Raw genomic sequence first — 243793 nt, 5'->3', positions numbered from 1 at the left:
AATCACGAGTCCAATTAAAAACTTGAATTAAAAAGAAAATGTATTTCGCTTATACATCATATTTGAATGATCTGTTTTATATATTTGTGGAATGATCCCAGTAGAGCATCTTTTTTTTATTCCAACACATGTGATACCAAAAATATTAATGATAAAATCGGTAAAGTTTTAAATTTTAGTCAGACTAATTTGTTAAATTAAAAGTGTTCAAAATATTCTACATCCAATAATAAAATAAACATTTTTAATTTTAATAAAATATTTATTGCGAAATCTAAATTGTGTCTAATTACGATTAGGGTCGATAGTTTCTTCAAAAACATGTTAAAAAAAACAAACATGTTAAAAACAAGTTAAAATTTTAAATCTATGGAAATTTAAACAATACTAGAATTCCTGTTTCTGATAGGAATAACAGGTACAATATATCTGCTTATTATTTGGACTATTGAGTAGTAACACAAAATAAAATATTTAAAAACAATGTATACAACTAACATTTAATGTCAAGATACTTTATTTTGGATTTGAAAGGAAGACGAGGTAGCTGGATAAATTATACGAACCAAGTTCATATAATATATATTATGTATATACCAACATATAATGAGTTAGTACAAGTCTCAAGTATAGTTGGTACAAGTATAATAATATACATAAATTTGAGGAACGATAAATAAAAAATTCACAGACAATTAATTACAACCTTTATTGAATTACGAATAATTACAAAACAATCAAAATGGGTTAATAATATTCGCTAAGATAATATCATTTTATTATAACCAAGAGAGAAAGCAATATACCTATATTGCACTTACAACAGCTACTAAAATTAATATTTTCTCAATAGTATATTAAATACATAATATTTTTTAATCATTAAATATAATTCTTAAACATTATTAATAATTAAGTTGTAATATATATATATATATATATATAAATATATTTATATATTTATACGTAAATGTATGTTTCCATTCTAATTTTGGTCTTAGCTAATAGATAAAAACCATTACATAATAATTGCATAGGTAATTTTAAAACCACAAATAGAAAGGAAAACAATGTGTACGTCATTTTTATAGGGCTATATCGCGCCCATAAGATATTTAAGTGAAAATTCGATCAGAAATCTTTAACAGCCAGGTACAAAAATTATTAGTTGGTTAAAAAAATTGCAATTATTATCACTCAATTACATGGTAATACATTTAAAATTTATAATAATTAAATATATATATATATATTATTATGTATAATATATACGACTCATCTTAAATAAAACAAAAAATAAAAATAAAAATACCACTAAAAGGCCACTTAGTCACTTAAAAAACAAAAATTTTTTTTAAAAAATGGGTCAAATGCCATAAAATATGTATTTTCTTATAAAACATACGATATAAGGCAAATCCATTTGATAATGTTAGCAGTGAACATTGAGATTTCGTTAAATTTAAGTCTCCGATACTCGTTTTTTTTTAAAATTATTATGTATATATAATAATGATAATAATAAAAAAAGACGTCCAAGATTTCAGGCGGTATCTTAATTTATTTTTCAAAGCAGAAATATAAACTATTAAATAATAATATATAATGGTCAAAAGTTTCCATCACCGTCTAGGTATATATTTATAAATTAATACAATTTTAAAGTTAAAACATTTCCATTTCATTATTAATTTCTAAGTATGTTCTGTGACCAATTTAGATATATTATCTATACATAAATATATATGCATAATAATAATATATTCTTAACTAATTTTTATAATACATTATAATTTTTTTATGATTAAAAAATAAAATTAAATAAACAAACATAGTTCAACGATGTTTTTTCTCCCAAGTATAATAATATAATAATATAATATGATATATATTTACCACTAGGCATGACTAGAGTTATTAAAAGTATTGTGTAAAATAAAACTAGCGGCACACACGAAAATTTAAAATAAATCGACTAATTTTTTTTTTTTTTTTTCTTTAAATATTATTTTTTCTTATGAAAATCGGCGTTGGCAAAAACAATAAAACAAACAAAATACTTTTAAACACGTCGAAACCCAAAGATTTAAGTTTTTGGTCCTTTTCGTATATATACATAAACATACGCATAAAATACCATGTAAATAGTATATAAAAAGATGTTTCTCGCACAGGGAACTAGATACAATAACATTGCGTTATACGGGTATAATATTAATTATTATATTATATATTTATTATATTGAATTAAAATTCTATAAATGAAAACAAATTTTAGAGAGCAGGATAGGTAGGCATATAAAATATTTAATTAATAAACATTTGTGTTAAGGCACATAGTTTATTTGTATACGTCTGAGAGGTTCGAAACGCACATTTATATAATATGTATTTATAATATGTAGATACACGTTTTAAGGAAGACAGATTGGGTTGATGGCGGCTGGGGAGCGAATATAATGTCTATAAAGAACAATAATAGCGCTTAGATTTGATATAAATATAAATCATCAACGCTAGGTATCGGTTCTCAATATTAACATACATCTAAATATACGGTACGTAAGCATCGTTTGCACGCGAATTGATATCACAAAGAAATATCCACGAGATCCATTTTATGTACCACATAATATAATTACACACCATGAAAAACAAAAAATCGTGTTAAAAATGACCGGCAGGGAAAACGGAACATCGCCATATTACACGAAGATATATAATTCATATGAATATAATATGTAAATTACGATATTGATATCAATATCGATACAATGTTATAGTATATTGGATATCACAATGGTTGTTTTTTTATATTTATTGTTATTTAATTATTATTATTATTATTCACATTTGGTGTTGTACGAGAAATATATACCTTTGTGCGGATTGAGCTTCTATATATATATATATATTATAAATAGGTATATACACCTTTATTTTACATCAGTTTTATTTATTCGTTTTGCCAACATCAATACTCACGAAAAAAAAATATGAAACCTTTCTTTTTTATAATAATAATACGGCGAATAAAGCGAGAAGAAAATTTTAAAAATTGGTATAACATTAACCCTGTTTATCATTATTTATATTATTATTATTTATTTTTTGGTAAACCGTATCCGCAGCAAATTAATTGATTAATAACAGACTTGCAAAAATCACTAAAATGGAAATCATAGTGCGCAGAGACCTATTACTTTTGAGCAAAAATAAGACGAAAATTCAGTTCCCTTTGAATGTAAAAATGTGCAATTCATTATAACATATATATAATGGAAACATCTCGAAATAATTATTTTCAATATATTATTAAAAAAAAATAATGATTTATAAGATATGAGATTTAAATTGGAAAATATTATCTTTTTCTTTTCACAAATTGTAGAAATCACACACGCGCACACATACATAATATTATTGTTTCGTACAAAACCCAACGAGAAAATAAAATTTTTTTCAGTCTAACCGGCAAAATCACATTGAGAACAAATTATAGTTACTGACAAATAAAACACAAGGGAAGCGGATAACATATTTATCGGATTTATAATAATAATAATATAACAGATATGTTAAACCCCTATGCATTACGGTCAGTATAAAAGTTAGTAAACGAGTATTTTTTTTAAATAATTTATTAAAATGTTCTTATTATTGTCAAACTATCAACAAACACTATGATTGTCTGTTGGTTAAGTAAGGTTAAAGAGAACTGGACTAGTTTAGATATTTTATATATAAACAAATTTATTTTTTTAATAATATCTAAGAATATCTATTATATCAAATACTTAATATTGTTTAGTCTTTTCTTTGCTTGTAATGACTGCTGGTTCATGAGAACATATTATTACCGGGATCGTGGTATTGAAATTATCGTACCTTCGCAGACCCTCTATTATAATTTGAACGCTCGCTACAATTCTTACTACAAACGACGTGATTAAATAAAACAGTACTTTAATAGGAAATACAATTTGCGATATATTATTACATATGAAACATTTAACGAAAACATGAAAAATAATAGATATTGGTAAAGAAATCACTTGGTTAATTTGGTAACATATCTTATATATTTCAACAAAATATTTTAACATGAATAAGTACACACTATATAATATAGTGCTAGAATATAAGCAGAATATACCGGTAACCAGTGGTAGGGGGCAGTGGTTAATAGTGTTGTTCAAGGCGTACACAACATTATAACGTAAATATTTTAGTTGAACACATTAACACACCCGATCAACATAATTTACGTTGTGCATACAATACAATAAATTTAATTCACCAATTTCCCGAGAAAAAAAACCAATAATAATTATAATAATAATAATATTAATAATAATAAACAAAAATAAACAGTACACTACACTTAAAGTTTACAAGTTTTATTAATGATATCAATCACATGGTTACAAATACAACTATGAACTAGTATGAATTTATATATTTTGAGAATACTAATACCCCGCCCCCCGGTCATCTAAAATAAAGAGAAAAAATTGCAAGCTCAAAATTACGCAACAAAGTCTAATCCCTAATTTATAATTATTTTTATGTTTGGAAAAACACTCTCAACGATTTGGGGGCCAATAGCATACGCATAAACACATTGAATTATATACCTATACACAAAAACCCTTTAATCGTTTACATAATTATTTGTTTATAGATTAAAAAAAACCGCACTTTACTTCCTACGAGCCTAGAGACACACACATTTCTAGTCGCATGGGCACGAGAGACACTCTCAATATTCATTATCAGTCTCATAAAAACATCATTATCCATCAATAGGCTCTGCGATTTTAAGGATCACATTAAAAATAAAATAACGCTTTACTTAAAATTAACTTTTTCATAAATATTAATCGTTTTTTTTTTTTATTTTAACTTTATTATTAGTTTTATTCTTTAAATATTTAACTAATTGAACATCGTGGCACTTTTTAATCACAAATCTGTGTTTCGATATGAATTCGACATAACAAATAGGTAAAATGATGAATAAATATAGGTAATGAAAAGTTAACACAAAAGGATAAAACTTAAAATATGAAACACAATAAAACCCCCTTCTTATTTTTTTTTTAAAGAAAATTGTTAATTTTACATATTTAATTTAATTTATTATTATTATTATTATTTTTTTTTTTTTTGATTATGAAAAATGTAATAATTTTTAAATATGTATTCTTTTTATGTGTCGTTTTCAAAAATACAATAAAATGCACATGACACACACATGGTCAATTTGAATTGAATTAAAAAGTTTAAATGAGAATTTTTAAATTCTACTGAGGTAATCACCCATAAGGAACTTTGTAAATAAACTAAAGAATAATCAATAACATCAAATTATGTATCTATATAATACATATATATATATATATATACATATAAATATAATATATATATATTATATAAAAATAAAAACTAAAGAAAACAAATGGACAAAATGAGTATTGCTTAAAAAGGACTACAATGTTTAGGAATGCACTCAAAAATGGCTAAGAGTATGCGAATGATTACGGGTCAGACTAATTCAGTAGGAAATATAATACCCGAATATACAATCAAAATCAAAACGAATGTTTAAGTTAAAATCACATATGGGGCCGACATTTCAATATGTAAAGGTGTATAATGCATTCAATTCTGAGAAAAATAGTTTTTCTAACTCATATAAATGATTAGATGATTGGGATTAGGGACAAGTAGGGATTTAATAAGTTGTCGCAATTCATTTTAAGTTTATAGTATTTGTTACACATAGGCCATACACACATATCGCTTAATAAAAGTGATTATTGCTTAATAGTTTAGACAAACAAAAAAATGCCAGGAGTGTTAATTATTCTTAGATTATTTTTTTATGTGAATTGTTTTTTTTTTTTTTTTTTATTTTTTTTTATTAATATCACAAAATTAAGTGAGCAGTGAAATATTAATATACATATATTTATATGTATATACATACAATATATATATATTAGTATAATGCATTAATAATTATTTGACTATGACTTTTCATGGTAATACAAGATCACAATGCTCCCTGACAAAAGCACAAAATTATAATTATATCATTACTACATACCCCTGACACAACCCCGACTCTCATACAAACCCTTAACTTACATCTAATCTTAGAAAAAGATTCCATTATGTAAAATAACTTTTTTATAATAATTATCAATTATAAATAGTCTATAAAATAGAAGGACGATTTATATATAGTTAACACATGTGACAAATTATCTTAAAAATAATGTTATTTAGCTTAAAAAACTATTGACTAAAAATTAACCACACATTAATTTTTTTACATTTTTTTCTTTCAATTTTGGTTATTTAGTTTAAGTTTTAATTTTTAGCAAAAAAAAAATATATATATATATAATCATAATATAATAATAATAATAATAATAATAATAATAATAATGATAATAATAATAAAAATAATAATAATAACAAAATAAACATGGATAGTTAATATTACTTTTTGGTTTTACTTGGCAAAGACAATTTATCTACGGATGTTTTTCGTGTGTTTAAAAATTATCTAAAACTTAATTCTAGTGCAGAGTGCAGCACACCACCCTTCCCCCACAAAAAAAAAAAAACAATTAATGATTCTTATTTATTTAAATTAAATTTAAATTTATAACTATGGAAGACATATCTACTTGCCTTCTGAACACAATCAATCTTAAATTTAATAATAATTGGGAGAGTATCACTGTCCGTTTTCATGTATTATTTTTATTTTTTTTTTTAGTTTTTTAGTTTTTATTTTTTGGAACATTAATTTATAATAATTTATATGCATATATTATTGATGTGCCAAAAAAATAAGAATACAGAAAAGTGTAAGATAATAGAACACTAAAAAGGAGATCAAATAAATGGTGTAACAACTTTTAGAAATTTTTTTTAAAGACAAAAAAATTAAGTAAAAATAATTTATTTGTAGTTTAATGGCACGTTTGAAAAAATAATATATATATATGGAAGTACAGAACAAAAAATTTTTAACTGGTGATGAAATTTGTCAGTCGGAAAGAAAATTAATTTATATTGTATTTAAATAATAATAATAATAATAATAATAATAATAATAATAATAATAATAAAAATAATAATAAAAAAAATTTATATTCATAGATCACAGTATAAGGATAAGCATCTTTTAACAATTTTATTTATCACATGAAGCGTATTGGTTTTAGATCGTCTTAAAATTATCAACATACGTGTTTTAAAAATGGTACTTTTGGGAAGTCACTTCTCCAAAAAGACATTTACCCCACAATACTTTATAATACTTAAAAAAAAACTATTTAATAAAATAAACCAACAGATATTGAGATCTACGGCTAAACTAATTTTATTGGTGATTTTCCAAAGGGGATGGGGAGGGAAATTTTAAAGAACTAATTGACATTTTTTTTTTGTTCTGCAACATAAAATGTTTTAAATCAATTATTTTTAAAAAATATTGCTAAATGAACGTTTTAACAAATTTTATATTGTATTGCAACAAAATTGATTGTATTTAGAGATCATGTTATTGTGCATGAAAAAAACATTATTTATTGGAATATTGTATGTATAACATAAATATATATATTTTTTACAATTTTATTTTCCAATAAATTATATTTCAAGTCTTCATAATTTGAATTTAGAATAAACTGACTTAAACACATTGCTAAAACAAAATCAAAATTACAAATGATCACCGAAAATGTATCTCAACATTTAGTATGCGTATGTGTATGTGTATGTGTATGTGTGTATATGAATATTTTATTTAAAATAATCAGTCTTAATTTATATTTAAGCAGTCACAAAAAAAGAAAAAAAGAAAGCTATTTCCCCCAAATTTGATTTAGAATATTTAATTTATACTGAATATTGTGTCTATCAATTTTTTTATTTTTCATTTTTACTCATTCATTTACTCATTATTAATAAATTTGAAATAAAGATATGCCCAACAATTCATTAAATGCTAAAAAGGTAAAATTGTATAATTTTCTAACATTAAATAATCTAAGAAATTAAAATCTAAAAAAAAAAAAATATTAGGCAACAATTTTTTATGGTTGGTCATCGCTTAAGTCTTTAACACGAAATACTGTTTTTGTACTAGTAACAATCTATTCAAATACATGAAGGCCCATATACAAACACATGCGCATATACATTATTATCAATTTTTTTTTTTATATTTATAGGGAAGATATTTTTGTACTTAACCATCTAATTTAAAACACAACAATAATAACAACATGGACAATAATCTTTTTGCTTTTTTTTTCTTTTCATCTTTTACTTTAAATATATATATATATTTATATATATATAATATACATAATATTTTTAGACCTATAAGTTTAACACTATCCTAAAACAATTTATAATCATAAATTTTAATTCATTTTTTAATAATAAAAAAAAAAAACATAGGAAGAAATTTATATATAATATTGTAGCTGGTGAACATGATAAAATTAATCACTAAAAACCTCATTCATAAATTAAAAACACCCCGTAACCGTCTTAATGTCTAAAGTCACAAAACTACTAAAATATTAAAATTAATTTTTAATCCTTATTTACTTTGGTAGTATACAATTAAAAATAAAAAGAAGAACTCACATTATAAATTAATAAAATAAAAACATTCAAGTCTTAAAAAATTATAGGTGTGCTGCCAAAACGATTACCCAGAGTCGAATGGCAAGCAGAATAAAATTATATAATATTATCTAAAATATAAACTTGGCTCGATTTGTTTTAAGCTTAATAAATAAGTCGATTAAGTGTTCATGGTGTTCTAAGACCTTATTATAAAAATGACGTTATATTTGGACTTAGTTAAAAGTCAGGACTGTAAGTATAAATATATATATATGTGTGTCTATATATATATATATATACAAGAATTTATCTTTACATTGTTTCACTACCTAAAAGATCGCCAGGCATAAAAGAATTTAAAGATGATGGAGTGGTGCGGTGTGGATCAATTTGATCAGCTCCAGCCCCCCAAAGAGAGGAAGTATTACCAGGAGGTCCAGAGTTGTTGCCACCCCACAGTTGATTATTGGCCCAAGTATCTGAACCCTGTTGGCCCTGAGAGTTGCCGATATTTCCATTCCGGCCATTATTCCAGTTGGGTTGTTGTTGTTGCTGCTGCTGCTGTTGTTGTTGAGCAGAATTGTTGCCACTTGTATTGCCACCACCACCACTCAGATGTGTAAGTAGCATTTGTACTTCAGCATCTGTAGGTGATTCAGCAAATATTGTTGTATTGCCAAGTACACAATTGTTCAACGCTCCTTGAGCCTAATAAAAAAATCAGGCCCCCAAAAATGTTTGTATAGATATTTTGCTAGTAAAATTGAGATATCAATAATATATAAATTAAAGTTCTTTAATTTCTATTTACAATGAGTAGGTAATTACTAATTACTAATTTTATTTACACACTAAAAAAATTTTTTATCCAGAATATAATAACATAAAAATGTTAAAATATTTTTCACTTACTTAACTTATACTTATTAGTTTAAACCATGAAACAATTGTTGTACTTTATTAATAATATATATTATTCTATTTTATTTTATATAAAATTGTTTAAAACTAATTTTAATCATTCTCTGAGCACAATAAATGTACATATTTATAATAAATTTCAATTATTTAAAAATGTTAATCGAAAGAAAATCCAATCAACTTTAGGTCATACATCATAATACCATGAACAATTTATAGATAATTATCAATAATAATAAAAACAAATTACTTTCTTAGTCAAAAACTATTTTCTCTTACATAGTATTTGTTATGGAAGGAATTATTATTCTAAATTATTCTATTTTTATGACTCATTATATTATATTGTAGCTAAATCTTTATCTATTAATAATTAATACCATGGCACATTCTTTTTAAAAATCTTAAAATAAAATTATACTAGTACAATATAAGTAACTAGGACACATGCATATTAATAATTCTTTTAAAAAATGACTGTTAAGATACATTTTAGTTTCTGAGTAAAAATAAAATTTTTTTTAACTAAATGCTTTGCACAAATATTTTTAAAATAATTGGCAAATATTGTAGCATTGTTAATGTCGCAAGAAAATTAAAAACAATAAATTTGTTCAAGTATTCATTAAATATGAGTCATAAACAAAAAATTAATACATATAATAAGTATAAAAAGCGAATATTTTATTTGTTATATTATGTAATAATATATAGAATTAAAATTTCTACCCAGAGTCATCAATTAAGAGATGAATTTTATTTGCAAATTATTAATTATACCTAAATCTAAATTTTGGTGAACTAATTAACTTAAACATATATATTATATACTCATATTCATATAATCAATAATATAAAAAATCACTTACCTTGCTAGCCTCTTCTCTGGTTGAATATTTGGCCAATGCTATTCCATGATTTAGGTACATATGGAAATTCAATAATGGTCCATGTTGAATGCAAAGAGTTTTTAATGTTGATCCATCAATCTATTAAATAAATAAAAACATTAAAAATAATAATGGGAAATGTATTTATTCATCTACAACAGGGGTCAACATTTTAACAAGTACATTTTTCCTAAAAATTATGGGATAACAGCATTGAACTTCTAGGTAGTACTCTTAAATGCTTATTGACCAAGTTGCAAGATTTCATATTTCATAGTTACTAAATAGTACTACGCCGTTAAAAACAAAGAAAATAGCAAGCGATATTTAAAAATTATCGATATTTTTTAAAGACAACTTCTGTACAAAATAAATGATTTTAAAAATAAAATTTATTATCATACCCTTAAATTTTACATGAAACTTGTACTATAATAAGACTCTAACTTTAACTATTCTTATAAAACAAAGATTAATTATTAATTATTGTTTTATTGTAATTACTTGTTGTGTCAAGTTCCTTAGCAATAGCCATGTACTAGCTACATTATTAGATGATGATTGCCACGATGAAGTATTATTAGAAGGCCATCGAGGCCAACCATTATTAGGTGCATTCCCTGCTTTGGTAGAACCTCCAGTCAATCCAGGTGGTGGTCCACGAGACTTACCACTAGATCCTAAAACACCTCCCCATAGATCATTTCCAGGATTATTATCAGCCCAATTGTTTTTTGGTCCATTAACTTTTCCTAGAGGACTATAAAAAAAAAATTAGTTTTAATTCATTTAAGTATAAATATAAATGTTTGCTTACCTAGTAAATGATGATTGAGTAGATGAAGGAGGCGGATTAAAACTCCACGTTGAAGATGAAAGAGACAAAGGTGTTAATGGCATATCAACTGTTGATTGAGAATTAGTTGGTGAAGTCTTTCCACCACTGTTGAACAAGTCTGAATTGTTTGAGTCTTTGATTGTGGCTGCTAATGATAGTGGACTACGCACTACTGAGCCAGGTGTGATAGTAGGATCATCTTCAATATTTTTCATTTGATTACCCTAATCAAATAAAACATACGAGTTGCATTTAGTTAATAAAATTTAAAAAACTAACAAACAAACACTTGCAAATTAGACAATTTTTTTTACACACACAGAAGCTTCCCATTTTTTTTTTTTTTTTTTGTGATTTTAAATAGTGATTACTAATAAAAATAAAATTTAATTTAAAATTACATTACATATTTATGATGCTATGTAATATCAAAACTAGCAGGATTTAACATGTTAAGACAAAAAAAAAATTAATTTAGATTTTGTAATTATTTTTTTTTTGTTTACTTAAGTTTAAAAACTTATACAGAACCTTGAATTATAGGTATAAAACTAAAAAATTTATGAATTTTTAACTAAAAACTTATTTGCATATTCCCCAATTGTTATGAATTTTGTTAATATTCTAACTTTAATGGCTTATAAAAAAATGTTATGACTATTGATTTTTGATATTTTATGATTGAGAAGAGGACCCTTTATATTAAATTTTCAAGTATTTCAACCCATCAAATATTTTGTAATCTACATTTATAGAAAAAAAAAGAAAATAGCAGTTGAAATATTTTGAAAATTTGATCATTAATGTAAAATGTTAATTTGAACACATGGTGAACATAGTATCTTGAACAAGTCAATAAATGCCCTATGTTAATCACAGCTAAAATGGAGATACTAAATCCAGTTGTGGTGTCATTCATATAAATAAACCTAATAAATTCTACAAAAAGCAGTAACACTTTGACAGTAAATTCATTTCAATAAAAAATGTAAAATATAATAATAATCACCTTCCACGGTTTTCCTGGTTCAAATTCTGGTACAAGATCAGTAGCAAATGCAGATGAGGCAGAATTAGACTGAGAATTTGTTCCATTGTTTGGCCAAATATCTTTATTGTCTTCAGCATTGTCTGGCCATCCACTATCAGAACGAGCACCAACATTAGTCCAAGTACTAAAATTATTTGGTAAATGAAACAAAAAAGAATGACTAAATACTTATTTATTTTATTATTTAACATAAAGGTACAAATCTAAATTTATTATGAATGCATAGAATTCTTAACAGTTTTTATACAATAAAATTCAAAACAATACATACATTTAATATGTTTGAAGTACAAACTTTAAAGATAATACGATAAAATTTTTTAGTTAAAATTAATAATGTTTACTATCACTTTTCACTAATTAAGGTTTTTCTGAAATCTTAAAAATGTTACTTCTAAAACATTTTTTGGAATTTTCGAAATTCAGTTGATTTATTTAAGCACATTTAAAATAACTTATTATAAATTTATCAGATAGCATATTTATACAAAATGTATAACATCTAATTTACCCATCTCCTTGGCTGAGTAATGTATTGAATGAAGGAGAAGTATTTCCAGGAGTAGATTTAGAATTGGCTCCAGGTGCTCTGCTAAAATCATTTCCCATTCCTAAATCATCTTTATCTAAATTCGGCAACTTCCACTGGTTTAACCTTGATTGTTGACTTGTTTGGAATCCTTGTCCACTCTAAAAAGTAAAATTAAACGAGACCAGTTAATAAAGATAAAAAATATTGGAAAAATAATAAAAAGTATTCTTACTATTTGAGAATCTTTATTCATTGCTAAATCGGAAAAACCAGATTGCAAGAGTGTTAAAGGATCATTTTTAAAGAAATCACCAACCTGTCCACCCATTAAACCAGATAAACCAGAAAAGTTGGACTGATTTTGATGGGCTTGTGCTTTCATATGCATGGCTTGATTGTTAGCAATTTGATTCTATAATTACATGATTTTAATTAATATCAGTAATTCAATGAGATATTAATCAAACATTACTTGTAGTGATGCTATTTGTTGCCGCGCTTTATTGATGGCAATTGCAGCCGTCACCATGGCAGGGCCAGATTTGGGATTATTAGCAACGGCTGCTTGTATTTGAACATTTTGTTGCAAAATTTTGATCTGTTGCAGTAACTGATTAAGCATAATTAATGTCTGTGGTGCCAATGGCTGATTTAGTATTTGGTGATTTAAATATCCAGCTTGCACAGCCATTTGAATTTGTTGCACTAGCATTCGTAATTGCTGTGCAGTAGGTTGATTTTGCATTTGCCTTGAACCACCACCCTAAATGTAAAATAGTAAAAATTAATTTGAATTTAAATTGTCAATTATATGGGGTTACAACATAATAACTAAATAAAAAATTATCTGTACCTGGGAATATTGTTGTTGCATTGTATTTTGTTGTGCAGGTGGCTGCTGTTGGGCTAATATTTTCTGAAGCATGGCTTGTTGTTGGTTAGAATTATTTCCAATCTTTAATTAAAAATTAATCAAGTGATGAATTAACATTAAAATATTCAAATTCTAATTGAACTTACAGATGGCACAGCAAACGGTAGTTGTTGTGAGTTGAATCGTTGTTGATTAATATTAGATCGATCAAATGGATTTTGATCATCTGGGTGTTGGCCACGACCACTATGTGTATTCCATGAATCTAAACCTCCTCCACCCGGACCTCTAGTAGACATTAAAAACTCTAATGCTTCTTCCATACTAATATTATAAGAACGTGTAACTGCTTCAACATCTTCTTTCTGAAATTTATTTTTATTTGTTAAAAATATAATTAAAAACAGATATTAATAAACTTAGTAGAAACACTACTTAGTTAGAAATAAATACCTTGACTCCCATTTCAGCAAGAATTCTGTATGATTTGCTTTGCCATATATAATCTTTATTTTGATTCTTTTGTCCCTAAAAAATAAAAAATATTAAAATGTATTTATGAACTAAAACTTATGAGTAGCATTAAAGCACATACAATATTCTTCTGTCCCCAAGAACTTTGATCCATATCATTGTTACCACAATCACCCCATGAATTTTTAGATTTAGGACCAGGTCCCCATTCAGAATTGGGCCAAGGACCACCTGCATTTCCACTTAACCCCATTTTATCTTCACCCCAAGGACCAGCAACATTCAAATCATGTTGACTTCCGCCACCAACATCACCCCATGTACCATTTCTAAAAATAATTAAAATTATACAAGTTATACAAGTTTTCAAGTTATATTATTTAAAAAAATTATATTTTAAGTTACCTTGGATTTCCAGGCCACAATTGTTGTTGATCAACCATTTTACTAGGTGGCATACCTGCCCTATTTGGTGGAACACCTGGAGGGCATTGGTTACCCATATTACCAGAACCATTATTATTTCTACCAGCAGCAGCAGCCACTGCAGCAGCCATATCAGCTTTACCCCAATGTTTACTCATATTGTGTTGAGTGCTCAATAAACCACCTAAAAATAAATTATTGTTAATAAACTTGATCATTTTGAAATAAAACAAAATTATGTTTAATAAATTCAAGATTCAAATATATATATATATATGTATAAGAAATATTCAAATTTGTATATTCTCCACTCGGTGTGTTATTAGCCACAAATATTTCCTATTTAAAATAATTCTTAGTTAATACATTTATGTGATTTAAATTATAAAAAAAAAAACAAAAAATAGTTTTCATTAAACTTATACAATTTACTATTTGTATGAAAATATAAATATGAAATTACAAAGAAAGACAAGATAGAAAAGATAGGAATATTTCAATCAGAATAGTTAATAAATAATATGTGCTTTATAGTTTATACAAATAAATCTTCAAACCTTGTTTTTTTTTTGGCACATGTAAACATATAACTACGTAACTATTCTCAATACTACAAAATTAGGGGAACTAACCTTAAAATTAAAAACAAATAAAATAGACTATAATATATCAAACTAAACACTAATAGGTTTGGTTGTCTTACCGCCAGGCACATTGGGCCTAGTTTGAGTATTTCCCCATAAAGATGTGCCATCATCATAATTTAATAAATTGCGCCTGTGATCTGTGGGTGATGGTTCTTCCCATCCATTTCCTTTGTTGTTGTTATTCATAGGATTTAAATCTTTGGGTGGTGGTGGACCTGACCACTGATTAATTACTGAAAACAGCATAAAGAACTTTTTGCTTCAATTCATAAAGAATCTATTTACAACCATGAGTATGACAATTATTTAAATTAGTTATCCACCAGTGACAATAGTAAAGCATTAAATAAAAATTTAAGCTAATTAAGCTTTTAAAAAATAATTATTAACTAGTTAATAGGTTGTTTTGTTCTATTTTATACATAAAAAATAATTATAATTATTCATACAAATAATAAATTAATTAAATAGTAATAAATAATAATTGAGAAATTACAATCTCATTTTAGAATTAATACTATTATCATAAATAAAAATAAATAAATAGTATTATTAACACATGAATTGAAATAATTTTTAAAACAAAATATTTTATTTTATGAAATAATTTAAATATATGAAATGTAATTTTAATATTATATTATATTAAAAAAAATAAATCAAGAAAAATATACTTAGATCTTGCACTTGACCAAGTTAACATCTTACAACATGCTTTTTTTAATCACACAAAATTTATTAACAAATATATTCAATTTAATTACTTGTATAATAAAACAGTCATTATACAATACCTAAAATATTCTCATAATAAAATTATTTAACTTAACCACCACCTTCATTAATTTGATAGACAAATAATACAAATTAATTTCTTTAAATCGAGCTATAAATGTATTAGTTTATAACAGAACAAGTTTGCTAGATAATTATATATAGATCAAAATGTGAATTTTAATAATTTATATACAATCTAAAACCCTCTTAACTAAAATACATAGAAACCAGAATGTGTACCTAAGGTAAGGCTTGAAGATTTATAATTATTTTACAATCACTGTTGGTAAATCATGCATCAACATCAACAATATAATTAATAATAAATTATATACATATTTATAGATAAACATGTACAAAACTAATACATCTTAAGTTTACAACATATAGATTTAACTATAATTAATAGTTCATATGTATAATCTACTTTTATTTTATTATTTTTCTTTTTTAATATAAATTTTACTAGGAAGATGGAAGTTATTTTTAATACATTAAAATTTAAAACATTTTATATTTGATGATATTCAAGAAATAGTTATTACAAAATTTCTATAAAATAGATAGAATAATTGTTTTAATTAATGAATAGGATTATATTAATTTAATTTTAGCTGTAATTTGCATAATATGCTAATCTACCTTACTCAAATTATGATAAGATAATAAAATGATTTGGCTTTTATGTATGTATCAAAATCTAATGAAAAATTGTTAAAGTACTAGGCTAAGGCTCAAATATAGTTTTAAATCTAAATATCTTTAAAAAAATTATTCTTTAAATAAACAGATTGAGTTTAAAATATATTAAATATGTTTTTATTATTAACAAATTCATAATTAAAATTAAAAAACTAATAATTAAAAATGTAATGTTAATATTTTGATAGATAAAAAAAAGAAAGAGTAGAAGAAAAACATTAATAACTTAAGAAACTTATTTATTCTATTATTATTAAAATAGAAAAAATATAAGTGACACAAAGACCAAACTTTTTTATAAATTTGATTTTTGAAATAATTCAAATATATTTGGTAGTAATATATAAAAGTTATAACATAATACAAATTTAAAACTGAATTTTAAAATGAATTCCATACATGTTAACAGAACAACATAAAATTCAAATAATATTAATAATTAATATTTAATAATATTTGGGCATCAATTAATTCAAATTAGCAGCCTTTAGCATAATATAGATTAGTGGTATTTTTATTAAATTCATACAAACCCGTAATATAAGTCATAAATTGAAAATTTAAAGTAGTTGTGACCCGAAGAGATAAATTAGTTTTAATTACAAAGCATTAAAATTCAATCATTTTTTCTTTTTTAGATTTTTATTAATTAAAAATTTGAGTTACATGAAAAAGTAATACTTATTATTATACTTTTAAATTTAAACCCTTAGACTCCAGTTACTAATAAGTAATAGTTATTAAATAAAATATTTAAAACAATGATAAATTACCTGGCACAGGTCCTTGTCCAAGTTTTGCACCTGGTGTAGCTATAACTGAAGGTGGTGGTCCAACAGATGGAGGTTGAACATGATGTTGCATGTGATGTGGTGGAGGTCCACCCCACATAGGTTCCATACCAGCACCACCGCCAGACAAAGTACCATTTAAACGACCACTTATACCGCCACGAGCATCACTACCAATTCCTCTGCTGATAACAAATAAATAAAAATATATAATTAAATAGTATTTAAGTTTTAATTTTAAGTTATCTTAACTAAAATATTTGCAAACAAAATTACCTATGATCAACAATTCCATTCGGTAGAATATCTCGACGATGAGGACCCTGATCAATAGATCCTGGTGGCCGATTGAGATCATTCCATGCAGCATTGCCAGAATTCCAGGATTGACCTTCAGGTCCAATGTCTTTCTTAGGAGGCCCTCCCCACATTGGACCACCAGGTCCTTGTGGAGGAGGTTGTCCTTGACCCCACTGATTGTTCATAGTAGTAGTTGGATTTATGCCCCAGTTACCAGTATTGGCTTCTGCTCCACTTACACTACTTACATCATCATCTTCACCCCAAGTACCACCAATATTGGATGCTGGAGTATGTCCCCAAGGGGTTTTAGATGCATTTTGTACTGGAATCTATAAATAATAATAAAAATAATTAATAATTAATAGATTACTAATGTTAAGGTATTTGCTTTTAACTAAAATAACAATAAATTACTTGTATAGGAGGTTGTCCACCATTTCGTAAAGTTGCTTCCCACAAGTCTGTACCATTATTGACCTTGCTCCACCCAGGTCCACCAGTTAATCCTGTTAATGGTCCGTCTTTAGTATTAGGTTCTGGACTATGCGGAACATCCCACTGACTATCTTGATTAACATGTTGGCCACCCCATCCATCTTGAGCATATAAAGCTTCTCGCATTGTATTTATTTGTTCCAATTGTTGTTTAGTAGAAGAGTTAGTAGCTCCATTCCCACCATTTGTTGGAGGTGAGTTACTAGATTGAGGATTAGAAACTGCACCAGAAGTAGTGCTAGTTGTAGTAGTTGTTGTTGATGAATTACCAGTAACTTGAGGTACTGACGAGGCAGGTAGATTTTTTCCAGCTGCCTGAGCCCATGATGTAGTATTTTGTTGATTGGTAGCCTGTGATGTAGATATAGTACCATTGCCGCTGCTTGAAGATCCAGAGTTTGAACTTTGTCCTTTATTACCTATTAATTACATTATTAATATTACTTAAAATAATACTTAATAAAAATAATATCCCAAAATACCTATATTAGATGTTTGACTAGTATTATTTGAGCTGGTACTAGAGGACTGAGGGCTTTGTTGCCAAGGGCCATTAGAAACAGCATTTGGTGGAGATTGACCATCAACAAGTGGACTTGTATTCCAGTTTGAAGTACCAGTGACAGATGCGGGTACTGGTGTAGTGCCGGGATTTCCCCAACCAGCTGTAGCTGTACCGTTACCAGATGCCAGAGTTGTTTCACCACCTCCTAATAAACGACATACAGTGGAAATACCCCAATTTCGTTTGTACTGTGCGATCGGATCAACATAAAGTTTATTAAATGGAATGGTTTTGTACATTGCGCTTTGATCATCACTGTCATTATCACTTGTTGAACAATTAGACTTAACCCTAAAACTAATAGTAGTAGTAACATCTTTAATGTGAGCACCAGAGTAGCAAGCCAGCAAGGTTCGTTTTCCAGTTCCCCCCCTTGTAGAACTATCAACGTCACTGGCAGTTACCATCGTACCATACAAATCCTATAACAAGCAATAAAATATATCATCAATTTATTTTTAGAGGTTTTTTATATTTATTGGCTTTGATAACAATAATAATAATACAATAAGTAGTTACTTTAAATCCAAATTATTTAAAATCAGTAATAAATTCATAATTAAAATAATATTAGTATTTAACCGTAAACTCAATAATTTACCTGTGTTTGCTGATGGGACGGAGGATCTCTAGTAAATCTAAATGTTGAGCTGGATATCACAGACCAATTTAGGGGGATGGTGGGCAAATGCAATACAAACGATGGTGATGATTGTCGGGAATGGCAGAGGGAGCCAGCTCCTCCTCCAACTACCACCCCGGTAATCTTATTTCTTGCTATTTCAGCAAAGTGATCAGCCTTATCAATGACATTACACCATTCTAATAAATTTAAAAATAAATATAATTTATATTAACAATTTTTTTTTAAGAAATAATACTTAAAGTTGGGATTTGTTAAATTATTTTCTTTACCTGTACTTAAAGACAAGGCATTATCACAACTTAAGTTGGATGGTAAGGTAACTTTTGTGGCACACACAATATCATCCTAAAATAAAAGAAATTTCAATAAATCTACTAAATACATATAATATAAAAAAATAATGGTTATTCCAAAAGTTTAAAAATAATAAGTACAAAATATATATATAACTTAATGATCAGGAGTATCAAAATGAATTTTATATTAATTTACTAAAGAAAAATACTTCATATGAAAAATGTTATTTAAATATATAAATATAAAAGAAATCATAGAAGAACCAAACTATAATATAATAATATATTAAATAATAAATATAAATGATTATCCAAATAAGTAATATATAATATATTACATATAAATTAGCACATAGAATATCTGTATAAAAAAAAAAAAGAATAATAACATATACATATGTAAAAATCCACTTTTACCTAATATAAATAAAACGAACATTGATATAATTTATGAAAGTCAATTATCTTAATTTTATAGTACTACAAAAAATACTTGTTAAACAATTACCATCAAGCTCTTGTTTCCGTTTGTCTTTATTTCCTTCTGAAAAAAAAAAAATAATAATTTATTAGCTTGAAAATATTGTAACTAGTTAAAAACCACGGTTAATTGAAACTTTTTATTTATTTGATTAACAATGTTAAACATGTGTGTGTGTGTGTGTGTGTGTACATTGTCTTGTTATAGTTTATCAGGGCTTAAAATATGAAGTAATTATTATTTTTCTAACCCTATGTACAACACAGTCTACACATGGTTTAATTAATTATTATTTTTATTATTTTCAACCTAAGCATATAATATTATGTACTGATTACGAATCAAATTCTTTACTTTTGATGCATAATACAAATTTTTGGAAGAGATCGAGGTTCTATTGTACATACATTGATAAGGGCAAAATAGTAAAATATAAAATGATTTAAGTAAATTATCTAAAACATTTCCTCTACTATAAAAAATACATTTTATCTTTTTTTAGAAACTAATATTATTAAGGAAAATGTATAATTATTACCTTTTAAGCACTTTATATAATTTTATAAGTTACATTTATTATTAAGCAATATTTTTCTTTCAATATTCAAACAAATAAATTTAATGTTGTTTATTTTCGATTTTCGAAATTGATACTCGAAATAAAAGAGGTTCAAAGAGAAAAAATGTACAACTTCATGATTGTGTGGAGTATAAAATAATTATGGCATTGTTTATCACCATAGAAACGAATAAAATGAAGTTTAAAAGATCCCCTTGTCCGTTCAGAATCATTTTTTATCGAATGCAATAATATTGCATTCAAATACCTACAGAAAAATTACACTATCCTGTCCAAGCGAAGGGACAATGGACAAACATCTACCTACCACCAAAATGCGCTGACCTACTTTTTATTATTATTTCTTTTTTATTAAATTAACACATTTTTATGCGTGTAAAATATAATGTACTAATGTATGATATCCTATATTAATATAAATATAAAAAATAAATAAAAAACTATTTTGAGTGCATCTTATACTATAATTTTTAGGATTTTTTTTGTTATACAGTTATAAAATTAAATGTTAGTATATTTTTCGTTTGAACATATTTGCTTTAATAAGTCTGTCAATGACTTTAGGAACGAGTAAAATTCTTAACAAGACATTTTTAAGTTAACTTTTATTAACAACACATTGCTTTTAAAACTAACATTCGAAACCGTGTTTTTGGCCGTTCATAAATTGTTCATCGATGAAAAGGTTATAATATATTAAATTAATCTATGTTAATAAGTTGCGACAATAGTTATTTTTATATTTTACTATTGTCTTGTTTTCTATCCAGATGCTATTCACAGTCATTACCGTCATACAACCATACATACATGCAAACCTATGAAATAAGATCCAATAAAAACTATACTTTGTCAAAAAAATTGATTATCATTATTTTTTTTGTCAACCTTTTGAAAATGGGACATTTTAGTGTTCTGAAGATTCCCTAGGAGACAATGGGACAGAGATACGAAAAATGGGACGTATGGTCACCTTATTAATAATAGATAATACCTTAATTAATCTTTATAGATTTATAGAAGTACCTAGTACCTATTTAGTCAGAAAAATATTTATAAACTTCAAAACAAAATATAAATGAATAGTTTTCCAAGATACAATAGTTTATAATATTTAATACTACCGCTCAATGCCGCGACTACCGTGATTCTCAATTCTGTTATCTCGATTACCAAGCCGATGCCACAATTACCGTTACCGACAGTTGTATTATTTTAAAATAATCCGTTGTATTTTAAAATAATTATGAATTATTAACTTTAATAACCTAGAGTTAGGTGAAGAGTTGGGAGTAAGAAATACTTGTAAAATTGATAATTATTTAATTAGATACCTATTTTAATAAATACATCATTAAACATGGTAAATCAAAAATATGTTTTTTTAATAAACATTACAAAACAATTTAACTAACCTCTTTTTGTACAGCGCTTGAATCATTTATATCAGATACACATATTATAACCATTAGGCTTATAACCGTTTATTCTTTGGCAAATTGATGCATATACCAAGTCTGAAACATAAAAAAAAAATTAACAAATACGCTCTTGGTTAACCTAACCACAAGTGTTTACAGTATAATACTAAACAGATTGATTTAATAAATAATATGAAAATAGGCATCTGTTTAAACACAGTAGTTGACAACAGTAAACGATACTGGAAAGAGAAATTTGTTAATTTTATCAGTTATGTTCTATTAATCACATATTCTTATATTTTATTTAACATTAGAATTGTTCAATGATTTACCAATTTAAGAAACCAATCAAATTTAAGAATCTAACAAAATTTAGAAAATACCTTCTTATATAAATATTTGATTTTTTTATTCAATTTTGTATTGAAATTAACTATCAATAAATCATTTTTAACTACTGCACGCACAATTAAATAATGATGTTAATAACAATGTATACTATACATTAAATCTTATAAATATAATAAATGATAACAAGTAAATGTTTAAGGTATTATCTTTTTAACTCTTTATCTAAATAAAAACTTATTTTATTGATCGGTACAACTAAAATATAAATGTTTTGTAAATAAATACCACAAAAAGTACATTTAGTGTGAGTTAAAAATTATGTTCAGAATTTATCATTTTTAAACATTTCTCATAGTTAATAACCAACTATAAATGGACTCAATAATACATAATATACGATATACATAGTTAATAAATATAATTCATTATACATTTCAAAACTTAAAACTATTTATAATATAGGTAATATTAAGAGGATTTCAAACCTACATGGATTGTCTTCTAGTTTCTAACACATAACATACCAATATTCAGATTCATCAGCTCCAGTTTTATATTATTTAATTAAATATTGGTGTAAATCAGCGTTTCCCAAAGTGAGCAATATCACTATCCAGGAGGGCGATGAAAGTTACAAGCTTAATTAATTTGTTATTGCTTACTTATGTACTAATAAATTTTTTTTATGATAGGGGGGAGGCTGTCATTTTTTATTTTTACAAGTGGGCAGTTAAGATAAAAATTTTGGAAATCACTGGTGTAAATTGACCTATTATCAAACTTGACAATAAAAGAATTATATGAGTTCATTGGCTGGCTTAAAACAATATTTTAATTTTTAAGCAAGTTAATTAAATTATTAAATTTAAAATCATTTAAAATTACAAATATTTTAAAAAGGAATGAATAGTAATGATTATGTTCTAACATTTAAGTTTGATAAAAGGTCAATTTACTCTAATAATTAAGGTAATAATATAAAAAACTGTAACTGCAGAACCTCCGACAGAACCTAAATACATATTAGTATGTTTACATAAATAAAATGGAGACAATACATATGAGGGTGGTATGATGTTGTCTTAAGAGTTCAGTTAGGGAGTTAAAAATTATGTTCATAATTTATCATTAAATATTTTTCTCATACCATTTTAATATAAGAAACAATAAAACAAATGATGTACCTAATTAAGTTTACTTTATGTATTCAGTGAGAGAGTTCAAAAATATGATCACAAATAATCATTTTAATATATTTCTCATCATTAATTAATAATTATACATGAATTCAGACAAATATAAATGCTTGTATTTTTTTAACTAATTTACATAATATCTAAACTTACATTATTAGTAATTTTACTATTATATCTATCAATATATAGTCAATAAATATAATTAATTGTAAGCAATTCAAAATTGATTATTTAAAATAATATTAAGGGATCAGTGAGAGAGTTCAAAATTATGTTCATAATTTATCATTAAATATATTTCTCATCATACAATTTTAATATAAGAAACAATAAAACAAAAAAAGGATGATAGTAAGATTACTTTATGTATTCAGTGAGAGAGTTCAAAAATATGATCACAAATAATCATTTCAATATATTTCTCATCATAAATTAGCAATATACATGGATTCAGACAAAAATAAATGTTTGCATTTTTTTTAACTAACTTACATATCTAAACTTACATTATTAGTAATTTTACTATTATATCTATCAATATATAGGTAGTCAATAAATATAATTAAGTATAAACAATTCAAAATTAACTGTTTAAAATAATACAAAGGGATCAGTGAGAGAGTTCAAAATTATGTTCATAATTTATCATTAAATATATATTTCTCATCACACATTATTATATACACCACTTTTAATAATTATAAGACACAATAAAACAAAAAAAGGATGATATTAAGATTACTTTGTATATTCAGTGAGAGAGTTCAAAAATATGATCACAAATAATCATTTTAATTTATTTCTCATCATAAATTAGCAATTATACATGGATTCATACAAATACAAATACTTGTATTTTTTAACTGATTTACATATCTAAATAAAAAAATATTAGTAATTTTACTATTATATCTATCAATATAATAGTCAATATATATAATTAATTGTAAACGATTCAAAACTGATTGTTTAAAATAATATTAAGGCTCAGTGAGAGAGTTCAAAATTATGTTCATAATTTATCATTAAATATATTTCTCATCATACAATTTTAATATAAGAAACAATAAAACAAAAAAAGGATATTAAGATCACTTTGTGTATTCAGTGAGAGAGTTCAAAAATATGATCACAAATAATCATTTTAATTTATTTCTCATCATTAATTAGCAATCATATACATATTCAAACAAATACAAACACTTGTAATTTTTAACCGATTTACATATCTAAACAAAAAATTATTAGTAATTATACTATTATATCTATCAATGTAATAGTCAATATATATAATTAATTGTAAACAATTCAAAATTGATTTTTTTAAATAATATTCAAGTTCAGTGAGAGAGTTCAAAATTATGTTCATAATTAATCATTAAATATATTTCTCATCATACAATTTTATTAGTATACCATTTTAACATAAGAAATAATAAAACGAAAAAAAAAGATATTAAATTTACGTTGTGTATTTAGTGAAAAAGTTCAAAAATATGATCATAATCAATCATTAAGAGGATGTCATACAAATATATTATGTTATCTTTAATTCTTTATCTTATACACATATGACATTGCAAGTTTTCGTTTTTCAGTTTCCACAGAATGCTGTTAGTTTTAATATTAGAGTAAATTAACCTACTATAAAAATTAAAGATAAGATTATTATCTAAGACTCCAGGTAGCCTTTTATTGATACTATTACTTGTTAGTAAGTTATGATAATTTTAAAATGTAGTTTCAAAAAGGTCATAACTTACTTCACAATAATAATATTAATAAAAGGCTAGGTGCTCTAATTAATAATCTTACCTTTGTATTTTATAATAGGTCAATTTACTCCAATATTAAAACTAATAGCTAACTATTGAAACTAATGAATGATAATATGCTGCCATATGTGTGTAAGACAGAGACAACACATAACGGTTGTGGCCTCTTAAATATTGTTCACGTATTTACACTAAAAAATAGTTAAGTTATTGTTTTTGTTAATTAATTTTACATCTAACTTAAAAAAACCAAATTTAAAGTTTAGGTACTCCTTATTAATATTAACATGTTGACTGCCATATTATGACTACCAGCAGTCATCTGTAATTCTCAAAGTTTATACATTTGTGACAGCTGGCACCTATAGATTATCATTACTACACATAAATGAATTTTATTTTATACAATTAACTTTTCTACAAAGCTACAATAATGCACTAAAATAAAGGCCATGGAGTACATGTAAGTGTAGTTGTAATCATTACAATTTTTCTGATTAAAATAAATTTTTTTTCAAATATATAATTTGGAAGACATTGAAAAATATACTTGGTGTACAACAAATACCTATTGAATGACTGTTGACGGCCATATGAGAGTCAATATGTTAAAAGTTATTATGAGAATCATGCTCTTTAAAAAAAAAATTAAAGGACTTAGTAAAGTTATAATTTAATAAGAACTATTAATTGATATATTGATTTAATCTTACAACACAAATATCTATTACAACTATAATTTAAATAGAACTATAATTATAGGTTATATATAATAATAGAAAAGATATTATAAGTATAAAATATTAACATCTCAGTAAAAAAAAATCAACAGTTTTATGAAACCTTAATTTTATTGAAGTACAAAAAAATACAAAGCACAAAAATCTAAATTGAAAAGTTACCGCGCCGGTGAGAGAAAATTAAAAAACAATTTATGTTTAATATTTATAATGATTATCACAAGTCCCATATATTATACAATTTTAATAACCAGGCGATTGAGTACCTTAGAATTGGGATTTAAAGTACTTGTTGATTAAAAATGAGAAAATAAAAACAAGTAATAGTGTAATTAAATCTGAAATCTGAATGCCGTATTGGCGCTCAACATTATCAAAACTATCAAAACTAAGCGCAGTGGTACCAACACTATGACTCTTAACGGGAAATTCGCAATAGTACATGACATCACTGCAAAATGTCATTTGCTTGTAAAAAAATAAAAATCGATCCGTGGGGTCGATATTTTCACAATATTTTATAAAACGTTTTGGGATGAAAAACCTATACTTTCAATTGTTAATGCCTAATAGCTACATAATCTGCGAAGTGCGAGTTCTAATTATATTATGAATAAACGTAAGACGGTTTTTTTTTTTGAATCTCATAAGTAATCTTTTAAATCAAAATTTAGAAAGGAAAAATACAGTTGTCAACGAGTAACGTTTTTATTGTTACTTTTTTTACACCGTAATTTGAAATTGATATGCAACCTTCGTAGTATACTACTAAATTAAGCAAAATGAAAATAGTATGTAATAGACTACGTGACGATATGGTTGAAAAAAAAATTAAAATACTGTTGTTACCAAACAAGAGAGAAAAATAATAATAATTTACCTTCAGACTGGTATATCCAATATTCCACAGAGCTTAAGATATTTGTCAAACTTACACTAATAACACAGATGCGTTTGTATTAGAGATTTATTCACTTAACACTAACATATTTGTAACAACGAGTGTATTATCATCTAATAATTATCATTATTAGGTACTTAATAGTTAATATTTATATATTATTTAAAACGATTTATGCGCAATTCTTGTTGATTTTCGTTGAACAAAAACGATAACAATATTAAAATGACTTTATTATATATTCGTGGGGTGGAGAAGTGTTCGCGTTTTGGTGCGAGATGTACGTAAACACGACGGGCGAACGAAAACGCGAACGGCGCCGAAAACTACGAGAGCACGACCGTGCGGTGCGCGAGAGGGCATCGTTCTACTGTCGGCCAATCGCCGCCGATCCGGTTCACCTATTCCGTTCGGCCAATCTTCACTCCCTCGACCGCCACCGCGCCACCAAACCCCCCCACCAGCAACGCACCGCACAACCGACGTTACCACTACCACTATCCACCGCCGCAACCACCTCCTTTTTAGACACCGCCGTCACAACTACCGTCGCCCGTTCGCCGCCGCGCGCGACAATAAAAATTGATCTGGGACGCGTACTAAGCGCGCCGCGCGCGGTAAAACGCGCCACACTCGCTCTGTATAATTTACAATAATATTGTACGGCAGACGGCGGCGGTCGTGGCTCGATAACTAAGGGTGGTGAGTGGGTGGGTGGGTGTATGCGAGTGTACGAGTCTGGGTCTCGCTAAGTTTGTGTGAAACTTCAAACTTGTAACATATTATTATTATTATTATTTTACGACTGCCGTGTGCTCGTGAACAACACTACACAGTCGTTGAAACTCGAAATCAAAACGAACGAGTGTGCATTAAACATCCCGAAAGTACGAGATTAGTACGATATCATGTCTGTTTTTGTTGTCATTACAATATTGTTATTGTTATTGTTTTTGTTGTTGTTGTTATGAAACGGGGTCCGTTACTCGCAATCCCGTGTCGGTGCGCACAATTAGAAAGTACCTACACAGCACACTAAATACGCGCAGTTTTGTTTTATGTACGTTTATTAAATACGTACAACAATAATATATATTAGTGTATAATAAGAGTACGATGGCGGAATGTGAGACCTAGGCCGACGACATGGCGGTCACACTGTAGCCAACAGCCGACGAATACAATAATTATGGTGTGAATGCGTGGTGTTTCGATTCGTGTTTCTTTTCTAGTTCCCTTTCGCTACGCTTTACACGCGCAAACAACGGGACTTTCCCCTCCGACGAAGCCGCGGATGCCGCTGCGTCCGTTACAGTTAGATAGATTTATTATGCACAGATTTATGTTGTTTTTTTTTTATTTTGCTACCGAGACATCCGAAAAAGATAATAACCGATGGAAATCGCATCAGTCAATACGCTTCCCTTCCCACCAAAAAAAAAAAAAAAAAACCACGACCGTCACGTGCGTTAAGCAGACTATTAGTACTACCATTATTACTATAGTTTTGTTGTGCGAAAAGGCGGAAAACAACAATCCAAAGATGTGAAAAAAAAAATAGTAACGCAGAAAATCGTTCGCCAGCGACGACACGGCGGCGGGGTCGTTGACATTTGACCGCTGCGTTCAACGTGAAAGTCGTCGATGGAGCCGGTAAACGTAGAATAATATTATCGTTGCTTATTTTTTTGGGGCAAATCGGACAACCCTCCTCAACTCCCACCACTACAAGGTCAACCCCCTTTCATCCCCTCGACCCACTGATAAACTTTTTCAACACATTTTTAGTTTGTACGGATCTCAAATAAACAAACGTATTTTATACCTACGTACGTAATGTATTACAATGAAAATATCGTAGTGAGATTATTGATTTTATAAAAATCGGAACTGGTAAGTGGTAGTTGGTACCAACACCACGCGGACGGCGAGTACACACGATAATAATAATAATAATAATAATACAATAATATAAAAATAAACACGCGCAAAGACATGGTCGAGAGCCAGCAGCAGCTGCTGGGTAAGTCTACAGAAGGGGTCACGATGGGAGGGGAGCGGCGACCGATGTGTTTTCGTGTGCGGCCAATGGATCGTGAAAAAACGATGAAAAAATAAACTCCGCGCCGCCGCCGTTGCGTGGTATGTCGACGGCGGTTGGTCACACTGCGATACGACCGAACGTATCTCGTAAAACACGGTGCAGCGGCAGCAGCTTCCGACCGCGGCACTAGCGGCGCGGGACCGGGGACACGCTCAAAACGACAAAATACGCTTCGGGCACTACCAAGGTTGTTCCTAATTTCTATGCTTGTAACCGTCGTCGTTCTCAGGGTCTGATCTGGCCTGTATGGATAGTCGACGTTAACTGCGTAATTTTCGTCAATAGGATATTTTATTTTATTTTTTTTTTTAAATATTTTTTTCTTCTACTCCTTCCACACGGCCGCGGCTATTATGTCCTATTATAATAATTCCCTTCTCTCGCCGTGATAATAATATTATGGTCTCTGCGACTGTGTATACGTTTTGCAATATAATAATCATAATATCGTTATTGTTATAATTACACAATACCCTTCGTTGTCACCTGATACGCGATAAGTATGCATTACTGTGCGTACACCATACGATTGATGAACATCAACAGTGACCGGCAAAATGTAAACAACGGCGGCGGCGGCGGCGAATCGGACGATCCGCGATTTTGAAAGTACAGGCCACGACCGACATGCGCAGAAAAATCGACAACAAAATCAAAGCGCCTACGCGAGACGTACAACCTTGACTGAGAGAACTTTTTTTTTCTTTTTTTTCAAAAACAAGTTATTGCCAATTGAACACTTATAATGATCGTCGTATAACAGGAATTAAAAATCTAGCTTTATTCAAATATTATTAAATAAAATAAATAAATAATAATATATTATATTAATTATATTTATCAATAACGTAGTTGTCTGTCTGTTGGAAAAATATTTATATTTTTAGGGTTTGTGTTGCTCGTAGACTTTCGTAAAAATGTAATGATTACCATTACATTTGAATCATTTAAAATGATCAACTAAAAAATACATTTCTTATTGATTAAAATAATATATAGGTAATTTGATATTATAAAAGTTAAATTAAAGTAGTTAAATTCTGATATTTTAAAATAACACACAGCAGATAGAAACTTGACGAACGCAATTATTTACTTCTCTTTAAACTGTAACCATTTTCGTTACAAAAATCTATTTAACGGTTGATATAAAATAAATCCCACCAATAAAAATTATCATACAATATGTTAGATATGTATATTTCAACAACTATGTTTTTATCAACAGTATTACACAGAACAAATGAGAACATGTTGTGAAATAGTTAGCATGATGCTAATTATTGTTAAGCATAGTTTTATTGTTGTTTATTTGTAAATAAGAACAAACGCACATAGTTTTTTAAATACTTTGAAATTTTAAATATGTCTACTAAATGAATACAATGTTGTAATAATGTAATATACTATATGATTTCATCAAAAATTGCGTTTTCGTCTGAAAATACCTCGGAAAATACGTATAGAAATTTTTTCGGAGATATCGACATTTAATTCACAGATACTACAGCAAATCATTGATTATCATTGATTGATAACAAATTATAAATGTTTTTTCTAAAAATTACGAAAGAATGGATTTGAAGTGTACGACTACCAGCGTGGCAGCGTCTATACCAATATGTAATAATTTACATAAACACGCCAATAACGCGCAAATCACGATACTATTATTACTTAATATTTATCAACATTAGAAAGAAAATATGACGTATGATAAGGCACGTGAAGCAGCGCAAATCTATGATATACTCAATTTCGTATTTAGATTTTGAGAGTGCCACTAAACTACTAACTTCTACACGATTAATATCTTCATAAGCCGTAAAATACCACAAATAAATTACCTTTTTAAATCCATTATTAATACCAAAAATAAACAGTATAAAATATGGTAAATGTACTAAATAGTAAATACGCAATAAATTATATAAAAACAAACATTAATGGTTCATCAAAATGTATTGTTAGTAATAAGAATGTTTCATTATTATTCCATTTTACGATTTTTTTTCTACATATTTTTATTTAAATGTAAAAAAATAAGAAAGGAAGAAGTTAAGGTACAAATCAAAGTAGCAAAAACAGACATCAATAGGAAATGAATGTTTTGGTTGAGCGCGTATAATTATTTAGGAAGACCTAATAGTGATTTTCATTTACATGTTATCTATTATTTCTAAAATTGCTTTTCGAGGGCAAACTAGAATCGTTCAATTCGTAAAAGCTTTTTTATAATAATATATCTATAATTATTATGTGATTTAATGTTGATGTACTAAATAAATTAACACAATTTATTCCATCAAAAGATAATTTATTAAAATATTTTTAAATAAAACTATTTTGACACTAAACATTTAATCAGATTAAACATGTATTATATTACTTGTACAACGCAGTTTATAAAAATAAGTACTAAAATAATCAAAGTACAAACATTTTAAATTTACACCTAAATTATTTCTAAAAGACCAATTTTATTGATCTGAAATGAAATCCATTAAACAATAGTTTGTTATTATTGTTCCTATGTTTTATACATATTGCTAATATTATAAACATAAATATAATCAACGTGAAAAAAAAATCATAAAATAAAAGGGTAAATGTAAACTAATTCGATATAATATTCAAAATTGAAACTTTAATTGTTTTTATTTGATTTAAACAAGATTAATTTAAGTTGAATTAAATACAATAAATCATAGTCAACATGAAGCATCACTATGAATATAATTTTTATTAAATCAGTGGAACATTATTTGCCTTATCTTATAAAAACTATACCAACTAGATTTGAAAATTTGTATTTATTACATATGAATAAAACTTACATTTGTAGAACAAACAAGTGTTAACTATAAAATCTGCAGATCTTCATACATTACGAAACGAGTTACAAGATAATATATTCCACAAAAAACATAAATAGTATGAGTTAGAATGATTGCAGAATCTTTAAAATGAAAAACCAAAAAAATCTGATATTGTATAAACTATAAAGGAAAATATAGAGATAATTAAATTAATAATATTCAATATCAATAATATAGTTACTACTCTCACTATCACAGCAACTGAAAAAAATATAATTTTTTAATGACCTCAGAAATGACGGGACACGAAAAATCAGAGACAGTATAGCAACAATATTCATAGACTAATATCATCCATCTTGCATACATCTCGCTCCTAAGTCGGTATGACTCCGATAAAATAAACTATAAAGATAACGAACATTCGAAGGTTTAACTTCTGTTATCACTATCATAATTATGTTAAATGTTTAAAGAACTAATTATAATTATCAAGGTACATAATATTACAGCTACCTAAATAATATTAATAATAATATAACAAGTAATTTAAATACTTGATACGATAAACAACGCTACATATTATTATTTATTAATCGTGACTCGCAAGTGTGTCTACTATATACATATCGTATCGTTCGTTTTTTAATGTGAACAAATAAATCGATTTGTTTTTATCACGCAATACGAAGATTTTAGAAACCGAATAGTTCTATCTCTGTACCAATTATTATTATAATCCTAGAGGAGTATACGTTAAAAAACCCACAACAACGTTATTTAGATTATAGGTTAAACGAGATACGAACTCGTGTAACGAGCTCTATTTTCGAAGATATCAAAAACACAAAATCGAAAATTTAATATCTTAATTTTGTATAGTTAAAAATAATAATTAACGTTATTTGAAGATGATATTTTGGGCAACCTGGTTACTCGTTAAACGAACAACAATATGTGTGTGTGTGTGTGTATATATATATATATACTTAATGTATATGTATATTATATAATATAGTTCGCTTAAGTTGTAATCAGATTGCTCAAAACTGCATAGCCAAAACACGCTTAATAATAATAATAATGATAACGACTAAACGACGTAGTCTACGAGCCTACTATGGAAAATGTGCAGAGGGAAATATGTGTGAATAAACGCAAGACAATAGCAAGAACGCAATAAAACAATATTTTGACGCACGAAAATACAATTTTTATTCATGATTTTTCTCAGATATTATTATCGATGCTACCAAACAAGCAAAATGACATTATTAATTTATTGATCGGTTTTCGAAATCGAAACTAAAACAAAAATAATTTAGGTAATTATAATAATTATCATCATTACCGTGATTTATAGAACGATATATTTACGAAAAACCCGTTCGAGGTGGAAAACGATTTTTTTTCTACTCATGTGAAGGGTCAAAGGAAAATCGACATAATTTGACCTTTATATTATTATAGGTAGTGCGTATTTCTGATAACGATTGTCCCCACACAAACGCACACACGCACGAGCGCGCGACAATTTAATTCTAATTTCCAGCCGTAGATATATAGAGGGAAACGCAAACGCAAGCACGCACGCACACACCATATACGTAATTAACGGATGCGGCGATAATCTATAGGCGCAAATTAATTTATTGTCGGGGGGGTTCTAAACGGAAAAATATATCGTATTGTTATTTAAAACAATTACACTACGAAAATATTATTAATCGTTTTCGTTGTTGTCATTACCGTTCGGTTTCGGGGGGGAGACGTGGGCCGTGTACAACGAAATAGACGTAAACAATCTTTAATAACATAAAAAAAAAAGCGGAAAACGTAAAAAAACGTACCTTGTATGTGTGTGATGCAGACGACAAAATGTGTTATATGCAATCCGATTGTATGGTATCACAGGAATTGGTGTACACCGACGGCTACGAGTGCGGTCGTCGTTTCAATCGGCCGACACAATAATTCAACGCGAATACGTCAACACTCGCGAATCGCATCCGAACGAGACAGAGCAGACGCCATTTTTGTTTGTGATTATAGAAATGGGACAAGACAACGAAAGTATGCGGCGGTACCGCGCGCGCATCCGTCCGGTCGGTGCTGCTCCTGTTCGACGGCCGCTGCGAGTGCGCAGTATGATGCGCATGGAAAAAAAAATCAACGCCCGCGCTCTCGTCGTCGTTTCGTCCATGACGGCTCGAGCGCCACCGACGGAATTATAATAATATGTATTCATATTATACATAGGTCAATATAGATACCGTCGATACCGATATAACCGTCGTTATTCATTCCTCTACATGACAATATTACAATTTACTTTACGCCATATTTAAATAATATAACTGATATACTTATAAAATAATTATTATTATTAAACACGTTTTTTTTTTTTTTTTAATTAATAAAAATTTTATTGCGGTAATAACTAATAAATAATAATATTATACTTTCCACGGACTCAACTTCTGCAGACCTGCAGTCATGTATGTTTCTGGCTTTATTTTTTTATAATTTGTTAAGATTTTATAGTGTCCCGACTCCCGAGATGGTTTTACACCCTCACATTCTAAATGTGAATTTTATTTTAAATTATTAATAAAATTGTATACAAAAATATATTTTTAAACGTTAAACAATCATATATTTAAAAATACGTGCGTATTAGGTATAGCCGTGACGTATAGGTAAGTATTATTTAGTATTTACTACACGTCTTTACTATTTTGATTCCCAAGTTATGACTTATAAACATAGATTTTAAATTAGTGGTTTATATTTATTATAACAATAGGCACCTAGTCTATAATTGATAAAATAAAAGTATAGAATAAATGTAATAATACTAATATATTTTATTTTTATCTGTATGACTTGCACGAGACTTGCGAGCACAGACTAAACTTTATCTTATAGACTGTACTCACTATTATGTTATCTTTCTAGTAACGTTATTGAAAATAAAATAAAAATAGTAAAATAATAACAAATCTATATCCTAAAAAATAAAAAAATAATTTGTTAGGTTAAAAAATCACGATCATATACGTGCATATACCTCTATAACTCCAGTAGCCAGGGTCGGGCTGGCCCGGACCGCAGGACCGCAATCGCGGACTGGGCCCCTGGCTAGTTGGGCCCACAGACTTAATTTTCATATTTTAAAATTAAATATAATGCCTTTGTTTTAGTAACTGTATTCAAATATTTTTTAAGGTTTCTTATTGATTTTATATTCATAAAGTAAATTAATATTAGGTCTCGATAAGGTTAAGTAAGGTGTTTTTATTATGAATATATATATAATGATATTAAAAATAATATAATTTAATACATTGTTTACCAATTTGAGTCTAGGATTCGTTCGCAACAGATGATCGGCCAAATATTTCATTAACTGCAGATAGGTATAAAATTAAAACTTTTAATTATACACCTATCTACTTGATATTTGTGCAAATAGCTTAGATTAACGACTTATAAGTAATTCAAAATTACTTAGTGATTGCATTTGTTTTGTACCAAAAAAATGTAGTTCTTTATAAAAAGTGAAGTACCTGCAAACGCATTACGAGAATTTTCACTTCTAACAACTATTGATAGACTAGGTAGCATATGAAATACAACAATTCGCTTTACAGTTTAATTCTATTACTAAAACATGAAAATTACATAAGCTTTTATTGATATTAGATTTATTGAGCATTTGTCATTTTCTAGATAATATTCTTACCTTTAAATTTGATCATAGGTAAATTTACTCTAATATTAAAGCTAACGTTTTACAAATTATGTTTTGCTGAATGCAAATTTGTTATGATATAGGCATGTTAATAAGACAGAGACAACACATGTGGGTTTGGCGTCCTCTTATAAATACAAAAATTATTAAGTTAAAATCAGAGCTAACAATTTTTAGTATAATCTAAGGGCCCCTTAATCAGATTGCAGACTGGGCCTTTTGACGCCAGTCCGACTCTGCCAGTAGCTACTTTAAATTACTTAATTACTAACTTATCTATTACCTTAATCATTTTGTATGTAAACTAATTTAACTAATAAATAAAAATAAACAAACAAAAAGAAATATTATACCTACTTTTATTTTACACAAACTTGTACTTGCCTGTAAAACACTACAATATACCTACGCAGGTCGTGTGCAATTAAATAGGTATACAATATATAATAATTATATTACATCATATTAATACACTGGCATATTGCAGTAAACAGTAAAGGTACATATTACTGTATAATGGATTTTTGCAAAATATTTACATAGTTATTATTTAAAAAAAAAATGAAAGTTGCACAATCATTTTACGTGTGACTAAGTATTATTAAAAATTAAAATAATAAATGTATGATAACTTTTTTTTAACTATAACAACAAGTTAATATTTTTTTCTTCATATATTGTTTATTATAGTTTATAACTATTGACATACAAGTTATAACTTAACTTAGTCAACTGTTGTTTGTTTATAATCTTATATAAGAAATTTAAAGCGTGCATTGTGCGGTAGTAAATATCTACAACTAGGTAGGTAACTATTATAAGTAAAGTTAACGCGATGCGTCTAAGCTCAAAATATTCATCTCAGAGGATGAATAAGCTTTAAAGTTTAAACGATAATTGTTATACCTAAACATTGTAGTTTACCAGTGTGCACACACTAGTTTAAGTCGTACACTCGAATATGGATACTTAAACGATTAAGCAATGTGTCCATACATATTAAAATGTTCATTGGCATTGTTTATCATTACAGAAACGAGCAGAAACAATTAATAATAAAAATTATACGTGCGACGACACTTCTATAGATAATGTTAATTTGTTATTCGCGTTATGGTTTTATATTGTCGATTATTATTGGTATTTTATCTCATTTATATTATAAATTATAATATGCATAATATTTTACGTATACCTATACCATTGTTATCTCAGCCGTCAACTACGGTTTGCCGACTTGTTGCTCTGCACTTGTGCGTTGTTTAATTAGGCGTATACACCGATACTCAATAGCAAACCGTAAAGCTGTACAGGCGTACAGCTGTATAGATATTCGAACCTTGTGTTAAATATTTTACAGAATAAATGTAAGTAGTAAGTAAGCAGTTTTTTTTCTTTTATTAAAGCAAATTATGTATAGGCAGGTAATAAACAAAAACGGTACCTACCTGCAACCTATAATAAGTTATTATAGGATTTGATCAAAAATTTTTTTCCATTTTTCGAATTATATTAATGTCATATTATAACCCATATTGTTTTTGAAGTTATTGAAAATAACTAGGGAAAAATTACATTTAACACATCACAATTTAAAATTAGAGGAGTGGACAAGTGGTGAACGATCTTTTAAGTTTAATGCAATTCCTTGGCCTTAGAATTGTATCTTGAGCTTAAAAATTAAAATTTTTATGGATGAATGTATTAATTATCATATAATTTTTCATATTAAATTATTGATGCCTTAATTCCTATAGTTAAAATTCTAAATCAACATAGATACTGTTTTAAATTATAATATATTATCTATATATAAATAACCTATGTTATGGAGGACAGTGGGTTTCGGGGGGTCAAATACTTTGCTTAAGATTTGGCATATGCTTGCCACACCACAATTTACAATTGGTCAGCAATATAGATACGAGTTTTCAAAAACTTGATCACTTGGGCATTGATGTATAATGTTGTATATATAAAAGACGTCTAAACTCTCTATTGCCTAAAAAAAAGTTAATTTGTGTATCCTGAATTCGAATAAATTCTGAATAAATCGAAAATCATTCAAAAAGCGTAAAATAAAATATAATTGTTTCAGCATTATTAAATATTAGTTAATAAAATATATTTAATATATGGCTATATAGCTATATAAGTAACTATGCTGTTATAGTAAAAAAATATAACTTGGTCAATGGTCATATTATATTTCTAACATTACGTAGGACGTAGGTACATTTAATGTATATTGTAATATAGTTATTATAGACTATAGTTATTCTATTGTGCAAGTAGTGACAATAATTATAATTTATAATAATTAATCTGAAAAATAAAAATTATAAATATTATTATTCATACGAATTACGATCTCATACCATTAATATCTACAGTTTTATCACAATATTATGCGTATACCCTGATTTAATTTTTGTTATCGAATTCGTATAGGTACCTATAATAGAGGATTTAGTCGACGTTTATATAATATATTATTAATATCACAAACGACGGACAATCTATTGCACATAATGTGTAACTATTGTTTATTTGTCTACAGAATATACGAAACTATATATGCATATTGGCATATTGCAAAACAGTAGATACATTTATTATATACTTACCTAATTCAGTGATACCCAACTATTAGGATCATCAGCTAAAATATAATGTTATATAATAATAATAATTATGTGATGTATATATTTTTACATGGATGACAAAAGAGTATTATGAATAAAAGGCCATTAGGCAATAACGTATATAAATAACATGGGTAGTTATTTTGATAAGCTGAAACATTTATTCAAGTAAATACCACTAAATTTTACAAGAAATTATTCGTTTAAATTTATATGTGCGTATAACAGTTGTGTGTTATATAAAACATAGTAGATACAACTATCATAGTAGGCATATTATATAGTTAGCTGCTCAGCTACAGTATAGCCTATTTAGGGCATGGGTAAATACTATATATATAATACAGCGATGTATACGCTCTACAGACTACAATACGGTGTCCCACGAAGATTCACTAAATCAAAACAGTACTGTAAAATCGAATCTGCATTATCCCACCACTTTAAATTGATAAATCCTCACGGGGCAACCCTATAGCAATTAATTTAAACAAATGAATTAACATATTGACCTAGTTTTGAGTTAATAAGTGAATAATAATAATCAGTGAACTTTCATTTAGTGGATATCCATTTAAAAATATTTTCTAACAATAATCGTTGTTTACCTTCAAAAATATATATTAATAAAACATATTGTAGAACAATGATCGATAAAGTTAAATTATCATAGATTACTTCATGGGTTTATTTTATGCTTGGGTAAATTAACAATGAGTAAATAAAACTTATAATAAGTATTTTAAAATCTAAAAAATTGGTTATACATCGATTATATTGTATTGGTAATTATAATGTCATATTATATTTGTGAACATATTTTATGGTTGGAATAAATATTGTAAAGTTTGCTAACTTTACTTTGAATTAATTATTTAGAACTACCTATTATATATTGTTCTCTAAAAAAATGTTAAATACTTATTGAAAATCTACTTAAAAATTTAAAATACAGGCTTAAAAGATAAATTTGATACAAATATACTTAATACCTTTGTATATTGTATATAAATACAATTGTTATATATTTATAACTCAGAAAACAATATTCCTAGAAATTTAAATTTTTGAACTATGACTTCAAGTAAGTATAAGTGGGTTCTATACAATTATTATTAAATATAAATATATAGTGCTATTAATACAAGAATACGTTATATATAAATCATTATAGGTACATGTAGTGCCAGTAATATCTTTATTATATCTATTTAAATGCTTAAAAATTTAAATTATCAATAAAATACCTAAAAAAAAAGTTATATAATATGTACGTAGATACTAAGATATTAGATAGGTACACATTAAATAAATATAGGTACCAACAGTTCTGAAATTAAATAATATTTATTATTAATCTAGTTTCTAAAATACTGATGACAATTTGATAGCATAGGTATTTAATTTTAAAGTACATAAAACAACTATACTTTTCATACTGTAAAATATTAAGAAATAAAAAAACAAAGTTAAGTATAGTCCGAAAGTTTGTGTACATTATATGCATGTATATTAATAAATGGGTAACTTGCCAGATTCTTAAAATAAATAAAACAATATTGTTGAAACTTGAAACATAACATACTATACTATTTAGTATTTAGTTACAAATAAACAGTTAAAAAGTAGGGGGAATATGATTTTTATTATTTATCCTATTTTACTGCATTAAAGATAGAACGGTTATCTAATATTTACATATTATTATAAACATTAGATATAGGTTTAGATATTTATCATACATACGTATTTTATATAAAACGTGTACTAGAACCACGTATAGATAATTTATTATACGAGTGAATAGGTAATGTGTTTATAGTAAAATTAGTATAAGTATATACTTAACTATTATTTATTTATCCCAAAACCCCACTTTTTAGTATTGACAAAGAAAAAAATATAACTAATTATAAATGTATCTATATTATGTTTTAATTATGGTGCAGTGGAGGCTAAGGACTTGAGAGTTTAAGAATAAAGTACACATTAGGTATAATGTATATGTATTTAAAATATTGACAATTATTTACATCTCTCCATTTTATTAAAAAGGCTTGAAAAATAGTTTCGTTAAATCAAATTATCGACGATTACCTATATTATATTATCATTATTAAACGTATTCTTGTATTTACTTATATGTTAGTGAGTATTGACATATTATATTGTCATTCAATTAATAGGTATTAGATTTCTTTTGTAAATTCTATTTAATTTGTTTTATTGTTACCAAAAACATATAATTTATTTAAAAAATGTATACTTATTACTTATTAGTTATTATTTTTAAAAAATTGTGTATTATTCATAATTATTTAAAAAAATTGTATTATTGACAATATTCAATAATATGTATTATTAATATTTTTTTAAAAAAAAACTCGTTATATTGACTATTATATATTTTAACTTGAAATCTTCATAAAAAATAATTTACTTTTTATAGTTCTTTAGATTGTATAGTTTTAGTAGTCAGTATATGAACAACTCAAGAAGAATCTTGTGTTAAATTTTCAAAAGTTTATTATAAAAATTAAAGATTTTATACATTTTTTACTACCTACAAAATACTTCTAATTTGTATTTTTTGTAATTTTGACAAATTGTGTATACACTTTAAATTTAAATGCATATTATAAAAAAAAAATGTGTAATATCACTCACATTGCATATATTTTTACCGTATATTATCTGGATCTGGGTCATATAATGCAATATTAAATGTTTATACTTGGATATTGTGGTTAATTTTTTATGATATTAGTCATTATACTTATACAACACAGTATACTCTGTTAAATCTACAGATACATGAGGCACAGATCATGCTTTAAGTTACTAACTAAAATTAATACTATATAATTTTATATTTTTTATATTTTTCATTATGTTTCAGTAACTATAATAAAATTCGTTATATTATTAAATATTAAATTTCTTAAATAATCTTTTTAGGACCGTGACTCAAATTGTCTTCCAAAAATCTTTCGCAACCCTCTATACTTATATAATTCTATGATCTATAATCTATACAATTTAAAAAAAACATAAATTTCTTACAATCTGTATAATTAAAAAAACTTCTCGAGACCACCCAAAAATTGACTTGCGACTCACAGTTTGAGAAACGCTGGTCTAAATACTAGATAATAAGAAATTTATACCTACATACCTACCTGTATTTGAATATTATGTTATCATGATTCATGATTGACATGATTTAATATTTATATTCCTATCAACCGACCTTCTATAATATTGAATTCCTAAAAAATATGATAAATCTATTACCTAGGTATATTAATACGAATGGTGGCATGGCATAAGTAATACTGTATTTTTAATGTATAAAATTCATACTATAAATATGTATTATACATTTGTACCTGTAATATAACATTTTTAATATTATTTGTACGTATCGTGGGTCATAAACTCATAAATAATTAACATTTAACTGCATTATTAAAAAAGAAAAAATAGAATAGCTGAGCTTTATTGGTGAATCATCCTTAATATTACGCTTATATTGGTTGAATATCTATTAATATCAAAATATATAAGTATTATAAAGAAATATCTACGTTATAAATAAAATTAATGATTGTCCAGCTATTTTGATTTCATAAAGATACCTATAGTGTCGTTCAACCCAGAAATAGTACCCATCCAATATCCAATGTTAGACAATATACAATAGATATAATAAATTATGTCATATTAAAGATATTATATTTTATATTATGACAAATTATATTTACTGGATTTCCTATACTACTGTAATAATTTTTCTTGTGCTGCAGTTATCATAATTTATTTTATTTGCTTAATATTCAATTTTTTTCTTTGACACGGCACTCTATAATGTTAATATTATATTTTTTCACTTTTATCATAGTAATTAAGACAATAATGTAATATTACATTTTTATTATAATTAATTAATTTGTAAAATATAACTCAGTAACTCATATCATATTATATTTCTTAAAAAAAAAAAAAACATTTTAAACTGGTCAAATATTATTTATTTGAAAGCGCCACAAAAATGTACATTCCTAATTTTTGTCAGCTGAGTATTCGTATTGTTTTTTCGTGTCATAATAATTGGAGTTAAATGTTAATACTTAATATGGTTTCATTTCGTTAATCGTTACCGCAGATTAGTGGACAGTGGTTCTCGCCGTTGACTGTTTTAATAATAAAATAACTTTCCAGGTTTTCAGTTACAAACACGATTAAAGTAAAAATATATCTTTAATCGTGGTTACAACTTACAAACCTTTAGTTATCAGCTTATCACTTAGGTATCATTTATCCGGAATATGTCAAATATTTATACTCCATTTATATGTTTAGAAGGGATCTGGTCGGTGCAGAGTAGTTTTTTTCGTTGGCATTAAGATCATACATATAACTATTTCCCCTATTTAATGAACTACCAGTAATATAAATAAAGAACGATACTATGTACAATGTACATATTGTGCTGAAGTTGGCCAACCGGTTAACGTGTATGAAGTATAGGAATATTTAAATTTAAATTATAATTTTGTATTAATTAATTAATAACATTTATAACCTATGTAGCTTAAGAATAAATCCTAATAATGTACTACCATGTACAGTTGTGCGCCAAAATGTTTTTAAAAACACAAAGGCATTTTATAAGCGTTGAAAACAAAAAATTGAAAAAATTGGTTGAAATTGCATTGCAAACACGGATATTTAGATAATGAATAAAGATTTTAGTTTCCTATTTTGTTGTAATTCAAATTATTCAAGTGGACTTGGATTTTTTAGGTACATGAATAAATATTTTACATTTTGAAAAGCTATATTTTCAAAAACGAATGGCGTTCCGGGTATTTTTGAGGGTCATACTAGTTGCGTACTGATTTTTTTTTTGACCATATAAAAATGGCGTCTTGTATATTTTAAAAATTAAACAATATTTCCTTCCCATTTTAACACCGACTTAGAACTGTTTGTAATAAAAGTTACATAATAATTACTAATATCGGACACCGGTATGTTAAAAATATTGTTTTTTGCTTTTTTAATTATTATTGTATTATTGCATTTATAATAATTATTGTAACTGTATAAAAATATTATCGTTATTGCCTATTGGTAAAAATCTATTGTTTTTGTATGTATTTTGTAATATAAACAAGCTTTAACGTAGGTTATCATAAAAATTAAATACTAAAATAATTATTGATTATAATCAATTTCGCCTTTATACGTTTTTGATATCACATAATATGACGGGGACGCAATTAATTCAGCCGTGTTCAAGAAAAACTATAGTGACGCACATGGGACTTTTTTATACTAGACGCAATATTTAAGCTGCGTAGATTCATTTTAAGCTATAATTATTAATGAGGTATCTATTTAAATTGTATAGAGTCTATCACTTAATAGTAAAATTAATTATTATATGATAACAATATAAATAAATTATTACAACTTACAGTTTTATAATACTTTAGACTGACAAAAAGTTTCAGAGAAGCTTAGAATAGTTTTTCGTATGCAACGATTTATCATTGAATTCAAATTTAAAACATGCATTAGATTTATAACCTACCCAATGATGATAAGGTACAATGAATACCTACTTTACAACGTTACTTACTTCTTTTTTTATAAGAAATATACAAACTATGCCTAAGGACATAATAAGAACATGTATATGCACGAAAAGATTTCTTTCTGTCGTTACTATTGATTATTACTGTTAACCATTATTAAAAAGATTTCCGCACCAACTTCTTTTTAACGTCGGATCCCAAACGGCTCTCGTCAATTGTTTGCTTATTTCCAAACGGCTTCCGTCAAAAAAGGTCTAACAAACAGGTAAATACCTAAACGGCTCCTGAAGAAAAAAAATAAATTAAAGCTCAGTCATGTCAGTGCACCTAAATTTTTAAAAGAACTAGAGTTCATTAGAAGAAAAACTTTAATTTAGTGAAATAACACGTATGGATTATATAAAAATAAATGTGCCTAAAAAAATTGCCAAATGTGTGATTTTTTTTATATTTCTACTTATACATGCATTTTTTAAAAAAATTTAACACTAAAATTTAATATTACTTTAATATACAAATTCACAATACATGATTTTTTTGTATAAGTTTTATGATTTACATAATTTACTTAGTTAACACTAACAAAAGTTTAACCACACCTCTTTTGAGATAGTTTCAAGTCTGTATGAAATGAAAATGATCTTGTGTTGTAAAAAACCAGAGCCGTTTGGAAATTAATCTTTTTGTAAAACGGGAGCCGAATGGATTACGACCTTTTTTAAATGCCGTGGTGGGCTTCCAAGAATCGTATAAGTGGCTATAACGTTAGATCGAATATAAATGAGTTGGGATGAGAAGGAAATCTGTTGAAAAATCGTTCGTAATACGTTTTAGCTTCTTCATAAATAGTTTTAATTTTTAAGTGAGCGTGGAGAATATTTGAACGGTTTAAATTTTATTGAGATTGGATTTTTTTGTTTGCACTAGAGATAGAGGCCACGTATCTATATTGGATTAATTAATAATTAGGGATTTGTAAATGAGTAGTTTGATAATTAATTGTGTACCTATGTTTATTAGTTTGTTTTTATTAGCAACCTGCAGAGACGCGCATTTATTTAAGGCGTTTTTTCTCCTTGGTGTAGTGCCCAGGTCAGACGAGATGGTTAACCCTATGTACTTATTCGATTGGAAAAATAAATTTAAAAAACCCCATAGGAAGGAATTGACACCCAAACTCAATAAATTATATTGTTTATAAATACATACGATATGCCTTTGGATAAGAAATAAAGAACATTTAGAAATTGTTATGAACATTATATAATTTATAAGCAATTGAAATTAAATATTATTTAAAAACATAGAAGATTTAAATACAAAATACATAACAATAAAAATAAGAATAATGATTTAATATATTTACAGTCGTCAAACATTTTATACTACTCATAATTATTGTAAGCCTTTTTGTTTGTAGAATTATTGCAATTTGCAGATAGCAGTGTATAAAAATGTGTGTACTTACCACAGTTCTGAGAGTTAAAATATTGCACTCTTGTTCAAATGCGAAAATTTGTTATTAAAAAAAATGAACACTTACCTAAGGCTTTAGCATAATACAAATACCATTTGAATTGAATCTCAAACCATCCATTCGTGACTAATCACAATTATTGGAGACCGCCATAGATTCTTTTCCATGAGATGTTAAGATATACATAAATGGAAGAAATATTTTTCACAACAGCGCAACAAGTAATAAGGAGGGTATTTACGTTTAGTTTAAAAATAATAAAATAATATTAGATTAACATGAAATATAAATATATAATCTAGTAAATCTAAAAACTAAGAAAAAAATGTCAAATCAAAAAAAAAGACGAGGTGAAAAACGTCACGTGTGTTTACTTAAAAATCAAAATTTCATTATTAAGTCAATAATAAAATATATATTAATAAATAATAATAAAATACATTGCATAGAATAAGCTAGAGCTTCTAGATAAGCCATCAGTTAAAAAAATCATTAATTACAAAAATTGAGAGTTTGACCAATGATGATTATCATAATTAGGAAATTATCCTTACATAGTTTGCTATTATTGACAATAACATCTTAAAATAAAATGTTTACTAAATATTATAAAAAATTGATGAAATTAAAAAATTTTTTTTTTGAAATTCATGTTTCATAGCACTATTATTGAAAAAAGAATGAACATTAAACTGTTTAAAAAAAAAGTTTTATATTTGCATTGTACTGTTAAAAATTTATGATTTCTTTCATTTTTTTGCATTAGAACATTAGCATAATATACCTAATTGTCATTTCAATATAGTTAAACAAGTATTTGATTTTTATAAACAATTGTTAAAAAATAAATAATTTAATGTGCTTACCTAATTAGATTATGGTCATAATTATATATGTTTGTTATACATTACAGGGATAAATTAAAATATAATCAGATCTATATTGGGTGGCAGTTAAAATCGTGAATATAATATAAAAAAATTATTGTCAGTATTGTGAATATATAAAAAACTATAAAATAAAATAATAATATATAAAAACATTATTGTCACAATAATATAAAACAAAATAATAATATATAAAAAAACATTAACGTCATAATCTCAGAATACTATAAATTTAAAATCAAAATTGATATGATAAATTATAAGCAATACCTCTTAAGTATTCTAATTTGTCCCAATTTTTGTAGTCATCAACTAATTGTTTAGTTGTGTCCCTTTTGCATTTTCTGGAAGATTCGACTAAACCCGTTATATATTGATTTATTTTCGTTTCGTTTGAACTTTGTTCCTTTTGAATTGCTTCAATAAATTTCCATATTGTTGGATGACATGAACTCAATAAACTATTGAAGCCTCTATTTCACCCTTCAACATAATTATTTGTTCTTGGTAAACCAGATATAGTAGACGTATAACAGTTCCATAGTAAAATAGGAAATCTGGGGTTCCTCCTTTTACGTTTATTTGGACGACCGATCCATGTTTCCTCAAAATAGGAAATAAGTGGTTCTAAAACTTCTTCATTATCAGTGTAATACGTACTTTCACATAATGTCTCGAATACATCAATAACGTCATCATCTATATTATTAGTTAATACTATTATATTTTATGAATATTGAAAATCCCAAGAACACTAACCAGACATAATAGTACATCTTATTTATTTTTTCTTGTAATGCTTTACACGAGACCTTACAAAAACAAGTCTAACTGTATATATTAATTCTATAAATTAGAATATATTAATTATATTTCAATAAGGTAAATTATTTTATTAAAATTAATATGTATGATTAAAGATTTTAATTTTCTAATTATAAAATTATTGAACTATTCAATTTTTGAAAGTATTTGTATAGTTTCAATGTTTGATATTAATAAAACATAGGGATGTTTTACTTAATAATAATTTTGAGAATTCATTAATAAAAAGAATACAATAACCTGTTTTTTAACAAATAGTTTATTTTTGTTAATTCATAGTTTGCAGCTAGCTACTATAAATATATTATAATATATAGATTTGAATTATTAGGAAACTATAGGTTTATTAATCCAATGGCAATAAAACTACATTTAATTAATAAAATAATATTTTAAATGTTTATTGTTACTTAATCTTTACAATTAATAAATTGGTTTGAATGGTATATCTCTAAAATTATAATGTCATTAGAAGCTATATTATAAACATATAACTAACCTGTTTAAAGTAATAAAATTATTGTGAAAAATAATAATAATTTAAAGATTACTTAAGTGTATATTTATATATATATATATAATAGTGTATGATTTTAATACCAGGAAATAACATAAATATATTAAATCCTACATAATATAAATGCAATCTAAAACAGATTTTGAAAAAAAAATTTATCAATATAAGTACAGATAAATGTTTACAAAACAAAGAAATAAATATATTTAAAACATGATACCAATTGAAAAAATATTCTTTACACAACAACTAACATTAAGAAAATTATTGCTATAATTTATTAATCAAAGCGCACATAAAATTAAATTAACATTATATACTTTAACAAGTTTTTAAGAAACTGTTCTTTCTATTAATATAGTGCAGTATAAAAATGCAAATTTACTTTTGTGTATCAATAGATGCATTAATTTTTAAATTATGTATTTTATAAAATTTTGTATTTTTTTTTTAATATCATTAATGTGAGTACTAATTAAATACAGAAGTTATATTTCATAAATCACAAAGTTATATACATGTGTCTACCATACATAAACATATATAAAATATGTATTATTTAAATTCAGTCGCCATTATGTATTGAAAGAAAACAAATGTTTTCTGTTGGTTGTCTTATAAACTCCTATAATTAATTTTAATTTCGTAACTTATCCATTCATACTATACTATATTAGTTCTACAATTATATTGTAAAATAGTTTTCAAAACCATATAGTTAAGACAAATATTTTTAAGCATTTACAAATTTCAAGTGGACAACAATTGTGGCCACTGTAAATTAAAGTTATATATTCTCTATAATCAACATTATATCCTATAAATAGAAAAAGTATGTAATTTAAACGCTTAACAAATAACTCATTGATAGAAACTTAAGCTCAAAAATTTAAATACTTTTAATTAAATTTAAATCAGAAAATATCTAATAGCTATTACACGAGATTACCCTTTGTATGGAAATGGCCTAATTATTTTTATTTACAATGTTGATACCAGTTTTTACACGTTAAAAGTTAATACAAAAATCTGTAAAAATATTAATATATAATATATGATATATAAAATATAAAATATATAATATATAATATAAATATATATTTTGTAAGATTAACTTTCAATTTGTATACATTAATATTTAAGTATATACAATTCAAGTTCGATTTACGTTCAAAAAATAAGTAGGGTTAGGTGCATCACAATAGAGGTAGACATTTTATGTAGGCTTAATAAAGAAACCACAAATATGAGAATTTATGATTAGAGAGCTCCTACTATAATTTTGTTGGTGTGACAGAGATACATACTTTAATACACAAAAATATATTTATAAGGGCACATTTTCTTAAAAGGAAATATTAATATTATAAACAAATAAAAATAGTCAACTGAACAGATCATAAGAACAGTTGATCACATATTATATTATGTGAATGTTTGTTGATTTGTTGCTCCATGAATAAAATGGAATGGGATAGAAATGAACACTAACTAATTTAATAGAAATTGTGAATTATGGTTTGGTTTGGGTTGAAAAATAAAAGTAGATCAAAATTCAATTTGATTTAGCACAATATTAAAATCTATTGATATAATGTGTGCAGAACAAGAATACAGATTCGATACTTAATTCAAATTTTTTCTTAAGCTATAATATCTCATATACACAGAAGGACAAAAAAAAAAAAAAATTAAAATTGAGGAATATGACGAACCTTGCGTATTACGCATGCTCGTTATTTGTTGACAAGATTTAGAGGTGTTTCATCTGGAACAGGTTCTTCAATTATAGTTTGTACAGCTGCTGAATTGGGCGATGGCGGTTGATCTACTTCATAGCTTTCTTCTAATTTAGCGTCTTCTGTTTTTTTAATTTTGATTTTTTTCTTATTCATGGTTATGTCCATACCTACACAAGAATAAACTGTTAAGTATTTTTAACCGTTCTGATTCATAATCGGACGACTCCACAGTGAGCTGAAAGTGGGCATGTGAAATTCACAAACAATATCTTCTGCTTATATTATTAAATAATTATTATAATAATAATCAATTCTTTATATAGAGCAATATACAGTAAACAATCTTGAACCCATTTCCATTAAGCATTATAAATAAAATAAAACAGAATTTAAGATACTACATTCTAACAGGTTCATTTATTTATATTACTTAGTTAAGCACATAATAATAACCACCACCCACTAGCTAATATTAGAAAGTAAAAAAGCAAATATTTTTAACTAATCACCATGAAAATGCTAAGTTGGAATGAAATTTGAATTATCACAAAACAAAAATTAAAAAATATCAATATGGCCCAATTCAATATAATCATGAAAAACAGGATTTTTTTTTTAAACATACATTTAATATTCTTATCACATATATAATCAAGTTTTAATTTTTACTAGTTACAAAAAAAAAAAAAAAAATGTAGAATAAGTTTTAATTTTTATAAAGAAAAATATCATTATAAACCTGTATTACTTAGTTAAATATTTAAATGATTATTATGTACTATAAATAATGAATAAACAATAAATCAGATATAAGCATATAGAACATTGAATTTTTTAAACTATTTTTCTAAAAGATGAATAAGTTTTTTTTTTTTAATCAACTAAATCTCACTTTTAATAAATCCCCAATATTTCTAATTGTCAACAACTAATTATTTAAAAATACTTAATATTATAAAAATTATAAATACTTAATATTTTTTAACACATTTAATTTTTACACAATTTAATTATAACATGTTATTATTAATTACAAAAGTATTATGTTCATGCTAACAAAAATAATGCGTTTATTATGAAACTTTTTGTGATAAGTTAGTAATTATGGTGAGTTTTTAAATATAAACAATAAACTAATTTGAAAAAAAATATAATAAAACTAAGCATATTACAAGCTGTTTTAAATATAATAAAATAATAATAATAAATAAGAAATTTGACTTATTATCATCAACTTTTACCGCATTGGCATTCTTACCTGAAGCAAGCGTAAAATCTTGTATAATTGTCCTGACCACCGCTTAATTTTAGTTTTTAATGTGCTGCGGTTGCATAAATATATTAGTGTACCAAAAAAAAAAAAAAAAAAAAAATACAATTATTTGGCACTTAGCTATAGTATTGCTACACAACGTGAATAATAAAAGTAACTAGAAGGGTGTTAGTTTAAGACAGAAAGGAGACGTCCGAAATTTTTTTAAAAACAGAAATATATTAGGTTTTTAAATAAAGAAGGAAATATAATTGATTTTTTTCTATAATAATAATATAGGCGAGAATGCTAACCGTTGTCTGATCGTTTTCTACGTTGTCTTGTATGAATGGTATCACGTCTCATGGTGGGTGGTCTTATTTTTCCATGTAGTTTGTAGTATAATCCACAGGCATTACATACTGGGTCTTCATTTAATCGTCGCCATATTGTTGAACACGTAGTGCCACAATTGCTACACATTCTCTGAACTGACGATTCCCTTGCCTGAATAAAAACATTATTTACAATAAGTAAATAATGAAATATATAGATTGCTCAGTATAATACTTACAGTACGTTTCCTGGGCATGTTTGGTGAAGCATTTATGTCCTTAACTTGCTGTTGTACTTGATGACCATCTGAATATCGCCTAATTGTAGCTTGTGTCTGATATATCTTGCGCTTTGGGTCTGTAGATACTAATTTACGTACTACAGTAGCGCCCTTGGGTGTGCTAGGAGACTGACCATCATCACTCTCAGTGGATAGTTCTTGAATATGAGTAGCAGCAAATAACAGCATACCCATGCGATCTGAAGGATCTGTAGGTGCATTTGATTGACCTTGATTATTGGTCCATTCACCAACTTGCATCACTTGTGGGCGTAATTCAGATGTTGTACCATCAGGGTTCTATTAAAATAAAATATATTTTACGATATTACTAAGACAACTATTATAATTTTGAGTACTAACTTTTGTTTGAAATATTAAAGTTTGACCACTGCCTTGTAAATTAGGCCATGCATAGGCGGGCTTTACTATGACAGCAGGGGAATTGGAACGGATTTTTTTAGTTGTCCAATTCGTAACATTTCCTTCATCTGACGAATTAGTATCATCACCAGCAACTTGTGTACGAAAACCACTTAATTCCAAGGCTCTAGTAGGACAACTTTGTTTACGACGATCTTTGCTCGAACTAGAAGCCTAATAATAATAAATAAAAATAAAATACAGTCAAAATAATACAAATGTTTAATTGTAATAAAATTCAAAGAAATTTACCCATGTTGGAATGCAATTAACTAATGAAAATTGCTTTTGGCCAATTTTATGAGTACCATTCATAATTGCACCATTTACCATTGGGAATTGAACACTAGCAATAACTTTTGGTCCTTCTTGTTGCTCATAATTTTCACTTCCATCATCATTCTTAGTGCTATACAAACCATTGAAACTATTAATATAATATTAAATTAGTTCGGTTGTGAATAAAACAAATAATTATAAATTTTTATTAAAATTATATAAAATTGTACTTACTATTCCTCATCATAATCGTCGTCAGGTTCAGTTTTAACTACAATAATATTTTCATCGTCATTATATGTTCCATACTCAGCATTATTGTCAGTACAAATAGTATCGTCTCCAGAAACAGTTTCTTCCGAATCGTGAGCTATTGTCACCTCCGCAGCCATTTCATCACACCCTTGAATAACTTCAACTATATATGAATAAATGTGATATAAACTTACATACCTAAGTATATTTAAATATACACTATATTTCAAGTGTATATTTTAATACTTACCATGAGAAGCTAGAGATGCATTTGTTTCATAAGGTGGAGAAGTAGAACTATTATTCATGTTATTAGCTGTACTATTGGTCTTAATATAACGAGGATCAGATGATACACCCGATGATGATGAGTGATTTGAATCCGCAGGACTGTAGACATATTCAGAATTTGGTGAATTCTTTACTTCCTCCTATTTTTTTAGAAGAATATAATGATTATTCCTTTATTTTTTTTAACATTTTAATATGTAAAATATTCTTACGATTGTTGGCTTTTTAATCATGTCATACAAAACACGTTCTTGTCGTTTATATGTTTCTCTATGGCTGTAACACTGTTCAGTATTTTGCACACATTTTGAGCAAAGTTTATTTGGCAAATCTTTAGCATCAGTAATTTGTACCTAAAACACATAAATATAATTTATATTATAAAGTTTTAACTTTATACTACTATCTACGATAATATTCTATGAAAATATATCCTACAGTTCCTAAAAGCACTAATTTCAGATTTATAAATAGCTATTCATAAATATTAATTTATAGGCTATTTTTTTTTTTAACATAAAACAGATTTGTATATTATAAGACAGGAGTAATGAATAATAATTAGTTAATTATAATATATATTTTTGAGTTAAATGTTAAGTTCGATTATTATAAAAATAGATAAGCAATAGATAACAGATAAATAAACATTCTAATAATAATCAGAATATTATGTAACTATAAAACTAAAATCATTTAACTTTGAAAAGTAAAAATAACATTTAATTAACTATCTCGTTTATATCATTATAATAGTATTTTATAATAAATTAATAACTATTAATTACAGTAAGAAATCAAAATAAAAATGAATAAAAATTTTCTAATATACCTAACGTACGGTAATACATTATGACAGTTTGTAAATTGACTGATGGTGATAATGAGTTATTATTTACTCAGTAGTTTATCGTTATTGTCAATATACTGTACGCAGTGTTTACATCACAGACAACTACTGTTCGAAATTTCTTATTCTGTATCTTATTTGAAAAATATAGAGGAATATCGTTTGCCTACTGATTAATATAGTATAATATGATAGGCAAAAAAAAAACGGCTGCCGATTACCGCGCGCTTTTGCCAGATGTGCGACGTATTTACGTTTTGAAACCGCGGCGGTGGCAGTGGTGACGACGTATGGCACGAATAAAGATCTAAATTCTACTAAGACGTATAGGTACTAACTACTAAGTATATTATCTCAGTTAGAGACGTGCCGGGAGTGGGCATAGGTATTATCCCATAGTGGCATTATTCTCGAGTGAAATTTACATTTTTTGAAAATCGAACCCGGGATTTCGGGTGCAGTGAGAACGGTGAACAATAAATTCGAGAAAAAAGGCGCAAGACTGTATAAGAATCAAAAAAAAAACAAAAAAAAAAACCCGACCGGAATGAAGATAATGAAACGCGGGCGGAGTGATGATAAAAAAAAACCTAGGGCACAGCCGCCGCGGAGCACGGGAGATACCGGGGCGGCTATAAATAAAACCTGTTTGTGCCGAGCGTTTAGGGGAGGGGGAAGTAATGTACGCGGGACACGCGACGACGAGGGAAGGACGAAAATAAAAATATGTTATATCAAATAAAAATAACTCGCACGCACGCGCGTACGTAGCACAAAAACATGTGTGTGCCAATGATAAAAACGACGCGGAGAGCCAAAATGTCAATATACACATTATATTACAATATCGTTAAAGTTGTAGTACGACACACAACTCTGCGGTATTAAAAGCGATTTGAATTGTTCGATCACAGAGTAGTCGTGTGTGTGTGTGTATTTAATAGTAATAATACTACGTTAAGGACGAACGTCAACCGTATCATTAATATTAATGTTCTCGGGTTTCCGGTGAAAATCGTTTTTATCATTGTGGTGTTATTGCACACATACACACACGATTGTTGATATTATATATTATTATATACATAATAACGTATATAATACGTTTGAATTATTTTGTTATATACCTAAAAACAGAAAACACACGACCATGATAATTATCGAGTGCGTTCGTGTGCGTGTGTGGTGACAACGCAATCACACGCGTACGCGAGCACGCACGCGCGGGCGCGGGGAGCGTGATTACGCGCTGCCAAACAATGGCCTATCATAAAGCGGTCGCCATTATCAATAACGTTGGCGGGCCGCGGCGGAGGCGATCGGAGCGCGCGCGCACGCCCGTTACGAAACGAGCGGCCGACGGGTTTGGCGCGGTGGCCGATTATTATCGTCCGGTCGGACGCGAGCCGCGTCCCGCGGACGGCCGCCGTGAGCGCGATACGCGCGACGTCGACGGCGACGGACACGCCGCGCCGAGTACGCACCGTCGACGACGGACCACGGACGGGACGGGACGGATAGATAAATAAATATTGTGAATAGATAAAGAGACGGAGTGTGGAGCGGCTTGATAAAGGGGAGAGAAATCATAATAACAATAAGTAGCGGCGGCGGCGGCGATGATAAAACCGCGCAACGCCATTATCGGCAGCCGCCGAACGCATTATCACGTTTTCATGTTTTCCCGTATTATCTCGGCCTGTTAACAATATTTTCCGTCCTGTTAACAAGCCGACCGCCCGCCATAAACAAATAATATTGAAAACGACTATTGCGATTTACGCGCGGCACTGTCCGCTTACCCCGAATACACGGTAGATTTTCTCCGGCAGCGAGGGCACCTGATTGTTAAACACGGATTCGCCTTCGTCCGCCTTCAGCGTGTTCAGACACAGACGACACATCTGATAGAGGTCCGTAGGGCTCGTCGTGGTCATCGTCGTCGTGATCGTGGTCGTTTGGCTATTGATGGACATCGTCGTCGTTGTCGTCGTCGTCGTCAGCGTCACCGATGGTGGCGGCGGCGGCGGCGGAGGTGGAGACGAAGACGGCGGCTCTTTCGTCTCGCCGTTGGTGCTGCTGTCCATTGCGAGTCTATATTATCGTCGTGTGGCGTGCGGATGGATAACGTACTGATTAGATCGTCCTCAGCCCAAAAACGGGCGACTTCTTCTTTGTCGTCGGTTCAAACTGTGCTGGCTGCTCGCACGCGTATTTGGCCCGGCCGATCGCGTTACTACATAATAAAAACTCGTTCTGCCGGACAGAGTAAAATTTTTTTTCGAAAAAAAATTCCTTCGAAAACGATTCGGAACGCTGAGAGTCGATCGTTGGCGGGTGGCCGACGGACAATACGTACGATAAACCGTGTACACACGAAATGACGCTATCACACACGGACGATTATTAATCTCGGTAAACGCAAATGGCGGTCCTGCACTGACTGCGGTGGCGGCGGGGCTGGGGGGCTTGGCTATCATCGTCGGTCGGGCCCGACCGTCGTAGTCCCATCACCCCCGCCCCATTGGATGGCCAGACACCGCGACCCCCGACACCGCGGCGTCGACGCGCGAACCGTTTCACGTTGGTAGCACTGCGGACCGCGTTATCCCGAAACGACGTCGACGACGACCCCCCTTCGCCCCTCACCCACTGGCAGAGCGCGAACGCCACCGCTGACAACAAAGAACCGCGCGCGCGACTGATGCAAGGACGGTGTAATCGGCGTAAACGTATTATCGCCGCCAAGGAGGTTACGACTTCGGAGAGCTACTGCCTCGGCTCTAAACAACCACGATAATATATTACACTGTTACAGTATCTTTTGTTATTATTATAATATTTTTGTATTATTATTATTTATTTTGATATTGTTTTTGCCCAGCGTAATAACAGTATCATTATTAATTTTGAATTTTTATCGTTATCGTCTCTCCGTTGTTCTAATTGATAGCCGCCGCAAAATACTAAAAGAGCGTCCTACGATACCTGCTAAAAACGCGTCTTTATTACAACAGGACACTATGACAATATGTTTTCATCAGATACGATACGTACTAATGAAAGTACTACAGAGTACAGTCTATACTGCTGCAGAAGTATGACAGTGTGACACTACTAAGTACTATAGTATAGTTGTACTGTAGTTGTAGTAGTGTCTACTGATACCACGTTTATGATAGTATGATCATTACGGCCTAGCTGCAGCAAACTTATTATTGTTGTATAATTATTAATTAATAATTAATATACTTATTCTTATTCGTGATAAACCACTTATAATATGGGCAACAAAAAAAAAAATAATACGTTTATTGTACCTATATTTTAAACTATGTAATTAAGCATTAATCAATTTCAAATCTTAGATGATACTATTTAAGTTGAAAAAAATTGACCATATTAGAAACGATAATGAATCATTATTTTTTTTCAGTAACAAATTGCCAGTAGATAGGTATTTAAGTATACAGTGCCACAGTGGTTACTGGTCAGTAAAACTTCCATATTATAAAACCAATGCCGTAGCCAAGGAGGGTTTAGACCCCCCGCCCGGAATTTGTTGAATAATTGCTTTGTTGCATTAAAAATTCGTGCATTTTTATAATTTCGTATTTAATTACATAATAATATATTATAACATATTTATACTCTAACACCCCCCCCCCCCCCCAAACAAAATATTTTGCTGTCCAAGGCTTTGCATAAAACGAAATCTTTTTGAGAACCTAATTCTTTTATATGTCCTTAACTAATTTGGAATTTCTTTGTGATATTAATTTTTTAGTCATCCATAAGACTTCGTAATAATATGAAACTTTCGCTGTATAATTTATACACGTAATACTTAAAAAATAATATAACGCAGTGAATAAAAATAAAATATGGTCAATATTGAATATATTATACATCAGATCTATTTGAATTACAACAAAAACTACTAAAATAGTTATTTCCGATATCTAATTTTATCGAAATTTGAACTCGAAATGACCATACATTTTATTTTTATTTTTAATTGAACAAAAAAAAAACATCTACAATAAAGGTTATTAATTCTGATTTAGAAATATACAATACATATTTCTTACAATAACATTAATTAAATTATATTATATAAGTCGGTCAGTTTTTCTTAGGAAAGTTAATAAATTTGAAATATTTTAAATGATAGGTTCTAATACTTCGTTGATGTTGAGTGGATTATTGTGCTTATGTATTTTTGAGAATTTTAGCATAGGTATGGAATGTATAAAAAAGTATGAAAAACCATATATTAAATTTTCAAATTGTTGAACTTTAAATTGGACATTTTATAATTAATACATCTACCAAATAATTTGTATGTATTCGTTTTTTTTTTTGAAAAAATGTAAAACTTTGAATTTCTTTAAAAGTTTATCATCAAAAATTCCATCTACGAATTTTCGGTATTTTTTAAAATATCATGAATATTACTTAAAAATAAGGCTTGCATTTTGTAACAAATACTACTTTTTTTAGGGATAGGATAGAAAGATAATAAATACTTATACATAAAAATACATTAAATTCCTTTTGAATCGTTCTGATTTCAATGAAATAAACTTTATTTTGATTTTTTCGTATTTTTCTTATTTTTTAAACAGTTTTTATGAAAATTTAATATATTTTTATGTATTTAATATGTTGACTAGGTATATATTATTATAAAACCAGTGAAAAAAAACAGTTATAATGGAACATTTATATAAAATAACTAGGTATCATTATTGTGCTGAAATCTAAATGACCGTAATTAGGTATAGTTTTATTTACAACTTAAGGAAAAGGAGAATTATTTGTATATCAGTATATTCTTATAGCACTTTCTAATACTTTAGTTAATTGGTAAATGTCAATCAGTTTAGTAGGTACAGTGTTCTATACAATTTAACAGTATGATTTAGTTTATATTAAATATGCATTATATGCACCAATTACTTCATTTAATCTTGAAAGATTATTTTTATGTACAAAAATATATTAGAACCTAATAGGATGAGTTCTGGAAAAAATAGCTTGACTATATAATATGGTCGTAAATTTGTTTTCTTTTTAGAACTAAATTTAATAAATGCAGTTTTTGATTTTTTTCGTCTACTTAAAATGATTTTTTAAGTATTTATTTTGCTATAAAATGTAAGCTCTTTTATGAGTTTGATTTATATGAAACAGCTTGTACGAAGTACTTGGCATCGATCACTTCAGTGGATGGAGAGCTCGTTTTCGATGTATATAAAAACATTTTGTCTGATAATAGAGTCAGTTTCACAACTGAAAATTTATTTTAACACAGTCGTTAAATCTTTTTTAAATTTTAAAATAACATTTACAAAAGAAAAAAATGTATTTAATATCAAATGCTGTGAATTAAAATAAGTAAATATTTTGAAAATTTCAATGTGTGAAAGCTAAAATTATTATTTTTACTTTTTATAATGATATTATTGTGAAATGTTTATTTTTTTTTTATAATAACAAATAATGTTTAATATCATTTGAAAATTATGTATTATAATTATAATACATTTGAATTTCCTATCGCAAAAAAACTTGAACTTAAAAGCTCCCATAAAATTTAAATAAAATAATTTGTCCACATTTATGATATTTAGCTATATCTACTATATCTTATAGCTATCAACAATATTCTACGTAAATATAATATTTTATGATTTTAAAAACATTGAAAGTGACTTACAGAATTTTAGATGCAAATTGTTATTTATTTCAACTATGTTTATCGAAAGAATTTCCGTCTATACAATCGTTATTTTAATGAACACACTATAAGCATCAACGTACAACAATAGAAAACAGTAATTATTTGAACACCTAATAAATTAAAATATAAATTAAATTGATTAAGTAATAAACTAACTGTGATTGTGATACAATAAACAATTCAATGTTGTTATACGATAAAATAAGTAATGTATACTGACACAGGTAGTAGGTACTATCTATTTTATTTTTATTTATGGAAAATACGAACCTAAACAATTTCTCATAAGTAAACCTAATTTTTACCCTAGTATATTAAGATAATTGATAGACTTTTAGTATTGAACCTCTTCTCGATTACATTTTAATCACTGAATGTATAGTATTTTATACTACTTATTAGTACTTAATAATAAGAAGATCCGAAAATGTACAAATATATTAACTACTATGGTGCATCTAGTACTAAATTCCCCCTCCCCGAAATTTGGTCATAGTTCAAATCCACCACCATCAAACTATCATAGGAAACCAAAGTTATGAAAAAAATAATCACGAAATTTGAAATTTGTATACTGACAAACGGATGAAAGGAAATTATAAGTGTCGAAAAATGTTTACATTTTTAAATGTCAATATTCATAGTACAACGATAATAATATTATAAATATTATTGCGGTGGTAAAAATATGTATCCGGATACAAATTTACCTCTATCACAGCGGCACCTACAAGACAATAGAATTTTTACCACCACGATTACACCGTTTTCATTACCTATTTTATTATCTATAGACTATAATGTATACAACTATCATGTTGGTAGATATTAACTGTGGCAACCATGCATAAAGCATAATATTATGATATTATGATAAACTGAAACCCATAGAAGTATAGACTGGCCCTGCCTATTTTTTTTTAATAATACGTGTCGTGAATCAAGATTGAGGACGCTAATAGTAATAAGAGTGATCGAGTAGATATTTGAATTTTGAGAGATCGATTAATGTATATGCACGTAATTATTATAAGAATGTGATTTTTGAAAATATACTATAATATTATTATAATTAATATATTATTTAGTCATAGTTAAATTGCCACCAGCCTATATAATAATGTTTATCATTGTTGTTGTGAAGCATTTACAATATTAATACATTTAAAATTATGTAAAAACCTAAAATTTCTTCAAAAAAAAACTAATGGTTGTAATTATGATAAATATATATATATATTTTTTTTTTTTGAATTTGTGATCACCTAAAAATAGAAATTTTTACATGATTATGTAATCCTACAGACTCCGCGAACATCTCGTTAATTGTATATCCGTATATCAGTGTTCAACACTCGAATATTCGATGTTCCCATATAGGTATATTATCATAGAACAAATTGTATTTAAAATGCAATTTTTTTTAAGTATCTGTACAATAAATTATGAAAGTTATTTGTTTATAAACGGAATACATTAATTACAGTGGCTTTAAAAAATATAACGACTTGTAAGCCCTATATTTTAAGTTATATTATAATTTATAACTATTAAGTAGTAAGTACACTTTTAGTTGATCAGCTGTATATTATAATTGTATTACATAATTCATAGGGTTTAATTGAATATTAAAGGTATTAATATTAATAAAACTTTGATAGTTTGAGAGTCTCTCATATTTTAATTATTTGATAACATTAAAATAATAATAATATAGGTAATGTATCTATAATAGTATATACTATATACTTAATAACGATATAACATAATATATTATATAAGCAATTAATATTTAATACCCGATACTTAACAAAAGAAGATTTAAATCTTAAAAACATTAAAACGTCAAATAAACTTACATAATGTTCAATTATCCAATAACCTAGGTGGTAAATACCTAATAATACAATGTAAATATTGAAAAAATAATTTCCTAATTGTTCGAATGAAAACTAAAGATAAATAATCTGCTCTGTGAATATTGGTCAACATCGAGTACCTACACTTTAAAGTAAATAATATTACTTAGTAGTTAGTATTTACTTTATCGTGGTCGCGTTATGAGATCGTTAAAAACAAGGAGGCATTTAAAACATATTTTAGTACCACACAACTAGATAATATCTAGTTAAGGATATTATTCCAAAGACACAATAAATTTCCATAATATGATATTTCTTTTTCTTTTTCAATTTTTGTGATTTTGAACAAGTATTATTTTCTATGTGCCAACGTAAAAGTATAACGCATAGATAATTAAAAAAAAAATAATATAGGTACCTACAATTAATTTATTATCTATTATTATTATATTATAGAACAAAAATTTTATACTAGAACATATTATTATATAAAACAAATATATTAATTCATCTGATATTTCAATAACTAGGTAATGAATAAACAGCACATCGAATTTTCATTATAAACATTAAAAATAATATAATATTGTAATATCACATAAAAAATAATATATTACAAAATAATAGTTACATAATATATTATTATCTAGTCAACAGTCAACTAAAAATTAAAGACAGTTAAGTTATTATGACGACAACTGACGTCTGATTGGTAAGTAGTAACTTATATAGAAACTAATATAGTAACTAATAAGAGATTCCCAACCGGGGTGCCGCTGCACCCTAGGGTGCCTCGAACTTTATTTAGGGTTCCGCGAAATTATTTGAAATATATTTTTTATTATGTTATTTATGCAATAATAATTAAAAATAAAAATATATAAAAAGTTAATTTTCAATGTAAAAATGTGTTTTATAAAATACAATATGTGTACATATTATATACCTACATCTTACTATTTTTTGATATACATATGCACTGCTAAATAAAACCGAAGTAACCAAACCAAACCATACCAAACCGAATAGGATGCCTCTGGATTTTTAGAAAATGACTAAGGGTGCCGTGAAAAAGGTTGGGAACCTCTGGATTAGTTATTCTTTTCTATGCGTCTGATTGCAAGACTACGTATCATTATTCTTATATAATATCGAATTATAGGTAAAGTAATAGATAATATGGGAGTATGATACAAGACGTAGGTAATCTGTAACTAAATTTTATAATTTTATAGTTTTATACTACACATCAGAGGCGGACTGGCCCACTGGCCTACAAGTTTTCAGCCATGATTTCTGAATTTGATAATAGAGTACGTAGTGTAGCGTTAGTGACAGTAATGCATTATTATTTATTATGATATTAATAAATCTTTCGTGTTCTTAAAATTTCCATTCTACGGCAGTACGATACATATTACGCATTTATATTTATACACAGAGCTTATATGAGTACTCGTGTCTCATTCATTATAATATTATGTTTATCTGTAACTCGGGTCAATTGTAAACGCGCGTTCGGTAAACCAAAAATACGTTAACTCTGTACCATAATTGATCTTTTATTAGGGTACTAGGCCACTAGGGGCTATTGAAACTCGACTAAGGGTGTTTGGATCGATTTTACGACCACGGACAGATTAACGATAAATCGTTATATCGGATACCTACTAGGTAGGTACCTATAGTGATTACCGCCTATATGTTACAATGTTACGAAGTGATATCTCTAAAATCTATTTTTAATCATAGTGAAAATTCTATTTATTCATTGAAGAATAATGATGTAGGTACAGAGGACCCAATTATCTTAAGCATTAGGCCGAGTTTAAAAAAAATGTTGGGTTTCGTGGGGGGGGGGGGGAGGCAATACTACCCTATTTGTCTCCCATGGCACATTTAACTTTTTTTGATTAGTTAGAAAAATTTGTTATAATGATAATTTGTGCCCGTTACAAATATGCATGTCGAATAGTCGAATCAAGTATAGTGTTGTTTCATCGTTAGCTCCACAGGCCACAGCTCGTAGATGTATGCTATAACAGGTCATCAGTAAAATAAAATAAATAATAATTTTTAAATATTATTTTAATATCCATAAAATAAGTATATACCTGGTTAATAGGTATAACTATCAAAATCGTTTTGTATTTCCTTGTTTAGTTAATATCTGTCACTGATGACTGATACATAGTTTTATAGTTACCAATAATATCAATTGTGTTGGACTGGGACTATATACCTAAACCGGTTTCAGGAAATTTACTCAATTAATAATTGACCAAATTATCTAGCTATTATTAGATATCACACAAAATATAGGTCCCAAATTACATCGTACCAGCTTTTTATATTTAGTGGCTAGTTTGTCCATGCAATATTATATTTTACTTACTTGTACCTAAATCTACCTAAATTGCATCTAAAAATACATAAAATAAAACTTACTGTCTTTTTGATTCATCATAGCCTAGCTGGATCCGCTAAAGCTATATGAGTATGAAATTTAGTTATTAGTTTCGTTTTATGATGTAGAGACCCACTAAGAAAGGATTTTCCAAAATTAATTTCCTGAGAGGGTTAAAAGGAATAAAAACAGAAAACGTTATTTCTTGATTGAATTTTTTTTAAGCCTCATCTAAATGTTAATGGATAACTAACACCTAAATAGAAATAGCCAACATTTTTTATAAAATATAAATAGGTAATGAATTGGAAATTCATATTGTTTTGCAAACGAAAAATTGACAACTATTTAATTAAACAAAAATGAAAAAATAAAGTTAATGAAATATTAATCATGCTCATTATGGTTCAAAACGCAATCAATATCTATGATGTAATATTCTTTGGTGAGATTGTTATTAGTTAAAATATATTTTAAATTACCTACTGTAAACTCATATCGTCCAATTGGTATAGATACGTATATTATAATTTATAGTATATTAGTATGCATTGAAAAATGATTTTATGAATGTGAACTTATTGGAATTTATACATTTTAAACTATAGATATAATCCTTATCATCAAATTTTCTGCTAAACATGGCCGACAACTGAATACTGTCAAGTCAGTATAAAATTCATTATAGTCACAAACACTGTTGAAATAGTGGTCAAAAAATAAAAATTACTTTGTTGTGTCCATCGTTTATGCATAAAATAAAATACAAATTGAGAAAAAAAATGTCCGATTTACCGTCCGGGCGGATATTATAATATTTTTTGTTTTTACGTTTTTTAAAAAACATTTGTGTTGATGCTATTGAGGATCCATATTTAGAGTGGTTTTCAGTCATAAAATCAATGACCTTCTGAAATTCTTCTTCTTTATTGAATTCAGAAGTATCATTTCTACGTAGATGTGTAGATACTACATTATCATAATATTCGTAATTATTTGTTTCAGAGTTTACTTCATGTTTTTTACACTTCATTTTATTCTTATTGTATTTTTTTAATGTAAATTGTCCTGCAAAAATAAAAATTATTGTGAAGAAAATTACTGTTGACACCATTAAGAAGGATAAATTTATTAAAGTAAGATTATTTTAATTTTTTTTTTTTTTGTAACCTGTAGACAATTGATGTTGCAGAATTTGCCCAATTTTTATAAATCTTTTTTTTTAACTTACATTCAATAAATGATATAATGCATATTTTATTCTTTTCATTATAATTATTTATTATCATTGAAATAGTTAACAAATTGATTATAAAAATAAATATTGTTTACAAAAGAGTAATAACCTCATGAAATTATAATTAAGTGGTATTAAATATTTCATCTGATCGCTTGATCTCATGAATATAATTTTCTGCTAGTTTTAAATCATCAAGAGATTCTTTAAATTGTCTTCGTTGATACAAAATTGAAGATCTCTTGATTAACGAATTTATCACCAACTATTAGAAAACAACATAAAATTATTATATCTAAACAATTTATAATTATAAAAATATAGGTCAGTTTTGTTACATTATTATATAGTAATAAATATTTTATGTTATATATACCTCGTATAATTAAACTTTCTGGTTTTATAAGTAAAACTGAAATTTTTAAAAACTGAAATAATTTAAATTATAAAAATATATATTTAGCCCTATGACCAGTGATCTAATTAGAGATTTTTTATAAAATATTTAAAATATTTAGAAATTATGAATTTGTTGTAGGAAGTAATAACATAATAAAACCATACATTTTTAAGTGTGTATACACACATCACTAAATATAGTTTAATTTTATACCTTTTTAGGAGCACTTGGTGTTTCTACAACAGTAGTGAGATGTTCGATTGCAGTCACATAATCTCCCCGTAGTAATGCAAAAGTACCAAGAAGATTTAATGCCAATGTTCTTCGAATTTTTCTCATCAACCTTTTCTTCTTATTTTTATTTTTTTTCTTCGCCAATTCTTCTTTACATGCCTCCTCAACGAGTTCATATTTTTTTTGCCGGAGGCATGTAAAGGATTTGGCGAGACCAGTTCTTAATAAGTTCGACGAAAAACAAACATTAAAAATTATGTTGTAAGTTATAACACATTTTATTATAAATGTAGTACTGCAATGTGTATAATATATAAATATATTATAATTATAATTCAAAGATAATTATGCTGTATATTAATACAACTTTTTTTTCAAAAATAAAAAGGCTGGCTGAATCGAGTAAGAATCATTTAAAATAAACTCACTGAATTTCCGTTTCCATTAATGCGCGTGAATATGTATCGTCATATGGATCTTCACTAAAAGAATTCAAATAATTTTCAATGATGATTTCATCAGGCAAATCGAAGTCATCATTGTTCTTTTTTCCTACATGAACATTAAAATATTGTAATAAACACAGTAAAATATAATAAGATAAAAAAAAAATACAATTTCTAATTATATGAAATAAAGGTTTTCATGAATGAGAAAAAATAAGTCTAGTTGAGTAATTATTAAGTTCTAGATAAGAAACTAAATAAATATACCACATAAAAATATTGGACCTATGGTCGAATTATTGTCAACCATTCCTAAGTCTTTTAGCTTTTTTTTGTATATTGGTATGATTTCATGTTTAACTTGACGATTCTCATTATTGTACTAAAAATAATTTAAGAAATTATATGAAATAAATGTTAAATAATTAATAAGTTTATATTCAGTACCAGTTTATTGTAAGCAGCAGCCAAGCCCGCAATGCCCACCGCAATACCGCTAATGGCAATACTCATTTTCCAATTATTGGATATCATGCTATTGAACCACATACTTGTTATCGATTCAAAATCAAACTACGACAGAAAACGAATTGTTAATAAAGTGAACGAATTAAAAAACACAGTGAAATAAATAACATGCATTTTGTTGATATTCCTAGAACGTAGTCCAGGACGACGAAATAAAATATAATCAAACTATAAACATAGATGAAAAAATAAATATTATAGTAAGTATCTATTATATTATTATTAAAAATAATAAAATAAAATAAATAAGTAGTTTAATTTATTTATAAGTTATATTTATCCATAAAATTAATCTTCTCCTTTATCCTTATATAATACAATGTGAAGGAGTTCGCGAAATTGGCGACGCAGCAAATAAGGAACGCCAATTCAAAAATTAGATTTTTTTCCGATCGCTGTTTTCTGTAGCTCCGTGGCCGCGTCGTTATCAAAACGAATAGTTCTCCTACCGTCGATAATGCGATTATCAAAACAAACGGTTCTCCTCTGGTTAATAACACGAGTTTTTGAAAACGATTTTTACAATTTTCGCCGGATTTTTCAATTTTTCCGAAAGTTTTTCACTTCGTTGTTTGCGTAGCTCGCGTCTCTTGAAGGCCGTGCGTATACGTGTTTTTCGTCGTTTGTGTTTGTAGCTGTCACGATCGCGGTACGAATTTATGACAACTTTAAATTACACTGTCGTTTATCGATTTATATCTTTACATGACTGATATCTAGATATTCAACTAGGTATAATTTTCTGTAAATATTTATTTTTAAACGTACAAAAAAGCACCAGAGAAGCTACGAAACAAACATTTAAATACAAATTCTTGTTTTGAAATAGCTCGCTTATTATACTTTATTATACACTATATTATATTAATATATATACTTGCTTAAACTACTTCACTGTATTCTTCATATATATAATTCACATGTTTTATTTCAACAGATTGTCTGTATATGAAATATATACTATTTGAAGCTTGAGTTTACACAACATTTTGATTACACTTGCTACTCTCATATTGTCCTCGATGTGATGCAGTCGGCTTGCTTATATGGTGGGTTTAATTGCGTTTAATTCGATTTTTCCCAATGATAACAGACAAATTAAATTGAATGTTCACGTGTCATTCGATTTTAACTTGTCTTATTCTATAATACAACATTACACTTTCGACGTCATCGTCAAGAGGCACGACAATCCACCGTAGGTGGATTGCACTGTCCGATTTCGATTTACATCATGACGTGTTGACTGGTAGCTAGACACTCAACTAACATTTTTTTTTGTTTACAATAAGCACCGGGAAAAGCGACGGGATAACTATTTACACCAGACGATAACTGCTAGACATTTAGACATGGCAATCGACTTATTCATATTTTTTACAAGCTCAAACCTCACTGATCCGGTGAAACGATTTTCACTCTCGACCAACTTGAAGGCACCCGAGGAAATTTCCAAATTCCAGCAATTGAGTTTCCGCCAGCCACTAGTTGTGATAATAAATTACGAAATGACAAGAATATTAATAATAATGATTGCAAGACAGTGGTGTACCTGAATTGCCTACCCAAAACGCCGCTGAACATAATATCAGTAATGAAAATATGTGTACGCCATATTGCCATTTTACATAATAATATATATATATATAAAAACAAATAGAAAAATATTTCTAAAAAACATTAGAAATATCGACTATTATTAAATATAAATATTTTTTTTGAAATAAATTTAAATGGCTGTTGCTCATATCCAGGTTTAGGTACACGATAAAGGAATTCTTAACGATAAATTATACGTAGGTACCTATGTACGTTATTTTATGATTCTGTTTTTAAAAATTGAGTAAAACAGTTTGCATAGAATATACTAGAGAAAACGTCGTTAACTTAATATATTTATAATATTGGAGCGCATTGTATTTATAATATTATATTACTACAGCAATGTTTATATAATATATAAAGAGATATGTGTGCTTATTTATAGTTTTGTTTATGTGAATAAATGTTTTAATAACCGATTGTGTTTCGCTAAATTGTAAAATAACACGGAAATTTCTTCTAGGTTTTCGCGTGTATACTTTTGCGTACCATTACATGTATTATAGCTTGTAGAGTTATAATATTTATTAGTCAACCACTACCACGCGTCGGGATCATATTGGCAGCGCTATCTACCGCTAAGTGCTTGAACTTTTCATCGTGTGGGTGAATAATGATCGTCTGATGTGTTTTGCACCTAAGCGGCGCAGTCGTATATGTTTTTTGTAATTATGTTTTCCATTCCGATCGTACTCAACCTTAGATTATCTATTTTCTTTACAAAATATTGCGATAATTTCACATTATATTACAGTTGTTCGAGTTTTTTTTCCACAAGACAGATTAGCAGTTTATTTAGTTACGTGATCTACATAATATTGTCATCTTGATATCGATAAATACATACACAATAGGTACAATAAGTGTATATTATGTACATTTTATATGATCCAATTAATACAATACGACAAATTCAATTAGTTATATAAGATAACCGGGTATATAATAATGTAGATTTAATGGGACAAAAAGAGCCCCGTTTGAAGTTTGTTGGGACAAGATGATGTTTAAAAACGGGACGTACGGTGGCCTTAGGAAAATCGAACACTCAGCGGATAGGTATCTTGTGGCCGTGTTTTGACGTATTTCTGGTTGTTTTTTTTTGTGTTTTTTTACTTAAACCTTTGGTGTAATTGTACAAAGGCTAATACAAGGTGAAATTGGCAAAAAAATGTGTTTTTAAAAAAATATAGAACACCATGATATTGTATGCATTTAATAATTTTACTATTCGTTTTTTTTCGTTATAGATTATACACTTCGAAATTTGTCAAAATATCGTTTAATCGTTCTTGAAGAAAATTAGAATATGAATATTCCATTCTTGGTGATATATCTCGGGGCGATCTTTCAGCAAAACCTGATGTTCTTATGTTTCATCTTATAAAGAACAAGTCTGTTTTAAAGCTTAAAAATATCGGTTTTTTACTTAGAAATATAAAAGAATTCAAGGATGAGATCTGTTTCAAAACATCACGTCTCTCACTTGTCAGGTCAATACTTGAATATTATTCAGTATTATGGAATTCGTAGCAAAAGGTCTAAACAAATCACTTGAGCGTGTTCAAAGAAGATTTTTACGATGTATTGGCTACAAACAACAGCTTATTACTGGTGACCTTCCTTTTTTGTCTATACTCTACACCATTGAGAATATTTCAAGAGAGTCTACATTTAGAATGTTTGGATATTAAACGCCAAAGTAACGGCATTTACTTATGTTCAAATTTTTTAACGAAACTGCCGACATCACGCCCTGAGCTTCTGGAAGACTGGAACTAGAACAATTCCATGTCCCTTAATATATGTCTCGTTACTGTTCTACCTTCTTTACAAAAAAAATCACCGATCATCATATGGATATAATAATCTAATTGCGTACCGTATTGCGAGTGAATGCATATAATTTAATAAATATCGACACATTCAACACAAAAAATCTGGCATAGTGGCATCCCTTAGTAATCATATTATGATTCTCAAATACTTATCTATCTATATTTGTACATTATTCTGTATTTATAATTTTTTTTATTACAAATGTTAAGTATATATAATTAAGTCGATTAATGTAGTATAAAGTTCTTTTTATTTTTACTACACATACCGTATTATTTTTGTTATATATCTTGTGTAGTGTTTGAGCCTATACAGGCTATAAATAAATAAATAGTGTACACTGTAACTGTATCTGTAACTGCCACTACTTTTCCCCCATTCATGATATCTATATTCACCCTTGCTTTAGTGTAAATCGGTAATGGTCGGGCAATACACCTGTGGCGTAACGGTTACGGTTTAAGTGTATTTAGGTTAAATTGTATTGGATTTTAAGTGTGCTCAGGTTAAATCCTATTTCGGTTTGAGTGCAATAAGATTTTAGTGTAATTCGTTCGTGGGAAAATCGGACTTGGCTGGATACGTCACTTCTGCTGTACACGTCTGGTGTTTTTTTACGTGTCAATTAAGAGAATAAAGAACAACTGTATATGAGAGCTTTTCATCACTGGAATTCATTCAAGAAAGTTTTTTTTGTACATAAATATTTTTATATTGTAACACAATTTATTAAGCTTCTTATAACAAGGTTTCAACATGACATTTCCCTCTTTCCGGTCCGACGTTGATAATTTTGAACAAAAGTAGGGTATATTTTTCTATAGTATCTCGTAGGGATGATTTTTATGTCTAGTATGTGCAACGTACATAGTACATTGTGCATAATATTTTCAATAGGTAATAATAAACTACCACCACACGACGTTTTAGGTATGCAGTTTTAGCTACATTATATATTAATATTGTCATGTGTTTAAACCCTTAAAGCATTCATTCCCTATGAGGTTTATGATTGTTGCCGTTCCATAAGTTGTAGGTTATAAAAACGATGAAACTTCACTTATATTATGTATAGTAGATGTATTACTGATTAAACTGTTTATGGGTGCGCTCATTAAAAATAAAAATAAACCAAAAACAACGAATGATAAATTAGAAGACAATTTAATTAATGCATCAACGCTATTTGAATAACAGCTGTATATAATCAAGGCGAATAATTGGTTTGTAATATTATAATAATATTTATTGAAAATATTAAACATAAAATAATCGGAATAGGACTTTAATTGGTAAATTATATAAATATTCAAATTACACACACATTATATTATATCCTTAATTTCAGTAAGAATAAGGTATCTATTACATTTTTTTTTCTGAAACACTATATATGATATCTTAATGTAGATATGTATCATAAAATTGATGTATACAAATCTAAGTATACAGATAACTACAGATATGAGGTACTTAAATTATAATTTAGTATAATATAATAATAATAATTTCTAATTATTTAACACAATTTTAAAAGGGTAAGTATACAAATGTATGTTTAACAAAAAAGTTATAGATTTATTTTAAAAAATCCAAATCAGATAGTAAAAAAAAATTATTTTAGCAAGAGAGAAGTTATGTATTTAATTGTAAAGGTTTTTTTACTATAGTATATTTTGCTTAAGATTTTTTCATCGTAGTAAATTTTTTATTTTTAAGAATACATTTTTAATCACTAATAAGGATGACTACATTACATAAGTTATAAGTTATAAAAAATTAAATTGTTATACTACTTATATAATTATTATTAGTAATAAAAATTTAAATTGTTATACTACTTATATAGTTATTATAAGTAATGAAAATTTAAATTGTTATACTACTTACATAGTTATATACCTATATAATATTATAATAATGGTATACACTGTGCACAATTAAAAAAAAAAACAAAACAAAAATCATTAGTTTATTTATAAAATAAAAAATAATAGTTATATTGTGAAACACATAGATAATAATTACTAATAAACGATATAAAATATATTTATTAGTTTAAATTTTAAAATATTTAAATAATTCATAATGAATACTCGTTGTAATAGTCAATTACTATCTTTTGTATGAAAATTTACATATGTAAAAATAAAAATATATGTACATACATTTGGGTCATAAAATACAGCTAGTAGCACTATAGCTACTATAGGCATTTATGTTATTACAATTTTTTTTTTTATCATAATGATGTGGTCTGTTGACGTGGTCAATATAAATTATTGCATTGTAGTGGGGCAGAAAGGCCAAGTCGCTCAAGATAAAATATAAAATATGATAATATTATATTTATATGTATAATGACACTTATAATATAACTATTGAATATTTGAATGAAGGCTATACAATCCTGGAAAAGCTTGAAGCCAAATATCACATGCATGATGTAAAGTTAAATGTAAAAACAATAATTTAACGGAATAATCATTACGATAATTTTTTAAAACTAAGAATAATAAAACGAAAAATCTTCCACGAAATAGAATAATAAAAAATTGTCAATATTAATTATTCCGAAAAAAGACTACTCTAAAGAACAGATCTTCACTTGTCACACGTTAAGAGCATCCAAAATAATTTCTTCAACCGCGCCGCTGGTGGACGGAAGTTTGGAAAACGAATCAAAAGCCGACCAAAGGATGCAAAATCGGTCGCCGCCAGGTCATGTTCTTAACGTGAGTCGAGTACATATGATTTATGTTCCTCCCTATATTACACCAGCAAACATAATATACTTTCTTTCAGTTAAAATATAATATGGACAACGAAATGAAATTAGAATTACGTTTTATATACAGATCTTAAATTATTATTATCACATAATGTCTACGACATAATATTATGTCTGAACCGTATTATTACCATGACATCCTAAGCAAATTGGTCTTTCTATCATACATCGTTTATTGAAAATTTAAATTATGGTATATTTTTATTGACTTAAAATTTCCATTATTATTTTTATGGATGTAAAAAAAAAAAACCGTAAACAATATAATACCTTTAACTACATCATTTTTATAAAATTGCAAATTCTGCAAGATAAAGGGTACAAAGCAGGAGATCATTATTTTCGATATTCAGTTTGAAATACAGTTGTTACGCTAATACCACACCTACTATGATAGGGAATAATAGTGAGTATATGGTATTATATCTTTAATACACACTATTATTGTAGGTATATTTTTTTTGAACAAAAAGTAGCAAGACGTCGACGAGCATTCAACAGTCAGGATTTTCAAATAAAAATGGAAAAATTACAGTAATATATTCTTTTGGTATTATAAATGGCAAAACATGAATTTCGAAGGTAGATATAGAACCCAGATGAGGGTAAACTCAAACGGTCACAGCTCAGTTTCTTATTTTTATTTAATGAGGATTTATTACTTATTAATTTGTAATTAAAAATAACAAAAAATAATTATTCAAATAAAACAAATTAAATACCAATAAAAAGAAAACCGTGTAAACGTATGTATAAACTCAAATCAAAAATTATAAAACCAAAAAACATAACTATTTAAATAATAGTAGGGGCATATAATAATTATTATTACTATAGACATTTTTGGGAGGCATTACAATTATTATGGTAGTAATATTATTATAGCTGTTTTTGTAAAACAAATCGCATATTAATCGTAAAAGACGCATCATTTAATGTACATAAAATTTCCTCTCTCTAGCTCTCTCGTTCATTTCCATCAAACGACGTTGACGGCAAACATGTCCATATTGAAATTGCCGTTGTTCTGTTCGCTATTACTGTTGCCGTAGAATTCCGGTTCGGAGGTGTCCTCATCGCTCAACGAATTCAACGTAATACAGTCCTTTGGGCTGCACGCGATCTGCGAATTTTGGCCACACTGACATTCCAGACAGGATCCCGTGTCCCTTGGCAAAACGCTGCCAGGCTTATATCTAACTCCTGCGTTTGAAACAAACTTGATATTAATAACAACGATTAATAAATTGTTATTTGATCAGGATATAGATGGACACAATTTCACGATAAATTTCTGCGGTATACATTACCCATAACGAGGCAAAACGGCTCGGCGTCTTCGTTGGGTGTCACAGTGGTTGTCTGCAAAACGTCCGAGGGACTCGAGTGCGGTACAAAGTTTGTTGATTTCGAACTCGCATCGGTTTCAAAGGTAGTTGAAATTACTAAAACATAGTAAATTTCCCAACGCGGACGTAAAAACATTGTTCGGCTTAAAGCTAGACGTACACAAAGTTATAATAGACATTTCTCGCGATAGTATATAGTGTCAAACGTAAACCGTTTCTGGTAATCTTTGCATTATCTATACATTGTTTCTAATAGAGTTAGGTGAGATAGAGAGTGGTAATATTATGTAAGACGTAATGCGTATATTATTCTGTTTTAATGATTAATGACTTTTAAATAGTTGGATATTGTGGTAACTAGACATGGATAATGTCGAATAAACTGTAAGTAGCAATAACCTACCCGATGCTTTATTCGTATACATAATATATTGTATAAAAGATTAGTAACTTCAATACTAACTTAACTATTGAATAGAGTGAATGGATCGAAGTGTGTATTTGATCAAATTCGCAAAGAGGTGCAGGGATGAGTGTTTTTTTATTTTGCTAACCAAGGTGTCGTAGATTTTAGTTCTATTGTTAACCCTTATAAAATCAACTTTTGAATTATAAATAATGTGCACTTTATAAATGCATGATGTTAATTACAAAAAAAAAAAAAATCTTTATAACGTAATTGTTAAAGCACTCCAAGAATGGTAATATTACAATGAAAATTGTTGGTAATATTCATAATATATGTCTTTTTAAATCGAGGATACTAAACTATAAAGTATTATAATAGAATGGACATGAAATGAGAAAGGAAAAATAATTATTTTTTTAGATAACATTTTTCATTAATATAAATATTATAACTTTAACTGCATTTTTTATCCGCACAGTTCAGTCATTGGTATGATCACTTCAATAACGTACAATACTAAATTTGGGTATAGATAGTCAGTGACGCCGAATTTAGACCTTTTTTGTGAAGCAAAATCTAAAATGTTTGTTCCACCACCTAACCAAACTTTTCAGCCATCTAATATGATATAAGAATACGTACAATTGTTTTGTTTCACGCTATCAGGCATCAATTATAATATAAATAATACCGTTAATACCTTATTTAACTTTTTTAACCCATTAAGCCCATATAGACTCGTTCACCTATAATACTCATCCATCCATTTAAGGACTAAGAAGTAAAGCGATCGCTTCACATGCCATATGAGTTCGGTACCATTGTAGATATTATATATATTTATATGTAATACGTTAAACTACAGTTATTTACCGCTACGGATTTCGGTTTGGTCGTTTGTTCGTGCACTATATATCTACTAAAAAACGATAGAGAACTGCTATACAAAAGATTTAAATCCCTTTAATACACGCACACAGTTATCACTATCATCGCTACATTATTTACATGTTTAATAATGACGGGTTTTTTTAAAATGTTTTTTTTCCTACACCGGGCTTTTGTTTTGTTTGATTATTTATTGTCTTTAGGTTAGTGTTATACTGTGCACACTGCACATATACACATATATATACTCCTATAGGTGTATAGAATTGTTTTAACTCGTAAATATTGCAAATGTCAAGCTGTTGTATTTATATACCTTAACTGTACACACAAAAGCTTTGGTAAAAACATAAAAAAAAGGACGGACAGGACACGGATGTGGAGACCGCTTTGCTCGCCACCATGTACCTAATCCGTGCACATATGCTGTAGTGTTGTATAATACTTATATTTTATATCAATTTGAAAGCAATAATAAATCACTGCGAATTACGAAAAAGATTCCGCGTTGAGCTCGATTTACCACGTATAGTTGGTATATAGTGTTAAAAGTGCTCGTAAAAAGAATTAAGTTACTTGTAAAGATTTTCAAAGTTTATTAAATTTATAGTTATACCTAATAAGTAATAAGTAATGTTTGAAAGTTATAGGAAAACAGACAAAATATGAACAAAAAGAGTGTAAAGTATGCGGAAAAATAATATAATTGGCGAAGAAAAAAATGCTTACAGTAAAGAAAATAACAAATTTCAAATTGTGGCCTTAGAATATCTTAAGAAAACTGTAGTGCAATATAAACTGATATAATGGTTGTTGGTTAAGCATGTGTTTTATAATGCGAATGTTAAAAAATGAAGAACAAACAAAAACTACAGTTATTTTTTTCAGCTCTATTGAATTGTAGAATTTGTATCTTTAAAGGTAAACGATAAATAGGTATATAAGTATAAAGATATGTGTGTCATAAATTATAGTGTCGAATAGTCATCCAATAATAGTTTTGTAAATAGTTTTTTTTTTTTTTTTAAATCGAAAACAGACATGAACCCTACATATTTTATATAGCCGTTTTACGTGTAGGTATGAATGAATACTGTGTATATATATATATTCATTTAGACCACCCACGCATTGAAATGTCTTTCTATTGTTATATATTACTGTTTATCGTGGACGTCGATTGCGGTTCGTCGTCGATCTCTTCGACCATTGTGTCTGCAGGAACTGTGTCGTCGCATTGCCAATAACAAAATATTTGACCATCGATGCAAATGCACGCTTTACAGTGGTCGGTAAACAGTATCTGTTAAACGTAAATACAATCATTGTTAAATTATATGTATATTATACTTGTAAATTCATTGAACATACAGTTTTTTTTTATTGAATACGTATTGTAAAAAAATTAAATGAATAAACCTGGTTTTTCAAGATGATCTATTGCGATTAAAATCTATTGTGTATAATACGAGTGTTACCTACTCGTATACATTTTACCTGGAAAATTTAAACAGGAACCTATACATTTTTACAATTACCAACGTGAATAATTTTTATTGAAGTAGTTCGATATCTAAAAACCGGAATTTGGACGAGTTGTAAATGAGTTTTGAATTTAGAGTTATATGTATTTAAAGTTTAGATAAGCGGAGTGGAGTTGTGCAGGCATATCCCGCTTAAATGGATATTGAAATAAAATGATGAGCATTTTTCAATAAAAAGAATCATTCTGTTTACTGAATTCTGAATTCGTGATCGCGTTTGAGCGTAATATTACATTCATATTTACGTTCGTATATAATATGCAATTTAATTATTTAATATTAATGTAATATTGCGTAGGTACTGTATGTAAATATTATGGTTTAATCTCTGCAGCAGTCCAAGCCCTTTGATTACTTGATCAATTTTTGGCTGGTTAGGGGGAGTGACGGCAAACAATTTACCACGCATATAATAATATAATAACTTTATAGACGATCGATAAATAGTAAAGCCAAAGATGATGGGTGTCTGCATCGCTATAGCCAGCAGTCATCATTGTAATTTTGTAATAGTCCGACACTCTAGTTTTGTATGTATAATTAGTGGAATAAATTTAGATGAGGTATGATGTCCGGGAATCATGAGGAGAAAATTTGAAATTGATTAGATGAAGAATATAATACACGGGTCGTGGGAAATCGAATTTATCGAATACCGCGGTGTGTAGGTAATCAATTTAGAAATTGTGAATTTACAGAATGCCTGCGGTCGTTCAAGGGTACAGCCTCGATCTGGTTGGCAACGGTCAACGGTATTATAACATAGTTTAGTGCCGGGCGTATCTATATATACCAAACACGATAAGAGCCTTAGAGCCGTTAGAGGGTTGGGAGACTTTAGCCGCCTCAAAACAATATCTATATATATATATACTTAAAGTTCACCCGAAATGATTAGAAAACTAGAGCTATATGCGTCCGTTTTGGTAATATTAAATCGAACGAAAAACATCGAAAAACCATCATAATATATATACTCTATACTTATAGTATTTATTTTTTCGTAAAACATTATCTGTATACCATTTCAACATTGATGTATGATATTATGGGTATAGGTTTTATACAGTATCTTTACGTACCGCTGTATAATATATTATAATATTATATACCTTACGTGTAAGCCATAACAACACACGATGTTTTATGTATAAAACCCATCTATATATATATATATATATATACATAAAGGTGTGCAAAAAGCGGCTGTATCATTAATTGCGCTAAGGTATACACCGTGGCAGGTGTGTATAAAACGAATAGTATAAAGTACAATAATATATTATATAGTTCAGTTTAAACTATTAAGTTCGTACGCACATCGAATCAAAAATAATATAGTACATTCTACGTACGGTTTCCGGCGAACGGCTGTGCGGCATCGCGCAGTTATACTTACTTATAATTAATTTACGGCCATAATAAAATGTTAAAATCGCATACTGTACCTTTTGACTGTGATTATAAAGCACTCCTGAAACTGTACACTGTTTTGTCCCTAGCGGATTGGAGAACACGGCGTCGTTTAAGTTCCGTATGTTGAAAGGGGCTGAAAAACAGATAATATTAAATTAATTATAAACAATAGTAGGTTTATACAACAACAATAAATTAAGTAACAATAATTCTACGACAAATAATTAAAATATTTTATCCGTAATGCACCGAGCACACTACTATTATATAAGTACTAGATTAATGACAAAAATAATTTGGAGGGACAAAGGTTGACTGTTATATACCGCCAAACCCCATACGACGACGGTCATTATATTATTTTGGTGTCGCTGTCTATTATTACGCGTACACAGCGTAAACAAAACCACTGTCGATGTATTTTGTGTTTCACAATTCTGCATATTATAATTTAAACTAAACACGTATGATCATAACTTATTTTTGTCTTGTGTATTACGTACGATTATTTTAAGTGAAATTTCCACATAATATAGGCATAAAAATGTTTTAAAATACATGACGATTGAAAAGTTACACTCGTAAGATAAAAATAATAATACTTGTAGCCTGCAGTGTATAGGTACTCGGAAAAAATATTTTTCAAAACAAAATTATACTCAAATTATGTGCTTATATAATATCTTTTCGATATTTTTTATAATGAGTAAAATAGTATTAATAAATTCTTATACTTATGGTTTCAATTTTTTCAAATCATCACCATTAAAACAATTTAATTATTTAATAAAGTAGGTATATCATGTTAATATGGTTGGCGTGGAAAACAATTTCGCATGAAATTTATTTGGTTTGTCAAAGTTTAAAGTCGAGAGATGGCGGTTTCCATACTTTCCAAGAGGTCGGTAATGGTTAGTGAACTTTTGTAAGTATTTGTAATTTGAATTTTGAACATTGCAAAGTTAAACACTTGTGTGATGTATGCATATTGTATAGTAATTATACAACATCATAGGAAAAATACAAATGTCAATTGCTTTTCTTTTCTTGGTGTCAGATATTGCAGCGGTGTTATGATGTTATTATGTGCCATATATTATTATTACAAATTTAAAAGCTAGAATATTATAATAATATATATATTATATACATAAAAAAACTGACTTCTTACGAGTCTTAAGAATATTGTTTTGATACCATTTTCTAACTAAAATGTGCTATAGGTATAGAGCTGTTACAAGATCCTTTTTAGTCCTCAATAAGTGTTAATAGAAAAAATATCATTATTTTAATAATTATATTTGTAAGGAATTTCAAAAACTATGAATGTGCCTTTTGATATTTGACTTATTTCCTTTGGAAAGTATTTTTTTTAAAAAATATTTTAGCAGAATGATTAATATAAAGTTTTAAATTTTTAAAAAAGTAGTATGTTTTTATTTTGTAAACTCTGTTAAATTAAAATATTCATATTTAAATTAAATAAACTTAAAAAGAAAATTTATTTATGAAACAACACAGGGATTTAAAACAAAAATGTATTAAAGACGTTGAGTGATTGAATGAATATATTTCTTAACTTGAAAGCTTTTGTGATAAATTATCGTATTATTATTTTTAGTAGAGCTCAGCTTAACTTAAAATGGTCAAGATTTAAAAAAAAAGTGTACATAAAAGAATTTTAAGTCCAAAGATAATTAGGATGAACGAATAATACAATTTTTTGACACGTGTACACATTTATAATATAAGTTACATTGTTGTTTTGTTGTAAATTAATCTGAATTGTTAATACATTTTCGAGGAAGTTATAAAATGTGTATAAGTGAAATTTCATAAAAAGTTTTAAAAAAACTAACAAGATTAAAAACAAATCAAGAATATCATAATTAAATTCAATCATACATTTTTGTTTCATATAATTGTATTATTTGTGTCTATGGTTTATTGGATATTGTCAATCAAAAATGTACTTGAAAAAAATTGAAAATTTTCACAGAAAATATAAACCAAATACATAACTTTTAATTCAAACATATGATTTTATTTTGTCTGTATATTTTACTATCAATAAGTTATATACTATATTATATATTTTGATATATATCACTTCTCAGCAGATTGTTAAATCATCATGGTGTTCAATATTTCTAGATCCAGAAAAGAAATAGTGAATTTCATTGGTTGTACAATTATATATATTTTTATTATTATATTTATTATTGTGTTTGTTATAATGTTTTGGAAAGGAAAATATGTTTTGATATTATTTTTGAGAATTGCTTTTGAAAGAGACTTGATGCAGTTAGTACTTTCAGCTAGTCGAAAACCAATAAAATTTCTGCAGTTTTCTTAATAAATGAGAAAAATTAACAGAAAACAATAATAGGTTAATGGGAATATTTAATATTTACCCAACAACTGTTTTGGACAAAACATCAATTTTATTATTTTGTTGCAATTCAGAAAGGAATAACAAACCATTAGGTATTAGAGTACTACTTCATTTAGATCCACTATTGATCGACTTCATTTGCAATTGTTTAAATATTATTCTACTGAGTTCTCATCATTTGAGTAGTAAGTGGCATTTATAGTATCTACTATCTACATTCTACGTTAGGTGCACCAATTTTTTTAAAAAAACTTTTTTATACATATAACTTCAATTTTTCAATTTTTTCGATTGTATCATGATGATTATTAATTATTTTATGTATCCTTAGTTTTATTTTTTGTCATGTTAATTTATTAATTGAAACAAAAGTCAATAAAATATTACAAATATTGCAGAAAGTAACAGTTGTGAATTTATGCAAATTACCATGATTTACAAACGTGATTACAAAAAAAAAAAAATTATAACCATATCCATTATTGTATTTCTATGGTATATAAATAGGTTTATTTAATATTTTAATGAAATGATTGGTAAAAAATAACTGCAATTTTGAAGGTAATTTATAAAGAACAATATACTATAGTGTCAGAAATATCAGATTATCGATTGGTCCGTCGTGGGAGAGTGAAAAACGGTTGATCTGATTTCTCCGAGTTAATTTCAAGTTGAGCGCAATTCATTTTGCGTAGGTATATACGTCTACCGGTCTGACCTATTCTATTTGAAGTCAACGCATTCGCATTTGTCCAGATGACCGTAAGGGTGTCTGATTAAATGATTTGTATTATACAAATTATACAAAGGGGTAATTATTTTTACAATCCACACTCATTGTTTCGGTCAATTTCTACGTTTTAATAATTAATAATTAAAATATAAGTGATAGGTAATTATTATATTGTACCTATCTATAAACAACGAAAGCATGAATGTGATCACACTATATTTTCCTAAGGTGTTCCATTTTAAAAATCTTTCCCTTATTTAGCGTGTTTATAAAACACAAAATTATATTTTAAAATATTGATATTTAAATTTTCATAAATTATACAGCTAATAATAAATTCAAAATGTAAATAAAAATAAATAAATAAATAATATATTCATAAAAATATTTTGCTTCATAATAATATAAGATTTAGGTTGAAGATGATCGTTAAAAAATAACATTTAAAATAATAAATCTAATATTCAATACAAATACAAATTAGATTTTTTTGCAGTATTGTAGTGAACAATGTGAGTAATGAGTAAATCTACTTTAAGTCTTGTAACTATACATGTAAAACATTTTTTTTTTCAAAAAATAATTGAATGCAACTGATATTAATCATGGACCGGTCAAGGGCTTAAACGTTTCATGACATATACTATTAGACAGTAGCATGTTTAGCTGCTATGTAATTTATATAGGTACTTATAATATTAATACCTATACCGTTTCTCCTTATTTTCCGTCTATTAGTTGATGAATATATTGTCGAAATATTTTATGTTATTTGGAACAACTGAAGTAACTAAATATATAAAGAAGTAATTTTATTCATTAAACCTACTAATTTATACTAATATATTATTTTCATTTTACCGGGCTTTGTCGAAAATGTGAATCAATGAGATCTCGGCGATATAAAGGTGAAATTTGGTGGTGATTTTAATTAACTTTATTTTTCTCCAAGACGAAAACTGTCTGAAAGGAAATCGACTTCTAGAAAAAAAGAATACTCGTACGCCGTACAAAGGGGTGAATAATAAAATCTAATATACTGTGTAGGTTTTCACTCAGTTCTGTTTGGTTAAGGATACATATAGGCGATAAACACGAAACCTTTTACTTACTCCGTAGTTTAAACCTATGATAATATTTATGCACCTCAGCGCGCAGTTTGCCGGCGGTAATAGATTTTTGTCCGTTCCTTGTTTCAATGTTTCTATAACGACATATTATTTTAAACGTTGTCGGAGGGCGAAGAAAGCCAACGTTAATATTGTAATAATAATATGTACAAGTGATGACAAGCAAAAGACAAACAGAAGTTGCGTATCTTGTTCATTAATAAACAAGAGATTAAAATGTTATACATATAAATTATTAATTGCTTTTAGTATACTGTCGGATATAATCATTCATTCGTTAAAAAAAAAAAAATTAATTATGTACGTCAGCCTAAAAAACTTATTGCCAACTATATATATATAATATTAAAAGTGATATATACAAGACACAATGTTGCAACGCGTTATGTCATTAAACTTTCAAGAAGCCGTTCAAATAGTACCTACTTCGAATACAATTTTTTTTTTTATTACGTCCGGTCAAAATATTATAGATTACACAACAGTTTAATGTTATCTATTGTATAATTCATAGATAATGCTTACATTGCTTTAATAAAAGCCTTAAATGTTAGGACGCGCTCGCCAGTATTTGCGTCAAAATTGATTAATAAATCTTCAGCTGGCGTTTTCTTTTACTCCAAGAGATTATAGCGGGTTTATAATACCTTACACTAGAGTAAGAGATATAAAATATATATCAGTACTTTTTTTTTTTGACGTAGATCGATTACTATAAAAATAATATTATATTATTTCTAGTTAAAGCGGATTAGACATCGGACGAGTATAATGGACGTTTCGTTTTGATACTTTATTTTTCCCCTTATAACAAAATTTGAAATTATGGTATAAATATTGTATTAAAATACTCTTCAATTTCGATATATAATCACAAATAATAAATCATTCGTAATGTATTATGTATACTATTGAATTGTTATAATTAAGAGTTTATCCAGAATATATTAGATTATTATCAAATATAGATACATATTACCTATATCAGAAGATACCGCGATCGCAATATTCACATATTATTTTATTATTATAAGTTATTGATGATTCGGTTGAGGTTTTGTCGATCAATTGTTTTAATGACGAAAATTGGTAAATTACTACTCAACAGTAATATTACTAATTGTATTGCGGCGATCAGGTAGGATAGGCTGCTCGCCGGCGGCGTATACCTCGTAATATAATATACACATTCATCAAATATTATTCAAACCGTCTATACCATATTCTGGTTTCATAAACGTTAATTACTACCTTTGTATATATTATGTATATATGTGATAGCAATCAATAAGAAGGACTTTTACGATTCCCTACGTTAGATAATAATTAACAATTAAATTCGAGTAACTTAATATGTCAGACCCATAAAACCTACGTAGGTTTAATAATACACGATACGGAGGAATTCATTAATGTGTATTAATTGTGCAGTATCAATATTCAATGCGTACGTATTACAGATGGTCCTATATACAGATGTTAATATTTTTATACTCGATAAAGTTACACGTCGAGATGGGAAGATACTTTAAGACTGATATTCGATATCGGTAGTATCGGTTTTATCGGTTCAGTTAGGTTTTTTTGTAACCGATATTTTATCAAGTAGGTACCTATCGTAAAAAAACAAATTTACCACTGTACAATAATATCACAAAATAACCACGAATAAATATATAATACAGTCATTTATATCGTATCATTTCATGGATATCGGTTTGTGGGATCAGTTTTATTGTAATATCGGCCCACGGTGTTGGCTAAAAATTGAAAAATATTATTGTCAAGCATAATATCCGTAAAAAGTGGTATTGGTCCATCCCTGCAGGTTACGCGTATACCTACAACATTTATGCGGGCGCAACTCGACGATGAAAAACTTTATAATGCGTAACTATAATTATTTATTATATTATAGTCACTAGACGTGTAGACTGTAAGTACACTAATAAAACCCATGACGCCTGATTAATTAAATGCATTTACGATTTCTATGATCGTGGACGGTGGAAAATTTTTTATCGGAATTTCGTGTAGGTACTCAACGGTCGCAAATAAACCGCGTTTTATGTTATTATGACTTACTTCGAATGAACGAACCAATAGATATTTTTGTATTTAGTAATAGTGCTGTAGCGCTTGTAGTGTTAAATATTATATAATGGTTACCGTTGCCCGCCGAGAGATTTTTGTTTTAGGAGTTACGGCTCATCCCCCGGTGAGCAGTATATTATTATAAATTTCAAGCGTGTATTAAAAAAAAAAAAAGGTTCCGGTTAATATTTTTAAAAGAAAAGTGAGTGATAAACCTATTTTTGTGGATCAGGTTAAGCCAAAAGCCTGGGAATTATGTGCTAATGTTAACCCTTTATTTTTCGTTGAATTCAATTATATTTTACTGATATAAATATACTGAATGGACATTGGGCCACTATGCGTATACTGTATATTAAATTTATATTATATTAAAAGTAATAATAATGTATAACCAGAATAATATTCACCAAGCTTACCCTTTTTTCTCCAATAATTGGTGAGTTATTTAAAATCTAATTTCTAATATACTTAAACGCCCCATTTTCAAATTCACGATACTTTTTGTGCTACTATTAAGACATATAATGTGAAAATACGAAATTTTTATTTTTTAAATAAATAACCACTTTTTAATTGTGAATTATTTAGCGGACAATTTTTCTCAAACTATTGACATACTAAAATTCAAATTCAAATTCAAATAAGTAGTTTTGAGTAATTAACTTGCGTATTAAAGACAATAGGTATTTTCTTTTTATTTAGGCTATTTATTTGGATTTGGGTGATATGGGTAGTATGATAATTTAAAATGTCTAGTAATTTATATTAATTTAATGATATTTCTAATTAATGAAAATTTTTGAATTAAGTAGATCAAAATTATTAAAAAAATGATTTACTAAATGATATACAGTATAAAAGAGGTGTTCATTAACAAAATAAGTTCGTATCACCGCGAAACACTTGTTTTAGTAGTACAAAAAAAAAAAAAACAAAGACGAACAAAATTTCGAAAATATGGTTTTTAAATATATTCAAATATTTTAAAAATTAAAATTTGAATAAATTCATTTATTAAATAAAACATTTTGGGTGAGCATGTTTGCCGAACCATTCTGGATAGTGTATGATATTATAAAAAATAATAATATAATATGTAGGTACACACTACACAATAATAAATGGTTGTCTGTCTTAGTCGAAAAAATTTATATTGATTTATTTTCTACCTATTGTCTATTTGTTTCTACTATACATTATAAATCTATATAAAAGTTAAATTGACCCTATATATTATACTCTCGTACTTTATTATTGATGGTAAAAACATAATAATAAGAAAAGTGGTTATTTTGCTAAAAACATATCTAGTGTTTGAGGTCTAAAATATTTCACTATAATGTTAAATATTTCACCAAACATTGAATTATTTTGTTACCGAAATATCTATGATATTAATGATACATTTATTGCCGTTGTTGACATATTTCTATATTAAAGAACTATTAGGCCGGAGCCACACATAGGCACATAGCGGTTCAACCGCTGTGGCTTAACCGCTATGTGTGGCCCCGGCCTTATTTTTAAGTATAAAGGTATATAAATATATATTGCTATTAAAATAATGTAATTCTGTATTTCTGTATGCTACTGTATCATTAAACACTTTTGTATGTTTTTTGGTAATATAGAAAATTGTAAATACTTTTATGATATTAAAGAAAACAACTATACTAGAGACAAAAATGTGTAAAAATTAAACTAATTAAAAAAAATAATAATAAAAACCAAATTTTAGTAGAATATTTCACAAAAAAATACTTATATATTTCATGAAAATTTTAAACACTAACCATATCATTTAAATTTTCTTAAAAATTGTTAAAATATCAATTTTTATTTGTTTTTTTAAGATAATATTTCCTTTGATGAAAAACCAATCTTTCGTTGCTAATAATAATGGTAGCGAAGTTATGAAAAAAAAAATCGCTGTCTTGGCTTAAGTGGTTCTCGGTGAATTTTTATTTACCACCCCATAAACTCATATAGTGATTGATTGAAAACAGAAAATAAAAAGTTTCGTAATTTATATAAATGAAAAACAAAACTTTTCGTTTTGATTTGGAATTATACGATCTATATCAACTTTTATAATATAAGATGGGGGCCATTAACATTTTTCAATAACGTACAGACAAACAAAAAATACGGTGGCTCATCCTGTACACATGACATATGATGAAAGTTTATAATCATAAACAAAATATGTTACAATTTATTCGTATAACTGTGCACAAATATTTACAAAAATATTTCGTAACTGAAATGATAATACTGATAATCAGTTATACATTATGCAATAACCGAAATAAAACCCGTATACCTTCAGTATTTTTGATCATCTATCATAAATAAAATTCAACCATATATTTTTAATAAACAGCGGTATTATGGTTTCTTATTATTTGGTTTTATGTAGAAGACAGAACAATTATTGCGTTTGTACAATTTACTTATTTCTTGTGCAATAATAATCATAGAGTAATAAAAGAGTTATGCGACGAAATTATATGAACGAAATCTGAATTATTATTACTCCACTAAATATAAAACAAGAACAATGCTTGAGGTTTCCATAAATTTAAACAACAAAAAAGGGCGGTGAGTAGTTTTTGGTTCGGTTTTTATTGTGAAATAAATGATGGTAGCATGATTATGATAATTTTTTCTCTTTCAGTGTGAATATAAGAGTAGGTTAATACTTACTTGTTTTAAATAAATTGAGAATATTACAACAGCGATGAATTGAAAAAGAAAAAGAAATATCAATATTACGCAGAGAAAAATATGTAGAGGTAACTGTTTCAACTCAAAACATTTTTTTTTGATTTAGATGGAGGCATATAAAAATGTATACCTATGTGTGTATTGTTATTTGTAACATTTATTATAATTAGTGTTTATTTATATTGTGGGGTGTATTTTATCACTTTTCAAATAATGGGTATTTAATATGACGATTACATGATATTAATATATTGTTATTACCAATATTATATCAATATCGATAATATTACGAGTATATCGATGGTAACCAAAAAAATTTCATTAGGTAGGTAAACATATTATAGCTGAAAATGTATAGAATAAGTTTAGGGATTAAAAATATTACTACATATTTACTCTCAAACGAATTAAAGCAATTGGAAATAGTTTTATAAATATTTAAAACGCTATACATATTATATGAACCACTCATTATTGTCTTATTTTTTTTTTCTATTCTACTATAGATAAACTGAAATAATGTAGTTTAAAGAAATAACTTAATAAAAACTTTGGTTTTGTTTTTCATTATTATTTATTACGATTCATTTACTTTTACATTAATTTCTCGAGAATGTTAAATAAATGAAAATATTTTTGTTTCAATTTGAATAATAAAAACAAAAACTTGATTTAAAATCGCATTGTATACTATTTATTATTTATGTTTTAGTAGTTCAAACGAAATTTGTATACTTTTCAAGTATTATAAACTACTGTTGTAGTATTATAGTAAAACATGCTTTTTGTACCGTTAAATGTTATGTGATGCTGAACGAGTATTTTTATTTGCAATACTTGTTTTATACAAAACTTACTTATATTTTTTTATTTTTTAGTATGTTTCAGTTTATTGAATTATTCTTTTTTTAAAGAAAAAATATAATTTTAAAAACAATTATTTGTAAACCAAAATCTTCTCAATATTTATTTTATGATGTTTTATAAAAGGTAATTAAAAATACTTTACAACTTTCAGAAAATATGTATTTACCTTTATTAACTTTAAACTTATTATATTAAAATAACTTTTGTTACCTCGTATGTATTTTTTTTTGTAAATAAAATACTATACTTAAAATAACGATTACTTAAATATTTAGTTTAGGCTCTGTTTCTAATAACTTTAAAAATACATTTTTAATTTCACTGATCCAGAAATATTCAACTTTTCATAAATATGACGAATCGTACCAATAAAGTACTGTAACACTGAATAGTCTCTTCAGCAAGTTAAAAGTGTAACATTTGTATAGATACTTTCATGTATTACACTTATATGTATATAGTTAAGATGAGTGTATATTATATCGTACGCCGTTTGAGAATTCAGCCTAATTAGCTAGTAGCGTATTTGATATTTTTTAAAGAGCTGGCTGAGTTAGGCTTATTACAAATGGTATCAAAGGTAGTTATGTTTTTTTTTAACATTTTAATATTATAAAAAGTATTTCAATAATTAAAATATTAAAATCATTAAATATATTATATATTATTAAATAATGTTCTGATCTATACATAATATTATATTATTATTATAATAATTCTCTATAATATGTACTTTTTGTAGCAACATTATTATAACATTTTGTAAGCTAGAATTTTGATAACATTTTTCATTTATAGTTTTTTTATTTTGGTTTTATAAAAAAAAAAATTGTAGAATTTTTTATCAACATTTTTATGTTAAATAAAAATAATTTTCAAAATATTTTGACTTTTTTGAATTATTTATAGATACTTTAAATTTATTTTTTTTAGATTTATTTAATAGCAATATATTAATATAATATATATAAATTATGAAATACACTTAGTGATGTAGATTAGTTTGTCGGACCTATTCTCCGTTTACAATCGTTTTTTTTATACAATGATACATCATTGAATTCAAATTTAACACTTCCGTTAAAGTAACCCATTCGACACCCACAGCAGAGTGGTATTGTACATTTGGTTTATTTTATTTTATTAATATAAAAAAATGTACCATCCTAGCAGTAATAATTACAAACTATAAAAACATTAAAAAAATTACAGTCTATTATCAATAATTAGTAAGATTTTGCCTGAATAGTGTCAGTATTCAATACAAATGTATAATTAAAAAATAACGGTGGTCAACTAATTGGATTTTGAATGATTTTATTGTCTATGTCAGTGCTAGTGATTCTCAACCGACGATCTTATAGGATTTAGTATGATGATTTCGTGAATTAAATGGAAATATCAAAGAATATACTTGTATGGCTTAAAATTATTTAAGTATTTTTCTGTACTAAAATAAAATGCCTAAATGTTCCTCTTTTTCTTAAATACACTATACACATTTATACACATCTATTATTGTGTATGTGTGTTGAAATGTTTATAGTTTATCATTGTTTATTATATAAAATAAATTATACGGATTAAGGATTCATGTATTAAAAAATAAAATGTACAATTTTCACAAAAAAAAACCCACTATCATTGAACCAATAAAATTAACTACTTTTTTTAAGACTGACAGTAGTTAATACTAAATGTAAAAATTAATTAAAGTAATTTTTTTATTAGTTTGGGTTATCTATTATACTTAGCTAGTTAACAATTACATATACTTATACGTTTATTATAACGAGAGTATCTGAGCAAATACATTTTTCGAAAAATGTTAATCATTGTTAGTATAATATAATCATGATACCCATTTACCCATAATAAATAATGTTGAATATTATACTTAGCTGTATAAATAATATTTCGAAAAAATTTGTTTCTTAATAATAAATATTTAAACATTTGGGACTGTCAAGAAAAATGTTTATTACTTTTTCTCGTTTGTGATTACTTTGGGTACCTAGTAAAAGGTCGCGGAAATACGATTTATTTGTACAAGGTTCTTTTGTGTTAAAAGTACTTGACTCTGGTACACTGGAAAGGTCTAGAAACAAAAAAAAATCGTCAAAATGAATAAGACGCATTTTCCAGTACTGTGCACATTGATAAGGTTATACTACATGTTTTCGGACCCATGATCATCCGTCACATTTGACTCGTTCAACCGTAATATATTTGATAGTGTTAACGCCAACAGTTCTAGCCAAGTCAGTTGGAAAATGCAATTTGCCAAAAACAGAGTCCTCCAGGCTATCCAATCTTCTATAAATTCTTTTCCATCTAGTCAATCATTGATGTCATTTTCAGTTGATTTGTGTGCGTGTGCAAATCAAAATTTTCTACATATGAAATACTTGAATACATATATGCATATCTTATGCACTATGCATAACGAAAAATCAATAACGAACAATAGTATATTGATTGTGGATAAAACATATAAAATTAAATTGTAAGTAAATCAAAAAAAAATATATATATATATTGTGTATTACTCATTTCTTACTATCAATCGATCGTATACATGTTTAATATACGTATATCTAAGTATATAATATGATCATAATATATTAGAAATTTATAGATTGGCAGTGATTTATTTAAATGGCCCAAACGATAAAAAAAAGTTTAAAAACTTGTTTAATACAATCTTGGATCACAAAATTATAATTCTTCCTAATACACGTTATACTGCACTATAAAACATTTACACTTACACTTTTATAATTATCAAAATACATTCATCTCAAATCTTTTTCTAAATCTTTTTTTTAATTACTGTAGTCCAAAATTTAATTGGTTACGCGATCTTTTTAATAATTACTTTAAGACATAAGAATGTCTAAAAGTAACGTCGCTACTCACAAATTATTGCTCGGTAAATAAGACATTTAATCATATAACTAATATTACCTACGTCATTATTAAAATAATAATTAATAATACACTTTATTTATTTCGATTTTCAAGAATATACATTTGTTATTTTAGTTAAATGTATAATGAAGGTGCGGAAACGAAGTAAACATATTCCTGTTTGTGTTTTTTTTTTTTATGTAGCGACAGTATAGTTTTATTTCCTCGTCAATTTCATCTTATCTGTGATTTCTATTGTTAGAATAATACACGCTGTCTTCCTGATTTTTTTACATACTTAGGAATTCAAAGTATAGATCTTCTTTTACACATCAGCTTTAGAATATATTATACAATTTCTCCATGCATTAAACATGACTTTCTCCTCTAAATGTTTACATTGGCCGTGCTTTAGTCAGCACCGGTAACACACCGCCGTGCATGAAAAAAATGAGTAAAGGCATCTGCCTTTGTTTATAAAGATCTAACGCTACACAAATTGGCTCGTTTAATCAATATATTGTAGTAAATATTGGATATACTCGTAAATGATTTTTTTTCATTAATTACGATTGTTAAAAAACAACGATTTTTGGTAGAATAGAGTCTTGTAGTATTTTATTTCTTTGTATTATTCTTTATAATTATATATTAATGTATTTAACAACAAAATCTTACAAAGTCATATATACTAAAAAGAAAAAAATCAAAGATGTTGCTCATTTTTTTTTATGGTGGATTATAAGATCAGCTTATGAAGGATCTTCCAATATATTTTCAAGTTAACGATAAAAATTGAAAATTAGATGATTTTTTAACTCAGACAATTTTAAAATTTTAGTGATTTTATCGGAAACTGAACTTTAACCACTTACAAAAGCGTTCTGACTATGTATTTTCAGTATTTTTAATTGTTAAAACTACATATTTTTATCAAGAATCTTGTAATACATTTTATTTTTTATTATTTTCAATTTTTTAATTATTTTTTTTTCGCTCAAAAAAAGATAAAAAAAGATGGTGTAAAACAGTAAAACTATCGATTCGCTTTGAAATCTACAAAAGTGGAATACTTAATTGATAATTCAGTTATTTCATCAAAAAGAAGGTAAAATTAAATATAATATAAACGGAAATACAGTCTAATTATAATAATATTGAGTAAATGTAAAAAGTATATTAAAAATTACAATATTAATTTTTTTTTCTTAAATTTGAATTATAATATTAATTATGGTTTAATAATTAGATTCCAAGACAATTTTTTAGACATTTAGTAAAGTAGGTAGTAGTTACATATTTATGCAGTTATTAAAATTTTAATTTAATGATACTACAAAAGGGTGTATAATGTACATTTTTTTATAAATGTTTAAATAACATTTTTGAATGGTTTTTTTCGGAAACTAATTTACCGAATCATACAAATTTTAACATTTTTGATGCTATTTTAACAACGATATAATTAATCTGCACATTAGATTCGAATATGAATATTAATTATTAACTATTAAGTTTAGTTATATTGTACCTTTGTCAATGTCAAAGAAGTTATCAGTTAAAACATTGTTACTTTTTTTAATTACCACCAATTAATAAGTATCAGCTATAATCTTTAGGTACGTATGTGTAAAATGTATTTTTATTTTTTGATTTAAGATGATTCTAATATTATTGTCTTGTTTGTATAATTTATTAATTTTTATGCTTAAATTGTTCATGTTTGTATAAATAGGGAATTTTAGACATGTTAATAAATTATTTTGTAATTAATATTTCTATAATATAAAATAGGAAAATAATCACATGCTATTATTCATTAATATATATTAGAGAGTTAAAACATAGATTTTTGGTTTGTAAAAATTCAAAACAAAATAAATAAAAATATTTGAGTTTCTTAAAAAATGATGATACTCAATTTAAGTAAATGGATAACTAAATTATCAAATTATTAAATTTCATAAAATATTAGAATACTAATGTATAAGTTTTAAAATTTGAAGTTTAAGTAGAATATGTGGTATAGATGAATGTGAAATAATTGATTTTTTTATTACAATTATTCAAAAATATAACTTGCTCTAACTTGGTCAATTTTCATTCATTTTTAATATTTTTTTTTTTTTGAACTGTTTTAAAAAATATGTTCAACAAAATGGCTATCTTAAAAATTGAAAATTCTTAAATGCATAAACAATTTTTTTTTGAATTTTTGAATTTTTTTTTAAAAAAAATTGAATTTTATGCCATTCAATCAAAATTTTCATACTTAGTATTGTAAAAAAACCATGTTTAAATATATTGATTTTCCATGGAGATATTAAGGGTGGTACGGGACTTATGGGTCATACTGTATAATATAGGTATCTATAACATTTCAGTCGGGCGAATCCTAACGAGGTCACAAAATATATATTTCACCCTGTGTATAATAATAATAACACATATTTTTTTTTTTAAAGCATATCTAATTTTTTTTCACATTGACCACACGTATTATAGTACCCAGTCTTAAAAATTGTATTTTTCTTACTACATATAAATTAGTAAATTAGTAATATTTAACTATCATAATATCTCTTGAATACGAAACAATATAATACAAATTCAATTAGCACTAACTTAAAATAAATCATTCATACAGGCTATAACATACAATATATAGAACGCGAAACATTCATTTATAGTTTTAAATTTTAATCGAATCGTATTTATTATCCTTAACTGATGCATATTTAATTTATTATTTATAAATATATAACAATCTGGTTTTATTAAATTCAATATCATTAAATGTCTAAATCCCGTTCATTATATTTGCTTGTATAATTTTACGAGTACCTACTATAATATGATTTTATTTGTATTTGTATCCATGTAACATATATATAGGATAAACATTATGCACACATTAGAATACAATAACTGATTAAAAATAGTTAACTTCGATAAGTCATAAATGATATTATATTATTATAATATCATAATACTCTATAATATAAGAATAACTATTGATTTTGAATCGAATTAATGGAATGAGAATATATTATTAAAAGAATACTCATGAAAGTTATTTTTTCTGAAAATGTATTCTATTTAAAATATTCTCTAGTGCTGTAATAGAACAAATTACCATAAAAATAATATGTTGCCATAGAAATTTCTTTCACGATTGATTGTTAAGTAATATACATAATTACATAAAAAAATGTTATCATTACAGAATACTCATGATAAATGATGTTCCAACGTATTCGAGTATAAAAAAATGAACCATAGTTCCGTTTTATTGCTCTACATAAAAACTGAAATAAAACCTTACATCTTCGAATAAAACATAGTGGGATAATAGTATAATGTTTCAATATTTCAATATTTTGCATATGTCTCAAAACTTTAAACGCGTTTATGAATTTTAGAAAAATTGATAGGTGTGTGTGAGTGTTGGTCAATTCCATTTTTTTTTTAATTGTCTTATTGTTGATAAATTGTATTTTTTTATAATTTTCCAAGAATCATCTAACAATCAACATATTTTTTATAATCAGAATCTTATATGATCAAAAAAGCTGCCAGAATAATAAGAATTCTTAATGATATTAGTGGTTGTTGAGCTTTGGAGAATAAGTATAATGTAACGTGTCAACTTATAATATTAATAAATATAAACTTAATCTTTTCTTACAATATTGGAAATGAATATATTTTAAGTCAAATAAATATTATTTAATATTAATAATTATGATAAATACAATAATATTATTTTTGTGGTTTGTATTATATTAATTTGAAATATTGTAAGGAAAAGTTAAATTTTCAACAAGACCTTGATCATTTTTGGATTAATTTTGAGCACCACTCAGAATCGTTTTCAATTGTTATATAGGTCAGCCATCATATTTAATTTTATAGAACAATAATTGATAATAATTAGTAAAATATAACACGGTTATCTTCCATTGTTTGCAGAAGATTTTCCCTGTCCTATCCGACAACAGATTTTCGCTTTTATAGATTCTGAAGGGATTGATTAATGAATTAGTTTTACAATGTGATGTTGTAGGTGTGTATTTTTTTAAAAAAATTTCAAGATTATATTTTGACAAAATTAAATATAATTATTAAACAAAAAATAACGATTTTAGTTACTAAGTCATAATTCAAAAAGTTGTATTTGTATTTATACATTTATTCAATTTATACATATTTGTAGTTGTTATTTTTAGCAAGTTAAGTCTTTTCATAATTGAATTTATTATTATTTGTAATACACTACGAAATTAAAAAAAAATATTTAGATTAGTTTAAAGGTAATTATACCACGATTCTATTCACATCGTTGTACCAATGTACCATACGTTGAAATTTATATTTATAAGAGTTAATAAGTTCATAGTGCTAACAACAACTAGTTATATTCTATGAAATAATATAATGTATACGATTTATTTTAGAAAAATTAGTTTAATCTACAGTTTTAAGTGATTTAATTAATACAAATGATCAGGAGAAGGTGACCAGTGTGTGAAGGAACGTTTTCAACGATGACAAACTAAGATGGTGCATCAGGTATATTTGGGGTATAAAAACGACTTTTTGAAACTAGCTTTTCTAGTTGTTAAATGTGCCCTAAGAGAGAGATTGAGAATGAGAAAGAGAGCATATAAACAATAAAGAGTAAATGCTAACAGTTTTCTACCCATATCACTGATATTGTCTACGTAGTTCGATGTAGTTTGTGGTTGGTAAAATAGGTAGTATACGAATAGATACTTCGTCCACAGTGTTTGGTATATTAGACCTTAGGGATTCAAGATGATGGACAAATATAGCGTAGGTTGACAGTGTAAAAATGTATCTAGTATAGGGTTCTATATCAGTGACAACAAAAAATAAAACAAAAGAAGTCCGCTGTGTAATGCGTTACTCACGAAATTGATTTTCTCTTTTACACACACACACACACACACACAAATATATAAATAATATATTCATAAAATGAATCTTAAGCATAAATTGTATATATTATATGATATATATCATTGGCAACAAAAAGCTATACGATTTAGATGAATTTAATAAAATTGTAATTATTTGGTTGTTTTTTAATTCAGTATTTTCAAATAGTTAAGTTAATTATGTAGTATGTACGTACCTACAAAAAACTACTATTGATTTCAATGTTTTTTAATGAATGTATATCAATATCGATATATTATGTATAATTTTATAATATTTACCTTTCATTAATTGTATAACAATTTTTTTCTTCTCTAATTTGAGTTATTAGTCGATACTTATTACTAGGGGGTTAAACGAGTGATTATGTAGTTTATTTATTTATGAATATATTACTATATGTATAACGATGACCTTTGTTTCATAAGGAGATATGAGCAGATTAGAGTCCAGCGATTTTAAACCTGGGGATTGCCAATATTTAAAACAGTTGGTAAGTGTTTTGTGTAATTAGCATAAACAAAAGGGTTGTAAACAATCCTAGTGACATTAAAGTGGGTCATAGATTCAAAAAGGTTGAGGAATCGCCGAAATAGACTGTCATTAGTGTGGGTTCAAACTATTCGTTGGAAATCGGATAACCCATTTATGAACGTATGGAATGATGGCAGTGTGAAATTACTTTTGAATTGTGCCATATCGTGGTCATTTGTGTAACTATTGCTGCAATACTAACCACTGCAGTAACTTTTCCCTACTGAGACCCCAGTAAACTAAAAATTAATTGCGGTTTTTAATGTTTACATTTTTTATAGATATTAATTCTAAATATTAAACTGTATAGTGTTTACTTATATTTTTAGTTCACAAGTTATGTATAAATTAAAAACTACAAAATAAAATATTTTTAAGTTGAAGTGTAAATCGTTCGATAAAAATGAAGTGTTTATATCTATAGGCTATATTTCATGAAAAATTGATCAACATGCTATCTACAAAAAAATAATTAAGAAATAATCTCATTTAAATATTTAATATTGTAAAAATTCATCATAATAGCAATATAATATTTTGTTTACTATATACTTACCAAGAAAACTAATAATTATTTTAATTAATTTAGCCATATTATGGTACAAATTATACTATTGATTATTATAGTTTGTATACACTGAACAATGTACAGTATTAATAAGTATTTTGTTTATTTCATTGTTTAGATTGTATTTAAGAATAACAAACACCCAATAATAATATTATACACATAAAATCGACAAGAGTTACATTTTTTGTACCGGTTTGTATAAAAACTCAGTTTTCTTGTTAAATATCGAATGTCAGATTGTATTTAACGGAAAATATTAGTACTCTTTTACTTTGGTATTAAGGAATAAGGATAACAATAACCCATCAGTCTTGTATAACAACAACCAATGTTTTAATATCTATCATACGGTATTAGATAGACAAGGGACTTAAATGGATTTTGGATTTAATTGAAAAGAAAGTCCAAACGCCGGATGTTCTTATTTCAATGAAAAATTACTTTTCGCGTAATCCATTCCCATCAATTTATACTTAAGCACCTGGGACCTGGTAAAATAAACTAAATTGATTTTAATAATAATACACTTCGGTCATGTTAATTGCTTTGGAGTTAAAATAGTTAAATTACAACAACGTTTTATTATAATATATACTTTATATGACGATATGACGTACATACCGTAAATAAGTATTGAAACACAGATTGTTAAACTCGAATACTATTAAGTGGCAAGTCTTACGATTTTTATATACTTATTAATAGATATCCTAATATATATACATAATATATAATTATATTTTATAACTGAAAATACTTTGAAAATTCAAAAGAACCCATTAAAAAAACTTTCTTGAAAACTATATGACAATACTTATACTAGCTATCGACAAAAAGTTTTTAAGTTTGAAAATCAATATGTTCGCATTTTTCATTAAAGTTCATTTAATTTTTCAGATACCCAACAATGATAGGGTTTCAGAAAATAACAACGTCGAAGCCTAGAAAGTGATAAGTTATTAAGTGTATAATTTGAATAATCCACCCGAACAATAATATCATATTACATCTATCTTGATTTAATTAAAAAACAGTATATGTATTTATTATCTTATTATAATATATAGGTGTGCGAGCGCACTTCAGAAGACGAGCCGAATGATTCACGGAGAAGATAAGTCTCGCATCTCAACGTTTAAAACGATCATGTTTTTTTTAAAATGTGTAATCAAATTTCACTTAACTAATGGTAGAGAAAAAACGCTCAGTTAGTTTTTCATTTTTAAATCAGTTTAAACGTTTGTTTATTTTTTTTCTAACTTAAGTCATTGAGTTTCTTCAACGAGTGTTCAAAACGACGAATTCGATATTTGTATTGCTTTTATTTGTTTACAGATCAGTATAATACACTTTATAATTAAGAAAACTCGTAGTTAATTTTTTCGTATTTATATTATTTATATGTATTATGTATATGTTATGAATTATATTGGTCGAGCAGAATATATTACTAATTGATTTTAAATAATCGAAAGAATCTATAAGATTGTATTACTACACTTTTAAAAAAAAAAATCTAATTTTAAATAATAATTTTATATTGAAACTAAAAGTTTTAGTTGAAGTTTGGATGAGCAGATTTCTGTACAACAAATTGGAGATTGACCCTACCGGTCATCACTTTTCTTATATCGTCTAAATTCAAAATGTCAACACGACACAAAAAAAAAAAATAAAAAAAATAAGTCCCATATTGTAAAAAAAAATGTAAGAAAAATATTCTGTTCTATATATATATATATATATATATATATAATATACATCATGTGTCATGTACTCGAAATAATAATCGTCTGGCAGTATATATTTGTAATACGTGTTGATGTTTTCACGCTTGTCATCTAATCGCACATCGTGTCAATCTCTCACGTTTTCTATACTGAGTATATCGTACGAGTACTAGGATTTAACTTTAATAATTATTCGGTATGCGGACGGGATAGTCACATGATGTTCACAGGTAAGTATTAATATAATAATAACGACGTCTCGTAATACAAGCGTGCTGCCGGCTCAGTAATAATCATACATTATTTTAGTGGCAACCCACCTTGCGGGGGACCCTTTGTAACGCAGACCGTGTGTGATGATAATAATAATAATAATTACTGTTATCCGGCCAACTGCTATAATTTCTGTACATAATATGTTCGTCTCGACAAAACCTTCATAATATGTATATATACCATACAGGATGATTCACCGAGTATGCACATCTACATTTTTTAATTTAGTAATTAATTTATTCAAATTCTGATTTTTGAAAATTTTAAATATATTTCAAGACCAATAAGACCATATTTTTAAATTTTTAAGATTTTTTATACTACTTAAGGTATGTCTTGTGGTTATACACACAACACACCTCTACTTTTCAAAATATGAGAACCCTACTATTTAGTGGATAATTTTTGAAAAACAATATGATATACTTATTCAAAGTTCAAACGAAATGTTTCTCAGTAATTAAAATGTGTTTATATTACATAATATATTATGATAAAAGTTCTTAATTTATAAGTAATATCAGATTTAGTATTTATTATACAATAACCATTTTTAATAAATAATAAATAATGAAACATTATTATAAATTATAAATATTTTTAAATTACCAAACAAAGCTCTCATGTTTTCAAAACCCATTATCATAGACAAATAATTAGTACACAAAGTTGAATAACTTAAAATTATATTTTCCAATTTTGGTTTTTATAGGTCATCAATTAAAAAAAAATTTAAAAAGGAGGGGGTTATCATATGAAAAAACAGAAATTCGTGTCTCCACGGGACACTCGTTAAATAGTACAAAAATGTCAAGAATTTTAAAATATAGTCTAAAATATGTATAAAAGCTCAAAAAATCGGATTTTAAATAACTGTATTATTGAAGGGAAATGAGGATGAGCAAGCTAGAATCACTCTGTATAGTTGAGTGTAGATCCTCGTACCTCGGGGCTCAATCTTATGCCATTCATTCCAGTGACTGCGCCTACACCCTTCAACCACTCGCTATATTCATATAAATATGTTTATATACATATTATACACACCGTACAGACTATATAGTATATAGTATATGTACTTTATCTCACACACGTACATCGACGAGTAAGCAGTTTACGGTGGATTTAATTTCCGAATTATTAGCGCCGCAGTGAAATTTAAGATATTTCATAATACGTCTAAATATACGACATACGTATAATAATATTCAACCGCATTTATATAGTGTCACAGTAACGTTTTCTTTGCCCTAGGGGCGTGATTAAATTTAATAACAACTTTTTGGTGTGTAATTAAAAACATCATCATATTATACACAATTGTACACGCATTTAGATTGTTTTTGCTTTTTTACAATTTGCAATTTGCCACCGACTTTATCACTGTCCGCTGTGACGTTATAAATAAATTATTACGACGCAGTGAGCTATACAATAAAGAGTCTATATAAAGTCCGAGACATAATAATATAAACGCTAAAGCTGCGGGTGCATTGCGAACAATAGTAAACGACACACCGAGCATGAATGATAGGAAATAATTTCTATCTGATAGTATACATTTACACGTAATATACAAAGGGCGATGATTTACCCAGAAACAAGTCGTTAAAATTTCGATTTAGATACATCAACATTTATAAAAAAGAATCATCGAATTTTTAAACAATTTGCAGTAAAAAAGTTTAATAAATTCTCGTTTGGGAAAAGAACTTTGTTACACTACGGGTCACTCTTTAAATAGTATATAAATCAAATGCCTGATTGCACGACCATTCTCTAAAAATTAAATGAACCATTAATGTGCTCATTTGACCCTTTGCATGATTTATTGGCCCTAAATTAAATTTTAGTGAACCATTTAATTTGAAACATTTTTTTTTAACAATTTGACGTTAATATTTGAAAATCTCAAATCAGAATTTGAATAAAGGAAGTATGGTGGTATATTTAAAGGATCACGTTTTATAGTACTTATAACGCATATCATTACAATATTATAATATTGTATAGCTTATGTACATATTTACATTACTTATTTCGATATTAAATTAAGAGATATTTAATATTCTTAAGTAACGCAGTATAATTTATTATATTTTAACATTTAAGTTTTCTTTTTTTTTAATGGAAATTTTCTTTCTGAGTAACTCCAATCACGTGTTATCAGACACTGCTGTAAAATAATTATTGAAAAAAAAGGAATTTTCGTTTATAAAATATGACAGGTGATATTTTACGATTTTAAATGTATTAATAAAATATATAATGATGATATGGTGGAAAATGGCCAATGAAAGGGATACACGTACCTACCACAGTCTATCTTTAACGCTGAACTATACTATAATTTTACGATTGAAATGCATAAAACAAATTGAATTTCGTATCGCTTTGTAACATACGATGAATAATTTCAACAGTCGACACGATCGAATCGGGACACAGACTTAACTAGTCACGCACCGCACAAATGTATTTCAATATTTAACAGTTCATACACCAGCAATACAGAACATTTATTAATATTCAATATATAATACGTACCTATATGTGGCCAATGGCCAATTGATCGTCGAGCAGTGTCACGTATAAGATAAATCCAGAAAAATACTTATGAAGCCGATTAACTCTACATTTATTGCGGATTGGTATGTATCAAATTTTTATCCACTGAACATCGGATTATCGCATCTTATAACGTTACACCGTTAACAATCATGAATATTTCAGACTGCGATAATTTAAATAGAAAACACATCTCATTTGAAGAAAGTAAAATTGGAAATACCTATAACCGCTCCTTCCATGCGAATACTCGTTTCCATGATAGCAATATTATATCGTATTCGATTATAAAATATAATGCGCAAAAACGTTACAGAGTTACAAAGTTTATATACAACATAATTAAGTACAACGACTTACATTTAAAAATAATATATTTTATCATTAGTAATTTATTTTTAAACAATAAATCATCAATTTTCAAATTTTAAAATGACCGAATCGGTTATCATTTTAATCTGCGCTTAAGATTTCTGAATTTACGATTAAGTATAATATTTTCTTCGAGGTTATCAAAAACGAAACGATTAATTAGTGTGCTTTTATTATTATTATCTTATTAGTTATTAAAAACCAATACATAGTTGTTATTTTAATCGTTTTTAATTACAAAACAACGGTAATATTGTCATTATTTTTTTCTTTCTAAAACTAAATGTTAATTTAAAATGGTCAAGTTTTTCTTTTTGTTGTTATTTCTGGTTCGTTACAATCTTTTTGACATGGGTATAACGGCAAAAAGGTAAGTTCTTGTAATTAAATTAAAATAACTGAAATGTATATTGTGCAAAACGGGAAGTTGTATTAGATTATCCGGGTTGCATGACGTATCATATATAAAAAAATAAAATAAAAGGGATCACTCGGAATGAAGTAAGAACTCGTTATGATCAGATATAACACGCTGCGGAAAAAAACGTGGACAGTATCGAATCACCATAAATAATCATCCGAAGTCAAATTACTACTCATATATTTTATATTATTATTATTGAAAATGCGAGACGCGCAGTTTGCGGGATGAAGCGGAAAGCGAAACATAACTTTATAAACGTATATTATAGTATTATACTATGCACCTGCCACCAAATTTTTTTGTATACATTATAACTGTATATACATTTTAATTTTACACTTTACCGGTTTCTTATTTGGCGTTTCATACATATTACATAATGTACGGTAACAGTTAAGTCTTATATAAATTATACCCGTGGCGTCTGTTTTTCTTTTTTTTTTTACCCTTTCCACCAATTGTTTATAATGACAAAATTATACACAATGTCACATTTATAAAACGTGGACATTTTTCTTGTTATGCCGAGGCGATTTCACAGAATATATAAATGTACAATACTAACAGCTGTGCTGATATTATGCATAAATATAGGTAACAGAGATATTTTGATACGTACTTTAGTCGTCATATTGTTGTGTAAAATGTATAACGTTGATTTGTGACTCGTTTAAAAACAAATGATGAATGCGTATATTATTATGTGTCGGTTTCTATAGATCAAATTATCGAAAAGACTTTAGTTGTGTGCATTGATCGTATTGTGTCGCCTACCACTGCTACCAGCAATATATAGTTCTCATGTATTTGATTATTTTTATGGTTCAATAATATTTATTGTACTATATCACAAAACGTTTGTAGATAGGTTCTGTACGTACTAACTTATAGTTCCATAAAATAACCTAACCTGACTATACGTTAAAACACAATGGTTAAAAATATTGAAATAGTATATTAATTTTTATTTTTATGATTAGTGATTACATATTTTAGATTCTGAGCTGAGCATTGAATATATTGATTTTATCATGTGTTTTTTTTTTGGGGGGGATGAGTAAATGATAAGTTGACAATAAACTGTTTTGGCTTTAAAAAATGGGGATGGTTTTGATTATTAAATTTGATCTAATGGGTAGTAGTTATTTTTATAACTGCAAAAAAAAAAAAAATAATAATAAAATTAAGGAAAAATGGGAATTTTTAGACAAATCCAATTTTCGACAAAATCGATATTGTTTTTTGAAGTAACTCAAAAACAATAACTGTAGAGTGTAGATACATGAATTTTCCAGCAAATGTTTGGGTTATCAGTTTTTATTTATGATAGAATTATAAAAATAATTTGGCTATTTTTAAAACTATTAATATATATAAATGTAAAACATTGTTTTGTAAATGTCTCTTAAAAGTTATTTGCTGTACCAATAGAAATGCTTGTAAATTTAATAAAAGATCCTCAGAAGTTGAAAAATTTCTCAGTTATTATAATAATGAAAATACTGTATATTTATAAGCGTTTTTAATTAGAATGTTGATAAAATTCATAAAAATCGTGAAAATTAGTAAATTATTCTGTAATTAGAAAATTCATAATAATGTTTTTTTTTTATATCAAACAGATTTTGGTATTTTATTGTATTTCAAAGAAAAAAATAATAATAATACATATTTGACATTTTAAAAGTGTTAAAATTATTATTTTCATTTTTTTAAAAACTGAATTATTTACAGGCATTTATAGATACATTAAATTTTTTTTTTCTATAAATGTCGATTTAAAATTATTCACATGTGTTAAAATACTTGAAAATTGAATACAAGATCCCAAAAAAGGTTTTCGTATACTGCATAAAAAGTATGGGTATACGTAAAAATATATAGGTAATTTATATATATATATATACATTTAAGTTTGGATTTTGACGAATTTCGTCAAAATCACAAAATATTACAAACTATTAAAGTTAAAAATTCATAAAAACTTATATTTCAAAAGTTTTATACAAGATTCTTAAAAGAAGTTCATACTAAAACTATAAAATTTAAAAATGTTTAAAGACAACTATTTTTTATAGACATTTTAGGTTCCAATTTGGACGACATTACTTATTTATTTATTAATAATCATACGGACAATGTCCAATTTAAGTAATAACGATAACAATAATAATAGAATAATATTTGATAATTAACACATTTTAAATAATTCGATCTAAGTAATACAAATAATATAGGGAATAATTTAAACGATAAATAACGTTATGTTAATTATTTTTTTATAATCTAAAAACATTACTTGTGGGAACTTCAACTTTTATGTATTTTATATTATTATGATGAATTAACTACTATAGGCAAGAACATTTTTGATTTATTTTTAATAATTATTTATTTATTAATTATAAGTAATATAAATCTATTTTTACTATTTTACGGTATTAACAAAAATATGTTATTAAATGTTGTCTTATATAAGTTGATATAATATGGTATAAATATATATTATTAAAATAATTCAATTTTTTTAAATGTTCTTATTCAATGAATAATGATATATCATTGAGTTCAAATTTAATACACCTATAGTGACCCACTCGACACCTAATGTATGGCAGAGCGTATCCACTAATACCTACCTTTTTTCACCTAAAGTTATCTATTACAAATTAATCCCGTGGCGTGAACATAATAATACTTATATACCGATGGGAGAAAACAAATGAAAATTTATTTCAAAATATACGATGAACTTTTTGAGAACAATAATATTATCACTAAATACTCATTTATCGAAGTTATATTTTTCTTTCTATCAACAATTTGGAATAAAAAAATAAAATTATAATACTATGTAATTATTAGGGCGTGTATTATCATGGAATAAATGTAGTAAGAGCACCTATATAAATATAATACTAATTAGTAATTAATACATATTTTATATAGATGGCGAAAGTGTAATTACTGTAAATGATGTTTGTGTATAAATTACAAATTTATAAGATTGAGTACAATAATATTAATTATTTTTTTGATAATTTCTCTAAAAACGATGAAAAGCGAGTAGGATTAAAAAATACTTGTTTATCGATTTGAGATAGTAGTTAGATGTTTTCTCGTTGTTTATAATATAATTTGATGATAGTATAAATAATTCTATTTAATAAGAACGTGACAAAGTTTGATGGTATTAATTTTATCACAGTAAGTAACTAATATAGGTACCTATTTAAAACCTCTCTGACGAAAACTTTTGATTTCGATGATTTTCTTGATAAATTCCATGAAAGTTTAATTTTGTTTATAGTTGTAGTTGCTATTATGTCAACCTGTATTAATTTAACTTGTATTTTGATAACATTGATAACAATATAATATTATAGTGTAGTGTATACTAAATAGTAAATAATACCTCTATTAACTCGAATAATTTTAAGATAAACATAAGTCTGAGTTGACATTATTAAACAAACAGTATAACATATTTTGTATTACGGATATTTTTAAAAACCAAAAGACAATAATTTTGAACATTGTTTGAAGATTGTGTTATTATAAAACTAACTTTGAATTGAATGATTTTTTAATTTTCAATCAATTTTAAATTATTTATCGACTTGTGTACACAATCCTCAGTGATAATAATCCTCAATGTATTTTAGAAAAGTGTAGAATTTTCGTGTTTGCTCTGAAATAAAACAAAGAAAAAGGAAAATAATATTTAATCATACAATAATCTTGGAAATATTTTGATAAAGCGCTTTATGAACATTAAACGTTTTTATTTCTTCTAAAATTTCATTTATATTTACAGGAACATAACTGCAAGGTATTAAACGATTGTAGTTTTATACTGTGTGACAAGTGAAAACGAGGCCGATACGGTAGTGGTGCAATTTTAATGGCCGTTGCGATAAATTGGCAGAATGCCAAAGAAGAAAACAGTTAAACTATTCCTTTATGATGTTATATACAATATTACCTATAATACTAAAAGCTAATCGTTACCTAATCTTACGCCACAAATACAAGCAGTAGATATTCGAATACAATAAACTTTTTTAGTACTGTAAATAGATGGTTTGTATTTGTAGGTATTGTATTGGAAATTGATTCATATTTTATCGTTTTTATTATTTAGGAAAAAAATAATAAAAAATTCTAGTATACTTGTATTTTATTTTAATTAATTCGGTCATGTAGTATGAACCGACCACTGGTGATCAATGGTGATCTATGGCTTATAATTTTATAAAGAAATATTTATAATATGTTTTGTATTATTTGTGAAATTGTCCAATACACGAAATGGGCAAATTTTTACTCAGTTCATGAAATAGGGCATAGGCGGATGTATAGTCTAGCGGTCATCTCATGAACTGGTCAAATTTTTATTCTGTTTTGCACATTTCGTAAACTGGAAATGCATATGCATTTTAATTAAACAGTTCCAATCTCATAAGTTATATGTTTATAGGTACTCACCATTACTCTAATAATATTAGGGGCCCTACTACGATAAAGTTGAGGCACAAACACATTTACACTGAAATTGTTTAAAGTTTGTTATTTGTTCATGTAATCATTCATGCTGCTCGTTTCCCATTATTGTCCAATGTTATTTTTTCTAATTTGTACTGCTGAATGTTCGTTATATTGTTTTTCGATTTTTTTTTTTAACTTGTCTCATTACTGTTCTGTGTAAGATTTATACCACTTTTATTATTCTTATTATTATTGTCTAAATTACCATCAGTTAACATTATATATATCTATAAACTTGAAATATAGCTGGCATTAAACAATAAACGTTGTCAGGGTGTACGATTTAAATTAAAAATACATTAAACTGGATGACTTAGAGGCAACGTTTGCTTCTCTTAGGGCTGTTCGTATATGCAGTATGATCCCGGTCGTTATTTCTATGTATATAATGTTTGTAAAAGCTGAGATATGGAAATTTTCGCTGGTAAATTGTAATTGGAACAACGTAAGGCTGTATAGTATCTAAATATTTGTGTCGCTCACGTGTACTTGTATATAAACACAAGTCAAATATATATTTACTTTTGAAGACTAACGACGAACTAATTTTATCCATTATATATTTTTCTTTATAGCTGTATGTTAGACATTTATAATATCTCGTCTGCAGTGGTGTGTATTTATTCGTTTTGTTATTGTGCGGTACAATATGATAAATTACAATTATTGCAGTACGACAACTACGCCTTTACTAAGATATGCTATTTTACAGTATGCTATTATAAAATTTAATTTATACAAATACATATATGTAGTAAAGTGTCACACCGTAAATTGTCCGCTAACGAAACTCTGGACTTAATTAGCTACTTTATATACTTCCTATACTACGTAGTGATGTAAAGGTATATAAGAATGAGCTTGTGAAAATGAAAGCACGTGAGTGTCGAGTCAAATATATTTTGGTCGTTTTGATGTAGTGTATATATATATTTACATGCGAATTACGTGCTTTTGATTGCGAGATTCGTTTGCAGTGATTTATTTCCTGCAATTTACATACCAAAAATTCAGGTAAAACGCATTTTTTCAAGGCTACACTATGCAGAGTAAATCATGTTATAGCTGTATGTAATTATACCTATATATATATATTATAAGATAATGGGACAATGATGGTGTAATGTGCACAGTACATAGACAGCAGAAAAACAGAATCTTTGAGTGCCATTATATGTTAATACGAATCAACGACACCTTTCACCCCATATTTTTGAGTGCACTCTATATACCATAGATGTGAGTGCAGAACGCAATATGCATTACCTATGGAAGAATTTAAAATGAATGCGTATGTTAGAAATGTGTATGTGGTAATTTTTCGGGATATCAAAAAAATAATTTTTAATGCAGAATTTCTATTTTAACAAGATTATTTTAAATACAATTGTTTGTTAAATAGATATTTATAAAAATTTAAAACCTAATTTCCGATATCATTGTATTAATCAGTTTATTCATTAATTTACATATATAATTATATAATTATATTTTTGAATAAATACAAAATTAATTATAACTCTATAATTTGATCTTTTAATAAATTATACTCGCATACCTACATGGTTTTAAAGAAAGGTTAATAGTATTTTTCTTAAACTATTGTCATTTATTTTTACGTACATTTGGAATAAATTTGTTTCTGTAAGAAATAACAATAACATAAAAAATCAATAGTTTTATACTATTAGGTAAATAGTGTTCATTATTTTGTTGTTGATTTCCAAATTCCAATTTTAATAAAAAATATATAAGAACTGAATCTCAAATCTTACACAGTATTTCAGTTATGCTAGATAAGATATCTTTGGAGTCATATACCATAATAATTAATTATATTGTTTTGTATCTTAAGTATTTGTATTTTTAACTTGAAGATATAAAAAGATTTTTTTTAGTAATATTCGTGATATTACTTTTATAAATATTATAATTGTGTATGTTAAGATTTTATAATAGTTTTTATGGGTGTAAAAATATAGTAATTTTTCAGGTTAGTAGCCTGAAATCAATAGGTATACTATTGTTGCTTGAATTATAAAATCTATAAAATACAAAATGTATATTACATGCGTATGATAACAAATTAACTTGCCTTATACAAAATAATACATTTTTAATTATATTTGGAATTTAAAATATAAGTTTAATATTGTAAAATTTTCGAATTCTTAATCGTATATCATATTATTATTAGTATTATATCCTATGTATACATAGCTTCGTATTATTAATAACAAACTGAACAAACACCAGGAATTAGCATGATATCGTGATTATACAAACAGCTTATATGTACATATACATAATATTATTATAAATTGTGAAAAATAAGGCACATATTTTTAAATAATAATGAAATCTGTTTTCTTAACCATCATAGCTCATTTTAATACGATGTTAAAATATATATAAAGATAATAATGTTATGTTATTTCGAGCGCATAACAATAGAAATATAATTTAATATATACAAATAGATAAGGTATCTTGATAGATACATATCTGATAAGCATAAAATTATATATATTTTGTAATATACACATACTAAGTAAGCTTGTATTAGTTTTATTACACATGTATATATTGTTAATAACTGTTATTTTACTCAAGAATAAAATATTTTTCAAAATATGATACGTAGGTAGTCTAACATTATATATATGACATATGTATATAATATATATATATTTTTTTTGATATCGAAACTGATTTAAATTTATTTTATTGAATATAAATAATGTGTTTGAGTGTCTTTTTATTAGTTTATATTTTTGCAATTCAGGTTACTTTTATGAAAACTAAAATGCAGGAACACTAATAACAGCCATTTTATTATTATTATATTAATCAGCTAAATTTCCATTGAGAGCTTTAACAATTTATAAATTTATTATTATATCTTGTTACTATTTGATCAATATTTTATTTATATTTTCAAGTTGTATACAGTATACAAATTTATTACCCAAATAAGATAATTCTAAGTATATAGAAACGTGAATGAATTGTCGCTGTAAGGAACCTGTGAAAATAGGGGACTGATGTACATCCTATCTATCATAATTGTATAGAAACAAGTGTCATGGTTTGTCATCTGGTCGTATATGCAAGATAAAGGTTTATTACTATAATATAGTAATACTATAAATATTAAATTACATTTGATGGCGACTCGAAAATCATTGTTAATATAAGACTGTGGTGAAAAGACATACTCGGTAAAATAGGGACGACAAAGACCTTTGTCATAGGACTGATGATTAATAAAAAAAATCGTAATCATTAGTTCGTCACTAGTATATTATAATAATATACTTGACTGTCGCCTCGTTCAAGATTACTGTGAGAAAATTTAACAGTGGAAAACGTTGGCAATGTTTGATAAAAGGACAATTCTATTTATCTTTTTGGTAAACGGCCGATTAAACGTCAGTAAACATTGCAAACGCCAAGAAGGCCTCGAGTTTATAGAAGTTCTTTATGAAATTCGCAATCGATGTCATTTCAAAATTGGTACTTGAAGTCACCGGAAAAATCCTAAGAAGTTCTAAATCCACGCAATCCAACCGCCGAACCGTGGTAAGTATAGCGAAATCATAATGTTTACGGTATACTTGCTGCGAGTGGATAACCACGATATTTTCTGGTCAGTATTTTATTTATTTCATCATTTTCTCCACATATTTTTCCACCGTCTGATTCGCAATTACAATGTTATTATTGTTTTTTTTTTTACAAAATGTATAATATGATTTAAATCATACCTTACATTTTTTAGTCAATAATTTCCACTACATGCGTAACATTAATTTTTAAGAAATAATTTTTATATAGTCTAAGGCTGAAATATTGTTTATTTTTTAATTATCTATTTAGTTTTTAAAAATATTTGTATTCATAGATCTTGTATTTCTACAGTTAATAATATAAAATTATATAATATATATAAAATATCAACTCTTAATATTTTATAAAATCAATATTGATTATTTAATTATATCCTATTACCAATTTACTACCTGTTGAATTTAATTTGTTTATGGATACAAGTGGTATGTAAATGTTAAATAAAATTTCGAAAAAGTAGTTAAATAGTTTATACGTTTAGTTGTATAAGTATTAAATACTTAAAAAAGTTTCTAAAAAAACAATTTGGTAGTAATTTAAAAATATATTTTAAAAACGTCAATACTTTTTAAAATAATGAGTGTTTGCTGTTAAAAAAAATCACTGTGTTAGGTATTTTGTCACTACCATAATATAATACATTATTAAAATAAAATAAAAAAAATTTCCCCCTAAGATAAATTATTGTAGTTTTACTTATAAGTATTATTCGTATAAGTTGCTCAATATACTTCATTTATTAACTCAATGACTCTAATAAACTTCAATCATAATATATAATTTTATCATATTTTATTCTCAAAAAGGTTTATTTATTTACTATAATTTTGTAAACATACATAATTATGACCTTTTATCAGAGTAGAATCAAAAAATTTATTTATTTTTTTAAGTCAACTACTTGAGTTTATTTTTTCCCTTAGGTACAAATTTTTCAGTATCAATATAAAATATTAATAACAACAATTCTACAGTTTATTATTTTTATATAATGCATAATATGTTCCTACTCAGCCATTCAGGGGAATGAAACGATTTGTCAATTACGTGACTAAAATATATTTTTCCGATGTGATTGTAAATTTGTGCCATACGCCGCACCAAAAAATAGATTGTTACAATAACCAATAGATACACATAGACGTGCTATATTGAAAGTAAAATATATATTATATAAACTTAAACGAAAATAAAATAGTATATTATATTTTTTATTTATATAAAACGGATTATATTAACGATTAGTTATTACTTATTACAATTTAATGCAAGGAAAACACAAGATTCTAAAAACTATTTTTATAATTTGTACGTTAAGTTTTCTATAATTAAGTGTAGGTAAGTAAATGAATTAAATTTTAAATGAAAATATTTGAATTAAGTAAATGACTGTCTATTAATACAGTTCTATAGATCGATAATTAATATATCTAATGTATAAAAATCTCGTGTCACAATAACATTGAAAATGTTTGTTATCAAACTCCTTCGAAACGGCTTTACCGATTTTCATGAAATTAGGTAGGTAAATTAAGTAGGTCTCAGAAAGTAATGTAAACTATTTTTTATACCACTAGGTCCTATACTAGCAAGGGATGTGCTCAAACGGGGATTTTGAGATATAAGGCGGAAATTGTTATTTATTGTGCTATTGGTTTTTAGTAATAATATTAATATTAGTTGTAATAATAAAGTGGTGAGTGTGTCAACACATAAGTCATGTTGTTATACCAACTATATCAAAAACAACCAGATGGCACATTATTATATCTAATTCACTATATGTTGAATCAAGTAAAAAATACAATTAATAAAACCTTGAATTTTAAGGGTTAGTAATTATAAACTTAGGTACACATCTCGTGGGGTTTGCAATCCACCTGTGGTGGATTTCTTACCTGATAATATACTGCTCACTTCTACGGGCAACGCCAAGTAGAATAGTTATAATATAACCTTACTAACTCACAAACTGATAAATGTAGAGTCTGAATAACGATAGATTGCTGCTTGCAATTTATACGGTTAATTCGTACCACAGAGTTAATGAGTAATACCTAAGAAAGAATTTTACAGAATTCGTATTTTAAAGCGGTACTTGTACAAATGTTTTGAGATTCAAAATGGTCAATGAAAATGTTTAAGTTTTGAACACCATTAAACCAAATATTATAATATAACAAATTATACAAAGTATGAATCATATTATAGAATTGGCATTTTTTAACGTGCAACGAAGTACACGGGGTCAGCAGTATATATATATTATATATATATATTTCTATAAATAAAATACATTATTATTTTTATGAAAAATAATGTGTTTAAGATTATGATTTTAAAATTAATATCAGAAAAGAAAGAGAAAAACCCAAAAAAATTATAAAAATTTAATTTTTTTAATGAACACGAAAATCAACTGAGATCATGATCCCATATAAATTGGAACATTATATCTAGAACATAATAATCATTAATTATACACAGAAAAAAAATATCACTTAATAAAACTTTTAAATTTAAAAACAGTTGCTCAAGAATTAAAAATATAAATACAGTGGATTCCGCCTAATGTGGGCACTGATTAATATGGCATCCGCGTAAAATGGGCAAAATGGTCTGGTGCCAATACAAATGCATTTAACTTATGTTAAAAAAACCGCATAAAATGAGCACTCCACTCGGATTATGTGGGCAGTTTTTATTTTATCAAAACTTTAGAATGTACACATAATATGTATTTAAAAACGACTTATATAATTGGGTTTTTTGGATCTATGAGATAGTAATAAAAAGCATAAACATTTAAACCTTAATGTTTTTACGCCTTCCACAGTTCCACCTCAAAATAGCAATTTTATTTAGTATGTTATATTCAGTTTTATTTATGTAGTAATTTCATATTTTTTTCAATTGTATAGTTCAAATGTGAAAAATAATAACTCTTTTGATATTAGGTATACATTTTTGTGTTTTTGAACTAATTTCGATTTTATGGTTAACCGCTTAATATGGGCAAATAAGGCTGGTCTCAACTTGCCCAAATTAAGCAGAATCCAATGTGTTGATAAAACTTTTTAGAAAATATTATTATTCCTTAATATAATTTTAAAATAAAATATGTAAATTATTCTTTAATATCTTCCCTACGTCATGATATAAAATTTCTATACGTATCCTTTAAAGTAAAATTAATTGAGATTTCTGGTTATTGAAAACTTTCTGTATAATATGAGTACAACAAATTCATTATTTACAAAAATGTAATATTTATTTTTGTTTGTACATTTTCAATATTAAAATTCAAAAAGTTTTAAGTAGTTTAATTTAATCATAATTTCCCAATAGTAAATTATTAAAATAAATTTGTCATTATAATATATGTACTTATTACATTTAAAATAATAATAATAATTATTATTATTATTATTATACATACAACGCCTTTAATATGCGAATTTGTATGTTTTGATGTAACTACATTTCACGACACAAAAGTCTACGGTTTATTAACCATTTAAAGAATATGGTTTGTGTAAAAACAAAATTAATCTTCTACAAAAAAAAAAACTTTGTAATAGAAGCTTTAATAATACACATTTATATCCTTTTTGAATAATTTCTTCGTGAAATTTTAGAATTTGCATTTTAAATTTCTCTTCAGACAATATTATGCAAAATAAAACAACTATATACCAATCTAAAAGCTATTTCATATTATTTTTATTTTTATATTAAGGAATGTGTTAGTACTTACATCAAAGTGTTTTAAAATTTAAACATTTATTAAGATAGATACTTAAAATTTAAAACACAAACTTAAGAATCTATGTATAAATTAACTCTTTCATAATGTTAGTGTTCTAGTTACTATACCTAATAGTGATTTTTATTTATTATTACAACAATAGTTCAAATTGTTGGAAAATAAAAAGAACACTAAGTATTTTTAAACAATTGATAGTTATTTCTTTGCTAACTATTGATTTTTAAAGCATTATTGGTTACATTATTAGAAATTAAACTAATAGACGATTCCAAAACATTGTAGATAATATATTTTAGAATGAATCAAACTTCAATATTAAATTCATAAACCAACCGAAATTCAATAATAGCAATATTACACTAGGGAATAATATACAGTATATATTGTAAGAGTTTTTTAAACCTACCGATTTAGTGATATTTTTAACATTAAAACTGATATTAACAAGTCACTCGTGTTTTTTCATAGAAAAAATCAGATTGACCAATACAAAAAATAACCCGTATATAACTTAATATAAGTACCATATTTTTGAACGAGTTGGATGATAACTTTATATCTGACGACACACAGCTGGTTACACTACGACATAATATATAGAAACTGTATACACTATATATAGTATCCGTCGTTTTCGTCTTTGTGTGCTCGAAATTCATTTTCATGGTAACAGAGGTTAGATATAAATATATATGAAAAAAATATTGATAAATATTTTATGTTTTTACATCAATAAGGATTTGATAGTATATTTGTTAATTATTAAATAAAATTACTTAATATGCATGCATTTTAGATTTAGAAACAAACATTAAATTCATTAAGTTATGTACTTCTTTAAAATATATTTTCTTTCATAATGTATAACATATTACTTATACGAAACAAAAAAATTAAAACATAAAAAAAAATGGACAAAATATTTAACATAAAAATATACAATATTGTAAGGTACAACATGTATAAAAATAATTAAAAATAATTCTGTATTTATAATACTAGGTTTCATGATATTCTGATTAAGCTTTATAAAAATGTAGTATATTATTTATAATAGGTATGTTTCATTTTTTTTTTTAAATTTTGGCAACAAATATGAAACTAAATAATTTTAATAATTTTGTTTATAGGTATCGTAAATGTATTTTGTTATTTGTTTGAAAAACTTCTTTTAATAAATAAATATACCCAAACTTTTAAAATAGTAAATTAAACAAATGCAGACAATAGTTTATATGATTATAAAATTGACATTATGACACAGCTTTTTAAGTTTCAAATTTTAATTGATTTAATAAAAAAAAGCGAGTAAGTGGGTACTGCCCTGCTGTACATTAGGTACCAAGTAGATCACTATTATATATTATAGGAGTGTTAAATTTGAATCCAATGATAGGTATCATTGTATAAAAAAAACTATTCTGAACGAAGATGATTTGTTAGCATAGGATATAATTTCTAGTGGTTGGTAAAAAAGATGGTTTATGTTTTAATGGCTTGAATACACCAAAATTTAACTTCTTTTATAATTATTGTAACCTAAACTTATGGAAAATCTTGATTAAATTTTTTTTTAAATTTTGGTAAAACCATTTTTTATAAATACCATATAATAATAGAATGGCGTTTTGGAATGTATAAAATAAATCTAAATCCTAATCATGAAATAAAAAATAACTCTTTCATAAGCAGTCGTTAACATTACAGATTAAACTCAACGTACTAATACAGTATTCAACATAAAACTTTTTAATGTGAAATTAAAATTCAATGTACACAATTCTCAATATTATATAATAAAATATAACTTATATATTTAATAATGGGCAGTAAAATTTTATATACATTAAATATTGTTCAAAGTATATTCAAGTATTATTTATTCGGTCGCATTTAACGGGAATTTAGGTAAAATCAAAATTCATCAAGTTCATGTTTCATGCTTTCAGATTTCATTACATATACTTAGGATTTTGTGGACGTTAATGCTAACCATAATTATTCGTGTTTCTTAGAAATTTATGTTTTTTCCTACTCGTCTAGAAGAAAATATAAATTATATAAATAAAATGAAAAACACGCTTATAACAATTTGGATAATGATTAACTAGCTTTTCGTAAAATTATTGAAGTATCGATAAATCATTTCTTTTTCTCAATGTATATATTAATGTATTGTATTTAAAATTATTAAAATTATAACAATAAAAATTCGACAACAAATAAAACTGTATTTGGACCTAAAATTATGTGCTGATACGTTGTATCTCTTTCAAATATTTTACAAAGATTCTATTATAATGTGAAATATTTTTTAATATTATTAAATTATTTTAAATTTTGTCTAATTATTTTTATTTTAAAATACAAAAGTGTAAATGATTAATGTAGTTTAAAGACCCTGAAAATGTATAAAACCGCTTTAATGAAAATATATTTGATAAAGTTTTAGCAAATTTGTTGTTATCATTACTATCAATTATATATTATAATTTATAACTATAATAAACACTGAAATTTACTAACGAACCTGAGTTGAATTACTCAGGTTCGTTTCAAGTATACATAAAGTAATAAAACAATTTAGTATATTATTAACTAACATGTAATAACACATTCTTCATCCGAATACCTACCTAAGCAACATCCTTTATTCGTCTGGGACACACACCCAAAACAAAGGCCTGTCCAACTCGTAAATAGTGTCCGTCGACCGTCATTAGGTTATTTGAGCTTAAAATGGACAACTTATATTTTATCTTATAACTTACAAAATGTCAATAACGAGATAATATAAAGTAAACAATAACGACAATTAATAATTAACAATTGTCCAAAGTAGATTGTGAAATATTCGTAGCGTATAATGACAATTGAGCAATGGACAGTGTTTACAAAACAGTTGAATGATTTAATCTATAAAGCTACTGTTTAAGGGACAACGGTGCACAGTCCGTGTATTTTAATCACTCATACAACTTTAGTTGAAAAGATAAGCTTTAAAGGAATTATTCTTTCGAATTCTGTTAAACATGAACACAGAAAATAATTTCACACGTACATTACGCCATGTATAATTCTTTGAAAAAAAACTTATCCATCGATTATTTTGTCAACGTTTGTTTTATTAACATCTTTTACAAACATTTATTTTAAATTTCTTGTCTGTGAATTTATTATTCAACCAATTATTATCGATATCAAGGAATACAATAATAATTTAATGGCTTTGAAATTTTTAAATCAAATTTAAACGTTACTTCAATGACCACGTTATTTTATTTCTTTAAAAACTTGCAAATATATTCATTTTTTATTTTAGCTTTTTTAGCACAAACGACACAATATTTTAAACATTAACAAAAAAAAAAAAAATAACACATTTTTTGTTTTTATATTATAAAAAAATGTATAATTATTAAGTGAGTGAAATTTAGTAAGTTTAGATTATTTATTATCAAAGTAATAAATAAGTGATTTTTTTAATTTTATTCAATAATTATACTTAATTTATTATTGTTATATTCATCAAAATTATAAAACACACCATACCAAACATTTCAAAATAAATAAAAATATTTTTAAAAAGAACTAAATGACAAATTACTTTTAGGTATTCACCATACAGTTAAACTCTTGAGTTTTGACGTGGTTTTGTTGCAGATTTTATAAATCCGGGGTTTGAAGCATTAGACATATTTTTCAAACTTTAATAGTTTATACCTACGAGAATGACTGTTTATAAAAGTTCTAAGCACAGCGATCTTAGATTGGTTATGAGTTATGACACTTGCATGCATCTCTGGTTTTTTTTTTTCTGTTCGTGAAAAATTTAGGGTATGTTTTAAGACGAATATTAATCTTAAAAAAATGTTGCTAATATCAAGGTACTCGATGTCGATTTCGAGAAATAATTTGTATTCCGTAACGCGTACAATTTATTCTACGAAAAAATAATAGTACCTAATAGTGGATCACGTTTTATTATAGCAGAAAAGAAATAAGCAAATCGTGTTGAAAATAAAAATGTATAGTAACTATGGTAACAGATTTTCTAGTTTGCAACCATGCATGCTAGTTAAAAAACACGCATGGAAAAGTAAACAAAGTTTTTACATCCATTGTCATCCCAAACATCTAACTGATTGCAGATTTCCACTTGGCAAACAAATACTGATGCCAGTAGACATAGATATTTAGTAAGTTGTAGTAAGTACATATGCATTAAAAATTAAATAAAGTAAATTTCAAAAGAAAAAAAAAACATTTGGGGATATGAAATGCTTAGGGTTGTTCATTTTTATTTAAAAAAATGTATGTTTCTACAACTATACATTTTAATTTTAATAGTAACTTAAACTATCTCAATTACTTTAGTTAAAATATATTAAACATATATTATGCATGATATTAACTTTAAGATAGATACTAAAAAAGTGTATAAGTCATAACTATGTATATTACAGAGTAACAAATTAAATTGTAATTAACCAGTTATTAATAATATTATGTTTTATGTTTTCAATCATTTTAAACACGTCTAAGCTAATATTTCATACAGTTTAAAATATATTAAACTTTAATAAATTTTTATTTAATTTCAATACGTGTGTGTATAAAATCTAATGGCCAATACATTTTAAAATTAATTTAAATTTTATAGTTTTCACGAGGTACACTGATCGAATTTATTGAATTATTAAGAATTAATGTTGGGAAAAAATAACTATTATTTTAAAGTTTAAGATCATAATAATATTATATTCCCTTTATTAGTTTTTAAGATTTTGTGAATAGATGTTATATTCAATAATCATTATATATAACGTTTAGTATACAACTAGATGATATATTTATTAAAAACCAATAAAACCATTTGCTTGAATAAGTCCAAAAAGTATGGAAGTACGAGTAAAATACTGAAATAAGTAAAAGGAATCATACATATTATTAATTTTATTATGTTGAACAATGAATAATTATAGGATCGGTTTATATAACTTTATATACGTTCATAGTTTAGAGTGTTTTGAAGTTTAAACATACTTAAGCACAATTTAGATCATCTTCGAGAATCATCTATATTTTATCTAGTTAAAAATGAATATGCCTTGCAGTCTTTAGGAATAATGTTTTTTTTTTTTTTTTATTACCACCAAAATCTAATTATTATTTTTGATTTAATTATTTTTACCTATACATAATACACTCGATAATAACTATATACCTAATATGTGATATGCATTGGAAATAAAATAATGACATCTTCAAAGTTTGTCATCTAGATTAAATTCTATACATCTAAAAGTTTCGTAAAAAACTTTCTACACATCACACCTAAAAAAGTAGTAACTATACATACATAATAGAAATACATTTTTTTTTTTACTATACCACTGTAAGAACAATTTTCACTTTGCTAAAAACATACAACGAGAACGACAATAACGCTAACGTCTTTGGCATTATCAACGAACTTGCTGACAAAAGAAAAATAGAAATAATAAATATAAAAATCACATAAATGGATACACCAACGCGAACAACTGCAGCACGATGACAAAATTCACATTAATATATAGATGTATATTAGGTACACGGTATACTATGTTATCTTTACGGCTTATTCTTACCTATACCTAGTTGTTGTATTATAACGGTAATTGCGGCAATAAGTATACTTCCAGAAAATATTCTGTCAATGGCATGGCATCATATTGGTATACTTGATAAATCTCCTTATAAATTCACCAGAATTCTTGTGATAGATTATGCACGATAAACTTCTAGTAAAATCTCTTGCACAGTTGCAACTCCAGTGAAATCATCCCCACCTTTCATGACATCAAGTATTACAACAACGTCTTGGTTACTCAATATATTTTACCATGTCCAGCTCTTTACAGACTCTACTTCCACAATTCACCACTGCTATAAACCATCGCTTCTTCATTTCTATACGATTATTCTATTGCCATCATCTCGATGATGTCATTGACTGGATAAAAGCTTGAAAACCATACGGAAAATGTGGTCAAGAAATTTTTCCTAAAAGGCAAAGTAATAAAAAAGCTTATCTGTTTCATTTGAAAAAAAAATAGTGCTTTCACAAACAGCTGCATATTATATTATGCATTATAATATACATAATATATTATATTTTAAATACATTTCTTTTAGAAACTGTTTATGGATTAAAAACCACGATACTAGGTTTTCAAAAAGAAAAAATAAGTTTGAATCCAAACTCATTTATTTTCCTTGAAAATTGTTTATTACTTAGTAATATAATATGTGCAATGTACGAGTTTAGCGACTATATAGTTTTTAAAGTATACGTATATAACCAAGTCTGGAGCTTAACTTTCTGACATCCTGAACACGTGATCTATTCATATATATACTTTCGTAAGTAATTCATAGCTCGCAATAGAATATTCATTATGAAAAAACATATTATACTACAGTAGTTGTTGTAGTTGCCTAAGAAATTTAATAATTTAATTTATTAAATACGAGTATCAGAGTTTAAAATAATTGAAAATCCGCTTGTTTTTGTACACTGTTTAATGGAATCAAAATTAAGGATTCTCATTTTCATTAATAATATAATAATGTGTTTAATCAACTAATATACTAAGTGGTAAGAATAGTAGGTATACACGTTGCACAAGTAAGTACTAAGTAATGCAAATATTTTTGTCCAAATTAAACAGTAATTTGGTGTTTGATATTTGACTTATGTGGCTATGTATACAGTCTTATACTGATAAAATTATATTTCAGCTATATGTATAATGTACATACTAAATTTATACAAATAGAATCAATTAAGAAATCCCATTTAAAACAAATACATATATAATTTTGTCGATATTCATATTTCAATGGTACATAATATAAGAATATTATACTGCATTGACACAAAAAGTTAGTTACAAAAACAAGAACAAATATAAACATTACATATTTTTAATTATAGTGTCACATCTCGATTATTATCTCTCATTATACACCTTCAACTAATACTAAGAACTTTTTCTTGGAGTTTTTAACAACAGCATTACTCGTTTAGTCAAAATATTAGAGCGCATAAGTTCTAAAAATGAAAACTTTGATCACTTTTTCAACAATGTGCCCAGTAAACTTTATAATTATCACGCTGTATAGACAAAAACTATATATATATATATATATATTTATATGCAAGCAGATATTATTAATTTTTCCGAACCAACGACGACGAAGAGACGAAGAGTTAAACACAGCTCCGAACAGACCTATATAGTTACCTACTCACAGTAATACGTAATTAACATAGAGTTTGGCCGAAAAAGTCATTTCCCTGAACGTTGATAGCTCTAGTATGATCATGGGATAAATAAGAGTTGGTCGCATACATTCAGAAGCCATATTATGATATAATAATTAATAATAAATTATAATACACATTTTACGTACAACTGAGTCGATATCCAAAAACATACGCATGTACGTTAAACGCGAAGTATCAATTACGCTGTTATTACCTACATAAATATTATTGACCGCAATATGTATAAACACAAACCTATAATAATAATAATAACTATAATTGGCTTGTCAATAAATACAACTGGAGATATAAATTTTACATATATTTATATATACGAGTAATATCATATCCTATACAACATGCAATATATATAATATGTATATGTGTGACTGCGGACCGATGTTTTTTGACATGTGCAAGCTCCGTTTGATGGCAAACAAATAAGGATCAGCAACGTGTTGTTTTTTTACACTACAGCTTAGTCGTTTCTGCAGTAAACAATGTAAATATTGTACGCGTTCGAGGGATCACAGAATATAATATATTATAGAATGTCACTGAAGACATGTTAAATTTGTACCATAGGTAGTAAAAAATATTGTAAAAATTGTGAAATTTAATATAAATATTGTTTATACTATTTTCGTTGACTCGAAAAAACCGTTAGGTTTTTAAACTATACAATATACATATTTATAAATAGTACGTGATGTACAACTCTTAGAATAATATTAATCAATTTAAATGATTTGATCACATTTTCTAAAAATAAGTGTTATGTCAAAGGTTCAAATCATTGATACGAAAAAGTGTCCTATTTACAGTTTGTTAATATATAAACTAACTTATGTATTTTATGTACACGCATTGACTTGTCGATTTGCGTAAATTGAAAAAGTCTCGCTGAGAGATCTGATACGACAGATTTTTTTTTTAAACTTAGACCGATTTGATAAATCATATTATTGTTATAAATTACATTCTTTGTTATGTCACAGAGATCGATTTTTACATAGTAAAGAATAATGGTTACATATTATAATATGCAATTTTCCGAAATTTTCAAGAATTATTATTTATTTATTTCATAAATAGTATTAATAGTAGTATTCGTTTTATAATATAGGTATTTGAAAATAAGAAAATGTATATTCAAATAATTTATTATTGGTGTATGAATTGTTTGATTACATAAAAATACCGATGCGTGTCAATATAAGATTTTAAAAAAGCCAATGTAATATTATATTGATGGACTTATCTCAATTTAAACACATATGTATTATGTATAGAATATTCTATCTAAAAATCTAAAATCCTTAAGTTCTTAATGTAAGTCAATAAGTCATTATTTAATGTTCAATTATATATTTTTAAATGTATAAATTTCAAAAAAACGGTTTGAAAATTAAACAATTATGATATAGTTGAAACTTGAAGCACCTAATTAAAACAAATGTTTTATCTAAACTACCTACTGGATGTTTTTAATTTAATTTTAAGTCTTAATTATAACTTCAAAACCCAACACGGACATATTTTAACACAATTTATCACAAGTATAAATTTGAAGTTTGGCTTAAATAATTTGAATAAGTGGCTTATATCTAAACAAAGAAGTTGAAGAAAGGCTGAATAATCTATGAAATTAATATTTATAACATTTCCCCAAAAATATATAAATAGGCATTACAATAATATAAAATAATTTGTATTAAAATGTAATATATCTATATATAAAACAGCGCTATTTGTTGTATATTGGTTTCACAATGAAATGTATTCTGTTACTTATTAGTCATTACATTACCTCAATGATCATTAGAAAAATTTTCTAGTTGTTAATACGTTTTAATTTGTCATATTATATAATTCAAATAAATCTATTTATAAATATTTATCACAGGTTTCGGTCTTAAAAACTTTGATTTGTGATTTTTTTAAATAACTTAGCGATAAAAGATGAAGAAATGCTGTTCAATACTTTCTAATAAAATTATGGAAATGTTGTGCAATCTTGTTTAATATGCTTCTATATTTAAGTATATTATACAATTATATTCTGACATGAAATATTCAAAGGTTAAAAATTATTTTAAATATCTTAAACTTTGTTAAATGACTTATACATTAATATATTTATAAATAAAACCGAATTTTATGAATTAGATTTTCTGAAAAACTAAAAATATAAAAATACAATCAAATTATACAGTTATATGGATGTAGAAAAAAATCAAAGCTTATTGTAAATTGCGGTGTTAGACATTGAATAATAATAACGGCAGCTACCTAAAATTATTATGATTATGCATTTATGTGTAGATCAATCATTTTAACGAATAACTATAAATAATATGCTTATATGTGGTGTAATGAAAATATAAATAAAATATTGAAATAATAAATTATTTCATAAAGCTTTTCAAAAAAAAAAAAACGAATACCTATATAAAACATATTTTACTAACAAAGTTGTATTTTAAATATTTAATTTTACATACGATTATTTTAAACTACTACTATGAAAGACTTGAATGTAATAAATAAAATAAGACGTATGATTTAGCGTAATAAGTTTTGAATGTACCTTGTTAAGATAAAAATAATTGTCAGATATATTTTACTTCTCTGATGTTTAATGACTATAGAAATTAAAAAAAATTAAAATCGGGGTAATTTAAATAAATATTATAAATATTAAGGTCTTATATTATAATATAAAACGATTTTATTTCGAATAATTTCATTCCTTAAAAAATCAAACATAAGAATTAATTTAAAGGAGAATATTGTTTTTTTTTCTTAACATCGATCGTTTTAAGTTTACATTAACTGAGAAAAAAATTAACAAAATCGATAAATTAAGTTTATTCAATAATATTCACCAGTGGACGACCCAAATAAATTGGTTTCCTTTTTAAAAATTCTTATTAACGCTTAATACGTTGGGTAATTTTTGTTAACCGTAGTTTGGAGACCCTGAACTAATACATCAATGTAGATGAGAAAACTTACCATAATCAGAGTTAATATCATAATCTAAAATCGAATTTATAATCGTTAATTAAATTAAAGTTTATTGTTGTAAAGTGCAGTGTGTAAACTGTACTTGGTGACCTGTTCACAATGGTGTTTAATCCATTTTAGTCACGCGAAGAGTAAAAAATTAAGTTATAACAAGTATTTAACATAATCGATATACAAATCTATATCATATATTTATAAACCGAAATATAACTCCACAATATAATTATCATAATAAAAAAAAAACTTAATACCTACGGTCGCATTAGATCATAAGAAATTGATTTGTTTTGAAAATATCTAATAAGTATAAATTATATGATTTATTATTATAATATGATATTATATTCGTATTATTTAATGATTCATGTATTTTGGTTATTAAATAAGAATTTCTTACTATATCCATAAAGATCTTTACATAGATTCTACCTTGGATAGAATTGCGCCAATGCATATCATATGTGATTAAAAAAACGTCTATACTACAACAGCAATAAATAAGCCCAACAAAATAGCTTATATTCAACATATATTTTTATTTTATTATATCATGTTATTACTATGTATCACGCTTTCTGTTAGTTGGTATTCAGTTTAGTTATGTTCTTGTATATATATATATATATATAAAGAGACTTATAAAATGTGTCAATTTATAATGAAATAATTTTTTTTTTTTAATAAAATTTCTACGTCCTATTTTTCTATCGAGCGTATGCACAGCATACACCCTTCAAAGCGCAACAACTTAAGTTTTGTTTGTGCTTACAAAGAATTTTCCTCATTTAAATTTTAGTGACGGAAAAAAAGTCACGCACCTTGATTTTCCATTTATTTATTACTTACTTTGTTTTTTTCAGATTTTTATACGTCCGACGATTTTATTGATGTTTATAATATTAAATTATATAAATATTGTTACTAAGTATTAAAATAATATGGCCTATAAGTAACGTGTATACAATTTAACATCTTTAAAAGTACACGTGTCTTGTGCTTTACACAACCACGTTTATTATCTGTTGTCGGTATAACATTAATTTTTTATGTTACTTTATTTATGACCCTCGTAATAGTTTAATAATTTAACAATATATAATAACGACAACTCCTGCACATACATAAGATCTCACGTCCAGCGGAGTTTTATTTTAGACTTATCATTTTTATGAGTATAATTTGATGTGTACGCAGGACCATTCTTAGGACTTGCTGGAAATATGAAAAGTACAAATTTGTGTGATCTAAGATTGTAGATTAATTAAATTAAGGAAAAATAAAAAAATAATTAAATGCAGTGCTGACTAAACATTAAAATTTTGGTAATTATTTGTATAAGTTTAATTACCTAGTAAATATAATATAATTACTGAATTAAGGTTAACTTTTATAAGGTATTTATTGACATGCAAAACAATTAATTAACTTATATATCAAATAACATAATATTATAATGATATTGAATGTATTGTCAAATTTAAAAGAACAGATATTATCTAGGCCCTTCGAACCAGACCTTTTTATATATTAAGAAATAATTAAGAATATTTGAAACAAGTTATGAGCATTTTAAAATAATTGTACATTTTTTGTATATCTACTTTAAAATATTCAAAATTCACTTTAAAATTAAAATATAAAAAAATCTACGTAAACTTATAATTTATATCGCCATATAGAAGTATCCATATTGATAGTATTTACTATCGATATTAATATATTTATAAATTATTTTACCTTAAGGCTTGATAATAGGTAATTCACCCTTATATTGAAAAAAGTAAAATGGATTATTCTGAATTTAAAACTTACTATATTACGAGCATTAGCATAAGACGGATACGGTCAATACATATTATAATGAATAAGATGTCAGTATGTCACCCAATATCATCGAGATAATCAAAATGCAATTTGAACACCGAATAAAATAATGGTTGTAATTTTTCAAATATTGATGAACTTTAATCAGTTTAAAATATCGGTATCTAAATCTAAATAATCGTTTGAAAATTCACAACTGAAAATTATTAGTTTGTCTGTATACGTGTACCTACTACCTATATTATATTATGAAAAAATAAAATCCGGGTATCTGAGCGAAGGGCTCTTCGCCCTGGCACAGAAACGACTACCTATGTCAATACGATAAAACTGACTTACCCGCCATTGCAAGACTGCAGGATAATCCAAGTACAACGAAATTGATCAGAACGATTCTAATCATGGTGGTTCAAAATTTTTCGTAAAAAATTGAACGAAAATATTTCACCACGTCTGCAGTTTTTATTATCGAGCAGATACTGCGTCCGATGAGTTCTAAGCACTTATGACATTTAAAAATTAATTTTTTTTTAAAACAAAAAAAATTCCCGAATCACGTGTGCGTCTGATAGTCGCTTCGCGGGCTGCGCGTGTAAACACGATACGTTATGTTGCCCGACCGGTGGGAATGGCAATAGGTCGTCGCCGTCGCCGCCGTCACCGCCGCCGTCAACTAATCCGCACCGATCGTGCGCATTAGTACATTTACGGAGACGTGAGTGCGCGCGATCTGACATTTTGGCCGCCACCGGGGCCCGCGTATACACGTCGGTCTGAAACCTAAATGCCACGGTTCCCCGTCTCTTTTCTGTCCGGCAAAGGTGTACAATTATTGCTGAGGCAACCTTTTCAATATACTTACACTGATGCACGTAAATATTAGGGTACGCGTATTTAGTATTTGAACAAGCAAAAGCTCGGAAACTTAAGACCCTTTTCGTGTTGTTTATATATATTGTATTGTATATATATATATATTGTGTACGCGTTTTGGTAATATTTTCACTTTGTGTAGAATTTAAAAGTTTCAAAAGCCGAATATAAGAATAATGCTCAACCATACTTTTATACATTAGCATAGATAATATTTATATTTTATTTTACAATATTAAAATAGGTGTACCTATATATAAGTATTATTATGTTCAAGCTTATAAATCTAGAGATACTCTTAATTAATACAAATTATCATACATAAAACCTAGGAAACTTGACTTTGTCCATTAAATTTAACAAGCCACGCCAAAGTTAACAATTAGAAATTGTATAATTGCTTATAACTCATTGTTATTATTTTTAACGTTAAGAAAATATATAATTGCATCGCTTCAATCTCAATCTTCATAATATCATTTATTTTAATAAAATTACAAGGAATAACCCTATGACTTGGTTGATTTGTACAAAATATGAATGTATTATACGTAGAATTCTTATCATATAAATTATCGCTATGAAAAATTGTTGAAGTTAAATATTGTGATTAATGGTTTGCTGATTTAATAAGATGTCTTTAAATTTTAGCGATTCTATAATCGTTTAATTATAAACAAGTTTAGAAGTAGTGTCAAAAAGCACATCTTTCAATCAAGCTATTTTATCCGTTTATATTTTGTACTATGTATTAATAGCATATTATATATTTATTTTATTGTATTTACTATGAATAATTTGTAAATGTTCTCTTCCTTAGTTATAATAAAAAAGTAACTTTAAACAAAAATTATTTTTTACGGTTATCTATTATAAGATTCTTCATCATTTGAGCATATTTTATTTATTTTTTTTTCATCATCGCCACATTTTCCGACTAATTAATTTAAAAAATCTGACCATAGTCGAAAAAGGTACTATAACACTAATGGTTAAGCCGGATTTTCATAAGCTTAAAATGCAATATAATTTTTGTATCAATTTAATCTTAAAAAAATAATTAAGTACTTATGGAAATATTTTTTAAACGAAAGTCACGATTTTTTTGTTGAATTATTTAGGATATACCTAATATACACACACGACACACTTTGTTATATATTTATTCAAGTAGGTACACGGCAATATATTTATCTATATAAAATGTTTTATGATTTTATAGTACATATGAATATGGTACAGGTACCATAATGCTATTACCATTATTTATTTAGAGCTAAATAAAATTATACAATATTCGATTATAGGCGTATAACTTATGAAAATAAGTGAAATACTTTATTACAAAATGTTCATTTTTATGAAGAGGCACTAAACCCATTTTATTTCCTATGCGTAGGCTGCCTAGGTAAATAAATTTAAAAATCGATCAGAAACTGTATGTTTGCGTGATGTGTCAATAATGTAAAATAAATAATAATATTGTAAAGATCAATAAGATATAATAAATGCAGTCAACAAATTTATAAATTTTTTATTTATTTATTTATTAATAAAGAACGTACAATACAATAATATTCATTTAATTTAGAGTAAATGGAATAGAAATACTATTATTACCTACTATGAGAAAATTATTATGGACAACCTACTTGTAAGTATTCATATTTTGTATTATCTACAGAGTGTGTATTTCATATTATATAGATTGGAAATTGAACATTTTACTTTTTTTTTTTTTAATTATTATTGTATATTAAATGCATTTAAAATTATAAATTATAATAATACCTTAAATTTGAATGTACATATATTTAAGATTTGGCATTATAAAGTTAAAAACAAATTCAAGTTATCTTGGCAGTAGTTTTTTCTATTCTTATGAGGTATTCGCATAACATTGTGACAATAATATTTGTAAATTAATAATTTATTATAAACAAGAAAATTTAAGAAATACTTTGTACATTAAAAATATGATATTATTTAAGTGATGAGAGTTGTATTAAACCTTTTAAAGTAAAAACAAAAATTGTTATATATATATTTAAAAATGTATCAACTATTAAAACTCTTCAATAGTATTTATGATTTTTTATTGAACGTAAACTAACATAAACTTATATTAAATATGAACGTTATGTATATACTTTTATTTTATTTAAGTAAATAAACGTACAATTATGATCGGCGTGCGGTTTATTGAATTTGTCTCGCTTCGCTAACTTCAGTGTGACGCGTATTATTATTTACAAGTTTAACTTTGAACATTATAATAAACCTTCAAATTTAAAACAATTTCTTAGTATAGCTTAATTTACTATGATAATTATTTTATTTTTAATAAATAAAGATTTAAATGATTTTTAAAACATAAGTTTATGGACTCAAAATTTAAAGTTGCTAATTTAATCATTTTTAAATTCACTGTTTTAAATAATAAACATAGCTTTAATTTTATCTACTCTATAATTCGAACTTAGAAACGACAGAGTAGGTACATTATTTATAAAGTTATTAAGAACGAAAAGGTTCTAATAAATTAACACAATTTAGAAGTATATTATTTTACAGTAATCTAAATAAAACCATTCGGTGCTTCACTATCATGATAAAACTAAAAGGTTATATCTACAATCTACACTATAAAATAAATTAGTGATAACTGATACTAAAAAGTACGATATTATTTCCATTGGGTCAACTATATGAAATAAAATAGTGATACGATATTATTGATTATTGTACATTAATTAATAAAATGAATAACTCTGGACATAATAGTTACATCTTAATTTAAGTCTTATTCACATCATATCACGACTTCTTGAGTTTTAATAAATTGAAAATATTAATTTATAGAATATAGAAAAAAGGGTAAGTGGAAAGAATATGTTCACAGTCAATAAAATATGTTCTATTTGTATAACTTTTTGACCTTTAAATATCATTTTTAATATTTTTTGCATTGTATATTTTTTTTACGTTCAGTTTAATTAAGAGCATACCCAAATTACAAGACTAACGAAGAAACTTTGTTAATCTTCAGAGTTCATAATCATGAAAAATCATACGTTACGAAATAAGATTTAAGTAATAGTTTGAAGATTAAAATTTTCATCCTGAATAATTTGATATTTTAAGGAAGCGCCTTTTGGTTATATTCTGAGCCAACAGAAAGCCTACGAAGTAATTTAATGATCATTATATTAAATTGTCATGTAATTTTCAAAACAAATGTTTCTTCTTACTAATTGTGAGAATAAATTTGACGTTAAATTAATATTTGTGTAATGCAATGAACACAAAAGTTAGGTATTGCAGTGAGGTACTATAATTTGTATACTTCTGTGTGCAATTACTAATTAGTATTATCTTATATACAACCTTAATTCCATTTGTGTTTCAGTAGTTCAAGGATCAGTTTTTGATGAAAGTAGACCATACATACTTACGTAAATCTTTTATCGAGATGAACTTATATGAAACCTTATTTCCTTATAAGTTATTTGGATTATATAAATAAGTATTATAATCTTATTTTTTTTTTAATGTATATTTTTATTTATTTCCTGATCGTTGATAAAAAATTATGACTTAGTATAAGAAAATTTGATAAATTCTTCACAATTAATGGTAGTTGACTATTTTTTACACGTAAGTTATTATACTGCTGAAAATTGGTGAACACTGATAAGTTAAATAGATGCCAAGTAGACAACAATAAGTAATAACATAATTTAATCTGAGGACCTATCGTAATAACACGTGAAAATGACTTTATCTGTAATCCCAAAAATAATACTAATCAAAAATTATTTTCATAAAAACTACTTTAATGCCTTGATTACTTTTACGGGGTCCAATTAAATTGGCTGCTGATTCATTGAATAGCAAGCGGGTGTGCATTAGTTTTGTTTCACCGCTGCTTCGTTGGTAGAAACCTTTCAACTAAATGCAATGGAAAGCAATTTACTTTTACGGTCGTTTACGTTATTCGGTGCTATAGTACAAGAAAAACGTTGACATCTAATTTCACAGCCAACGCGTTTTCAAAAAGCTTATTTGAGTGGTATTTGCAAAAAAACCAATGAGCCCAAAACCCACACTATGTAAGGGACGCTAAAATAATGGAATTTTTTAACATTGGGGTGTGTATTATTTAGAAAAAAATACATTTGTTAACTTACATATTATAATCATTAATTTTAATGCATATATATTTTTTCTTCATTTTACCATACTTGTATTCAAAGTGTTCTTTCTAAAGATAGCTTATTATGATTTACATATTCTATGGTTATTTTAACAACTTGTATGATTCAAATGATACTACATTAGTGCTATCTCGTAAGTGACTGATATTTATACTTACGGTTTCATAAAAGTTGAAAATAATTCATTTTACCGTTTTATAAAAAAAATTTAAATTGTTTATAATCCATGGATTATATGCATTCATTGGATTCAAACAAAGTCTAAGTATAGTTTTTTAGTACTAACAATAACTAAAATATTATTTTTACATATTAAACATATTTTCTCCTTTTGACAAAATTAAATTTTGTAACTCTAAAATAGTTGTTTTTAAATTTGAAAATATTAATTGATAATATAAAAGGTAAATGTGTCAGTAGTGTTATGAAAAAAAAGAAGTACTATTAATATTATACAATTAATATAATTTAAAAATGAAACATCTTTAATTTATATATTTTAAAATAATTTCAACTCGTGTTAGTTAGGTTAGATTATTACTCAGAATAGGTACTCACTATATAATATTTATTGGTATTTTTTTTTTATAAATTTCATTATAATGTATGTAATAAATTATAATATTAATTTTCAGACCTTAGCCTTATGGTCTTAGTTTTGAGGTTACCAAACTTTTTTTTTACTATGTTATGCTGAAAAAATAATAATAACAAATCTCAGTATAGCGTCCTCTTAACCGATAAACGAAGCAGCTTGATATATATATTACATTGGAGTTGAAATTAGATTCGTTATACGCTTAGATAATGCTTTATATGGTTTTTAATAGTTTTTTTTATATTTATTTAATGGACTTACTTTCTATTGACGATTGATTATTACGACCCTTCCGAAACGTTAAAATATTACGTAGCTATTTATAAAATTAATTGACATGTGTAAATAATATTAATTGGCAAGTGCTTCAAAATAGTATTTTATACTGCACAAACCATTTTAAGTGTGTTCTGTAGCGATACAAACTTATTTTTATTAAATGAAACAAAACTATTTTTACTGTAAATTGTTAAAGATGATTTTTATTTTTAAAAATATTGATTTATACTCATCAAAGTGCAAATGAATAGTACTTGAGAAATGATACTTAATTTTGTGTACTAAAGATAGTAATACTCGTATGTATATAGATTATGTATGTGACAGGCAAATTTAACATTTAGATTATGTCAAATTTAACCGCGTAATGCAATATTAGTCAAATGTTATCATTATTAGCCTCCGTGTATATTATTAAATTATGATTATTGTTAACATTGGACGGATAAGATACTTGAGCTATAAATTTCAATTAAATGTATGAAAAAAAACTAACTATATTTAAACATTGTATATTGTACAGTATATGTATGTAAAATGATAATAAAACTTTCAACCAATTAAGATAAATACTGAACTCATATTTTCATTTTATCATTAAGATAAGATAAATTATTATACTATGACTGTCTAGTGCTATATTATTGTGATACTATAAAAAACAAAGTACTAATCAAAACTTATAAATCATTTGATTTAGGTATCACAAGACTACTGATAGGCTAATGTTAGATAGTGATGATATTTCATGTTTATAAATGAAAAAATATATACATTTGGAAAAATAAATATCTAATTTCGACATTATCAAAATTGAACGTTACCTGTATCATATGATATGATAAGAAATTAATATTAATCTATTAACATTTCATGATTCCTATAACATAATAAATACACAATATAGAATATAAAATATCACTTATATTTTATGTTTCATGTAAAAAAATTATTATTATAAGGACTACTCGTATAGGTAATAAATGTTATTTAATGACATAAGTGAGATGATCGTAAATACTAAATAGTATGTTATTCTCTCTCTCTATATATATATATATATTATTCATATTATTCTGAGAGATTATAAAACTTAATTTTTTAGTGATAGTTTAAAATCATTCTTATAACTCATGTGCGTTAAACGAATATTATTTGAATCTATTAGGAATAAGTTGTTTTAAAATATGTGTATTTAATTATCCTTTAAATAGCTTCACCGTTAAAATTTTACACCGATGATTACTTAAGCTTCATGTATACACTGTATAGATTAATTTTTGTGTAGCTTTTATTGGTACATATCCAAGATCAACAATATTGAATGGTATTGATATTGAAGGTATAATCAATTAGGACAGTTTTAATAAAATATTAAATTTAAAAGGCAGAGTTTATGATAAAATAAGTTACACGAGATAAATAGCGAGGCTAAGCGAGGTAGAGCGAAGGGTAGAGATATTGCCAAGAAAATATACATAGACGATAAAGAAGACAGAATGGTCATGATAGAGGTATAAGGACTGTCAAAAATATAATGGCTTGCATCACAATATATTACAGCTTTAACTTTATTGATATATGATACACAGAATTGGAAACGGAAACATTGAATATGGAGCGTATTGAGACAAAGATGGGATAGAGAAATATCGTCAAGTTTGGAAAGGTAGGTCGAGATCCCAGAACTAAGAAAAGTTTGAAATGGAAGGAAAAATAAGGCAGTAAGGGAGATAGAGGAATTCGTAGAAAGGATATCATCCTAGCCTTATAATAAGCTTAAAGAATAGAAAAACTAAAAAGCTTCATACATTACGCACATTTTTATCAACCGTTATAGTACTTCAAAGATATCGAATAACTCATCAACTATCCAAGTGAAAAAAAAAACAAAATATTGAATAAAAATTCTATATAAACTATTTATTAAATTTTCATATTACTATTGATATTATAATATGTTAGTATAACTTCAAATTAATCACTAAATCTAAAAATAAAAATATAATATACATTTTGTAAAAACTTTTTTTTTATAATATAAGAATACTTAATCACAAAGCTATAAATAAATGATTATGTAAAATTAGCGAAAAACTGTATATAACTACATATTGTATTATATACAATCCTGAAAACTCAACCTCTTATAAAAATTTAATTTTTAAATTACTTCCAATTGATGTAAAACTACAGAACCATATAAATATGTATAATATTATATAAATTCGAATGGATTTTGTGTAGTATTACTAAAAAAAAAATAAACTACAAATTGTGTTTAATTTAAATTTTTTGTATAATTCAGTTGAAGTAATGAAGGTAAAACTTTTGAAACTCATCTTAATGAAAGTACTCAAAAGACTAAAAGTTTAAGACAAGTATATTTTGATCATAGTTAGAAAACAATGCATACATAGTTATTAATTATTATATAATTGCTATAAATTTAGCAACATAATTCGTCTTTGTTTTATTTAAACTCGAAATTAACGTCTTATACGGTTTGATTACAATATAAATTATTAAACTTGTATTGAAGATAGAACATGCATTATACATTTATATTTTCGCTATCAAAACAGAATAACAGTTCTATTTATTTACATTTTTTTTATAGTCTTATTCAAGTATCTATTTTGTTTATACATTATATAAACATATATCAAATATTTAAACATAAAAAATAAAATATATAGAAAAAAAATATATATATCATTTAAATTTGACAAATGTAGTTGAGGTTGTTTATTAAAATTGTAGACATTTTCTGACATATAATATTCATAAATACATTTTTAATAAATAAGCTATGTAAATTAAAGAATTATACATTTATATATTTTTAAATATGTGATACATTGGTTCTATTAATGGACATATTTTCCATACAAAACTCATAAATTACTTATTCACCGCGCTTAAATGTAGTAGAATGCTTGTACATAATAAATTACCAGTTATGAAACATATTTTAATAAAAAATAATTTAAGATTACAGAATATATTGCACGCTGGTTAAAAATAATTATAAAATACCCAGTTAATATAAGGTTGAATAAATATATTTATTCATATCTTTTAATAGATTATTAAGTTAAAACAATAAAATATAAATTTACACTAAACTTTACAACTGTTATTAATTAATCAAGTTTTCTATTTCTTTACTATGGTTTTAGATTTAGGTATGTTTATAGTACAAAGAAACAAGCTACAAGATAAACAGTTCTTTGTAAATATTTACCGGCGTCTATCAGTTAAGTATCCAAATGGCCAAATATAGGAAGAAGGTATTAAAACTTTAGTTTATATATTAAATATATATATCCTATGAAATACAAAGATTTTCTATACGTGTAGTATTATTTTACTAATAAAACTATATATAGGTACAACATAGTGCTATCTATGAAAATATCGGTATGTTCAATAAAGAATAGAAGACTAAAAATGACTATTCTAAATAAAAACTAATTACAACTACCTACTAAACCAAATTATTTTATAATTTTTTTTTTTTTTTAATTTAACTATTTTGCAATTTTTAAAAATTTAAAAAAATATTAAATTAATCTTTTGTAATACAATTATACTTAGAAAGTTGTTGACAATGTACCAATACTGAAATATCATTCTAATATATTGAATTTTACTATTGCTTGCTATTTATAACAATTAATTTATCTCATAAACCACAAGCAAAAACTACAATTATTAGTTATATTTTTATAAGCAGATTGATACTTAATTCATCAATGATTAATATTGAATAGACTTTATAGTTGATTTCTCGTTTTCGTTTTGTTTTTGCATTAATTACATTATCGTATCGACTTTAAAAAAAAAATAATGTATTTCATATTTATTTAGTAATATTTTACTAAAACAATAAATCATTGACAAATATGAATATACTTGCGCATTATAGAATCCACAATTCTATTAATATTACAATTGTATAATTAAATAAGGATGACTACAATGTGACCATAATCTGTGACCAATAGTTGTGTTGTTCAGGGATGTACCTATTAATTACATTATATTCAGTTCTTAGTTTTTGATTTATAGCTAGATCCCTTATGTCATAATTCACACATAATTTAAAGGGTACTCTACTGACGCCTAAACCTTAGAGATTACTACGAAAACCTTATTTTTAGTACCTACCTAACCTTCCTATAAATATTAATAGGAGTTCTTACTTCGATGATACTATAGTATCTAGTTAATATAAAAAGAAATTAACGGTCATAAATCATTAATAGATAATACGTTATGTAGTTTATTGGTTATATGAAATCATAAATAGTCTATTATTTAACTAGCACAGTAGTATCATCATTATTTACTCTAGAAATAATGAAAGTTAAAAAATAAATAAATATTGTTCATGTTCTCTGTACAGGCAAAAATAGTAAATTAAATATTTGCTTTACTCGTTTAAAAAAATATATTATCTATTTGAATAGGACAATGATACAGATCGGTGAGTATCAGACAAGCTGTTTTATAAAATAGACTGAATCTGTACGTACTGAATTCACCTGCAATTGGCAGGATATTCATCAATTGTTACCGTACAATATACTTATGCACGATGTTTTATCTCAAGTACCTTTTTAGGTATCTAGTTGTAAAATATAATAAATTATATAATTCTTATTTTAATCCAATAAGACCCTACCGTAGAGTAGCTCGTGATTTAATTATTCAGATTTTTGATTTTCCAATAAGTTGCCTCCTCCACCAATACCAATAGATGTAGCGTACTCTAAACTCTTAACCATAACCTATTCTTGTAGTACTTCAATCGTTCAAGCAATAAATAGACCTTATTGTCTTATATAGTGGAGTAGTTATTGCTCGTTATTTAAGCGCCGAGGTAGGATTTTGTATTATTAGAGTTTATCTCTAAGAAATTTCGTTGGAAACTTTTACAGTGTTTAAAGTTAAAATGTAAAAATCAGAAAAAAAATCAAGGTTATCATTTTTTAATTAGTAGTCGATTTTTTAAATAAATTATCAAAGCAGCAATCATTAAACTGAAAACACAGATATAGCTGATGTGTTGATCGTATACACTCACGATACATTTTTTCCTTGCTTTAAAATAAAATACAGAAATAATATATATTTTAGTGATTATCATAAAAGTTATTGATTTTATCCCGGAATTCCAAGAAAATTTGAAACTCTTTGTGATTAATTATTCATAATATACAGTAAAAGAATAGTAAAAGAATCTAATCGTTATAAATTAATATTCATTCAATTTTTAAAGTTTCGAATGCTTTAATGTTTTATTGAACCCAATGTGTCTTTTTTATACTAATCATAAATAGTCATTTTTATTTTAACCTTGGAAGGTAGATCATTATTATATTTTTTTTAAGTGCTTGACGAAATTTGAATATGTTATCGAATCGGATATGTGTAATTACAGAAAACATCGTAATTTCAATTGGCTTGTGGGTATTGTTTTAGTCTGGAGATTAACTCAAGCTTATTGAGTATGTTATACAGTAATTGCTTAATAATATATGTATATTAATTTTGTACAACTACTATTTTGGTCGTATTTCAATAGGAACCCGATTACTCAGAAACCAGTGTATAGTTTAATCACAAATTTATAATCTGTTGAACGACGACCTATCGTTTAATCTCTTGCCAAGTAACCAACGACTACACTGTCGGATGCATTAATGCTTTCAAGAGTTGGCCGATCATTTTCGTCAATAGATTTTATACAGCATGACGGATGTATATTGTAAACTAAACTGGTATATTATGTAATCATATTGTAAAGCAACAATATGAGCCCATATTGTGTATTGGTTTTGTTCGCATGGTTTATAGTAAAATGTTATTGCTGTAATTCAAATATAAAAAACAAATAATACCATGAAATCGGGACATAAAAGTCATGATGATTTGTTCGATGAATCGATGAATAATCAATATTTTTTATGACAAAACCGTTTTTATGATATTCGATGAAGCGCCTAACAAACTTAAATGTTTATTGTAAAATTATGCTACGTATGTAATATAATTATTATACTAATAATTTCTTCCGTAAAAATTAAAAAATATATAATATATTTCTTATCTTATGATTTATGCAGATTGTATACATCATATATTATATTAATGAAAATAGTTTTAAATATGACATACTTATACGTATTATCTAAATAAAAGTTCACTTCGTAATTTGACCATTCTGATTTCGTTGTTAAAATTTAGGTATTATAATTTATACTCTAATAAAACAACTATAAAATATTTTATCATCTGTGTTTTTTTGAGAAAGTTTATATATACATATATATATGGTAAATATACATATTAAATGATTAAATAACTAAACAATTTAAAATATTAGTTACTAATAATACGTTCTTCGAAGTCATAATATTAATATAAGCTTCTAACAAAACACAAACAATATTGATCTTTACAGTTGTTATAATGGGTAGTTGATTTAATAATTTAATCAGAATGAATAAACTACGGAGAGATGTTTACACTATATTTCATTCTCTCATTTAATATTAAATCATTAAAAATTGCATATTATTGGCCCAATATCATATTTGGTTTATATTTGAGAAACTTTCTTACTTAATATTAGCATTAGAATATTAAATCAAATTTTAGTTATATGTTATACAAAATGAATTATAAAAAAAATTCATTGCATTTTATTTATTGTAAAATGTATGCAATAAAGATATTATTGTTCATTCTAAAACAAACATCCTATTTAATCTTTATCATACTTTATTGTAAATTTACTTTATGAATACATTTTCATCCTTATAAAACTTGTAGTAACCCTAGCAACGAAAATGTAAGAAAAAACTTTGAGACCAGACAGATAGGCATACCCAACAGAATATAAGGTTACTATATATTATAATGTCCACATAGAAGCCTCTAAAATAAGTTTTTATATTTAAAAACTTTATAAGTGTATTACAAACTAAACAACTTCAAATTAATAGTTGTCTGAAAAACTGAGTATACTAAAATCCCCAGGTGGTGTGTGTACACTTTTGGGTCTTCGTTTTATCATTTATTGACTTAATTTAATGAAAATCAGCAAGGTTATAATTAACTTTATATAGCATAAGCATGATGTCATACAGGTTGGAAAAATTATTATTAAATTTAAAACAAACACAAGACATATGATACAAATTTAAAAATTATATTTTAAAAGCAGTTTACCATTAGGATGAAATATCTTTTATACATAAGTATAGATATTGAATATTATGCGTTATTAATACGGTTGCTTGAAATCTGTAACACAGCAATAAAATACGACCGTTTGTCGAGTTCTGTAGTAATTACTATTATTGTATAATATAGTTATTAATTATTATAAATTCTTTTTCAAATCATTTTTGTGATACCTATACCTATAATAGTATGTTTAAAATGTTATAAATCGTAATAGAGTTGAAAGTAGAATTATATTTCCATCTTTCATTATAAAAATCTATTAATAATTATGAAAATTTAAATCTGTTATATCTAAATATTTTAAATATTATAGAAAAAAAATACAATTATAATGTTCCTATACATTTATGATGTTAAATTGCCTATTCATGACGCCGTGTTACTTAGAGCCAGAGTGTTTCATGTCTGGTATTTTACGCATTCATTTTTCTAATGAGTTTTAAAAATAATAAAAAATATGTTCTGCTTATTAAAAGTATAATTATTAAAGATATTAATATTTTATTTATAAAGCAATTATTGTTTCTATAAATTTAATATTAATATAAAATGTAAACAATCGAGGATTTTCTCAAAATAATGTTAAGAACTACGGAAATTCACAGAAACGAAAATACTCATGAAAATTCCCAGAGGGTCACGGAAAGGAGAATTGTTTCTAGGAATATAAAAACATATATTTCTTTTTTGTATTATTATTATTAATAATAATATACTTAGATACTTAATCATTGAAAAATGTTTTAAAATCTTTTTTATTATAACAGAACAACGGAGTCCATGCCGAAACAAATATTAGTTAGTTAGTCAACAAATCGCCTAAATATAGATCGTCATAATATTATATAATTTAAGTAATTTAACCAATATTGATGAATTAATATTTATTATCTTACATTAATAAATTATTATAATAATTAAAAAATCATATTATAAAATATTCATTTAATAATGACGTATATTTATCTTCTCATATTATTCTGTGTTATAACTGCGTGATACGCTCCACATGAATTTTACAACATAACCAATTAATAATAATTAAGTACAAATTGTCAACATTTGTATCTTGTTTTAACTTAATGTTGAATATTAATATCTTAAATTTACGGTTTACATTCATATTATTATTAAGGACCATAATCCACTCATCATTTCTATAATATTATAATATCATTAACTTATTATATTTTTTTTTATATATATAATTATGTAACTTTTTTTAATCAAGCTTTTACAAGAAAATTATAGCTTATCTTATTCTTCTCTTTAAAATTATTATGTATTTATATTTTGATAAATAATTCAAATATTTAATTATAACACACCAATAGACACCTTAATGATAAATAAATACTAATTGAATATCCCGAGTTATTCAATATTCCCGGTCATTCTCAAATATTGTCGAGAATTCTCGACAAGTTACATTCTTGAGAATTTCCCAATCCTACTCAGCAGCCAAGACAAGTATGTTATTTTTAATTGGAAATTTTGATATATATATATATATTAGTAGGTGTTTTAAGAGCTGAGGATAATAGATTAAATATTTTATCACAATTCTTTAAAGTTTTATGGTATGTAATAATTTGTAACCACAGATGTTTTGTGTAACAAAACTTTAATATGAGTGAATTAAACTTAAATTATACCGGAATTTACAATTTAGAGAATGTAAAGATGTTACAGAATTTAAGTGCACTTAAAATACTATCATTCATAGTCAGCTATTATTTATTTCACATTCGTTTTAATTTTATTTTAATGTCTGACAAAAATATTACATAATTGTTTGTTTCGTTTTCAGGAGTTCTAAACCAAAATTTTTCATTAAAACTAAACAATTTTTTTACAACATTAAACTTTTTAAATTGTGTTTATGATTTATTTTGTTTTATTATTATTATTATTATCATCATCATTGTTATAACTGAAAATACAAAATACATACTTGCATAGAACCTGTTGTGACGTTATGAGCTTACAACACTTATAAAAGGGTTTATAATACTATGAAATGTTAACCTATTTCTTTTTTAAAAATGAAATATAATACTAGGATTAAATTACTGAACTTGGCCATAATTTTAAAATTTCTGAACGTTTTTCTACATTTTTTAATATATTTATATATATATATATGTTTTTAACTTTTTTTAAATGAACTCACCACAATTACAAACATTTGCGATAAAACTATAACTGCATTAACAGTTATATAACATCGAAGTTATGTTCTTGGTCAAACACAAATTATATATTAATTTTCTAAAGAAATGTATACAATGTGAATCAACAATTAATAACTAGTTCAAAACTATTTACCCTAATAAAAAGAACATTCGTAACTACACTTCATATGTTAATTTACAGCAGAAAAGTTTTTAACCACAGTAAAATCTGTTTAATAAATTAAATAATTGAAGTTTGAAAAATATATGAATTAATTTTTCATGTAAGGGGAGCATAAAATATTTATTTAATTTTGTCATAAAAATTAGGTATCTAAAGATTAAAATTCTAAGCTAATGTTAATAGGTTAAAAATACATATATTATATATTAAATAAATATTATAGCTATTTTTTGTGAATAATAAAATAATATATTATTGTATGTTTATTATTTTATAAATTTTAAGTATCCAAAAAAATAAAGATTTATTTTTGTAAGTGTTTTTATACGTTACCTAATGGTAATTTTTTTTTGTAATTATTTAAAAGTATGTATACAAAAAAAAGTTTTAAAGAAATTTTAATTATTGTAAATATCTGTTTGATGGATAAAATTAGAATGTACAATTTGGGAATTTAACAAATTACAAAACCATTTATTTTTCCAAGGAATTAAGCAACAGAATTAATATAGCTTCAGGACTTTATAATCCAATAAATAATTAATCAGTATTCAACTGAATCATGAAAACGAAGAATATTCGTAAACTCTACAAAAGTTATATTACAAAATCATTAAACATTTTATGTTAGTATCTTCTTTATAAAATTATAACTCATGTCATGATAAAAAATGGAATTTATCAATATGTGTAAAAACTATAAATATTTTTTTAATAGTTTTTATAATATCATAAACTAAATTTTACATGATTGAGTTTTTAGTTTTATAGTTATAACAACCAAAATTATAAAATGTCGATGTTCATCTATACTTCTAACTATAATAATTTATTATTTTCAAATTAATTGTTATTTATATTGTAGGAAAAGAAATACAATATGAAATTAATTGTCAGATAAAAATATTGTTACATTAAGACTGATGTCTCAATATAATTCAACAAATTATAGCTGAGATAGTAATTTAATACAAAATCGATGTTGATTTTATTGTTTTTTGTTCATTCGTTATGGCGGTGGCAAACAAGGTACCCAAGTTACCATTTTGTATACTTATAATTCCCAGTTGTATCAACTTATGTTAATCTTTGAGGAATATAACCCCCCGCTATAGTCTTTACTACAGAATATGCTATTGGCAGTTATTTAACCAAAGCAAATAAATACGTTTTAATGTTCTATATAAAATTAATTGGTTTTTGAAGTAACATTATTATTATTAAATCAAACGATTTACACGCATATAATCGCAATTAACATATTATTATAATTATGACGTATTATCTTATACAATTATTCGCAAAACCAATTTTTGACTTCCCAAAGAATATTAAAAATAGAATTTTTTTTTTTTAATTATAATAATAAATTGCAACATTCATTAATTAAATAAACTAACAAACACTACTTTCGAAAATTCTTGTACTCGATACAAAGAAGTAATACACAACAGTAGTGTACCGTTTGTCGTTACGAATATTGCGTAACGAGCGCGTCAATACAGCTCTCTATGCATCATACAGTTCATTAAAATAAGTGCGTCATATAGAACAGAAAAAGGAATATCTCTTCAACATCATCCAATCCTCCATTACACGATGATATAAAGTTAAAGACTACAATAATTATACGTTTGTGTATATTATCACAAAACAACCAGACGTTTTATTTGAAGCCTTTGGGTATTATTTTTTTCGATGGATATATCACGTTTGGGTACATTCATCTATGATAAATATTGTATATTATTATATAAATTAGTATGTAAATAAAGTACCTACATGATTTTTTAATGTGAGTTATTTATAGGTTTTTAAGTAAGGTAAGAAATCATGTGTTGTGAACATCATGAATTAAAATATAAAAAATTTACTTATCTAGATCGAAAAACACTGCGTACCTATCATGCACGTGACTGTTTTGAGTTAGGTGCGATGTGACAGTTATAGTGGACTACAAAAAGGTACGGTCTTATATTTTCACAATGCCAATATTCAATACTTATATTATCGTCATCCACCCATACCGGAAATCAAGTAAAATTATTAGGGGTGAACAATTTGAAATAACTTGACACGAAAAAAAATGTTCTTGCTTCATTCAACAACACATTATTATGATTTTATAATAGATAAAATTCTTTTATTCTTCAATTTTATTTATCTATTATTATTATTTTTTTTTTTTAAAGTATTCAAATTCACAAAAATCTTAAGAACTGGAATAAAGAAAATATTGGTAGCAAAGTTCAAATACTCTGCTGATAATCCAATCACAACCATGGTGATTATTAGTGGGATTTCTTATGTATTTTATTCGTTTACAAAACTTTTCATGGAAAGTAAGGGTTTTTTTTAACCAAAATATTCATTTAAATATTTAGTATTCGGTTTTATTTATTATAAATCTACTAATTTACCATCATTTTACATATTAGTTAAGATTTGTAAGTATAAAATACTAAAATAAGTATTTTTTTTCAAATCGTTCTTAGAACGATTAGGGAAATTTTTCAGGAAGCGAAGTCCCTCAAGAGTCAAGTCCAGAGTATAATTTTAATATTTTATCTTATTAGTCTAAGAAATTATTATAATCATTTTTATAAATTTAAACAAATATGATGAGGAGAAGATATCATATGATTAATAATATATATATGTTTTTTATTATTAATAGTATATTATTCGAGATTTTCAATTAAAAATGTTCTACTTTAATTTGAAATTAATAATAATACATATTTATGAAATATATATTATATCCGTAGTTATAATTGTATAAAATTGTATAAAAGTTAACTCATTTCTAAATAAGTAATATTATATACACTTCTATAGAGGTACATATAAACTTTCGTCAATACTAAAAAAGTACACAGACATAAATGTTTTATAATAAACATATAAATTATGAGTGTTGAATTTATGAAATTTATTAAAACCATTGTTTTTAAGATTTGAGTTAATTTTAATCTTAGATAATAATAAAATAAAACTCTTAGATAATATTAAATTAAAAGATTCTAATTATAAATTTACAAATTATGTTTGAAACATTTAACCCTTACATATAAACCAGATGTTAAAATTTAAAATATTGTTTCACTTCGGTACGATGTGGTTTTTAATTAGAAAAAACTATTAATCAAAACACTCAATAAATGGTTCATCTGACCTCGGTTAAAAAACATAGTTTCTGGTACTTTAACAATAAATTTTTTAGACGGTTGCAGTTGGAAGTTGTTCTTTGTAATTATTAACGGAGAGAGAAAACTATTCAACAATTCAAAACAATTTCGTTTAGTAAGCTATCTCGATAAAAATCTCATGTTTAAAGGCACTACTACAATATAATCATTCTCAGCTCTTTTTATTTTGACCGTAAAAATTATAAGATAAGAAAAAAATAATAAGTAAATATTACATTTATTTGCTTGTATTAATGTGTCCTAAAATTAAGAAGAACTATGGTTAAAATTGTTGATAGAATTTCTTTATTGAAAAACAACAATAAAAAATGTTCACACAATTTTGCTTTATTTATGCTTAAGATTTGTATATAATTACAGTCAATGCAATGTTATGAGTTTATCAAATTTTGTATTTTCGATTGTAAACATTCTAAACGCGTATACATTTAAGCTGAAAAACAAAAATAACAATATCAATAATTTTCCACGAAATTATCACAATTGACAGAAACTGTATTAAAACATAATATTTCTCGTGATTATAGCATACACTATATATAGATAGTCTATACCCTATAGTGATATTATATACATACCATTATAACTAATGCTTCCGGTGCAGTAAGAAAACGGTTTAACTTAATTCATTAACTTCGGTGTTTTGCAGTTGCTTATTGTTTTTCGGCCAAAGTTGTATGACAGAATTGTTCCGAAACTTTAAATTCATTGAATAAATTGTCGCCTGTCGACAGAAAAACACGCGAATCCGTCATCGTATATAAACGTCATCACGAATTCACAAACACACACCTAAACCGCAGCCACCACCGCCTCCACCATCGCCGCCCAATACATTTTATACAGATGCGGGATTTGACCATAAGCAGGATTTCCATTTTCTTCACATCGGCAATTCAGTCAACAGGATTTAGGCAACGCCATCTCGCCTGTTTTCTAATGCACGACAAGACCACCGAGGTAACCGTTTTGCATTTAATACAACAGTGACGTGTGAGAGGGTCCAAATACAGTATACATGTATACGTATATTGTGGTTGCGCGGAATCCCGAAACTTTTTCTTCGTTTTAGTATTCACGCGCGGTTTTCCGTTAAAGTATCTAACCATTACATATAACTACGCAGTGTTTCCGGTCTGTTGGCCGTATTTAATTACTCCGCTGTGAGCCCCCGAGAATGATGTTAGAAAAATAAAAATGACTTTTAACAAAACTTTCACGTCTTTATACGTATACATAATATATAATAGCGAGAGAAAAACGCGTTGTTGCCGTCGCCGTCATTCGTGATAATTATTCAAATGTCTGCCAATTTTCCACCATCAATTTATGGTTTACCATTTCCTTTGTCAACGTGAAATGTAAATTTCACAGTGTTTGAAATCTAATTGTCCTTTGCACGACTGTCGTCCTTGCCCATTTTATGCTAACTCGAACAACAAAAGAAAAATTCAACAATATTTTCTTTCGTTTATTCGTATATTTATACATAGACATCAGAATACATTTTTATTAATAATATTATATTATAAAATGTACTTTATACAAAGTGGTAGAAATGATCCTCGGGAAAAACCCAAACGAATTTATACTACGAGTACATGGTTTTGACTCTGATGTTCCCGAGTTGATAAAATAACAAAACAGTTTTTTTCTTAATATACTAAAACAAAGATAAGATTAAAATACAATATTGTCATGTAGGTTTTCTAGACGTATAAACAAATACATTTTTTTCTATATTCTATATAATAATATGTGTTCATATAATACCATTTTTCTTGTTTATCAAAACGTTTTTATGATATAATAGCTAGTAAGTTACCTTTTGTATTATATCTAATGTATAAGCATGTGATAAAAAAAAGTGGACACCAAAATTGGCAAAAACTATAATATGCGGATCATATTTTCGTATATTTTAAGACTAATACTTATGATATTGTCACGAATGGAATTGTTTACTTCAAACAATAATTGTTTTAAAATATGTATTAAATTTGTCATGAGATATAAACTTTTGGATACAAAATATGAAATTATTTATAGATTTTTGTTTGATTAATAAGATTTGTCAATATACTTCCGTTCAGTAAGAAAATTAATTTAAATTTAATGGTGGAAACAACTGTGTTACTATTTATGGGATTAACTTCATTTCAAATTAATTAAAATACAAATTTCAAAGAATTCTAACAATATGGCTGATCTTAAGAAAAAATAACTGCATAATACAATTATTAAAGTCTAGCTGTTCTTAATATTTTCTGTTTTATTATTTACTTAAAAATGATTAATAAATAATATTGTTTAAAAAATATAAGCTTAATATAAGCGTAATATTGAGCTGTTTTAACAATTATTTTTAAATTTATAATTAAATAAAGCACAACAATAAATTAACAGATTTAAACTTTAATTTTAAATCGAAAAAATCCAATTGTTTTAACCTTTTGATAAATGATTTTATTTACCTATTGCATATAAAATATAATCTAAGTGAATTATTATAATATTATTACTTTATGTTGGTTGTACATAATAACTAGATTGTTGTTATGTCTATAATCTATGGTTTTATGTGCACATTGTTTTTATAGTGTTTGTTTATTATTTTATAATTAAAATTTATATTGGCCTTTTTCTATTTTATCGCTACTGCCATGTACAGCAGTCGATCCGGTTATCGTCACTACAGAATATTATTTGTTGACCAACCTACAAACTATCGTAACAATGAGACTGTAGGCCATTGCGGATTAAAATATGTACAATATAGCTACCGTAATATTTTAACATACGCGTATATCTCTTTCCGTATTAATTAATTTTTTTAATTTTTTATTATTTATTATTATAAAAATACGTTTATTTTTTGTCTAATAATCTAATCGTATAACTATCGTTTAATATCTTACAGTTTTTTAATCGGTATACATGCTTAAAAAAAAAAATAATAATAAAATGATGCATTAATAATTTATTGTGGTTACACCAATTTTTCGACTGATTGTCACGACTCCGGCACAGATCAACTTAACAAATCAAGAGATACACGATAATTGTGACTGCGTTACAATTTCCAAGTGTGTAAAAAATGTGATTGTTCGTTATTTTATTATAAATTAATGGTTGTATGTCAATATTCAATGGTCTCTACTAAATTGGTCTATAGTTACATTTAAAAATTTTACTAACGAACATGTGAAAAAATTGTGTAAAATAATAATGATCGATCACCATTCACTGGCGACTGTTTATTGGATATTAGTAACAATCATAATACCATTTTAACATCATAATAGATATAACTTATTAACTTATATGTATGATATTGTATATTTAGTAAACTTTACTATGAATTTACGTTTAGTTTGATAAAATAATTTTTAATTTTATGTATCTATTGAATTACATATTATGTATTACGATGTAAAATCGAAAACTAATAAGTAATAACCTTTGTTGTTGATGTTTCTTTTTTTTTCAATAAAAAATAAATATATTTTTATGATGATTTGATGAACGCGTGTTTGCTACCTATTTTAATGCTGTTAACCACAATAATAAAAATATATGACCAAATTTCATTATGTTTTTGCGGTCAAAGCTGGCCTTAAATATAATGGGCTAAAAAAAAGCATAAGGTTCAAAAAAGCTCGTGCACAGCTCTCCTCGAGTAAACATGTTCACTATATCGTTTCATCTTTTATATATACCTCTTTACCAATTAAAAAAAAAATTGTTTAGCCTGAAAAAGGAAAAATCGGATTGCCCAGTATTTTAAACCTTATCTACAAGGGAAGTCCGTAAAACCCCGAGGCAAAATAAGGTAAGACAAATTGTATATTTTTAATTATTGTTGCACAAAATATTCTAATCAAAATAACACACCGCTGAGCTCGCCGTCTCAAAAAAGCTATACATAAACAAACCGATATTTTCAATCCCTGTTATTAATTGTTATCAAATCATTAAACATATTGAAATATTAAACACGGGTCCGGACAATTTATCATCCGATATTTGAGTTAGTAATGTCTCCGACCTCTAAAAGCATCATCAGCATACTTCTTCACCAAGTTCGTCTACCAAAACCAAACAAAGTAAATTCAACAAGCCAGTTTACTACTCAAAATCGTTACGTTGCACTTTCCGAAAACTTAATTACTCAAGAAATGGAAACTGACTAAACATCCGATTTACTAAATAGCATAAACTACAAACATTTCTACGATGCCTTCAAATCATTAATCGACCCTATTGAATTTATTTGCAATAAGCTAAAACTTCAAACAAAAAAGCCCGATTCTTTCAAAAAAAATATGTAAGTTACTCAAAGAAAAAGAAGTTGATTTTCATACTTACCAAACTTAACAAGAAAACCATACAGAGTAGTTTTCGGAACTTACATCATACCACACCTAGAAATCTTATATTCCAATAATTAAGTAACGATGTATTCACTACCATAAAAGTCGTAAACGTAAAAAATAAAACAACAAAATTACATTACAAATGATTCCATTCCAAAGTTAACTCCCTCACAAATCTACTAATAAAAAAATATCCTCTCATACTCTACTAGAAAATCCTATACGACGCCTAAAAAGAAGCTTGTCCTACGACTACCTATTATAATAAAAAAAAATTCCTTTTAAATGACGATCTAGAAGGGCGATATATTTCTAATGGGCCCCCAATAATGTCAATTTATCATTTATTATTCATGATATTTACTTCTTGTTTTCTACTATAATGATTAAAATTTTCTCTTTTTATAAAATAAACAATAAAAAGTAAAAAAAAAGTTCCAAAAAAAGTTTTATCAATCAAATCCAGATAATGTAAGAGTAAGAAATTCAGTTGTTAATCGAGTTTATATTATAAATTCCAAAATTTCTTTGCCAGTAGTAGCTATTAAAAATATATAAATAAAAAATTTAATTATCTTCTTAAAAAGTTCGAAAATAATTATGCTTAATCAATAAATAACATTTTTTTAAATTCTGCTTAATATTGAAGCTGAAAAAATTAAGTAATTCCATATAATTTTATATAACATCATAACAGTTTAATAAATCTATTACAATAAATTGAATTCTAAATTATTTTTCAAATTTAACAAAATCTAAAGTAATTTAATTTAAATAATTAAGCAAATACATAACCATTATTAATAATATTTTTATAATATTATAAATAATTGTCCTAAAAATTTAACTATTTTGATTTAGTCTAATTTACACTATCAGTCTTGATAACTGCCAAAGTGCCTTTATAAAGGTCTCTTACGTTCAAATGTTCAATATTCAAATCACATAATCGTCACTGTTCTCAATTACAATAATGTTGTATAGAGTTAAATGTAACAGATTGTGGATCATATTATAATATAGGTAATATGTAATCAGTACATAAAGTAATTAATGTAATTTATTTTTTTATAGTGTTCTCAAGTAATATTTTGCATAATATTTTTAGCACTTCTAATTGATACTAAAATTATGAATAAAATCGAAACCCTTTCGCTCATTTAAAAATTAATTTAATTGATACCAATAATTTATTATACACAGATTTTCCACGGTGACATAATTGTAAATAATAAAAATTAAGGAATATTATAAATAATGATTATATATAATATAGTGAACGCGGTAGATTCTCTGTGAATTATAACATTTGGCATGTTATATTCACAGAATCACTTTAAATTCAGCTCAGCTGGCTTTTACACACTAAGGATTTATCAACATCTTCATCATCAAACGATTTTCAGTCTATCGCATATAATGCAGTGAATATTATGTTATAATCGTGTTAATCAATCAACCGTATCTGATAATATAATAAACGATTTTATAAAAAAAAAAAATGACCTAGTACCATCGGCAATTCAATAGCATTAGTGCAAAAATATTAATAACTACAGATATATGAAGAGGGCATTTAGTATACATAATGAATTTTAATTTATTTTTACTATACTGTAATATTGATTGTTTATACAATTAAATAGATAATAACAATATTGAACAAAATGTAAATTAAAAATTTCCAATTGGTGAAAACAATTAATAATTGAATAAAATGTGTATAAATCATCGTGTGAGCTATAGAACTGAGGTTTTTCTCAGAGAAGCTTACTATTTCTTTTCAAAAAAATTAAATCTAATGTATTGGTAATAATAGACTTGTATCTTTATTTCGCTCAATTGATTAAGATTTTTTAAAAATGTATCAAATCCCGTCTTCTTGGTTTTTTTAATGATACATTTTTTCTCTGAGAATCGTAAAATAATGTCTTGTACACATACATGTATTAAAAATAAACTTGATAATAATGAAAAATGTATTGCTTTATTTTTAAATGTAAAGAATCCATTTAACTCTATCATTCATGAATTACTTATGAAAAAAAAAAATCAAAATATTGTGATATCAGAAGTGTTCCTTTACAATTTGTGACATTTATTGTTTCGGTAGATGTATTGATACTTATAAACCTAAAACATCACTCCATCAGACGAGATTAAGTTATGAGAGTCAACCGAAGAGTAAAAAACTTTTTGATGAAAAAAGTATAGTCTTAATTGTTAGGTACTTACTTATAAATCTACGAGATGACTAAATATTGATATATTTCTATTCTTTGTGATAAAAGAGCACATTTCTGAGATGTATAAATAATAATATCGATTTAAACAATTTGAGGATTGTGTTATTTTATAAGTTCTATAGAATTTGGAATTTTACACATTGTACTTATTATTGTAATATTGATGATTTAATAATCAGTAATTAATTACATAATATTATATGGTAATAACGATTTTTATAAATAATTGTCTTTGATAGTGCACAGAATCACATTGAACAAAGCTCATAATCCAGGGCTCTAATGTGCGTTACCATAATGAGTGCACATGTCGGTATGGTAATAGTTGTGGGCCATCACTACAACGTTTTCATGGCCGGGCCAAAGCGGATGAGTACTGCGGATAACGTAACGACAACTAGGACAACTGGGAGCGACGGTTTATGGCGAGCCTCTATAAAGTTTGCAATGACGATGCAGCTGGTATGACATAGGTCTAGTTTATTTGTTCAAACCATTATTAATATTGATATATACCTATATGCAAATGTAATATGATTTGATAATATTTTAACGAAAATTCGTTATTAATACTTTTAGACGATCTTTCACTTTTTTCGATTTAATTCTATAATATAGACATTCCTGTACATTTTTCTGTACAAAAAGTGCTTTCAACCAGCATTATACATTTAATACGAAGACGATTTGAAGTTATATAGTGCCATAATTAACATTTCATTCGGTCATTACCTAATATATTATGAATTATGATTTATGTTTGAGGTTGCTCTAAGTGGTAACGGCCAAACATGGGGCGCGAGCATAATATACGTATAGTCCATTTCGCCACACGCATCGGTGTAAATTTGTTCGCCTATAAAAGTCAGATCAGGTGAAATTATACACGGACGGTGACGAAATAATATTATAATATATCTTTGATTCACGCATATATTATTATCTACGACCAACTTGCCGGACGACTATTAATATGTGAAGAAAAATTGGATTACAAAATATACATTAATATGAAAAAATATTTTTAATTTAAAATATTCGACTTAAGGCAGTGAGTACTCGGATTTTTTTGATTTTTTTGTCTGTTTGTGTACTTAAATACACAAAAAGATTAACTTTCAATTTTTGTATCAGAGATAATAGCAGATTTTCTTCTATACATTCTCGCACATACTGTTATCGTCATTGTTGATCAGTATATTATATTATAGTTTACTTATAAACAACGCAGAAAACACTATAGAATATTATATACGCAAAACTTTTAACAAGATTTCTTTTCAATTTTTTAAAAGCAAGAAATACGTATAATTTTATACCTATTACGTTTTATGTATTTTAAAACGTTAGACAGTGGGCTGCGGTAGTTTACCTGAAACCAACCACCTGACTATTTAATATTATAATTACGTACATAACGTAGACTATTTTCTAGTCTTTTATCAGTAGTTGCAGCGACTATGTTTCACCGGTCTAGAAACCGACTTGATCGATCATAAGTGCCAGCCAGGAACTTTGTACTACAATTGAGTATACTCATAAAAGCCTTTAGTGCGTCAAACGCGGACTTTGGCGGTCCCACGAGGACCTGTCATACTTGCGACATCGGTCACATAATATTATTATGGTAGGTTTCTGAACCACCACCATCGACGATTTTCAATATCAGTACGTTAATGTTGGCGGTCATCGAGGTGTGGCAAGGCATAGGCGATTTAATCTGAAGAAATTCCTGAAAGCCTTGGCGTGTAACCTAAAACTGAAAACGTGGTAAATGACTTACCATCGCAGTCAAATAACCGATACATTGCAAACTGGACCGACCGAACTATATATTATAGTAAATTTTACTCCTCATATACACCTAAATTAAGAGCTCCGAATTGACTACGGTTGGCCACTCATTCAATCCACAACAAAGTGTAAAATACAAACGCCGCCGATGACGGTTAATAATCCTCGTATTCGACCCTGATAGGTCAAATAGAATAAATAGCTACAATCTTCGGTATCCAATCCAATTGGCCACTTACTTGACCGGTGACTGTGAAGTAATAATAAGGTACAAATCGTGATAATTGTACGCAACATTCGTTATTATTATAGTTTATAAATTTTAATTCAATAATAAATTATAACGATTTTAATCGTAGCTTAACTTAAAATTTAATAACGTAAAACTACCATTTTTTTTCGTATATATAGATGCAAACGTAAAAACTGTTAGAGAGTGTTAGATTTCTATTTTTCTATAAATATTATTATAATATATTCTGTATAGTTATAATTTAATTCTCATATTATTTATTAAGTGCATAATTTAATTTTTACAGGACTTTGTTAAAGTTGTATAAGACTATTAAAGTTATAACTTATAACTTTTAACTATTATATGACTTATAAGTTATAAAGTGTATAATAGTTTATGGCTAGGTATTGAATTATTCATAAAAATAATTTTTTTTTAAATATACTATTATATAAGAATGAACAAACATATAATAAGAGTAAGTAGGCATATAAACATTTCTTGTATAGAATTTTATTAAAGCAGTGTAACGACTAACGGTGGGAACTCTGCGATGAGATGAGATTTAATTAAACGCTGGTTGACACGATCATTATTAGAAATGATAGAATCAATAATATAATTATGTTAGATCACCTTAAGTATTTTTCTTTACCTTTGAGAGTATTGGATAGCCGATTTTGTTATGAAAAAAAACATTTTATAGTTTTATGACTACATTTTATTGTGGTAATAATTCGTAATTCAAGTTATACTCAACGTTTATAATTTGATATCTAACAAATTGGTATTATTGAGCGTTGTCAACACCTTGCATAGTTACCCAAATATCTGTGATCTTTCATTTTTTAATGATCTATAAAACAAACTTGGCATGCAATAATATAAATATCCTTACTTTAAAAGAATGACTTTTTTGGGAAAGATCTTGAATTTTTTTCTTTTATATCATTCATTCGTTATGTTATTAGGAAATTGGACAAGTATTAAGAAATAAAAATAAAATATCATTGTTGCTCATAAAGTTAGAAGTGTTATGAAGTTAAGGACTTGAGAAAGATTAGGTTGGCCACAATGAAGATATAATTTCAATGATAGACTGCATTTTTTTGTTAAGTGGTCTTTAACTTGGTCTTCTCTTAATGGTTGATTTTTGACTAGGATATCATTACTTGTTGTTAACTTTCAATCATAGTTATCTACATAGTTATCTTACACTTACAAGTAACCACACTTATTATTTATTAATTTTTCTGGTTACGATAATAAATCATAATAATCATTATTTTTATTATTATTTCACGAGTTTAGAACTCTCCTCTTTGAAGTGGCACTAATCTTTAAAAAGTTTAAAATTTTTAGTTGTTGCCTTTACCTGCACTAGTTCACTATAATTTAACCAACTCTGTGCTAAATTTTAAGTTTTTACCTTTATGATATAAGTACTTTCAACTTTTATACGAGTGTGTGAATCAATATCAACAATTTAAACTTTGAAAGTCTCCGATGTTGAAATGAATTAAAGTTATATGCTCAATTTTTTACTAACTCTAAGCATCATTGTTTCAAATTTCAAAAACACGGGACCGTGTCAAAATAAAACAGAGATATGACTATACGAGAGAGAAAAAATTTTGATGAATTAGTTAATGTAAAGACACACAGCTTTTTGGACTTGGCCTGATGTACTGCCTACCATATTAGTAGATAAAAAATAACTAAGAAAAAAATATATATATGAGTATGATATATTATACACTGTGTTTCAAAACGTATGCTTTATCGAAATCATTCGAATCGTATGATTGTTGTAAAGGAAATACATTAATTATATAGAAAAACGTCAAAGCAATAGTAGTAAAACATTGGAGACGATTAATGTATATGTTTGAGGTATTTTTCTTGTTATAATAAACTAATTGTAATTTGTTATAATAATATTATGTATCAATTTAAAAAAATAACAATTATTTAGAAAAAAAATAGTTTAAAAATCAATAATTAGATACTATGTATAGGTATATAAAAAGCATAACATTTTTGAATTTCAAACTGAACAGACCAATGAAGAAATTAAATAACTTCAATTAAACGAATTTTTTAAGGGGGCTGCAACATTATTATTTCTAAGGAGTTATGTATAGGCATTATCTACATAAATAATTTAGTGCGACGCGTATGTGTGTGGAAACTGGAAAGTAAATGATTAATGAACAATTTATTAGTGTGTGAGCTATGAATTTCCACGAAATTTCAAACAATAGCAAGAATAATGATGGTCTAATATTTTAATAACTGTTTATAACCAAATTGTATATGACAAGCTGCCACGGTCATATTATTTTACTTCACGTAAATTACATAATCATTGTTATCAATATTATAATATTAAATAGGTACCAATTATTTGGTCATTATATTAAATAAATATTAAAAAATGTTTAAACGAATGTAACTATCAATATTCGCAAGTGTTATATCTATTGATTTAATATGCAAAATATATAATTATAAAATGTAATATTTTATAATAGACTTTATTACAAGACTTCGAATAAAATTGATCCATAATTATAATAATCTTTTTAGTTGAGACTTCATTATTTTATCCTAGAAATCGTCTAGTTTTTGAATTGTATTCCTATACCAAACCTATGTATGTATATAAAAATAACATAGGTAATAAGTAGATAAATTCTACGTATTATAATTACATTAGTTTAAAATGTTATAATATTATATTACCATTAGATGTCAAATTACAAAAATATCAAAATATTTTGTGTGTTATGAGTTAACCTTGGACTTGATAAAAGTAATTATAATTTCTTTTCAGACATATTTGTCCGTTTTTAATATTCTAACATTTAATATTTTTGTTCAATAAAATTCCTTGTTATGTGAAAATAAAATTTTAGCCAGAAACCGGACATTTAATATCGAAAAGTCTATCTTTTTCAATTAATTTATCTGTAAATGACACTAAGTATTGTAAGTTTATATCAATAAATAAACGAATATTTTCTATTATTTTTCCAGTTAGTCATATATTCATATGATATTCTGTATAATGTGGCAGTATTGCCACCACTAAAAGTTCTAAATAACATTTCTTTAATTACTTCTTTGTTAATGTGGTTTCACGTATTTAAAAATAAATTACCATACATTGAAGCAGCTAGTCTAAAAATGTATAAAACATTAAAATCTCGTAAAAGACTTATTATTTTTAAAACATAAAATATTTATCTTTTTTTTCGTTCTAAATGCTATTCATCATAATATATATGTTGTATTTTAGTTTTACTCCGAAACTTGAATTTGTTTTTTGGTTGATTTTAATTTTCCAAGAACTTATTTTTTAAATAGGTATTAAATTTCAACAAAAATAAGTTAAGAAAATGAATTATGAGACACATATCCATAGTTTTCATCTGGTTCTTTTTATATTGTAATCTTTTTTTTTTTTTTGCTGCTCTAAAAAGACACCGACACCGTTTTCGAGATTCAGTAGTTAGTGCATGTCTTTTAAGATACAGTTTTGTAAATTTTCTCGAAGTTTTTTTGGTTACATGTTTATAAAATAGGGGAATATGGTTAAGTAGTGCATTATAAGCAGTATCAGTTGCATTACACTTTAATTGATAGACCGTTTTCATGAAAAATTCATTCTTAAATTTGGTTAAAATTGAATTATAAAGTTCTGCTGAATTGTTATTATAACCATACATTAAACTTTTATTATTATAGGTTATAAAATGTGCTCTAAAAAAATCACCCCAAACACCATAGTGGTTAAAATTGGATACGAAATTTTTTCTTCTATAACCAAACAAAAAAAGAATTTTAATAGTTCTAATTTTTAAATATTTCTGTGGTAGACGCATAACAATTTTAAATTACCTAAATTTATAAACAAAATAATGAATAATAATTCCCATAATTTTAATTTTAATTTTTTATTAGGTACTTTATTGTTATTTTGATTTAAACCCTCTTTTTTAGTTTAACCGATGATCTCAAAATTTCTGAGCCTATTAATCACCAACTAATCTATATTTATATAGTACAAATAAAGATGCACATACATTTCTATTGACGTTGATAAATAAGTCATTTTTTTCAGATACTTTTAATTAAGCTATTCAAACTCTGAGCGATGCATTCCTTAAAGTCATACAATTAACTAGACTTGATATTTTGATTGAATGAAAATTAATGAAACTGCATTTTCAAATTTTAATTTATAAAAAATATGATTTATATTTTCATAAAAGTCGATGAAGTTCACACGATAATACTTTTATATAATATAGGCACTTGCAAAGACATTCATAATAATTCAGTGTAAATTTAAAAAATTGTTTTTTGTATAAACACTTAAAGCTACGTTTTGTTTTCACAACCATTACGCCTCTTATACTGTGAGAAGTACAATACCACTACTTTGAAAGAATTTCACGATCGTTGCAACAATCACATATGGCACTGACATCGAGACCTACTTATGAGATTCTCTACAATGACATTTATAATATTTTGAAATTATTTTTTTTTTTATATCTCTTCACGTTTTGTTAAAATTGCTTTTGTCGAACCTTTTAAAAATATTTACTGTAATGGTTTAACGTCCTCTTGAGCATTTTATTAATTAATTTCAATAATATGTACGTAGTTGTGTGAGCTATATATTATTAAAAAAATGTATCAGTAAAAAATTGCTGATAACATACTATAAAAACTACAAATTGTGGTCAAAATAGTATGCAATAATATATTATACATTCTATAAATAATTTTGTACGTTTGATTGGTTTTAAATTTTAATTCAACGCATATACCTACTCGAATATTATTTGATTTTTGTGTTGTGATTACAAGTCGTACAAAATTCTTTAACGTTAGAACATTCAAAACACAATCAATTTAAAATACATTAATCGAAGACGATCGAAGATAGTGTAATATACCGAAATTACGATTAAAATACGATTATGTACCTACATATTTACAATTTATTATAAATTTATTCGTGCAGTAAAATGTAAAATTATGGCCTCGTCGCAGATGTTATCAACCAAATAGTAAATGTTTTGCTCGTGTAAGCAATACGTTATACAGCTAACGAGTATCAACATGTGATGTGATTTATTATATCTGAATAGGTATTGCATAAAAACAGTCTACGGCTAGCTTTGTACGCTACAAATGTTTGTTTTAATATAGCAATAATACAAAACTCAATAAAATCACTTCGTTAAACTTTGAGATTTTTTCAAAGGAAAGAAAAGAGTGTACTTTTGGGTTATTTGTATTTTAGTAAAATTTCATATATTTTGAGTAAAATTAATATTATAATAAACGGTATAAGAAAGGTTCACAACATTTGTTAACTATGCGAAGTAAATGATGCATAATATTATATATATACTGTTTTTTGGTATTTATGGAGTAATAAGTTCTTAAAAGTTGTAAAGGTTTAAGTAAAATTGTATTTTAAATTTTTTTTTTTTTTGAACGATTTTTTCAAAACATTTTTTATTTTTATGTAAACCATTAGTTACTATGAGTGTATAAAATTATAGTTTATAATATACATAATAACATTAAATATTTAATGTAGTTTTATAACAAACATATTTTTAAGTAAGTAATCAATCAAAATGTTAAAAGGAATGATTGACAAAATAATTTAGTACGTCTATAGTATATATTATACCTAGTACATAGGCTTGTGGTGTCCCTATACATAAAATGAAATACAGTGAACTTTCAAAAGTTGACAGAACATCATAATTTTCTCTTATAAAACGTAATAGAGTATTATATTCATTACCGTAGAGGGTCGAGCAAACAGAGTCACTACTAATACTCTATTTTGTGAATATATAACCTTTATAAAAGTTGCGTTTAATGTCACAGCTTATAATGTGCAACTATATATGATTATGAATGTCAATGGATCGATTAATTTAATCGCCAGGCTGTCAAACATTATGTTAAAGCAAATAATTTGAATGGAAAATAATTTGATATTAATGTATCAGCGCCATGTGCGCAAATTATACCAATGGCAATTAATGTTCGAGCGTTAAGTTTATAATTTATTTGTTTTAATATTAATATCTACTGTAATATGATATTTAATCTTTAATTGTATTCTTTCGGATTACTTTTCGAGTTCAAAACTATTTTAAATGCCATCGTGTATAAATATTATTTTTTTTTAATATATCATCTCACTCTTAAAATCGTGATTAAAAGTTGAAACAATCATTTTTATGGATATTCAAGTTATGTATAGTACAACTTCCAGTGCTACATACTATATAGGCATATAGCTAGTTTGGATTATTACAATTTGACATAACATCATATAAAATACGATTATTCTGAATCAACAAATATATTTTAGTGGAGAATGGACATTATTTTAAAATGTGTCAATGAATTTCAGTACGATAAATTCAATTACACGCTTACATAGTTTACGCAATAAATGGTTTTGACCGTTTAAATTTTCAACAATTATTTTGTAATTTAATATAAATTGAAAATTGTATTTTTATATAACAATATAACAATAACAAAACACAATTTAATTTTTAATTTATATCATGAATTATTAAAAATAAAGATATACATTATAAACATGTTATTGCAAAACATATATTATTATATTATTTATATTCAAAACAAATGCATCAAAAGTAAAAATGTTATCATAAAAAGTTTGTACTCATGATTGGAAAATAAAAAAAATATGAATACTTAAATGTTTTAAATTTATTAAAAACAATTTTAAAAAGTAACTAATGTATTAATAATTGTTTTAAAACTTAATTTAATGTCCACTTTTAGGTCTTATTTAATTTCAATTAATTCAGTGTAACTGTTCGCTCATTTTATGTATTTCGAATTCACTCAAATAGTTTTTATAAGCCTGCAGTTGTTATTTGGTCAGAACTTTATAAAATTGGTTATTTTAAATCACAGCCAGCTGTATTAGACATATTATACTACAGTTTAGCGTATTACAAATATTTGAAATATTTTATTCATTTTTGTTATTATATAGGTACTGATATTTGTTCAAATATTTGCTATTTTTCGACCGCTAAACCCAAAGATGATTTGAAGTGTACTGCATTATGCATTACTCCAACTGTCGGATCAATATAGAAAGTGCTGTAGACAATATTCAAGCTTATTGAAGTGGAACCACATTGCAATATAATAATATGATATTCGTGAAAGTAAATTATATTTGTTTACAATGAACACATAGATGTTAAAATTTTCAATTAATATATATTAAAATCTTTGTGTTATACCTTATAATAGTGCCTATATAATACTATTTACATGGTTAAAAATAATAATAATATAAAAACTTTAACGCCAACATTTGAACATAAGTTGTATAAATGTATAACTATTATCTTTTAGTATGACGTATTTTGACTTTTCGGTACAACCATAATTAAAACCAGCGAGTAAATTAGGTTAATTCTTAAATAATCTTTTTCTCGGTGAAACGATTGCGTGCGGTGTTTATAGACATACGCAATCGTGAACATTTGATATTCACGATTGCGTACGATTTTTATCTGCAACTTTGAACTGCACTGTTGCCATTTTTTGTTTTTATTCCCGACAATAAATTATTTGTTTGTATTACTATGGAACAAAATTTGACTTCTATGACAATTACAAGTGAATATTATAACATATATCTCAAAATTGAGTTATTTAAGCGGTATACAATTTTAAATTGAATACACTTTTACAATTCATTATTTTAACTTGTTATTATTTTTTAAATATTTTGATTTGTCATTTTTTTAAATTTAATTTTTACTTATCACAAATAAAAATTTAAATGTGACAACATTACACAGCAACACAGCAAATTATACGCAATCATTTGACTTTTGGGGTAAATATTTAAGTTAAATTTTTAACGTACGCGTAATCGTGTTCCCAAAAAGTTGCATCGTACACAATTGTGTGGTACTCCTTTTGGCTTTTTCTAATTATTGTTTATTTTTATGTTTCTATTTCGTATTTCTTGTAATCATTTTTTTATTCCTCTTAATGTAATTTAAAATAATGTTATAAATTATAATAATAACCGATCAGCGAAAATGAAAAAATACTAGGTATACCTAAAAATAAAGAACTAAAAAGGCAATTATTATTTTTTTAGTATTGGTTTATTCTGTAACATATTCGAAGTAATAATGATAAAATTATTTGAGAAATTAAACAACAATAAGAATTTATGTGTTTCTTCCCTTCTTTTATTCATGTTGTTAAACTAATCGACTGGCTTCGTGGTAATTGCGCGTTTAGGATAGGTTGTTACTTCAGCGGGTATGTTAAAAGTGTGCTGTCATTTTAAATCTAAAAACGATTAATCATTACAGTCAAAAACCGATTCCGAACCGAGCCGTCTGCAGAGTTATGGTTTTTGACCGTAAACATATTATAACCGTTCTTTTACAATTTTCACGGAAATTAATGGGAATTTTATAATTTTGACATATTTGAAGTACAGTCTACATCCAGTTTTTGATCTACAACGTACACTGTACATGAAACTTTAAACACGTTTACTAATCTAAAATGTATTCACTCAAAACCAAAACCTGATAAAACTACTCTCTCTCTCTCTCTCTCTCTCTCTCAAAAACACGCACAAACACACACTTTCTGTTTCTATTGACTCAAAATTGATAAAAACAATATTAACACTAAAATAATAGTGCTAAAAGCCTAATACGTTTCTATCAAAAGTGCAGTACACCATTTTCCATCATTACTCATTTACAACAAATATGAGACATTGATCGAATCCAATTTTTATAATAATTTATATATATTTATAGTATTAAGTATTATATTTTTAATTATTATAACATTATTTTATTATCATTATTTTAGATTCTGTGAATATAATATTTTCCCGGAAAATAATAAAATGTTAACAATATTTCTATATGTTACATTAAAAAAAAAAAATCTTTTTTTGAAAAAAATATTAATGAATTTTTTAAAAGTTATTAAAGGGACAGGTAATAAATCAATTGCATATTTGTATACTGTTAATAAAATAAATATAAAAATTGACTTTATAAATGTACAAATTTTTTTTTTTTTTTTGATATTTTAAGTAAATAAAAGGTGAGCAAGTGAATACACGCTTATATAAAATGTATAAATATATACAAGAGAAATCAAATTATAATTATGAAATACAAATTTAATAAATTGTAGATGAGAAAAGGAATTATTAATACCCATACAAAAACCAGACTACACACTTCCTGGTGTTACAGTCGAATAAAAATGTTTTGATGTCTGGTTAATATTTCTATAAGTTTTTAAAACTTTTATGTAAACTTGCGTTTATCAAACTAATTTGTAAAAGTAATTCTCGTAAGAGAACTCTTTTGAACTTGAAACGTCATGAAATATTAAACTTTATCGGTACACGTTTTTGGTGGGCTACCAAAAGCTTCATTATTGGAATTTGCAAACGTTATTGAATTACAACAGCTAATGATTTAGGTGTTTCTATAGTAGTATAATGTCCCAAACAATGAGCCACAATCGTTTCAAAAGTATTTTATCAAATATCCATATACAATAAAACACTTTAATTTCACTAAATAATAAAGATAAAGTTTTCAAACTAAAATACGTATATATATATAATTAAAGGCATAGGTCACGCAGACTAACTTTGAATTACTTAAGAAACTCGCTCATTTAAGGTTCAAACCTTAAATTATAACTTATTTGAATTTCAACTAAAAAATTATTTTCAAATGTTCGTTATTTTTTATTAATATATGAATTTAACGCTTACAAAGAAAAAATTGTGTGTAGCTATGTATTTTTTATATATTTCAATTGCTATAAAAACAACTTGAAAGAAAACTTGTAAAGAATGTTCTATCTTTTTGACTTATAAATAATATAAATTTTACTTAAATCAAACTAAAGAATATTTAAATGAATACATTTTTATTATAGTACCTAATACAATATTATCAAAATTAGCTATTATTTGAATTATTTGTTCAAAACAAATTGCTAGACATATTGAATAAATATTTTACCCTCTCAATTAAAGTTATACAAAAATATTTAACGGATAATTAGCAAATAGTATAAATCTTATTATAAAAGAGTTAATCAATTAAAGTAACATCATTTTTAATTAATTCGCATATTGAGTTAATCTTTTTTTTTTTAATTAACTTCCAATGCCTATTAGAGTTAATTTATTAATTTATTAATAAATAAACTAAATTAAGTTAATTTTTTCTTTATTATAAACTCCTAAGTTTAAAAAACCTTATTAATTTTTTTTTTTTTTTTGTAAAATTTATGTTTTATAGATAAAAAATAAAATCAAAATATAATTTTTGTATTTTAATGTCATATTGTATATTGTAAATATTAATAGTCTTAACATGATATATTTTAATACAATTATATTCTACTGACCACTTTTAATATTAAAAGAGTATAATATACATTGTACATATTATATACAATCACTCTATATTGTTCACTTATCTTATAATCAATAATATCGTGTGTTACTGTTTTGGTTAAGAGAAATATTAGTTACAATATTTTTCCATTTTGTACTCTCATACCTAAGCTATGATAGCTTTCGTAGAAAAAATCATCACGAATAAAAATTCATGAACATTCTATAATATATTAACACATCGTTTTATTATCTATAAAGAAGTTTAGGTAATCAAAACTCACAACATGAATAATCCGTATGCATATATTTCTCATCACTTTAAATATATTTTAAGAAAAAAAATATATATAATATATACGCGCATTAGCACTTGTATGTAATAATATAGTAATGTTAATATTAATAGTTGATTATTAATTTATATTATATTATATTATATTATATTTATTAGGATATAGGATGTATCTACCGACAAAATACTGATACGGCAAAACAAAAATGGGTTCGTAATAATCGCATTAATCACGATGATGACGTATCTACATTATATTTTCTAATACTAAAATCTAATATTGCCTGTGACATTATTATTAATATGAGTACCTAATTATTTCTATTTATTTAAAAATATGTTTATCACTTATATTTTAGAAAAAGAACGTTATTATAGAGATTGATTAGAATTATGTTTGTTTTTTTTTTGTACGTTACTTATAACAGTAGGTATAATAGGTATATACATAAACACCTATGCATATTATGTTATGGAGAATAAACTCTAAGAATTTGATCGTAAAAATTTGTGCCATGATGCATCATACTTCGTTTTTAGGCTTTCGTCGACGCTTAATATAATTTTATTTAAAGAAAAACTATTAACAATACCAATAATTATTTCACAATTTCTTACTAAAATTTACTTAAGTTTTTATAAACGGACAACAACAATAATGTATAGAATATTAGTTGAAAATGTAATGATACAATAAGTATATCAAAAAAATAATAATTATAAAAAAAAAAATATATATAATTATCATAAACGATTTTGTTACAAATTTCAAAAATTGATACTACTCGCAACTAACTATTCAATAAAATATGTTGTTTAGTTATTGTGAAGTAATAAAACCAGTAATACCATCGGCGATAAGTAATTTGGTAAGACGTGTAGTAAAAACACAATCTCCTGGCATGTCCAGCATCATAGTTGAAAAACTGATTGTGTACTACAATCAGCTTACTTAGTAAGCTTGAGTTTGATATTCACCTAAAATATAAAATAAATAAATAAATACAAAATTTTTTTCTAATAATATGATAATAATATTGTATGAGTATTTTTAAATTGGATGTAACTTTATGATCTCTATTGTATGCTAATATATTATTTTACGTAAATACTTATTATAGGGTAGTAGGTATATAGGGATTTTCACTAATTGGCATTGAGCTCTAGTTATTAGCGTAAATGTACATATTTATTTAATAAAAATATCTGCGGAGAGTGACTATAATTAAAATAGATGAATATTTTATAAAATTAAAAATATGTACGTTAAACAAATTTATAACTGCCTTTTTGTAGTGTAGAATTTATACGATTTCTATTTTGTGACCTTTTAAATATTTTCCTTTTAGCCAAAAAATTGCTGTTGTACCCTGTACCTATATTATAATTATTATGTTTCGTATCGTTAAGTATTAATGCATTCTCATGTCAAATAATTTATACATATAAATATATATATTTGTATGATACAAAAAAGTTAAACAAAATTTACAATAACTACATTTTGAATCACTATTTAGTGAATTTACTCATACCCGACATCTGTTTATTAAATGGAGATTCGTTGGAACTGTTATTTTGCGTTTCTTCGTATGCTCCAAACTGATCGGCTTCAAAAGATGATACAAATGCTGGATCTACGCCCATTTGATATCTTTGATATGAAAAATATGCAGAAGTACCCTGTGACATCATTCAATCAAATAAATAAATTATCAATTATTATTATTATTATTATATCGTGATGTAATCAAATAGATACAATGTTTTTGAACATACCCATGAAAAAATAGCAAATAATGCAAAATAAATGGCAGTGGTTGGATTGGCAGTGCTAATTGAATCAGGAAAATCAGGTGTATCACTCCATGAGTTAGATAAATAAATGAAAAGTAAAAAATTCCAAAACGACCATAGACCTGAAATTTAAAAATATATATTAAAAATTTGAATATGATACAAATATTTTGCATTTGTCTTCACTCGCTTCAGAATAAACATTTATACCTAAGCATGTTATTTAATTACTTACTAGAGTTTATATAATACATTTGAAAATGATCATAAATCAAAATTCTACACACTCAATAAACTATATTAACCAATATCTAGCTTTCGGCTTAGATAATGTTTCTTAGAATATTTTTTATCTAAACCACCTATTAACAAATTTAATCAAAATTTGTAAGATTTTTACAGAAAAAATTGTAATAGTAATTACTACCTAATTCAATAATAATTAAATAATTGAATAATTTTAAATTTCAATATTAAATTTAATTTTCTTCAGTAAAAAATTTAATATTTTTTAGTTAACTAATAGTTACTAAATCGAATGAAATTTTTTTTAAAGTTACAAAATGGTTTATATATAAAGCACAACATTTTTTGAGTTATTTTTAAAACTATTTAAGGTTTATAAAATACTAAAAATAAATTAATAATCATATTCTATAGAACTATATGATACGTGTCTAGAGTTTAGTTTTATATGTTTGCTTATCGATGGTTCTTACTTGAGAATCCAAGGTCGATGAGCACATAATGTTTACGGCTTTTTACCGACGGCACGTTTTCAAAATAATATTCACCACCGACGAATACTGCTGCTCCGATCACCGACGTAAAACCTACTACACCTCCAATGTGACATCCAAAACTCTTAAGCTTGAACATGCATATTTCCTCGTTAGTTTTTGTATCTGTAGTCCATGAGCCAGATGATGCACAAAAATACACGATCAAACCAAATAACTAAAATAATTACAAAACATAAAATAATTAAAGAAATACAATTATATATACCATATAATATAATATATATATATATATATTATATATAGAATGGATAAACATAATTATCCAACATCAAGGCAGCTATATATAAAACTTCATATACTTTGAAAGTTTTTGGTTAAACTTAAATTCTACTCAAAATATGCATTTTTGAATTCAACGTCAGATTAGATTAATTTACAAATTAATCACATAAGTTTGTCATCGAAAATATGTATCTCACTGTTTAATTTTGTTTAATTATTATAGCCTAGTACCTACGTACACTGAAGTATAGTAACTTAATTTGATATGATTTTCAGTTAAAAATTAATAATCCACATAATAATCTTAAAAATGTAAAAATTCACTTTTGAGCTCATCGGGAAAATGAGTCAAAAACAAATGTAAATTCATCCAATAACGAGCCTCTAATGAAATCATTTGTAAATGCCTTTAGATTTCTTTGGTATTATAAATTTATAAAACAATAAAAATGTGTGTAATTATAATGATTATTAATATTAAGCCATTTATTAATCAATAATTATTTTGTAGATAGCATGTATACTTAGGTAATATTATATAATATGCATTCTCTAATTTACTATTTAAACCGTTAAGATATAAAATAGGCTCTTACACGAATGGAATATGCAAATAAGTATTTCTTTACTTAAAATGCATATTATATTCCTAGTATCGCATGCCCTTTTACTATAACAAATATTTTTAAAACAATTTTAGAAAGTTACAATACATTAACAACTTACCAAAAAAATAAATAAATAAAAAACAATAAAAATGCTATTATTACATAACATTATTCTTATATTTATAAGAATATTTATCACAAAAAAATGATCACATTATACCCAAACTATGAAATTCCGTTTATTTCATTAGGTAGTTATATTTTATAAAATGTGATCATATTTCTCATTTTGAACATAAATATAAACTTCTTTGCTTCAATAAAATTATTTTTCGAATTTCAGTCTATAAGATATCAATCAAATTATATTCGTGCCTTTAACTTTAAAACTCTAATTATTCATTAGTTAAGTACATAATTCGTGCCTTATCTTGGCTTAAATTGTACTGAATATTTATACCTACTTGGTATATATATTTACTTTCCATAATTAAAATTAAAAAAATAATAATAATGTTGATTTAAATATGTGTATCATTTCGGTCTTATGAATATAGTTCCCTAGGTATTTAGTAAATACATATACATATATTTTACACTTAAACTATACAAAACAACATATAGGTATTATCGTATTAATATATTTTAATATGATTATGCATGTTTTTGGAGGACTACGCGGTGGTTTGAAGTGATGGTGACGTAGTGGAAAAGGATATAAGGGAATGCTCTTCACTTTTATTTCTATACTACACGCCATATACTTCAACCCTACAACATTTTTTAACAGTATTTCGATCCATAGACATTTCAATAGAATTATATATATATATATACATATAGCTTATTAATTTATTTGGTTTTACCCATGATTGCGTAAATATAAGTATAGTACAAATAATAAGTAATGAAAATTGAGACTATAAAAGGAGTACATCATAAATGCTCGTTTATATGTGTGTGTTTATACGTATATAGTTACTAATACTATAGTATAGTATTTCTTCTGCTCTTAATCTAACAAGCTACAGAATAGAGCAAAATTTCACTGAGAAAAATCGAATTCATGGTATCGCCTATTAGTTAATTATGTAAGAGTTAAAGTTATAATTCCTTCAAAATTTAAAAGAATTCAAACAATAAAATTATAAATTATAATTCTATAAAAACCTGCATATCGCTATAACTCTTTCGTATGAAATTATCTCAAAAATATTCTTTTCTCGTAGTTTAATAACAAGCACCTATTTAAGTTAAATATCTGATATTAACCTGGTTACGACTTTGATTTTCCATAATAGGCAGTGCAATTTAACGCTATATTTCTCGTTGAATACAAAAATATTCTACAGTATCACAATACTAGGTTATCCGTTCCCCAGTCACTTATATAATATATTTGAATAGATCGCTTCGTCTAATGCTACGTAACCATTATACTAACCTTATACGGTTATAATACGCTACGCGTTTCAACGGATCATGAATCATGATCATACATGGGTCGACGATCGACGAACAAATAATATGTAGGTACGCAATAGTACCTATGTGTTAGTACGTATATAGGTATACAGGCCTGATTTACTAATTAATAGGCAATTCCAAATTATATGTGTAGGCCATTATTTGTTTATCTCTATACATATTTTGCATACTATATTAGCTTCAATAATTTATAAGTAAGAAGTCTAGGCTTGGGATTTATATGCAACAAAAAAAACTACGAAACGTGTTCTTAAAAATATGCATTAATGAATTAAAATTAGGCAAGTGTGAAGCGTTCAAATTTGCTATTAAAAAAGAGTTGTGATTTTGGTTTTAAATTAATATAAAAACTTTTTTATTTATTTGTTATTGTATAACCTTCTTATAATTGTTATTTCCAAAAAAAAAGTAGTATAATAACAACCTACACTAAAATTCATAAAAAAAATAACATAGCATTATATTGTATCTATACAATAGATCTATACAATCTATATTTTACATAAAATAATAATTACAGCAATTGCAAGATAGATAAACTAAAATAATATTTTTTGTTTCTACTGAATTAAAAGTTTTTATTAAAATCTTTATTTTCATTTTCTTGAATTTGCATTTTTTACTAAAAAGTTGCAAATTAGTGAAATATGGCTTAAAAAAACAAATATGGACTTAAAAATAATAATATGTATATTGTATATTATAATACTCTAAGTCTCTAAATACTGTTAATATTGAAATTTCACACAAATATACTCTAAAATAGTATTTATATTTTTATTTTATTTCACATTTTCGTGAAACATATTATATTGTGCTTACTCGGCTTATTATACAATACGATGAACCAGTAAAAATATATAAACGCATCAGATACGCCAAAAAAAGTATTTAATTTTTTTTTTTTTTAACTACTCGTACGTTTGCAAATTTAGGCGCGAGTGCCCCGCAATACACATCAAACTAAACGACGTGTTCCAAAATGAAAAATCGAACGTCCTCCCCTCGCTCGTCGATCGGGCCCAACGGCCCAACGTAAACGTCCCATATGGCCACGTCATGTGCGTACTCGCATAAAATAAACACCTAAGTGTAAATATACATCGCACGTCACGTATTGCGCACAGCACCCGCACGTGTACAACACATATTTAGGCTATTATTATAATATTATATATTATTATCGTACGTACCAACGACAAAAGTCTGACGAACACGTGAGGTTTGCGGACAAAGTTTTGAACGTTGAATTGGCCGCCGACTTTGCCGGCCCCGTAGGCTTGCGGACCAGGATCCATATTATTGCGACGATCGACGACGACGACGACGACGATGTATTATGCGATCTGAAGACGGTCAACGCAGAGACCGCGGCGGGATTCGCGGGGGACGGCCGACTTTTGTACAACACTATATAATAATACTATATGTAAAGGCCGCGGGTAATTGATTAATAATAATATTTTACCGTGTCACTATCGCAACCGTACGCGTACTCACAATTATTACAATTTATAATATCGTTATCGCGTCGAACCTATGTGTAATACGGTTCGAGGATTTCGTTTTATTTTGTATTGTTTTCGCTCGTGTGTACAAAACCCGCGTATTATCTCAAACGCGCGACAAAGCGGCGGCGGCGGCCAGGAGAGAGCTTTTGCCGAGATAACGGGGCTCATTGATTTTTCAACGACGCTGGTCGCGCGCAACGGCTCCGCGGGGGGGATGAGAGGACGAAGCGGGTGCAGGCTTGATGGGCCACCGCGCCATCGTCGCGGCTGTATCCCGACCCGCCGTCCCCGACTTACCCCTAGCGCTGTCCCTTATACACACCCACACGCGCTTGAAAATATATACCGTGTCACCACCACTCGAGGGTCGCGCCGCAGCGTTAGCTGGTCTTAACGATTCGGGGTGGGCGTCAGCGAAAGCGCTCCGCGACGCCGGCGGCGTCGCCGTCGCCACCGTAGTCGTACCAACTTGCGGCCCATGGTGTCTTTGCTGGCTGCCAACAGTCCGCGTAATATTATAATAATATATGAGACCCACGATTATTAGGTATTATAGCTATAATTGCAGCTGTAGCGTGATCGTCTGCACGTCGTGATGCAGGGTCGTCCTCTATATTATAATATATTATGTATGAACGACGGACATTTCTCCCCCCCCCGGGACTGTTTTTGACGTAATATAGGACATTTATGCCCCAATATATTTTCTATTACATATTATATGTTACCTCAATATGTTTAGTGTTTACCTACTATTTAATAGAAAATTAGGTATTTTTTTTTTCACAAATATAATAAATAAAATAATATAGTAATATTTAAATTTTACCATATTTTATCTTTTAGCTACCTATTATAATATTTATATAACATTTTTATTACATTTATAATTTCATTATTTGTAATTCATTATATTTATGAAAAAAAAAACAATTTTTAAATAATTGGGGGGGGGGTGAATTTCCAGGAGAAATTGTCCGTTTACCATTATGTATACCTATTAGCGGATCTGAAACTAATTTGAGGGTATGAGTGGTATGATAAACTGATATCATGCTATAATAGCCAATAGGTATTAAATATATCTCTGGGGGTTCAGACTATGCTAAATCTCCCACTCACACCTGTAGTCACGGCCATGGGTAGGTACCTATTTAGTATTTATAGTGCTATTTTATTTAAAAGTTATCGATTACACGTCGAAATAAACAGATAAAAGTTTTGATTCATAAATACAATAAGTTTCCCTAATCCTCTCACAATGTTTTCTTTGTGTTATTAGTAGGCGCGTAACAATACAAATTACAAATACTTATTCTAAAATAAATATATTATTAATATTGTATACTACATAAATAGGTACATCTTGAGTATAAGATATATGTAAACAAAATTTAAAAATAAAGATAATATTTAATCTATGGAAAATAATAAAATGAAAAAAAATGACCCAAAATGGCCAAAAATAGTTTTAAAAATCAAATATGCAAGATATAATTTCGAAATTGGAGTTTTTATTGTCTAATCTATTTTTTTTTTTTTTTTTTTAAAGGAATTCAATCCCGTCTGTTTTTTCTACCAAACTTTATTTAATAATTTATTATTACACTAATTTTACCGATCATCCTAGACATCAGATTAAATTTCTGAATAAATTTTTACTTTTTTGAAATTGTAGTACCCTTAAATCCATCAAATGCTTAGTATTCGAAATTTAAAATGTTAATAATATTTAAGTGAAACGATTACTTTAAAAGTACACAAGAAAGTTCTTTTCTAGAAAATCCCATAATATTTAATTCAGACTCGTATTCAGAAATTCTATCAATTAAATAGGTTAGTAAATGCAATAATATGCAGAGGATTAAAATAATTTAATCTTTTGACATAAATAAACAATAAATAATAAGGTTATTTTTGTGTAGCGTGTTAATATGTTATTGCAGACAATAATTATAGGTACGTACTAATATTACTTTTACACACAATAATTTATAATATTTTATAATAAGTAATTACTAATTGAGTAATAATAATCACTTACTACGTACACATTTACATAATCGACAAGCACGCACTTATAAAATTGCCTATACTGAAATCCTTAACAACTAACACTCTCAAGCAGTCTATGTTGTACAGTAAGCTAAAAAAATCATTTTCATACAAATTCTCAACTCTGATCATTAAACACTCGTTTAAAACACTTTCCAACCCCAATTTCCAAGCTCTAATTAACACGTATATTATAATACATACAACGCAAGAGATTAGCAGGATTGCTGAAACACCACTCTGAAAATATCTCGATCAAATATCGTTGTTTTATTTTCATCTAATTAAATAATAATCAAAACCCATATTATTTAGGTATAAATTTGTAATTATAAATTAAAAATAATACCCAACAATTATGTAATTAAATTGATAAAATTATAGGCCATGTTGACTTTTAATTATTGTGAAAAATAATTATAACACGAGTATACAGCTTCTTTTTATAGAAATAATTATTAAACTATTTATTATTTAAATTGTTACCATATAACTATAATCTCTGCAGTCACAGATGAAATTCGTGTTTGTATGATATTTTAATGTTTCAGTATACTGTATACAGCAAACCAAAGACCAATAGACTAAAATATAAACGGTTGCGAGATAAAATAAAACAAATCGGTTGAATAATGACAAATCATAAATAATAATGTACCAACATTATTGTAGTATTACCACTGAATAGATTGAAATTTCACCTACTTTTTGTTAGTTAATAGTTATTATATCACATTTATACACGACCATTAACTATTAACTAAGACAATAAGTACGAAAATGATAAAATATTAAAATGTAATACTTTTTTTTTATATAATTTTATTTCAAATACCTAATCAACATTCAACAAGTGAGCCTCCGTTGCTATCACCGTAACAATACAACGTCTTTGATCCCCGCTGTTACTGATAAAAAATAAAAATTAGGCTTATCAAGTTCATTTATTTTCAAATCGATCAAACCTCGATGTTCAATATTATTACAATAAATCTGCACATTGGCCGTTGACTGTTCGCAGTAAGTTATTCCCGTCTAGTGATCGATTTGTCAAGTTACTTTGAAATACGGAAATCTCTTTAATTTCTGTTAAACATACTAATCACCATGGATATAGCTACATCGACGGACATCATGATCATTAGCGGAAATTCGCACCTCGAATTAGCCAATTTGGTCGCTCGGTAATTATAATTTATATACTATTTTTTTAAATTTTTATGGATCATGAAATTATTTAAAACATTAAATTCACAGACGATTAGGTGTTAAACCGGCCCGGTGTGCTGTTTCTTATACCACTAACCGAGAAACATCTGTCCAAATAAGTGATTCCGTACGTGGAAAAGACATATACATCATTCAAACTGGCTCAAAGTATGTATAATTAATAAATAATATTTATACAAATAGTGTAATAACAATACATTTTATATTAATTTATTTCCTGTAATCTGTTTGAAGTATTATGACATAAATTTATTTGCCACTTACAATTATGAAAACTAACATAATATACCTAATCTCATAGTAATACAAATTACTATGGTACGACTTGTATTTTATTGATTGTAAACAACAATTTGAAACATTTTTAAACACAAGTGTTAAATTTGTGTCTATTGATAGGGAATCTATGATATAAATATCTGTTAATGCATTGTGAAAGTGCTCATTCTGTATGATTACTTGATTAACTGTTTGTTTTCTTGGCAATTTTATTTAAAATTGCTAAAAATAAGTCTTATTAGTTGGCTACTTTACAATTATATTAACTTGGTGTTGATATTCTTAACAGTTTAAGGAAGCAAAACATTTCTCAAACTCACTATTATTTTCATTTAAAACATAACTTAATTTATTTAATATTTACATTTTTTTCTTCAATTATTTATTAAATCAAAGAAACGTGTATAATTTAACACTATGTGTATTCTTATTACAAACTACAATTATTATTGTTTTCTACTAAATTATTTAAAATATTAAATCTATCAACATAATGTTTAAGGTGGATGGTTTCTAAACTTATTATTGACTTTTTAAAAAGCTTTTGATTAACAAAACATATAGCCATACTACTAACATTCATAGTTTTGTGATTTTTATTAATAGCCAAGTATTAACTATTCTTATAAACCAATGAAATATTCTGAATAAGTTAATAATGTATGTATTATTATTTATTATACTATAAATCATAGATTTTATGATTATTATATTGTAATTAACTATATATTTTTATCGTCTGATTTTCTATTTCATTAATATCGGTTCATTTCTATATTATTCACTTAAACTATTAAAGTAAGCTAGTGTAATTAGTACTTAGTAATATTAAATAAAGTCCTATAGTAGTAATTTTAAATCATAAATGCATTAAAAAAAAAGTAATAACAATTACAATTTAAACGATGAAGTTACATTATTATTATGAAGATAGTACACATCATTGAGCATTAACACATTTGTTCTAAATAACATTTTAATGTCCATTGAATTAAAATCATATTTAATTATGTCTCAATGTGTATTTATTTATGTTTTTAAATGATTACATCATAACTTATATAGTCATAATCTTTATTTTGACATTCCTCTATACATATTATATGCCTTTTTTGTAATTACTGATTACCTATGTTTAGCTATAAGATAATAATTATTATAAATCTTGCTATATACCTTAAATTCTATTTAATTTTTTAGAGATGTAAATAATAATATAATGGAACTTTTGATCATGGCATATGCATGCAAAACTTCTTCTGCCAAAAGCATTGTTGGAGTTATTCCTTATCTACCTTACAGTAAACAATGTATTAAAAATAATTTCACTTAAAATCTTCATGAATAATTTTATAATTAATTTTGCTTTAGGTAAAATGCGTAAACGTGGTTCTATTGTATCCAAACTTTTGGCCAAGATGTTGTGTTCGTCAGGCTTAACTCATGTGATTACAATGGATCTTCACCAAAAAGAAATTCAAGGTTTTTTTGAATGTCCAGTTGACAATTTGAGAGCTTCGCCATTCCTTTTACAGTATATTCAAGAATGTGTAAGTCTTCAATGTTCCAAATATTAATTTTAAAATGTATTAACCTACTATATTTTTAATTACAAGGTTGTCACTGTGCTTTCATATTAAAGAAATACAGAGACATAAGATTACACAGTGGCCCACCCTGTATGTTCAAAATAATGTATTATTAAAAATTTTAAAATTATAGTAATACATTTTTGTCATTGAAAGTAGGATTTTTAATATGTGTTATTAAAATGTTTTATTTTAAATTCAAATAGATCCCTGATTATCGTAATGCAGTTATTGTTGCAAGAAATCCTGGATCAGCTAAAAAAGCTACATCATATGCTGAACGTTTACGTTTAGGAATTGCTGTTATTCATGGAGAACAGAAAGAATCCGATTCTGATATGGTTGATGGAAGAAATTCTCCACCGCCATCAACATCTCGTTCAAGAACAATGGATGTGGGAGTAGGAGTACCACAACATCCAGCCAAAGAAAAACCTCCCATTAATGTAGTGGGAGATGTTGGTGGTCGTATCGCTATTATGGTGGTCAGTAAAATTGCAAATTTTAAAAACATAAAAAATTACTTAAGTAGTTTCTAAAAAGTAAATATTTTTCAGGATGATATGGTAGATGATGTTGCTTCATTTGTAGCTGCTGCTGAAGTATTGAAGGAACGTGGTGCTTATAAAATTTATGTCTTGGCTACTCATGGTCTTTTATCATCTGATTCTCCAAGACTTATTGAATCTTCGCCAATTGATGAAGTAAATTAATAATAAGTAATAATAAATGTTTAAATTAGCAAATTCATTATATTTATTTATTATAGGTGGTTGTGACAAATACAATTCCTCATGAAATCCAAAAAATGCAATGTCACAAAATCAAAACTGTAGACATAAGTATTTTACTATCAGAGGCTATTCGCAGAATTCATAATAAAGAATCCATGTCATATCTATTCAAAAATGTCACATTAGAAGACTAAAATATTTTTAAATGTTAATCATTTACTTGATTGTGGTAAAATGAAGAACATAAGAGATTAAATATAAAACTAATAGAATTCCAAACACTGATTTATGAACTCAAGTATAATATTGTAGATACAAATATGAATCATGTTTATTTCAAATGAGTATATCAAATTATTGTTTTTTTTTTTTTTTTTTAATACATCTTTTATTGATAACCATTATTTACTAAGTGAAGAGAATACATAATTAGAACAACTTACACATTAATAAATGTTAAAAATGTTGTAATTAATATTACGATATTTTTTAGTGCCATTATATTACAATGTAATTATTTAAATTTATTTCTATTTATTTTAGAAATACTAAATTTTTTATAAATAAAAGGTGATTAAACATTTATTTGTCATTAATGTTAAGTATTCTCAAACATCAGAAGATTCAAAAGTTTGATGATTAATATTTAATGTTATTCACTCTTGTGGATATTCTCAAGTAGCTATTAGTCACTTAGTCACAGTTTATAAATCTATGTGTTGATAATTATTAATTACTATTAAATACCAATTTTATAAATTATAAAAACTATAGACTTTTGTTTTATTCATTTCATTGTGTTCAAATTGTATTATTGATATACTTGGAATTGGGAACTAATTGTATTTTGTATCATTTTGAAAAGAATCAGAAATTATTTGTGTATATATTGAAATGCTTACCTTAAAGGTTTATCATCAAAATATTTTATAATTACATTTTATAAGTAATTTCAATTTCAATATAGTTAAATTTATATATTATATTTAACATACTCATGGTCTTATGTCATATGTAATTCACATGATATTAAATATTATGTTTCTTTGATTTATTTAAACATTACTAAGTAATCACTTTAGTTGATTTAAAATTTTACTTTTAGGTAGTTATTATCAAGAGTTTTTTGTATTTTGTATTTGTATATTATTTTTATGGGTATTGAATGTTCACACAACATTTTAGTACATAACTCAAGCTGTGAATATGTTGGTACTATTAAACTGCAAGATCTAAGATCTTTTATTATTTATTACTGTTATTAGTAAATAATAAGAGAACAGACTTGACCTATGCTGATGTCTATAGAAAATAAAATGAAAGAAATTCCTTTTGATCATACAATTATATAATACATAAATGGGTCTTCTTTGTATAATGTTTGTATCATCACAAACGAGTATCTAAAAATGTATTTTATTTATTATATTTCTCAGTCTCAAGTGAATGGCTCTATTTTAGTTATGTGCAGTGGCGCCAAACACTTATGGCTATTGACTAATGGGGTAAATACCCCAGAACTGTTTAAATTGTGAGTTGGTAGATAGGTGGGCGACTGCTTGATGTATTAAAGGTATTATACAATATAGTGTAAATACTAAATAGTACATAGAATTACAGACAACAGACATACAGTAGGTATTTGCTATAATATTACATCAATTAACTGAATTCAGTCGGCAAAAATTGTTATGCTGAATGACTCGTGGGTGGATAGGTACCCAAAAAGAGTTTACCCCAGTGATTTAAAAAATGTTAAGCGCCACTGGACAGTGGACTTATGTAGTTATGTGAAAATAATTCTCTCACTGGAAAATTTTTTCGTTTAATAATTATAGACATGTATTTAACAAAATATTATTATTTGTTGAGATTGTTAGGAATATTTGCAACAGATCTGAATTATCATAGACTGAAACCGTTCTGAAAAATAATTAATTTGGGAATGAAAATCCTTTGAAAGTATTGAAACCCTTGTTAAAATATTTTAGAAACCTAAATCAATATTTCGATATTTCCAAGAGTAAAATCAAGTTTTTCCCGTTAATTACCGGTTGTTTTCATTTATGTTATTTTTAATCCTGAAAAGAGCAATGAACGTATTGGTTTTACAATTCCTTATATAGGTACGGTTATATTTATGTGAAAACATAAAAATACTTCAATGTTGAAAATAGTTTCTGATAAATTAGAATATTGGATTTATTTTGTGTTTTTTAAATATTGAAAGTGTGGAGGTCAAAATTCCTAGCACTTAAAATAATCTGGGATTATTTGCATAATAGGTTTTTTACAAAATGTATTTTGTTGTAATTAAAAAAAAAAAATAAATAAGTCATATCATCCTATCCTAAACGTGACTTAATTTTAAATTTTTTCGATTTAAGTTGGAATAGTTGGATGTACTTTTTCTTAGTCAAAATAATTAAAAATTGAATGCATAAGACTTCATAATTTTTTCTTTCATTTTAAGAATATTAATAATATATAATGTTTATCCACAATTATTTTGGATTTACTATACAGGTACCTATCTTAAATAATTTTTTTTTTTTTTGCAAAATTGGTTAAATATTTAAACGAAAATAAATTACTTTTCCAATAACGATAAAATAAATATAAATAGGGGCAAACAATCAATGTCTGCTCACAAGTCACTATTATTTTTCATATGCAATAATTTATTATTAAATTCAAATTTAATGCATTTATCACAGTAAAGTTTTGATTAAATATTACCACTGGTAATAACTACCTAATGTCCTAATAGCTAATAAGAATAACGAGATACTTATATAGGTAGGTACCTACTCAAATACTATACAGCACTGATATCAGAACATCTTCACTACCTATCTTCCTCGATTTTTTTTTACCTATTTGATTTGTATAACATTAAAATTTAAAAACTGGTTAAAATTGGTATTAACACTAATTGAAATTGTTAAGAACCGGAATCAATAAATTTTTGTTTATTACTAAGAACTGTATTGAAACCGGAATAAAATTTCTAGAAAGTAGGAATACTATAGGAACCAAAGTATAGTGTTTGACACGTAATTCATACAAAAAGGAATTTGTTCTTTTAAAAATAAAAGGTGTATTAATTCTTTCTAATAAAAGGAATTCGTTCATTTAGGTACTATTATTTTATAAAATAAACTAGTTCCTTTTTTAGATCTAGATTTTTAAAAAAAAATCGATGATAAAAATAATACCTAATAAATAAAAATGATTTTTTTATCATTCATTTATAATTTATTTTTGAGTAGGTTTCTTAATTTTTCAACCAAATAATATATTATAGGTGACAAGTCATATTTCATAATTTTAAACTTTATAAGTAGAAATATACGATATAGGTATCATAGTTATAGACTATAGTCTATAGAAATATAGATAAATGAGATCTTTATTTTCTATTATGTATACAATTTTTTTAAAAAAAGTATAACCAATGTTTAACACTTTGTTCCCCAGCAATTTACTTCATAATTTGTATATGCAATTGATTTAAGCATCGATAATTGCAGCAGTCTGCAGATACATAAAGCCATAGGTTTTTAAATTGTGTTACAGAAAATAAATATAATGTTCATTTTATATTTTTATTATTTATTCTTATGACAAATAGAATTTTTCAAAAAATCAATTGTTTTCCAGTTTTATTTTTAGTATACAATTTAAAAGGAAATACCTATGTACCTACTAAGGTTAAAATATGATAGTTCTATCACTTCTATCGGCTATTATATTTATAATAAAAAAAAAAAAAATAAAATATCTATAGGTTTTTGTAGAGTTTGTTGGGACTATTATAATAATACTATACCTATACGTACATTTGAAAAATAGTTATTTTCTAATTATTTTGTTATAAATTAGGGTGGCTATCTGTTTAAGATATTCATGGCATTATTTCAGTTAAGGAACTTGTGTTCTGGTATTTTAAAAAGTTCTTTGAAACTAGGTATTTGGTAACTAGGTAACTGCAACCCTCCAAAGGTAAAAAACCGATACATATTCCTGCAGTAGGTAGAGTTAAGTAATAAGTATAGGTAGAAATTGGTATTCTGTGTATTCTGGTGACGGTTTCCAAGTTACGGCTAAGTATAATATGTAGTAATAAAGGAAATTAATAGGTATATAGTTTTCATGGTTTATATTAATTATGTAGGTTTTAACTGTGGCCCCCCTCTACAGAAAAATTTGAAAATACGCTAAGTACTGCAATTGACAAATGTTTATTGGAATTTGTTGTCCCGGATTTCATAAAACGTATTCTGGTCCCCCAGGTTAGGTCAGACCTCAGTTAAGTAAGATAAGTTAGGCATATGAATGTAAAAATAACGATAATATTTTGAATTTTCAACATATTTAGATTTTATGCCTTAAAATACACGTTTTGAAAAAAAAAACAAATGTTAAAAAAGAGCTTAATTAATACTAATAAAGTCTAAAGTGCATTTTTATTATTTCCATTAAAAAATGTTCCAAGGAGACGATGATTGGTTGCTCGGCGCAGTTCTGTTGGCGGGCGAAGAGAAATTTGAACACGAGCGCTGGGAATTACGGCGTTACCACTATGGTCAAACTGATCGTCGGCTCATTGTGGTAATGTGATGCGCGCACGCGCGACAATTTTCGCGCCGGTCGCCGACGCCGCGTATGATATTCGTATTTCCGAATTTGTATTTTGTTATTATTATTATTCCGTATGCGGCATTGCGGCGTATTCCCCGTTCACACACGTATTTTACTGCCAAAACACTCATTATTCCTAAACAACACTGTACCTACGGTTGTAATAATTTCATTGACGTTATAATAGGTAAATGGTAATACGTTCGTCATCCTTGTAATATTATTATACGTCATCACCCGTCGGCTAAAAATGTTTTTTTTTTTTTCCTATCAGCGGGTGTGCGACTCGTCATCGTTGTGTCCCACCGAGAACGGATGAAAACCATAAAGAGAGAACTATAATATAAACTATAAACTGTAAAGAACAGCTTCTCCCGGGTGGTACACAACTGGTACGGCACACGAACGAACCGAGGCGGGCCCGCTACCTTGTGAACGGAAAGACGTTCGCGGTCCGGCACCGATAGCGTTGCAACTCGTAGTCCGTACAACTCGGCGGCACACCACCACGACGACCGCACCGCCACCACAGCGCATCGTCTGTTATAGCGTCTTCGATAGTTGTTTCGGTGGAGGAGGAACGCGAGACCCGACCGTTTTTTCTCTCTCTCGCTCGCTCTCGACCGTAATCGCGTTATTCGTATCGCGCGCGCCCGACGGACGCGACAACCGCAGACCCGGCACAGGCCACAGAATACAGATGCGTTGCAGCAACCCGGACGCGTTCGCCACTGACTTTTGACAACGACCGATAATAATATTAATATTATACGTTTTGTATTTTTATATAATCTCGAGACACGTTTGTTTTGTATTTTAAACGCGTTCAATTGTTTTTGATTGTACAGACCGTTTTTTGGTTTTTTTTTTTTTTTTTAAACATTACTCACATATTTGTATCCGTCGCGCCCGTGGACGACGTACGCGAGTGCGCCGAACCCTCGTAGCCATGGACATGGACACCGACCGCTCGGACCCGTTCATGAAATACCTGGCCGTCGATCGCAATCAGCTCAACGATCAACCCACACAGGCGGAATGGACTCAAAAACGTCTGGTGTGGGTGCCCCACGAGAGCCAGGGCTTCGTTTCGGCCGGTATCAAAGGCGAACGAGGCGATGAGGTCGAGGTGGAAATCGCCGAGACCGGAAAGCGTGTGCTCGTCGACAAGGATGTCATACAAAAGATGAACCCTCCGAAGTTCGACAAGAGTGAAGACATGGCCGAGTTAACGTGCTTGAACGAGGCCTGTGTACTTCACAATATCAAGGATAGATACTATTCAGGACTGATATATGTAAGTCAATAACAGTATTTTTTTTGTTAGAACCATCCAATTGCCCTGTGTGATTTGAAATTTCTATCGACGAACAACCGGTTTTCAAATTGACGATGAAGCATATTGTTCCCCTGTGCAATCTTCCGTCTTAGTGGAATGTATTGTATTATCTATTTGTACTTTTTCCTGACTAATCTGAATAATTAGGTATATATCAATTGTTATAATAATATTTACAATACATGTAATAAAGTCGAAACACTTATGAAAAGTCCCAGAAATACACTGAACTTATCTCTTTTTCCTTTATTCGATTGCATTCAATACATTGAACATAATTATAATAAAACGGTTCAATAATATATTTTGTTAAAATATTCATATGATGGAAACTTTTAATTAGGGTAGGTAGCACTTCACATAATCTTAAAATTTCTAAACCAATTAGCATCATCAGTTTAAACATTAAATGCCTAGCTACATTATTTTGATATTGTTGATTTGTATGTTCAATGAAAAGTATGTAGGTATTTCATATTATTTATGTTAAAAAAAACAAGTTTTTTTCTTTTTTAAATTTATAGTTTACAATTATCAATTTTATGGATTGAATAATATTCATATGACATAAGCCATTTAGAATTTTATAAGTTATACAATTTTTGTTCTTACTGGAATATTACATTTAGTCAAGCATTTACCCTTCTTAAATAAATAAGTAATAGTAATATAATAACAATACATTTTTTTGAGAAATTTTTATAGTTTGGCTTAAGTATTTACTACCTATTCAAATGTACTTCATAATAACTAATAAGTATTGTCCTCAAAATTGCCTATTACAGTTTATTTAATTAGACAATTTATTGTTGTAAAAAATTTGATTTGTAATCTGAAATAGATAATAATTAATATTTTTATTTTACTTATTCATGCCTAAAAAATATATATCATTTATCATATTATGTGGATTACTTAAAACAACTAGTAAAATTCTTGATAAAATGTAAAATAATAGATTGTCTTAAATATTTATATTTTATCTTTCGTTTACAACTATTTTAAAAGAATGACGTTTTGGCTTTTGTATTTAATAATTCTTACCTAGGTATATAAATACTCAAACAATTTTATTGGTGCCTAACTATTAACATTAGGTACTAGTAACTACCTACCTAGCTATTTTTTCATATTGAAATATTTGTCTCGTATATATAAACTTTTCTAGAACACCCAATGCAAATGCATTAAGTATCTATTTACTAAAAGCAAAAACTACTAATAAGCATTGAATTAGGTAACTATTTTATAATTTGTTATAGGTACCTACCTATTCATAAAACAGTTACCTAAATTATATATATATTTTTTAAATGTAAATTAGTTGGTTATAAGTATTATGTACTTACTGATTTATAGAACATTTAATATTTACAAATAAGTGTTATTAAAATTTAGATACCTAATTATACTTATATTTATACCTAGTTTATCAATTTTTACACATTTAAACATTAGTTCAATACTTAACAAAATAATCAAACTATTTTCTAAATACCTACCACGATGTGCTTAGTACCTACTCAATTTTTTTTTTTTAACAATTATTATCTAATATAAAAAATGAATCATAAAACTAATTAATTCACTGTGTCAGATGTGTTAAAAAAATTTCAATCGTTTATTAGTATAGATATTTTTAAATTAAATGTTCTTGGGCTTATTAGGGTAAACTTTCTTTATATCTATAAAGTAATTAATGTAAATGAAAATACATATCAATGTTAAGAAGGTACCTCTACTACTAATAAATTGTAAGAAATCCATATAAGTATTTGTGTGTAATATAATTGTATAAGTATTTATTTAGACAAATAATGGTTAAATGTCTGTAGATTAAATAGTAACCATTTTAATGTGAAAGTTTAAGACGGTTTTAAATAGTAGATACCAGTAAACCATATTTGGCTTCAAAATTATACTAGTAGTCAAGATTATAGGACAAGGTTGTCGACAACCCTTTACATTTTTACCTATATAAATTTAATTATTCAAAAATGTTATAGTTGTCAATCATTTTTTGTTTTTATAATATGTGTTTGTACTCATACATACTGATGGTAGGCTTACAAAGTATTATAGCCGAGACCATAGTTAAGTAGTTGAGTTATACCAGAAGTTATTTAGATATGAATAGTAATTATATTAATGTATATTGAGATAATACCCATTATAATATAATTACTTAACACCATTAAATACATTTAACTTTTGGACTTGCAGTTAACGTTAGATGTATATTTCTTTTCTTAATAGGTATTATAAAATAATAATAATTTTTTTGTTAAATACCGACTATCTAGATATTTAATGTAAATATTTATTAAAACATAAAACAGAGAATGTTGTAATTAACGATGGGTATTCCTTGTATTTAAGAATTTTATATTTTTTAAAGTAAATTCTTTTAGTTTATAAAATATTTGTATTTGGAAGTTTACATTTTTATTCCAATTAACTTTATAATTGTATGAAAATAACACCTGAAAAAAATTAACTTTATGTTTTTAATTACTAGGTAGGTACTTATACTAATAGGTTTAATCATCAAAAAAATCTATGCAACTAAAAAGATATTAAAAAATATGCATATGAAATAAATTGACCATCAGTATTATTATAATAGTTGAGGTAAACATCAATTTATACTGTAGGTACTTAGGTACTACTATAAGTATTAAAAGTAATTTTTAATTCAACATTTAGTGATAAAAAAATTAGAATACTTTTTAATGTTGTAGATATATAACTTAGAAAATACTAAGGTTTTTTAATTAGTTATTTGATTAATATTGTTTTTACGATATTATTTACACTACATAATATTATGTATTGTATTTTGTTTGTTAAGTAGATATAATAATATTTCAGTTGCTGAGTTAATATTATGAATTTCAAAAATATATTTACATTATTTAATTAATGCGATAATTGAAATTTGTATTTAATTTTATTATAAATGTTGAATAATTAATGAAAATAGTAGTAAAAAAAAAAATTAAAAATAGAATATGTTTTTAAATATGTTATAATAATAGTCGTCTTAATACCAGTTGGTATTTTTAGATTGTTGCTTCTGTTTTTCAACAGAAACATGCTAAAATGTTTAAAGGTACCAACAAATGCATGTTATGATTATATTATTATGAATTTCATTTTTTAAATATATTTAAAAATTATAAATCAGTAACGTTCATATTAATATTTCAAAATAAACCCAAATACTCACTAAAAATGCTATTATTATTATTATTATTATTATTATTATTATTAAGCACCTTGGAATGCAGCCTGCAGGTCATTTCAGGTCAGCCAGTGTGACATAATCTTGTCTGGACAACTCACCCTCGTATTAACCTCTGTTGTAGAAACATACTTAGCGTATTTGTTCAATGTGTTCATAAATCGTAATATTATATCATAATATGTAATAAACTTACTACTAAGCGAAAACAAATAATTATTAAGACTTGATTACTCAGACCCAAAAATACTATAGATAGTGTTTGTTTCTTTCAATATTCAATCCTAGATTTGGTTGTTGGTCACCATTTGCTGTTGTCTGCTATGTATATTAAGAACATTAAAAGATTAAAACAATTAAAAATAATGCTCGTTAAAATGAAAACCAAGATAAAATAACTATGTGTCGCTGTGTCATGACATTGTCTAATATACATTCGTTTAATATAGAAGTTCATTTTTTTTTTTATTTGCCCAATTACCGTTATTAGTATAATACACTACATAAAATCGCAACATCAATTATTTTTATTGGGCTTGAATGATTGATTTTACGAATTAGATAAAACTTTAATTATCTTATATTATAAATTATGATACATCGTTCAAAATATATATTGAACATAATCCAATTTAAATTCATAAAATAGATTTAGAAGTACAATTTAATATTTTACATTTACGTATTTCGTGACATGTAATTCTGTATAATGTTACCAATATAAACACTACATTAAAATTGTATATTTGCTATTAAGCTGATATTATAATAACAAGATATCTTAAAGTTAAAATTAAGTTCAAACACTTTCTATTCGTTTTTTAAATGTCATATTTTATGTACAATATGTTTTATCTATAATTAATGATTTCGTCATATTTTAGTTTAATCATTCAATTAAATGTCACTATATATTTGTATAATTATGATACTTTACGATGTTTTTTATTTTTTTGATTTCAATTATTATAGCTGCTTGTACTATATTTTATAATAATATACGTCATTCATTCATTTGGATGACTCTTTTACCATATAGGAATTTTTATTGAAAAAATCCACGAAATGTTTTGAACAATGTATCTGTATAAAATCGTTAGTTACATAACATGTATACTATCTACCTATCTATGGTTATGAACTAAATCGAGAGAGTTCAGTGTATTGCTTTAATTACATTTTCATTTTTCGTTCTAATGGATTTGAGAATAGTCGAAATGTTTTTGTCAAATATTCTAATTAATATTTACTGTGTAGAGCTCAAACGCGTATTCTTAAAAAGAGGAGTGGTTATATTATGTCCAAGGAATGAGTAAAGCCTCAATCCTATGAGTCATAGTCAACATAATCGTATATAACACTTTTCTAACAAATATGCGTTTTTTTTTTTTTTTTATTCATATTTTCTCCTTGGCTATTTATTTTTGTATATCATTTATTTCGTTTTTTATATCTTTTAATTTTTAATTAATTAAAATAACTTATTTTTATATAATAGATTAAGTACTATACATATAGTCTCGCTTATAGTTTAATAGAATTTTTCATTTTATTTGTATGTGTCTATATGAGGCTAAACCCGCTAATATTCACTATACAAATGTCATTTGTTATTATAACCGATTAGTAATCGCAACAATAATGCTGTATGTTGGAATCCTGGTCCATTTTAAAAATTAATTCTATTACGAAACGCAGGAGAAACCTTGTCGGCGTATTGAATCATTCACGGAATTCGTTGGAAATTAGCACCATTTAATCAGATTTAACGGCCATTCAAAAATTCCTTATAGAAATCAATTAGGTCAAATAGTTTATCAGTATAATAATGCAATAAAATGCAATTTTTTTCAATAAATGTACTTATAATTTATTTATTTTCTTTCATAATAAGTAATAATAACCAAGTTCTATAATAATATATTATTAAATATTAGTCGTTATACATTTTATACTAATACGTCATAAAAAATATATATATTGATGTAAAATGTGTTGTGTTTACAAGTGTGCACGTGCACTTTATTTATTTATTAAACCTTTTTTCAGAAATAATTGAATCTCTATTTGTATAGTTCATAATATTCATATACCTATTATTAAATTTCAACTATCGTCTTTCAGCTAATTTTGAAAATGGAAAAATAAAATAATTTTAACTTTTTCAAGCCCTTTTAAGATAAAGTAAAAGAAAACTACTTTTTTTATACGTTTTTTTATGTGTATTCTAAAATAATTTTCCTTATGACTTAAAATGCATATTATAAAGTTAGGTACTAGCAAATTCAAGGTCGCCAATACAAAATATTAAACATATTTAATTTAAACTTGAAATCTCATGTTCATGCTATTTATGTATGGAATCGAAATAAAATTATATCTAAAATGTATAGCTAAGATAAGCTATGAGTTTATTCATTGTCCCAAATTCATGTTTAATATTAAAATATAAAAGTATTCCCTTATTATTTATTTAATAATTATAAATGTTGATGGTTCATACTATAAAATCGCAAAAGTCATTTTGCAATTATATTATTATTTAGTCAAGTACCAATGAGATAAATATGAATATTTATTATATCAATGTAATATGTTATATTTATTGACTAGTGACAAAAAATTTAGTTAGGTACGTACAATAAATAGAAGGTATACAATGTTTAACAATTAATGATCTATATAATCATAAATAATAGGTATTCATTCAAATAATATATAAATGATAGTTTTCGTAAAATATTTAATAGGTAGTTTATTATATTTGTACTAATGTAACGTGTATAGAAGTTAACCTACACATAACAGAGAAAATAAATATAAAATATATTCTTTAGGACAATAACGGATGTTGTTTTTATGAAACTGGTTTTTATTTGTATTTTTGTCTGGGATTTGTTCTCTGTTTGAACTATCAAGAAAACAGGACATGATGGGAAATTTAACACTTATTTTAAAAGGACCAATAAAAAACATATACTTCGTTTTTATAATTGTATGATAAGTGATAACTGATAATAGTTATAATTACTTACAAATTCCCAAAATAATATGAATTAGGATTATTATTCAATAGGTATACTCGTAATATTGTTTTGTAAAAATTGTTGGTCGGTTCCTAGTTATTACCCTAAATTTTATTGTTGAAAATTAACATTTTTTTTCACTTAGCAATTTTTGTTTTTTGAAATAATATTAAGTAATGTTGAACTTATATCCCTAAATGTAATGTATATATATAGAAAAATAAGGTTTGTATGTTGTTCGAATCACACCAGGGATCAGGATTGATTATTATTTTATGTTTTTATATATGTGATATAAATCTATCTTTTAAATTTTTAGACATATTCTGGTCTCTTTTGTGTAGTGGTTAATCCATACAAGAGATTACCTATCTACACAGAAAATATAATGGAACGTTACAAAGGTAACAAACGTCATGAAGTACCACCACACGTATTCGCAGTAACTGATACTGCCTACAGATCAATGTTACAAGGTTAAATACACGTTTTATTAATATTTGTATAGGTTGAAAAAAAGAAACATATTATATATTTTTTGTATTTTAGATCGAGAAGATCAATCTATACTGTGTACTGGAGAATCAGGTGCTGGAAAAACCGAGAACACGAAAAAAGTTATTCAATACCTGGCTTACGTGGCTGCATCAAAACCCAAAGGAGTGATTCAACACGCTGTGAGTAATAATATATCTATCATGTAATCATTTTTATACATTTCGTATTCGACCCACTTATTATTTATTCGAATTAAATCACTATTATAATAAACAAATAAAATTATTTCTTTATAAAAATCAATAAATAATCATTTTAAATAGTGACATTTCCATAACATTAATTAGTCAACACATACAATAAAAAGTATCGATAGTTTTTATTGAGAAATTGTATTTACTTTATTGACTTTAATTTGAATTTGTATAAAATTTAATAATTAGTTTAATTTTAACGAGTTCTATTTATCAATTAATTTCAATAATTAGTTTAAACAAATGAAGTACAAAAAATTCTAAATTCAAGTTGATATAAAATAAAAGCAAGCGACCGTATATTAAGAAGTTGTTGCAAATTAATGTTATATGTGTAGATTTTGTACTTTTAGCATTTCTGTAGGTTTGAAATGAAGGCGTAATGTTGATTTAACTCAAAACCACTCCCATTTCTATATTAGGCTCTTAGATGGATATCTGAAAAGTAATTCATGTAATACACTGTGATTTTTAACCTGCCTGCATTAATAGATCTCACGTTTACTCTGTTGTTTTATTCATTACGTCGACGGACGCGTGCAAAACTCGACTGTAATAATTCACATATTATACCGTATGAGGTTTTCCGTTTTTAATCTGTAAGGGTTTACGTGAAAGCTGGTATACTATGAAAACCAGAATGGAGTTGACCTTAGTTATGGATTTGCAATATTTCTATCCATATTTGTTCTATTATTTATGTCCTTATGTTCCCTTTAGTCATATCACAAAATTATTACATTAGTATAGTAGGTACACTTTATACCCTATAGTGATTTGTATTCTTTCTAATTGATAGGTGTATAATATTACTTGGTCTATACTTTATTTATATACTGCTGATGCTGTTCATGATTGACAGATACGAGACACGTCGTACGTTTATCTTGTATACTTGTACAAGTATGTTATACTTATTATATACATGCATTTTTGCACTATCCGTTGTATATTAATATTTGCCTTAAACAGCTGTGGCGTGGTGTGTGCACTATACACGAATCATTACTTAGTGGTAAACGTGGTGAAAGCTATTATCTTTATTGGCTTGAACAATACATAATCTGTCCTTATTTTGTTTGGAATAATAGCGAAACTCGTCATTGTTGTGTACATATTGAAGTTAAACACCCATGAATGGTGGTTCTAACTCTAAGATGGTAAAATATTCATGTCTAACATAAGCATCATGCCTTTATAATCGTCAATGTCTGTGTATCGTCAGTAGTCGATTCCAATTTAGGCGGTTTCCGTTGAATGCTTAATTATAATAATTTTCTTAGTGTTCCGACGACCTTACACGCTGATTTTCGAATCAAATAATAGAAGATAAAATATCAAACCAAATTCGGTTTGGTCGTTTGTTTTTGACTGATATCTATACTTGTCGTTCGTGACTCGTATTATTTTTTCATAGTATATATAGAGGTATCTGATTCTATCGTGTCGATGTCGTGTACATACTCATGTCACTTGCGTGTATAATTAATATTCATTATGTAGAATGATTTTGTCCGAAGAAAACAAAATGTCGATATATTTTATATTACAGAGAATTAATGTTTATGGTTGAGTACAGTGAAAGTAATGTTTAGATTTGACGGACTCCCGTGCAGTTACAAGGATGATATTGAGTTTGCTGCCTTATTTGGCACCAAACTGATCAGTCCACATATGGTCACAATTTTTATTTTCTTAACCGTGTCATGTGCAAATTCTCATTATATAAGACATCCGCCTGGTTACCCAAATTCACATACGGTTATCATATGCATTAGTCTATTTTTGGGCATATGAATAGGTACTAACGATTCATTACTATGTATTATATTTATTATATGTATATAATAATTGTCATTGATTAAAATGTAATGGGGCCTCTATATTGTATAAACAACTATACGTAATATTATATAAAAATAAAATACCATAATTCATTCATAATAGGTTTCGAGTTGATTAGAACATTTTATTAAAACAAAAGGAATAAAATGTAGAGTTTGAGTTTTACTTAGTCGAGGAACTGAGAATATTTTAACATTTAAAAAAATAAATTCTTGAATTTCTGCGAAGTTGCTTTTTATTTTAATTTGTTTGTTTAGCACACAGTCACGTCTGATTTAACGGCATAAGTTTATGAATAGGTTACAATGACGGGTGTTTAATCAGTTCGGCACGTGCTAGACGCTAGTGCCTAGTGTTAAATGTTTTTATTATTTTAACATTGATAGCAATGATAAATAAATCGCTCAATCTGTCCAATTTAGAATATAACATGTTATTATTTAGTCGTATTTTAAAAAGTAAAATAATCATCGATTAGTACGAATCGATTTTTATATTAGCCAAAGTATATTAGTAGAGATAAATGTTAGTGACGTTCCAAATTATATGATTAAATGTGAGGATATTTTTTATTATTTACTATATAATGTCTTTATTTACATTAGTAAATATTGGTCTTGGTGTTTCTATTTTTTTTTAAATTTCGATAAATCTAACTTAACAAATTTGAATGTCTTAAAGATTGGTTTTTTCTTCTTACAAATTATGATAACATTGTATTATGACTGTGTTGTTAAAGAGCTTAAGATTCTAGATATTGTGTTATGTTTTACAGCACACTCCAATCGTACAATTTTTAATAATTGTATAGTAACAATACTATATAAAAGTACGCCGTATAGTATAATATAGTATAGTACGCCGTATAGTATGCCGGATTGAATAAAAAATAAATTAATTTCATGTTTCTTTAAAATTTAATGTGGTCAATTATGAACCATAAATCATAGTTTAAGGGACCATTAGTTCACTATTGATTCATTAAATGTTTAGTAATTGGTTTCAGCAATAGTGCGTATAACAGTATAGTTGCTTTATTGTTTTTTTGTCGCTTACGATGTAGGTATACTATTATTTTTTATTCTGACTAGAAGTTAAAGCTCCGTTGGATCGGCTTGGCCTTCTATCTGTTGTTTTTATTTTTCTGTCACATTGAGCCAATGACTTGCTTGATAATGCCACATTGAGGACCTATTATGGAATTGACGCGGTGTAAAAATCGCTTCTTAAACAAACTTTAGAATAGCGTATTTTGTAATTTATCCATTGGCGTGAAACACACATTAAATATACGTAGCGGTATAGAATCTACTCCGAAGCTGTGTCCCAAAACTCATGTGCATGTTACCATAAATAGCTTTTTGTGCTTATCACGACGTCCGTGATGTAGGTACGCTTTAAACATATTAGCGATTGGCCTTGTGCGCTGCGACAAATGTAAAAAAAAAATTACAAATATGTATAAATACAATTCATATTATAATCGTTTATATGAAATTTCGTCTTGTTCTCTATAGGTGTTCCGCGTACGATTCCGTTTTTTTTTAATCGAACGCTCGTTATCGTGTTGGAATTATGTATGCATTATGACTCATGCGTTTGACCACGTTAGGGCCCCCTTGCGATTTCTACCAGATAAGCTGGTTTAATCGTCTTATTAGGTATTATAATTTAGAAAACACTCTAGAAATATTGTTATCATAAAATTATATACTTCAAACCTAATAAAAAACATATTATCTGTAATTATGTTTAAACGTTTATAAAACGTAATCAATTTATAATAATATCGGAATTTGCGAAACGTCTTTTTAAAAATTCAAATCCTATAGTTAAAATAATCGTGTAAATTTCTTAGTTTGGAATATAATAATCAATGATATAACAAATTAAAATACTATTGCATCTATTGCATGTGTACAGTGAGTAATAATTTTTTTTTAAAATATTAACAAGTAGAAAAAAGTCGTCGTTGACATTATTTAATATTTTCCTATACCGTTTCCTAACACTAACAGCTATATTAATGTATTAATGTTTTCAATTGGTGTTTACAAATCATCATGGTTTGTTTAAAAACTATCGACGACAATGATGATAATTTATGATTATAATGATTTTATAATAATAACAATAATACGCGCGTTTGAATCGTATACACTCAGACCTTATACTCAGTATAATCAGTATATATATTTAGGTATATACCACATACACGTGTGATTTTTATGTTAAATAACAATGATAATAATATGTTTTTCTTTCAATACAGCCTACGTCAGTCCTAATAACACGACATCCGGCAATACCTTAATATAATAATAATAATATTATTTTAGTGATAACGCTTAATCTACATAGAAGTACGAATAACAAAAATCGTAAACGTATATTTGAGTAAAGGTATATTTTAATGCATATCAAGTCTTAGGTTATTAAATAAGTTTGTGAATACTTAATTTTGGTATAAAATATAAGATATTTTTATTCATGCAGAACCAATAATTACATCACATTTTAGATTCTGAACGGAGTTATGATTGTGTTGATTTTACAATTATGTGTAAATCTTTTGTATCTGTGTACACCATAACTTGTTGAAATAATGCTTCAATTTACTTCAGGGGTTGTTTTCGATGTCAAAGTGACTATCCTTGAAGTTTCCAGTAGTTTTCAAAAAAATCGGGAAAAACCACAAAAAAGTGACGGAAAACGGGATTTTTTTTATACAAAACTATAACTTTTGACAAAATCTATTTTTTTATATATAGTTATAACTTATAACTCAAAAGGTAATCACTGTAAATATTTGAAATTTTCACCAAATGTTTATAATAGCGTTATCTATACACTGTTAAATTGTACATAATTTTAATATTCTGGCTTTGAGGCATTTGAACAATTGGAATTTTCGATTTTTCTAAGTATTTTTTTTTTTGGATGTCGATAAAAAAATTGTCTAAGCCTAAAAAACTTAAAGGTGTAAAACAAGGTTTTATAAGGTAAATTTCACCAGTTATTTAGATTGGTATTTTCGTCACACTATTTAATTTTCAATATTGAAAAAAATTGTCAAAATCGTAAATATTTGTAAATTATTTTATAGTTAGAAATGTATAAAAAAAATTGTAGGTATAAGTAGCTAATAGTTGAAAATTGAATACAATATTTTCCATTAGTTTGGCTTACATTGCTTACAATAATTAGGTATAGAAAAATTTGAGCGTTAGCTAATTAAAAACATCTTATTAATTCAAGTTTAAATTTTTACAAAATCAAATATTCACGTGTTAAATTAATCATTGTATACAGTCAAATAATTTTAAATTTTTGTTATAGTTTAAGATTAGTAGTTATAGAAACTTGAAACACTCACTAGTTGCTTAAATTTGTATTTTTTGTACATGATTTAATTGTATATGATACCTATTATTGCATTCAAATTTAACCCATTATAGTGATCTACTCTAAATCTGAGGTCCGCTCGATACCTACTCTATAGCAGAGCATTACACACTTGAACACCTCCTTTTTTTCATGATAATTCGTTTCTCGTTACTACGCTGATGCCATAAATTATATTTTTATATTTTTCGTAAAAAAAGTTTTAATTTCTGTTAGATAAGTATATTTAGGTAAAATCTGCAAATATTTATTTAAATCTAAAATGAATCAATTCTCTTACTGGCGTATAACTTATAAATATTTTATAATATTGATTATTTTTAAATTATTATTCTGGACCATTTACACTAAATCACTGTAATACAATTAACAGTATTTTCAACCTTTTTTCTGTAGTGCCTTCCCAAATGTATGTTCAATTTTTAACGGCCCTTAAGTATATATATGTTTTGTGTAAGTGGGTGACTAAAAAATTAGTTTGCAACCTTTTAGGGGGTCGGGACCTTCAAGTTAAGAAACGCTGCGATTATATAGAATGATAAATTACGGCCATTAAAGACATTTAAAAGCTATCTAACAATTGTTTATGTAAAATTGAATATGCAAGATGACCATTTTTATTTTTTAAGTTGGCACTTGTTTGAATATCTCAAGTTCGTTTTCAAAAAAGTCTGGAATTGAATAAAAAAGATGCGCCCAAATCCGCCAGGCGCCAATACAATACGACTTTTTGATATACTTATATAGTTATATTATATACTCGTGCATATGGAGCATACATGTTCCTATAGAATAATAGATACACACGAGTTGCATAATACCTTTTTGGAGATAAGAACTCTACTCATTAGTCGTGTTTCTCGGGGACGTGTATGTATGTACGCTGTGAATATATATTATAGTTGTGGTGTCCTATATTACCTCTGTATCGTATTATCGTGTAAAGCATGTTTTTTTTCTATTGCGCGGTATAAACGCGACCGGAATCGTCTAAAAACGCATAGCGCCGCGTCTTTGTTCCGTGCGCGCATTTATGTTAATCGTCACGTTCTCCGCCATGCGAATTTGAACAGAGAAAAGAAATTGCGGTACCGTTCAACGCATATAAATAACAAGTACGATATATATATTGTAATATACATTATTATTAGGTACTTACTTTTAATAACTATGTTAAAAATTAAAACAATTTTTTTTTTTAATAAAAACTATCTAGAATGTTTGCGCACCTTAGTAGGTAAAACGATAATATTTTTCTAACATTATAAGCACGCTACATATTATGCAGTGTTCGGAAACAAAAAATATAATATATTTGTTTACGCAATGACTTGTGTAAAAATAAAAATATATATTTAGCGTCTTGTGTGTTGTGGATATGTTTTCTTTTTGGTATTCTTACCTCGTGATACATAGTATTGAAACGGCAATATTGTTTAAGACGCGCTTATGTTTAAAATTATATTTGTTGAAATAATGTACCTACCCAAACATACGATTAGCCATATAAATTCACCTAATCAAAGAAGGCCATAAAGCATAACAATTACTACCACAATATATTGTATTATTGAAAAGTGGTAAAATGTTTTTCTAACCGGCTTACAAAGATTTTATACATTTCCTTATTGATTTATATTTCTATCGAAATTTATTTAGTAAGTTCACACCAAAGAAACGTCGTTATTAAATTCTTTTTTATACATATATTAGGAGCATCTAGTTATGTGTAATATTTTTGTTATTAATTATAATATAGAATGCGTTTGGTATAAAAATATCTTATAAAAGATAATTCTAAAATTGTTAAAAATCAACAAATGATTCGTTCATTAGTCATCGGCCGTCGTAATTTATTGACATTAAAGAACGTGTCTCATAGATTATTAATAAGTGTTCGACCAAGTTGTACAGATAGCTGTAATTTTACGCGTTCAAATGAGTTCTTAAGTTGATGTGTCTTATCAATAATAATTTAACTTATTGTTTATAGTAGGCATTTACGCAAATATACCAAATGGTTTTTTCTTTTAAGTTATGCGCGTTTGCTTGCCTATTATAGCGTCACGATTGTAATAATTATGTGGACTACACTTGAACTGTCTATGTGCTTATCAACAATTTTTTTCAGCTGAAAATTGTTTTAAAATAATTCCTTTAACTATAAATTTATTCTTACAATACAATTTAAAATATTCAATTAATTGTATTTTAATTTTTGCGTTTGGCATTTAGGTACTTGATTATATTTTAAAATTTCTCACGAACGCCCTTTAAATCATAATATGTATTTCGTATGGTTATGAATTAAAGCTTTAATTTATAACGCTAACTTAAACATCCATGTTGTATTATTATTACCCATTTTCAATAATATTGATTATAGAAGACATTTATTATAATTTTTATAAGACACTAATTTTTCCATTGGAGGTTTTCCATTCATTTTTGCAAACCTAATTTTATATATAACTGATCAGAACAAACAATAAGTAAATTTTATTATTGACGTTTTTAATTTGTCTAAAATGCTAATGTAGATACTAAACTTCATTACCTGTGTTAAATAAAACCAATATTATAATATTAGATAAGCACCTCTTATTCATGTTACACAAATAGAACCTGTATAACATTCATCGAGTAAATTGCTTAAAAAGAAAAAGAAAACAAAATATTACGTAATTTATTTATTTTTCTATATTTAAAACACTGGTTTTATACAATGTAGAAAAAATAAATTTCTATTTTGCTAATTATTTACAAAATATTTTACTACTCAAACTTAAAAATGATTATAGGTACCTCTTAAATCTGGTAAAAGGCTAAATTTTATTATAATAATATTGTTCTTCCTTTATTCCTTCTATTAAAAATATTAAAAAATACGTATATTATACTTATTTACTTGTTTTCTTTTTCTATGTTCATGTTGATTTTTGGAAAATCAGTCACCTGGTCCAGCTTTAGTTGTTGTAAGTATACATGATTATATTAAGTTTATTGTTATCAATTTATTTAGTTTATTATTTAAGTATCTAACTGTATCAGGAGTTTTTAACCTATATTTAATATTCTCTTTAAAAAAAAAAACTAAACTGTGTTATACATTAAATAATATATATTATTATCTATTAAAATATTTATATTTATTGCCTTATAAAAATGTTTGCACGCTTTCCATTCGGATTGATGATGTACTTATTTAACTAGTGTAATACTAATGTTAGTTATGAGGTGAGTGGATAAATATTTTCTAGTTTAATAAAAAAAAAATTTTATGTATATATTTTTGTTTAGGGTGAATTAGAACAACAGTTGTTGCAAGCTAATCCCATTTTAGAAGCATTTGGTAATGCGAAAACTGTGAAAAATGACAATTCTTCTAGATTTGTGAGTTTTGTTTTAAACAGTTTTTAACCAATATGTTAATGACTCTAAATTTTACTTAATTTCTATTTTCAGGGTAAATTTATCCGTATTAATTTTGATGCTTCTGGTTTCATTGCTGGTGCTAACATTGAAACTTACTTATTGGAAAAATCGAGAGCTATACGACAAGCAAAAGATGAACGCACATTCCATATTTTCTACCAACTGCTATGCGGAGCAACTGCTGAACAAAAAAGTAAATTATTATTATTTACTTTTTATTTTTACATAATTATACTGGCTATGATTAAATTAAAATTGATATCTTATATTTTGTTTTTAGCCGAATTTATACTTGAGGACCCTAAAACTTATAGTTTCCTTACAAATGGTAATCTCCGTGTACCTGGTGTGGATGATGCTGCTGAATTTAGAGAAACAGTTAATGCTATGAATATCATGGGAATGACAACAGAAGATTATTCTGGTATGTTAAATCACAATTATTTGTTTAATAAATGTAGCTTAACGCCCATGTATAATTTTTTTAGCAATTTTCCGAATTGTGAGTGCTGTTATGTTGTTTGGAAACATGCAGTTTAAACAAGAGCGCAATAGTGATCAAGCAACTTTACCTGATAATACAGTAGCCCAAAAAGTAGCTCATCTATTGGGTTTATCTATAACCGAAATGACTAAAGCTTTCCTAAGACCTCGTATCAAAGTAGGCAGAGATTATGTATCCAAAGCCCAGACCAAAGAACAAGTAGAATTTGCTGTAGAAGCTATTTCTAAAGCATGTTATGAACGTATGTTCCGTTGGCTTGTTAACCGTATTAATCGATCTTTAGATAGATCTAAAAGACAAGGAGCATCATTCATTGGAATTTTGGATATGGCTGGATTTGAAATATTTGAAGTAATTTCTTTAGTTACTATTTTGTTATATTTTAGTCTAATTAAATTTGTATTAATATATTTTTATTATTTTTATTAGTTGAACTCATTTGAACAGCTGTGCATAAATTATACAAATGAAAAACTGCAACAGTTATTCAATCATACCATGTTTATTTTAGAACAAGAAGAATATCAAAGAGAAGGTATTGAATGGAAATTTATTGATTTTGGATTGGATTTGCAACCCACTATTGATTTAATTGATAAAGTATGTATTGTGGTTTAATTTTCAATTCATTTTTAGCATAAACTAATTTTTCTTGTAATTCATAGCCTATGGGTGTTATGGCCTTATTGGATGAAGAATGTTGGTTCCCAAAAGCTACTGATAAATCATTTGTAGAAAAACTGATGTCTGCCCAAAGTGTTCATCCCAAATTCCATAAAACAGACTTTAGAGGTGTTGCTGATTTCTCAATAATCCACTATGCTGGAAAAGTTGATTACTCTGCACATAAGTGGCTTATGAAGAACATGGATCCATTGAATGAAAATATTGTTCAACTTCTACAAGCTTCTCAAGATCCTTTTGTAACTCATATCTGGAAAGATGCGGAAATTGTAGGTATTGCTCATCAAGCTCTCACTGATACACAGTTTGGAGCACGGACAAGAAAAGGAATGTTCCGTACAGTGTCGCAATTATATAAAGAACAATTAAATAAATTGATGATCACTTTAAGAAATACTAATCCTAATTTTGTAAGATGTATTATCCCAAATCACGAGAAAAGAGCTGGTAAAATCGATGCTCAACTTGTACTTGATCAACTGCGATGCAATGGAGTTTTAGAAGGAATTAGAATTTGTAGACAGGGTTTCCCCAATCGTATTCCATTCCAGGAGTTCAGACAACGATATGAACTTCTTACATCAAATGCTATACCCAAAGGTTTTATGGATGGCAAAAAGGCTTGTGAAAAAATGATTAAAGCTCTTGAACTTGATACAAATCTCTATCGTGTTGGTCAGTCCAAAATATTCTTCAGAGCAGGTGTTCTTGCTCATTTAGAAGAAGAACGAGACTTCAAAATTTCTGACCTCATTGTCAACTTCCAAGTAAACATTCTTAAGATTAATATTTTTATTATATTACAGATTTAAAACTATTTAGTTTACTATTAATCACTTCTGACTTTTAGGCTTTCTGTAGAGGGTACTTAGCAAGAAGAAATTATCAAAAACGTTTACAACAATTGAATGCCATTCGTATTATTCAACGCAATTGTTCAGCATATTTAAAACTGAGGAATTGGCAGTGGTGGAGATTATATACTAAAGTTAAACCTCTGTTAGAAGTTACCAAACAGGAAGAAGTATTATCCATTAAAGAAGAAGAATTGAAAGTAGTTAAGGAAAAATTAGATTCTCAACAGCGTGGTGTTCTTGAACTCGAGAAGAAGTAATATATTTTTAATTTTATTTAATAATTTATATCTCGAGATGTAAAATATTATTTTTTTACTAATAGATATCAAACAGCAGTGGATGAGAAAAATGCCTTGGCTGAACAACTACAAGCAGAAGTTGAATTATGTGCTGAAGCTGAAGAAATGAGAGCTCGACTTGCTGCTAGGAAATTAGAACTAGAAGAAATATTGCATGATTTAGAAGCTAGAATTGAAGAAGAAGAAGAAAGATCTAGTACATTAGCTCAAGAGAAAAAGAAGTTACAAATTAATATAAATGTTAGTACCATTAACTTGTTAAGTATTTAAAAATCGAAATTATTTTCAAAAAATATTATTATTTTTTTTTTTAATAATTTTAGGATTTGGAAGAACAATTAGAAGAAGAAGAGGGGGCACGGCAAAAACTTCAATTAGAACGTGTTCAGATGGATGCCAAACTTAAAAAGTTGGAAGAAGATCTCGCACTCGCTGAAGACACTAATGTGAAACAAGTCAAAGAAAAAAAGGTTTTAGAAGAAAGAGCTGCAGATTTGGCACAAACATTAGCTGAAGAAGAAGAAAAGGCTAAACATCTAGCTAAATTAAAAGCAAAACATGAATCATCCATTGCAGAATTAGAAGAACGCCTATTAAAAGATAATCAACAAAGACAAGAAATGGACCGTACTAAGCGTAAAGTTGAGACTGAGGTAAGAATATATTTATTATAAGTTATAATATATCATCTATAGAAAACTAGAAATAATTTATACTATACATTTTAAATATTATTTTTAGGTAAATGATTTAAAAGAACAGTTAAACGAAAAGAAAGCTCAAGTAGAAGACTTACAATTACAACTTGGTAAACGAGAAGAAGAATTGACCCAAGCATTTATGAGAATTGACGAAGAAGCTGCAAGTAAGTTTTTCTTTATTCTTGTATGATTAGTTATTATTATAAAAAACATTTTACAGGTAAAGCGCAATCTCAAAAAGCGCTCAGGGAATTGGAATCTCAACTTGGGGAACTTCAAGAAGATCTTGAAGCTGAACGTACTGCCAGAAGTAAAGCAGAAAAACAAAAGCGTGACCTTAATGAAGAACTTGAAGCTTTAAAACATGAGCTTTTGGATTCTTTAGACATAACTGCAGCACAACATGAACTTAGAGCTAAACGAGAACAGGTATAATATTTATAAATCATTTATCAGTTCACATGCTTAACCTTTAAACACCTTAATATCCATAAATGTTGTTTCCTATTAGGAATTGGCAACCCTAAAGAAATCATTAGAAGAAGATACACAATCGCACGAAATTATTATTACCGAAATGCGACACAAACACAGTCAAGAAATATCCGTTATAAATGAACAGATAGAATCCTTGAAAAAAGTATTGCTCTGAAATTTAAAACATATATGTAGCAAAATTATATTATACTTTAATTTTTAATTATTTTATAGTCTAAAAGTCAATTGGAAAAATCTAAACAAACTCTTGAAGCCGAAAATGCTGATCTTGCTGCTGAACTCAAATCTTCCGCATCTTCAAAATCTGAATTAGAAAGGAAACGTAAAATTACTGAAGCTCAACTTAGTAAGTACTAACTTTTAAATAATAAAATAAAGTCTACAGTAAAATTAAAGATTCAATTTAACAATTGAATAATAAATAAAATATAAATTATAATTTTTTGTAACTTTTTTAATTAATTTTTTTTTTATAGGTGAGATACAAAGTAAATTTGCAGAATCAGAACGTTCGAAAAATGAATTAATTGATAGACTTTCTAAACTTAGCAATGAATCTGAATCCATTGTTAATCAATTAGAAGCAGCTGAACTCAAAGCTTCTGCTGCAGAAAAATCTGCTGGAACAATGGAAACTCAGTTGCAAGAAACACAAGTATTTAAAATAATTATTTAATTTTTTTTTTTTTTTAGCTTGATTATTAATATATTGTTATTGTTATTTTATTAAGGCACTACTAGAAGAAGAAACTAAGTTAAAACTGTCATTGAACTCAAAACTAAAACAAATTGAAAGTGAAAAAGAAATTTTACAAGAACAATTGGAAGAAGAAGAAGAGTCCAAGAAAAACATGGAAAAACAAATAGTTGCTCTTAATTTACAAATAACTGAAACACGCAAAAAAATGGAAGATGATGCTGAATCAACCGCTGCAATGGAAGCTTCTTATAAAAAAATCTTTAAGGTATATTAATATTTGCTTTTTTTTAGTTTGAAATTTGTATTTACACCTATTTTGTAGGACGTGGAATTGTTACAACGACAAATTGAAGAATTACAAGCAACAAATGATAAATTGGAAAAATCTAAGAAGAAACTTCAATCCGAATTAGATGATATCAATATTGATTTAGAAGCCCAACGATCTAAGGTCATTGAACTTGAAAAGAAACAAAGAATATTTGACAAAACTCTTGCTGAAGAAAAGGTAACAACATAGTTATATTTATCTCCTTTTTGAAATAAAATTTAAATTATCATTTTAAATACTAAATATTAGGCGGTTTCCGAGCAAATGGCTATTGAACGTGACACTGCTGAACGAGAAGCTCGAGAAAAGGAAACACGTGTGCTTTCTTTAACCAGAGAACTTGATGAACTGATGGTTAAAGTTGAAGAGTTGGAAAGAGGAAAGAGAACACTTCAAAATGAGTTAGATGAATTGATAAATAATCAAGGAACAGCTGACAAAAATGTTTGTACACATTTATGACTGACCTATTTTTGAAAGTAGTATTGAATTCATTTTTTTTCCAGGTTCATGAATTGGAAAAGGCAAAACGAATATTAGAATCACAATTGGCTGAGATTCGTGTTCAGAATGAAGATTTGGAAGATGAACTTCAAATAACCGAAGATGCTAAATTAAGACTTGAAGTGAACATGCAAGCATTGAGGGCTCAGTTTGAACGTGATCTTGTTGTAAGTGACTTAAAAAAATAATATCTCACAATAATGATAATTTATATCTAACTAGTGTTAACAAGATTCAAAGACCCTTATTTTTCCTTATATTTAATGTTTTTAGTTTATTTCACCATAGTTACTATAAATCAATTTTTGTTGAAGTATTTTATTGTATTAATCATGTTAATTAGGCCAAAGAAGAACAAAGTGAAGAAAAACGTAGAGGACTTTTAAAACAAATCCGTGATATTGAAGCTGAACTTGAAGACGAACGCAAACAAAGATCGACTGCAATGGCTGGTCGCAAAAAAATTGAAGCTGATTATAAAGATCTTGAACAACAGTTAGACATGCACAACAAATTAAAAGAAGATGCTTTAAAACAACTTAAAAAATTACAAGTTCAATTGAAGGATGCTACTCGTGATGCTGAAGAGGCTAGAGCTTCTCGTGATGAGCTTTCGGCAACGGCAAAAGAAACTGAACGTAAATTGAAATCTGTTGAAGCTGAATTGCTGTTATTGACAGAAGAATTATCTGCATCTGAAAGAGCTAGACGTGTCGCAGAAAGTGAACGTGATGATCTACACGAAGAAATGAATAGCAATTCTAACAAGGGGTTTGTGTTATTATTTTTGTTGGAAAATTAGAATATTTTTAATAGGTATTATATTTTGTTAGCAGTACACTAATGGTCGATGAAAAGCGTCGTCTTGAAGCAAGAATATCTACATTAGAAGAAGAACTAGAAGAAGAACAGACAATGTCCGAAGCGTTGAACGAACGAATTAGAAAAGCTCTAATTCAAATTGAACAGTTGAATTCAGGTAAATTAATTTTTTTTTTTTTATATATTACCAAAAATATTTATTAATTATTTTGGTTAGATTTGGCAAATGAACGAGCAACAACACAAAAATTGGAGACAAATAAAATGTTATTTGATAGACAAAACAAAGAATTAAAGGCCAAATTAGCAGAAATTGAAACCAATCAACGAGTAAAAACTAAAACTGCCATTGCCAACTTGGAATCTAAGATTGCCAATCTTGACGAGCAACTGGAAACTGAAGCCAAGTAAGTATAAAAAAAAAAAAAACTGATGGATTAAAAGAATCTTGTGTTGTATGAGTTTTTGTTTCATCTTGACATTACTAAAAATAATTTTCCGTGATTAGGGAAAGACAATTACAACAAAAAGCTAATCGTAAATTAGAGAAAAAAATGAAAGAAGTTGTAATGCAATTAGAAGATGAAAGAAGAACAATTGAACAGTACAAGGAACAAGTAGAAAAGGTATGTATGTCAAACCCTATCACAGACATTGTTACTACTTTTTTTTTCTTTAGAGCAATGCTAGAGTTAAAACACTGAAGAGGCAAATTGAGGAAGCAGAAGAAGAAATCAGCAGAGAAAAGCACCAGAAACGAAAAATTCAACGCGATCTCGATGAACTTTTGGAATCCAATGAATCAATATCCAGGGAGAATAATAATTTGAGAAGCAAACTCAGGTTCTTAAAAATACATAATATGTTTATTGAAAAAATTGCTATAACATGTGTACATTTTGTTGTGTTTTTTAAAGACGAACTGGAGTGACCACGACTTCTAGAATAGGTGCTACTGGTAGTAAACGAGGCTCAACAATTGATGATTTATCAACAGTACATGGTAGTTCTCTTGATGATTCACTGGAGTCAAACAATGGATCAAATGATACAAATTCTCTTGGTAAGTAAAAATAGTTTTAAATGTGAACATAATTAGAATAAAACTATACTGTTGTATTATTCTTATGGTCAAGTGGACGGCGTGAATTAATATTACAATATTTAGGTGCCGAAGACATGTGGTCTCGTTAAATTTTCAAGATTATTACTTTTCAATCAAAAAATAAATAAATAATGGTATGTAGGGAATGCACATGAACAACCATCTCTTAGTTTCGACTTATCAATTTAACTCCTTTGTGCTAAAAACTTGGCTTATTTATTTCAAAATTGGGATTTTCTCAACCCTGTCTAATGATATTCAAATATTTTTCATTTTTATAATATAAGCCATTGTTTTTTCTCACATTTAACGCATGGGAAAATGTAATGATTAATCCATTCTATTTCCAGCAACAGCTATGTTCAAAATATTTTTTAATTTGTTAAAAATTAATCTGATGGTCAATTGTATACATTTTTAAGCTGTGATAATAATATAATATTGTAATTATTGGTTATTGCTTAACAACTATAAATGTTTTTTGTAACTCGATATTGTTTAATATATGAAAGCATATTATAACATTTTTGAACGTAGCTGTTAATTTTAGTAAAAAATAATAACCCAGAATCAATATTATTTATTATTGGATTAATGTATAGTCGTAATTATTATTTTTAAATATAATCTAATATTAACAATGGTTGTATGAACATAGTACCAAATAAGGATTTAATTTTTAATTCCTGACTAATTCAAATTAATGATTAATATCTATTCTTATCAATTTGTGTAGTTATTAGTGTTATTAGTTATTACTTATTAAGTTTTTGTGTAAACACTGCCCCATTAAAAATTAATATTGGTGAACATTCAATTTATAATTCTTGATCAAAAAAAAAAAAAAAATTGACAGAAAAAATATTTCATTGATATACATTATATTGAATTCACCACGAGAGAAAGAAAAAAAACTATTGGCAATAACAAATAAGTGATAACCTGTATTGAATACCTAATTGTCCTAATTCATAAATAATTTTTACAAGACATTGAAATTGTAAAAAAATTATAATATTTGGATGATAGCATGTAAAATCAAATAAAAACGCTATTTTTAATCTTTAATAACTAAAATAAGTATGTAGTTTTTAGGCTGATTATATTTGTTTAATCTTACTATTTAACCATAAGTTACAGCTAGTATTGTTATAATAACGTTATCATTTTTCAGGTCCGTGAAAACACAAGGCTCAAAAAAGAAACCGAATTTTTTTAAATTATAGTTTTAACCAGAAACAAAATTTCCTCCTCCCTTGATATTACCCTCAATTATTGTACTGTACTTATATTTACTGTATACTTAAAAAAATTTGATTTGTTGCCAAATAAAAATGATCATCTCTGACATTTTACATTTTATTCTGAAATGCATTAAGTATTACAACACCCATTGTTTTTCTGAGAACGGAAAACTGTTATTATTTATTATTTATTTATAATGATTCTATGTTTTTTTCTTTTTAAATTTTTTGTGTTTGTATAAAATAATTTCTTTTCTAACAACAATAATTATTTATATATATTAATCATTAACAATATAATAATAAAAACATTAATGCCATTTACATTTTTATATTTATATTCAAATTACATATTATTACTCGTCAGTAATATAATATGCTACACATTCCTTATTATTATTATTATTATTATTATTTTATTTTATTATTATTTTTTTTTTGTATTTGTTACATTTTATACAGAATCTTGGACATGTAGATAAAATTAAAAACGAATTATTATTTTTGTATTTTACCTATATATTGATGATAATTTGTATTTTCAAGGTTGTTTTGTGAAAATCGCGTACTGATGAAAAAAAATATCATATATTTATACATGAAATACATATTATACACAAATTATTCTTTTTTATACTATACGATAATAATAATTTTATTTATTATATTATGAAAAATGCATTTACCATAATTATTTTTATGCTTAAATATTATTTTATAATTAAGGAATAATTTGATTAATCATTAAACAATAATAAAAAAAAAAATAATATTAAAGTATTACTATTCATTTGTATCGTTATGCCTTTGTTCATGAATAAGTGAATAACTCGCACTGCGAGTTATCCAAAACCGTTTAATTTTGAAACGATAACCGATTTATTAAATCCGTTTGGTCGGATTCGATTTTTTGCAGCGACCGGTGTTCTATCCTGTAACGTTCGAGCTCCGTAGTCTTTTGTTCGATTTGCGACTGAAACAGAAAAATATTAAACTGTTAGACACGGTGTTCAACATAGCACTACGATTTGGAATCCGAAAAGCCCGACCCCAGCCCCCGCACAGTTACTTTTAACTTGGCGATTTCTTCTTCCGCCTTGTTGGGCAACGACGCCAACTTGTTCGACACGACGATCGCATCTCGCTTTTCCCTCTCCACCTGTTTGGCCAGATGGTCCATGACGCCAATGAACGTGTCAACCGACTCGCGGTATACCTCTATATCTGAAATACAAAAAACGAAAATTATATTTCGATTTCTCGGCAGCCGTCCGTATAGTCCCGTGATTACCGTTCGTGAATTCTGCGCATTTGTCCCTCAGACCTGCCACCTTGTCTGCCAACACGGGTTCCATGACTCTGGCTTTACCCATGTCGTCGACGCACACGACATCCGACACTGGTACGCTGTCGGCCATCGTTTCTACAAAAAAAAAAAAAAAAACCACGATGTACATTATTACAACATCACAACGGGTATCGAAAGGGGGCTTAAAATAACGTTCATCATATCATGACGTAATTTATACTATAAAAATATATTATAAGATATTTCTTTGGTAAAAAATGGTAAATTATCGACAGTAAAAAATTGTTCAAGTGCAAAATGAACCAATAAAAATAGAATCGATCGATGATTATACCAAACCGATGACATGTTGAAGATCGTTACAACATTGCTTCTACCCGTAAAAGCCGCACGAGTCGGCGGAGAAGTGTACTCAGTACTCACTATGACACTAACCGCTTGGTATCATTATATACAGATAATATACTTTTGTAAAGTAACAAATCCTGATCAATCCATCATATTCGAAGTACCTATACGCCATCGGCCATTTGAACAGACGATATAATTCGTTTAATCGAGATTTATAAATTAGGGACCATTCCGATACGTCATGATTATCAACGCGAAATTTATAAAATACGATTGTTATTTTATTGTTTTATTTATATGTTTTTATATGATACATAGATATATAATATATAAAAGTATTATACATATTAATAATATAAATTATAAAATAAGCACACAGCACATGCATCTGTTACAACAGTTCTTTAGTCAAATATTTTAAATCCATTTTTTTAAAACTGTGTTTAAATACAGTAAGTTACAAGCACGCCAGGAAGTGTTTAAAATAAATTGTAATTAATTTCAAGAAAAATATCTGTTAGGTAATACATTTTAAATATTCTTATTTAGGTGTATAACTATGGTATGTACGAGCATACAGGTAAGACAATTAATTTTATTATTAGTTACTAATAATTAGTTATTACTAATTACGAATTGAAAATTGTGATGGCACATTTTAAGTGTCATTATAAATTGATACTACATTACTACCTACAATCTACCGAATTATAAATAGTACAGATATTATATAAAGGTACTGAAAATAAACATAAATGTGATTTATTTAATAATTCGAAAATATTTTAATATCAATTAAACTATTAAACAATTAGCGGTTGTTAAGCATCCGAGTATATGTATTTAAATACAATTTTATTGGATTATCTTTAATACTGTCTTGAATGTATTTGTATTTAAAAATCAAAAACTTTTTAAAAATTTAAAGAATTATTCATCTCATTTTATTTATTTTTTAATTTCTAATAATATAACTTTCGAATACTTAATAGTAATTCGAGTTTTTAGTTTTGGTCGGAAACAATATAAATCACCTAGCTATACCTACTTATTCTATTTGATATTTTCACTTACCTATGTATTTTAAAATATAGCTCTGAAATTTATTTGTTCGGCGCCTTTAGACAATTGACTTCTAAATTCGAATATTTAGATGATTTATTCTCAAAAATATTGGTGAAAACAAAGCAACGCTTGAAAGCTTAGCAAATCAAACAATTTTCGGTACCTACCTGGCTACCTAACTTTATTATAGTTTTAGTAAAGTTATTCAATAAAATAAATTAATTAACACTAAGCTAATTATTAAGAAGTTATTTTGTATTTGTATTATTTATTACATTCATAAGTCATAATATACATCGTTTTATTGACTTTATTGTCAAGTAACTATTTATAGAATATAGATTTTTTTACCCAAAGTTCCAAGAAGTCCCCCAGGTGCGCATTGTTTAATAAAATCACCTATTGCCAATGAGTCATTGTAGAAATGACAACCATACAAGTTGCAATATTTTAATCAATTTTAACATTTAAGAATATTAAACTTAAACATAGTTCAACTAGGTATTTCAAGACTTTCACTACCTAATTAAAATAATAAATTATCAGCTGGAATTTCCGAATGTATTGTAGCTGGTTAATCACGTCTTTGCATTCTTTGCAGCCATCAATATTGCGGACGTCAAACTATGCACACGTACGATAACACTACAAATAGCAATTAGCAAATACTCAAAAACAACTATGACGTAGGCGATTTGCTAATAATTTATTTCGTCCACCTCTACAATCATATTTGGATTACTTATTCGAATATTTTCCGTCCACGCGGGATCAATCCTACGGATTGTTATTGTTTGTCATTTAGGAACTATCGTATAATATCATACAAAATAAATTCGAGAGATTAATAATTCGACATCAGATAATTAATAATTTATTAAAAATATAAAACGCCCGACTACAATAATATTTAAATATTAATAATCTAGGCTTTCGTTATTATTTGCTATTTATAATATCGTGTATTTAAAAGTGTGCGTGTCATTACGGAAAATCGGTGCTTCAACACTTCTACGCTATAGCAGGTATAGTGAAACGCGCGTATTTCTTAAATATTTTTGATACTTTCTTGTCGTTGTCTTACGCACGAATCACATCCGCGAGGTTAGGTTAGGTTACCCAAAGACTCGGTCGGTGATATGATTTTTTTTTTTTTTTTAAAAAAAACATAAACGGTAAAGATTGCACAATAAACAACTATAATGGCCAATAACCTTTTAAATTTTTATAATAATCTAGGATTTCTGCGCGCACCTTCAAGTGTACGAAATAAATACCAAATATTATTATGTAAATACTAAATAGTAATAATTATTGTTTGTGTCGGCAAACACGCGGATGCCGTGGTAACGGTATCGCGCCACATACGTGTTTATACATCCTCTTTGCCACGGCCGTTTTTTCTATGACCGCGAGTCTGATGCAATAATAAATATAACACGGCCATAGAATAAAACATAGTGAATTTTATCATCGACGTCAATATTTTGATAAATACATTTTTGATATAGACTGTAGCACCAGTGTCTTGTCCCTCAAAACCATTTTGAAATCTAAAATTTGAAAATAGATCGTGCACACGGCCCAGTTGTTTTTGTGTTCGATTAGCGCGTTACTATCGATAATTACTTTTTCATCGCCGAACGAAAGCCTTAAATTTGCAAAATGCCCAGAGGTATGTAAATCGCAATAGTTTCTTCGAACGTACAATTCTTTTGTTCTCGGTCAAAATATTGAAACGATGTGGTTTTTTTTTTTAAAATAATTTTTTGATCAATCGGTTTTGCTGTTTGATTTCTACAGGCAAATGGACTAATCACAAAGGAAGGAGTCGTAGGTTTACAAACCCCGAAGAACTAGAAGAACAGAGAAAACGTGAAGAACAGGAAAGAAGGTGGAAGAAAAATAACAGAGGCGATGATGAATCGTCTAGCGAAGAAGAAGAAAAACCAGCGACCAAAGGAGACAAGAGTAATAGTGAAGATGAAACGGAGAGTGAAAGCGAATCCGAAGAAGAATCTGACGATGTAATTATAATTTCTCTTATAATAGATATAGTTAGGCAATGAAAATTTTAAATTTTTTGTTTTTTGCCAGAATAAAAAAGGTGTTGCTGGTCTGATACAAATCGAAAATCCAAATAGGAGACAGTTAAAAGCAAAGAAATTAGCTACGCTTAATGAAACCTTAGATACAGCAGAACCAGCTCAGTTATCTAGACGTGAAAGGTTGATAATGTTTATTTTTTATTGTTTTTAAATATAATTTACATAATATATGCTTGATATTGTTCACAGAGAAGAAGTTGAAAGACAACGAAAAAAACTGCATTATCAAAAACTGCAAGCTGAAGGTAAAACAGATGAAGCAAGAGCAGATTTAGCAAGATTAGCAATTATTAAACAACAACGTGCTGAAGCTGCAAAAAAGAGGGAGGATGAGAAAAAAGGTAAATTTTTCTTTAGTTATTTTTTTTTATTGAATACATCTGAATTTATATTTATCTAATAAAATACTTCACTAGCTTAGTACATTATTTTAGTTTACTTTTATATTATTATTGTTATTTTTTTTTATAGAAAAAGAGATGGCCAAAATTCAAAAATCAGCTGAGATGCAAAAAGCGCTCGGAAAATAGAGCAAATTTATATTATGGACTGATATGTAATGTAAGAATTAAATTACAATTATGTTCAATTATTATGTTAGGCAGCCATTTTCAACATGCTACTATAATATATGCTTTAAGTTATAGTAGTACTTAAATTATCATGTTTTACAGACGTTCATCTAAATACCTATAAACTATTGTTTACATTATTTTAAAGTTTATTTTTCTTTTTTTGTAACAATAAATTCTCAATTTCAATAATACTCACATCATTAATTTTAGTCATTTCACAGATTATACAATTCATAAAAATTGTCATATATCACTATTTATATAATATGTACATATATTATATATTAAACTTTTGTTTATCCATTTTCTATTGTGTGTTAAATTAAGTTTCAAACTAGTTATATACTTTTTACCATTGAAATAAGTAAGTACCTACCTATCAACGTAAAAGTTACTAGAACCTGTTGCAACTATACAAAAAATGAATATTCTAATAGATAAGAATATAATTTTAATTATTAATCAAATAGTTCTGTTTGATTAATTCAAAATGTATTGCAATGTCCTTGATCAAAGAATATCTAAACAAATATTTCACGATATAAAATACTTTAGAATTTACTTTATTAACAACACATATGGAAAATGTATTAGTTTACATTCAACATATATAAATATAATTATGTAAAACAGTAACACAGTTAAGAGTTTAAGGCAATAACAAACATAATAACCGTGAAACAACATAAACATTTATACTGTTTCCTAGAAGTTGGTATGCCTTTTTATTGCTGACTGGAAAATCTGATACAGGGAAACACATAAACTTTGCAACTTCTGCCGGTGTAAAAAACCTCAATTTTAAACTTTTTAGCACTTCTAAATTATTGTCATTTTTCATAATAATTTCTTTAATATTTTCTTCACATAGACTGGAATACACAGAACCTGTGCCGCATAAATATGAACTGTATGAACGAGTGAAGCAACATGACCTCTTACTGTGTTTGGTAACTATGTCCAAAGCTTTTCCTCCTTTCAATAGTTGCTTGTCATTAATCAAATATTCATCTAATTCTGCATCGGATTTGCTCAGTACGTCAGAAACTTGTGTAACACTGCTGCACAATTTATCGTCCCAAGTATTTTCAGTTATCTATACAAAAATATATATTTATGTTTGATATTGATTACACATTTTTATAATCATTTGAAATTATGTAAAATATAACTATTACATTGTTTCAAATTTTAAATATAATATATTAATATCATTGATAATAAATTCTATAGTATTTTTAATCAATGATACAATTTTGATGACTCAAATAAAAACTGTTAGAGAATACATGAAATTAATTTATATTTGAGTTTTTTTTAATTCAATTATAAATAAGCTTGTCTAAATCTCTGGTAAAAATATTAAGCTGTAGTTTTATTGTTGCAATATACACAATTACATAATGCAATGTGCAATATTTAAAAACAATTTGTAAGTATGAAGAAATCTTATAGTGTTGGTAAACTATAAAGAAAATGAAAATGTTTATGACTACTAGTTGATTACTTAAATATTAATTACAAGAACAGCTTGTATCTATAAACTATACGTCATTGGATATTAACTTGTTATAATAGAACTATAATAGATAATTATAAAATGTTAAAAATTATGAGTAATTCAGATCTAACAGCCTCCTATGACGTGTATTTACCAAGAATAGAAAAAAATCAAATGGACTACAAATTGTAAATAGGTATTCTAAATACTTCTATATTCATTAGAATATTGGTCATTTCTTTAACTTGTATCATATTTACTATCATCTCTATCAACAACCAAAGTACAAGGATATTTTTTAACGTCTTGGTAAGTATTATCAGTACCAAATATTTTTCCAAGTATACTGGTTGTTGGGATACTGTTTAAAGATCAGTAAACATAATTTTCTTCAAAATTGGTAAATGGATACAAAGTTTAGTAAAAGATAAGCAATTTTAAATATTATAAATTTTGTTAGATTAATTTCTAAATAACTTACAATATCATTTTGTAAGGGTATTGCAAATTCTAATGGTTTCTTCTTGGCTAATAAATAATACCTCAATCTTGAATTGCATATGCCAAAGTGCACGGGACTCAGAAGAAATTCTTTAAATGTAAAACCTGACTGGGTCAAAGCAGCAACTAATTTATCTCTAGCCAAAGAACTTTCAAATCCTTTAACATTTTCCAGTAAAATGTATTTAAGTGATTGTGATTTAGGAATTATGTTTTCAATAATGTGCAGCAGTGGCTTAGTTCTTTCATCATTAATATCCTTGACAAGACCGTTTCTAAAAATTAAATTAAAACATGAAAAATACATTTTTTGAATAATTGTGTTTTTCACAGCTATAAATTAAAAAGCTTCCCTTGCCTTGTGAAAGGTTGACATGGTGGGCTCATCAATAATATATCTGGACAGTATGCATCAAACTGTTCTGGACTAAGTGAAAGGATGTTCAAATCTCTTAGGTTAGTTGATGGAAAAAAATGTCTGTATACTGCATTTGCTACTGTATTTATATCTACAGCTAGGACGACTTCAAAATTTTTTAAGTCGCATTCTGGAAAAAATTAACATTTACAACCCTCAACCACAGTTACCTATCTAAGCATTATCATGCTATATCATGTATTTAAAAATGTCCTATTTACAATACTGTTGTTTTACCTTTCAGGGCGAAATGCATTCCACCGATACCGCTGAAAAATTCGATGACCCTCATAATTGGAATACGAAAATCATTCGTTATAAAAATTGATTTCAAAGAATATTATCAAATTGTTTTTATTTAAAACAATAAATAACAATAATAAATAATAATATAAATAAATATTGTTGGATGATCTAAATAGTTGAATGCTGTTCTTGGTAATAAATAATAAAATATTTATTATTAAAATAAATTGTCAATTGATATTATTTGATATTCAATTTCAATATTTTCAATATTTTCATGAACTTAACTATTATTGTAATTTGATATTATTATTCTTTTCTTGATAAGGAAACAACGTGGTCGATAAGAAAAAATGCACTGTGACCAACTACAAGCTAGACATTATGAATACATTTTGGCGCGTTATTATTTTTAAATTATTGATAATTTTCTATTCCAATGAGTGATTCGACCGTATCATACTTACAGAATTAATAAGAAAATTAAAACCAAACAATATGTTAAAGTCATTGACATAAATTTTAATTTATATGTCTATGGTTAAAGCGAACATTTATCGTTTTTATCATCCTTCTCAAGCGTAAGTATTTATTCTGTGTAAGTACTATTATTTATTTATTTGTAAGGCGTTTATAATGATTAGTACAGAACTACTGTTGTACAATTAGTGTTGTAAATATATTAAGTAATTATAACAAACATTAGTCGAATAATTGATAACAGTAAAACAGAAATACAAAAATACAATACAACGAAAGTGAATAACACAATAATAATATAATAATGCATTAGGTAGTAGAATTTAGACTTACATAGATAACAAGGTAACGCGTGGTAGCTATTATATTTAATAATTTATAGAATCGAAATTTGTTAGCCACTTCACTCGAAGTCACATTGAACTACTCTTTCAAGCTTTCATTGTATTTTCTATTTGAGCATCCGGCATCCGACATCCGCTGATGCTTGATGATATAAAATATTGTTTGGACTTAGGGTAGTTGCAATCACAATTTGGTGTTGTGAGTGTATTTCATTTTTGTGTACCATGTTACATATCTGCCGTGGTCGGTTCGGATTTGGTTTTTGTGTTGACTAAAGAAATTCACTTGCACATCCTCAAGTTCGAGTCGTTCGATTGTATTGTAAATTAATGTTATCAATGAACGATAGGTTAGGTTAATATTATCTAATATTATCAGTTGTATTTACACCTATTTTTACTACGATGAGTGACAGTTAATCGAGTTTTTACTGTATAGTTAAACTTAATGTATTTATATTGAAAACCATAAAATTGAAATTGATATTGAAATTGAATTATGAATGCTCTTATTTTCACAATTCGAATTGTTTATAAATTTTCGTCTTCGTGTCACCTTCAAAATTATAATTTTTTCGTTCTTAACCTTGTCGTTTTTTACAGTGTCATTTTTTACCAGACAGATATTTTTTTACCAGATGTATTTTTTTTTCGTTATTTACTGATTACCGGTTATACGTTCAAAAAATATTTTTCGGAGTTTTTATCAATTAATTTTTTTTTAAACTTGATTGATACGATTTATGAAGTAGATATTTTATTTGTGATTTAGTAATTTGTTTTTTCGATAAATAAAATTTCTAGAGAAGCCAATTTCAAGTTGATATAATCAACAGTTGTATAGATAAGCAAAGGAAGCTTTTTTATTTGTGAATATCGCACACAAAATGTAAAAAAAAATGTAGCATTTACGCCATTGTACTCACATATTAGGCAACCATTATAGCAGCGAAACACTATCATAATAACAAAATTAAATTGTATAAAATATCGTCGTGTTACGCTTTCTGATAAATCATTTCTACAAGTGTAGCTTTCGTTCGGTGTTGTGTTATTTGATTTGGTAAAATGACTGAAATACGTTCTCTCAAGCAATTAATTAGCTCTTGTATTTACATTTTACAATATACATACTTAAATGTATTTAATATTATTACCTATAGACTTTATGAGAACTGCAAAAAATACCATTGTAGATTAAATATAATTGGTATCTTCAAGTGTTTGCGAAGGGTGTTTTGCGTCATCAACAGGTTTTTCTTGACGCGTTTATATTATTAAATCGATACATGAACTCGTTATTATTTGATTAGAAATAATTCAATCCTTAAATCTTTTTGTATGAATGCCGATGCAGGCAAGTGAATTGAACACGTTTATAATAAAATGCGATAGGTTATACGTATAGTCGTATAATACTTACCCATGTTAACAATACTATTATGCAATATGAAATAGTATTATGCTTATATAGGTACCTTTGTCGTATGTGCGTATATAGTAAGTTTGCTTCGGAATGCTGATCTCATAACCGGTTGCACGTACAATTTTTCAATGCAGTGTAGTCTTGAAGAAGATTCTACATTTTTTTTACCACTGCAAATGGATCGATACATTTAGCGACTAAAATTAAAACCCGAACGATTTTAGTAACATCAAAATGTTGATAAAATTATCGTTCGCGACTGCCGGCGCAAAACTTAGCTTTGTCTTATTAATCGATTTTAGTTTCGGAATGGAGTAAACATAATATTATTATACCTACTCTGTTCAGTGGAAAAACAGACCACAGTCCAGGACCCAGAGAATATTCGTTTTTTTCGCATCTCCTTGCACCAGCTTATTGACATAGCGAAACCGGTCTTGATGGTATACAGTCGTGGGATGTGGATGCTTAGATTATTTTGCTGGATAGAATATAGAAAAAATACTGTAATGAACCATTGGTTTCACAATTATGTGTGTTTTTAAATTTTTTGAAATTTCAACTACCTATGTACATAATTTCTGATAGCAGATTGAATTTCGTTGGTATTTTTACTACTTGTCTTATTGTAGAAAAAGTAAAAAAAATTCAAAATAAATTTCAAATTAATTGGGAATAACTAAAAAATAATCACGGAAAACCGTGAGTATTTGTATAACATCAGTTTTTGAGCAAATTCTTTATGTTTTTATGTATTGAAATTAAAAATGAAAACTCTTTAAGACTTCAAATTTTTAAAAAATACTTTTATTAAATTAACTAAACATGATATAATTTTACATATATTTGTTTTTTGGTATTATTTATAAACATTTGAAATATTTCTATATTTTAGTTTTGTTTCTATTTTGATAAAAATATATTTGTATGCGATTCAAGATGATTGGAAATTTAATGTAAAGTTTCTCATGCGTTTTTCTTGCAGCAATAGAAAAATATCCAAAGTACATAGTCACATTTATTTTAATGAGCGTTTAAAGTTTAAAGTTCATTAAAATTCATTCGAATTTTAAAAATTTACAAATGTTTTTTAGTTAACAATTCATCCAATGTTTAATTTTCTTTTCTTACTTAAGCTGAAAATTCTATAAACATTAAACATTTTATCATTAGTTTATCTAGTTAACTAAAAAAACATTATCAGGTTAGAACCACATTAGTTTTTTATGACAACTTCACTAAAATGTATAGGCAATAGAGCATAGGCTATACACTTGCATTATTGGACATTGACACATTGCTATATTGACATGTCGTTTCATTACAATACAAACATACTATGAATTATTATGATACATATTATAATATATGATGGTCAAAATGAGGCAATAATGGCATAGTAAATACCATCGTAATTATTTATTGACTTTTTATTATAATTATTATAATTTCATATAAATATAATAAAAAATAATAGGTATGAATTATATTTATGATATTTTTTTTTCAAGAGACTGAAGTAGCTGGTTAGTAGGTAAAGGTAGATACTAACTAGTAAGTACTAAGTACATACATTGAAATATTATACACCTTACACAATTAATATTTAGCAAGTCAATCGTTTATTATAATAACATGTAAAACGTTAACAAATAAAAAATTGTAATTATCACAAATCATTGATCATCTACGCTCATGAGATCATCCCATCCCTTACTGGTTTTATTTTAGTACCTATTTAATTAATTTTGTACAAGGTTAAAATATATCATGTGTTGTGATGACGTATGATCGTTACAACCGTTAGATATGAATGGCTAAACGACGCAGTAGATAACAGTAACACGCTGTATAATATAATTAGCTATATAGTTTTAAATTATACATTTATGCATTAGAATAAGCGTCTACTTATAAACAGTATACGGACTATAATGCGACGGTGAAAATATTGATGTGCTGTACGAAATTATAATGTATTATGGTCAGTAGGTTGTTGTATTATTAGCATACATAAAGTTATTGTATATATGTACAGATTGTTCATAATTCTAGTTCGTTATAATAATTGTTAATAGGTGGTAGTAAAACGTACTTCGATACGAACTGAGAATTTTTGATTATATACTAATAATTATTGAGATGGAAGGTGGTGATATTTTTATACAAGATTTTATAAACGATCTCCAAGAATCACCTGAGAGTCAAATTCAAAAATGTTTTCGTGGTTCTAGTATTCTGATAACTGGAGGAACGGGTTTTGTTGGGAAAGTTTTAATTGAAAAACTTTTAAGGTATGTAAGTAAAATATTTTTAAAATATATTATTGTTAACAAACCTTTTACTATTGCGTTTATTCTTTAGGTCATGTCGTGATTTAAATACAATTTATTTGGTTGTGAGACCATTGAATGGTCAAAATCCAAATGAAAGGGTCAAAGAAATGTTTACTAGTCCGGTAATTAATTAATTTTATAATTTTATACTTTTAGTGGACGAATGTGTGATTTAAACTGAAACTACTGAAACTAGTTTTTAAAATTATTTAAAGATAATTAAGTACTTACATATTTATAATTATTTAATAAAATTGATAATTTTCTAGTCGTTTTAACTTCAAATGGAATTTTTTACTTAGCATTAAACAACGAAAAAATAATTATGTTTTAATAATATTACTATAATGATAATATTATTGTTATTTGATAATAATGAAATATGGCGTATACTCTTAAAAATATATTATTCATTAGGTTTATAAAAATCAAAGTAGGTTACAGTGATCGAAAAACACTAAATACGAAATACCAATAATATCTTTAACATGTATTCAAGTATATTTAGTAGTATACATTGCTCAGAAATATTTAAAAAAATGTAAAACAATAATATGTGTATTGCATTTAAAAAATTACCTCTTATAAAGTATAACCCGTTTTCCATTTAAAATTTTTATACCATTATATAATTTTCAACCATTTCAGTATCCCAAAATGTTATTTTTAAAAATTACTTACACCTCAACAAAAATCGACAATCTTACCTTATTGTGTTATGTTTAACATTTGACTGTAGAAACTGATTTATAATCTAGTAAATAAATAGATTAATAACTTGTATAAAAATTATTTTTATTCTAAATGAGAAAATGAATAATATTAATTATTAATATATTACTTATAAATATTTATTTATGCATTCATTAATAATTAGAAAATATTATAATTTTATTAATGCTAGTACAACCATTTTTTTTTTATATCGATATAGGTCAAACAAAAATGTAAATGTAGGTTAATTGATAGTATTCTAAGTATAAAAAGAACAATTAATTATTGTTGAATTTAAAATTAATACTTTATTGTTGTTAGGAATATTTTTTAAAAAAAATTAAATAATTTTAAAGAGCAAAATTTCCAACAACGCAATCAATACTATTGATCGTGGTATAAACAAAATTTATAGTTAATGCATAAATGCATAATTACATGCTATAACTTTAAAAGCCAATAGCGATACTGGGAAACAGAAAACAGTCACAATTGTACCGTATTATGAAAGGTCAAGATAATACATGCCGCAGTCTATTGCAAAATGACATTTTATAATAAAGTATAGGCGTAGACTGTAAACGTCACAAAGCAAACGGTTTTTAATAATGATTTGTTTAAAATTCAATCATATTCGTTAATTAAATAAATAGTTTAAGAACCTGGGTAAATATGTATTTTAGGTAAAGTATTTTATTTATGTTCATGTGCCTTAATTTGAATATGAATATTCAGACATTTTATTTTTATTTTTTAAGTTCTCCAAACAATATACCATCTGAATTTACTGAATATTCATATTTCATACTACGCTATAATCAATCGTTGAAAAGTTCTAAAATACGTGTAAAACAAATAAATTAAAAACTTTTTGATATCACGGAGAGTGTGGGTGATTTTATTTTGATTTGTTTTTATGAAATCTAACGAATTATAAATTTACTCGTAAATAAAATTATATTTTACTAGATGTATTTGAGTTAATATCAGTTAACACTTACCTATAACAAAATTCCAACAAACATTGTATATTTTTATAATTAAATGTACCTACCTACTCAACAAAAAGTATTTTAGTTGAAACATATTTTTCGTAACTGTCATTATATATTAACTATAAAAGTAAATACAATTGGAAATTTTAGAACTAATTAACCATTTCATTTTGAAAAAATTATTTGTGAATTTCTTGTATCTCCTTGGATTTAAGACACACAGAAGCATAAATAATATGCATTTTTTTTCAAATTATGCCGTAGTCAGGGAAACCCAGTAAAATATTAAGTATATTTTAATTAAATATTTAAAAAATAGAACATTTTATGACTTAAAAATATTAATAATGGCATTTAATTTTTTAAAATAATTATACAAACTAACATGATCTAAAAAATTGTAATAAAAACGAATCGTATAAAATATAATGTATTTTTAAAATTACCAACGACGTAAGAATTACATTTCATACCATTAATTATTATCCATAAAATCTTGATAAACGTATTTCTTTCAACTAGAATGCGGATGTAACACGTGTCCCAGTTAATTTTAAAAAACGAATTAAAGCCAAAAATTAATTTGCGTCTCATCATTAAGTCATTATAATCTGTTTTTAATGTGATTTTAATGCGATTAAATCTAATGTTTACTGATGTCCTTGTACATGTAGGAATATAGTATATTATAATATGGCGAGTAAAAACTTAGTCTAGTAATATAGTTATCCATCCATAGCTAGGTTAAGAAACTCATACACATATTTATACTGTATAAAAGACTCTATTATAGAGTATTCAACTCTTTTAAAAATATAAAAAAAATGTTAATACGTGTGCTATAGCCTATAACTAGCAGGCTTCATATAAATAATTATGTGTTTAAATCTTTAATTTATAGAAAAAAATGTAGAATTATGAATAAAAACCATTTTCTATTAATTACTCCCTATTTACCTTATTTGTTTTTGTTATTGTTCTTGTTAATACCATAATTTGGTTTACTACACTATTATATTCCTTGATTTTTGATATGAAACAATAAAATTATTTATTGATCATAATATACAATAGTGAATAGGTAGTAAGAACACTGCTCATTAGTAAAAACAAATATTATTCTTTTTATTATAAAAATAAAAACCTTGAATAATTGTATAAATTCTATATTTTTAAGTCTCCAATTTTATCCAGTATTATATAGCATAATAATATGATATTAATAATTATATTACTATTTTATATTCCATTATGTGTAATTTAATTAGTCCTTTGGTTATAGTTTTTTGATCGCATGAAAATGGAAAATCCGACGTACCGCAGTCAAGTGGTAGTGGTGAAGGGGGACTGTTTTCAGCCAAACATCGGCTTAGACGAAGCTGACTTGAGCAGGATTGAGTCCAAAATAAATGCTGTTATACACCTTGCGGCGGCGACCACGTCCGATAATCACCCTTACTGCATGTTGCACATGGCTATCTGCACCAATGTCCGGGCCACCAGAGACTTGATTATCCTAACAAAACGTTTTAAAAATCTCAAGGTTAGGTCGAGTCTCTTTCGGTATACCTATGGTGAGAGGGAAAAGATGGTTGATGTGCAATTTTGTGGGAAATAGATGATTTTTAATTATTTTACATTGCATTAATAGCATGTATACAAAACAAACTTTTTAAAGACTAATTTAATATGATATTTTACATATACTTTATTTATAAGAAATTTTCATGCCTCCAAAAGTTTTCAAGAAATAGTAATTATTCTTATTAACAACATAATTAAATAATCTTTTACCATTTACTATTTTCATTCCATAATAATAACACTTTTTTTTTATTTTACTATCTACAACTTTTCATGTATTGATTTGTATTATTTCTTATACATATAAGTAATAGTCAAAACATAATAGTTATAAGCTGATTTTTATACAGGCACAGTTAAAAAAATAGAAATAAAATAAACATATGGAAATATAATAGGTATAAAATAAATATAGACATTATAATAATACTAACAGGCAACAATAATTAATTAAAGTGAGTAAAGCAAAAATTTGATGGCTCAATTGTATATTTGAATAACCTTATGTAAAAATACCGATTTGATGAACTTTTTTTATATTTCACGAAATGTAAAAAGTGGTTTGCATTTCATTTTATGAAATTGTCTGCAATTTTTTGTAAAAAGCTCGATTTTACAAACTACCTTTAATTTGTAGTCTTAGTACATATAATAGTAATATGCCGAAATAGTTAAATCTTGATGACCAATTATATTTTAATTAATAATTGTTATATAATATAAATAAATATATTTTTATTATGTATATTTATATTTTTGTTTATATTTTTGTTACTTTTCTTAGGCCTTTGTATACTTGTCGTCCGTGTTCACAAACCCTTCAGTCTTGGACGTGTATGAACAATTTTATAATTCCCCGATAGCTGCGTCTACCATTATCCAGATGGTTGAAACTCTTCCTGATTACATCCTGAATCGAGTAACTTCGGGGTAAGTACATGATCACACCAATGAATATTATTTTTAAATTTAAAGAGAGCGCAATTCTGACATTTTAAAAGCCCACTATTGATTATAATATACTGACTTTTAATTTTTCAATAGAGACTAAATATGTTTTGTTATCTAATACAGAATACCTCATAAAGACTTAGATTTGTTTCTATTATAATTTAATATGTGAATACCGAACTAATAATTTTTAAGTTTAAAAAAGTTTCAGTATTTTAAACCGAATATTTCTTCTAATTGCTATTTTTTTGTGTCTATAGACAATTTAAATGCTTTCGAATAAAATAAAAAAGTGCGCTCAATATTTGACATTTATCAGATATCAAATATGAAAATATAATAATAATTTACTTCATATTACATTTAATGAAATATTATAGTTAGTCAACATATATTAATAAGCATTAAATATTAACTATTTATCACAATAGATGTTTTCACTACTTATATAAGTAATAGTATTAACTATTTTACTGTTCTATAGGCTTGTGTCCGAATGGCCGGATGTGATTACGTTTACCAAAGCGTTGTCAGAGCAGATAATTCAATCAGCTGGACCAGAGCTACCTGCGTGTATTATACGATCAGGATTTGGTAAAGTTTTATATTTTTTAATTAAGTGTTATCTACATTAATTAAACATACCACATTGTTCTTGAATTTTCGGGTAATTATTTTTTATGCAAAACTGATTCTTTAAAATACTATACATATATTGAAAATTATATAGAAAGGATAGACAAGGATACCTATCTGGCGGCTCGTGGAGTTCATTGAAGGTGGTGAAAAATATTTCTCTCCTTTTCCATTATCACAACTTTGAACTTACTAGCAATTCCTGTTGATTTTTAAAATAAAATAAAATTCATTTTTTTGTATAAAAATGATTAAATGATTAATTATTATCATGTTCCTATAATCTAAGATAAAATAATTAGTGTTTGTTTTGTGCCGCGATCGACAATAATAACAATACGACCACGATAGGTAAGACCGACAAAATCTCGTAAATCACAATAAAATTAGAAACCGGTCACAACGAATTTATGCACGCCGCCCAATGTCCGTATAACCTGTATGTACGTATTGTACGTAGGAGCGCCTATATTTGATAATATATTTTTTTTTCTATATTTTTAAATAATACAATGTACCAAATATATTACGATGGAAGAAATATCTATTCATTTTTAATTTAATATAAACTATTTTTTTTCTTTCAATTTTGTAGGTGGAGCACGTGCCCGTATGTCCCATAGTACGAGCTGCCACTGCGGATATTAATTATCCTAAGTATAGGAAATATACTTTTTTTGATAACAGACCAAAATGATTTATTTAAGTCTTCAGAAAAAAATTGGAAGATTTTTTTACAATTTAGTTTATTTTATATGATTGAAACAATTTAACACATCATGATTCATGGTTATGGTGTTATATTATATTTTTTATGAAAATATTTGCAAACTATTTTTTCTTATACCTATAGAGTAAAGCGGTCTTTTGACAACACATAAGTCAATGGTTAGTCACAAGCAATATGGCTCATAGTTGTGAAATATGACTAATATAAATAAGTAGTTAAAATATAATAAACGTATAGTTTTACTTTTACCAATATCAATTTATGTGTAGTTAGTGGCTATAAATAAATATTATTTATATCATATTAGGATCTATGAATATTATTTATATAATTGTATTAATAATCGTACTTATATGACCACATCTATCATACCTATTATTTTTTTTTGTTTCGATCGTTTTATCGGCTTTAATAATATACTTAATATTGTAAATACGTATAGAAAGTAGAAACACTGGGTCGCTTAAAATTACAGGCCAATATATTAATTTATATATGAACGAGTATGAGTGGGACGACCTATGGCGGCGCAGAATGTTTTATTGACAAACATAGTTTACGAATTATAATAGATTTTTTTTTTTATTTTCTGCAGTCTTGGGCACTGCTAATGAACCAATAGCTGGTTGGACGAATGATTTGAATAATTTGACCGGTTGTGCGCTTGGTTCTGGTCTCGGCTTAGTACGAGTTTTTCACGGGTCTAGCAGCGTTAACGCTGAAATCGTACCTGTTGACATGTTGGTCAATCTTCTTGTAGTGGGATGCTGGGAGTTAATTGGCAACAGGTATGTGAGTGTGCTCGTTCAATTTTTGTCAAAAGTCAATCAATTTTATTAATTTAGTTTATTATGGCCACTGTATAAAAAAATCTGTTCTACAGAATATTTTGATTATAAAATTGATGAACAAACCTTTATACGACGTACCATCTTTATATCATTTTGAAAAATTCACTTAATTTTTTTTTTTTACGACATTTAAGTTTAATACTTTATTCTGTGAACTCAAAAAAATTACTAGATCTTATGAAAACAAAGGAATTAACAATAATCTATTTAAATTTATGTGGAATATTTGATTTAAAAATTTATAGATCCAAGACACCTCATTATTATTCTTTTAAGATTTATAGATTTACTTCTAGGAAAATACCTTCATAGTTAATACTATTGTTGTTTTAATGCAAATTGATGAAGTTAATTATTATTATACCTAATTTTCACACTTATTTACTAATATACATTATGAAGTTTTTAAATCCAAATTGCACACTTCTAAAACAATACACTTTTTAACGGTTTTTATTTTAATATAGAAACTTATTTATCAATTGAAAATTATTGATATTATAAATATAAAAATCAATAAATTTATGGTTGACAGAACGGAGTTTGTCAATGAGGAAGTACCCAAAGACACAGTTAACACTTTGATTTACAATTACGCTTCGTCTAATTATAAACCATGCTCTTGGAATCAGTTGGGAGAAAAGTTTTTTAAAAATGAAAAAAACGTTTCATCATCAAATTTTGTAATTATAACATACTTTAATAATTATAAATAAATTATTTGCATTTAAATTCACATTTTAAAAATCTGTACCATTATTGTTTTCAGTTATGGATGCCGTTTTATTATGTTACTGATAGCATATTTATCTATTGGATAATGACGTTTTATTTACACACAGTTCCGGCGAAAGTTGTGGATTTGTTCATTTGGTTTATGGGAAAAGAATCCAGGCAAGTTATCCAAATTGTATGCTTTTTAATTTTTATACATATTTCGTTTGCTCTGATTCTCGATTACATATTACTCGAATACATTTTTTTTTTATAGATTGAACGAGTTTTACAAACGAGTGCACACAGCGGCTAAAAATTTGAGTTCGTATCAACAAATCCACGTTAGGTACCATAATCACAACGTCAAAAACTTAATGAACAAATTATCGCCGAGAGACAAGATATTGTTTGATTTCGATATGAGCACACTGTCGTGGGATGACTATTTTGATAAGTATTTGAAAGGACTTCGGGTATACTTAATGGGAAATCCTTTGCACATGCCCGAAACAAATAATAATACCCTAAACAGGTACCTAAATTCATTTTTTCATAATGATAAATAAGTAACAACAGTAAATTATGACCCTGGCGGTAAAATTTCAATAGACAAAAATAAATAAGTTCCTAGCATATTACACTGATCCATTGTCCTTATGATCGTAGTATTGTATCTTGCACAACTACTCAAAAGTGGTCTATAATAGTTCGATTGACGGGTCGAGTAACTATTGATTAAAAGTAGTTCTAGATTATAATATTATAATATATATTATATAGTTATTTTTTAATATAGTCACCGAATGTCGATTTGTTACTTGTAAGCTCCATAATGTATAAAATTTAATTTTTGTATAGAACCACTGTCCAATATATGTCAATCTGTGATAATTAATAGCTCCCTTCTATTGATGAAAGAACAAATAAAACAATCATCATTATTCTGCCTAGTAATAACTTTATGGTTTCCTGAAGTCACATAACGATAAAGTGATTAGGTACTCGACAGAATCGTTAAAATCGTTGTAACGTTTTCTTCCGCCAATGGATGAAATGATGATCGTTTTAAGGAAAATCGTTTTCTGTTTTCGGGAAGCGGGTAGTTATATATTATTTTATTTAAATAATCTTATTATAATAGACTACGCATAAAATAATTATATGCACTGTATTATTGAATTAATACTAAAAAAGTTAGTCAACCTATTATAAAATAATTTGAATTGATACAATACGAGAATGTTGACATCATAAGGTGTAAGCGGCGTAACGTCGATTTCTTCGATATTTAGTGATATGAACATTCTACACATTTTAATCATTGTTTATATTTTTACACTCGTATTTTTCATTAAATATTTTGGTTGTCTCATTCTGATATTGACCCACAGCCCACGGTATTGACTGTCCTATGAAAAGTGAATTCGCTTTGTTGTGTGTTTCACAAGGATATAGCGACGAAAAAAAAATAATAACATGAGGTGTCATCACTTTTTCAGGTTAGGTAATAAATTATACAAAGGATAAGTTTTTTTATAATATTTGTATTTTAATTAGTTCATTAAATTTTGAAAATACGATTTTAATTTTAGAATGATATTATAAATGCAATTTTTGTTTCAGATTGATAACAATTCATTACAATTTTATAATATCCATATGTGTCGTTATTGTATTATATACAATATATTTTTATTGGTAAATAAACGTATATATCATATTTTACTTGTAATATGTATTGATCAAATATTTCTAAGAATAAAAGTAAAAAAATAAATTGTAAATTAAACGTATTTTAACCATCTCTTTATTGTATACCTTATAATTATTGATCTACGTATGAGTATAGTAAGTATATAACATGTTATATAAGATGATATAATATAATTTAGGTACCTACTTAATATGTTAATTATTATACGTATATAAATTATAAAGTGAATGCATACAACAATATTATAGTTATTGCATTCAATATCATATCATATAAAAATAAAATATTGAAATTAGCATTTTTTTAAAGTTATTATTTTATATTATGTTATGTTGTTTTCATGTGATATGTTTGATAGGTACCTATGCAGTTTGTATTGCTTATTGATACTCAAGTTTTAGAATAATAGAATCCCCAAACTGATGATTATAAAATTCGTACGTTACGTATATTTTTTTTATATAAATTACACGTATATATGTTTTATTGAATTTATAATAAACTAGTATAATTGTTGTAGTTTATCTGTGTACCTATATGGATATATGTTATCTGTGAACATAATATAGGTATGTTTTTCACTATTTTTGATTACTATTTATGTGTTTTTTTTATTTACATTTTTATGGTATTTTTTAATTATCGGTAGTATCGCAGATATACAAATTATAACATTTATATTAATTTTAGAAAGACAAAAACTTTAATATAAAAAAATGCCTTTTTCAAACATAAGTATAATATTGATATAGTTACTAACTTAGGAAGAATTTATATTTCAAAACATTTTAGAAATATTAAAATTAAAAATTAAGTACCGTTGTACCAGTGAAATTTATCTAATACTCGTATGCATGTATATTAGTATCTTAAAAATGTAGTATTTTAATTGAAAAATGGACCATGTAAATATATTGTATGTTTTTAATTCAAACTAAGTATAATAATATAACAGGTACGTACATTAAAAAATATTACTAGGAAATAAGTGGCAAGAGAACAGTTCCGCGATAACTTTCATTGGTCCATCCATATTTATCATAATTCATCGGTAAATATTAGAGACAGTACTTTTTTGGATTCTAAGATTGTACATAAATTTAAAGCAAAATAAATATATACCTACGAGTGATCTATTTAACGTAGGATACCTACTCATTATTTCAAAAACTGTTAATGTATTAGAAAGTATTTTTGCTAAATGATTTTAAGTTATTAAACATTTTAATAAAAAAACATAGGTATCAATTATTATTTTTTTATCGTTATCATAATTTAAAAATCTTACTTCCTAATTATAATTTAAATACTTAATAATCACAAAATGTATGTAATATATATTTTTGGAGAACTTCGTAGTATAAAAATCGAATTTCGAACAAGTAGATTATAGTTTATAAGTATATGAAGTTAAGATGAGTAAAGTGTAGTGTAGTGGAACAACATATTATACTCCTAAAAATGTTGGTCCCCTAAACCACATATTTATATACTTATAACTAATAAATTACTTATCTGAAATTAGATTTTTATAAATCGAAATACTTAGAATAATATACTGCTTCAGAATATGTAATTAAAAATGTATGTCATCATTCAAAAGAGTAAACAACTTAACAAAATTATATTTTAGTTGTTATTTTTTGTTTGTTTTTTTTTTTGAAATTATGAGTATCTTATGTTAAATGGATCACTCTATGTATCTATATATTTTTATTTAATGTTCCCCAAATTTTTAATACAAGAGAAATTTGTTCCTTTCTAACCCACTGCTCTATTGTAAAATATTATTATTTTTGATTAAAGTTATATTAATACTTCAGGGAAAAATATGGTCAAAAAACTACATATCACTGTTTCTTTATTTATAATTTGTTAACATAATAAATTTTAATACAATACAACAATAATATTTTTATATGACGAGAAAGAGAGAGAAAGATAAAGAGACAGACAGATAGAATTTTTCATTGACCCTAATATGTAGAACCAATATACACCAACGCCTAAGGTATAGCCTAAAAGAGGAATTTAATCCTTCTCTTTCATTCGAGAAAAAAAAAATTAGAAAATTTACTGAAACAAAGTATAAAATTAAGATTAAAAATGTTTCCAAGGTATGTTAAAGTTTTTACTGGTATTTCAATGTGGTCAATGAAAGAAAAAAGACCAACTATAAACGTGTTGATAGTATTAGATATTTATTAAAATAACCTCAATATTTAAAAAAATCTATTTATTTATTTTACCTACGTAAATTAATAATTATTTTCCTTTTCTTCCACGTCAAAACATATAATACCTAATTAAAATATATTTGAATATTTTTTGTTTACCATTAAAAAAACAGGTAAATGAAGAACTCAACATTTTTAAGAAAAGTAGGACTCAATATTAGTGACGATTTGTAAGCAAAAGTCTTAAAATACTCAGAAAAGCAGGTAAATACTTATATATTCGATACTATATTTTAGTATTTTATCATTTTGCTTAGGACGGATGTACAGATGATATTTATTCCAATTATTATTTTTGAAATCGGATTTCCGTAAATACTCGGAGTTGCTGAATTAAATTGGATGATGATTGCCGTGATTTTTTTGATTTTTTTGCATTATTTAGGAAGTATCATGTATGTTAGTAGTACTATAACGAAGGTATGATATTATATGTTGAACCAGGAAATCATTATGCATACTATTTGTGCAGTAGTTAATATAATTATCTATAGCGGAAGGGAGTCGTCTAATATTTTATGTTAACGTAGTCGTATTATTAAACTAAAGAGACCGATGAAATCTAAAATAAACTCTGTATACATTACAGGGTATTTAATATTTAGATATAGTCATTAGTCACGATTTGTTTTGTTTTTATTGTTCAGCTGCTATGAGTCTAATACTTAAACGGAAGGGCACGATAATTAATTATGAGCCAATCACCCACACATTTAGTTACCTCGACCCAGTCATTCTTATACAGTAGTACATGCACATTTTTTTTTTCATTTTGCATAAATATTTTTTTATGATTTCAATTACAACGTATACATATTATGTATTTAGTTTTTTTCTATTAGCACAATAGGCAATAGCTGATTGTACGATTCCTAAAATCATTTATGTGCACGTGTTAGATTACGACCGCGTTTTGTCAAACTACGATTCTGTAGAAAAATTATGATTTTTTGTTCATTGGTAATTATATTAATATAGAGGTACTAATAGTCGAAGAAGAGATCGCGTGATCTAAATAATTTTTCACTTCTAGCGGTTGTCGATATTATTTTAACCGTTTTACTCAAGTTAATCCATTACAATTTTAACGACGAGAGTGTACTTTGTCTAATTATATAGGCTATTATAATGATTGTTTCTGGTTTTTCAGATTGTAGATTGATTTTTTTTTTTAATAGTACAAAAAACAAAAATAATATCAACACTGTTTTAATGACGTTAATACATATATATTATATCACTAATAATACGTACTTTTGAGTATAAAATTAAGATTTTCTAGTATTGGATACTAAGGTACAAATCGAAACATAAATTTATGAGGAAATTCATAAACATAGAGGATGTTTGTTTACACGCTACTTACACATGTTCAATTAAAAGTATTAAATAAAATTTACATATTTAGTAATATAGGCAACCTTTGTTGGTGTCATGTTTAATTATACACAAATGAGTGTTTCAAAAGTATATTATATAATGTAACATACAAAAACATTCGAGGTTAATGAGAAATGTTTATATTGATCAGAACAGAATAAATCATCATAATATACACGGTTAACGGTATTTATTCTTTTTACGATCAATTATAATTTTAATTCTTATTGACCAAACATTGGCCATCATTTATTCCGTATATGTAGATCCATGTATTTAGTGTTTTTTAAAAACTGTTTAATTCAAGTTAGTGATAGTCTCTTCTGACGCGTACACAGTGCATTACATTTATATTAATTTTTTTTTAAGAAAAAAAAAAACAATGACAAGTAGCGACAAATCGATTAGTGAAATACAACAATTTTTTAAAGGAACTAACGTTTTCGTAACAGGTGCCACCGGATTCATCGGACACGTTTTAGTCGAAAAAATTCTTAGGTAGCTATAAAACATTATGAATAAATTTTTATTCTATAATATATATATTTTAAAGATAAAAGCAATTTATTCATACAGACGTCCAATTGTAGTATGCAATTTTTGAATAACTTTCATGTATAATAAAATATCGCACAGTATAATATATCATTATAGTAACTGGAGTGTAAAAATATAAGAATTGTTCAAAAGATTATTCGTTAAAATTCTATTATTGTTTTTTACATTTACGATTTTTAGTTAGCACCCATGACTGATATAAAGTATTATATGTATTGATTCAACTCATTTTATTTCTTTAATTTTTTTTTATATAGTATTTTATTTAATCATTGTATAGTTACAGAAATGACACAGTTTTAAATTCAATACCTACTCGAGAATTATGAAAATAATATTAAACAGTCAAAATATAAATTTCCATTTTTGCTTGCTTCACTAGAATAATAGGTATACGATTATTGTGAGTACATCAGGTACACCACTGTCCTCTATCAACAAATAAGGGTTGTTGTAATATAACAACAATTACGAATAAAAATATTGATATGATATATAGGTACAGTGATGATTAATTTAATGTTTTATTTATTTTAGTTAAATGAACATGCCGTGTATGATAGATAATCAAACCAAAAATTATACAAACCTTATAGATATAATTGTATTCTTTAGTACTATTTTAGGATTTGTACATTTTTATTTTCTATATTTAGGTACCAGTAAAAATACTTTTGTCTTTTTTAGTTTGTGTACCACGCCTATTATAGTATCTAAATCGTTTTATTATTTTCATTATTTCAGAACATGTTTGGTGAACAAAGTGTACCTTTTAGTCAGATCGAAGAGAAACAAAGACCCGCAGACTAGATTACGTGAAATGTTCAGTTCTACGGTGAGTTTTACGCGCTTTAGTAATACACATGAATTGTGAGTTTGCGATGTTTGAAATTTGTAAATCGTAAAATAATCGATATTTTTAGCTGTTTTCACGACTGCGGGAAGAACAACCGGACTTTATTGAAAAGGTATTGCTTATCACTGGCGATTGCGAGGAACCGAATCTAGGTTTGTCGGTTGCTGACGAAGAATTCATGGTCGCTAATATGGATATTGTTATTCACTGTGCCGCCACGATCAATCTCAACGGACCGCTTAAGCATACGAGTTTCATCAACGTCAGGTCAACTAAAGATTTGCTGTTTATCGCTCGGCGCATGCACAGACTTAAAGTAACTATGACCATTTGGGATGAATTAATTGAAAAACACGTTCAAGCGATTTTGTCATATAATTATTAGTATAAAAAATGTATACGATCGATTTTTCGATGTTTATAGTCATTTGTGTATGTGTCCACTGCGTTTTCGAACCCAAATCAACCGATTACCGAAGAAAAAATTTACGATTGTCACATACAAGGGGACGCTTTGATCAACATGGTCGAAAACATGTCAGATTCACTTTTGAACTCGATAACACCCGAGTAAGTTCCAATACCTATTTTGCCATCCATCGTCTAACGGTATGTTGGACACAATCATTTTGTATATTTCGATATAACTTATTCGAATTATATTATTGCGTTGTAAGATGTTTAGGGTCCTGGCCGAACACGTACACTTTATCAAAATGCATCGCAGAGAATATCGTAAAGCAATATGGTCAAAATATGCCGATATGTATCACTAGACCGTGCATTGGTAACTATAATATCACAATCTTATTAAAGACATACAAAAACGGTTATGTTCGGGAAAATATTGCGTTAAATTCACCACGTCCATACTTTAAGAAACAGTAGTAAAAATTGACCAACAATACAAATTATTAATAATAATTATTATTATTATTATCATCATCGATTGTTATAAGTATTGAAATATTACGTATTACGCATAGCATGATGTTTATATTTGTATAGATTTTTGAATTTCATTAGAATGTGTCAATAAGCGCAAAAATAATTGATCAGGCCCGTGTTTGCAGTACTCAATGGTCAGTAGCCCAGTTAGTTGTATGTGTTAGTACTTGAACTACGTTAATAATAATCTTATAGATAAATTACTAATCATCAGCTACACGACCGAGTGTCCACTGGCTAATACCGGTTACTATTTCCAAAATATCATGCGCGTGGAGTTGGTTTATACGTTTCTAACTTTTACATTTTGATGAATTTAATTATTGTGTATGAAACAATAGGTTTCATTCGATAAACAAAATTATCATGGCCAATAAAAATTAAAAATTAATATTATACAGGTATATTGCATTTGCAAAAAAATCATACTAGATTATCCAGGAATTTAAAGTTAGATATACATACTTATACACGATTTACTATGTTTATATTATGGATTTATATTTTAGATATTCGAGTATCCGACTATATTACTAAATTATTTTTTCTTCAACTAGTGTGAATAATATAAAAAAAAAAAATCCAATATCATATCTATATTTACCCCCTTATATACAATATACATAAATTATTATACGAGCGTGAATATGATTGGTGAATCACCCTGTGATTTTGTTAATTGGATAACATCAAATTATGAAAGGTTAGTTAAAAATATAATTGATAGGACATAGTAGGTATATGTAACTCGATAAAATATAGTAGGTTTGGTTCGATTAATTACTTGTTAATAATACGTTTTGAGTGCCACAATATTGTTCTTACCCTTGATGAGTCAATCTATAATACGTACTATTAATATAAGTATAGTCGTTATATTATTATAAGTATACTTTTGAGTTCTGATAACTGATCGTAGATTATCTAGTAATGATTTTTACGTTTTAGTTGGGCTGTGAGGTGGTTAAGTGTAAAGATGAGAAAGCGATCAAAATATTATAGCTTCAAAACTTGAAAATATCACGAATTTAAAAGATAAATCGTAATAATTTGTAAAATGTTTATAAAAATTTCAATTCCACTTTACTTTGTGTTATGGTATTTTTAAAACTATTCGGCATGAGCTCGATTGTATAAAATCAACGTTTTTGAGTATAAAAATACTTAATATCTATCTTTGATTAAAAATAATGTTATGTACTTATGTCTAATTATGTTTTCAACAGTCATGTTTACAAACGAAGAACCGATATCAGGATGGGCAAATACAATGAAAAGTGTTCCCGGTTTATCTATAGGTTTGGGATTGGGTGCTATACACGTGGTGCAAGCGGATCCTAATATTCGAACAATGATCATACCAGCTGATAATGTGGCGAATATGATTATTACTGCAGCTCATTATGCGTCTAAGACACGGTAAAATCGATAATAATCAGAAACTACGATATTTTAATGAATAACATATTATATTATTTTTAACAAAGATTGAATTTGTAATTTCAAACGTTAAAAATATAAATCAAAGAGACGATTTCTTCATGAATCACGGTATTTGTATAGCATAATATAAATGTCTTAAGATTTTTTTATACTACTGGATAAGATTTTTCATTTTTGGTGCTTTTACTAATTGTACGTGAACTATTTATGTGCACAGGAAAAAATATACTGGTATTGAAACAACATAAGAAGTGTAGAAATGTTTAAAACAACATTTTTCATAAAAATATGAATGAAGTTCTTAACGAATAATTTATCGATTTTTATTTACACTTAAAATGTTTAAATTAAATAAAAAAATTATTATTCAAGTATTCAACTTCAAAAAAACGTATCAAATAACATACCTGGTATAAAGTACACAGGGTTTATTTTCTTTAATTTTTTAATTTTATGAACAGATTTCTAAGATCTTTTTTTTAAATTAAGTTTGTCGGAACTAAGATATTTCTATTTATTATTTTTCAATAATTCGCAACATAAAATAAAACTATCGACATTTTTTACTTTCTTGAAAGTCTCAATACTCAAACCTAATGAGATTATATTATAAGTACATTTAAATTTAAAACGGTGGCCTATACGTGACGTTTGACCGATAAAATAACGTTATATTTAATTATTTTTCATTATTATACTTTATACTGAATAATCTAATTATTTTTTCTTTTCTTTTATTAGTTCAAAACCTATAATTCCAGTATTCAATTACGTTCCACATCATATGGCACCACTATTGACATATGGTCAGAGTATAAAGATGATTATGGATAATATATTGGAAAAAAAATTATTTTCTGAAAAAGAGGTAAATATTTTAACAGTTAATGAAATAGAACAATGATAAAATTAAAAAAATTTAAGTATTATTGTAAATTGCAATAATTAAATTTGTTTTTATGCTACAGTTGTGGAAACCAAACGTGGTTATAGCAAAATCAAAAGTATTATTTAATATACTTTTCTTTATATTCCATTATTTACCAGCCTATTTAGTTGATTGTTGTTTTTGGATCGTGGGAAAAAAACCGAGGTAAAAAGTACATTTGCATTTAATTCATTTATGATAAGTCTACATATAAAAATTTTAAAGTGATAGGAATATTTAAATTATACTTGGCATTTCATAGAAGAATGAAATTATTCGTATACGTTTCGATGTTATAATTTGTACTAAAATACTTAAGATAAATATTTTTTTTATTATTCTATAGGTATGTTATATATATTTGATTTATTGGTCAATATTATTTTTACAATCTTTATACGTGTTAAGGGAGAACTGGGAAAAGTAAATCCTTATCATGGAAATTCCTTGGTTTGTTAAAAATCAGTAATACATTTGATAATGTTAGTTGTAAATTCTTCATAGTACTGACTGTTGAAGTTTGAAAACTTTTTTAAGAGAGAAAACGTTGATTTTTTTCTATACAATTATTTATGATTCGTCGTTTTTAGATTCTGAACGAAGTGATACATGTATTGATTTTACAATGATGTGTTTTTTTTGATTTTTTTTTCTATTTATTTTAAAAATCAAAAATATACAATTCAATGTCAAATATAAATTCAATCATTGACTTAAATATAACTGTATACCGTATAGCATATAGTTGTAAAACTGGAATGCACTTTTAGATTCTTGACGAAGTGATGAATGTATTGATTTTACAATGATGTGTGTCTGTGTACAGCATAACTAGTCGAAATAATGCTTCAATTTCTAACTTCGGGAGTGGTTTCCGATGGCAAAGTGAATATCCTTGGTGCATTATAGAGGTTAAAAGTAAACATTTTCCAACAGTTTTCAAAAAAATCGAAAAAAACAAAAAAAAGTGACGGAAAAACGGGAATTCTTATGCAAAACCAGTTTTTGACCAAATCGATTTTTTTATATGATTGTAACTCAAAAACTAATCACTGTAAATACTTGAAATATTCACCACATGTTTATGTTACTGTTATTAATACATGGCTAAATATTTTGACTTTTTAAAGTTATTTATAAACCACGGAAATTTTCGATTTTTCTGAGAATTTTTTTTTGAAGTGGTGATAAAAAAATTTTGGATGGCCAAAAAAACTTGAAAATTGAATACAAGATTCTTTATGAATGTTCTTATTGTAGTTAAAAGAAATCGAAAATTCGTTAGTCACAATTTTTTTTATAAGTGTTTATAGTTCAAATTTTTACGAAATATATCGAAATCACAAAAATTTGCAAGTAATTTTGAAGTTGAAAAATCATAAAATTGTTTGTGTTTATATCTAAGGATTAAAAATACAAAACTAAGTGTTCCATAAGTTTTGCTTCAAGTAGCTTTTGAGAAAACTCGAAGCATTATTATAGGAAAAGTGCGTTTGAATTTTAATTTTTTACGAAATAGCGTAACGATAACGATTTTAAATATTTGTTATTATTCAAAAGGTTTAAGTCGTAGATACTTGAAAATTTTACCAGTTATTTAGATTGGAATTTTCTTTACATGATTTAATTTTCAAAATATTTTGACTGTTTTTGAGCTATTTATAGACAACTTAAATTTTCAATTTTTCTAAGAATTTGAATTGTCGATACAATTTTTTTGGCTGAGTCAAAATACTTGAAAAATGAATACAGAGTTCCTCATAAGTTATTCTTATGGTGATAAAAAAATTATAAAAATACAAAGACACAATTTTTTTTTAGCATTTGAAGTTCAAATATTAACAAGAATTCGTCAAAATCATGATATTTGCAAATTATTTTGTAGGTATAATTCATAAAAGTTTTTGTATAAGTAGCTAAAAGTTGAAAATTTAATGCAAGATTTTCTATAAGTTCAGCTTGCAATAATTATAAAAGAATTTAAATTTTGGTGTATTCAAGCCATTAAAACACAACCACCTTTTTTACCAACTACTGAAAATTAAATCCTAGGCTGACAAATTATCTTCGTTCAGAATTGTTTTTCGTATACAATAATACCTATCATTGGATTCAAATTTAACACTCCTATAATATATACTTAATAGTGATCTACACGGCACCTAATATACAGCAGAGCGGTACTCACTTTTTTTTTTAAACTTGTGATTTAAAACATTTAATAAATGAATATTTTCTCAATTGAATCATGGACTTAATACATTACATTTCGAAAAGTGTTCGTTTATTTTTCATTTATATCAATATGTATATTATATGTATGTTTGTAAGTTACAGAGTATCTCTACTCGATACTACGACTGTGGTCTTACTAACACACCAACGTGTGTCCGTGTTAATATGTTATTGTGAATGCCTTAACGAGTGAAAATTACTTACCTGTGCTTGCATGTGTTATTTTACTACTTAAATTACTTACTTACTAAGGTTATTGATTGAGGTCTTATTTATTGAAAAATGTTTAATATTTTTTTGATTGAACGAATGAAAGCTTTTAGCAATTTATAATTCACTTGAATGTTAAAATAAAATCAATACTTAGTACATTTAACCTGTAACAAAAACATAATATTTTTTTCAGAGCAACAAAAATTTACAAAAAAGTTAAAATTATGATGGATGATATGAGATATTTTGGTACCACTGATTTTAAATTTGATGACAGAAATTTAAAAGCTCTCATATCATCACAGAGTGATGAAGATAAACAATTATTTAACTTTGATATAACAAATATAAAGTGGGATGAATATTTTTTAAAAAGCATATATGGAATAAAAAAATACATCTTAAAAGACTCGGATGATCTAACAGTTGGCCGAAGACGACACCAAAAGTAATATTTAATGAGTATACGAGTATACATTGTTTAGTAAAATAAACATGTGTCATAATTTAACTCATATATTTTATTTTATGTTTGTTTTGCAGAATTATGGTGGTTTATTATGTGTTTTCTACAATTATTTACGGTTGTCTTTTATATTTATCTTATTTATTATTAAAAATCGTATTTCCTAAAAATTGATGCGTGTCTAAAACACTATAGGTACATTTTACACATTTAGTATTAGATTAACATAAAATTAATTAAAAATTATGTATATTAATTAATTAAAGTTTAGTAATTTTTTAAATGTTAATTTTTATTATATTTTCAATGTGTTTTTTTTTTATTGGGAATTCATTTTTAGTTAGATCTGTATAAAATTTCATCCAGTTCTTAAATTTCCATATAATAATTTGATTATATCAAAAACGTACATATAGATTACAATTTATAAAATGTATAGACCATAAAATATTTTGTAATGCCAAAATAACATTGTATAATTCTTTGATAATCGAAGTTCATTTTTTTTTTTATTTGGTTTCGTAAAAGTAGGTATACCTTTTCTTTTTCCACCTGATCATAAATAAATTGATGGTTCCTCTTTTCTCCCATACGAAAAAAATTAGTACATAGTTAGTGAGTTTGTTTTTATAATGAATAAGTAATTAATAAATATCTAGATACATTAATTAATTTATGTTTGTTTTTTTTTCATTTCACATGAATGTTATATTTGTAATACAGTACATACGTAACACTACGATTATATGGTTTTAAAAGTCATTAGATCTCTGACGAATACCTACTTTTTTATTAATAATCTATTTTATCCACGAAAGTATAAAATAACTCTCAATTAGTTGATGATAATATTTTTTCCTGTCAAAAATTACGATCATTACGAATTAATTACGAAAATCTACGAGTATTTGTATTTATTAGTTTATATTTTTCAATCTATTTATTTGTCTAATTAATCATTTTTTCCCATCTACTAACTACAATATACATTTTTTGAATGTTATCCTATAATTTTTTTATATGATGGAAATGTAAATTGGTGTAAAATGGAAATGTATGGGGCCTTATGACTATATGAAGAAAAAGAGAAACCTACTTTTTCTTTTAACGGGAACGAGTAAATTATTATTTTTTTATTGTAGTCACTATTATTTCACACCATGATTTATATTCTGTATGTAAATTATCCTTTACTAAATCAACTTTATTTATTTTTCTTAAAAGTAGTTCTTGTGCACGTAATTATTTATTTTAGAGAAAAATATATTTATTTTGTGATAATGAATAATTAATTTTATACCTATCTAGCCATTTAAACGCGAAATTCTATACATTAGTTTTACATTATTATGTAAATTATAATGAGTTACAATATTCTAATTACCTAGATACAATTATTATTGTGTTTTATTATATTTAGTATATTTGACGTAAAATGTAAAAATTTGCTTTATACCTTTTAATTTTTCATAAATAATTGGGGAACTTAATATGTTCGGCGAAGCTTATTGTGTTCATAATTATGAAATGAAAGAATTGCTATGTATCAAAAATTAAATGTAAAGTTGATGGTGGATTAACCAAAAATTAAGGATAACATATAAAATACTAGCTGTCACCTGCGTGCTCCGCCCCATGGATAGTTGTTTGCAAATTGTGGGGCTGTTTCTTTGTCTTATAGTTATTTTGATCATAAAATGCTATAAAGTGTACATACTTTATACCTACATAAAATAATAATAATTTAAGGTGTTTATAAATTCTCATAAATATACTTATAGATAATAAAAATAATTTTTTTCTCACATTAAAAACATTATTCTTACACCTGGGAAATATATTATATTATAATATTATAATGTCGCGGTTAAATGAATAACAATAATAATGATTATTAAACAACAAAATGGTGTAGGTCTTAGCATCATACAGCCAATCAGAGCACTATAGACTTACTATACTACTTTTCTATTGATTATTATAATTATTGGATGTGTTTTAATCTATCTTAATTACTCGAGTCTCAAGATTAAGTACGTCACTCGTACTTAGAACGCAGTGATTTATAATACTCCAAACCCCACAGGACTGTTCAAAGCACCGAGCCGTTGTCAAATCTTATATTATACGTCGACAATAATAAGTGATTCATCGTCGATTTTATATACACATTCCTTGGTGGGTCATGGTTTAACTAGGTATGCTTTAAACAATTATTTTAATATATTATCATATATACTACATATACGTTGAAATTCAAATTTTAAAGGAAAGACAAAAAACTTATTTTGTGTAACTTAGTAACTTATTATGTTCCCTTTTCGAAATAAATGAAATCAAGATACACATAGGTACTGTTATTATAGGAAAACGTAGATATGTGTTTTTCACGCCAAATAGTGTGTTTAGATACAAATAGCATATTTCTGTAAAAATCTTAAAATTTTAAAATATTGGACATGTTTCTTAACAAAAGTTGTACTAAAACCTCCATCAACCTGTCAGTTATAACAATAAAAATTTTGCTGGCGATAAATTGAACGGTGTGGATTCGTATGCGTGCTTGACAAAAAATTCCGTGACTGGCTTTTGTAGTACAGATTACGTTAAAATACAATTATTTTTCTTAAAATTTTCAAAATTTTTATAGTTTTTTAAATAACGAGTGTTACTTATTATTAGGGCTCAAATTTTAAAACATATGCTAATTTTTTATATATGAGATATAAATCTAATTTTTGTACATAAATTCGTTTTACGTCATCTTATTCCAAATAAACCAATTTGTTTTTGCTTTTTTTATGTAAATGCTTTTTTATTGTTTCTTTTAAATTATTCCAGTTGTGAATTTTTCATATGTTTATTATGCTATTCTAATAATAATAAAAAAAATTAATAAGAAATGTAAAAACCCAGAATGCATATTTTGAATTATTATTGTTTTCGTTATCGGCTTGTTGATTAAATTTATTAAACGTACCGATTTTCGATTGACATATTATAGTCTGCAGTACTTATACGGTCAGTATGCTTTTAAAAATATTTTGATTTTTTTTTTGTTATTTAAAGACCACTTAAATTTTCGATTTTTCTGAGTACTTTTTTTGAAGTGTCAATAAAAAAATGTTGGATGCTCAAAACAACTTGAAAATTTAATATAAGGTTTCTTAAAAGTTTTTCTTTTTTTAATTATTGTATAACTATTAATGCGAGCAAACTTGACTTCAAATCATTTATGTGACCATAAAATAATGCTAGTCGTGATTTTCGATTTATATACAAAATTGATAGAACAACTTGCACGTGTAGATTGATCTTGAATATACATTTTGGTTGTAAAATGCAATCAAAATAAATCGAAAAATGAATAAAAGTGATGCTGTTAATTTATTAAACGTTTATATATACATATATATTAAGTATCAAGGTATAAATATTATTATTATATGGTGGATTATATGAAACTTAAACTGCTCGATAAAATACGAGTATATTATGTACAGTTGAGCATACATTATTTTACCAATAAATATTTACCTTCTGATAGAAATACGACAATATCGTACTTGAAACTAAAAACCAAAAATGGGTTATTTTTATTTTATACTCTGGCCATCTATAAAGATTAACAGATATTTATTTAAAATGGGTGAATCGTATATAAATTAATGTGCGAGTATATATAGAA

The 243793-nt window shown here is 26.4% G+C and overlaps 12 protein-coding genes and 3 long non-coding RNA genes across 41 annotated transcripts; 6 read left to right on the top strand and 9 right to left on the bottom strand.

The window, feature by feature from the left end:
- Positions 1-4384: 4384 nt before the first annotated feature.
- LOC114130138 (protein Gawky) lies at positions 4385-34375 on the bottom strand. 5 transcript variants are annotated; one of them, XM_027995038.2, is made up of 23 exons: positions 34111-34375; positions 22366-22467; positions 20398-20433; positions 19863-19938; positions 19549-19769; positions 18865-19369; positions 18302-18801; positions 17861-18216; positions 17567-17769; positions 15371-15547; positions 14647-14851; positions 14363-14570; positions 14221-14295; positions 13914-14132; positions 13747-13848; positions 13366-13656; positions 13126-13305; positions 12873-13051; positions 12320-12485; positions 11290-11534; positions 10977-11232; positions 10452-10571; positions 4385-9369 (listed from the first exon to the last, which is right to left on the bottom strand). In XM_027995038.2, the coding sequence occupies exons 2-23, from the start codon at positions 22417-22419 to the stop codon at positions 8974-8976; spliced, it is 4770 nt and encodes a 1589-aa protein (XP_027850839.1). In that variant the 5' UTR covers positions 22420-22467; positions 34111-34375; the 3' UTR covers positions 4385-8973. The 5 variants fall into 5 exon arrangements, with proteins under 5 accessions (XP_027850839.1, XP_027850843.1, XP_027850842.1 ...); XM_027995042.2 differs by having other exon boundaries at positions 12320-12452; positions 34111-34371; XM_027995041.2 differs by having other exon boundaries at positions 17567-17766; positions 34111-34371.
- Positions 34376-49046: 14671 nt separating this feature from the next.
- On the bottom strand, positions 49047-56124 carry LOC114130135 (uncharacterized). Of its 5 annotated transcripts, XR_007603842.1 has the most exons (10): positions 55479-56124; positions 53039-53179; positions 52786-52966; positions 52515-52698; positions 52254-52428; positions 51942-52175; positions 51537-51878; positions 51277-51469; positions 50969-51032; positions 49728-49877 (listed from the first exon to the last, which is right to left on the bottom strand). XR_007603842.1 is itself a non-coding variant. In XM_050199865.1 (9 exons), exons 1-9 carry the CDS (start codon positions 55761-55763, stop codon positions 49705-49707), a joined length of 1908 nt encoding a protein of 635 aa, XP_050055822.1. In that variant the 5' UTR covers positions 55764-56124; the 3' UTR covers positions 49047-49704. The 5 variants fall into 5 exon arrangements, 4 of the variants coding, with proteins under 4 accessions (XP_050055822.1, XP_050055824.1, XP_050055823.1 ...); XM_050199865.1 differs by lacking the exon at positions 50969-51032 and having other exon boundaries at positions 49047-49877; XM_050199867.1 differs by lacking the exon at positions 50969-51032 and having other exon boundaries at positions 49047-49877; positions 52254-52410.
- A 2344-nt stretch (positions 56125-58468) lies between these two features.
- Positions 58469-61481, bottom strand: LOC126550218 (uncharacterized). Its single transcript, XR_007604260.1, has 3 exons — positions 61282-61481; positions 59399-59532; positions 58469-58971 (listed from the first exon to the last, which is right to left on the bottom strand). It is a non-coding gene; the product is annotated as an uncharacterized LOC126550218 (long non-coding RNA).
- Positions 61482-65033: 3552 nt separating this feature from the next.
- On the bottom strand, positions 65034-66702 carry LOC126550129 (uncharacterized). The gene is made up of 5 exons (XM_050201109.1): positions 66456-66702; positions 66276-66390; positions 65991-66114; positions 65542-65782; positions 65034-65193 (listed from the first exon to the last, which is right to left on the bottom strand). Exons 1-5 carry the CDS (start codon positions 66555-66557, stop codon positions 65053-65055), a joined length of 723 nt encoding a protein of 240 aa, XP_050057066.1. The 5' UTR covers positions 66558-66702; the 3' UTR covers positions 65034-65052.
- A 225-nt stretch (positions 66703-66927) lies between these two features.
- Positions 66928-68143, top strand: LOC126550343 (uncharacterized). The gene is made up of 3 exons (XR_007604417.1): positions 66928-67185; positions 67474-67585; positions 67829-68143. It is a non-coding gene; the product is annotated as an uncharacterized LOC126550343 (long non-coding RNA).
- A 2979-nt stretch (positions 68144-71122) lies between these two features.
- LOC114125945 (uncharacterized) lies at positions 71123-127444 on the bottom strand. The gene is made up of 5 exons (XM_027989781.2): positions 127126-127444; positions 78407-78507; positions 76576-76717; positions 74079-74213; positions 71123-73971 (listed from the first exon to the last, which is right to left on the bottom strand). The coding sequence occupies exons 1-5, from the start codon at positions 127187-127189 to the stop codon at positions 73748-73750; spliced, it is 666 nt and encodes a 221-aa protein (XP_027845582.2). The 5' UTR covers positions 127190-127444; the 3' UTR covers positions 71123-73747.
- Positions 127445-165026: 37582 nt separating this feature from the next.
- LOC114125946 (synaptogyrin) lies at positions 165027-171755 on the bottom strand. Its single transcript, XM_027989782.2, has 5 exons — positions 171145-171755; positions 167550-167787; positions 166813-166952; positions 166569-166716; positions 165027-166011 (listed from the first exon to the last, which is right to left on the bottom strand). The coding sequence occupies exons 1-5, from the start codon at positions 171247-171249 to the stop codon at positions 165986-165988; spliced, it is 657 nt and encodes a 218-aa protein (XP_027845583.1). The 5' UTR covers positions 171250-171755; the 3' UTR covers positions 165027-165985.
- Positions 171756-174452: 2697 nt separating this feature from the next.
- LOC114125947 (phosphoribosyl pyrophosphate synthase-associated protein 2) lies at positions 174453-178122 on the top strand. The gene is made up of 7 exons (XM_027989783.2): positions 174453-174701; positions 174775-174894; positions 176227-176336; positions 176398-176576; positions 176822-177100; positions 177173-177319; positions 177385-178122. Exons 1-7 carry the CDS (start codon positions 174625-174627, stop codon positions 177541-177543), a joined length of 1071 nt encoding a protein of 356 aa, XP_027845584.1. The 5' UTR covers positions 174453-174624; the 3' UTR covers positions 177544-178122.
- A 4174-nt stretch (positions 178123-182296) lies between these two features.
- On the top strand, positions 182297-208066 carry LOC114125944 (myosin heavy chain, non-muscle). Of its 6 annotated transcripts, none has more exons than XR_007604228.1 (31): positions 182297-183290; positions 189922-190078; positions 190152-190279; positions 198556-198579; positions 198818-198841; positions 198905-198997; positions 199070-199232; positions 199320-199463; positions 199528-199895; positions 199974-200144; positions 200210-200995; positions 201079-201338; positions 201408-201624; positions 201708-202037; positions 202126-202249; positions 202306-202514; positions 202597-202725; positions 202797-202929; positions 203060-203238; positions 203315-203548; positions 203606-203791; positions 203864-204058; positions 204121-204285; positions 204462-204889; positions 204952-205097; positions 205158-205347; positions 205449-205566; positions 205620-205783; positions 205858-206003; positions 206077-206179; positions 207220-208066. XR_007604228.1 is itself a non-coding variant. In XM_027989774.2 (31 exons), the coding sequence occupies exons 1-30, from the start codon at positions 182943-182945 to the stop codon at positions 206132-206134; spliced, it is 5985 nt and encodes a 1994-aa protein (XP_027845575.1). In that variant the 5' UTR covers positions 182297-182942; the 3' UTR covers positions 206135-206179; positions 207220-208066. The 6 variants fall into 6 exon arrangements, 5 of the variants coding, with proteins under 5 accessions (XP_027845575.1, XP_027845579.1, XP_027845576.1 ...); XM_027989774.2 differs by having other exon boundaries at positions 206109-206179; XM_027989775.2 differs by having other exon boundaries at positions 182299-183290; positions 204955-205097; positions 206109-206179.
- A 52-nt stretch (positions 208067-208118) lies between these two features.
- On the bottom strand, positions 208119-211272 carry LOC114125942 (intraflagellar transport protein 20 homolog). 6 transcript variants are annotated; one of them, XM_050201249.1, is made up of 4 exons: positions 211099-211272; positions 208581-208712; positions 208359-208513; positions 208119-208262 (listed from the first exon to the last, which is right to left on the bottom strand). In XM_050201249.1, exons 2-4 carry the CDS (start codon positions 208705-208707, stop codon positions 208146-208148), a joined length of 399 nt encoding a protein of 132 aa, XP_050057206.1. In that variant the 5' UTR covers positions 208708-208712; positions 211099-211272; the 3' UTR covers positions 208119-208145. The 6 variants fall into 6 exon arrangements, with proteins under 6 accessions (XP_050057206.1, XP_050057203.1, XP_050057205.1 ...); XM_050201246.1 differs by having other exon boundaries at positions 211003-211269; XM_050201248.1 differs by having other exon boundaries at positions 211080-211269.
- Positions 211273-211339: 67 nt separating this feature from the next.
- On the top strand, positions 211340-215466 carry LOC114125941 (28 kDa heat- and acid-stable phosphoprotein-like). Of its 3 annotated transcripts, none has more exons than XM_050201244.1 (6): positions 211340-211689; positions 211818-212041; positions 212112-212242; positions 212312-212463; positions 212594-212683; positions 215362-215466. In XM_050201244.1, the coding sequence occupies exons 1-5, from the start codon at positions 211680-211682 to the stop codon at positions 212650-212652; spliced, it is 576 nt and encodes a 191-aa protein (XP_050057201.1). In that variant the 5' UTR covers positions 211340-211679; the 3' UTR covers positions 212653-212683; positions 215362-215466. The 3 variants fall into 3 exon arrangements, with proteins under 3 accessions (XP_050057201.1, XP_027845568.1, XP_027845567.1); XM_027989767.2 differs by lacking the exon at positions 215362-215466 and adding an exon at positions 213569-213996; XM_027989766.2 differs by lacking the exon at positions 215362-215466 and having other exon boundaries at positions 212594-213007.
- LOC114125940 (tRNA (cytosine(38)-C(5))-methyltransferase) lies at positions 213230-215502 on the bottom strand. The gene is made up of 4 exons (XM_027989765.2): positions 215355-215502; positions 215058-215247; positions 214680-214974; positions 213230-213793 (listed from the first exon to the last, which is right to left on the bottom strand). Exons 1-4 carry the CDS (start codon positions 215407-215409, stop codon positions 213347-213349), a joined length of 987 nt encoding a protein of 328 aa, XP_027845566.1. The 5' UTR covers positions 215410-215502; the 3' UTR covers positions 213230-213346.
- Positions 215434-229358, top strand: LOC114125938 (fatty acyl-CoA reductase wat-like). 7 transcript variants are annotated; one of them, XM_027989757.2, is made up of 12 exons: positions 215434-215555; positions 215692-215944; positions 219692-219907; positions 219978-220071; positions 222941-223201; positions 224027-224172; positions 224678-224787; positions 226155-226347; positions 226946-227093; positions 227180-227304; positions 227402-227659; positions 228751-229358. In XM_027989757.2, exons 3-12 carry the CDS (start codon positions 219756-219758, stop codon positions 228827-228829), a joined length of 1566 nt encoding a protein of 521 aa, XP_027845558.2. In that variant the 5' UTR covers positions 215434-215555; positions 215692-215944; positions 219692-219755; the 3' UTR covers positions 228830-229358. The 7 variants fall into 7 exon arrangements, 6 of the variants coding, with proteins under 6 accessions (XP_027845558.2, XP_050057197.1, XP_027845564.2 ...); XM_050201240.1 differs by lacking the exons at positions 215434-215555; positions 215692-215944 and adding an exon at positions 219484-219597; XR_007604230.1 differs by lacking the exons at positions 215434-215555; positions 215692-215944 and adding an exon at positions 228519-228626 and having other exon boundaries at positions 219608-219907; positions 228751-228828.
- On the bottom strand, positions 215971-220738 carry LOC126550191 (uncharacterized). The gene is made up of 3 exons (XR_007604231.1): positions 220657-220738; positions 217953-218094; positions 215971-217810 (listed from the first exon to the last, which is right to left on the bottom strand). It is a non-coding gene; the product is annotated as an uncharacterized LOC126550191 (long non-coding RNA).
- A 3235-nt stretch (positions 229359-232593) lies between the features above and the next one.
- Positions 232594-240777, top strand: LOC114125939 (fatty acyl-CoA reductase wat-like). Its single transcript, XM_027989764.2, has 10 exons — positions 232594-232956; positions 233761-233851; positions 233940-234188; positions 234297-234442; positions 234550-234659; positions 236047-236239; positions 237005-237131; positions 237232-237356; positions 239833-240087; positions 240183-240777. The coding sequence occupies exons 1-10, from the start codon at positions 232841-232843 to the stop codon at positions 240277-240279; spliced, it is 1509 nt and encodes a 502-aa protein (XP_027845565.2). The 5' UTR covers positions 232594-232840; the 3' UTR covers positions 240280-240777.
- The last annotated feature ends 3016 nt before the right edge of the window (positions 240778-243793 follow it).

The sequence above is a fragment of the Aphis gossypii genome, chromosome 2 (assembly GCF_020184175.1).
Source record: "Aphis gossypii isolate Hap1 chromosome 2, ASM2018417v2, whole genome shotgun sequence".
Taxonomy (NCBI): domain Eukaryota; kingdom Metazoa; phylum Arthropoda; class Insecta; order Hemiptera; family Aphididae; genus Aphis; species Aphis gossypii.
The sequence above is the reverse complement of the archived record's forward strand: the minus strand, read 5'-3'. Positions and strand labels throughout refer to the sequence as shown.

What these genes read in the sequence shown, in the direction of transcription:
- LOC114130138 (XM_027995038.2), bottom strand. Translation starts at nt 22,419, where the DNA reads ATGGTTATAATATGTGTATCTGATATAAATGATTCAAGCGCTGTACAA. An exon ending in GTGGACAACCTCCTATACAA is followed by an intron (nt 18,217 to 18,301) that starts GTAATTTATTGT and finishes TATTATTTATAG; the next exon opens with ATTCCAGTACAAAATGCATC. An exon ending in TAAGGAACTTGACACAACAA is followed by an intron (nt 10,572 to 10,976) that starts GTAATTACAATA and finishes TTTATTTAATAG; the next exon opens with ATTGATGGATCAACATTAAA.
- LOC114130135 (XM_050199865.1), bottom strand. Translation starts at nt 55,763, where the DNA reads ATGGACAGCAGCACCAACGGCGAGACGAAAGAGCCGCCGTCTTCGTCT. An exon ending in TTAATTGCATTCCAACATGG is followed by an intron (nt 52,176 to 52,253) that starts GTAAATTTCTTT and finishes TATTATTATTAG; the next exon opens with GCTTCTAGTTCGAGCAAAGA. An exon ending in ACATGCCCAGGAAACGTACT is followed by an intron (nt 51,470 to 51,536) that starts GTAAGTATTATA and finishes GTTTTTATTCAG; the next exon opens with GCAAGGGAATCGTCAGTTCA.
- LOC126550129 (XM_050201109.1), bottom strand. Translation starts at nt 66,557, where the DNA reads ATGTGGTTCAATAGCATGATATCCAATAATTGGAAAATGAGTATTGCC. An exon ending in CTGCTGCTTACAATAAACTG is followed by an intron (nt 66,391 to 66,455) that starts GTACTGAATATA and finishes AATTATTTTTAG; the next exon opens with TACAATAATGAGAATCGTCA. An exon ending in TTAATGGAAACGGAAATTCA is followed by an intron (nt 65,783 to 65,990) that starts GTGAGTTTATTT and finishes GAACTTATTAAG; the next exon opens with AACTGGTCTCGCCAAATCCT.
- LOC114125945 (XM_027989781.2), bottom strand. Translation starts at nt 127,189, where the DNA reads ATGATTAGAATCGTTCTGATCAATTTCGTTGTACTTGGATTATCCTGC. An exon ending in CTGCAGTCTTGCAATGGCGG is followed by an intron (nt 78,508 to 127,125) that starts GTAAGTCAGTTT and finishes TCTGTTTTTCAG; the next exon opens with CCCCTTTCAACATACGGAAC. An exon ending in TTTATAATCACAGTCAAAAG is followed by an intron (nt 76,718 to 78,406) that starts GTACAGTATGCG and finishes TACGTTTAACAG; the next exon opens with ATACTGTTTACCGACCACTG.
- LOC114125946 (XM_027989782.2), bottom strand. Translation starts at nt 171,249, where the DNA reads ATGGATCCTGGTCCGCAAGCCTACGGGGCCGGCAAAGTCGGCGGCCAA. An exon ending in TCGTCAGACTTTTGTCGTTG is followed by an intron (nt 167,788 to 171,144) that starts GTACGTACGATA and finishes TAATTATTTTAG; the next exon opens with TTATTTGGTTTGATCGTGTA. An exon ending in ATTTAATAAACAGATGTCGG is followed by an intron (nt 166,012 to 166,568) that starts GTATGAGTAAAT and finishes TTTATATTTTAG; the next exon opens with GTGAATATCAAACTCAAGCT.
- LOC114125947 (XM_027989783.2), top strand. Translation starts at nt 174,625, where the DNA reads ATGGATATAGCTACATCGACGGACATCATGATCATTAGCGGAAATTCG. An exon ending in TTAGCCAATTTGGTCGCTCG is followed by an intron (nt 174,702 to 174,774) that starts GTAATTATAATT and finishes TTAAATTCACAG; the next exon opens with ACGATTAGGTGTTAAACCGG. An exon ending in TCTACCTTACAGTAAACAAT is followed by an intron (nt 176,337 to 176,397) that starts GTATTAAAAATA and finishes ATTTTGCTTTAG; the next exon opens with GTAAAATGCGTAAACGTGGT.
- LOC114125944 (XM_027989774.2), top strand. Translation starts at nt 182,943, where the DNA reads ATGGACATGGACACCGACCGCTCGGACCCGTTCATGAAATACCTGGCC. An exon ending in CTGGTCCAGCTTTAGTTGTT is followed by an intron (nt 198,580 to 198,817) that starts GTAAGTATACAT and finishes TTATTTAACTAG; the next exon opens with TGTAATACTAATGTTAGTTA. An exon ending in ATACTAATGTTAGTTATGAG is followed by an intron (nt 198,842 to 198,904) that starts GTGAGTGGATAA and finishes ATTTTTGTTTAG; the next exon opens with GGTGAATTAGAACAACAGTT.
- LOC114125942 (XM_050201249.1), bottom strand. Translation starts at nt 208,707, where the DNA reads ATGGCCGACAGCGTACCAGTGTCGGATGTCGTGTGCGTCGACGACATG. An exon ending in ATGCGCAGAATTCACGAACG is followed by an intron (nt 208,514 to 208,580) that starts GTAATCACGGGA and finishes TTTGTATTTCAG; the next exon opens with ATATAGAGGTATACCGCGAG. An exon ending in AAGAAATCGCCAAGTTAAAA is followed by an intron (nt 208,263 to 208,358) that starts GTAACTGTGCGG and finishes TTTCTGTTTCAG; the next exon opens with TCGCAAATCGAACAAAAGAC.
- LOC114125941 (XM_050201244.1), top strand. An exon ending in CAGTTATCTAGACGTGAAAG is followed by an intron (nt 212,243 to 212,311) that starts GTTGATAATGTT and finishes TATTGTTCACAG; the next exon opens with AGAAGAAGTTGAAAGACAAC. An exon ending in GAGGGAGGATGAGAAAAAAG is followed by an intron (nt 212,464 to 212,593) that starts GTAAATTTTTCT and finishes TTTTTTTTATAG; the next exon opens with AAAAAGAGATGGCCAAAATT.
- LOC114125940 (XM_027989765.2), bottom strand. Translation starts at nt 215,409, where the DNA reads ATGAGGGTCATCGAATTTTTCAGCGGTATCGGTGGAATGCATTTCGCC. An exon ending in CCATGTCAACCTTTCACAAG is followed by an intron (nt 214,975 to 215,057) that starts GCAAGGGAAGCT and finishes TTTAATTTTTAG; the next exon opens with AAACGGTCTTGTCAAGGATA. An exon ending in TACCCTTACAAAATGATATT is followed by an intron (nt 213,794 to 214,679) that starts GTAAGTTATTTA and finishes ATTTTTGTATAG; the next exon opens with ATAACTGAAAATACTTGGGA.
- LOC114125938 (XM_027989757.2), top strand. Translation starts at nt 219,756, where the DNA reads ATGGAAGGTGGTGATATTTTTATACAAGATTTTATAAACGATCTCCAA. An exon ending in ACGTTTCATCATCAAATTTT is followed by an intron (nt 227,094 to 227,179) that starts GTAATTATAACA and finishes TATTGTTTTCAG; the next exon opens with TTATGGATGCCGTTTTATTA. An exon ending in AATAATAATACCCTAAACAG is followed by an intron (nt 227,660 to 228,750) that starts GTACCTAAATTC and finishes TTTTTGTTTCAG; the next exon opens with ATTGATAACAATTCATTACA.
- LOC114125939 (XM_027989764.2), top strand. Translation starts at nt 232,841, where the DNA reads ATGACAAGTAGCGACAAATCGATTAGTGAAATACAACAATTTTTTAAA. An exon ending in TTGAACTCGATAACACCCGA is followed by an intron (nt 234,443 to 234,549) that starts GTAAGTTCCAAT and finishes TTGCGTTGTAAG; the next exon opens with ATGTTTAGGGTCCTGGCCGA. An exon ending in TATCACTAGACCGTGCATTG is followed by an intron (nt 234,660 to 236,046) that starts GTAACTATAATA and finishes TGTTTTCAACAG; the next exon opens with TCATGTTTACAAACGAAGAA.